We start from the raw sequence: 288,358 nt of genomic DNA, 5'->3' as shown, positions 1-288,358 counted from the left end.
AGCAAAGTACCAGGCCAAGCTTCAAGCCCATCCTAATAGACTTGCACAGTCTTTAACTTGGCACACTAGCCATACACGACTCCGGCGAAGAGACCTTCCCACCCAGCAATAATACTTAGCTAGCGACGTACTCTAAGTAATTAAGTGTAATTAATTAAATAAATATATTAGGCTAAGATTTGTATACTTGTCGTAAGTCTCTAATAGTGAAGATTCGATAAATATAATATCCCGTAATAATAAAAAAAAAAAAACTTTTGCATTTGGCCACTCTTCGCTCATAATCATTGAGCAATTTCTTAACAACAAAATTTAAGTTTTTTGCCCGCTCAAGTAAAGTGTTCAATGACAACACTGGAAATTTTTTTTGTGGGGTCTTTCGTGACTGGTCTGGTCAAATCTTTGCATTATAAATTCAACAAATTTTAAAGAAAAATGAAAATCGCCGATTTTATAGCAAGAGATATTTTTAGTGGGAGGAAAATGCAAGAAGAACGAATAGAGCGCAGGATGTTACGAATGAAGTCAGACCCATTGTCTACTTCTGACTCTGTGGGCGTCAAAACGACCTTTTCTTTTCTTTTTTATTGTCTGGACGTTGATATGCAATGACTGCACAATCAAGTGGCCCATGCGACACCAAGCCGAAGCCTGTTACGCGCGGTACCGAGGCAGAAACGCAGCCCCTTCTTCCGACCAACCGACCGAGGTGCGCTGCCGCATGACGCGCGACGCGTGTTACCGAAGAGGAAATATAGGTTGTTGGAAGCTGCCGAGCTTTTTCGGCAACTCTGACTCCACATTTACAATAATTTACTCAGTTGGTTAAGTTTACAAATGTTTTTATTTGATCGACGGGTTACAAAGGTTTTGAGGCCGTGGCCGTGAACTACGACTCGATGCGTTCGACAAATATTTGGACTGCCACGAGAACAGGGCGAAGCAATGCACTATAAGCAGTACTGACATATGTGCGTGTGTACGGGAGCGTACTGAGAGAGCGATTTTTAGTATAAGAGATGATATATGACTATATGATATTAATTTGTTGAGATCTATTAACGGCTGCTGCTCCGAACATACTCCCTCCCGTTGAAAGACCAGGGGTTTTAACAGGATCCTCAACGGGTAGGACGCACAGCTTGTTGACAGCTCGACGAGTGGTTCCAGATGGTGTTCTCAGGATGGCAACCCGCACAGTGCCATCAGCTCCAGCAATGATGTCGATCACCCGTGCTAATGGCCACTTCAACGGCGGCAAGCTTTCGTCCTTGATACAAACGATGTCGTTGACTTGGTGCGCCATTTGGCACGTTGTTGGAGCAGAGTCAAATACTCCTCACTCCAACGTTTCCAAAAGATCTGCTGAGCACAGACGACTCTTTGCCAGCAATCTAGTCTGTTAAAGTTTAGATTTCGTAACGTCTGGCTCGGGAAACTCCATCAGCGGACGACCAATTAGAAAATGTCCTGGTGTAAGGACGCCAAGATCTTCAGGGTTATTTGAAATTGCGAGAAGAGGACGAGAATTTATTACAGCCTGGATTTGGGCGACCAATGTCCGCAGCTCGTCGAAGCCAAAGAGTGACGATTCCAGGGAACGATATAAATGCTGCTTGGCCATCTTCACTGCTGCCTCCCATAAGCCCCCGAAGTGGGGAGAGCGAGGCGGGATGAACTTCCAATTAAACCCATTGTTGATGCAATGATTATGAACTGCATCACGATGCTTCTCGCTCATAAACAGCCGCCGAAGGTCCTACCAACTCGTTCCTTGTGCCCACAAAATTGGTGGCATTGTCAGACCCGATGCATCGGGGTATGCCGCGCGTGGCAACGAAGTGTTTGAGGGCACTCAAAAATCCAGCAGCTGTGAGGTCCTTAACTTAGTCCAACCAAACGGCCTTTGTTGCAAAACAGATGAAGACGCTGAGGTAGCATTTTGTAGGCTGTTGTTCGAGTGCGCCCATCTGGCTTGTAATTGAAGGGACCGCAGTAGTCGATTCCAGTGACGCTGAATGCAGGCGAATCATGCACTCGATCCTTCGGTAGGTCAGCCATTATGTGCTCCACAAGGACGAGGTCTGGACCTGCAGCAGATGATGCATTTCCGCAACGCTCGAGCAACAGTTTTCATGCCGCCGATGGGCCAGAACTGCAAGCGAATCGATCCCAGTAGAGACTGCGGACCAGCATGGTGATGCTTCCGATGAAAGTGCATGATGATGGCGAACGTCAATGGATGATCCCTGGGCAAAATGATTAGGTGGCGTGCCTCGAAGCCAAGAGTTGAGTGCCGTAAGCGACCACCAACACGAATTAAACCAACGTCATCTATGAAAGGCGAGAGAGATATAGTGCTGCTGGAGAACTCCACAAAGTTCCCCATCCGCAGAGCACGGTACTCAGGATACAGGTGGGCCCGTTGAATGATGCGACACAACAAATGCGATCCATTTCGAAGGTCTTCAGACGAGAGATCAGGTGACATTTTCTTACTGATGAACTTATGAACATACCCAAAAATGCGCATCATGACTCCGAATGAGTTTATGTGCTTAAACGAAAGCAGGATGTCGACACGCTCAGACGACAGCAATACTCGTTATCTAATTTCCTGAAGACTGAGTTCGGGCGAACAACGTTCAGGCCAGGTACTTCTTTCGCCTTGCAAGAAGGAAGGTCCATTCATCCACAAACTAGACTGCATGAGCTCCTGAGGTGCTGATCCCTTTGACAAAATGCCAGCCGGGTTCATTTCAGTTGGGACATAGCGCCAATCTATGCCCCTCGTAAGTTGCTGTATTGCAGAAATCTTGTCAGACACGAACACGTTGAATTTGGATGGTTCCTAGCGCAACCAAAACAGTACCACAGCTGAATCTGACCAGCAATGGATCGGGCAATCGAAGGTATCAATTTTTTTTAATTTCGCGAAGTAAATTGGCTAATAGGAACGCTGCACATAGCTCAAGGCTCTAGCTTTCGAGCAAAGCAAATTTACCTCATCGGCGGTATCCTTAAATGAACGAGCATAGAAACAAGCACCATAGGCCTGGAAGCTGGCATCACAAAAGGCGTGCAATTCAAACCTTGCCTTAGCTTGAAGTATGCAACGCGGAAATGTAGCGTGACCCACAGTAGCGAAGTCCTTGCAAAACTGAGCCCAAGCCGATTCCAGTGGCTGAGGAAGACTTTCATCCCAATGCAGCTTGTCCCTTCAAATGCGCTACATGATGACTTTCTCTCTTGTCAATGTGGGTCCAATCAATCCCATAGGATCATAGTTGACAACACCGAACGCTTAGTGTGCTTGCCCACACCGATTTGAGGTGCAAAAGTAAACAAGAACTTGTCCTTATGGGGTTCCAAGATGAGTCCAAGCGCCTTGGTCACATCGCTGCCATCATCGAGCTTCAGAAAACTTTCCCTTTCTGCCTCAGGCACTTCACGAAGAACATCAGGAGAGTTGGAACACCATTTACTTAATTGAAAATTGCCACAAGCAAGAAGATCCGTGGTTTGACGCATAATATCCAGCACTTCCTCGACTGAAGAATGGTCCTGTAGAATGGTTTCCGAACCAAATAGACACGAAGACGACTCATCCATGGCCAGCTAATGCATAGCTCGAATAGCTAAAAACGAAGCAGGCTTAGTCCCATAGGTGACAGTGTTTAGCTTGAAGATCTGTAAATGGTCGTCAACAGAATCCCTCCACAATGTGAATTGGAGCATGGTGTCGGGCATTAAGACACGCACGCACCTATACATTTTACCGATATCGCCTGTAAGAGCAATGGAAAATGTACGAAATCGAAGGAGAGAGTGTGAAACAGCTTGGCTTGAATGGTGGGACCTGAAATAAGCAGATCATTCAACGAGAGACCAGCTGTGGTAACTGCAGAGCCGTCGAATACGACTCTCAGCTTTGTCGTGGAGCTGTCCTCTTTAATGACGCAATGATGCGGAAAGAAATATCTGCACTTGTATCTATCTTCATTTGGCACCAGAGACATAGGATCAAGGGACAGGTACTCCTTCATAAATGCCGAATATTTCATATATAGAGTTGGACTACGAACGAACTTGCGCTCCAAATTTTCCAACTGTCGCTTTGCTTGCAAGTAGGAATCGCCCAAGGACTCCAGACTTCGCTTTATGGGCAAGCTAACGGAATATTCCCCTGAGGGTAATCGAGTGTGATGGTTGACAAAGTGGTCCTCGCAGTGCAGTTCCTCCTTTGTTGCCCTAGCGATTGGCTCAAAGATGTGCTCGACTTCCCAAAATTGACGAACCAACTCATCGAGCCGAGTGCTGTGATTGGTGTCATCCGAAGATTGGGTTGCGATGAACGACGAGTTATTGAAGGTTGAGTGCCCGCCACCAGAAAGAACCCATCCCAGCTGTGTCTTCTGCAGCAACGGTAGTTCAGGCGCCAGCTGAATTTGCCCCACACACAGCAACTCGAAGAAAAGTCCGGCTCCGATGAGCAGGTCAATCCGCTGCGGCTTATGGAACGAAGGGTCAGCAAACTGGATATTCAAAGGTATAGGCCAATTAGCTGTGCTAACTGTGATGCTAGGTTGATGGTCCGTGATCTTCTGGGCAAGGACGGCACTGATGCTAGTGGTGAACTCTGAAATCCGCGATTTCAGAACAAGATCCACCGAGATACCTTCTGTTGGGAAGCTAGCATCTCCTATGCCAGAGACAGCGGTAAGCGATTTGGTTGTTCGAAGTTTTAGCTGATTAGCTAGACGACTAGTTATGAAATGCAATTGCGATCTCGAAAGTTCCAACGCTGTTTTTTATGAGAACGACGGCGGTGGCTAAAAGCACAGCATCAGATGGACTGTGAGACATAAAAGCTTGCGGCAAGGAGGGCGATAATGCAACCATGGCGTTACGACTTGGTTGTGCTGGTGAGGCTTCAATGGGAGGCGCAGATTGGGCAGCCTCTGTTGGACGAATGAAATCTCAAAGATTGTGGTGCTTCGATCGGCAAGTGCGGCAGGGACCAGATCTACAATCTCTCAATTGATGGCCTTTTCGTAGGCAATTTAGGCATAGCAAGAGCCTCTTGGCTTCCAGGCGACGATCATTCGGCGATAGAATTGCAAACCGTTGACAATTGGCAATCATGTGATGAGTACTCTCGCACAGTTCACAAGAAACTGGAGTGGTCGATGCTACAAATGTCTTTCTTTGATGCGTACTCACGGTTTTTCCTGACTTGCCAACTTGACCATCTTGTCCTTGCATGGATTGATCCACATTTTCAAGCATTCGACACAACTCAAAGAGCTAAACATGCAAAGATAGCTAAGAAAGCAGAGGAAGGGAACTAATGGTGGATATTATAAGGTAGAGCGAATTATAATCCGAGCATAAGACCCTAAACGGTTCATGCAATGAATACTTTGATCTACAAAGTGGAAGGAACAAAGGAATAAAGTTTCGAGTAGAACAAGTCAGGGCTATCTACGTCATCCTTGATCAGGTTGTGCATAAAAATCACACTAAGCATTTTTCTACGACTAACTAAGGTTGGAAGGTTTATTAAAAGCAATCTACGAGGGGAAGATGGCGTTATTCAGTTTTTCTGGACTGATTCTATACGATCCTGGTGTACTTTGTACTGGGGGCACCATACACAAGAGCCGTACTCTAAAATCGGACGAACAAGCGAGATATAGAGAGTCTTCGTTATATAGGGATCGTCAAACTTCTTTGACCACCTTTTGATAAACCCAAGCATGGCCTTATTTACCATGGTAGAAATGTGTTCAGAAAACTTTAACTTGGGGTCTAGCTTAACACAAAGATCATCAACCAAGGTAATTCTCTCAAGAGAACCACCGCAGAGGCTATAAGGAGCCAAAAAGGGGCTGGAGCGATGAAATGTCATTACTTTGCATTTCGAGTCATTTAGGTGTAACATATTTGCACAACATCATGACTGAAAGAACCGCGGAAGAACCAACAGAAATTTAATTTCTTCACTCCGGCTATGATTATGATCCGATCTAATTCAGATTCGGCAATCTGGTAGATATGGGCATTCTCTACGATACTGCGCTTTATCGTTTTATAGTTTTATCGTATCTTTAAAAATGTGCATGCCACAGATTTTTGTTTTTTGTGAGGGCGGAAGGGGGCGGGGCGAAATTTTGAAATACACTTGTAGCAGTGTGATATCACATGAGCCTGGAAACCAAATTTGGTTGCCCTAGCTGGTATAGTCTCTGAGATCTAGGCGCTCAAAAAGACGGACAGACAGACAGACGGACAGACAGAAATATCGACTCGGCTATTGATTCTGATCAAGAATATATATACTTTATCGGGTCGGAAACGTTTCCTTCTCCGCGTTACACACTCTCCTCTTCTCCACACTCTTCTCGCTCGCGCACTCTGCCTTCTTTAGTGCGCGAGCGACCTCTAGCGGAGAAGATGTAGAATCTAAATGGTACATGTACAACCTACATGTTAGATGCAGAATATACATTGTAGATGTAGGTAACAGATGTAGCAAAAAAATATACAATGTAACATTTTTTTAAATCTATATATATAAAAGAAAGTAGTGTCTGTTACAACACTTATAACTCGAGAACGGCTGGACCGATTGCCATGGTTTTTGATTTGTTGGATTTGTTTCCGTCCCGAATAGCAGAATACATCTTAAAAACTCGATATGCGCAATGAATAGATGCATTTCAATAGATTTTGATTTTTTTATTACAAATATCGAGTTTTCATTGATTTTCTTTCTCCATGTCAAACATTTGTTGTCCAATCCTGTCAAATAGTCAAATTCCCGAAAATAATACCTAAGATTTATTCTACAGTATTCTACATAAAATCATCGGAAAGGAACGGAATTTAGGGAATAAAAAATCAGTTTGGTGGTTTTATGCGAGTGCACATTTTAATAACAATGCCGCGTCCTAGAAGATCTAATCTTTCCCAGCGAAGCCGTAATGCAATAGTATGGAGCAAAGAAGGGCCTTAATTCGTGCTTCTCAAAGACAAGAGCAAAGAGAGGCAGCCCTTGAAACGGCTAGGTTAGAAAGGAGAAATCGTCGAGCTTATCGTACAGATGAACAGAGGAACAATCTTCGCAGTGCAAGAAGAAATGGTTCAAGTATTGATTTGAATCGAGCAGCGTTTCTGTATGATTGCACCATCGACTACAGCTTGCATCGTTTAGTTTGCATTGGTCCAATGGACGTTGTTTGCCAGCATTGTGGAGCATTGAAGTTTGCTGGTGAAACGCCTGGTTTGTGCTGCCTTAGTGGTAAAGTTAAATTGCCATTATTGGTCCCGCCACCAGACGATACTCATTGGGACACGACAATCGCTGAAGCAATTATTTCTGCATCTCCAAGTCAGATTCGCACATTATTTGCTATCATCATTTCAACATTCTTCCCATCGAACCCACGTGACCTGTGGAACAAATACAAAGATAACATGTCAGAAGATATTTTATATCGAATTCGAGTCAGCTCAAGAAAATACGATCTTGAGGTGAATGAGGAGATCCATAACCAGACTTTGCTCTTGATCGAAGATATGTGTTACCCCATGTGCGGCAGTTTGTTAGTTAGGTTAGGAATGCCAGCGCCAGATCGCGGAATGAATGACGAATTTAATAGAGAATTGGAACGTGAACGTGAATATGATCCACATGAACTAATCCAATCAGTTCAAACGAATGTACCTCTGTTGAATCCTAAGCAGAGGGAAGTCTATGATACACTGATTAATGCAATTGATGATGGAAATGGCGGCTTATTTTTTTTGGATGCCCCCGGTGGAACTGGGAAGACATTCCTCATGTCATTGATTTTGGCCACTGTACGTGCTAGATCCGAAATTGCGGTAGCAATTGCTTCTTCTGGAATAGCGGCCACATTGTTAGACGGATGCCGTACGGCTCACTCAGCGTTAAAATTGCCATTAAACCTTCAAACTACTGAACAACCGACATGTAACATTTCGAAACACTCCGCAATGGCCAAAGTTTAAGTAGCATCAAAAATCATCATATGGGACGAATGCACAATGGCGCACAAACGCGCATTGGAAGCACTAGACCGAACATTAAAAGATCTGCGAAATGACTCGAGATGTTTTGGAGGTGCAATGATTTTATTATCTGGCGATTTCCGACAAACACTACCAGTCATTCCAAGATCTACTTACGGATGCTTTTACTTAGGCTTGTGGCGCGGGGATAAGCGGGACGGATCAGAGCTGTTGGCGGGGATAAATTCGATGAAACGAAATGAACTGTGCGAGACGAAGTTAATTTTACGACTCGTTTATTTCCACTCATAGCTTGTCGGCTATGCTGCGGGCGTGTAAACATGTTGCTACTATTAATTTATAGTGGTGGTACTTCTTAGGCTACAATTGTGGTACTTCATAACTTGAATTATCTATCTATTAACTATTATTCTCGGCTACCATATTGTGTAGCGACATTCCGGCCGCCTTGAACGACCGTACGTCGGGCGTCAACTGTAGTGTTCAGCTTTGGGCCGTGAGTGGAAGTCAGAGTCTATTTAGGCTCTAACCCAGCCATTGCCATAGATGGTATTTCTGACTCCATGCTAATAGGAAGCTAGGTTCGAAGGCACGCATTCTTGCTGTGCTCGGGTCCAGCTCGTCGGATTGGTCGGGGTTCTTTCTCCCCTAGCTACACAGTTTTACTGACACAAATCAATATAATGCGCTTCGAGAATCATACACAGAATCTATACGTTAATAACAAACCAAAACAAAAATAATAAGCTGATTACAAATCTGCGCCGATACGCATTTAGGAAGCTGGTAGAAGAGATATAGTTCTTCTTTCGTCTGATAAGGGAACAGTGGTGGTAAATGTCCCTAGTCCTTGCCGGGAACCATGACAACTGCCTGTACTTTTGTGCGTTGTCCCAATTCCAAGATCCTACATATTCTACAGCGTCTTGCGAGAGATAAGCATAAGTACTTGACGGACGGAGATAATACTTAGTTTAGGCAGACATATTCATGAATAATAATTCATAATTTTAATTGATTAACAGAATAAGATATGAATAATAATAATAGAATATATAGATACAGAATTACATAGCTAATACAATTCTTTACTTTACATACAAACAATTACCGCGTAACTTCTTCTTCAAAATAATTACTTGAGCATTAGAGGGGAATGTACACTTCAAATCAGTATATATATATATATCGTAACTGATCTACATCTGCATTGGCATATCTACATTGTGGTTTCAGCCACTAGTTGTACTCACAGTAGTTGTTAAATACTCATCGATGTATCGTTGGGCCCAAGATGACTTTGATGGCTTCAGGTATATAAGCTGTGTAATTTAGAAGTTGGTCAGGTTACATTCACATATATATAAAGAGAATTATATTATTCCAAACTCATATTGCTCAGTTTCCCAAATCTTCAGTTACCTTACGGATTTTTCCATTAGAAGAAGTTATATAGTTAATACAATAGTTAAGACAATATTATATAATAAACGAGACAAGAATATGAAACTATAAACAGCGGTGCCTTAGGGCAGCAGCGAATATCTTTTTATATGATGCTGATAAGGGTGAACTTGAACTTGAAATTTCACTATAGAAGCATAGGAAACAAAACAAACAATAATTAGTGATTGATGTATGTAAGAAACAGAGGTTCTGATGCAATGTGGTATTGGCTAGCCTGATTACTTAATCTTTTGTATTTTTGGGGTATGTTGGTGATGATTAAGTCCTCCGGAATTCGGAATTCGCAGGTGGGGACAGCCTTCTCTTAGTCTTGTTCATACCCAGAAAAGGTATATGTGTAGTGTGGTCTTCGACAAAACTGGGAATGCTGGCCGATAATGGGTCTAGACCAGAGTTCCGCAAAGCGTGTGCCGCGGCACACTGGTGTACCGTGGTCATCGGCTGGTGTGCCGCGGAAAAAATATTAAATAAGAATACAGAGAATATAGTTAATTTATTATTCAACCAGTCAATCACAACTCTTGTACGAATAGTAACTAACAGTTAATTTGAATACAAATTATATTAAGAACATGACTTTAAATAGGAACAATTTTTATTAGGGTATTCATGTCAATAAGTAATGATATTTGAAATACATACGTATTCAAGCATGCATAAGTATGCATGTATGTATATGTGCTCAGCAAACGAGCTGCCTGATATTTTGATTACCGAAACTAGAGTTGGGGCACGAAAATACTTTTGGTATTTAAGCTGTTATTTAATATTTAAAGCCTAGTACTCAGATCGAAAAAAACACCTCGCGAACAGAATCAGGGTTGATATTCGTATGAAACCGATAAGAAATGTTTTACGGAAAAAACTGTTTTCTAGGCTCTGTACGGAAGGCAATACTCAGATCAAAAAACAAAAAGGTCGGTATATACTGGAAAAGTATCCGAAGTATATGCTTGTTTTTTTGGTATGTTTCGACCCACCTCGAAAAATATATCAATTTGATATAATTTGCCAGCAAACACGAAGCAAACATTGCAATAAGAGAACAAAAAACTAAATGAAATATTTAAATAATGAAGAAAAATAGAATCTACCTAATGCAGTATTATATGAATGACAATTATATGGATATTATAATTTATTATTTTTATTAATTTTTATAAATATAAAACATATATTGTTTTAAAAACATTTTTTCTTCGCTGTGTCCGGCACGGGAGGCGTCGCCATCTGCTGCTGCTGATAGTCAGACACATTACCGTGCCAATAAAATATTGGGGAGCCTAGGATATGGCTGCGGAAGAGCGGCCCCAGCCGAAGAAGTGCATTTTATTAACTTTAAACAAAACTAAGCAGCTGTCTGAGCAGAGTAACCTTTCGGAATGCAGTGCACACCTCTGGTCACACACTGGCTGCTCGAAAAATATATGACATTCGTTTGCTGGCAAACAGTTTTTCGATCTGAGTACTAGGCTTAAATAAATACATATTACTAAGAAATTAAATATTAAGATTAATACAGAGAACATAATTATTGTATTATCCAACCAAGCAATCGCAAAAGCTTTTTCTAAAAAGAAGAAAAGGCATTAGCATATTATGTTTTCGGCTCGGAAATCTTGTGCTATGCACAAGTACACACATATATGCATGTACTTGCAGGTTCTTTGCGTGCTCAAACATGCAAGCGAATTCTAAATATTTTTCCAGATTTGTACTCAGTTTTGAACTCGTGCGAGCAAAAAGCTTGGATTTGGTATCATATTAATCGTTATAAATTTTTTTATAACAAATAAATTGACAATAATACGTTTTTATGATTTGATGATGGTGCCCAGTAAACTTTTACGACATTTAAATACTTAACACCAAACGTTAGCTAAAAAAGACAAAGCATTTTTTAAACGTATGAAAGACCATTCAAAGAAACAAGCAACTCTCATGACTTCGTCTTTCAAAACATCAGACAAAGCGCAAAAAGCAAGCAACGTGATCGTTAATATGCTAGTTAAAGCCAAGAAGCCTCATTCTCTCGTTGAAACTTTAATTATACCTGTCTGCAAAGAAGTTGTCAAGATTATGATTAGCCAAGAAGCCGCTAAGGAAATCGAAAAAATACTGGCGTCAGCAGATACAATCTCTCATCGCATTGATGATATTTCAAAGGACATTGAATCAACGTTAATTGAAAAACTACAACTTAGTGGAGTTTTTGCGCTACAATTGGATGATGCACATCTCATCTCAAATGTGAGGTACACTGACGGATTTTTATTTTGTCTGCCACTACCCGGTTACACCACAGGAGAAGAATTATTCAAAGTAACAGACCAGTACTTCAGTGACCATAATTTGGAATGGAACAACTGCATAAGCATTTGTACAGACGGAGCAGCAGCTATGACCGGAAAAATTAAAGGTTTTTTAACCAGGTCTTCTGAAAAAAACCCTAATATTAAAAATGTACATTGTTTTTTGCACAGGGAAGCACTGATGACAAAATCTTTGCCTGATGAATTGTTGTCTGTCCTAAAATAAGTTGTTAAAATTGTCAATTACATCAAGTCGCGACCGCTGAACTCTCGTCTGTTTAATGCAGTCTGTCAGGAAATGGGAGCAGATCATCGGTCACTTCTTTTTCATACAGAAGTACGATGGCTTTCTCGGGGAAAAGTTCTATCTCGGATTTACGAGCTTAAAAATGAGACCCAGGCGTTTTTAGAGGCCCAGTGTTACGATTATGTTTCTGTGTTTAAAAAAGAAGAATGGCTGGCCAACCTTGCATATCTGTCTGACATATTCACTCATTTAAATGAGCTGAACAGAAAAATGCAAGGCAGAAACTCCAATATTTTAACGTCTTCGGACAAAATTTAAAGCTTTCGCGCTAAGTTGGTGCTATGGATCAGACACGCTGTCACTGGAAATAATAAAATGTTTGCTGATTCAGAAAAAAAAGTGCAGGCTTTGATAGTAAAGCACTTGGAGCTATTAGCTGAAAAAATGAATTGTTACTTTCCAAAGTGTGACCTGCAACCTATCGACTGGGTACGAAATCCATTCTCGGATATCACTAACCTTGGACACTTACCGATAAAGGAGCAGGAAGAATTCATGGAGTTAAAAAATTATTGGACATTAAAATTAAAATTTTCTGAAATTGAGCTAGCACATTTCTGGCTGTATATAAAAAATGAGTACCCACTGCTTTCAAAACGGGCTGTTGCGACTTTATTACCATTTGCCACAACGTACTTATGCGAACTTGTATTTTCAACTCTCACTACAATCAAATCGAAAAAAAGAGAACGCCTGAGAACGATAAATGAGGAGATGCGAGCAGCCCTATCTATGATTGCTCCAAATTTTGATCGCCTGTGCTCAGTTAAACAGGCTCACATTTCTCACTGAACATGTATAATATATGTACATTAAATATGTATTGGTATATTGATTTTATAAATTTATAAAAATTAAATAAACATTTCTTTTTTCTTTGGTGTACCTTCATAATTTCTGGATTTGATAGGTGTACCGTGAACACAACAAGTTTGCGGAACACTGCAGTAGAACGCACTCCCGAACATTCTGCAAGGATGTTCGCTCGTACATCTCGAGGGAAAAGATTGATTGGGACGAATGGCTAAAGTACTTTATACACTGCTACAATACAACAGCATTTGTACTGCAGCAGCTGATTACGTTTGCTACTCCAAGGGCAGCGATCGCTGCTGGTGATGCAGATTCGGGAGCCGAATGCGTCACTTCGGAGCCCCTTATGCGTCACTTCGTCACCCCTTCACTATCCCCTCAGTTTCGCTCCCACCAGTGGGAGTCCCACCAAAGCGACAAGTTTTTGTCTCACGGCTAGCCCCTGACCTCTCATCCAATGATGTGACCGCTTTTATACAAAGCAAAATAAAAGCCGTCGACTGAAAGGTGGAAAAATTGAAATTTTCTTACGCCAGGGAGATATCTTCCTTCAAGATAAGCGTCTCAACTCTCCAACTCAATTTGAAACCATTTGTTCCGCCAAGTTTTGGCCGGAGCATTTGATGGTTAAAGAGTTTAAGGCTAAGAAAAAGAATAGGCCCCCATAACTCTTCCTAGTAGTCAGACCAGTGCTCCACCTTTACCCTCATCTTCCACCTCAACTTCTACTTTCTACTTCTACTATCCAAAAAACTAACTTCCTCTCTTTTAGTTACCTACCAGAATGCTAGAGGCTTGCGTAGTAAGCTCAGCACTCTTTTCCTTGAGAGTCTCGCATTCTCGTCCCCCGTTATTGTGTTTACCGAGACCTGATTAAAGCCGGACATCCTTAGTTCCGAAGTTTTGGCAGGTCGGTATACAATTTTTAGAAATGACCGTTCGTCTCGACGTGGAGGTGGGGTCCTTATTGCAGTGGACTCAAACTTCACGTCGGAACATTTCATGGTCCAGGTTCAACAAGACCTGGAATTCCTGTGCGTAAAACTGATTCTCCCAAGCTTTTCCCATTTTCATTACTTGCTGGTATATTCCACCTTCCTCGGATATCTTAATATACGAGCATCACCTGTCCGCTTTAAAACTGTTTCTTCCTCGGTATGACCATATGATAGTTCTTGGTGATTTCAATTTGCCAAGTACTGTTTGGTCTTCGGTAAACGAGTCTAATAACCTTGTGCCCATGTCACGACATGACTTTATCGACGGCTTGCTAGACCTATCCCTGTCTCAAGTCAACCATGTGAAAAATTCCTTGGGTCGATTGCTTGATCTGTGCTTTGTCTCGGATCCGACCATAGCTTTGTTAACCCGAGCCCTTCCGCTCAGTATACCTGAAGACTCCTACCATCCTACATTCGAAGTGTCAGTCGATATTGGCCCTACTGTATTGGATCGAATGGGTAGGCTATCTGAACGCTGCTTTCGTAAAGCCGAGTTTACGAAGCTTAATAACCTTATTAGGGATTTTGATTGGTCCGCTCTGTACTTGTGCACTGACGTTATGAAAGGCACAAACATTTTTTACATTGTACTTGACACATTTTTTGATTCTTGTGTCCTTGTCCTTTCTTGTCCGGTTAGATCTGGAAAGCCTCCTTGGTGTACCAAAGAGTTATCCAGCATAAAAAATTTAAAATCAAGACTTTATAAAAAATTTCGAGAAGTTGTTTCTCCTTCTTTTCTCTCTCGCTGTGTAATATCTAGGTAAAATTTCTCCGTTTTTAACGCCAAATGCTATAAAAATTGCCTATCTCGGTGCAGAATACGATTTTCACAGGGCCCTAAACAGTTTTATCCTCGCTATCATTTCTTAATATGTCCGCAAACAATGATCAGGCAATTGCCGATCTTTTTGAAAGTTACTCTGGTCAGCCGTATCCATACAGTTTACCGAGGTCGAACAGCAGTTTCATCCCTTTTTAAATGAAAGCTCACTGCCCGGTGTTTTCCCCAGGTCCTGATGGAGTTCCCGCCTGTGTACTCAGGTACTGTGTCGACGCTCTGTGTGCTCAAACTATTCACCCTATCCATTAATTCTTCATGCTTTCACCCAATCTGGAACGAATCGTTTATTATTCCGCTCCATAAGACAGGTAGCATATTGATGAATATAATTATAGAGGTATATCTAAGTTATCCGCTATTCCTAAAACGATTGAACAAATTTTAATTCCGCACTTGCAAAATCTCTGCAAATCACTTATATCACCATCTCAGCACGGATTTATAAGGCGACGATCAACAACTACAAATTTATTAGAGTCTTTTTATCATTAAAGGCTTTCAAGGTAACTTGCAGACGGATGTCATTTACACTGATTTCAGCAAAGTATTCGATTCTGTAAACCATTCCCTTCTAGCACAAAAACTTTACCTTTTAGGGTTTCCGCCTAATCTTTTGAGATGGATTTCTAGCTAACTTCGTTCTAGGTCTCAAAGAGTCCTCTTCAAAAACTCCTCCTCTTCAACTTTTAAGGTTACTTCTGGAGTGCCACAGGGCAGCCATCTGGCCCCTACTATTCACACTCGTTATTAATGGCAGGTCAATGGCAACCACTCTGCGGTGGTTCTCTTGAGAGAATTACCTTGTTTGATTATCTTGGTGTTAAATTAGACCCCAAGTTAAAGTTTTCTGACCACATTTCTACCATGGTGGTGGTGACGATCCCTATATAACGAAGACTCTCTATATCACGCTTGTTCGTCCGATTTTGGAGTACGGCTCTTGTGTATAGTGCCCCCAGTACAAAGTACACCAGGACGCTATAGAACGTAGATAGGGATGACTTGTTGAGCCGCATAAACTTTACGATTCCTATTAGATCTACGAGAAACTTTGTTCCTTTCTTCCTTCCGCTTTGTAGATCATACTCGGACTATAATTCGCTATATCTTATAATATCCACCACTAATTCACTTCCTCTTCCCTTTCCCGTAATTATAACTATCTCTTAGCTATATTTGCATGTTTAGCTTTTTTAGTTGCGTTTAGCTCTTGTCCTCGAATATTAGCCTATATTTCCTGCATGTTCGCGTTCGGTTCGGTAAGACGCGTCGCGTGTTATGCTGCAGCTCCTTTCAGCCGGTTGGTCGGCAGGAGGGGCTGCGTTTCTGCCGGGGTTCCACGCGTAACAGGCTTCTACGGCTTGGTGTCGCAACTGGCACATGATGGTGCAGTCATTGCATATGAACGTCCAGACAACGTCAGTTAGTCAGCTCCAACGATGAGGTTGTGCTAAAAATGGTTTATAAAAATGGCACAAGCTAAATTGCCCTGATGGTGTCAATTATATTCAATGCATCAATAAGTAATATATTTTTTCTGTTTTCAATTAAGATTTTTTTTTTGTATAAAAATCGGTTTGCTTTACATTTTTCCTTTTTGAAAAATTCTCGAATTCGGAAGTTTTTAAAGTAAATCAGACAATTTTTTCCAAAGTCGAAACTGGAGCCCACCTGATTAATAAAAAAAATGCCTGAACTTCAAACTACAAAGTCTCTAAATTTTAATTGCTTAAAAATGAAACTGTGAAATTTCATTAAAAAAAATTCACGTCCATGTTTGATAACACTACTCGACAAAATCGAACTTTTTTTTTCCTCAAGGATCCAAAACCGACTTTTTCTGATAGATATGGGGCTTTAAAATTTTTTAAAGAATTATGGTTTTTTTCTATGGCAGAACTTTTTTTTGAAGAATTTTTCAAGTCTGGTATTTTTTTTTTTAGCTTTTTTCAGAGGTAGCGCTTGTCTTTTTCACATAACTCTAGTATCTTACGTCTGGTTGTAAAGAACTTTGCTATTTTGAAAAGATAATTGAAACAGCTAGAAGTTGATGCCGAACACTTTGTCATTTCAGCTTACCGTCTGCGAAATATAAAGCATTGAAATGCAAAAATGATGATTTTTGTGGGGTATTTTTTACGAAATTTTGACTTTAAAAACTCAGGAAAAGTCGAAAAAAAATTATATCTTGTGTCCTCAATTTTTTAGTGTATAGGTGCGCTAATTTGGAGCTAAAATTCGTTAACCAAACCTAAAATATGGAAAAAATGAACAAAAAATACCTTTTTGAAGGCGGCGGGCCCAACTGCCAATTGGGAACAAAGCAAACGAACAAGGGTTGTACATTTGGTACCTGATCGCGTTCCTTTGTTCCCAATTGGCAGTTGGGCCCGCCGCCTTCAAAAGGTATTTTTGTTCATTTTTTCCATATTTTAGGTTTGGTTAACGAATTTTAGCTCCAAGTCTCTCCATAGATTTTAATGAGCGATACCTTAAACGACGCCAAATTAACGCACCTATACACTAAAAAATTGAGGACACAAGATATAATTTTTTTTCGACTTTTCCTGAGTTTTAAAGTCAAAATTTCGTAACCCACAAAAATCATCATTTTTGCATTTCAATGCTTTATATTTCCCAGACGGTAAGCTGAAATCACAAAGTGTTCGGCATCAACTTCTAGCTGTTTCAATTATCTTTTCAAAATAGCAGCTTACCGTCTGGGAAATATAAAGCATTGAAATGCAAAAATTATGATTTTTGTGCGGTATTTTTGACGAAATTTTGACTTTAAAAACTCAGGAAAAGTCGAAGAAAAATTATATCCTGTGTCCTCTATTTTTTTGTGTATAGGTGCATCAATTTGGCGTCGTTCCAGGTATCGCTCATCATCATTTGTTAACCAAACCGAAAATATGGAAAAAATACCGTATTACGATCCGTTTTTCTACATACTAAGGTTCCTTTTTACCTCAACCGATTCTTTAATTCTGATTCAATTACTGGCGGTAAGGGGCGCACGGATCTAATTTTGACCGCAGCACAGTGGGGGAAAAGCCAAACTATATTGTATACCCGTACCCGTACAAAGCAAACGAACAAGGGTTGTACATTTGGTACCTTATCGCGTTCTTTTGTTCCCAATTGGCAGTTGGGCCCGCCGCCTTCAAAAAGGTATTTTTTGTTCATTTTTTCCATATTTTAGGTTTGGTTAACGAATTTTAGCTCCGTCCCATAGATTTTAATGAGCGATACCTTAAACGACGCCAAATTAACGCACCTATACACTAAAAAATTGAGGACACAAGATATAATTTTTTTTCGACTTTTCCTGAGTTTTTAAAGTCAAAATTTCGTAAAAAATACCCCACAAAAATCATCATTTTTGCATTTCAATGCTTTATATTTCCCAGACGGTAAGCTGAAATCACAAAGTGTTCGGCATCAACTTCTAGCTGTTTCAATTATCTTTTCAAAATAGCAGCTTACCGTCTGGGAAATATAAAGCATTGAAATGCAAAAATTATGATTTTTGTGCGGTATTTTTGACGAAATTTTGACTTTAAAAACTCAGGAAAAGTCGAAGAAAATTATATCTGTGTCCTCTATTTTTTTGTGTATAGGTGCATTAATTTGGCGTCGTTCCAGGTATCGCTCATTAAAATCTATGGAGAGACATTGGAGCTAAAATTCGTTAACCAAACCGAAAATATGGAAAAAATGAACAAAAAATAACTTTTGGAAGGTTGCGAGCTCAACTGCCCATTGGGAATCGGGATCGCGATCAGGTACCAAATGTACAACCCTTTTTCGTTTGCTTTGTTCCCAATTGGCAGTTGAGCCCGCAACCATCGAAAAGGTATTTTTTGTTCATTTTTTCCATATTTTCGGTTTGGTTAACAAATGATGATGAGCGATACCTGGAACGACGCCAAATTGATGCACCTATACACAAAAAAATAAAGGACACAGGATATAATTTTTTTTCGACTTTTCCTGAGTTTTTAAAGTCAAAATTTCGTCAAAAATACCGCACAAAAATCATCATTTTTTCATTTCAATGCTTTATATTTCCCAGACGGTAAGCTGAAATCACAAAGTATTTGGGCTTAACTTCTAGCTGTTTTAATTACCTTTTCAAAATAGCAAAGTTCTTAACAACCAGATGAAAGATACTAGAGTTATGTGAAAAAAACAAGCGCTACCTCTGAAAAAAGCTTAAAAAAAAATACCAGTTTTCAAAAATTCTTCAAAAAAAAGTTCTGACATAGAAAAAAAAAAAAATATCATCAAACCATTTCTAAGCCCCAAATCTTTAAGAAAAAGTTCGTTTTGTTCCTTGAAGAAAAATCGTGTTGACTAGTGTAATTTGTATGGCTTTGAATTTAAAAAACATAAGTATCACTTTTTGCTGCTTTTTGCTTCCTGTTTTAAGGCACCTCGACTGTTGGTCGTATGTATTTCAGAAAAGTTGGCGATGTGCGCTTTACTTATCTGTTGGTGCGCGGAGTATTGGAATTTTTTTAAATATATTAAATTGTATCACTTCACAATAATATTTTGAAGGTAGATCTCGTTAATCTGTCGAAAACAAAACGGTTTTGTAGAAACAAATTTCTGGAGATTTAGCACATTTAAGGAGCTTGCGATAAGTTTTGTGGCCCTTTTTTTAAAAAGTAAAATAATTATCTTGGTTTTTTTCATGGGGCTACTGATACTACTACTGATACTACTGATAGTCCTGATAGTACCCTACTAAGTTTGACGACGCTGCATCGGACAGATGTTTATAAACGGCATAATTTTACATATCCTTTTTATTTAAAATGAGCAGCGGCTATTTGAAATTGAAATTTTCCGTTCACAAGTGTTTAAAATACATACATATACATACTGTTGCGCTGGCAAGCTTTTTCACTAGCTGTTGAATTTGTTGTAAATAAGAAGTCGATTTTAGTTCATAATGTATTTAGTTTATTAGTTGCGCGGTATAGGGTCCAGCAACGATCGAGATTGTTTGTAGATAGAAACACGATTTTTATTTCCGAATGTGAGACCGAATATGTGCAGTTATGTATGTACACTTCGACGACATGAAGTGTGAAGGTAGATGCTTGCACGTGCAGGACCAGATCAAGACGAGAGAAATTAGAATGAGCGATTAGCGACGATATTAGCTGAAGATCAGTTCCAGACTAAAAAACGGCAGGCGGACCGAATTGCACGTGCCCTAATGCAAGCGAGAGAGAGAGAACGAAAGAAGCGCTAGAAGCTCCGGCTACTACTGAGCCGAGTACGAGCGATAGATAGGGAGAGAGTGCGGGAGTACAGCACAGACGCTGAAGCTGCTGTAGCGAAACGAAGAAGGCGATATAAAAAGGCGAAAGAACGGCCGCTGCCGTGAGTAATTACAAGCGGTAAATTATATGCAGTGGGCAGTGCAAATAGCAAACAAAGGTACTGCACTACTGGCTATTATTTGAGAGATTTGTCGGATTTGTGGGGGAATTTCAGGCTGGGAAACTAGACATTCTTGGCAAAGCAATTAAGTATTATCCATTTATTTCCTTCTCTGTGTAAAAGTAAGTTTTCTTCTTTTCGATTTTATTACAGTTAGGACAGATACAATCGTTCTAAGTTTTTTTCTAAAAAGCAAAATTGTTGCGATGGTACTAACTTTGTAACTTATTGTTAAAGTCCCTTTAGAAATAACTATAAATACAGAAACATTTTACAATTCCTCAAGCTGATTACAATTGTAAAATGCAAAACAAAATTTTATAAATATAGCTCCAATATTAATTTCACATTGCACAATCATTACCGCCAGTATATATTTTTTTAAATACAACGTATATTCAAGCATTCGAGCAAGTCAAGTCTAAGAGAGAGTTTAATTATACAGGATACACAAGATGAGTAAGTATTTTAACAACTGATATTTTATACCGTATTACGATCCGTTTTTCTACATACTAAGTGTTCCTTTTTTTTACTCTTGATACTTAAATACATACAGATTTTCTTTAAAATTCTGATTTCGAATTACTGGTCGTGTAAGGGGCAACGCACAGGATCTAATTTTGACCGCAGCACAGTGGGGGAAAAGCCAAACTATATTGTATACCCGTACTCGAAGAGTTAGGGGCTTTATTAGATTTGTGGTAAAAGCGGATGTGTACAACGCAGAGAAAGACACCATAAAGTATATATATTCTTGACCAGCAATAATAGCCGAGTCGATATAGCCATGTCTGTCTGTCCGGCCGTCTTTTTTGTCGCTTAGATCTCAGAGACTATAAGAGTTAGAGCAACCAAATTTTATTTCCAGATTCATGTGATTCATGTATCTGCTATGAGTGTATTCAAAAATGTCGCCCTGCCCCCTTCCGCCACCAAAAAGGATTAAAATCGGTGTCATCCACAATTTAAACAAAAAAAAAAGCCTGAAGCCGACTTTTTTGTGTTGTTATTGTATTGTTGTTTATGGTAATGTAGTTCAAATAAATAACATTTAGGCCACTGTTTATCACATCATCACGAGCTGCCTATCACTTTTGGAAAAAATTGGAAGAGATCTGCAAGCGGCTATACCAAAGACGCTTTCGAACCGTGGTAGAAAGCCGATGGAAGCTCTGTGCTTACTTCTCCTGAATGCATTTAAAGGATAAAGCAGCTATGAAATATTTTATGCTACAAAATATACAAGAATTTGTTTCGCCCCAGAAAAAGCGTGGAAGGGAGGCAACACTAGCCAAACCAGATTGCTAAATCTGATTCAGATCGGATCAATATTATAGCCAATGTAAAGAAGTTTCTAAGGCTGAGGTACATCTTCTCAGTCTATGCAGGACCCGATCTTAATACAGCCTATTTGTATTTTTAGGACCTAGGACCCCTATATTTAAAAGAGGGTAGGAAACACTCGAGAGGAAGGGAGAACGCAGTTTCGACTGGTCCTCCGATGGGAAAGGCAAGGTTTCTACAGGGAAAGAGGGGGAGAGGAGGAGGGAGAGATTAGTGGGACTTTGCTGCCCGAAGGCCTCCAAACGGCATCCTATATAACTATAAAGGACGCTTTGCATACAATTTAATATTTATTTTCTCTTTTAACGGGTTCCTACCTATCGCAACGTCTCTTTTTCTACCTACAAACCAACGTAAGTAAGCTGGCGCACCACTCTTTTTCCTACGCCTGGCTTTAGTTTTTTTCCTGCTGGTCTTTGGTGGCTGCTTGGATCCTAGCTTGCAAACTCCTTGAAACGTATCTCGCCGTTGTCCGGTGTCGTAGAGTTTGGAGTTGTAGTTCGGGGCCGTGGAGTTTGGAGTACTTGTGACGGGCCGACTGCACAAATCTATTGTATCACGGCAATGTACCTGGCACTGTTTCCGATCGCGACCACTCTTAGTTGACTCCATTTCGTCACTCGCGAGGCTCTGCCGGTAATTCTGCGCAGACCTTCGGCAAATTTTTGCCGAGCGGTGAGCCGATCAAGAGATTCTCCCTTGCATTCGCTCTCGGGCTGCACTGCTCCTCTCTCGGCCGCTGTGGGCTGGCTTGGGGTGGCTGCTCTCTTGCCGTTCAGGGTCAGCGCTACCATGCTCTCGGCTTATTATACCCGTACTCAAAAAAGACTTAAGGGGTATATTAGATTTGTGGTAAAAGTGGATGTGTGCAACGCAGAGAAGGAAACGTTTCCGACCCCATAAAGTATATATATTCTTAATCAGCATCAATAGCCGAGTCTATATAGCCATGTCCGTCTGTCCATCCGTCTGTCCGTCCGTCCGTCTTGATGAGCGCCTGGATCTCAGAGACTATAAGAGCTAGAGAAACCAAATTTGGTTTCCAGACTCATGTGATATCACACTGCTACAAGTGTATTTCAAAAATTCGCCCCGCCAACTTCCGCCCACACAAAGGACGAACATCTGTGGCAGGCACAGTTTTAAAGATACGATAAAACTAAAAACGCAGTATCGTAGAGAATGCCCATATCTACCAGATTGCCGAATCTGAATTAGATCGGATCATAATTATAGCCAGAATGAAGAAATTAATTTTCAGTTGCTTCCCCTCCCCCTCCCGTTCAAGACAACGCAACTCATTTTCCTTCTCGCTCGCACACTCTGTCGCGTTCAGTGCGCGAGCAACCCCTAGCGGAGGAGATGTAGAATATGAATGGAACATGTACAATCTACATGTTAGATGTAGAATAGACATTGTAGATGAGATGTAGATAACAAATGTAGCAAAAAAATGTAAAATGTAAAATTTTTTTTTTAATTCTAAAATTCTAAAAAATCATGCCCAAAACTGTATATACTGACTGAGTACGGGTATAAGTAGAGTCGCGTCCCCAGAAGCGACTCACACGTTCCTTCTCGTTTTTGAATACGTTCTCTACAATTGCGTCGTTGGCTCTGCCACACTCTTCGTTCCGATACTAGCTATGCTATGCTAAGGCTTTCTGCAGTTGACCCGCTCTGTTCTCGTTATCTTTGCTTAAGCTCAGTGTATGTCCCATTTCCCTTTGCTCGTTGTTGGTTCTTTTGCGGGTGCTCAGTACTAGTTCTGGTACCCGGAGTTGGTTCTGGTGATGGTTTCTGGTGCTGGTTCTTGGTGATGGTACCGTGACTTCCCTCCAGTGGTCATTGTTCCCTACTAACAAATGCCCAGTTTATCTTACTTATTACTTATATTTCATGCTTTTTCGCGTATGTCTAGAAATGAAGGTGATGAAGTAAAAGATTATGCTAAGTCTAAGGAAAAAATAATGAGAGCCATAGTTGTACACTTTCAGCCTGATAATAAATATTTAATAATGATAATATAATATAAATAGACGACGCTCTGAGGTCTCCACCCGCCATCCCTCGGGTGCCTCCGGCCAATCCTGATCCGCCAGTGTGGGGAGTTGGTATACGGCCAGTAGTCCATCAGCTACATCCTCCTCCAATTACAGCGATGGTTCCCCCTCGACTGCGGTCTGTGGCCAGTGGCAAAAGTCAATTCATTTTTTGAACGCTTTGGATAAATCCAATACACGAATCCGATAGAGAATTTTCCAAAGCTTTCAAAAATGAAAGGACTTTTAGTTTAGGAGATATGAGCAATCAAAGTTGAAAATTATTTCCGTGTGCAAAATTGTATTCAACACCCATAAACACCCACTTAAAACGATACGAATCTTACTTTCCCATAAAGGTCTCATCCAAATAATTTAACATTATACATTTTAAGTTAATAAAATAAGCATTTTAGTAAATCACTATCCAATCCGCTGACCGAATTTTCACTTAACAATTCCGTGCTCAATCCGCTGGAGTCTGAGGTGGCCACCTAGGGCTATTCGGACTTTCGAAGTTAATACAGTAATGCCACCTTTTTAAAGTCGAATTCGGAGCGTCATTGATTTAGAAGCCAAAAAACTCAAAAGTGCTAAAAGGGCTTTTAAACTTAGTTAGAGGAACATGCAAAGAGCGCGTATACAAAAATTTGGGGAATACAAAAACATTCTTTTTTTAATTCCGGTCAAAGTTGAAAAACGGCCAAAAATGAGGTTAATATTCTAATGATTTCATATATTACATCCATTAGACATGTGATATTTCAAAATAAATCGGAAAATAGTTATTCTATAGAAATGTTTAAGAGATAATTTTTACAAGGTAGATGACTATTAAAGCCTAGTACTCAGATCCGAAAAGTCACCTCGCGAACAGAATCAGGGTTGATATTCGTATGAAACAGATAAAAAATTTGTTCGGGCAAAAACTGTTTTCTAGGCTCTGTACGGAAGGCAGTACTCAGATCAACAAAAAAAAGATCGGTATATACTAGAAAAGTATCCCAATGTATTGCTGGTATGTTTCAACACCCTCGAAACTTATATCAATTTAATATATATTGCCAGCAAACACGAAGTAACATTGCAATATGAGACCAAAAAACCAAATGAATTATTTAAATAATGAAGAAAAATAGAATCTAATTAATGAAGTATTATATGACGTACAATTATATGGATATTATAATATATAATTTTTATTAATTTTCATGAATATAAAGCATATATTGTTTTCAGAAAATTTTGTCTTCACGGTGGTTGGCACGGAAGGCGTCGACATCTGCTGCTGCTGATAGCACTAGTCAACACTAGAATTAGGCTGTGGTCAAAAATATAGATTCTTATAGATTTCGGGGTTGAAATTTTTTTAACGAATTATGGTTTTTTTTTATGGTGTATTTTTTTTTAAAGAATTTTTTAAAATCTGGTTTTTTTTTGTTTTTTTTCCGAGGTAGTGCTCTTATTTTTCACATAACTTAAGTATCTTTTAGAACTTTACAGTTCTGAAAAGCTGACAAAGGCAGCTATAAATCCGACACAGACCCTTTGTATCTGCAGCTTAACGCCTGGAAGATATCAAGCTTTCAAATTTCATCATTCTTTTGCGGTATTTTTTTTCTCGAAATTTTGATATTAATAACAAGGAAAAAGTAAAAAAAAATAATTCTTGGCCAACATATTTGTTTTTAGATAGACGCATTAATTGGGCGTCGTTTAAGTTATTGCTTATCAGAATCTATGGATAAACGGTCAATTTGGAGCCGTTTGACCAAAACAACTCAAAAATAATTTTACCTGAAATGAATGCTTTTTTTTCACAAACCTTAAGTATCTTACATCTGGTAGCATAGAACTTTGCAGTTCTGAAAAGCTGCCCAATGCAACTATAAATCGTACCCGGAAACTTTGTATCTGCAGCTTAACGCCTGGAAGGTGTTCAGCTTTCAAATTCAAATTTCATCATTTTTTGCGGTATTTTTCCCTCAATTTTGACTTTAAAAACTCGGGAAAAGTCGAAAGAAAAATAATTGTTGGCCAACATTTTTAGTTTTCTATAGACGCTTTAACTATGCGTCGTTTAAGGTATTGTTCATTAAAATCCATGCATAAACGGTGGAGCTAAAATTCGTTAACCAAACCTCAAAAGTGAAAAAATAGACAAAAAATAGATTTTAATGAACAGGTTCACAGCCTAAATAAAAAGTTCAATTTTGTCGAGTAGTGTTATTTGTTTTAAATTCGTTTTCTTAAACGTTTTAAGCTAATTTTAATCGGTTTTGTTTATTTTTGTTATTTTCTAATTTAAATTATGTGTCTCATATGTATGTATATGTTTATTACTCTATAAGGTCCTTTATAAGTGTTGTCTAACTTGTGCCTGTTTCATTTTTTGACCAAAACTATATCTCCTAAGTTAATTTCAATACTATTTATACGTCTGTCATAACCGTTTTTTTTATCTTTTGCTTTCCTTATGAGCAATTTTTCTCTTTTCTGGGCTATTTTAAGCCTATATATAACCTATTTATCGTAAGATTCATAGTTATATAGCCGACTTACTATAGTAGTTCTTAAAAATGCGTAGTTGGACTTTTTGCGAATACCAGTTCATAAGGACAGTAACCATGCACTGTTCATGGAGTTGTATTATAACAATATTTGAAATATTTTAACCATGTGTCCCAGTCATCTTTTTCTGTTGATATGTTTGTTCAAACGTACTTATTGAAGCTTTTATGTGACCTCTCTGCTGCACCAACAGTTTGGTGATGATGGGGAGTGGATTTTGTATGGTTAATTTTGAGCAATTTGTATAGCTCTGCGAAAATAATATTTTTGTACTCCGTACCCAAGTCCTTAATGAGCGTCCTCATTGGACGAAATTTTCAAAAAATGTTTGGCTATTGGACCGGTATTGGTATTGCTATTAAATACTTTGTTAAGTTGTAATATGTGGACCCAGTTGAGATATAGTTGTTATATTCGTTGACACCAAACACATGTAGTTTGTTTAAGATATCTTTATTAATTAAAATTCATACAATTTAAGCTAGCTAACGTTGATAGGCAAAAATGGTTGTGCCAAAGACAGTTGGCGTAGGACAGCGTAGGTCTTTCCTACAGCTTTGTTTGTATGGTCTCTCCAGGAGAGAGTGTTATTAATTGTAATGCCTAAGTTATCTGTCTTATATACATAACTGATTTCTGCATTGTCAATTAAAAGTTTACTTAAATTTTCCGTGTTCAGGTACTTTTGTAGATAACTATACATTTAGACTTCTACGGATTTAGACATAACCCATTATTGCTCGCCCACTTAGACACACAGGACAGTTCATAATTGCTTAATCTAATACATTCATTTATTTGACTAAGAGGACGACTCACATACATTTGCACATCATCAGTGGAAAAATTATATAATTTTAGTAACTTGGTTATGAGAATCTCATGGTTAACCGTATCAAAAGTCTTACTAAAGTCCAGTAGTATTAAAAAGGTTACTTCACTTTTGTCCATTTTTGTTCTAATGTTCTCAACTATTTTATTTATTGCTGTCGTGCAGCTTCTACCTTTTCTGAACCCGGACTTCTTATTATTTAAAAGTTTATTGGTTTCTAGAAAGTTTTTTATTTGCTTCTCCATTATATTTTCGAAGGTTTTGGAGAGATATGGAAGTATAGAGATTGATCTATAGTCATTATTCGACTTGGGTATTGGTCCTATTCTGTTCTGGGAAGGTCAAAGATTTTATTGCAGAATTGATAACATGTGTAATGGGATGAATATTTGGATCGATTTTGCCCAGCGAAATTTAATTTAAACATGGCTTCTAAGACTTCACACTCACTCATACAAGAAAACTCAAACATATTAACATTCATAGACGGGATTGAACTAATATTTAAGTTTAAAAATTGCTGATTTAAAGCATTAACATCGAGGTAGTCATTTATCACAGGTTTAGTTTTGCCAATCCCTAGGGTATTTAATGTTTTCCAAGGTTGTCTTGTGTTTATTGCACTTGTGAATTTATTATGGTAATAGTAACACTACTTCGGGCTGCTTTAAAAATAAGATTACAACTTTCCGTTTTATAGCGTTTCTACTTGTCATAAGCCTCATTTCTCTTTTTAATTGCACTTCTAATTTGACTACTAAGCCAAGACGCGATGACTGGCTTTACAGTGCTAGTTTTTAATGGTACAAGTTTATTGTACAGATAGCCAATGTTAAAGCTGTTTAAATTAAGTTGCGTGTCAACCATCGGAAGGGAATATATAATGTTCCAAACGCACAGACGGCAATCTTCAATTAAACTAGTATAGTAAATGTTTTTGAAGTCTCTGTATTGGATGGACTGTTTGTTACTGTCAATTTTCATATCATACGTTCAAAATAAGAGACCATGTTTTGAAAAAGCAGGTACTGAGACTTGGTCATATAACAAAATGTTTTCTTGGTTTTTTGGCTAAACTTACAATTAATAAAGTGTTAGTAGTCTTCGAGAAATGCGTCGGTAAGATTGTGTTCACAGGGTTAAGTCCAATGGACTCCATTTCATTTAGTAGATGTTGCTATTTTAAAATGTTAGGTCACCTGTTAGTAATGTTGTCCGTGTACGTCAGTGTTAGGTAAGTTATTAAATCTATCAGGTTAGAGTAATCAATATTCATATGTGGTCTATATATACAGCCGACTAGCATTTTTATATCACAGTTAGAATTAATAATCTCTAAAAACATACATTCCACTTGGCTGTCAGTTGGTTGCTCAATATTATTTTACATTTGAGTCTTTTAGTTAACCGACCTGAAGGGAAAACATTATAACCATCACATAGAATATACGAATCATTCAAATTTGGGACAAACCACATTTCGGACCGACAAACAAAAATTATATTTGAGTTGACAAACATATAATAAAACTCTTCTACCTTATTCACTAAGCTTTCTGCATTAATATGAAACATTTTAAGACAAATTTTCCGCTTTCTCAGAATCCTAACCATTGCATGCCTGTTCGCTCTGGTTGAACTTAAGTTACCTACCATTTAATAGAAAATGTAAAAGAAAACTAATTAGTCGCGCACTTAATATCCAAAATATTATTACTAAGAGAACCATCACTACACTTAAGAGACATGTATTACACCTAACATATATTAATCCTATACATTTGATAGGAAAGCTATCCAGCCGTCGACTCCGGAGCGCCCTCGACGGCCCGTGCGCTCTGCATTTGTGAAAGCTTTCGAAAGCTATCAACGCAGGTCACCTCCTCTCTCGCTCTGTTTCACAAATACCTCTGCGCGATGGCAGAAAACTGCTGTTTGGTTAGGTTAGGTTGTCCCGGACGGACCTCACGGGGCCACGCATAGGCCAATGTGGCCTTTAGTTGTCCGGATTGGTGCGTATGAACCTTCTGAGTGTTTTACGCGGTTTCAAAATCCGTGAGGATCGAGGAGAATTTTGCAAAGGCAAGGCGTTCCGCTGGCGTCCTCTTGGATGCATCTTTAAGCGATGCCAGTACCGGGCTGCCAAGATATTTGTTTCTTTCCCTTGAGAGGGCCGGGCATTGGCAGATTAGATGTTCCAGGGTTTCGATAGCCCCAGATTCATCACATTTCCTGCACTTGCCACTGTTGGTGATGCTTAGTTTGACTGCATGTGCTGCAGCCAGGCAATGACCTGTAAGTATTCCCATTAGCATCCTACAGTCCTTCCATGGTAGGTGCAGTAGGTAGTGGCTGAGTTTACCATTGCTCTCCTTTCACATGGTTTTCGCGATCTTGCAGTTGGTGGTTCTCCTCCACCTGTTATTGGCCTGTATGTGTGCCGCCTCTCTAGATCGCTTTGAAGCGTTCTGAGGGAGACAGGCACGTTCTCAGTCCTGTCGTTCGCCAGCCCGACGCCTTCCTTAGCCAGCACATCTGCTGTCTCGTTGCCTTCGATGCCCTGGTGGCTGGGAACCCAATATATCCGCACTGATTTTGTCGTGCTTAGGAAATCTAATGCCTCCCTGCTTGCCAGGACATTTTTGGAACTGACTGCTGACGACTTCATGGATCTTATCGCCGCCTGGCTGTCCACGAACAGGTTGACCACATTCTGTGGGCGTTCCGTACATCGAGAAACCTCCGCCGCTTTCCGTATGGCAAAGACTTCTGCCTGGAATATGCTGCATTGGTCCGGTAGCTTATAGGACAGCCTTATGTCAGGGTCTGTACAGTATATGCCCGCACCTACTCCTCCATCCATCTTGGAGCCATCGCCCCAATCGCTCCGATCGCTGTTTTGACGTCCAGGCAAGTTCGGTGGATCATGTAGTCAGATATACTGATCATGTCTCGGCCTATTGAACTGTGCCCGAATCCTTGCAGCGACATATTGCCTGATGCGACTAGGCGTTGTGCTGCCTTACTTGCAGTCAGTTGAGCGTGGATGTCCAGGGGGTTGATTCCGAGTATTGTTTCGAATGCTTTTGTTGGGGTTGACCTCAGCGCCCCAGTGATGCAGAGCAGGGCCTGCCGCTGAGTTCTATCCATTAGCTTGTTGTAGGTTTTCTTTTCTGTAGCCTGCCACCACACTAAGACTACATATAGCAGAGTCGGTTGCACTACCGATATGTAGACCCAGTGCATTAGTGCAGGTGATAGTCCCCATGTGCTGCTAACCATCTTCTTGGATGCATATAGCGTAAGGGTGGCCTTTTTCACACTTTCCAATACATTGGGTCTCCTTGTCAGCTTGCTGTCCAGTACTATGCCGACGAGCACCCGTCTACAACTTAAAAGGTTCTTTATCCAGAGGTTGATTGCGGAATGTGTGTTGATCGCTTCTAGGCGGTCCATTATTGCGCTCGTATTCAAGTTGTTGAATGCTCCGGATATGTCTACGAACACTCCTAGAGCATACTTCTTATTTTGGAGGGCAGTTTCGATGGTGGCTACTAGCGATTTGGCGATTTTGAAGAATTCTTTGAGGTTATTTCTTTGAAGCGATAAGTCCCGATTCCACCAGAGTGGTCTGGTTCTCTTTTTGGTTCTCGAGGGTGGGCATGCTGTGTGGTACGCATCCAGTAACTCCTTGGAGAGGGTCTCTAGGGACGTTTCTATTTCTTCCGGGGATTTCACTGTGCCCGGACGAGTCCCGAGTTTCGAAGTAACTGTCTTTTTAAACTTTTCCCAGTTTGTGTTCCGGTGGTTTCTATAGACAGTTATCTTCGGAGAGTGTTTAAATTCGCACTTAAACTGAATGTACTTGTGGTCTGAGAAGGATGGTCCTTCAAGGACTCTCCAGCCAGATACCAAAGTACCGTCTCCCGTTAGGAGTGTTAGATCTAGTACGTTAGACGAGGTGGGGCCTACGAAGGTGTGCTCCTCCCCTACCTTTGCTACATCTAGATTAGTGGATAGTATAAAGTCTAGAATTGACTCACCTCTTTCGTTGATATCGGGGCTTCACCACACGCTATGGTGGGCATTGGCGTCCGTACCAGCTATGAGTTGCCACCAGACTCCTTAGCTCCTCCGGTGGACCTGGCATGTCGTGTGCCATGTAGCAGGATGCTACCATAAGGCGCTTGTCCTCGCTTTCAAGCATCACCGCAGTCAGGTCATCAGTGCTGTAATGAGACATAAGATAAGCATGGATTCCCTTTCGTACGAGTACGGTGGTTCTGGTCCTGCTTACCGATGGTGTTCATGGCTCCTGGACCAAAGCTATGTCGACGGGCCCTTGCTCCAAGGCAATGAGGAGCTCCGCCGACGCGATCTTGCTTTTATGCAAGTTGAGCTGCAGCACTCTCAGTGTCATAGGAGGCTGGCTCAACTACACACGACGGGTTGACTATTATAGTCAGGTCACCGTCCTCGTCCTCTGCGGCATCAGAGTCGTCCAGTGCAGACGGGCCTTAGCCTTCAGACTTGAGACCGCTGGCGACACGCAGAGCAAGCGACAATGCATTACCCGATCCGGGATAATGCAGAGCCCATTGCCCGGCCGGCACCCTCTGGGAGGGTTTAGCTGGAGGATTTTCGCCTAGCCTTGCTGCTGTTAGAAGCTTTTTCTTCTTTTATTTTATTACCTCTCTAAATATTGCATATCACTCTCTCGTAAGCTGCTCGTTCAAGTAGATTTTAACAATTAGTTCAGGTCGAGCAACCTATTCAGGTCGATCAGCTTGGTGCTTCAATATTACGGTAAAGCTTGCTTAGATGGCCACTATTGTTGACGATCCGGATGCTCTCCCGTTTATCATCAGAGGATTCTTACTAAGGATCCTGCGATTCGAGCCTTGCAGGATGTGGACTGCTCTTCTTGAACAATTAAGTTCTGGATTGATCAACTATGTCAGGTCGAACAATTTAGTGCTTCAGTATTAGGCTGACCCCAACAGTTAGCGGGAGTCGGCACAAAATGGCTCGAAGATTTTTGGACCGACGAAAGATCTCTACGTATAGGCGTTTAGCTATGATGTGTAATCGCGCGCTTAGAAAACTTTTTGTTCTTTCGCGTGTCGTCAGATCCCTGCTCGGGCGCCAGTTAAAACTTTTATTTTGTTTAACAGTACTTTATGTTACTTTTATTTATAAATTCCCATTGGTAAATGAAGCTGCCTGTTTTCTTTGAAAATTTTGAAGACTTATCTTTTTGAGGGATAGCTTAAGCTCGGCTCTTTTATAGAAGTGCGAATGGACAAAGTGTTCAGGTCATACGAAATCCACAGAGTGTTCAGGTCGTACGACAATGCGTGTTTGGCCTCGGCCTACGACGTCAGCAGCTGTGCAGATCGTTATTAGCCCGAGTGAGCCTATGGAGCCGTGAAATAATCACTTCAGAACATGCTGCAATTTATTATTCTTAACTTATATATGTGCATTAGGCTGGGCCAAAATTTGATGGCTACCACGAAAAAAAAATACACCTTTTTGGTTAAATATGCATTAAAAAAAATTCAATTCGTTGGTTTTTTCAAATATCATTGAAACTTAGAAACTTTTTCATATTGATAATAAGGATGTGCAGGAGGATGCAACGCAGAAAGGGGAAACGTTTCCTACCCCATAAAGTATATATATTCTTGATCAACATCAATAGCCGACTCGATATAGCCATGTCCGTCTGTCCGTCTTGATGAGCGCCTAGATCTCAGAGACTATAAGAGCTAGAGCAACCAAAACCCCCAAAAAGGACGAAAATCTGTAGCAGACACAATTTTAAAGATACGATAAAACCAAAAATTCAGTATTGTAGAGAATGACCATATCTACCAGATTGCCGAATTCGAATTAGATAGGATCATAATTATAGCCAGAATGAAGAAATTCATTTTCAGCTGCTTCCCCCACCTCCGCCAGCAAGAGAACATGCTACTCATTCTCTTTCTCGCTCGTACACTCAGCATCAGCCGCAGACATTGTAGAATATAAATGGTACATGTAGAATGTACATGTTAGATGTAGTGTAGTGAACCCATGCATGTACATATGTAACACTCTGTTATATATATAAATACATATATAAGCGCGTACATATGAGCAGTGACATAAACAACTTATGTTTATGTTACGCATTCCTTTTGCACAGCAACGATCTACGACTTGAACGCAGATCGGTCAGCTACCAAAACTGCTGAGCATGCATTTACCCGAGCTCAGGCAGAACCCAAACGCCCTAACACTGAGGCGATGGGTCTCCCTCTCAAAAGCCCCTTAATGCTGATCATGCATTTCCATTAGACTCAGGCAGAGACCACGCGCACTAATACTTATGCGGTGGTACTCTTTTCATATAATGCGTGTGAGAACTCTCGCTCTCCGTTATACATAAGAACGATTGTACCCTAGGATAAGAACCAAAAGATATTCAATAAACATTCTGAATTAAGCCACCAAGCTGAGCGGTCTTGTTTCACTAAGTATTTGTAACTTAACATGGCGACCGTGAAAAATTCGACACTGCTCAAATAAAACAACTAAATAATTTAAACATCTAAATCAAATTATATTAAAGCCAGTGGCCATGGCAAAGGAACAGTTAAATTGTGGGATTTTATTATTGTGTCCCAAAATAGTGGACCCACAAAACAATAAATTCAAAAAAAAAAAAAGAAAGCAGCACTGGAACAACAAGGACAGCAACGAAAGGGGAAGAGTATCCATTGACGTTGACAGACCCATTAAGTGTGATGCTAATGAGAGAAGAGACAAAGACCAAATGTTCCAATGTTCTGCTACGGTTATTTAATGTTTCAATTCATGGAATGTAGTTACAGCCTGCCCAACACGCAAGTTCATGGTATTGAATAATTGATATTTCATGACTTAATTTTGAAACGTGCTTTGCCATTTTCCAACAAAATGGAAAGAGATGACCAGCGCCGGCACCCCATCAGCCTGCGAGATGACCAGCTCCAGCTAGCCAATCCAACTAGCCTATGCGAAGACACTGCACCGGCACCGCCAGCGCGACAAGCTGGGCCACGGACCGATAGCGTTACAGAGAACGCCCGTCAAAATAATATTAAATACTATTAAAACAATATAAATGTGAAAGGTTGTATTTAAATGTATGTTTATTGAACAAATATATGAGTAATGGATACAGCTTTGTTAGATATGTTTTAAAGCGAAAGACAACTGATTTAATTACGACTGATATTATTTACGACTGACGAAAACGACGACTGACAACGGAATGGCGAGAGGCCTCTGAGCGGCGTCGGCTGACGTTCTCGCGATCTCCTCTTTACTCTCTCTGCTCTCAGCTCTCTCAGGGAAGTCTGCACTTGTGTGCGCGACCCAGCCTTCTTACATAAATAAATTGAATTTTTGTAATACCCGACGACAATTGAGTCGACAGATAAGATAGATTGACCTGTAAAGCCATTCGCCTATTAGGTAGGACACAAATGTAATGATAATTGGTATAATAATATATCAAATTTTAAAAATCATTTTTGAGATAAAAGAAAAACCCAATAATTCAATCATGGGTAAAACAGAATCAAAGATCGAAAATCTGACGGCAAATGTCGTCAATAAACTTGAAAAAGTAGATCACACAGAAGACATAGGTTCACTGTGGACACTATTACTAATAATAATTATTTTGCTATCCACAATGCTTTTGCTAAAATTGGATGCAATGCACAATAAGATATTAAAGAAAAAGTACGCAACAACCACTTTATAAACACAAATATATATAAAAAAAAAAAATAAATAAAATTATTTCAAAATATCCGATTATCTATGGACAATGGTTGGATACCGATAACAAAAGCAATTGTAAGAATTAGAGCAGAATTTGAAAGATCTTTCAAATGTTTAAATAAAAATGTGCATATCACAATACAAACTATAATAAAGCATACAGAAATACTTATTGCACAATATAATAAAATAGTACTTATCTATCAAAATTGCCAAGAAAGACTTTCAGATGTACATGAAACCCAAATTATAGAAGTATTAGCAAACCAACAAGAAAAACTTATTAAACTCAGTACAATACATAGCTTGCAACTTTCCTTACCAAACAATTACACCAGTCTAGCCAGCTTTAATAAATCATTTCTGCCCGATACAAGACATATAGCAGAACAAGTAATACTAGAAACTGACCTAGAAACTGACCAAGAAATAGAAACAACAATGGCACAAACAAATATAGAATTTCTCAATTCAGCCTCCAGGCTTATAACAGATTTCGATGGTAAACACGAAAATCTGAGAAGTTTCCTAGACGCACTAGAAATAGTAGATTCCATTAAAGGAACTCATGAAGTTTTAGCTGTATCCGTCCTTAACTCAAAACTTAAAGGACATGCCAGGAACTTAATAGAATCAGAAACAACAATAGCAGACGTCATCCGTAAGCTTAAAATTTACGTAAAAGGCGAGTCAGTTGAAGTACTGAACGCTAAAATGTTGAACGTCCAACAGAAAAATAAAACTGCAAACGTTTATAGTCAGGAAATTCAACAATTGACAAAGGCTCTAGAAAGCGCCTATATTGCAGACGCAATTTCCCTTTCACTTGGGCTCGCAACCTTCCAAAAGGTATTTTTTGTTCATTTTTTCCATATTTTAGATTTGGTTAACGAATTTTAGCTCCAAAGTCTCTCCATAGATTTAAATGAGCGATACCTTAAACGACGCCAAATTAATGCACCTATACACAAAAAAATAGAGGACACAGGATCTAATTTTTTTCGACATTTCCTGAGTTTTTAAAGTCAAAATTTCGTAAAAAATACCTCACAAAAATCATCATTTTTGCATTTCAATGCTTGTTTGAGATGCCAAGCTTTTTTGGCACCTATATTTATCCAAATCAGTTAAAGACTTAATTTAAACGTTATAATGTTTATTTATACCGAGGGCTAGCTGAAGCCAATTGCTCGCTCTTTTGCCCAGCCAGATAAATGTGCACAAGCGGGGGTTCAGTATGCAACCTATGCGTCGAGAGATTACACTACTCGACAAAATCGAACTTTTTTTTTCCTCAAGGATCCAACCCGACTTTTTCTGATAGATATGGGGATTTCAAATTTTTTAAAGAATTATGGTTTTTTTTCTATGGCAGAACTTTTTTTTGAAGAATTTTTGAAACTGGTATTTTTTTTTAGCTTTTTTCAGAGGTAACGCTAGTTTTTTTCACATAACTTTAGTATCTTACGTCTGGTTGTAAAGAACTTTGCTATTTTGAAAAGATAATTAAAACAGCTAGAAGTTAGGCCCAAATACTTTGTGAGTTCAGCTTACCGTCTGGGAAATATAAAGCATTGAAATGCTAAAATGATGATTTTTGTGCGGTATTTTTTACGAAATTTTGACTTTAAAAACTCAATAAAAGTCGAAAAAAAATTATTCTTGTGTCCTCTATTTTTTTGTGTATAGGTGCGTTAATTTAGCGTCGTTTAAGGTATCGCTCATTAAAATCTATGGAGAGACTTTGGAGCTAAAATTCGGTAACCAAACCTAAAATATGGAAAAAATGAACAAAAAATACCTTTTGGAAGGTTGCGGGCCCAACTGCCCATTGGGAACAAAGGAACGCGATCAGGTACCAAATGTACAACCCTTGTTCGTTTGCTTTGTTCCCAATTGGCAGTTGGGCCCGCAACCTTCCAAAAGGTATTTTTTGTTCATTTTTTCCATATTTTAGGTTTGGTTACCGAATTTTAGCTCCAAAGTCTCTCCATAGATTTTAATGAGCGATACCTTAAACGACGCTAAATTAACGCACCTATACACAAAAAAATAGAGGACACAAGATATAATTTTTTTTCGACTTTTATTGAGTTTTTAAAGTCAAAATTTCGTAAAAAATACCGCACAAAAATCATCATTTTAGCATTTCAATGCTTTATATTTCCCAGACGGTAAGCTGAACTCACAAAGTATTTGGGCCTAACTTCTAGCTGTTTTAATTATCTTTTCAAAATAGCAAAGTTCTTTACAACCAGACGTAAGATACTAGAGTTATGTGAAAAAAACAAGCGTTACCTCTTGAAAAAGGCTTTAAAAAAAATACCAGTTTTCAAAAATTCTTTAAAAAAAAGTTCTGCCATAGAAAAAAAAAATATCATCAAACCATTTCTAAGCCCCAAATCTTTAAGAAAAAGTTCGTTTTGTTCCTTGAGGAAAAATCGTGTTGACTAGTGTTATCATAGAACTACTTGGGCCACGACGGCCGATCAATGCAAGAGCCGACGCAGCAGGTGCAGAGCGCCCTTTAACAGGGAGAGCGCAGCAGCACTGCCGAACGCTGGGGACATACATAAGCTTAGGTTTCGATACTCTTATACAACTAGTTACAGCTACATTTAATATTATGATAGACGCTTAAGTAGCCGCTGGCCCGAAAAATGCTTTATATTTTCCAGACGGTAAGCTGCAATCAAAAAGTTTTTGGGCTCAACTTCTAGCTGTTTCAATCATCTTTTCAAATTAGCAAAGTTCTTTACAACCAGACGTAAGATACTAGGGTTATGTGAAAAAAACAATCGCTACCTCTGAAAAAAGGTTAAAAAAAAATACCAGTTTTCAAAAATTCTTTAAAAAAAGTTCTGCCATAGAAAAAAAAATATATCATCAAACCATTTCTAAGCCCCAAATCTTTAAGAAAAAGTTCGTTTTGTTCCTTGAGGAAAAATCATGTTGACTAGTGTAATTTTTATAAACAAAAGATAAGAATGAAAGATGATGAACCGATATATATAAAAAACTACAGAATTTCCCATAGTCAAAAAGAGGAAGTAATAAAGCAAGTAGAAAACTAATAAAAGACAAAATAGTAGAACCCTCAGTCTCTGAATACAACAGTCCATTATTAATTGTCCCAAAAAAATCATTACCGAAAGATAGTAAAAGATGGCGCCTAGTGATTGACTACCGCCAAATAAACAAAAAAGTGTTATCAGACAAATTTCCACTTCCCAGAATAGATGATATTCTTGATAAATTAGGTAGAGCTAAATACTTTTCATGCCTAGATCTGATGTCAGGTTTTCATCAAATAGAACTTGAAGAAAGTTCAAGAAATGTAACGTCGTTTTCAACGAGCAATGGCTCCTATCGCTTCACGCGATTACCATATGGTTTTAAAATAGCGCCCAATTCTTTTCAAAGAATGATGACAATTGCATTTTCAGGTATCGAACCTTCTCAGGCATTCTTGTGTATGGATGACCTAATTGTCATCCGGTTGTTCCGAGAAACACATGATTAAAAACCTCACCAGCGTTTTTGATATGTGTAGGAAACACAACCTTAAATTGCAACCTGAAAAGTGCTCATTCTTCAGACACGAAGTAACCTTTCTAGGTCATAAGTGTACTGATAAAGGTATTTTACCAGACGACAAGAAATATGACGTTATAGAGAAATACCCAGTCCCAACGGACGCAGATAGCGCTAGAAGATTCGTTGCATTTTGCAATTATTATAGACGTTTCATTACAAATTTTTCCGATTATTCACGTGACATAACAAGATTATGTAAAAAGAATGTTAACTTCGAATGGACAGATAAATGTCAGAAAGCATGTCAATTAAAAGTACAATTGATGAAACCAACCTTACTGCAATATCCAGATTTTAGCAAAGAATTGCTAAAGAATTTGAATAACAACGGATGCAAGTAAACAAGCATGTGGTGCTGGTCTAGCACAAAATTATAATGGAACTCAGCTACCAGTAGCGTATGCATCAAGATCATTCACAAAGGGAGAAAGTAATAAAAACACAACAAAACAAGAATTAGCGGCAATACATTGGGCAATAAATCATTTTCGACCATACATTTATGGCAAACATTTTACTGTCAAAACTGACCATAGGCCACTTACCTATTTATTTTCTATGATTACCCCAGCTCAATATTAACACGTATGAGACTAGATTTGGAGGAATATGATTTTACTGTGGAGTATCTTAAGGGAAGGACAACCATATAGCAGATGCGTTATCAAGAATAACCATTACAGACTTAAAGAATATACAAACAACCAATACAGTATTAAAAGTCACTACAAGAAATCAAAGTAGACAAAAAACCTGCGCAGGTTCAAACACAGAATTGCAAAAGCAATCGATCTCTTCAAAGCCCAATATATACAACGTCATACAAAATGATGATGTTAAAAAAGTAGTGACCTTACATTTATCTTCGACTAAATGTTTCTTTAAATATGGGAAAAAGATATTTGTAAGAATTAAAGTTAGCGACCTTTATACTAATGGAACCTTCGACTTAGGTCAATTTTTCCAAAGGCTTGAAAAAGAAGCCGGTATAAATAACATCAGCCAACTTAAAATGGCACCGAGCGAAGAAATCTTTGAGAACATTTCAATAGATTCTTTTAAGAACAAGGGCAATAAAATATTAAAGAATTTAAGAGTAGCGCTACTCAAGCCGGTGACCACAATAAAAGAAAATAAATAAATAGAAGAGATACTGTCTACATTACATGATGATCCAATCCAAGAAGGTCACACAGATATAGCTAAAACATTAGCGAAAATAAGAAGGCATTATTATTGGAAAAACATGACACGTCAAATTACAAATTATGTGAGAAAGTGTCCCAAATGCCAAAAGTCCAAAACGACTAAACATACCAAGACCCCATTGACTATAACTGAAACACCACAAATGGCGTTTGATAGGGTAATTGTGGATACGATCGGTCCACTTCCTAAATCAGAACAAGGAAACGAATATGCAGCCACTTTAATCTGTGACTTGACAAAATACCTTGTAGCCATACCAATCAAGAATAAACGTGCAAAAATAGTAGCTAAAGCTATATTTGAAGATTTTATTCTAAAGTACGGTCCAATGAAAACGTTCATTACGGACATGGGAACGGAATACAAAAATTCAATAATTGAAGATTTTTGTAAAAACTTAAATATTCAAAACATAACATCCACTGCATATCATCACCAGACTGTAGGAACCGTAGAGCGAAGCCACAGAACTTTTAATGAGTTCATACGCTCATACATCTCAATTGACAAAATAGATTGGGATGTATGGCTACAATACTTCGTATATTGCTTCAACACAACCCCCTCTATGGCATATGATTATTGTCCATATGAATTAGTTTTCGGTAAGACTTCGAATTTACCAACACATTTTAATAGCATAGATAGAATAGATCCTTTTTATAATATAGATGATTACGCTAAAGAATCAAAATTTAGACTAAAACAAGCTTTTAAAAGAGCAAGATTAATGGTAGAATCTAATAAACAGAAACAAAAAATTAATTATGATAAAAACTGTTTAGATTTCAAACTAAAAACAGGAGATCAGGTTTTATTGAAAAATGAAACAGGTCATAAGTTAGATTTTAAATATACTGGACCATATAAGGTAGATAGTATAGGGGAAAATGATAATATAACAATTTCAAATATAAAAGACAAAAAACAAAAAGTATAAGCATAGATTAAAACTTTTCATATCATAATAATTTCATTTTATCCAGTCATGTCCATGATTTAGGTAGGCATACGTAAATAACCATGATTTAAGTAAGCATACGTATATAACCATGATACATAGTTCATCGGAAATAAAAAAAAAAATAAATAAATAATATAAATAAATAAAAAAAACAAAACAAAAAATATTTTTTTTTATACATAAACATACATTTTAGTTCACAAAATTCAAATATTTTTTTAAATAACTTCATATATTACGTTATTTTTTAAAAAAGGGAGGTGTAGTTAACCCACACATATGTAACACTCTGTTATATATATAAATACATATATAAGCGCGTACATATGAGCAGTGACATAAACAACTTATATTTATGTTACGCATTACTTTTGCACAGCAACGATCTACGACTTGAACGCAGATCGGTCAGCTACCAAAACTGCTGAGCATGCATTTACCCGAACTCAGGCAGAACCCAAACGCCCTAACACTGAGGCGATGGGTCTCCCTCTCAAAAGCCCCTTAATGCTGATCATGCATTTCCATTAGACTCAGGCAGAGACCACGTACTCTTTTCATATAATGCGTGGGAGAACTCTCGCTCTCCGTTATACATAAGAACGATTGTACCCTAGGATAAGAACCAAAAGATATTCAATAAACATTCTGAATTAAGCCTCCAAGCTGAGCGGTCTTGTTTCACTAAGTATTTGTAACTTAACAGTAGAATATACATTGTAGATGTAGATAACATTTGTAGCAAAATAATGTAAATTTTCGTTTTTTAATTCCAAAATTCTAAAAAATTATAAACTCAAAAATATACTCACTGAGTACGAGTATACAAGTTGAGTTAGGTCCCCACAAGCGACTCACACGTTTGCTCTTGTTTTTTTTTGAGCTACTGTTAAAAAAATAACGGTTGGTGAAAATCAAGAAGTTCAGCTGAGGTTGATATATCTAATTAACTAGTTCGCAGAATCTTGTGCAGGTTTTTTACTGAAAAAAAAACAAAGAGAGAAACAGAGATTTTTTTTCTCGATTTATTTGATAAAATTGTCATGAAAACCACAAAAATTAATAAACTAAGGACCGGCAAGAAAACCAAAACAGATCAAAGTTTATAAAATAAAACAAATCTACCGCAGCGCGGTTAAAGTGAACAAAAGCAACAATCAGTTGAGTGAGACTTGCACAACAGCTGAAAAGATGCGGACCCAACACAGCAATCTACCGTGCGTAGATTACGTACATTACGTTCCGTAATGTCACACAGAAGTGACTTATTTACACCACTCAACAAAACCTTTTTTTCAAGTCTGCCAAGCTGAAGGCGACCAGGGGAGTGGATGCTGCCCTACTCAACCGGATCATCACCCGCAAATTTGTTGAGCTGAGAAAATTGCAGAAACTTTGAGAGAACAAGGAATAATAAAATGCATTTGTAGCCGGCTCAATTTCATGAAAGTCGTCGAGAAATGACCAATCGATCTGAGAAAGTGCAAGATTCAAGCACGTAAAACCTGCTTTCCTAAAGAAAAAAATAGACGGTGGCTTAACGGGAGATTTTATGGGATCAGAGGAGGGCAACTGCACGGAAATTTCAAGTGTGGTTGATAAGGGTCTTCTGGGAAAGATAGAGGAGACCCTCTATGGTATGGTATTCGATATGTCGGAAGAAAACTCGAGATCAAGAAGCCTACCCAAGTTATTGGATATAGCATTGACCTGACCCAACGATGTATACGACAATGAATCAACAAAATCATGCTGAATAGATGGGAACATCATGTTAGAGTCCACAGAAGGAGACCATGAGATATTAGGTAGGTTAAAGTTTCCAAGGACTATAAGACGATTAGAGTCATTAAGTTGGGACGAAAAAGACAAGATGGGAAACGTGAAGCATATAAGTGGAGAATGTAAGAGCAGGATATAAAGAGATTAGAAGAGGGCCAGCAAAGCTTAACAACAATAATTTCGATGTTATTATGCCCTTCGACGTGAAAGATTTGGGAAGCATGTCTCAGGACACCGCCACCACGAGATGGACGATCATTCCTATACATGTTAAATTTGTCAATGAGAATCTCGGAGTCATAAATAGAGGAGTTGAGTCAGGTTTCGGAAAAAGCGATTACATCAGTCTCGAAAGATGCCCTGTCAGTATATATCTTAACGGAAAGAGGAGAAATTAGTTTTTTGAGGCCGAGGGTAATGCCGCCGCAGATGGAGTTGGACGGACAGAAGTTAGAGCAGTCGGAGATGGAGTTGGAAGGACACCCACTCGTCGTTCCGGGCTAAAGGGACGATTGGTAAACACATGACAGATAGTATGTTCAGGCCAGAAAGAGGGGTCGAGCACACTACTGACATGTTTGTCAGGAACGAGAATTTTGAAGGAAGATATGTTGCGTTTAACTTTAAAGTTAAATTTAGTAACAACAAGACCTGAGGAATCATCAATGTCAAGCTTAGAAAAGATAAAGTCCCTGACCAGGACATCCGTAGCCGATGCCATCAGTCAAGAAACGAAAATAGATTTTAGTGGGGCGACAGCAGTTAGGATAGAAGGAGGGATGGTAGAACTATTAGGTAGAACCGGCGGAGCAGATTCAACCCGAAGGGCAGAATCGGCAGATAATGGGCCATATTCTGGGTTGACGATGGATGCCGAGGCAGACGGAGCCTCCAAATCCATGCTGGCGGCAACGTCAGCAGGTTCCAGTGAAGGCACCAAAGCTCCAGCGACAGGATCGCCATTGACTTCCCGCCTGACATCGCAGTCAGATAAAGGCACGGGAGGGGCGGCTGTTGAGGAGGCGGATGCAGAAGCCAAAGTCGGTGCCCCATTACATCCAAGATCGACAGCACCAAAGTCTATTAAAGACGGTGAACGAATTGGGGGTAGAGGAGATCCAGGAACTGCAAGAAAAACACCATTTTTACCAGTGGGCAGACTGTTGTTACTTTTCTTTCTCTTAGGCGACTCAGTCAAAATTTTAAGTATCTTATATCTGGTTGCATAGAACTTGGCAGTTCTGAAAAGCTGACAAATGCAGCTATACATCCGACCCAGACAATTTGTAGCTGCAGCTTAACGCCTGGAATAAATTAAGCTTTCAAATTCAAATTTCATCATTTTTGGGCGAATTTTTTCCCGAAATTTTGACATTAAGAAATCAGGAAAAGTCAGAAAAAAAAAATTTTTTTGGCAAACATTTTTAGTTTTAGATAGACGCAGCTTTTCAGAACTGCAAAGTTCTTTGCAACCAGATATAAGATACTTAAGTTATGTGAAAAATAGAAGCACTACCTCTGAAAAAAAACATGAAAAAAACAGATTTTAAAAATTCTTAAAAAAATACTCAAAAAAAACCATAATTCTTTAAAAAATTGAAAATCCCGAAATCTATCAGAAAAAGTAATTTTGGGCCACAGCGGGAAGAAAAAGTTAAGTTTTGTCGAGTAGTGTTAGCTTTTTTCTGTTGTTGATTATTCGATTAACTTGAAATTTTATTGTTATTATTATGGATGCTATCACTGAAATTAGATCTAACAAAAGGTTTGTTATTTAATATTCGAATGGGCCCGTAAAGTGTATGTTTGTAGGAGGGTGGATGTGGTCCGGTCGGCTTCGGTTTCCAAAGAATGGATTCCCAATAAACGTAGTCGGATGTTGCTTCAATTATATGGCTGGTTTATTTTCTAACACGGCTAGCTCCCGTGATGGAGGGCCAGGTGGATCACATTCACGCAGCGCGAGAGTGAAGGGCACGGGAGAGCGCGCGAGCTAACGGCCCCGGACACAATCCATCCAAAAACGGTGCTCTGGGACACTGGAAGGCCGTCTTCTCGCGCAACCCGGGCTGGATCACCTTCTGATAGACATCGGCTCCCAATACGAGAGAGATGGTGGCTAGGTGATGGAAGTCTTCATTGTCATTGTTGTAAGCGGGGTTAAATTTTGAGGACCACGACCAATTGGATCTCGCCGGTCTTGGCGCGGACGATAGCGGTGGCTACCTTCTCAGATCCGATGCGCGCGCTGGGCAATTTGAAGTCGGCGGCCAAGGAAGCGTCAATGCAACTCACCGGCGTGAATGGGTCGATGAGCGCCGTTGTCTCGTGGGTCACCTGGGCCGTCGGGAGGAAATTTATGCTTCGGTGCTGGACCGATCGAGCAGGATTTTCCACGATGGGATGGCTTGCGGGGAGCCGGGGGCGGCGATCAGTTTGGGACACCGGAGCTGGAGACGGAACGGGAGACGGAGCAGCCGACTCCGATCTGGCTGGTTGCTGGGAAGGTCGCATGTGGAGCAACGTGTGGAGGTTTTTGTGACACACCTTGCACCGGCCCCCACTTCGGTAGTCCTTGCCGGAATGCTGGTGAGCCAGGCAGTTCCGACAATATTTGTTGACCAGCACGGCTTGGAGCCTCTTCGCCCCGGTCAGCTTGAGGAAACTGCGGCAGTCCCGTAACGGATGGCTTCCGGAGCAGACGCGGCAGCGGTAAGCAGTTTTTCCTCGGGAACGTTGGCTCCCTGAGGTGTGGTTGTAACGGGATCGTGGAGCCATCTGGATCTGAATGCGAAATAACTGATATGGAAACGAAGAATCGGCGACGCATTAGTAACGTGCTTGGAACAGATGACAGGCACACTCTAAGTACTGTTGGACGAACAAAACGAGCGCTATTTGGATGCGAAACAAAAAAACATAACGTGGACGGAATAGTAGACAAGGAAAGGCATTATTATTGGGAACGCCTTCCGTTACTGTTGTACGGAATGAGGGAGTTCTACCAGAAGGCGAACGACACCGCGGGCCGTAAGAGCCGGCCCCTTGCCGGGATACACCGACTGTACTCTTCCATGTCGCCAGTCGTTAGAGGGCAGGTTATCGTCTTTGACGATAACCATATCGCCGATGTGAAGATTGGGCATCGCTGTCTGCCACTTGTTGCGCTTGTGGAGTTCCTTGAGATACTCATCTTTCCACCTTTGGCACAACTGCTGGTTGAGGGCCTTCAAATGCTGCCACCGATTAATTATCGACTGGAGGTTCTCCTTTATTTCGGGCTCTGCTGTCGCATTTAACGGTCCTCTAATAAGGAAGTGCACGACAGTAAGGGCAAGCAACTCCATCGGATTTTCGGACATGGGTAAGAGCGGCCTGGAATTAAGGCATGCTTCAATCTTCGCGAGAAGCGTCGAAAGCTCTTCAAATGTATATTTCTGGGTCGACGTGGCTTTGTAGAAGAGCGTTTTAAAACTCTTTACGCCGGCTTCCCACAAGCCCCCATATGTGGAGCTCCTGGCGGGATGAAACTCCATGCAACCCGCTGATGGCTATATGCATCAGTCTCCGAGCCCTGAACGCCTCTAGGAAGTCCCGAGAAAGGAAAGTTGCTGCTCCCACAAACGTTTTCCCATTATCTGAATGGATATGCTGCGGATAACCTCGTCGAGCGACGAAACGAGCGAAGGCGGCTAGAAACTTCTCGGTGGTTAGGTCGGAAGTGGCCTCTAAGCCTTTTTGGTAAAACATACAAATACGCACACATAACCTTTGGTGATCAGGCAAGCTCTCCCGGTATAGTTCTTAATGTCAAAAGAAACGGCGTAATCAATTCTGTTATGGGTAAACGGTCTGGAGAAAGAAGTTCGATCTGTCGGGAGAGCACCCATCAGTTGGGTCTATAACTTCTTCTTGTGGACAATGCACACTTTGCAGGAGTTCACCACACCCTTTATCAGGTTCCGGTTTCTCGGATTGGGGGATTGATCTTGGGGAGGGAAGCGTGACTTTGCAGAAAGTCTAGCCAGCGTTGATACAAGGCACTTGGAAGATGTTCGTCCCATCCCAACTCCTTCAGACAGATCTCCTGCATGAAAATCTTGGACCAGACGGTGAAAAAGGCCAGCCACCCCGCGTCAAACACCTTTGCAATCTGGGAAAGAACTTCTCGTTTGGTGTAGGATGACTCGAGCGTGCACACGGGAGGAACAAATAAGAACTCATCAGACTTTGCCTTCCAACGAATTCCGAGGGTCTTTGCCGTGCTCTCGGCCTCAATATCCAGCAAATCATTGTGAAGGAGGTTATCACTCATCCCGGCCAAAATCTCCTTTTGGTTGGACGTCCATTTACGCAGTGGAAAACCTGCAGAGCTGAGGGCGGCCTGCAATTCGTGGATACCCAGCTGAGCCTCCTTGATGGAGTCTGTCCCTGCTATGACGTCGTCGACGTACATGAACTGCCGCACAATGCCACTTGACTTTGGATATCGAAACTTGATGTCGTCGGCAAGCTGTTGTAGTACCCGGATGGCTAAAAACGGAGCGCAATTGACCCCAAAGGTCACGGTTTTCAGTTCGTAATCCCGGATCTCCCCCTCCTGGTTTCGAAATAGTATTCGCTGGAAGGGCGTGTGCTTCGGATGTACCCAAATCTGGCGATACATCTTTGTAATGTCGGCGTTGAAGACGTATCGGAATTAACGCCACTTCAGGATTTGGATTGTTAAATCGGGTTGAAGGACCGGACCAGTATGAAGAAGATCATTCAAGCTCGTGCCGTTCGCCGAAGGGCTGGACGCGTCACAGAGTCATACTGCTCAAGAAAGGGAATATCTCTTTTTAGTCGATTCTCATTTCGGAGTAACTGAGCTAGGGAAATGGACCTTGAATGCCCTAGGCCTGCCTCACAATGATCGGGGTCACGAAACGGTAGTGTGACCACGTACTTGCCGCTTGGTGTTCTTGACGTGGTTCGAAGAAAATTGCTTTCGCTATAGAAGTCCGACTCTCCTACTACCTTGATAGGTAGATCCTCCACCTCCCAAAACATTGCGAGAAGAGCTTCGCAGATCTTCTTGGACTGAGCTGCTACAGTCTGACTAAGGCCTGAAACTTGGGCCTGAATAAGGCGGAATGGTAACTTGATAATATTGAAGAGACGTTCCGTAATGAACGTTGCCTCGGAGCCTGAGTCGATCAGAGCACGGGCACGGAAATTTGTTCCCAGGTGGCAAATGTTGACTATAGCAGTGCCGAGAAGCACAGCCCTTGTTTCTGAGGCAAAATAATTCTGAACGTTGGGTGGAGCGACGGAGGAAGCGGAATCCTCCGCTGTGTGGAAGTCGATTCGCTGGGAGCTAGAGTACCACGATGCAGATGCGTGAGGTGGCGGGATCCACAAGTGATGCAACTGTGGGCGCTTTGGCATTCGCGGAGCTGATGACCTCTGGCAAAACAGTTCAAGCACAGCTGCCTGTTTTTATTGCAGCTGGCACGTGCATCCACGGTCATTTGTAAGAAGGGCGTACATAGTCGAATCGGGTGATTCTCTTTGGAACAGAGATTACACGTTCTTTTCTTCGGGGTCACTTGTGTCTGGAAGGAGTGGAACTTCCTTGGCACGGGACTGCCATGAGACCGGAACGAATTGGATTTTCTTCCGGAGGGCTGCGGATTCTGGGTACCTTTAGACGGTAATAGATTCGGATTGCCTTTGGACGTGGACCTGAGGCGGAAGAGGTGCGTAGCCGACGTGGAGAGGTCACAGCCAAAATCCGCGGATTAGTGAACGAAGAAAAAAACTTAGGCTTGGCTGGGCACTACACACGAAGGCAATAAATCCCTTAAAACACACAAAAGAACCCACGTCTGGTGAATGGAAGATTTGAGGTCGCGCTTGATCGAGGTCCCCCAAAACAATGAGTGAATTAAATTGATGCACACTGAGGAGAGGAACGGTCACACTGGCTGTAGCAATTTTTAAAAAATATTTTTATTACGGCGTTCCTCCTTTTACCTTCTGAAGGACTTGTGCAGTTGGCAGATTATCATGTTTGTTTTGTGCGGATGGATTGCAGACGGAATTTTTCTCGATTTCTTGCTCCCTTATTATGCCTTGGCGATAGTAGAGTCGATCTGAGACAAGAACACGAGATTTGGAGTCAAGAAATTAACAGCGTGATTGCTTCGTCGGGGATACCGATATTTTTTTAATTTTGTCACCACTAGTTTCTCTCCGTCCCACGAACACACAATCGGAAAATATTCACAGAAAAAATGCGAAACAGCTGCGGAAACGCGCTGTGCCTGGGTTGAGGATAATTTATCACGGATTTTGAGATAATATTCTTTATTGTGGCGACCGAAAGGTATGGCTGGAACGCTCGGAATCGCAGAATTTAATATTTAATACATGCCAGTTATGAGCAATGTATGTGTGAAAGGCGGTATGTAGATATCGAGAGTGGTATGTAGATATGGAGTGTTATGTATATGTTTGTATATATGGATTTTGTGTTAATACATACAATAATTATATTATTTTACTGTGCAATATAATGCTTAGATGTTAAATGTTACGACCACTTGGGATTATATGTTAGTTATTTACTAACTTACTTACCTCAGCCGTCAATCGTCAACGACTTCAGACGTATTTTTGTATCGCTCCGCCGTGAAAATCAATAAATCGCAATTAATCATAAATTAGGCATGGGTACTAGTGATCGTGCTGCCCATAAATACCATCCAATCGTGTAATAAAGATTAATAGAAATAATAGAAAAGAACAAATGTCAACGTATAAGAGCACCAGCTCGGTAAAGAGCACAAGCACTGTAACCAAAGCCAAAATGAGCCAAGCCCGGCAACAACAAAAAGACGAGCGTCGGCTCTCGCAAGCAAAAAAACAACGCGTACTTCTCTATACGCTCGCCAAAGGCAGCAGTACCAACAAAAACTGCATCACTGCAAGTGAACGAGGAGAGAGCACGCTCTCTCTCCCCTGCATTGCAAAGTGAGTCATGGAGTGCTCAGTGCCCATCCCCCGACTCGTACTGCCTAACCAGCGATTTGCTAATATCGACAACAACTATTACAATGCCCTCGCTCAAAACTGTGTCTTCGACCACACCAACGACAACAACCACTGCAATTGCTCAGCGCCCGATACTGTCGACCCACTGCGACAAGCCGCACCTCTCCCAACCAATAAGTTCAAAAAATGCTAACGGAGCGTTAATTCAGACTGGGCTCGATCACAATGTGCAAATCAAAAGAAAATTGAGCCCACAAAATGTGAAGAACAACAATGCAGCTAAAATAACTAAAATAGCCGAGAACACTGTGCCACATAAGGCACTAGCAAACAATAGATTTGCAATACTAAGTGTCCCAAATGAAGTGAGAACGCCCAAACACCCAAGGCCAACAAATTAAGACGTCCACCTATTTATGTTCGACAGGCAAATTGTGCTGAACTGGTCAAATAAAATAACTGATACAATTGGCGCAAACACATTCTATGTCACGTACATAAAAAGGGGTAATATAAATGAAACAAAAATACAAGTCAATGACTAACAAAACTATCGATCAGTTGCGAAATACCTCGAAAATGAAAAAATGAATTACTACACCTACCAACTTAAAAGTAGCAAAGGATTACAAGTGGTTATCAAAGGAATCGAAACAACATTCCCAATCAATGAAATAATATATGGACTTAACGATAAGGGCTTCGAAGTCAAAATGACTATGAACATAATAAATAGAAATAAAATTCCCCAGCCAATGTTCAAAGTAGAACTGACACCTGAAAGTATGCATATAAGTAAAAATGAAGTTCACCCAATATACAAGCCTCAATACCTACTGCACCGTAGGATCACTGTTGAGGAACCACACAAGCAAAATGGACCGGTCCAATGCAAAATTGCCAGGAATATGGACACACGAAAACTTATTGCACTCTACGGGCAGTCTGCGTTGCCTGTGGTGATGTCCATCTCACTGAGGCCTGCCACGAATGTAAGGAGGACCCATCTGCCAAAAATTGTAGCAACTGTGGGGGAAACCATCGCCTAAACTAACAAATAACTGCAGCTCGAAACCCGGTCGTCCGACAAAACTTACCATATATACCATCAACTACGACTCCAGGAGTTTCTTTTGCTCAGGCGTTAAGTTACAACAACGGGTCGTACGCCTCAGTCTCTAAGCCAACACTTCAACCAACCACCGCAGGAATAATGCAGCATCAGGCTTCAAATCAGATCCCAGAAATTACTGCCTAGCATACGCCTGCAAATCCATTCCAATTGCCTAGTCGAATTGAGTCAATGCTGGTAACTATAACGAATACAATGGTAGCAGGAGCTTACGCGCAACCAAATCTCCTCCAGGAGATCCAAATCAAACAAAAAATATGTTTGAATGACCTGTTTAAATACATGTTTCTGGAATACAAATGGCATTTCGCAGCACAAATACGTGCTCTTACAGTTCTTCGCTCAACACGACATTGACGCCATGCTCATGTCAGAGACTCACCTGACAAATAAAAACTATTTTCACCTCGATGGCTATAACTTCTATGCGACAAATTATCCCGATGGTAAGGCACATGGAGGTACTGGCGTTCTGATCAAGAATCGCATCACGCATTATTCAATGCCTTCATTTGCTACACCTTATCTACAGGCAACATCAATTAATAGTGAAATTCAGAGCGGCTACCTAAACCTAGCTGGAGTATACTGTCTACCGAAATTCTGCATTTCCGAAACAGAATTTGTAACATTCTTCGACCTACTAGGTGACCGATTTATAGCAGATGGTGACTACAATGCCAAGCACACCCATTGGGGATCTAGACTTACCAACCCGAAAGGAAGACAATTATATAACGCTATAATAACCCCACGAAACAAGCTAGACTTTATCTCTCCGGGCAAGCCCACATATTGGCCCACAGATCCAAGCAAGCAACCCGACTTGATTGATTTTGCAGTAACACGAAGGGTGCTGCAAGCTCAGATTAATGTAGATCACTTAACAGATCTATCATCGGATCACTCGCCCATTCTACTTCACCTTTACGACCATCCACAGCTTTCGGAACGCCCACACTTTCTAACTTCTAGCAAAACGGATTGGCTCAAATACAAGAAGTACATAAGCTCTCATATTGATAGCTGCCCAAACATTAATTGTAAAGATGACATTGATAGGTCAGTCGAAGCATTGGTATCCTCAATGTCACTGGCGGCAAAACACTCAACACCAATATTAGCATCTAATAAACTTTCCAACAGCAGTCCAACTAGCAAACGATTCCCACTGTGGAAAGCAAAATCAGGCGGATGCCCACCAATCGAGAGTGAATCACCTTTGCGTACACAAACAGGAGAGTGGGCTCGCAGCAACAAAGAGAAGGCAAAAACATTTGCCATCCATCTAGAAAACGTCTTCAAACCACACCCAGCAACAAATAGCTTTGTGCTCCCACCAACCAACAATCCCGAAGCTACTCCGCCTATCATATTCCAACCAGGAGAAGTCACAAGGGTCGTAAAAGACCAAATCTCAAAGCAAAAGAAAGCTCCGGGCCACGATTTCATCTCCCCTAAAATGATCATAGAATTGCCGAGCTGTGCAGTGTATTTCCTTACTGTGATATTCAACAGCATGATGAAATGGGGCTATTATCCTCAAGAATGGAGGAAATCAGTCATCACAATGATCCATAAAGCCGGAAAAGACAAGTCCAAGCCATCATCATATAGACCTTTCAGCCTACTGCCTTGCCTATCGAAGATATTTGAAAAGCTGCTCCTGAATCGTATCAAACAACACCGTTCATGTGTAAACGGTGCCATCCTGACTCACCAATTTGGATTTCGCGAAAAACACGAAACCATTGCTAGCAGACTGGCGCATACACTTAAACGAGCAAAAGTGCAAGTATATCACCTTTACCCTAAACAGACAAACTTGTCCTCCATTATATCTGAACAACATCAACATTCCCAAAACCAGCGAAGTAACATACCTTGGTGTTCATCTGGATACTTACTTACTTGGCGTAAACACATCGAAGCGAAGAGAAATCTACTTAAATTTAAAGCTAGTAATCTACATTGGCTAATAAACACCCGTTCACCACTAAAACTGGAGTACAAAGTACTTTTGTACAATGCAGTTCTCGAACCCATCTGAACATACGCCTCCGAGCTATGGGGAAATGCTTGCGTTAGTAATTTAGAAATAATCCAGAGAGCTCAATCGAAGATACTAAGAACTATCAGTGGGGCACCATGGTACATACGGAATGAAAATATCCATAAAGACTTAAATGTAGGATCAGTTAAAGATGAATTTGCCAAAGTGAAAGCAAAGTACCAGGCCAAGCTTCAAGCCCATCCTAATAGACTTGCGCAGTCTTTAACTTGGCACACTAGCCATACACGACTCCGGCGAAGAGACCTTCCCACCCAGCAATAATACTTAGCTAGCGACGTACTCTAAGTAATTAAGTGTAATTAATTAAATAAATATATTTGGCTAAGATTTGTATGCTTGTCGTAAGTCTCTAATAGGGAAGATTCGATAAATAAAATCCCGTAATAATAGAAAAAAAAAAAAATTTCTAACCAGATGCGGAAATAAAAGGAAAAGACATCAACCCAATTTGCTGTGTGAAATGTATTTAAGTATATAACTATGTTGACTATAACTATGTTGAGAAATGTTGAGAGCGCGTATTTATTATGGGGGTGGATTGCACTTGGAGAATGTTTGTGTGTCTTTTGAACTGGAATTTGTGTTTTCTTTTTTGGGCGGCTGGATTTGGGGGAATATTTTTTTATATATTTAAATTGACAAGCGTAAGCCCAGACAAAGCGGAATAGTTGCACTACCGTAACACTGGTAGTTGGAGGTGAAGGAACGGAGACCGGCCTGAGTGGAGTGGTACTACGATTGCGATGATGAATGTAAAAGCTCGAGTCTTTCTAAGTAGAAGCTTTCTTTCGAAATTAAAATTAGATTGTCCAGCGGCAGCAGTCTCCGGCGTGTAAGAACAGAATTGGAGATAATTAGAAACGACGATTGTGATCATGCCCGTCAGAGCTTGACCCAAAAGTGACAGCGGTTAGGCAAGTCCGACCGGGGGATGATCGTTGATGTTAATAAGACTTGTAACGGTATGTGTAGTCGAGTCGATGATCGTTGATGCTGAGAAGACATGTGTTGCCGACGAAATTTAAATTTAAACCATAACAGCCACGTAGGCGCATACGGCAACGCTACCATTCATAAGCACCACCATTCGGCAACTCTAAAACAGAGACAATTGAGGATAAACCAGCGAAGCAAGAACACAAAATTTTTTAAAGCTCTCTCTCTTATTATTATTATAAAACTCACATAATAAATTGGAATGCTATATAAATTTGTTTACCCTTTATTGCTTCGAAATATTCGACGCCAGTGCCTCAACATCTCTTTAAAAAACTTTTAATTACGCACAAACAACAAACATAATCGTGAACCACGCTTGGATTTCAACAAATTGCGAAATACACAAGACGCTCGCATACACAATAGCCTACATACACACACACAAGTGTAAAAGCCTTGTATGTGTAAGAACCTTGCTGTAGTAGATCGCGCCGAACACACAGTAAAACCAAGTTAAAGTGCACAAGTCAATAACATATGCGTATATAAACATGCCTATAGAACGAGATGATACGGTCTTTGGCGTTTGCAGAAAGAACCGTATTTCAGAAGGCATCCAAAACTGGGTGCAATGCGACAAATGCAAGATTTGGCACTACTTTGACTGTTTTGGTGTGAACAGCACCATTGCGCAGTTGGAATGGACATGCCCAGCATGCAAGGCCCCAGCAAGTGATCAAGCTTCAACCAGCAAAGGTGGCAGACGGGGCAGACCCCAAGCTCCGGAAAACATCAATCCCTGGAACACCTTGCAAGTTGACCAAGTCAATTGCAATATATCAAAGCCAACTCCAAAAATAAATCTGCACAAGCTGACCGAGCAAACACACACACATACTAGCTCGAATTCCTTGATGTTGGCAATGCTGGAAGAGACACGCGAAGCTGAAAAAAGGTACATAGAGAAGAAATACATGGTGCTTGCACAGGAGCAGGGAACACAGGCTATTTCATTCCCACCAATTGGACCAAGTGCCTCGCAGTTAGCCGCAAGACAAGTGCTACCACCAGATCTACCCACCTTTAACGGCAATGCGGAGGACTGGCCGATTTTCATCAGCATGTACGAGAACAGCTGCGCAGTGGCCGGCTTTTCAAATGCAGAAATCATGCTTCGGCTCCAGAAGTGTCTTAAGGGCAAAGCTTATGAGTTGGTGCGTGATAAACTGCTGCTGCCAGCATTAGTCCCAGAAGTGATCGATACCCTAAAAACCTTCTTTGGGCGACCGGAACAAATCCTTGACCGTTTGATTGATAAAATTAGAAAAATCAACGTACACAAAGACAAATTGGAATCTCTTATAGATTTTGCAATGGCAGTACGCAACGCGTGTGCAACTATGGAGGCCTGCAAATTAAACTCACACCTGGACAACCCCTTACTGCTTCGCGAACTCGTCGATAAGTTGCCCACTCAACAAAAATTAAACTGGGCCATGCACCCACGCAGTGACGGCATCCCAGTCATCAAATCATTCAGCGATTGGATATACAAGTTAGCCGAAGCAGCATCCACTGTAATACCTGTACCAAGCTCAAGGGCTCAACACTCACGCACAGGTTCGCCATGGATTGGACAACAACGAAAACTCTCAGCCAGAAGAAGACACTACTCGACAAAATCGAACTTTTTTTTTCCTCAAGGATCCAAACCGACTTTTTCTGATAGATATGGAGATTTAAAATTTTTTTAAGAATTATGGTTTTTTTTCTATGGCAGAACTTTTTTTTTAAGAATTTTTGAAAACTGGTATTTTTTTTTAAAGCTTTTTTCAGAGGTAGCGCTTGTTTTTTTCACATAACTCTAGTATCTTACGTCTGGTTGTAAAGAACTTTGCTGTTTTGAAAAGATAATTAAAACCGCTAGAAGTTAAGCCTAAACACTTTGTGATTACAGCTTAACGTCTGGGAAATATAAAGCATTAAAATGCAAAAATGATGATTTTTGTGCGGTATTTTTTACGAAATTTTGACATTAAAAACTCAGGAAAAGTCGAAAAAAAATTATATCTTGTGTCCTCTATTTTTTTGTGTATAGGTGCATTAATTTGGCGTCGTTCAAGGTATCGCTCATTAAAATCTATGGAGAGACTTTGAGCTAAAATTCGTTAACCAAACCTAAAATATGGAAAAAATGAACAAAAAATACCTTTTCGAGAGATGCGGGCTCAACTGCCCATTGGGAATTGGGATCGCGATCAGGTACCAAATGTACAACCCTTTTTTGTTTGCTTTGTTCCCAATTGGCAGTTGGGCCCGCAACCTTCGAAAAGGTATTTTTTGTTCATTTTTTCCAGCACATTATCAACGACACCAAGGCGTGCTATAGATGTCTTAAGAACCACCGCCGCAAATGTTTCTCTAAACGAGATTGTGGCGTCGATAACGGCCAATCTAAGCATCACCCACTTCTTCATAGAGAAACACCCAAGGCCGAACTCGTCAGTGCCCACCTTAAGGAAAGCAGCAGAGAAAAACAATACTTCCGAATTTTGCCCGTCACACTACACGGAAACGGAGTTAAGTTTGACACCTACGCCTTTTTGGACGAAGGCTCATCCGTCACACTTATTGATGACAGCATTATGGGAATTCTTCAGGTTTCCTCGACTCCCGATCCTCTTTGCTTGCAATGGACCAGCGAAACCACTCGAATTGAGAATACATCCGCTAGAGCTCATATTAAAGTATCAGAACCGGGAAGCCACAAAATGCTATGGCTCAATAATGTACGTTCAGTCAAAAATCTCGCGCTACCAAAACAAAGCGTCGATGTCATCAAACTGTGCAACGAATATTCCCACCTGCAAGGGTTGCCAATAAAATCGTACTCCAACGCACAACCAATGCTGCTAATTGGTGCCAATAACTGGACTTTGGCAGTACCCCGTAAAATTCGTGAAGGACGACGAAATGCACCCATCGCATCGAAGTGTACACTAGGATGGAGCATCCAAGGAACAATTAATACAAACAGACATATTTCCTTGCATCATTGTAGCTGTAATTGGAGTGAAATCTACAAAGCGGTTAAGGAGAGTTTTAACGTAGATCCAAGCACACCACGGCAGCTCCACTCTGAAGATGACAAACAGGCTATGCGTATTCTCGAGGATACTTGTAAAAAGGTTAACGGCCATTATCAAGTCGGCCTGCTTTGGCGAGATAAGGAAGCCATTCTGCCGGAAAGCTACTCCGCCGCTATGAAGCGCCCTGAATGTCTACGAGCTAAAATCAGAAAAGACCCACCTTCTGTTCGAAAAAATACAGGTCCAAATTGATAATCTGATATCAAAAGGGTACGCTTTTGAACTTGAGCCCAAAGACGCAGCTAAGCAGATGGATCGCGTATGGTATTTACAGATCTTTATTGCTTTAAATCCGAATAAACCAAGTAAAATAAGGCTAGTCTGGGATGAAGCAGCCAAGAGCCATGGAAAATCACTTAATGATTTTATTTTAAACGGACCTGACTATCTTATTCCATTAACCGATGTTCTAATGGCATTCAGAGTCGGCAGAATAGCCGTGTGTGCAGACATTGCCGAAATGTTTCATCAGATTAACATTCAAGATAGCGACATGCATGCGCAAAGATTTTTATGGTTCAACAAGGATAATCAGACTCCAAAAATATTCGTCATGCGCTCAATGACATTTGGAATTAGCTGCGCCCCTTGCATTGCTCACCATGTTCGCGACAAAAACGCACAGGAATTCAAAAATCTAAATCCACGAGCATACGAGTCCATTACAAAAGCGCACTACGTAGACGATCTCATTGACAGCTTCGAAGACGACGATGAAGCAATTGCAGTTGCATCCGCAATCCGAGACATCCATGCCAAGGGAGGATTCACCATAAGAATCTGGAGCTCCAACTCGACCCCTGTACTTCAATACTTTGTAGAACGACAATTGGATAACCAAAACCCAAAAGAATTAGGGGGGCCTGAAAAGGTGCTTGGTATGTACTGGGAACCCTCCAGAGACGTTTTTATGTATATTTTTAGATTTGCAAGATTGAAAAGAGACGTTTTGAATGGTGAAACAGCTCCAACAAAACGCGAAGCCTTATAAGTATGGATGTCCGTATTCGACCCACTGGGCTTGCTATCATGCTACACTATTGGTCTGAAGATGCTACTCCAAAAACTCTGGCGAGCTGGTATAACATGGGACGCGGAGATTCCAAATACACTCCTTTTTTTTTTGGACAAAATGGAAAAGCGTACTTCTCCAAGCTGGAGATCTGGAATTCCCTCGCTACTACTCATACCTGCTGCCAAATGCAGACCAGATCGACTTGCATACATTCGTAGACGCAAGTGAAGACGCCTATGCCGCAGTCACCTACATTCGCATAAAGAGAGGAGAGGACATCGACACGGTATTAGTTGCAGCCAAATCTAAAGTCGCACCATTGAAACCCATCTCAATACCACGCATGGAGCTTTTGGCAGCCGTAATGGGAGTGGGACTAGCAAAAAGAACCATGAAAACCGTTCTTCAATGGTTAACTATGGACCCTCGAAAATTTCAATCCTTTGTTATGCATAGAGTTGGTGAGATCATAGATAACACCAGCCGTAAACAGTGGCGCTGGATTCCTACGAAGGAAAATGTTGCAGACTCAGCTACAAAATTCTTCAAAACGCCCGATGCATCCAGGTGGATCCAAGGCCCACAATTCCTTAGACAATCGGAAGATAAATGGCCACAACAAGATATCGTTTTTGATCAAAATAACGACCAATCCGAATTACGTAAGCATGTTTTCATAATAACGAAACTAAAGCATTTTGATTTTGCAGTGGATTACTTTTCGGACTGGAGACGTCTATATAGAGCCGTAGCTACCTTCATCCTATACATCCAAAGGCTGAAAGCAAAATGCGCCAGAAAATCACTGCCAAAATTCCTAAGTCCTGAAATCATACATGCAGCAAAGTCGTGGCTATTTAAACAGTCGCCGTCAAAGGCGTATTCTATGGAAATCAGCGCCCTTAAACACCATTCAGCTGTAAACAAGTCAAGCCCATTTATTGCCCTGAACGTTTACCTAGATGCAGAAGACATCCTACGTTCACAAGGAAGAGCAGATCGCCTGAATCCAAAAGAAAACGCCATCGTATTGCAAAAAAAGTGCAGAGTCGCCTTTTTAGTTGCAAAGTACTACCATGAAAAATCTCACCACATGCTCCACGAGTCAACTATCAACCTAATTCGAAGCACATTTTATATACCACGTCTACGAGTATTGTACAAAACTGTGCGTAAGGAATGTCAAAAATGCAAAATCGCCAATTCGACACCAAAGGTACCCCAAATGGCACCTGTACCAGCTGCCAGACTGGCTTATTTCGAAAGACCATTTACATATACGGGTGTCGATTATTTCGGCCCCATATTAGTGAACGTTGGAAGGCACAAGGAAAAGCGTTGGGGAGTCCTATTTACATGCCTCACATTAAGAGCAGTACATTTAGAAGTGGCATTCAAGCTTGACGTAAGCTCTTGTATAATGTGCCTGAAGAACTTCATGGCCCTCCGTGGAACTCCAAAAGAAATCTTCTCCGACAATGGGACCAACTTCAAAGCCACTGAAAAGATCGTAAAGGAGGAACTTAAGCAAATCGAATTTGATGAAATCACCATCCGTTACGAAGCTATTAAATGGCTCTTCAACCCACCAGCTGCACCCCACATGGGCGGAGCGTGGGAACGACTAGTTAGATCTGTGAAGACTGTCCTAAAATCGATCTGGCCATCAAATAATTTTAATGACGAGACCCTCCGAGCCGCTCTAATGGAAGCTGAAACCATTATTGCCGACGAAATTTAAATTTAAACCATAACAGCCATGTAGGCGCATACGGCAACGCTACCATTCATAAGCACCACCATTCGGCAACTCTAAAACAGAGACAATTGAGGATAAACCAGCGAAGCAAGAACACAAAGTTTTTTAAAGCTCTCTCTTATTATTATTATAAAACTCACATAATAAATTGGAATGCTATATAAATTTGTTTACCCTTTATTGCTTCGAAATATTCAATGCCAGTGCCTCAACAACATGTATCCAGTAAGTGGAATCGCTTTTCAAGAAATTATGTACTTAGTACAGTAATATTCTAAGCCATGTGCGATTATATAGGTATAACTCCTTATTTGACAATGTTTTGAGAATTTTAATGCTGTATGCTTGGTTAAACGGGTCTATGTTGGTTATGGTATTTATTGATGTAATAGTTGGGGATTAAGAGTAGTGGTAGAACTAATATTTTTTATATACGTAACTATATAACACTATATAGAAAAACAAATTTTTTTTTCATGAGGACACTTAATTTGTTTTTTATACCCGTACTCAAAAAAAAGTTAAGGGGTATATTAGATTAGTGGTAAAAGTGGATGTGTGTAACGCAGAGAAGGAAACGTTTCCGACCCCATAAAGTATATATATTTTTGATCAGCATCAATAGTCGATATAGCCATGTCTGTCTGTCCGTCCGTCCATCTTGTTGGATCTCAGAGACTATAAGAGTTAGGGTAACCAAATTTGGTTTCCAGACTCACGTGACATCACACTGCTACAAGTGTATTTCAAAATTTCGTCCCGCCCCCTTCTGCCTAACAAAGGACGAAAATCTGTGGCAGGCACAATTTTAAAGATACGATAAAACTAAAAACGCAGTATCGTAGAGAATGACTATATCTACCAGTCTTCCGAATCTGAATCAGATCAGATCATAATTATAGCCAAAATGAAGAAATTAATTTTCAGTTGCTTCCCCTGCCCACTCCAGCCAACGACAACGCAACTCATTTTCCATCTCGCTCGCAAACTCTGCCGCGTTCAGTGCGCGAGCAACCCCTAGCGGAGGAGATGTAGAATCTAAATGGTACATGTACAATCTACATGTTAGATGTAGAATATACATAATATATGTAGATGTAGATAACAAATGTAGCAAAAAAAAGTAAAATGTAAAATTTTTTTTAAATTCTAAAATTCTAAAAAATTATATGTTCAAAAATGTAAATACTGACTGAGTACGGGTATAAGTAGCGACTCACACGTTCCTTCTCGTTGTTATTAAATATAATTATACAATTTTTTTCAAATTTGTACTTTTATATTTTATTGGTTAAATATACATTACAAAACGAGAAAAAACGTGTGAGCTTATGATTTACGAGGTATGTAGGAAACACAACCTGAAATTACAAGCCCAAAAATGTTCATTTTTTATGAATGAAGTGACATTTCTCGGTCATAAATGCACAGATAAAGGAATCTTGTCAGATGACAAAAAATATCAAAAACTAGACGATTCGTTGCATTTTGCAATTATTACAGACGCTTTATTAGAAACTTTGCCGACTATTCCCGGCACATAACTAGAATAGGTAAAAAGATTGTTCCATTTGAGTGATCATATGAATGTCAGAATGCATTCCAATATTTAAAAGATAAACTAATCGAACCCACTCTGTTGGGTTGGGTTAGGTTAGGTTAGGTTGAGGCGGCTGTCGGGATCGCCAGGAACCCGACACACTTAGGCCGGTTTAGGCCCGTTGTGATACGGCATAGATCATGTAATCTTCCCTTGTGAGACACTTTGTCAGCAATTGTCCCATGGGGATGCCTTATGAAGTTTGCGATCTTTCTGGGATTTATTGTAGACATATCCGAAATGTCATTTATGAAAGGTGAGCAAAAGTATTGAAGTCTCTTTCTACTGAGAGCCGGACAGGAGCAAAACAGATATTCGTCCTCATCCTGCAATTACGACAGAAGTCGTTTTAGGGGGCACCCAGCCTCCGACCTTGTTGTCCAGTTTCGAGCCATCTGTGAAGATTTGTATGGCTCCGTCTGGACCTAGTGCTGCCTCGAGCCAGTCGTCTCTGTGAGGGATAATTATTTCAAAAGGAGTATCTATGTACTCCCTCGGAACGAAGTAGTCCGTTTTTGTGGAGACGATATTGTTTCCGCTTAGGATAGATGCGTGACCGGTATGCTGTGACACCCATTGGTCGGAGTCTCTCAGACTCTGCCTGCTCCGTGCCTGCAAGGTCAAGGCTCTGGAGGAATAAGAAGTGTCGAAGGCTATCGTGGCCTTTTTCACTATATCTTTGATGTTCAGGTTCCAGCTAAACTTCTTGTCAATTACCAACCCTAAGTAACTGGCGCTGTCGCTGAAGGAGAGCCTGCATCCGTTTAGTATTGGGGGGTTGAGAGACGGGATTTTGTATTTGGTTGTAAACAACACAAGTTCCGTTTTAGAGGGATTAACTCCCAGTCCACGCGACTTTGTCCATTCTGACAGTCGCGCGAGCTTTTCGGTCATTAGATCGCAAAGTGTTTGAGGGAATTTTCCCGAGAAGATAATGGCAACGTCATCCGCGTATGCTACCACCTTGCAGTGGTGGGAATAAAGACTATTTTAGCCTTTAGCCAAGCGTGGGGAACTTTTCCCACTATCAGTATCCTCCTGAAGATACATTGCAGCCAGTTGATGGCCATGTCCTCGGCTTTTTGTAATAGAGCCGGAATGACCTGGTCGGGACGAGGCTATTTGAAGGAAATAAAGCTGTTCACTACTCAGCTAATGTTTTGTTTTGTGAGGATGTGCACCATTGAGGTTACCGGTCCTTCATTTGAGAGGTCTACCGGCTAGATGGTTGTACAGTGTACAAATTTTGTTTGAATTATCTCGATTACAATTTTTTGTAAAATTCGGTAGCAACCTCTAAAAAATTTAAATAAAAACATGTAAATTACTATTAAGTCCAAGGTAACAAAACTAGGGGGTGTCCCTTTTTAAATTTTTGGCCCAGCCTATTGTACACCCAGGAAAATGGGTATCAAGTAGGATATGTGGAGAGTCCTCGCTAGAGTTAGTCCACGTACCATCCATTCTCTTGAGATACCCCACATAGGGGTTAGTTTTTGAGAGATTACGTAGCCTTGCGGCTGCCCACGTCTGCTCAATGTCGGAGCAAAATTTTTGCCAAAAGACCTGTTCGGCTAAGTGCCGGCCAATGGCAGCAGTTGAGCATATGTAACATCTCTTAAAATAACGTCTCTCTTTATCACTTGTTTGCCTTTGCTTTTTCTCTCGCTGGTGCTTTGCTATTTCTCGGCGTTCGTCAGCCGCTGTGGGGGAGGCTCGTCAGAGAAAGCAGAAGACACTTCAAGATCGATCATCACCGTAGTTAAATGTTTTGCTGTCTGGCACAGTGACCTGCCACATAGTTTTAATGTTGGTTACGGCTGCATCTTCACGGAGCCCCAATCTGCTGATATAATGAGGCGGCACACAAATGGGTATTACACCTGTGGTGGCAGTGGACGTTCCTTAGGGTGGCGGATTCGGTGGTCCCAGAGAAAGTTTTTACACGCGGATTTAAATAATTGCGTATTGATTTATTATAGGTAAGAATTAAATTACAAGATTTGGCACGTTCGGCATTCCTGGACTGTTGCTCACAGACTGTCTCATCGGCTTGCTTTACATTGCCGTCGATGTGGTTCTTGACCTTATGTAGTACTTATATACTAGCCCTAACTGCACTTTGCGACGCGACAATAGCGTACAAGAGCGCCGTATAAGAGCGTTACGAGCATATCGTTGACGTTTGCCGATCGCTGTAGCGCCCAAAGCAACTACGAAAGAGATGCATATGGCATACTCCCAAAACATGGGCGCACCGACATCTGCGCTGCTATAACATTAAATAGTTCCCCGGTAGAAACTTTGCACTGCCTAAACATTCTACCCCCTTGTCGATAGCTTCCATATCGTCTAATCCAGATTGGTTTTCTCTCCAACTTCATGACTTTCTTCAGGCCAACAGAACTGAAAATAAAGCTTTAAACAATGCTGTAACGAGAGAGGGTCAATGTCAGAATTTGTATAGGTAGAGGGCAGAGCCTCGCAACCGGTCGTTTAATCAGGCCCCCGTTAGATTTAAGCGTGGCAACTCGAACTAAACCATCCTTCCTCGGTGAGTTTGCATAAATCGACCAAGAGCCCAGAAGTTAGACGGAAGCCGCTCGTCTTTAAAAATCACTATATCGCCGACCTTTAAATTCTCCTTCCTTTCTAACCATTTCGGTCTCCGTTGCAATCGCGTTAAATAGTCAGAACTCCAACGTTTCCAGAATTGCTGAACCATATATTTACAGTTTCTCCATCGTTCCGTGTGGCTAATGTTATCAACCTGTCCCTCAGGTAGAGCAAGTAAAGATTTCCCTATTAAAAAGTGCTCAGGGGTTAACACCACTAGGTCTTCTAGATCATTGCTCAGAGGGCATAGTGGGCGAGAGTTTAAACAAGCCTCGATTTGAGCTAGCACAGTAGCCAACTCTTCATACGTGAGTGTACGAACTTCGATCGTCCTCTTCAGGTGGTATTTCATGGATTTAACACCTGCCTCCCACAGTCCTCCAAAATGTGGTGCAGAGGGAGGGTTAAAATGCCAAGTGATCCCATCATCTGTTATGCCAACTTATCAGCTTGCAGCTTTCGATTTGCGCCAACAAAATTCGTCCCACAATCGCTATATATGTGAGTGCATTTCCCACGTCGGCCAATGAATCGCTGCAGTGCTTCAATAAATGCGGTTGATGTCAAGTCCCCCACGGGTTCCAAGTGGATGGCCTTGGTCACCAGATATATAAATACAGCGATGTAGGCCTTGATTGCTGTCCGACCTCTTCCTTTAGTAGGATGTATGTTGAACCTGTAGCATACGATACATTGGTGAATTTCCCACAGCATTTCGCCCGTTCGGTATGCAGAATCCTTTCCGTATATGACTGAGTGTAATCGCAGCTCCCCCATGCAGAGTACTGGCATTGCTAAAACGTATGACCAACGTTGTCAGCGGATGCTTGTAGGGAATAATATACAAATGTTTCTTCTTCGACAGTAATGCTTCTCTCAAGCGACCTCCAAGCCGAATAACATTTTCCTCCTTATCAAAATAAGGATTAAGTGGCAGCAGCGAACTTTCTTTGGTTGCACCTTTCCCGTTCATTAACATGTTCTATTCCTTGCGAAAAGCTTCCAATTGACACATTCGGACTGCGCACAAGAGTCCTCCGCTTAGCTCGTCTATACTGAGAAAGCCAGCCTTCCGATCAGTCTTGGTAACACGGCAATTCCTTAAGAACCGATTCACATATGATATGACGCGGATTAGGCGTGTAAACGACGAACAGCTCTCCAGTAAGGAGGGACAGGACTCGTCCGTGACAGATACAAAATTACATTCAACCTTCTTCATTTCGCTGCTCACTACTGTGTCCATTTCATGGTATACTGCTGTGGTTGGCCATTCCGTTTCAGGCGATTGAAGCCATCGCGGCCCATGCCACCACAATTGGCAGGAAGACAACTTCGTCACATTGACTCCACGGCTTAAAAGGTCTGCGGGGTTATCCTCCGAGGCAACGTGTTTCCATTGTTTCCCATCGGTTAGCTCCAAAATCTTGCTGATTCGGTTGGCAGCGAACATCTTCCATCTCGTAGCTCCTCCTCGAATCCAGCTCAGAACGATCATTGAGTCCGACCAGAAAACCGTTTCTGAAAAATCAACTGGGAGACTTATTTGATCCTTTAGATATTTGAATATTTTGACAGCCATAACTGCTGCACACAACTCGGCTCGTGGGATTGTGAGCTGTGGCTTTATAGGCGACACCTTACATTTTGCTACCACCAAATCAACATGAAAAGATTCCACTCATACACACCATATGCACTCATGGCGGCGTCACAAAATATGTGCAACTGCGGAATACCTCCTGACAGTCCCCCAGCTATATACCGTGGTATATGCACCTTCGACAAATTTGGCAACTCCAGTGTGAATTTCTCCCATTCCCTTTGAATAGGTGGCGGAACATGGTCATCCCAATTAGGCTTCGTTTTCCATAAGGTCTGCATAAGACGCCGTCCCACTATTGTTACTGGGCTCAGCCAACCCATTGGATCGAATAGCCTTGCAATCGTGGATAATATATTCCTCTTCGTCGGTTTACCTGTCGAAATATTGAGGTTTAAATTAAATCGGAATTCGTCTTCACTGTGGTTCCAATAAAAGCCCAATGCACGTATCATTTCATCGTCCTGCAAATTTACCGGTCCCATTGTCTCCCGGTGCTCCAGAGGGATTCCGTCTAGCAACTGTGTGCAATTACTAGCCCATTTACGTAAATTAAACGTTCCACAAACGTTCATCCCGATGACTTGAGTTTGAAGTCGCTGTCATCCGGTTTCCGCAGAATCCTTTGATATTGAGCATCCCTCTCATGGACATTGATGCACCTGTACATCTTTTCGACACCTGCCATGAATGCGTATTTAAACGATCTCCAGTTAATCAACACTCTCGGTAGATCCCGATGCAGTTTTGGCCCTATTGCCAATACTTCATTTAACGCCTTTCCAATACAACGCGCACCTTCGTTGTTGTCGAGGTTTCATTAATCACTGGATGGTGGGGTAAATAGCAATGTGTGGCTCTCTCCTTGGCCATTACTACACCTTGATCTTCAACGTCGATCCACTGGGAGAAAGCCCTCTTCATTTGGCCTAGTTCCAAATATTCACGGATCGTTTGCGAATATATTTCCTCCAACTTGTTATCCTTCCTTAAACGGTTGTTCAGATGGGACAACCTCCTTAGAGCAGGCCGATATGACGCTCCAATCACTGAGCTAGGGTCCAATTTCGATAATAATGGGAGCCGCACTACATATTTCCCACACGACAACCTTTTGTATGTTTTTAAAAAATGTTCCTCACACCATTGTTCTTCATTCGATAACCCTCCAGATTCCTGCTCACACTGCTCAAGCTCCCAAAACCGCCGGAGCAACTCATCCAATGCCGCAGATGAATCATCCTTGACCACATGAACCGTATGTACCAATGCGTTAGTCGCATAATCCTGAACCTTCCCTGTGATAATAAACCCTGAACGGGTGTTCTGCGCGATAGGCGTGCCTGCAGGTCCACGATGTATCTCGCTCAACATCAATTCATCATATATGTCGCTACCTAGCAAAATGTTTGAAATGAGTCCATTTTTCCATCGATATCCGACGATCCGGCATCCTCTTAATAACCTTCGGCAAAACATACGCTGTGACATTGTACTTCACTTGCGGTTCAAACCGTGATCCAATTTTCAACAGAACTGAAGAGGATGCTTCCGTAATTCGCGCATTGGATAACCCGTTTACCTTTAGGTGCGTCTTTCGTCGACACAATCCTAGTCTTTGCTCTACGTTTTCTGATACAAACGAAGCTTGCGATCCTTGGTTTAAAAATGTCCGAAATTGCAACGGGAAGCCTTTTGATGACTCAATGGTGACCAACGCCGTAGGCAGCAGTACCTCATATTTTTTCATTCCTGGAGCGGGAGCACCATTTATGATATTCGACGTGATCTGCAGCACCTGATCCCCAGAATCCCTTACTTGCCGCATCACATGGACAAGATTGTGGTGTCGGTCTGAGCAAATAAAACAATTGTTTTTTAGCCTGCACCTGCGAGACTGATGACAGCTTCCCAAACAATTGAAACACAAGCGATGCTTCATCACCGATACCCGCCGGTCTGTTACATTCATGCCTACAAATACCTTGCAGTCGACTATGGAATGACCTTCAGTTCCACAGACTGCGCATTGATACACCGATCGGGCAACAAATGAAGATTTAACATCCCTGCGTTTTACGCCGGACCCAGCAGAGCCTTTACTTTCCTTGTTCGATGACAACACTCTGTCAGCTGAGGCTGTCGTTACCATCGTCCTATATTGACCGTCTGGCTGCGATTCTTGCGATTAAGCTATCGATTTTACCCAATCCAATCGTATCTGCGCTGGCAGCTTCTTCGTCATCAAGTATACTAAAATGTGGCTTTGATGGGTGAGATCCACCTCCACCTTCTCCAGTGATTTAATGCACGAACGACAAGTTTGCAAAAACCCTTTTAGCGACACAGGATCGCAACAAAATTTGCCAAGCTACACTGTAATTAGATTGTTGTATGTCCCTTTTTGCTTCATCTGAAAGAGAGTCTTTGAGGTAGTGAAATCGATGCAAATCCGTGAGTCTAGGAAAATTATGGATAAGAGCTTCAAACATTTCCTTAAATGCCGGCCAATTTACCGGCATTTACCGTGGTCATAGCTTCCAATCTAGCCTCCATATGCGCTTCAGATTTATTGGTCTCATCATTTTTCAACTTTTCCAACATACGCTTCACCGAGTCTACCAACGCAGCTTGCTCGCAAATTAATTCCACTACAATTTCGGCCATGACTCAACTCTCTATCACACAACAACTTACAGCTGCACTAACCTTGCGTAAATGAAATATGTTGAAATATGTCCAACGAAGACAAACGGTTTGTTTCCTGCCAGTCCCGAACAAAGCAGTCCCGGGTTTCTGCACCAAAAAATGTTGGTTACGGCTGCGTCTTGACGTAGCCCCAATCTGCTGATACGGCACACAAATAGGTATTACACCTGTGGCGGCAGTGGACGTTCCATAGGGTGGCGGATTCGGTGGTCCCAGAGAAAGTTTTTACACGCGGATTTAAATAATTGCGTAGTGATTTATTATATGTTAAAATTAAATTACAAGATTTGGCACAGAGGGTGCGTTCTGCATTCCTGGACTGTCGCTCACAGACTGTTTCATCGGCTTGCTGTTCATTGCCGTCGATGTGGTTTTTGACCCTTTGTAGTACTTATATACTAGTCCTAACTGCGCTTTGCGACGCGACAATAGCGTATAAGAGCGTTACGAGCATATCGTTGACGTTTGCCGATCGCTGTAGCCCCCAAAGCAACTACGAAATAGATGCATTTGGCATACTCCCAAAACATGGGCGCAACGACATCTGTGCTGCCATAACTTAAAATAGTTCCCCGGTAGAAACATTGCACTGCCTTAAATCATCTAAGCTAAACCTGACATAAATATATCGCTTTCAACAGTCTTGAACCGGCCCCGCGTCTACAATCGACCCATCGTTAACTCTTGCTATTAAGTCCGCACACCTTTCTCTATTTTTGGATACTACATATATATTAACTTAAGTGAAATAAACTGTGAATATATTCACTGAACAATCATCGTCTCTTAAATAATCTCGCAAAACAACGCTACTGAAGAAGCTCAGTAGCTCAACATTTGTTGACCCCGACCCCGACATATATATATATATATATATATATATTAGGCTGGGCCAAAATTTTACCAAAAAATTTTGTTTTTTGAAGGGGACACCCCCCAGTTCTGATCTTTGTTATTTAATAAAATTATATAACTTTTTTGAAATTTTTAGTTTAATGTTTAGGGGTTGCTACCACGAAAAGAAAATACACTTTTTTAGTTAAAAATACATTAAAAAAAAATTGAATTCGTCGGGTTTTTCAAATAATATGGAAACTTAGAAACTAGTTCATATTGATAATAAGGTATTTTTATTTTTTTTTTTTGTTACTGTTAAAAAATTAACGATTAGTGAAAATCAAGAACTTTAGCTGAGTTTGATATATTTATATAACTTGTTCGCAAAAACTTGTGCAAGTCTTTTAATACCAATAACTGATTAATGACGATATGAATTGTATTAATATATATAGGCAATACATTTCACCATTTATCCAACTCATTCAGCAACAATTTTTTTTTAAATTTTCTTGATTACAATTTTTTGTAAAATTCGGTAGCAACCTATAAAAAATTAAAAAAAAATAATAAATAAAAACATGTAAATTACTTTTAAGTCCAAGGTAACAAAAATAGGGCAGTCCCGTTTCAATTTCGAAAAAAAATTTTTTGGCCCAGCCTAATATATAAAGATTGTATCACGAACAAAACAAAACCATAACATTTGTCGGTTGGTTTAATTCGCTTTGAACTACTGTTTTTCGGTTCGTCGTTTTTGCACAAGCATCAGAAACGGTTTTGCTTGCTGTTGTTTCGTTTCGGTTTTCGGTGCTCTAAATGTGCATGACATTGTTGTTGTCTGCTGCACCTCCTCAGTTCGTTTCAAACTGTGAATTTTCGCTGCTGGTCTGTAAAACTGTAAGACCGTTGTAGAAATCTCGAAACGAAATTGACCCGAGGCTTGAGACGCGGGGATTAGCGGGACGGACCAGAGCTGACGCGGCGATAAAGTCGATCAAAAAGAGTAAACCGTGCGAAACGACGTCAATTTTACGAGTGGTTTTTCCCACGCATAGCTTTGTCCGCTATGCTGCGGGCGTGTAGTTACATGTTGCTAATATTAATTTACTTCTTAGGCTACAATTTTGATACTTCATACTTTATACTTTATAGGCTACAACTATTCTTCGCGGCTACCCTATGGTGTAGCGACATTCCGGCCACCTTGAACGACCGCACGTCGGGAACCCATCGGCAAAAGAACCAGCTTGTGGATTGGGCGTTTAATAACGCCCCCTCCTGTCCGCACCTCGGCCAACCTGACCTTGGCGTCCGCTCCCACGACGACGCTGGTGATCCTGCCGGTGATCCCCCGCTGCGGCGGCGTATGGTCTTCATGGACCACCACCATGGCGCCGACCTCGATGTTGGGCTCTGGGGTTTGCCATTTGCTGCGTCCCTGCAGGCTGTGGACGTAGTCCTTCGACCAAGCCTGCCAGAACCGCCGTTTGAGCTTGGAGAGCAGTTGCCACCTCTTGGTAAAGGTGGTACCGCTGATCCGTCCGTCTGGCTCGCACCCTTGCGGCAGGCTGGAGTGTGCGGCCTGGAGTTCATGATGGCCTCTGCCTCGGCCAACACGGTCCTCACCTCGCTTTCCGTGAGCGCGGCGTCCGCGATCTGCCGCACGATCAAGAGCTTCGCTGACTTGACGGCCGCCTCCCATAAACCCTATGCTCGCGTTGGGATGAACCTCCACTCCATCCCTTGCTCCGCCGCGAACGTCCTCAGGCTGGACTGCTGCTCCTCGAATGCTTCCTGAAGCCTCCGCAGCTCGTTCTGGGCTCCGACGAAATTTATCCCGTTGTCGGAATACATCCTCAGCGGAACGCCACGTCTTGCGATGAAGCTTTTGAACGATAAGAGAAATCAATTAGTCGACAGGTCTGGAACAAGTTCTAAATGGATGGCCTTCAAAGCGAAACACACAAATACCGCGATATACATTTTGAGCGGCTGACGACCTCGAATGCGCAGCGAGACGTTGATAGGACCACAATTCAGGAACGGACGACCCTCCCTAAACCTGTCTGCTGGAAGATTCCCCATAATCTGAAACATCAATTTAGGTTTGCACCGAAATCAGTGGGTGCATCTTCTCACTATGCGAGTGCATTCTCGACGTGCATTCACTAGCCAAATCTCTTGTCTCAGCAAACTTACTAGAGTCTTTGCATTGCCGTGACAATTCTTCAAATGCAGATTGCTTAAGTAGAGTTCGACTAAGTGACTCTTAGCGGGAAGTAGAACCGGGAACTTAGCCTCAACTGGCACTGGAGCATGCAACCGCCTTCCTCCAACCCTGATAAGTTAAAGCGATCGCCCATCCTCTGATCTTTTTTGGATTAAAGGGGCCATCATCTGCAGGCTTGACTGTAGCGTATGACTTTTCTTCAGCTTCTTAAACTCTTCAGAGAAGACGCTTCGCTGAACCAGCTCCATCAACTTAAGGGACGATTGCTGCAACTCCTTTGCAGTTAGCTCCCTGGAACGTTCCTTGTTCTTACCGATTTTAACAAACCGGTATACATAAGCAAAAACTCGAATTAATTTGGGGTACGACGAAAACCGAGAAAAGATTCTATATGAAAACGAGTCCTCAACGCCAATTAGAACTTCCGCGGATTTTTTCACCTCGGACTCTTCACATCATCTGGGATGTTAAAATGCGGGTTTTCTGGCCAACAATGCTCAAGCTCACATGCAAATTTCGGACCTTCTAGCCAAATGGACTCAAGGAGCTCAGGCACTTCGCATCCGCGAGACGCCAAGTTCGCTGGATTCGATAGCGAAGGGACAACACGCCACGTAATGCCCTGACACAGCTCTATTCGAAAGGAATACTGCAAGTGACGACGATGGGGTTTTAATCCAATGTAGCGTTATTTCTGAGTCCGTCCAGAAAAATACGCTCTCGATTCGACAATTTTCCAAAACCTGTTTTACGTAGGACCAAAATTGTGCCAATAAAGCTGCGGCGCACAATTCGAGCCTCGGGAGGGTCTTTGTCTTCAGCGGACGTACTCTTGCTTTTCCAGCGATCAATCAAACGCACAATTTACCTTCGAAAAACGCTCGCACATAAATTCAGCACCCATACGCTTTTTTTTTTTTTTTTAATTCATTTATTATCTTAATAGTATGTATGTACAGAGTTAATACTGGATCTGGCTTGGCGAGTCGTTCATGTGCGGTACGGCCGTGAAGCATTGCTTCGCACATGCGGGGTCCTCGCCTAGGCTATCCGCTCCCTTCTCTCGCGCTCAACAGCGCGCAGTTTTGTCATGACAGACGCCGCGAAGTTGCTGGCCGCTTCCCAGTGCTCCGGAGACTGGAGCATCAGCGGCACCAGGTTCTGAGCGGTAATGGCACCACGCAGGGCGACTCCAAGAATGCTTCTAGTTTCGGCAAATCTGCCGCACGAGAAAATTACATGCTCGGCATCCTCCTCAACTCCTCGCCCGCACCATGAGCACTCCGCAGACTATTCGTGCCCAAAACGATGCAAGTATCTGCGAAAGCAACCATGGCCGCTGAGGAGCTGCGCCAGGTGGAAATTGACCTGCCCGTGCCTTCGTTCCACCCACTGCTCAATGGCCGGGATGAGCTGGTGAGTCCACCGGCCCTTGGTGGACGTATCCCAGCGATGTTGCCACTTGGACAAGCTCTGCTGCTTGCATGCCGTGCGCACATATCTCTTCTCCGCGTCGGTGATGCTTCTGCCGTGAGTCTCCCTGTAGTACGTAGCCCGCTCGTCCGCCAGCAGCTCGATGGGAGCCACTCCAGCGATCACGTGGGCTGCCTCGTCGGAGACCGTTCTAAAAGCGCAGATGATCCGTAGCGAGGAGAGGCGGTGCGTGGATACTAATCCTCGGGCGTAGTTCGCCGTTTTGAGGGCGTTGGACCAGACCGGCGCCGCATAGAGCATCACCGATCTCGTCACGCTAGTTAAAAGGAGTCTCCGCCAGTGTTTTGGTCCACGGGTGTTCAGCATTAGTCTTGTCAGTGCGGCATTACTGGACGCTGCCTTCGCACTCGTGTAGGCTAGGTGCTCTCGGAAACAGAGCCGTGTGTCGATCATGACCCCCAGATATTTCACCGCTCTCTTGGACGTCACTGTGGTGTCTGCGACCCTGATGCAGGCCGTCTCCACCTTCTTGCGGCTGGACACCAGCACTGCCTCGGTCTTTTGAGGCGCGAGCTCAAGTCCGACTTGTTCCAGCCACTGCTGGATGAGCAAAATCGTCTGGTTGCAGGTCGACTCCGCCAGGGTCAGCTCTTTCGCAACCACCACGACGTGGCCATGTCGTCTGCGAAGCCCACCACGTGCACTCCTCGGGGGAGCCTGAGTCGCAAGATGCCGTCGTACATCACATTCCAGAGTAGAGGGCCCAGCACCGAACCCGGGGGGACGCCACCAGTCACCTCGTATTGCTCTGTACCGGTCTGCGTATCGTACAGTAGCAGCCTCCCTTCGAAGTAGCTACGCACCATCCGTAGCAGATAAGCTGGGGTATTGAAGCTCTCGAGGGCCCTCAGAATGCAGCTCCACCTTGCTGTGTTGAACGCATTTCTGATGTCAAGCGTGACCATCAGGCAGTACTCCTTCCCTCCCCCTTTCCACCGCGTGCCGGCGATTGCGGTGGAAGCTATGTCCACCACTCGGTTTATGGCGTCGATGGTCGATTTGGCCTTGCGGAATCCATACTGGTGCGGTAAGGTGCGTGTTAAGCGGGAGCACAACACCCTCTCGAGCAGCTTTCCTGCTGTGTCAATCAGGCAGATTGGCCTGTAGGACGACGCTGGTCCTGGCGGTTTGCCCGGCTTGGGAATAAGCACAAGTTTCTGATTCTTCCACCTCTCAGGAAAGACTCCTTCTCGAAGGCACTGGTTCAGCAGCGCAGCGAAAATTTCTGGGCGCAAGGAGAGGGCGAGAATCAGGGCTCTATTTGGAATAGAGTCAGGCCCTGGTGCCTTGTTCGGGTTTATGCTCCTGGCTGCGATTCTCACCTCCTCCAGCGTCACTTCTTCAAAGGCGGGCTGGTTTGAGGTTTCCTGTGGGCTGGGGGCTCCTCGACAATGGATCTAACTAGGTCAGGGTCCGATGGGGGTGTCTGCTTTTTGCCGCCCAGTTTGTCGGCCACTAACCGGTATGCCCTTCCCCAGGGGTCGTGCTCAGCAGTGTCGCAGAGCGCCAGGAAGCACTTGCGCTTGCTCTCCTTTATGGCCGTCTGGAGCGCGCGTCTGCAGTCCCTAAAAGCCACCTGCAGTTGCCCGCCTAAAGGGTTTCCGCGTGATCGCTGGCAACGTCGACGTGCATGGTTGCATTCCCGGCGTAGCTGGGCAATACTCTCGTTCCACCAGAACACGGGTCGGTGGTGGCGACCATATTGCCTCCTCTTGGACATAGAGGCGTCGCATGCTGACTCCAGGCCCTCCATGACGTGGTTTGCCATACATTCCGCATTTCCACCCGCCGTAAGGTTCGCCGCCCGCTCTGCGAACAGCGCCGTGTTCATGCTGTCGGCGCGGTAGCATTTCCTTCTGGGCTCTGCCGGTACTGTGCTACCTCTCCGCTGTCCGATATGGCATATGATTGCCACATGATCGCTCGCCGTGTATGCGCTGCTGATGCTCCAGCTAGTTAGATTGTAGAGCGAGCTGCTGACCAGGGTGAGATCAACTACCGAACCGACTCCTGCTCTAGAGAAGGTGTGCTCCCTTCCCTGGTTAAGAAGAGCGATGTCCAATGGAGCGAAAGTCTCCAGCAGTCTCCAGTCTCTTGCATTTGTTGCAACGCTTCCCCACTCCTCAGCCCATGCGTTGAAGTCGCCTCCAATAGCCACTGGGTGTCGACCTCTGACATCCGCCGCAAGGTTATCGAGGATACCTGCAAACTCGTAGAGGGATAGGCTTGGGGCGAGGTAGACTCTATAGACCCACGTAGCTCCAACCTTTGCACGAACATACCCACTCGCACGGCTAATGTCGCCGCCTTTTTGGTAAAATCTAGAATAAAGTCAGCCGACTCCCTGACCTTGTATGGCTCGCTAAGGACTGCGAGGTCTATCTTTAACTCCGCTACAGTTTGGCTCAAGAGGTCTTGAGCCGCAGCACAGTGGTTAAGGTTAAGCTGCAATAGCTTCATCTTTGGGGCGGCATGCTGGATCCTCCCTTGGCTGCTGGACATCTTGAGCTGCCCGCGTAATGTTGCGTCTCCTTGGCTTTGTTGGCGATGCAGATGAAGCAGCTTGGGTCGCTCTGGCAGGTAGCTGCTTTGTGCCCATCTGCGCCACACCTGAGGCAGCATCCGGTGCGATCCACCGTGCTTTTGCACACGGCTGCAAGATGTCCAAACTCTTGACATCGGTAGCATCGCCTCTGAGATATCCGCTGCCGGAGCCGACAGATCGACCACCCGACTTTGATCTTGCCCCGGTGCCAGCAGGGCTTTTGCCTGGGTGGGGAGCAAGCACACAAACGCTATTTGCGTTCCAGCATAAGACGGCCTCAGGCTTTTGACCGCTGCAATGTCCACGCAGGGTACGCCGACATTTGCCGCCACCGCTGCTGCGACATCCTCCTTTGTGACCAGGCTGTCAAGGTCTCTGATCTCCACACAGAGTTCCTCGGTCACCGCCCTAATGCCGGATTGCATGCCCAGTGCCTCGCCGATGACCTCCTTGAGCTTCGCCGTGTTGCTCTTGCTCGCGCCATCTAGCTCAAGCAGCAGCTCGCCCTTTGCCGTCCTCCGGATCCTGTTTACGTTTTCGCCCACTTCCTGGAGCTTACCGTCCTGGCGCCTGGTGACCATTCGAAGAATGTCGCTATAGCTTAGCTCTCCCTGGGGCTGGATTATGATCGCGTCCGGCCTCGGCTCGCGGGGACGAGGTTCCTTTTTCTTTCTCACCTTGGGGCCCACCTGTTGCCATTTGAGCTGCTTTCTCGCGGCTGGGGTGGCAGCATGGTCCACTGCGCCGGAGGCGGTCATCTCGACCTCATCCAGCGCTGGCAGCTCAAGCTGAGTCGTCGGTTGCTTCTACTTGGTGACTCGTTGCCTCTTTGTAGGCCCAAGGGCCAGCTGGGAAGACTCTCGTAGCCTCTTCGTTCTTCGTGCTCTTGGTGGCGGTCGCAATCTCCCTTAGGTGCAGCTTGTCGAAGTTTTTGAGAACTAGCGCCTGCAATGCAACGATTCTCAGCGCTAGATCTTTCATAGGGACATCAACGTGGCGCTGGTCGTTCATCCTCTTGACCAAATCGTTCGCGCGCGTGCCTAGGGTTTTTAGGAGCTGCAGTGGGTCGGAATGCGAACGCTCAGCCTCCTTGCCATCGGTACCAAGGTAGAACATGCTCGATCCAGTTGCTTTCGCAGATTCTGAAGGTGGTGGGGATCTGGCAAGTGCGCTGCGCTTACCAAAGACTGCCTCTTCAGTCATGTTGTCAATCGGGGTGTGTGGTGTGGAAGTCATAATTTGAGGGTCTCAACTCGGGTTCGTTGTTCCTGGTCGCAGTGCGTAGTCACCATAGCGATCCCATGGGTGCCTTTCCGTGGAGTGAGGTCCATGCGAGGGTTGACCCTGGGCCTAATGAGCACCCATACGCTTGACTAGACACGTCCGCAAAGCCATGCACTTGAATTGACGAGCACCCACTAGCCATAACGTACCGAGACACGGCTATTTTGTCCAGACCACACAAATTTAGCTTTAGCCTCTCCCAGCTTGTATGCAGTGACATTGGGATGGCTTCATGACAATCCAGCTGAAGCTGCCACAGCTTCTGGAGGAAAATTTTCGATGCTATGCTGATTGGACTCAGTAGCCCAAGCGCATCAAACAGTCGAGCACTAATTGACAAAATGGTGCGCTTAGTCGGATTCAAGTTTCCGGAACGTATCTGTTCTTGGACTCCACCTTATCCCCAATGATTTGGTCGAATCGGCATCATTGAATGATAGGGATTTCTCCTCATTTTTTCCATCCATTAGTTCTGGATGGCTGAAACCCTCCGGAGCCTAGAATCTCAGACACCTGATTGCAAATCGACTTCAGCGTGTCTATGTCATCGACTCCTGTTGTCTACATAAAAATCACTGCAGATCACCTCAGAACCCATATTGTGGGTGTCTCTGTGGCGAACACCGAGCTCGTTCAAACAACGAATGGCAAGGAAAGGTGGAAATTCCGTCTGCCGTCAAAGCATAACGATTCAGAAGCTTGCTACACCGACCTGAAGCTACCCATCCTAAAAGGGTCTTTTGCAATAATGGTGCCCCTTCAGCCAGTTTTTTTTGGCCTGTACACAACAGATCGAAGAACGAGTCTGCTCCAATCAGCATATCTACCCTTTGAGGTCGATGGAATGCTGGATCTGCTAACTCAACACTCGCAGGAATTTTCCACTGCTTAATGGGCAGACTTCTGTCAGGCTGCTGATTGGTAATGCTGCTAAGAACCCAGAAATCTGCTACAAAACTATGGTTATTTAACCTGGAGTATATTGTCGTCGATACTTCACTCCTCGACACCGAGCTTGACTTACCTACAGATGTCACTGTCAAGCAACGGTTGACCCTTGGCAACCTCAGCGATTCCGCAAGACTTTCTGTTATGAAATTGACCTGTAAACCCCAATCCCAACGACACTCTGCTAAGTGAACTTGGCTAAAGCTGTCCCGAACTCTTACCACTGCTGTGGCAAGGATGACATGCTCGGGCTCACTGGATGCCTTGTACCCCAATTGCCTGACTTTGTGAATCTGCGCTCTGAGCTGCATATCTATGCAAGAGGGTCTGTGAACAAACTCTGCACTTAGAGGATGTGAACTGAGATACCCTATGTCCGGATTGGAGGCAATTAATGCATGTTCGTTCGTTCTCTTTCGTAGTGCCCAGACGTGTTTTTGTTTTGCGCTCCGCATTTTCCTTTTGTTTACCTTAAACAGCCAGTGTTTTTTATCTATAATTTAACTCTCTAACTAACTTACATTAAAATCATAATTTTACAGCGGGTGCATGCCTGATAATTGTGTAAAAACATAACTTATTTAATAAATTTTGTGCGTTGGATAGTCGTGTGTTTGTGTTGTTGCTTTTCGTAAGTACGCTCTCTCATTACATTTAGCCGCTCTTTGTCGTAGTTATTGCCGTCTTTCACTCTCTCTATCACCAAACTCTCAATAACTGTTCTTTCTCTCTCGCTCTTGTAACTTTTTGTGCAGTAACGCTCTCACTGTTGCTGCAACCACTCTCCTGTCTCATCGTTTACCGATTTCGCTTTAAGCATTGCTCTAAGCATTTGCTCTGCACAGTGGTCTGATTGCTATTTGTTTTGAACTTTTTTTACCCGAAATTAAAAAAATAAAAGACTTGATTATGGAATTTTCTGTCGTCTGTGCCAAAAAAGAGCTGATCGTAGGCCTTAAACAGCAATATGATCGGCTCTTGGCCATGGACACTCAGTTCAGCAGTTTACAGCTGCTGGCTGAGTCTCCGAGGCGCAAGAAGTCTACTCCGCGGGACTTGCAAGTGCCGACTGCCTCATGTCCGCCGGCAGCCGAAAATCTTATTCCGACCACTCCCTTAGTGCAGCAGTTGATTACGTTTGCTACTCCAAGGGCAACGATCGCTGCTGGTGATGCAGATTCGGGACCCGAATGCGTCACTTCGGAGAGTATGCAGGTAGACATGTCTGTAGCGTCCGTGTCCATCGAGTCCGAACCCAACCCCTTAACTATCCCCTCAGTTTCGCTCCCACCAGCTAATAGATGTCCAGGACCACCGGATACTGCCATCACAGGTACTAGGCCTGTGGTGCCAAAGCCACTGGTGGGAGTCCCACCAAAGCGACAAGTATTTGTCTAGCGGCTAGCCCCTGACCTCACATCCAATGACATGACCGCTTTTACACAAAGCAAAAGGTGGCTTAAAGGTGGAAAAATTTAACTTTTCTTACGCCAGGGAGATATCTTCCTTTAAGATAAGTGTCTCCCCAACTCAATTTGAAACCATTTGTTTCGCCAAGTTTTGGCCGGAGCATTTGGTGGTTAAAGAGTTTAAGGCTAAGAAAAACAATAGGCCCCATTACTCTTCCCAGCATTCAAGCCAGTGCTCCATCTCCATCCTCATCTTCCACCTCAACTTCTATTTTTTACTTCTACTATCCAAAAAACTAACTTCCTCTCTTTTAGTTACCTACCAGAATGCTAGAGGCTTGCGTAGTAAGCTCAGCACTCTTTTCCTTGAGAGTCTCGCATTCTCATCCCACGTTATTGTGTTCACCGAGACCTGGTTAAAGCCGGACATCCTTAGTTCCGAAGTTTTGGCAGGTCGGTACACAATTTTTAGAAATGACCGTTTGTCTCGACGTGGAGGTGGGGTTCTCATTGCAGTGGACTCAAACTTCACGTCGGAACATTTCATGGTCCAGGTTCAACAAGACCTGGAATTCCTGTGCGTAAAACTGATTCTCCCAGGCTTTTCCATTTTCATTACTCGCTGGTATATTCCACCTTCCTCGCATATAATAATATACGAGCATCACCTGTCCGCTTTAAAAACTGTTTCTTCCTCGCTATAAGATAAAGACCATATGATAGTTATTGGTGAAATCAATTTGCCAGGTACTGTTTGGTCTTCGGTAAACGAGTCTAATAACCTTGTGCCCATGTCACGACATGACTTTATTGACGGCTTGCTAGACCTATCCCTGTCTCAAGTCAACCATGTGAAAAATTCCTTGGGTCGATTGCTTGATCTGTGCTTTGTCTTGGATCCGACCATAGCGTTGTTAACCCGAGCTCTTCCGCTCACTATATTTTTTGATTATTGTGTCCCACTTTCTTGTCCGGTTAGATCTGGAAAGCCTCCTTGGTTTACCAAAGAGTTATCCAGTCTAAAAAACTTAAAATCAAGACTTTATAAAAAATTTCGAGAAGTTGTTTCTCCTTCTTTTCTCTCTCGCTGTGTAATAGCTAGGTAAAATTTCTCCATTTTTAACGCCAAATGCTATAAAAATTGCCTATCTCGGTGCAGGTTATGGTTTTCACAGGACCCTAAACAGTTTTACAGCTTCGTAAATAGTAAGCGTAGAACGTCCGCACATCCGCTCGACTTCCGCAAGGAACGTTTTCTAGCGCCTGCGCCGAAATGGGTGCGAGGAACAACGGTGCAGTGACCGCTGCTGGAAACAGTCTGGCTTTCCTAAAGCGGAAAGAACCAGCGTTATTTGAACGGATGAAGCAGCTAAAAGTTGTTTTGGAGAGCGCTTCCCTTTTCGACCACTTCATGCTCGTTGGCAGGCTGAAGCAAATCGAGGAGCTGCACGGAACTTTTAAAACCGTGCACAGTGAACTCGAGGAGCTGGACTTCGACGAGATTGGAAGTGAACTCGCCGATGACTTTGAGGATCTGTTGGTGACGCTCAATGGGATCATTCTCTCAGAGATCACTAAGCGGTCCACTTCCGAAACACTGGAGTTGTTGAGGGAATCACACCTGCCACATCTCAAGTGGATTCTTGTTCGAGTTTGGAAGCAATTGGAGTTTTCGAGAGACCTCAATGCCAATTGGATCATTCAATTATGTCGTCTACGCCTGATGGAGCAGAGGATAAGGAATCCTATTTGAAGTTCGACGGTGGTCTCGATGGAATCAAAACAGTTGGACTTGCACCGGATTCAGTCTTTGCTCAACCTGTTTTCTCGATATCGGCCCGTCAAACACCGTGGAGTCCCTGCAAGCGCTCCTTTTCGGCCGATATTCATTCGCGAGGGGCTCTTTCGAAAGAGCTGAACATGTCCCCTCTATCTGTTGACGGACCTACTGCTGGACATCGCGCTGGACCTCGAGCTCTGCTGGTCCCAAGACCATCCCAATGTTGGTCCATTAGAGGGAGGGCAGAGAATTCTACAAATCCAGTTTTCATTTCAGGCATTCATGCTGATCTGGACACATCACCTCCAGTGCCTGCTTTGAATGCGCTATTCTTCTTCGCCTCTTCTTCTGTCGCCGAGCCTCACGTTACATGGCTCAACTTCAACCGACTAGGTGCCGGACAACTACGTTGCTTCCATGCATCGAATCTACAGGTCTCGATGGAAGGAAGAACGGCCCCATCAACAACAAGCTTTGCCTGCTGAACCCTGTTAAAGACCCGTGCTCTTCAACGAGGGAGTATGTTTGGTTACGCAGCCAAGTAATCAGTAGATCATAGTCAGTGGTGCAGCAGTAGAGTAAATATCTATTATTGTTCAGCTTTTTGACATGCTCCCGCACGGCAGCAGCCTATGCCACCGTTCTCTCGCGTCTTCAACTCACACCTTTCTTTCTATCGCCTTTCGTTATCACTCTCGATCTGTCGCTCTCTCGCTCGCATTAGGGCACGGGCAATTCGGCCCGCCTGCCCTTTGATTTAGTCTTGATCTTGCAATCACTGCGCATCGTCTTGGAATCGAGCTATTCAATCCGACACCGTCTTGAACCGACCCCCGCGTCTTCAATCTGACCCCGTCTTGAATCCAGCTAACTATAATTCGACTCTGTATTGCTTATTTACTTCACCACAATAAACTGTAAATGTATATATTGAACAATCATCGACTTTTTAATAATATCGCAATACAACGCTGCTGAAGAAGCTCAGTAGCTCAACAGGTATATTGTAGATACTGCCACGAGTGTATTTCAAAATTTCACCCCGCCCCCTTCCGCAACCACAAAAGACGAAAATCTGTGGCAGGCACAATTTTAAAGATACGAACGCAGTATCGTAGAGAATAATTATATCTACCAGGTTGCCGAATCTGAATAAGATCGGATCATAATTATAGCTAGAATGAAGAAAAAAATTTTCTGTTGGTTCTTCCGCCCCCTCCTGCCAGAGACCCGCTACCTATCTCTTTCTCGCTCGCACACTCTGCCGCGTTCAGTGCGCGAGCAACCCCTAGCGGAGGAAATGTAGAATCTAAATGGAACATGTACAATATACGTGTTAGATGTATAATATACATTGTATATGTAGATGTAGCAAAAAAATTTAAATGTAATTTTTTTTTATTTCTAAAATTCTATTAAATCATAAGCTCAAAAATGTATATACTGACTTACTACGGGTGTAAGTAGAGTCGTGTCCCCAGAAGCGACTCACACGTTCCTTCTCGTTTCTATTAGAGTTGTCCACATCAACATATTTCCAGGAGCGTGTACGAAATACGTCCCCACACTACGAGAAAGTTTGACATATTTATATATTATATATATATTTTCTTTCTTTAATTTCCAGGCCTTGACTTTTTGGAAGACTTTGCAAGTGACTATGAAAACGCATTACTTCAAACTGGATTCGGAAATTTTCAATTGCTTTTGCTGACAATATGTGGTTTAATTTACATGAACACAGCCATAGGTGTGACAATTATATCGTTCGTTTTGCCATCTGCTACATGCGATTTTGCCATGACATCCACAGACAAAGGATGGCTATCTGCTTCGCCTATGCTAGGAATGTTAATTGGATCATATTTTTGGGGATGTCTCGCGGATACGAAAGGTCGACGTGTGGTTCTAATTACTACTTTATTGGCAGATGGTATATTTGGAATATTATCTTCTTTTGCTCCAATTTATTTCATTTTTATAATATTGCGATTAATAAATGGATTCAAGTAAGAACTTTTTAATGTCTTATTTTATTATAGTTTGATTTGTTTGCTTTTTTTTCGTTTATTTATTTTTAATATTCCTAGTGCTACAAAATTTTACCTTATAGTTAATGAACTAGTCATAACATTTCAGTAAGATTGATTACACCATTTCGCCGCTTTGAACAAAACCAACTTTTTATACCCGTACTCAAAAAAGAGTTAAGGGGAATAGTGGATGTGTGCAACGCATAGAAGGAAACGTTTCCGACCCCATTAAGTATATATATTCTATATTCAGCATTAATAGCCGAGTCGATATAGGCATGTCCGTCCGTCCGGCTGTCCGTCTTGATGGGCGCCTAGATCTCAGAGACTAGAGAAACCAAATTTGATGTTCAGACTCATGTGATATCACACTGCTACAAGTGTATTTCAAAATTTCGCCCCACCCGCTTCCGCCCCCACAAAGGACGAAAATCTGTGGCAGGCACAATTTGAAAGATATGTCGGATCATAATAATATTCACAGTGTATTTTGGTCTTTTGGGTGACTACGAATCCCCTTTTTGATTGTTCTCAGTGTATTATCACTGTTTCCTTTGTACTTCGGTCTTTGTCGTATGTTTCATCTCCTTGGCCGAATTGCAGTTTTTTCTATGTCGGCCAGGTGTTCATTAGCGAGTGTATTTTGAAAAACTCGTTCGGAGAGAATAATAGGAGCTAGAGAAAGGGAAGCACGTCGAGCGTGTTCCTCTGCGGTGGTGAGTGCGAGGGAGGCAGATATAGAGACAAAGGGAAATTGCGTAACGAGTAATAATTCTCTCGGAGCTCTGGTTTACAATACCGAGAAAGTAGTTGCGTTAGAGACAAGCGTCCCACACCACAAGCCAAGCGGAGTCATTCTCTATTCACGTAGAACCCTAGTTAAAATGGCAGATCCAGGAAAGTATTAACCCAACATGAGAAGTGGAATCTGTGCCAACTCCTGCTATATCTGTGGAGCAGTTGCGTGTAGTTCTCGAGCTGGCCAAAGCTATGCAGCATCAACTACACAGAAGAGTTTCGTCACTCTTCCAAAATTTAACCCTGACGCAGTGGGCGCTGACGCCTCCCAATGGTGTGTGACCGCTGATATTATTTTATCGGAGAATCCGCTAACGGGCAGTGGGCTCATTTTGGCACTGAGCAATTGCATGGAGGGCAGTGCTTCGCAATGGTTGACCCAAGTGTGTTGTGCCGGAATTGAGTGGAACCAGTTCAAGGAACTTTTCAAGCAGCGGTATGAGACCGAAGAGACGTCGGGTGCCATATTGCTAAAATTTGTTTAGCAGCCGTCCCTCTGCTGGCGAATGCTATGCAGTGTACGCAAGCCGCCTGGTAACTTCTCTTATGTCGAAGTGGAAAAACATGAACATCGAAGAAATCGCTGTTTTTGCTGTTCTGGCGCATATGGCAAATTTTGGCAGTCGCTTGCAGAGAGTTGTTTTCACTTCAAATGTGACCACCCGAGGCAAGCTGCAGTCGGAGTTGACGGCCCTTGCATTTACAAACAAACGCAGTGCTTGAACAGTGGAACACATGGAACCCGACTGCAAGCGATTAAGGCAGTCTACCCTGTTGTGCCTTTTTTGTAAGAAGCCAGGACATAAAATGAAAAACTGTCGCACTAAGCAACTGCAGGATGGAACTGGACACAACTTCAAGAGGGAAACGAAGCCGCTGAGAGAGGACGTGACCTGTTCTCGGTGTGGCCAGCGTGGACATTTCGCTAACAAATGTTCCAGGGAGGCGACCGTTACCAAATCTGGAGCATTAAAGCAGAAGAGCATCAATCTTTGTGTCAGAGCCTAAAGGAAGTATGACACAGCGAGGTACGATCTTTACAATTTGTTTTGACACTGGGGCTGAATGCTCGTTGATCAGAGAGAGTATTGGTAAACATTTATCGAGGAAACGCATCAATAACATTGTAATGTTAAAGGGTATTGGCGATGCTGGTAAATACAGCACATTGCAAATCTTAAGCACTGTTGTAATTAATGAAAATGATCTTGAAATATTGTTTTATTCCGTACAAGATAAACAATTGCAGAATGATATTGTAGTTGGACGAGAAATTCTTAAGCAAGGTTTTAATGTTTTACTTTCGTTCGATAGATTTATAATCTTGAAAACCAAATCTGTTAATGTTTGTGCAGCTTATGAAATGCCAGCTAGTGTATTTAATGTTAATACTGACCTGATTGATATTGACAAAGATAAGTTGATTAAAAACCTTGAACAATATTCTGTAGCTTTCATTGACGGAACGCCTTGCTCTTTTGTTAGCACTGGTGAAATGAAATTACGATAAATAGACTCAAACAAAACCGTGCAGCGGCGATCGTATAGACTCAGCCCTGAAGAAAAGCTAACAGTTCGGTCTCAGATAAGTGAGTTACTAAAATGTAACACCATTAGACCCAGCTGTTCTCCGTACGCTAGCCCTATTTTGCTTGTAAAAAATAAAAACGGTTCGGACCGACTTTGTGTCGATTATAGAGAGCTAAACTCAACCACGTTTTCTGACAAATACCCCTTGCCACTCATCGATGACCAGATTTCCAGACTATGTGGAGCTAATTATTTTACTTGTTTAGACATGGCTAGCGAATATCATCAAATACCAATGCGCTCTGATTCGGTAGAATACACTGCGTTTGTAACCCCAGAAGTTCAATACGAGTTTTTGAAAATGCCGTTTGGTTTGAAAAATGCACCATCCGTTTTTCAGCGTAGCGTCATGAATGCACTGGTGACTTAGCTCAGTCATACGTTATTGTTTACATGGATGATATTATGGTGGTGTCACCCACAATTGAGTTGGGTCTGGAGAGATTAAAAATTGTTCTGGATATTTTGAATAGGGCTGGATTCTGCAGTTCAACATTTCAAAGTGTAGTTTTCTTAAAAATGCTGTTCAGTATTTGGGATATGAGGTGAGAGCTGGAGAGATAAGGCCGAATTAGGGTAAAATAATTGCCTTGAACTCCCTAACTCCCCTAGAATCAGTTAGTAGCTTGAGACAATTCATCGGTTTGGCTTCATATTTTCGTAAATTTGTGCCTGGATTTTCACAAATGATGAAGCCACTCTATTCTCTTACATCAGTGAAGGAAAGCTTTTCTTGGAATGCAGAGCTGGAAAGGATTCGAAAGAAGGTCATTACCATTCTTACAAATGAACCAGTTCTTGTAATCTTCAACCCAGAATACCCAATTGAATTGCATACAGATGCGAGTTCCTGTGCTATGTTAATGCATCGAATCAATGGCAGTCCTCATGTAGTAGAATATTTTAGCAAAACCACTTCCTCCGCTGAGTCAAGATATCATTCCTATGAATTGGAGACGTTGGCAGTTGTTGAAGCTGTTAAGCGTTTTCGTCAATATTTGCTGGGACGTGTGTTTGTAGTATATACTGATTGTCTGATTTCCCAGCCGGAAAATCCCCAACAAATACCTCAAATAATAGCCAGTGGCGCAACTAACGTAATTTCACCTTTGTTTGCTATTTGAATTGCCCACTGCATATAAACATTGTAACTGCTTATAATTACTCAATCTATTCGCCTATGCAACCGTTCTTTCATCTCTTCGACTCTTGCCTTTCTCCTTTACTTTACTATCTCGCTATATCGCTCTTTCGTTCTATCGATCTCTGTTCTTAGCATAGCGTAGGGCACGGGTAATTTGGTCCGTCTGCCCTAACATGCCTTCGCAAAGGCCATGATCTGGTCCAGCACTTGCATGCCTTTGCAATCTCTCGATCTTTTCTGTCGTCGCATATATACAAATTATTCTATTATTGTTCCCCAATGTACACCGAAGCGTCAGCCGTCGGTAATGAGAGAACGGGATTGAGTTTAATTATTTATTACCGGCAACCATCGGCTCGGTTCAGCATTGAGTTAAAAACTAAAATACAAAAATGTTATAATTATCCATAGGGGCCCCCAGCCTGGGCAGCGCTGCTTGAGCAGCGGTCTCAAGTTTCGCTACGTCAGCGCCTCGTGCGGACCCAGTTGGTCGGGCGGATGTTTATGCAACATAGTAATATGTTGCCGCCCCTTTCCATGCCAGCGCTGGGTCAGCATTCTTATAACTAAGACCCCTGCCGATACCCTATGGCTGGTGGGGAGTGTTAACTACTCCCCCTCTTCAAGAGTGGTCGCCCTCGAGCCTCTCAAATTTTCTATCAGCGCGTTGACCTGGACCAAATCCCTCCTCTTCCTGAGTAGGGATCTGATGTAGACGATACTTCCGATGACTCCGCACAGGGTTATTCCTAGACCAAAGGCGAGGATAGGATTCCCCTTGCCCGTTGCGTTTCGCTCGACCTCCTTAATGTAGTTCAGATTGTCTTCGCTGAGCTGCTGGAGGAATGGTAGGCTCAGGACCGCGTGGTGCCCTGCGATATTCAGGGCGGGCACCGAAGCGATGCCCGGCACCCGGCGTTTGGTGTTGTCACGATTCAGGAACCGTGAGCCGTTGATGGTGGCAAAGTCATTGAAGGCGACCAGTTGCGTTCCTGAGGTTTTAACCAACGTGTCGGAATCACAACTGATGGTGGCGGGTCTGTTGTTGATGATAATAACCCCGTCATCTACCAAGGTGACGGGTTCCAGGTGGCTGGGTTGAGAGCTGCAATGTGCCGTGCCTCCGGAGTGTAGCCCCTGCGCACAGGAACCACCCAGATTTTTTCTGCAGAAGGTAGTAGTGGTAGTGGAGGTGCAGCCCGTAACGGCCCACACCTGGCTCTCGCACTCGGCTACGATGTTCTCCTCTAGCTGCAGTACTGTACCGTTGTGCTCAACCGGGTACATCATAATCTTCTTACAGGCTAAACTTACTCTAGGATAACCTATAATAAAATGGATAATATGATTTGATTGCAAGATCTTAATGCTGGATACTTCTAACAAGTTTGACACTGTAACCCCTGTGAATTGGTTAGTGAGAATGGATTCTGTGTCAGCATGGTCAAGAATAGAAGGGTTTACCAAGTTGGCTTTTGCCAAGGTGATTGTGAGCATTAGGTTCCCCAATTCAGTGATAAGAATTCTATTTCTAGCTAACAGTGTTTCATACAAATGGGCTGAGTTGATATGTTCCTTCCTGTCTGTGCTAAGAATCTGGTTGACTGTGTTTGTGAGGTTATTTATCTGGCTCTGAACTTTTGAGTTTATTACTATCTGTCTATTACAGCTAGTCCTGTGCTTCAGTAACCTTGATATCTTCTAAGTCAGTGGCGTCTGGCGTGCCGGCCACTATCTTGAGGGCCGTCCCTAGGAAGTCTAAACTTCTCGCCAGCCTACGGTGAATGCCAATATCTTCTAACATATCCTTGACGTGGCTGGAGTCAACCTCCAGCAGTTGTCTCATGTGAGATCTTGGGAAAAGGTCTGTCATCTGTACGGTTTCGTCGGCAATGCGGCCATATTCTGATAGGTTTGCTGTGTGCCTGATGTAGTTTAATTCCTCCCATACCAATACCGACCCGTCTGTAATAGGAATGTAACGGGAGTGTGAATAGTCGGTGATGCGGGCCGCGACCATTGTTAGAGAGTGAAGTACCCAGAAAAGCCTGCGGATACAAGATGAATATAAACTATACGGATAATAAGGAATGATAAAATACCACCACCATTTATTTTCTTAGGCCTAACTAGTGAACTTATCTTAGGTTGTCCTTATGGACCACTCTCCCTCTAATCAGGACTGTTGTCCCCAAGTCCGCCTCCACCGCTTCTTCCACATATAGTGGGGTCAATTTGTTTCCGAGGCGTCTGTTAGACTTTACCAACACCTTTTCTCCCACCCTAAAGGTTCTGTTCTGTCTGGATTGGTTCATTCGATTGTTTTGCACAATTTGAGCTTTCTGGACCCTATTTTTTATATCTCTGTGAGCGTCCGCCGCAGCAGCGTGAAAAACGTCTATGGGCCTTTTGTTCGTGACCGAATGTATTGACTTGTTGTATTCCACCGTTGCTTGCAAGAATAGGTCGACTATGTCGCCAATGCCCTTAGCCATTTTAAGGCATCTGGCAATTTCCACCAACGTGCTGTGAAACCTCTCTACTTGTCCGTTAGAGGTGCTATGTAGTGGGGGCGCGTTCGCGATGTAGACCCCAAAGTTGTTTTGCAAAAGCGATCTGATCGTCTCAGAATTAAGCGACGGTTCGTTGTCGCAATAAATCTGTTTTACATGCGGGAACACATTCATTATTTGCAACAGTGGAGTTTTTAGATCCGCAATGGTGCGGGACGCTATCGGTTGCGTGATGGCGAATTTTGAAAATTTGTCCACACACGTGAGGAAGTATTTCCTATCTGTTGAGAAAATATCTACATGTAGCATTTCCTCAGTGTGTGTAGGGACCGGCGTCGGGCCTAGTTCCTGTTTTTTTGGGTGCCTGTCGTACTTTGCTTGGGCGCACACTTTACAGTTTACCACTACTTCGCTGGCCAGTTTGGACATCTTGAGAAAATAGTAATCGGTTAACACCTGTTTAACGTTTTCCTGGGCCGCCCTGTGGGCCCGATTGTGTTCTGCTGTGATGATCTCTTTTTTTTCGTTTTCATCGAACACGTCGGCGACAAGATTCTTGCAATGCCAGAATCTTGTCGACGGAAAGCCCTTACCAACTCATGCTGTACGCATGCTAAGGTTGGTAAGTCGCAATGGATTGCGTTTACCACTTGCGGGTTCACCACTGACTTGACCATCTCAGCGAGCGCGCCCTTGTCATGGAACTGTATTACGTGGCGTGTTTTTTCTCCAAAAAGTACGAAAATTTGTTTGAGAGGGAAGCGTGCTTCCTCTAAAATGATCTGGTTCCTAAAGCAATTGACGGGCTTGTCTGATGATTCTATCGTGTAAGTCATTGAAACCTCACTGTGAATTGTCGCTGCGTCTGACCGCGGCGCGCCGCTGTCTAGCGCGCAAATGTTCTGTCGAGACAATGCGTCTGCGACGAAGTTTTCTTTCCCCGGCTTATAAAATAGCTTGGCGCCCATCTCATCGATGCGTGCCTTCCATCGCTTAATCTTTGCGTTAGGATTTCCCTCCGACACCGCGAACGTGAGTGGCTGACGCCATAAATATAATGGCGCAATTTCCCCAAGGCCCAAACAATTGCTAACAGCTCCCGCTCGTTAGTAGCGTAGTTGAGCTCACTGTCTTTAAGTGTTCTGGAGACCATCGTTATAGGTCGGCCTCCCTGTGACAATACTGCCCCTATGCCATAGGCAGAAGCGTCCGTCGTCAGGTCGAAAGGTTTCCTGTAGTCTGGGTACATTAGCATTACGTTTTCTGATGCTAGAATGTCCCTTAGCTTTTGGAACGCGTGTCTTTGAGCTTCGCTGAACAATATTGGGGTTTTTTTAGATTTATATTTACTAATCGATCCATTTTGCCCTTTCAAGATGTCGGATAGCCGCGAAGTCTTTCACGAAACATCTGTAATAGCTTGCCAGGCCTAAGAATGATCTTAGCCCGAAAAGCGTTGATGGCTCAACGTATTCCTGGATAGCTCTCACTTTCTCAGGGTCCGTTCTTGTGCCTTCGCTGGTTACGATAAATCCAAGGTATTCTACGCTCGTTTTAAAGAACTGCGACTTCTCTTGAGCCACTCTCATGTTGGCTTCATAGAGGCTTTTCAGTACCCAGTCGACGTGTTTAACATGGTCGTCCTGAGACTTTGAAAAAATGATTACGTCATCGACATAGACGTAGCATGTTTTGCCGATTTGTTCGCGCAAAACATCGTCAATTGCCCTCTGGAAGATGCTGCCCGCATTCCTCAGACCGAAGGGCAGTCGGCAAAACTCATACTTCCCTCCATTTACGGAAAAGGAAGTTTTTTCCCCATCGCGCTCCGCCAAAGTTATTTGGTGGTATCCCGATTTCAGGTCAAGAGTTGTAAAGTATTTTGCAGTACCCAGATTTGCCAAGATCATTGAGATGCTCGGTATTGGGTATTTGTCGGCCACTGTTTTCTGATTGAGCTTCCGAAAGTCCATTACGAGACGTTTCTTCCTATTGCCATTTTCATCAGTGCCTTTTTTATCTACCACCCATATAGGATTGTTATAGGGTGATCTTGATTTTTGTATGATGTTGTCTTTCAGGAGGCTCTTAACCTCGGAATCGACAAAATCAGCTACACCCATCGGGTAGGGGTATAGCTTGGAATAAATTGGTTCGTCATCCACCGTGCGAATGGTGGCCACGACCGAAGTATTATAGGGCAGTGACCCGTTAGGGTCAGCAAAAGCCTTACTTCTTTTCTTCAGCATCTGCATGAAGTTTGCCTTTACGGCCTGCGGTGCGTCGATATCAACAACGTTGGTGTGGTTGACATGTGCGCATTTTTGGAATTGGATCATCTCAGTTGTGTTACCAAACCTGAGTGTCCCCTTTTTAAGAGATAGCGTGGCCCCTACCTGCGTCAGCAGGTCAAGGCCAATGATGCCATCAAAGCCCGTTAGTGTTTTTAAGAGGAAGAATGGGGTGACCTTGCCGAACATTGACAAGGGACATTTTTCCGTTATGTCGTTCGATCCGTTGATCGAGTGGACAGGGAACGGTGATTCGACGAGTGTGACGCCGGGAAGCCACCCAAATGGCTTGATGAAATTTTTCGACGCACCCGTGTCGATGAGAAGTTTTATCTTAACCCCCGCTACTCTTCGCCATATGAATGGCAGCAGGGACCTTCCCCTAAAAAATTGATTGAATCGGACTCGTACTCAATTTCGGCGTCGGCTTCTATTTCCGCGACTGCCTCAGTGGCAGCGTCGTCGTAGGACGCCCCGGACCGGCTGTTCGTAGTAGCAATGTGCTCCACTCTCTGCCGCCAGTTTCCCGACGTGCGCTCCGACGCGTTCTGTTTTTTTCCAAAACTATTGTCGCGCTTGCCCGCCCCAAATGGCTTTTGGTGAGCCGTGGGCTGTCTAAATTTAGAGGATGAAGGGTCCACCTCCATAGGCTCAGGTGCTGCTTGGCCCTGAGCTCTGGCTTGTTGGTTGGGGCCACTTTGCTGGGCGTTGGATGTGCCCGGACTCTTGAAATAATGAGGGCTCTTGTAAGAAGAGGGGTCCTGGGCCCTATATTGCTTGGCATTGCCTAGCTGTGGCGCCTGGGGTTTGCGTTCACAAAATCTATTGGCTTTCTCCTCCATGGCCCTGGCGTAATTTGCTGCTAGAACGCAGCGGTCCTCGCTGCATTCAGCTGCTTGGGCTAGGGCCAGCGCGGTCGGCAGGTCTTTAGGCCTTGCTGAGAAAACTGGAGTTTTTAAGGCTCTTCTCAAGCCTGAAATGAATACTTCTAAGGCATCCTCCCTGGCTCTGTCATTTAAGATGCCCGCTACGTCCGCCGTATGGTTCATGATGTTTTTATTAGTCATGAGAGAGAGGTGCCTCTCGATGTCATCATAGTAATCGGTGAGGGACATATTTCCCTGCCGCATGGTTGCTAGCTTCTGATGTATCACGCTCACTGGCGTTTTGTCAGAATACGAACTATCTAACCTATTGATAATGGCTCTAAAGTTCAACACCGTGCCAAAAGATGCCAAAATATTGTTCGCGGCTCCTTTCACCTTATTTCTGATTATGCCAGTAGCCATATAGTGTCTTGTGCTACCCTCATAGGGCTCGAACACCTCGTAGGCCGCCAGCGCTGCCTGGCGCCAGGCAACATAATGTTCCTGTTTCCCATCAAATTCTGGGACCGACTTCACCATGTCCAGTGGCTGATCACACTGGACCCCAGGCATGATTTATATTTTCCTGTATACTTCTACCTCTGGTACGGCGACAGGCGCGGCCGCTTGTAACTGTTTAATTGTGGTCTGCATTTGTAGTAATTTAGCCTCAAATTTCGTGGCCTGGCTTGTCAGTGCGGCCTCGACGGCTGCGAGAATGGCAGGATCCATGACGTTGGGCGGTCTTTGAGTCGTACGTTTGTCAATGTCTGCCGCTTGGAGGCCTTCGATCAAGGATTTCAGACTATCGTCACTATCGTCGGCACTTTCCCTATCACTCATATGGTGCAAACTGCTGCGTGTAGCACTGCCCTAAGTACTTAGAACACTGCGCTCCCTAGCATTAATCTCAAGGGGAAGAATTTGACTGGTTTTTACAACCGTATTAAATAATCAAATGTTTCACTTCTTATTTTATCTTTATTATACCCGTACTCAAAAAAGAGTTAAGGGGTATATTAGATTTGTGGTAAAAGTGGATGTGTGTAACGCAGAGAAGGAAACGTTTCCGACCCCATAAAGTATATATATTCTTGATCAGCATCAATAGCCGAGTCGATATAGCCATGTCTGTCTGTCCGTCTGTCTGTCTTGTTGAGCGCCTAGATCTCAGAGACTATAAGAGCTAGGGCAACCAAACTTGGTTTCCAGACTCATGTGATATCACACTGCTACAAGTGTATTTCAAAATTTCGCCCTGCCCCCTTCCGCCCCCACAAAGGACGAAAATCTGTGGCAGGCACAATTTCAAAGATACGATAAAACTAAAAACGCAATATCGTAGAGACTGCCCATATCTATCAGATTGCCGAATCTGAATCAGATTGGATCATAATTATAGCCAGAATGAAGAAATTAATTTTCAGTTGCTTGCCCTCCCCCTCCCGCCGACGACAACGCATCTCATTTTCCTTCTCGCTCGCACACTCTGCCGCGTTCAGTGCTCGAGCAACCCCTAGCGGAGGAGATGTAGAATCTAATTGGAACATGTAAAATCTACATGTTAGATGTAGAATATACATTGTATATGTAGATGTAGATATCATATGTAGCAAAAAAATGTAAAATGTAAAATTTTTTTTTTTTTCTGAAATTCTTAAAAATCATAAGCTCAAAAATGTATATACTGACTGAGTACGGGTATAAGTAGAGTCGCGTCCCCAGAAGCGACTCACACGTTCCTTCTCGTTTTTTTTTTTTTTGAGCTTGTCTAGTAAAATTTACGCAATTATCGGTGAACTCTTATTTTAAACAGAGATTTAGGTTGGCTGACATAGGAAACATTTAAAATTCAAGCAATTCACTTACCTCATTGTTACAGCCTATATTTACTCTGACGATTAGATTGGTTAAGCTTAACTATGCACCGGTTGAGCGTTTTGGATCCGTAACGTTGGGCGAGGGAATTCCCTACAGCCGTGTAGATTTTGTTATTATATTTTCTCTTTCCAGAAGTGGGAGGGCCCTTCAGCCTATTTTTTCCTTGTAGATCTTTCGATGGGAGCGAGGGATTGCCCTTCAGCTCTTTTGACTTCGTTTTCGGCTGCAATCTATCTTCAATTGGAGCGAGGGGATGCCCTTCAGCTCTTTCCTTGTTTTAGTTTTTTATTTTCATTCGGGTGTTGCACTATGGAACGTTCTCACTCGTTTGTGTTGTAATTATTTAGTTAATTTTCCCTTTAGTGTATGGAGGAATTTTTTCGGGAAATTTGTTTTTACACTTTTCTGTTTTATTTTCTTTTTAGTATTTCGGAGGAATTTTTCACGGGGATTTTTTCTCCTATTTTTATGACTTTTTCTTGCTTTTAAACTTTTGGTTTATTTATCGCGGTGTTTTGACACTCGCGTTAACTCGGGGTTCGACTTAGTTTGACCCGTTGGGCGCCAATTATTCTATTATTGTTCCCCAATGTACACCGAAGCGTCAGCCGTCGGTAATGAGAGAACGGGATTGAGTTTAATTATTTATTACCGGCAACCATCGGCTCGGTTCAGCATTGAGTTAAAAACTAAAATACAAAAATGTTATAATTATCCATAGGGGCCCCCAGCCTGGGCAGCGCTGCTTGAGCAGCGGTCTCAAGTTTCGCTACGTCAGCGCCTCGTGCGGACCCAGTTGGTCGGGCGGATGTTTATGCAACATAGTAATATGTTGCCGCCCCTTTCCATGCCAGCGCTGGGTCAGCATTCTTATAACTAAGACCCCTGCCGATACCCTATGGCTGGTGGGGAGTGTTAACTTACATACGCATATATTCGGTCAATTGGTGACACACGAATTGTGGTCTATATATGCATCTCGCTTCCAAGTTTCTTTCGCCATCGTTCTCATCATCTATGCTGCTCTCTCGCATTCTTTCTCTCTATCTATCGCTCGTACTCGGCTCAGCAGCAGCCCGAGCTTCTATCGTTTATTTGCTCTCTCTCGCTTGCATTAGGGCACGGGCAATTCGGCCCGCCTGCCCTTTCTCAGTCTGGTATTAATCTTCATAACGTATCCATCGCTTTATTATATCGGTCACTTTATCGTCTACCTTACATTACCAATATATAATAAATTGTACATTACCCATTGAAACGCTAGACTTTTCTTAACAATTAAACGAGTTTCAACGGCTATTAAAAACGCTTAATAGCCAAACATTTGGTGACCCCGACGTGATTGTGCATTAGTTAATATATTCGTGCAATCACAAACTACAGTTGAGCATTCAAGCATTGCCATATATTGCCGGTTGTTCGTTGTTGTCGTTTGCCCGCGGCTTCAAGTGTCATCGACCACATATATATACACCAGCCGCTCTTGCATATACGTTTTGTTTGCGGTGCTCTTTCCCGTCACTTGCGCGTGGTACTCTTTGTTTTTCATCTTCCCGCTAGAAACGTTTTTCTAACGCCGTCGCTGCTATGGAGTTGGATGGGTCAAACGGCAGTGTAGTTACGCTGCGGAAAACAGGGTGATTTTTCTGAAGCGGAATGCATCGGAATTGTGCGAAGGCCTCAAAAGATTGAGTGCCACTTGGGAGAATGAATTGTTGGCTTGCGACTACTATATGCTCGTGATAAGGTTGGAGGAGATCGAGGAGCTGCAGGACACTTTTAAAACCCTGCACAACGAGCTTCAGAAGTTGGACTACAACAAGACTCGCATTGGATCCTTGAACAACTTTAATTATCTGTTCAATGAGCTGGATACTTCGATTCGGCGCGAAATCGCTAATCGATTCCCCCACCTGTCTTCCCCCTCAACGGTTTCTGGAGGAACAATAATTGGTAATATTGTTGGCAGGCAGCTTCCACCACGGAGCAATCCGCCCCCGTATCTACGCGCTATGCAATTGTCATCTTCGGATAGGAAGAAGTCTGCCTTATGCGTCTCTGAGGGGCCAATGCAGCATTTGAAGATAGATGAGCAGGCAGCGCTGTCTGCTGATACTGAAATCAACCTTCAAGACGTCCACATAGCTGAGTTGGTATCTCATTCGCAGCTGGATTCCAATATGATTTCGGAGAACCCAAGTGCACTTCCATCAATAGATTTAGCGTTGGAATCAGCTACTGATCGGTCCTCTCTCTCAATTTCGGGCTATTCATCATTATCGTGCCCCTGCAGAAGTTCAGTTGTGCCAACAGAAGCCCAGCTCTTTGACGGTTTCGGACTAGCTGCACCTGCAGCTACGCGGTCCAGACTCTTTTTCCAACGGCTGGGCAAAGATACGTTGTCTTGGCATAAAGCTCTGATTGAGATCTCTTCGCGTGGGATTCTTTTGAATGATTTGAGAGAGCCCCCTCTTTTGGCATGTGGGTTTCAATATCGTTCATCCGTGTATTTTGCTGGCCATCATCAAATCACCTTTGGCAGGAAGCATCCAGTTCAGCGCACCACTAATTCAACAATGATCATCGCTCCTCAGCAGAATCTTCGCACTGGACTTCGAGCTGTTCTTGGACTTATTCCATCCCAATATTTGTATATTGGGGGGAGTGGAGCTGCACTGAAGACGTACAACTACAACAATCATCGTGCCACTGACCACTCAGATTGTAGATTGGATCATCTGAGGAAGTTTTTTGGCATCTTGGCCATTTTTAATCCTACAACTTTAGCTTCAATTACAGAGAGCCCTGCCGATCTGGATGTGCCAGTTCGTGACACTCCCTTTTCGTTTCTTGAGCCTAGCGTAACATGCCTGATCTTGCGACAATTGGATGTCAGGCAATGCGTTGCCTACATACTCCATATCTTCTGTACGCGATGGAAGGAAGACTACATCTCGTCGCTGCAGCTGCGTTCAAAGCGTATGCAGAACCCTGGGCTATCAGACCCACAACAACTGACCAATAACGACATTGGTCAAATTCATTCCTGGATTCATTGGCGTGTCTCGAGATGTTGTGCCAAAGATGGAATTAGGATTGCTACATCAAATCAGCCACAAGCGACGGCTGTGAAACCCTTCAGCATCTGTTGAAAGTCAGGCTTTCAACGGGGGGAGTATGTCTGGTTTCCCAGCCGGAAAATCCCCAACAAATACCTCAAATAATAGCCAGTGGCGCAACTAACGTAATTTCACCTTTGTTTGCTATTTGAATTGCCCACTGCATATAAACATTGTAACTGCTTATAATTACTCAATCTATTCGCCTATGCAACCGTTCTTTCGTCTCTTCGACTCTTGCCTTTCTCCTTTACTTTACTATCTCGCTATATCGCTCTTTCGTTCTATCGATCTCTGTTCTTAGCATCGCGTAGGGCACGGGTAATTTGGTCCGTCTGCCCTAACATGCCTTCGCAAAGGCCATGATCTGGTCCAGCACTTGCATGCCTTTGCAATCTCTCGATCTTTTCTGTCGTCGCATATATACATACGCATATATTCGGTCAATTGGTGACACACGAATTGTGGTCTATATATGCATCTCGCTTCCAAGTTTCTTTCGCCATCGTTCTCATCATCTATGCTGCTCTCTCGCATTCTTTCTCTCTATCTATCGCTCGTACTCGGCTCAGCAGCAGCCCGAGCTTCTATCGTTTATTTGCTCTCTCTCGCTTGCATTAGGGCACGGGCAATTCGGCCCGCCTGCCCTTTCTCAGTCTGGTATTGATCTTCATAACGTATCCATCGCTTTATTATATCGGTCACTTTATCGTCTACCTTACATTACCAATATATAATAAATTATACATTACCCATTGAAACGCTAGACTTTTCTTAACAATTAAACGAGTTTCAACGGCTATTAAAAACGCTTAATAGCCAAACACTGATTGTAACTCTTTAAAGGCTTCACGCACTAAATCGGAATTGACCCCTAGAGTGTATCGGTGGTGAGCTTATTTACAGTCCTTTAACTTCGATATACAGTATAGGGAAGGCAAACGTAACTTCGATATACAGTATAGGGAAGGCAAACGTATGGCCCATGTTGATTTTTTGTCAAAAAATCCAATTCATGTAAAACCCGATTCTATAAAATGTAAAATTCCTGAAAAACGAGTGAGACTGACAGAGATTTCCAAAGATTGGCTCTTAGCTGAGCAGCGACTTGATTCAGATCTGATTGATATTGTTAACAAACTCAATGACAGTGAGCTCGCTGAAGATTTGACAGAGACATACGAATTAAGAAAGGGTTTGTTGCTTCGCAAAATTCAAAGAAATAATAAAACGCGTTGTTTGCCAGTAGTACCGCGTGCATTTAGATGGTCAGTAATAAATCAAGTTCATGAATCAATTATGCACTTAGGTTGGAAGAAAACGCTTGATAAAGTTTATCAATATTACCTTAAAGGACCTTAAAGAGTATATGTTCGTACAGATTGACGCTTTCAAAAAGTAAGTTTTTCTTATTTCATACTCTCAAACTGGATACCGAGAGCTGTGTGACGGCTATGAAATCATCCATTTCTTTGTTTGGGGTTCCGACCCGAATCATTGCCGATCAGAGTAGATGTTTCACTAGTGCAAAGTTTGCTGAGTTCTGTTTATCACAAAATATTAAGCTTCATCTAATTGCTACGGGAGCTAGCTGTGCTAAAGGTCACGTTGAGCGTGTGATGAACATTCTGAAAAATCTATTAACTGCTGTTGAATCAAGTCTTGGCAGGATGCCCTGGAAGAAACACAGCTTGCCCTCAACTGCACAATCAACAGTGCAACTGGAGCTAGTCACTTAGAGCTTCTGATCGACAAAGAGGCTCGTCCAATGGGTTTAATTTCTCCATGTGATACAGAGGAACAGATTGACTTGCAGGTTTTGAGAGATGAGGCATCAAAAAATATGCAAGATTTAGCTTTTTATAACAAGTCTAGGTTTGACAAGAGTAAAGCTGCTGTAGTCAAACACAAGGTGGGTTACTATGTTTTACTCAAAAGCGAAGAAAGGCATCAGACAAAGTTAGATGCAAAGTTTAGAGGTCCATTTATATTATTAGAGACTCTTCATGGCGCACGGTATGTGTTGAAATTTTTGCTGATTTAAAATCTAAATGTAAACATATTCTCATAGAAAAATACCCTCCGTTTAATAAAAGCCTAAACTGTATTACTTTATGTCAATGTTATTTATTGGACACTGTGAGACGACTACACGAGGACGTGTTATTGTCAGAATGGCCGTGTCGGATCATATTCCCAGTGTATTTTGGTCTGCCAGGTGCCTACGAATCCCCTTTTTGATTGTTCTCAGTGTATTATCACTGTTTCCTTTGTATCTCGCTCTTTGTCGGATGTTTCATCTCCTTGGCCGAGTTGCAGTTGATTTTATGTGGGCCAGGTGTTCATTAGCGAGTGTATTCTGAGAAACTCGCTCGGAGAGGATAAAAGGAGCGAGAGAAAGGGACGCACGTCGAGCGTGTTCCTCTGCGGTGGTGAGTGTGAGGGAAGGCAGATAAAGAGACAAAGGGAAATTGCGTAACGATTAATAATTGTCTCGGAGCTGTGGTTTCCAATACCGAGAAAGTAGTTGCGTTAGAGAGTTTGCCCACACCACAAGCCAAGCGGAGTAATTCTCTATTGACGTAGAACCCTAGTTAAAATGGAAAATATTAGCCCAACAGATACGATAAAACTAAAAAACCAGTATTGTAGAGAATGACCATATCTACCAGATTGCCGAATCTGAATAAGATCGGATTATAATTATAGCCAAAATGAATTTTTTTATTCTAAAAAATCATAGCTCAAAAATGTATATATTGACTGAGTACGGGTATAAGTAGAGTCGCGTCCCCAGAACATTTAAACAAAATTTTTTCTTAGGCTTTTTTTCGAGGAAGCGTTTTTTTTTTTCAAATAACTTAAGTATCTTACATCTAATTTGAATGATCTAAGCCATTCTGAATAATTATCCTAAAAACTGAAAACTTAAAAATTTTGTTAGATTTGCATAGTTTATTCTTAGAGCAGTCTATTGGTCTATTTAATTTTTCTGTGCGGCTACTTTAAGTGGATGATTTTTTCGAGAACAAAATAAACGAGAAGGAACGTGTGAGTCGCTTCTGGGGACGCGACTCTACTTATACCCGTACTCAGTCAGTATATACATTTTTGAGCTTATGATTTTTAAGAATTTCAGAAAAAAAAAAAAATTTTACATTTTACATTTTTTTGCTACATATGATATCTACATCTACATATACAATGTATATTCTACATCTAACATGTAGATTTTACATGTTCCAATTAGATTCTACATCTCCTCCGCTAGGGGTTGCTCGCGCACTGAACGCGGCAGAGTGTGCGAGCGAGAAGGAAAATGAGATGCGTTGTCGTCGGCGGGAGGGGGAGGGCAAGCAACTGAAAATTAATTTCTTCATTCTGGCTATAATTATGATCCGATCTGATTTAGATTCGGCAATCTGGTAGATATGGTCATTCTCTACGATAATGTGTTTTTAGTTTTATCGTATCTTTAAAATTGTGCCTGCCACAGATTTTCGTCCTTTGTGGGGGCGGAAGGGGGCGGGGCGAAATTTTGAAAGCAGTGTGATATCACATGAGTCTGGAAACCAAATTTGGTTGCCCTAGCTCTTGTAGTCTCTGAGATCCAGGTGCTCATCAAGACGGACAGACGGACAGACGGACGGACAGACGGACATGGCTATATAGACTCGGCTATTGATGCTGATCAAGAATATATATACTTTATGGGGTCGGAAACGTTTCCTTCTCTGCGTTGCACACATCCACTTTTACCACAAATCTAATATACCCCTTAACTCTTTTTTGAGTACGGGTATAAAAATAATCATTATTTACGGTCCCTGGTTTAAACCAGCCTAAAAACATGTTTAATGCGTTCCTTTTGACTTTATTAGTAAGGATATATCTCAGTTTTTTCTCAGCTCTCCATGATTAAACAAATAAATCAATTTAAAACTATAATAATATATGTACATATATAAATATTATTAAAAAAAAAATTTGCCTGAAAACATGTTTGGTTTAAACGATCCAATTAATCCAATTTTGAAGGTTTCACGTGACATTTGTGACAAAAGTAGCGAACCAAAAGTCGTTGTGGCCGACCTTAGCAGTTCTAGCGGCCCGATATTCGTTTTCGTTTTCTCTTTCATCGTCTGCTTCAGCCTGCGCAACGCACTGTCGAGACTGGCTGCATAGAGTTCTAAGCGTGGTCCCTTAGTTTTCTTCGCCTCCTCTTTGGTCCTTTGCTTCAGCCAGCTCTTTTGAGAGGCTGCCGTAATATCTCTCTGGAATTCGAACTCGAAAGCAGAGTACATCTCGAACGTTCTCTCTTTTGCATAATTGTTGGTTTTTCGGTCGTCGCTTCGTTGCTTTTACCGGTGCATACATATTGCACATAACAAGTGCCAAAAAAGTGAACGCAAAGGCGTTTGAACTCGTCTGAACTCGCGCGTTGCATAATCATATTTAATTGTGATCGACTAGCACCCTCCGCGTCAACCGATTTCTATAACCGAAAACATGGGCAGAAGAAAGAATAGTAGAAAGAGTGGATCGTTTGCTATGGGCAATGAAAGTGATTCTGTGACATTTGGCGCTGCTCCATCTGGCGAAAGTTTTAGTGCGAACGCAGCCAGCAACCAAGTCCCTGTTCCGGTATTTCTTATTTCCTTCATGAGACTGAAGGCTAGAGCTATTTTCGCTCGGCTAGAGTCCATACGCACAGAGATGGATAGTGAAAAGTTGCGCCAAATGGATGAATACGACTTGCGAGGGCTGTTGGAATCATTGACGGAGCTTAAATCAAATTTTGTTGTGGCACACACCAGTTTGGAGGAAGTGGATTTTGAGTCAATGTCCAGTGAAATTCCTGCCAAATTCGACTCATTCATATTGTCGTTGAGGACCATTCTTCAGCGCGAGCTTGGAAGTCGCTCGAGTAATAAGCATTGTTCCACATTCAACGCCAACTCTAGTGAATCGCAGTCAATCGTGGTAATGTCCAATCGATCTCGGTTACCTCATCTGGAGCTGCCCAAATTCAGTGGAATTTATACGGAGTGGGCCAATTTCTTCTCAATGTTCACCGCGATTGTTGACAAGGAGTCTGAGCTGAGCCCTATCGAGCCCTATCCTGCTTGAGTGGTGCAGCCCTGAATACCACCAGCTCGTTGGAAATAAATGTAGCTAATTATATCGTAGCACTAGACATTCTGAAGCGACGCTTTGACAATAAACGTTTTATTTTGCAGGCACACATCAGAGGGATATTTGGGTTGGAGAAGGCTGACGCATCGGTGGGCAGGTTGAGGGAACTGACCGACAGAGCTACCTCGCATATTCGTGCTATGGAGTCGCTTGTAAGTAAGGAAGAAGTGGCGGATTGCATTATCATGCAGACTGTTCTTCAGAAGCTGGACAAAGCCTCTCAAAATAGATGGGAGGAGTCTTCGTCGAATCAAGAGCTGCCGTCTTGGGACAAATTATCCGGATTCTTGGAAAAAAGATGTCGAACGCTTGAAAATGTGGATCAATCCATGCAAGGATAAGATGGTCAGCTTGGCAAGTCAGGAAAAACCGTGAGTACGCATTAAGAAAGTCATTTGTAGCATCGAGCGCTCCAGTTTCCTGTGAATTGTGCGAGAGTACTCATCACATGATTGCCAATTGTCAACGGTTTACAATTCTATCGCCGAATGATCGTCGCCTGGAAGGCAAGAGGCTCTTGCTATGCCTTAATGGCCTTAATTACGAAAGAGCCATCAATTGAAAGATTGTAGATCAGGTCCCTGCCGCACTTGCCGATCGAAGCACCACACTCTTTTAGATTTCATTCGTCCAACAGAGGCTGCCCAATCTGCGCCTCCAATTGAAGCCTCACCAGCACAACCAAGTCGTAACGCCATGGTTGCATTATCGCCCTCCTTGCCGCAAGCTTCTATGTCTCACAGTCCATCTGATGCTGTGCTTTTAGCCACCGCCGTCGTTCTCATAAAAAACAGCGTTGGAACTTTCGTGCCATGTCGCGCATTTTTGGATTCGAGATCGCAATTGCATCTCATAACTAGTCGTCTAGCTAATCAGCTAAAACTTCGAACAACCAAATCGCTTACCGCTGTCTCTGGCATAGGAGATGCTAGCTTCCCAACAGAAGGTATCTCGGTGGATCTCGTTCTGAAATCGCGGATTTCAGAGTTCACCACTAGCATCAGTGCCGTCCTTGCCCAGAAGATCACGGACCATCAACCTAGCATCACAGTTAGCACTGCTAATTGGCCTATACCTTTGAATATCCAGTTTGCTGACCCTTCGTTCCATAAGCCGCAGCGGATTGACCTGCTCATCGGAGCCGGACTTTTCTTCGAGTTGCTGTGTGTGGGGCAAATTCAGCTGGCGCCTGAACTACCGTTGCTGCAGAAGACACAGCTAGGATGGGTTCTTTCTGGTGGCGGGCACTCAACCTTCAATAACTCGTCGTTCATCGCAACCCAATCTTCGGATGACACCAATCACAGCACTCGGCTCGATGAGTTGGTTCGTCAATTTTGGGAAGTCGAGCACATCTTTGAGCCAATCGCTAGGGCAACAAAGGAGGAACTGTACTGCGAGGACCACTTTGTCAACCATCACACTCGATTACCCTCAGGGGAATATTCCGTTAGCTTGCCCATAAAGCGAAGTCTGGAGTCCTTGGGCGATTCCTACTTGCAAGCAAAGCGACAGTTGGAAAATTTGGAGCGCAAGTTCGTTCGTAGTCCAACTCTATATATGAAATATTCGGCATTTATGAAGGAGTACCTGTCCCTTGATCCTATGTCTCTGGTGCCAAATGAAGATAGATACAAGTGCAGATATTTCTTTCCGCATCATTGCGTCATTAAAGAGGACAGCTCCACGACAAAGCTGAGAGTCGTATTCGACGGCTCTGCAGTTACCACAGCTGGTCTCTCGTTGAATGATCTGCTTATTTCAGGTCCCACCATTCAAGCCAAGCTGTTTCACACTCTCTCCTTCGATTTCGTACATTTTCCATTGCTCTTACAGGCGATATCGGTAAAATGTATAGGTGCGTGCGTGTCTTAATGCCCGACACCATGCTCCAATTCACATTGTGGAGGGATTCTGTTGACGACGATTTACAGATCTTCAAGCTAAACACTGTCACCTATGGGACTAAGCCTGCTTCGTTTTTAGCTATTCGAGCTATGCATTAGCTGGCCATGGATGAGTCGTCTTCGTGTCTATTTGGTTCGGAAACCATTCTACAGGACCATTCTTCAGTCGAGGAAGTGCTGGATATTATGCGTCAAACCACGGATCTTCTTGCTTGTGGCAATTTTCAATTAAGTAAATGGTGTTCCAACTCTCCTGATGTTCTTCGTGAAGTGCCTGAGGCAGAAAGGGAAAGTTTTCTGAAGCTCGATGATGGCAGCGATGTGACCAAGGCGCTTGGACTCATCTTGGAACCCCATAAGGACAAGTTCTTTTTTACTTTTGCACCTCAAATCGGTGTGGGCAAGCACACTAAGCGTTCGGTGTTGTCAACCATTGCACGGTGCTATGATCCTATGGGATTGATTGGACCCACATTGACAAGAGAGAAAGTCATCATGTAGCGCATTTGAAGGGACAAGCTGCATTGGGATGAAAGTCTTCCTCAGCCACTGGAATCGGCTTGGGCTCAGTTTTGCTAGGACTTCGCTACTGTGGGTCACGCTACATTTCCGCGTTGCATACTTCAAGCTAAGGCAAGGTTTGAATTGCACGCCTTTTGTGATGCCAGCTTCCAGGCCTATGGTGCTTGTTTCTATGCTCGTTCATTTAAGGATACCGCCGATGAGGTAAATTTGCTTTGCTCGAAAGCTAGAGCCTTGAGCTATGTGCAGCGTTCCTATTAGCCAATTTACTTCGCGAAATTAAAAAAAAAATTGATACCTTCGATTGCCCGATCCATTGCTGGTCAGATTCAGCTGTGGTACTGTTTTGGTTGCGCTAGGAACCATCCAAATTCAACGTGTTCGTGTCTGACAAGATTTCTGCAATACAGCAACTTACGAGGGGCATAGATTGGCGCTATGTCCCAACTGAAATGAACCCGGCTGGCATTTTGTCAAAGGGATCAGCACCTCAGGAGCTCATGCAGTCTAGTTTGTGGATGAATGGACCTTCCTTCTTGTTGTTGTTCGCCCGAACTCAGTCTTCAGGAAATTAGATAACGAGTATTGCTGTCGTCTGAGCGTGTCGACATCCTGCTTTCGTTTAAGCACATAAACTCATTCGGAGTCATGATGCGCATTTTTGGGTATGTTCATAAGTTCATCAGTAAGAAAATGTCACCTGATCTCTCGTCTGAAGACCTTCGAAATGGATCGCATTTGTTGTGTCGCATCATTCAACGGGCCCACCTGTATCCTGAGTACCTTGCTCAGCGGATGGGGAACTTTGTGGAGCTCTCCAGCAGCACTATATCTCTCTCGCCTTTCATAGATGACGTTGGTTTAATTCGTGTTGGTGGTCGCTTACGGCACTCAACTCTTGGCTTCGAGGCACGCCACCTAATCATTTTGCCCAGGGATCATCCATTGACGTTCGCCATCATCATGCACTTTCATCGGAAGCATCACCATGCTGGTCCGCAGTCTCTACTGGGATCGATTCGCTTGCAGTTCTGGCCCATCGGCGGCATGAAAACTGTTGCTCGAGCGTTGCGGAAATGCATCATCTGCTGCAGGTCCAGACCTCGTCCTTGTGGAGCACATAATGGCTGACCTACCGAAGGATCGAGTGCATGATTCGCCTGCATTCAGCGTCACTGGAATCGACTACTGCGGTCCCTTCTATTACAAGCCAGATGGGCGCACTCGAACGCCTACAAAATGCTACCTCAGCGTCTTCATCTGTTTTGCAACAAAGGCCGTTTGGTTGGACTAAGTTAAGGACCTCACAGCTGCTGGATTTTTGAGTGCCCTCAAACGATTCGTTGCCACGCGCGGCATACCCGATGCATCGGGTCTGACAATGCCACCAATTTTGTGGGCACAAGGAACGAGTTGGAGGATCTTCGGCGGCTGTTTATGAGCGAGAAGCATCGTGATGCAGTTCATAATCATTGCATCAACAATGGGTTTAATTGGAAGTTCATCCCGCATCGCTCTCCCCACTTCGGGGGCTTATGGGAGGCAGCAGTGAAGATGGCCAAGCAGCATTTATATCGTTCCCTGGGATCGTCACTCTTTGGCTTTGACGAGCTGCGGACATTGGTCGCCCAAATCCAGGCTGTAATAAATTCTCGTCCTCTTCTCGCAATTTCAGAAAATCCTGAAGATCTTGGCGTCCCTACACCCGAACATTTTCTAATTGGTCATCCGCTGATGGAGTTTCCCGAGCCAGACGTTACGAATCTAAACTTTAACAGACTAGATTGCTGGCAACGAGTCGCCCGTGCTCAGCAGATATTTTGGAAGCGTCGGAGTGAGGAGTATTTGATTCTCTCCAACAACGTGCCAAATGGCGCACACCGCAGCCATCCATCCTTGTCAAAACGATGTCGTTGACATCGAAAACATCGAAAACTTGCCGCCATTGAAGTGGCCATTAGCACGGCTGATAGACGTCATCGCTGGAGCTGATAGGACTGTGCGAGTTGACATCCTGAGAACTCCATCTGGAACCACTCGTCGAGCTGTCAACAAGCTGTGCGTCCTACCCGTTGAGGATTCTGTTAAAAGCCCTGGTCTTTCAACGGGGGGGAGTATGTTCGGAGCAGCAGCCGTTAATAGTTCCTAAGAAATTGATATCACATAGTCACACATCATCTCTTATACTGAAAATCGCTCTCTCAGTACGTTCCCGTACCCACACACATATATCATTACTACTTATAGTGCATTGTGCCCTGTTCTCGTAGCAGTCCAAAATATTTGTCGAACGCATCGAATCGTAGTTCACGGCCACGGCCTCAACCCTTGTAACCCATTGAGAAATAAAAACCTTTGTAAAATTGACTAACGTATTACATTATTTGTAAGTGTGGAGTTAGAGTTGCCGAAAAAGCCCGGTAGCTTCCAACACTCAGGAAAAGTCGAAAAAATTATACCCTCTCTCTTTTATTACACCCGTACTCAATATGAGTTAAGGGGTATATTAGATTTGTGGTAAAAGTGGATGTGTGCAACGCAGAGAAGGAAACGTTTTCGACCCCGTAAAGGATATATATTCTTGATCAGCATCAATAGCCGAGTCGATATAGCCATGTCCGTCTGTCCGTCCGTCTGTCCGTGTCGATGAGCGCCTGGCTCTCAGAGACTAGAGAGAGCTAGAGAAACCAAATTTGGTTTCCAGACTCATGTGATATCACACTGCTACAAGTGTATTTCAAAATTTCGCCCCGCCACCTACCACCTTAGATGTAGAATAGACATTTAGATGTAGATGGCATGCATTTTTAGTTTTAGATAGACGTATTAATTAGGCGTCGTTTGAGGTATTGTTTATTTAAATCTATGGAGAGAGGGTGGAGCTAAAATTCGTTAACCACACCTAAAACATGAAAAAATAGACACAAAAATACTTTTTGGAAGCAACTTGGCCGTTTGTCCATCGATTCTTACAAACGATACCTTAAACGACGCCTAATTAATTCGTCTATCTAAAACTAAAAATGTTGTCCAAGAATTATTTTTTTCCTGAGTTTTTAAATTCAAAATTTCGGGAAAAAATACCGCAAAAAAATGATGAAGTTTGAAAGCAGCTACAAAGTGTCTGAAGTAGATTTATAGCTGCATTAGTTAGCTTTTCAGAACTGTAAAGTTCTTTGCAACCAGATAAAAGGTACTTAAGTTATGTGGAAAATAAAAAACCTACCTCTGAAAAAAACTATGAAAAAATACCAGATTTTAAAAATTCTTTTTTTTTGATTAAATCATCGCATGGATGACAGGGGTTTGATCGCAGCTGTGTTGCCACATTGATCAGGTACTGGTGTGTGACTTATTGTCCGATTATTTAGTTTCGGACGCTTGATGGGCCCAAGGTGTGTCTCCAGAATATGTGTTTAGTGAGATCTTGAGATCGAAGAGTGTAAAACCTCCGAATGTATTGTTTAAAAACTTGTTTGTGAAAATTGTATCTTTTTTGTAATTTTTTTTTTATATATATATATTTTTTTTTGTTTTTTTATAACAGGCCTCCCCTTTTGGCCTGCACAGACTTCCTGTCAGCGAGCTTGGCAGGCGTTAAAAGTCATTTCCCTATACTTTATTAATCTAAAATGATTTATCACAAAATGCTTAAAAGTCCATATTAGCGCTTTTTATAAACTGTGCCAATTCTCTGAGGTGGAGTGGCTCTTTTTTGATCAAGAGTTCATTTAGATCCTTATAATATTTAAAAATTCGATACTTACCCCTAAGACGGACGAATCTTTGGCATTTAAAAAGCAGATGTTCAGCGGATTCTGTGACATTACATGACTCACAGATATCCGAATCAATCGCTTTAATTTTGTATAGAAAGGCTTTATCGTACGTGTGTCCTGTCATCAGTCTGTTTATTGTCTTTATGCTTTTTGCATTCCATTTTAAATTATAGTGCCATGGTTTTTTGGGTATGTTTGGAAAGATTTCGATTAAACTAGTGCACTTGTTACTACATTTTTGTTTATACTCCTCGTTCCACTTGTGTTCTAAGGAGTTTTTAATTTCTCTTAAGGCTTCTTTCACACTAAACTGAATGTAAATGGTTTCCCCTTCTCGTATGGCGTCTTTTGCTGCCGTATCAGCCTTTTCGTTTATCGTTACCCCTTTGTGCCCTGGAATCCATAGAATATCCAGTTTTTGCATGCCTGATGTGTCGATAATATTGTGAATGTCTCTTACTATGTATGAGTCTGTTTGTTCAATGTTTACTAGTTTTATCGCTCCTAGACCATCACAACAAATAACAGCTTTCTTGTATCCATTATTAGCACATATCTCACTCGCTTTTTTGATACCTATCAGTTCAGCCCCTACAGATGAAAGCCTATTAACTGTTCTATATTTATATATATTTCCACTGGGTAACTCTACAATTCCTATACCACACCTGTCCTGCGTGACCGATGCATCTGTGGACAGAATATTCCAGCCTTCTTTTGAATATTTTTCCAAGATTTCAGAGAATCTGGCTCTGATTTCCTCCCTCGAGTATTCTCCTTTGTTCTTTGTCATTTCTTTTTCTCTTACATTAATCTTTTTACAGTGTTTATAATTATCACAGCTTTGTGAATTGTCGAAGAAAGTTTTAAATTCTTCTAAGGTACAAGTGTAACTCGTCTTTGCTTTTGATCGTCTTATGCTATCGAACATCCTGGGATTCAGCTTCTTGACCTTGAAAAGTTCTTTGGCTGTAAGCCACTTAGCCCTGAAACTTGGAGGCATTATACCCGCCAACACAAAGATTTCGTGCTTGCTTGTATCAGGAGGCACACCTACACATCTTCTCAGCACTCCTGCCTGTGCAATTTCCATGTCTTTATTGGACCCAACTCCCATGTCAGAGAAGCTGGTAATTGCATATTCTTGCTTGCTTCTTATAAATGATTTGAAGATATTAACGCTAGTCTTAGGTTTCAGTCCCGACTTGATAGTTGTCGCTAATTGTATAAGCCTACTGCTTTTCCTAGTTACTTCTTTTACCATTTTTATATGACTGGTATTGGACATGTTAGAACTTATAAGCCTACCTAGAAACAAAAAGCTTTTTTTCACAGGTATTAGAACATTTTTAACTTCTATGTTCAGAGACCTTCCACCTTCCCTTCCCATGTTCATAATCACAGATTTGCTAGGATTGAAACTGAAACCCAGATCGCCACATAATAGGCTAAAATCGTTTAATTTGTTTTTCAGATTTGCAACTACGGCCGCATAGTTATACCCGTGTGACACCAATATAAAATCGTCGGCAAATTGCATGATTTGTGTGTTGCAGTCCCCTACCTGATGGAGTCTTTTGGTGTAGATATTAAAAAGTAGTGGTGAAAGACATGATCCCTGGGGTAATCCTCCTTGCACCACTTCTACTGCATCTCCCAGTCTTAGCAACCTAATGGACATGAAACTTATAATCCAGTCCACATACATTTTTGGAAAACTTTCATTTTCCATTAACATCTTTAAAAAATTCAAGTTTACACAGTTGTAAGCGTTGTTTAGGTCAACAGCCGCTACTATCACATGCTCCTTGCTTTTTTTCCTTGCAGCTACCTCATTGATCACATCATTAATGCACATTGCAGCTGACTTATCCTTCTGATACGCATAAGACCTATAGGGTAGAATTTCGTTGTCCTGTATATATTTTTCAAGCTTGCTTTTGATAATACTGTTAACTGTTTTGGCCAGGACCGAAATTAAGGATATTGGTCGAAAATTTGTTATGTCTAATAGATCTTTGTTTTTTTTTGGGATTGGCGTGATTTTAATCGTGCGCCACTCAGCTGGTACTTCACAGTTTGCAATTTTGTTGTTGTAGAATTTGACTAATTCTGCCTTAGTGTCCCTGTTTAATGCGTTGAGCATCTCATAAGTGATCTTGTCAAAGCCTCCAGAAGTTTTTTTGTTTCGACCTAGGACCATTTCTAGATCTTCAAGAGTAAATTTCGGATTCTCGTTTTCTTTTGATGCATGCAAAGTGGCATCAATGCTTCTGGCTTCAGCAGGTACTTGTTCTTTTAGCCATTCTTAAAAAAAAATTAAACCGTAAAAAAACAAAGTACTGCAAAAACTTTTTAATCTTGAAATCTATCAGAAAAAGTAATTTTGGTCCACTGCGGAAAGAAAAAGTTCAATTTTGTCGAGTAGTGTTATCAAGGGTCAAACAGCTTTGATTTCACCGATTACACTTTTCAAAATAGTAAAGTTCTTTAAAACCAGACGTTAGATATTAGAGTTATGTGAAAAAAAGGCGCTACCTTTAAAAAAATACCAGACTTAAAAAATGCTTCAAAAAAAAGGTCTGCCATAGAAAAAAAACGCGGCAGATTGTGCGAGCGAGAAGGAGATAGGTAGCGGGTCTCTGCCAGGAGGGGGCGGAAGAACCAACAGAAAATTAATTTCTTCATTCTGGCTATAATTATGATCCGATCTAATTCAGATTCGGCATTCTGGTAGATATGGGCATTCTCGGCTATTGATGCTGATCAAGAATATATATACTTTATGGGGTCGGAAACGTTTCCTTCTCTGCGTTACACACATCCACTTTAACCACAAATCTAATATACCCCTTAACTCTTTTTTGAGTACGGGTATAAAAATATATCATCAAACCATATCTAAGCCCCAACTCTTTAGAAAAAGTTGGTTTTGTTCCTTGAGGAAAACTCGTGTTGACTAGTTTTATCCGTTCATGATGCTAGATACTTCGATTCGGCGCGAAATCGCTAATCGATTTCCTTACGTGCCTCCTCCTTCTACAGTAGCAAGTGTAAGCATACAGTATCAGCAGGAATTACTGTTGTTAATATTGTGAGTAGGCAACTTCCACCTCAGCGAAAGGGTGCCCCGTGTCTACTCCGCAACGAATTTCAAAGCGTATCGTCGGAAGACAGCCACTTTTAATTTAAGATGGAAACATCTTCGGATTCGAGCAAGCCTGCCTCGGGCTTATCTATGAGTCCAATGCAGCAGGTGGCAAAAGAAGAGTCAGCAGCGGTGATTTCTGATGCGGAAACCCAATCCTGTGACGTGGAAATAGATGTTTCGGAACCTGGCTGCCACTTTCAGGAGGATTCTAGTACAACTTCGCAGAAAAAAAGTGAACCTTTACCAAGAGATCAACTCCAATTGAGTCATTCTGGCGTGCCTGCTGTGTTTGATGAAGCTCCGGCCGATTACGTAAATTCCCGTTAGAAGTTGGAAATTGACACCGATATTCCCACACCACTAGAACTAGCTTTTGAAACGGCTACTGATCAGCCTTTTTTCTCGTTTTCGGACTATTCGTAATTGTCGCGTTCCTGCTGAAATTCAGTTGTGCCAACAGAATCGCAGCTGTTTGACGCTTTCGGACTGGCTGGATCTGCAGCTACATAGTCCAGAATCTTTATCCAACGGCTGGGCACTGAGATTTCACCGCGTGGGATTCTTTTTTGAATTTGAGGGAGCCCCCTCGTTTGGCATATGGACCTCAATATCGATCATCCTTGTATTTTGCTGGCAATCATCAAATCCCCTTTGGCAGGAAGCACCACCAAATCAACAATGATCATCGCTCCTCAGCAGAATCTTCGCACTATTCTTCGAGCTGTTCTTGGACTTAGTCCATCCCACTATTTGTATATTGGGGGGAGTGGAGCTGCACTGATGACGTATAGCTACAACAATTATCGTGCCTCTGACCACTCAGTTTGTCGATTGGATGATCTGAGGAAGATTTTAGGGCACATCTTGGCCATTATTAATCCTACAACTTTAGCTCTAATTACAGAGAGCCCTGCCGATCTGGATGTGCTAAGCCGCGGCCCTCCCTCTGCGTTTCCTGAGCATAGCATTACATACCTGATCTAGCGTCAATTGGATGTCAGACAAGTAGGCACTTGCTCCATATCTTCTGGCCGCGATGGAAGGAAGACTACATCTCGTCGCTGCAGTGTTTAAAGCTCATACAGCACATTAGGCTGTCAGACGCACACCAACTGGCCAATAACGACATTGGTCAAATGCATTCCCGGATTCGTTGGCGTATCCCGAGATTCTGTGCTAAGGACGGCATCAGGATTGCTACATCGAATCAGCCACAAGCGACGCCTGTGAAACCATTCAGCATCTGTTCATAGTCAGGCTTTGAACGAGGGGAGTATGGATGGTTTTCAGCCTGATATTCCCCAAAAAATTCCTTAAATAATAGCCAGTGGCGCAAAATAACGTAATTCCACCTTTGTTTGCTATTTGCATGGCAGCAGCCGTTCTTTCGCCTCTTTATATATACTTCTTCATTTTGCTACTGCAGCTGTTCTCTCGCATTCTCTCTATCGCTCGTACTTGGCTCAGCAGCAGACCGAACTTCTATCGCTTCTTTCGTTCTTTCTTTCGCTTGCATTAGGGCACGGGCAATTCGGTCCGCCTTCCCTCTTTTAGTATTTAATTAATAGTCATCATTATCGCACTCACGTTGTATCGTCAGCACACCTCGCTATCTCTTTCGCTACACTTATACAACCTCTATTTCGCCAACTTCTTATTTTACTCTAAGTCAACAGCTAGTGAAAAAGCTCGCTAGTTCAACAGGTGCATTAATCCGGCATCGTTTAAGGTATTGCTCATTCAAATCTATGAAGAGACGGCGGCTCTAAAATCACATTCCACCAAGTAAAAAAGTAGTTCCTTGTGATATATAATATATGAAAATTTAGAATAGTTTTTCTTAATGCGAAAGACCGAAAATACTTGGTTTGCGTAAAGTTTTATTAAAAATGCGGGACGAAGGAAGTTCTCGGTGCGCTCGCTCGAATTCAATTTTAACGATTATATTCTTAAAATCATTACAATTCGTTCTATGCCTAGCTAATCTACGGTGGCAAAGCGGGGCGAATTCGCCTTTTCGTGATATCCTCGGCGCCCAACGAACCTTTGGAAAGCCAATAAAAAAGAGTCAGTGGTCAAGCCAGATACAAGTTCTAAGTGAACCGATTTGGACGCAAAAAAAACAAAGAGCGCGATATAGGACTTGTTTGGGGACCTTCCTCGAATTTTCAATGTCGTCGAGATGGGTCCACAAAAATCAACGCCGCAAATTGAAAATGGGCGGAGAGCTCGGAGCCGGTCTGCGGGTAAATTTCCCATAAGTTGCGTCAGCAGTCGAGGCTTGCATTTGAAGCAGCGGATACACGATCGAACTGTCTGACTGCAGACCTCCTGAGCGTTTACGATCCAAACACTCTGCCGAAGGATGCTCACAAGTGCACGTGGGCCGACATGAAAATTGGTTTGGTGCAGATGACGAAGATAGCTCCGCACGAATTGCGAGCGCTTTGTTAAAAGCAACGGAAACTTGGCATCGTATGATATAGGAGCTTTAGCTAGTCGCCCCCCTACTCTCAACAACGAAAAAGTACACCAAGTACCAGTGTCTTCATGGATGAATGGGTTCAACCGCTGAAGACTAGGACCAACTCTAGATCCTTTCCGAACTTTCTCGATTTCTTCACGATACCCGTGATGTTGGGTGATTTCAACAATTTTGCGAAAGGCTTCAACATACTCGGTCGGTGAGACCGTTTTTTCAAACGTCATGCTCGGGTTCTTACATTTTCTTATAAAGCGGAACATATAACAAAACACTCTAAGCAGCTTGAGGTGTGACGAAAATCCCTCGATGACATCTACTAAATCCGAAACTTCCACGGCAGCGGTCAGCCCGACCACGTTCTTCCTCTTCTCCAGCTCAACATCTTCTGATGGCTCAAAATGAGGGTTTTTAGGCCAGTTTTCTGCTTCATCCTTTAGAAATGCGGGTCCTTCAAACCAGATTGACTGGACGATTTCCTTGACGTCACAACCTCTTGACACAATATCTGCTGGGTTTTATTTTGTAGGGACATGCCGCCACGTAGCTTCATCTGACCACTCTTGAATCTCAGCCACCCTATTCGAAACAACGAATATTCAGAGTCTGACCAATAAACAGCTCGTTCGATAGGGACCTTTAATAAGAGCTTGATTCTGTGACAGAGATCCGCGAGAAGGTGAGCGGCACATAACTCAAGACGTGGGAGCGTTTTGGTCTTGAGCGGCGCTACTTTGGACTTTGAAGTCAACAATGATATTTTTAAACCTTCTGTAGTTCTGCTACGGACATAGACGTCAGCGAAGGCATGTATCTGGACCGGTGACTTCGGATCGGAATACACAAACCGAGGTATGGAGATCTCATCCAATTGAGACAGTGTATTTTTCAACATATTCCATGCTGTTTCCAAATGCATCGGAATCGACTTATCCCAATCTAGTTTGCTAAGCCAGAGTTCCTGTAATAGGATCTTGCCCTTTATGACGATAGGACTTAACAATCCAAGGAAGTCGAACAACTTCGATGTCACCGACAGTATGTTCCGTTTTGTCGCTCGGGGACCCAAGACTTCATTGTCAATTTTAAACTGAAAGGCATCTTCCTTAGGCAACCATGAGATTCCTAACGCCTTAGTCGAATCCGAATCCGAGATCGTTATGGGCTTTGCTGTGCTCTCAGATGCGGTGATCTCAGGTGAGTTCGAAAACCATTTCGCTAACTCAAACCCTGCGGTCTGAAGAACCTGAGATACTTCGGACTTAATTGCCCTTAGCTCCTCTACGCATGCAGCACCAGTCAACATGTCATCAACGTAAAAGTGATAGTTTCACAGACTCACTCAACCTTTTTAAACACCGGATAGCCAAAAAGGGGTTGGTCCAGTCCATACGTCACGGTGTTAAGCTTGTATAATCTCAAGGCTCAGATGGGTCTCTTCTGTACACTATCATCTGAAACTGCCTATCCGCTTCATTCACCATCACTTGGCGATACATCTTTTTCACATCGGCAGTCAGGGCGAACCTGTGCAGACGGAAGCGGAGAAGCGTTGAGTATAATTCCTCTTGAATGGTCGGTCCGACCATCAAAATCTCATTCAAGGCCATCTGAGAGGACGTCTTCGATGACGCATCGAACACGACGCGAAGCTAGGTGGACGTACTTTGGGGCCGAAGGACACACTGATGTGGAATTACGTAGTGTGGAGTAGAAGGAACCGTATTGTCAGTCGGCGACATATGACCTAAGGAGAGGTACTCTTCCATGAATTCCAAGTACATTTTCTTCAAGCGACAAAAACCGTCGTTTAGCAACCTTAAAGGAGTTGCCCAGACAATTTGGATCCGATTTAAACGGCAGCCTTACTTCAAACCGACCTAATGGCAATACCTGAGTATTCTTCCGAAAGTGCTTTTCACATAAAGTGTGCTCAGGCGAAATAATTTGCTTTGGAGATGTCATTTCTTCCAGTGACCAAAATTTTTGCAAGGTCCTATCAATGGAAACTAACAACTCTTCACTGCAACTCAAACTGTTTGCCGTTTGGGGGGCAGAACTTTTGGAAACATATTTTCCCGAAACAACCCAGCCAAGAAGGGTCTTCTGAAGAGTTGGATAGTCAGGACCTTGCTTGATTTGACCAACAGCTAATAACTCAAAGAATGATTCAGCTCCAATCAGCATGTCTATTCTTTGTGGCTTGTAGAAATAGGGGTCTGCCAGAGGTAGGTTCTCTGGGATTTTCCAATCAGTTACATTAACTGACTGGTCAGGATGATAACCTGAAATTGATTTCAGGATCCAAAAATCAAAGGAGAACTCACTACCATTTATGCGCGACTTCACCACAGTGTGTATTTTATTCTTTACTTGAGAATTGGATTCACCAATACCAAGCAAGGTAATACACGACTCCTCTCTACGGATCTGTAAGCGGTGGGCGAGGTCTTCCGTGATGAAGTTTGTTTGGGATCCAGAGTCAAGGAGAGCTCTGGCCAAAATGTGTTCACCATTTTTTGCTCTGACACTTACGATCGACGTAGCCAAAATCACCCTGTCCAACGAAGTCGCATGCAGAGCATGAGAGGTGGAAGGGTGGTCCTGATTTAAAGGAGGAGACGAACTCTCTGGGGGTGGCGGCAACGCGAGACTATTATCAGTCACTGTGTATCGATGCAACAATGTGTGATGTGAGCGGCCACAAACTCGACATTTGGCGACCTTGCATCTTACAACAGTGTGACCCTTTTGCAGACAATTTATACATAAGGACGCAGACTTTGTGAACTCGAACCTTTGCATAACCGAGAGACGTGAAAATGGCGTGCAGTTGGCCACTACATGGTCTCCCGAATTGCAATAGCTGCATGTTCACTGAGCTCTACTGTTGGGGGGAGTGGAAGAACAAGCAAATGAACTGCGATTGTGCGACTTGCTTGGCATGACTTTTTCAAAGTCAAGCTGTTCTTCCCACTTCTGTCTAGTCACTGGGTCGACGCTGTTCAAAACGAGATGAATGAGCATTGCATTCGAAATCTTCGTATCGTCTCCTATCGATAGTAATTAACCATAGATCGATGACACTGTATCGATCAGGCTCCTTAGGGACGATGCGGACTGTTGTGAGATTTTTTGCAGATTAAACAGTCTGGAGACTTGATTCGAAAATATTAGACACTCGTTGTCGTTTACTCGCTTTAGGCTGCCATGGCCTTTGCATAATTGGTCTCGGTGACTTGGAACGCTTTTATTGTTCCTAATGCTTCATGCCTAATGCCGTAGAAGCTGATACCGAGGGCTGCGTATCGGTTGTTAGCTTCAAGGCATCGATAAGCGACATTATCTTTGCCTTGGTTAAAATGGCCATTTCTTCCAGCTCGGCTCCAAATTCATCTTTGCTATCAATTTCTTCTATTTGCTCCTGCAATAGGTTAGCCTTGTTAATAGTAGTATTCAGAACATCGAGTCTGCATTGTAGCTCTGTCAATTGCAATGGAATCGACCCACCCTCTAATCGATCCTCTAAGTGGCGAATGCTTTTGACTCGGTTTTTGAGCTTACTTTTTAAGTCATCGAGAACAGACTTATTTTCTTGTGCCATTTTACTATTTATAATCTACGCGACGACAACCAATATTTTTTAGTATATAAATAAATAATAAATGTTCAACAAGAACGAAAATAATTGAATGTCGAGGCACGAGGTGTTTAGTTGGTTACAAGTGACAGCCAAAAACGATATACCCTACCACTGTAGGGTAGCGCGTCACTTTCCAAGTGACAGCCAAAAAAGATATACCCTACCACTGTAGGGTAGCGCGTCACTTGCAAAATTGCCGAAAACAATATACCTTCAAAAAACAGGGTAACGCGTCACTTGGCGCTCCGTTTTGATGAAGCGCGGCAACGAGAATTCTCCCACCAAATACACAGCAAGCAACGGCGGATAAGCGAAAGCGAGAGACGAAAAGAATACACCGGTGTAGCTGCTTGAATGTGTGTATATGTGTATGGAAGTAAGTGTTATACACCGCGGCTTGGTTTAACGAACCAACTTTCTGGTGAATTTCAAACAACGAAAGGGGAAAGAGGGGGGACGACTGAGATATATAATTGTGCGTCCAAATAGCGGTTCAAATAGAGTATGGTATGGTTGTTGTATGTGTTATGTGGTGTTATATATGTGTGTATGTGCACTAATAAATTAAATGCATGCAAATCGAACTCTACTATATCATACTTCTGTGACAAGAATTGAAAGCGAGGTGCAATTTTTCCAGCACAAAACAATTTATATATGGATTTATGTATGTCTTCGTCTCTAGCTTTCAAATTTTTGCACAAATACCTCAGGCTCTGCGTTTGGATCTTTAAGTCCAGCTGCCACTTTCCTCTTGCAGTCCGTGCAATCACAAGGGGCCATTCGTCTTCTAGGTTGCAGCAACGGGGTCTGTTCGGGGAGCAGCAGGTATGGCGCAGCAACGGTGAAGCAGGATGTACATATATCGGCAGGGTAGCAGCAACGGTGAAGCAGCAGGTATGGCGGCAGGGTAGCAGGCACGATTAGCAACAGGCGGTGAGGGTATTGCGCGGCCGACACGATGGTTTTGGCAAGGATATGGATACACAAACACGACACTTTTATTCTATAATAGAATAAACTAGTTATATTTATTATAACTTTCTGTATGTGTATGTATTTTTGTTACACTCTTTTTACAAACTGTGTCACTGTCACTCTTTTTTGTTGCCTTTTTAATTTATTCTTTACGTCCACCCGGGGGCGCCATGAAAATTTAGAATAGTTTTTCTAAATGCGAAAGATCGAAAATACTTGGGTGGCGTAAAGTTTTATTAAAAATGCGGGACGAAAGAAGTTCTCGGTGCGTTCGCTAGAATTCAATTTTAACGATTATATTCTAAAAATCATTACAATTCGTTCCACCTACCGTGGCAAAGCGGAGCGAATTCGCCTTGAGCGAAAGAGCGAGCTTTTATTGCGCTCCCGCCTTGCCCTAACCTACTTACACTAGAATTCAAGAATTCAAAATAATCTTAACATAAAACATTGACTAAGACGATGACATGACGAAACAATATGACTGTACTGTTGGCATTGTTTGAACAATTTTATTTATTAGGAGATTATTTTGTTCAAAATAGATGCCGCTAAAAAGTTCATGTGTGAAAATAAAACCAAACTCTACTAAATTTTTGTTTTAATGTGTCTATTAACCGTTAACGACTCCAGACGTAGTTTTATATCGCTCCGCTGTAAAAAGCAAGTAATCGCAAATTAATTCGCTAATAAGCACTCGGGGTATGCATGGGTACCATGAATATCATCCAGTCGTGTAATAATGAGAAGGAACGTACTTACACCCGTACTCAGTCAGAAATAATAGAAAAAAAAACCAATGTCAACGTATAAGAGTATCAGCTCGGTAAAGAGCACAATCACTGTAACCAAAATCAAAATGAGTCAAGCCCGGCAACAGCAACAAGACGAGCGTCGGCTCTCGCAAGCAAAGCGTACTTCTCTATACGCTCGCAAAAGGTAGCAGTACCAACAAAAACTGCATCACTGCAGCACTCTCCCCTGCATTGCAAAGTGGGTCATGGAGTGCTCAGTGCACATCCGCTGACTCGTACTGCCTAAACAACGATTTGCTAATATCGACAACACCGAGTACAATGCCCTACCTCAAAACTGTGTCTTCGACCACAACAACGACAACAACCACAACAACAACCACAACAACAACCACTGCAATTGCTCAGCGCTACTACCGATACTGTCGACCCACTGCGACAAGCCCCACATCTCCCAAGTTCGAAAAACGCTAACGGAGCGTTAATTCATACTGGGCTCGATCGATATGTGCAAATCAAAAGAAAATTGAGCCCCCAAACTGCGAAGAACAACAATGCAGCTAAAATAACTAAAATAACCGAGAACACTGAGCCACACAAGGCACTAGTAAACAATAGATTTGCATTACTAAGTGACCCAAATGAAGATGAGATGAGATACCGCATATATCGTTCCCTTCTCCCTCGTGAGACCCTATGTTATCCATTATCCCATCCGGATGCCCTTATGAAGCCTGCGATCCGTCTGGGACTGATTTTAGACATGTCCGAAATGTCAATTAGAAAAGGAGCGCCCAAGTATTGAAGTCTCCTTCTACTGAGAGCCGGACAGGAGCAGAACAGGTGTTCCACAGTCTCCTCCTCGTCCTCATCTCTACAGCTTCTACAGAAGTCGTTATAAGGGGCGCCCAGCCTGTTTGAATGTGTGCCTATTAGCCAGTGTCCCGTAAGGGAGCGTATGACTGAGCTGCACCTACTCCTACTGAGTTTGCAAAGCTCATCGGTGTGCTTCCTAATAATGTTAGGCCATGTTTGCCGAGTTATGCGACATAGTGGCACAGTTTGCCATCTGTCATTTATTAATCGCTTAAAATGTTCTTTTATTTTGAGCTTGCAGGTGGCCATTGGCATACGAATATCCTCCTTATCATGGAGAAGGGGGATTGTTGTACCAGCTCTGGCCAGCTCGTCCGCTATGCAGTTGCCTTCAATGTCCTGGTGGCCCGGGACACATATTAAGCTGATGACGAACTGATAAGCCATCTCATGAAGAGATTTGCGACAGTTTGCCACGGTAGCCGAGCTTGTTGTTATCGCATTCAGCGATTTGATCGCAGCTTGGCTGTCACTATAGATATTTATATGAGTAGGGGCTTCCGTAGGGGCTAGTTCCTGAAGACAGCTCAAAGCTTCCTTGGTCGCTATGACTTCCGCTTGGAAGACACTGCAGTGATCCGGGAGCCTGAAGGATTGTCTTATGTTCAGCTGTTCGGAGTAGATTCCTCCTCCGACCTTGTTGTCCAGCTTTGAGCCATCAGTAAAGATTCGAATGGCTCCATTTGGGCCAGGTGGTCCCTCGAGCCAGTTGGTTCTGTGAGGGATGATTGTTACGAAAGGGGTATCTGTATACTCCCTCGGAACGCAGTAGTCCGTTTTTGTGGGGACGATTTTGTTTCCATTTAGGATGGACGCATGACCGGTGTGATGTGACACCCATTGGTCAGAGTCTCTAAGACGGGATGCTGCCAATTCTGCCTGCTCCTTACCTGCAAGGTCAAGGCTCTGCAGGCATAGGATAGCATTTAGCGCATCCGTTGGTGTGGTGCTCAGAGCTCCACTGATGTATAGGGCTGCAGTGCGCTGCACCTTGCCCAGTTGTTTAGTGTTGGTCCCCTTCGATAGGGCAGGCCACCAAACTGCGACTCCGTAGAGTAGTATTGGTCTTACTATTGCTAGGTATATCCATTGGACTATTCTTGGGTTCATGCCCAAGGGCTATCGTAGCCTTCTTCACTCTGTCTTTGATGCTCAGGTTCCTGCTAAGCTTTTTGTCAATTACCAACCCTAAGTAACTGGCACTGTCGCTGAAGGAGAGCCTGCATCCGTTTAGTATTGGGGGGTTGAGGGACGGGATTTTGTATTTGGTTTTAAGCAACACAAGTTCCGTTTTAGAGGGATTAACTCCCAGTCCACGCGACTCTGTCCATTCTGAGAGTCGCGCGAGCTTTGCGGTCATTAGATCGCAGAGTGTTTGAGGGAATTTTCACGAGAAGATAATGGCAACGTCGTCCGCGTATGCTACCACCTTGCAGCCCTCCCCTTCCAGGTCACACAGAATCTTGTTGACTGCAATGTTCCATAGAAGGGGAGACAGGACACCACCTTGCGGGGTGCCTCTGTTGACATACCTTGACTGAGTGGACGATCCCATTGATGATGTCACTGTCCTGCATGTGAGCAATTGATCTATGAGCATCACCAAGTGACGATCCACTCCCAGGTCAGTCAGGGCCTCTGTGATGGCTCCTGGTATGACGTTGTTAAAAGCTCCCTCAATGTCTAGGAAAGCGATTAAGGAGTATTCTTTGATGTGTAGAGATTTCTCTACCGCCGAGATTACTTCATGGAGTGCCGTTTCCGTGGATTTTCCTTTTCGGTAGGCATGTTGTGCGCCAGACAGCCACTGAGGATTTATGGTTGTCCTCAGCTGCAGCCCGACTAGTCTCTCCAAGGTTTTGAGAAGAAAGGACGATAGACTTATTGGTCTGAAGTCTTTTGGGGTTGTGTGTGAGGGTTTCCCTGCTTTGGGGATAAAGACTATTTTAGCCTTTAGCCAAGCTCGGGGGATTTTTCCCACTGTCAATATCTTCCTGAAGATACTTTGCAGCCAGTTGATGGCCATGTTCCCGGCTTTTTGTAACTGAGCCGGAATGACTTGGTCCGGGCCAGGCGATTTGAAGGATTTAAAGCTGTTTACTGCCCAGCTAATATTCCGTTTTGTGAGGATGTGCACCATCGAGGTTTCCGGGCCTTCACTTGGGGTGTCTGCCGGCTCGATGGTCGTACACCCAGGAAAATGAGTATCGAGTAGAATGTGTAGGGAGTCCTCACTAGAGTTTGTCCACGTACCATCCGTTCCCTTGAGATATCCCACCGAGGGGGATGTTTTTGACAGGATCTTGCGTAGCCTTGCGGCTTCTGACGTGTCTTCAATTTCGGAGCAAAATTTTTGCCAAGAGGTTTTGCTCTCCTTGTTTCTTTTTTGTATAGGGTTAGCTTACTTTTGTAATTTTCCCAGTGAGCTTCCTCGCTGCTGCTTTTGGCTCTGTTAAAGAGAGTCCTGCAGTCTTTCCGGAGGGTATCTATATGTTTAGACCACCAGGGGGGCTTCTTTTTCCCTCTTGGTTTGGTTGGGGGGCAAGCTGCCATGAAGGCCGTATTGCAAGCTTCCGTGAAATTTACCACAAGACGATTAAGATCGTCTTGTGTGTCCGGGCATTTTGTGGCTAGGGGGGGAGTAATTCCTCCATTTTTGCACTATATGTATCCCAGTTGGCTTTCCTGGGATTAGTATAGTTTGTGGGTGTGGTGCTTTCGAGCGATAGGATTGTCTCGATGTACCTGTGGAAGGAGAAGGAGTGGTCCTCTAGGACTCTCCAACTTTTCATTATGCTGACAGTTTGTGAGACAATAGAGTGAGGTCAATAACCTCTTGACGGTTTTTTATGATGAAAGTGGGGTCATTATCCCGATTACCAATAATTAGGTTGGAGTTTAGGATGAAGCTGAAAAGTGACTCACCCCTTACATTTGTATCCGAGCTCCCCCATTGGGTGTGGTGAGCGTTGGCATCGCAGCCTATTAATAGGCTTGTATCCGACCTCTCGCTGTCGCTGGCTATCTTGCGAACAAGGTCACTGGGAGGATCGCTTTCCTCGTGAGCCATGTAGGACGACACCAGGTTCCCTTGTAGCTCTAGGCTAGCCGCCGTGTTGGGCCCTTAGGCCTTAGGGCCCTAACCCGCTTAGGAATCCCGGACTACTTGGTAGCCATCATCGAGGACTACTTCAGAGGTCGGACGCTGCTATACAACACCAATAGCAGTACGATGCAGTACCAGGTGACATGCGGCGTTCCTCAAGGCTCGTTCCTCGGACCAACCCTGTGGAACGTTATGTACGACACCATCCTTAAGCTCCAACTGCCAAGAGACGCCCGCACAGTAGGATTCGCAGACGACGTCGCATTGGTGGTAGTAGCCAAGCATCTCGGCGAAGTGGAGGCCCGCTGTAACCAAGCGGTGGCCACAATCCAGGAGTGGTTGAACTCAGTGGGCCTTAAACTGGCTGAGCAAAAGATGGATGCGGTTCTTATATCCAGCCGCAAAAAAGTTGAGGTAGCGACCGTCCGTGTCGGCTCAGTGTAATGCTGGACACTCGCCTCTCATTTCGCGAGCACATCCAGGCAGTCAGCAAAAAGGCAGCCGACGTAGGAAGAGCACTCTCGCGCATGATGTTGAACACGAGGGGACCCAAGCAAGGCCGCCGACTTGTTCTTCAGTCTGTCCTGAAATCGGTAATGATGTTCGCTGCACCAATCTGGGCAGAGGCGGCGAAGACAAAGTCCTACAGGAGAGGACTCCTAGACGCAACTCACCGACTAGCAGCTCTGCGAGTCTTCTGCAGTTTCCGAAGTATTTCGGATAACGCGGCCTTTGTCATAGCAGGAATGCTCCTAGTGGCAGACCTCGCCGAGGAAGCAAAGGAAATCTTCCTAGAACTCGACGCAGCACCACAGAATCGATTTCCGGCACTACGGAAACGAATAAAGTCGGCAGCGAGGGAAACGAGCTTAAGCAGATGGCAGGAACGATGGGCCATCTCAGCGAAGGGCAGATGGCCTTATACCGGACATCGGAAATGGGTAAACCGGAAGCATGGAGTTTATTTTTGGCTAACCCAGCTACTAAGAGGACACGGCTGTTTTAGGAGCTACCTCCATCGTTTCGGACACGACAGCGACGCTAACTGCCCGACGTGTGGCGTCGAAGAAACCGCAGAGCACATCCTTTTCAACTTCGCAAGGTTTGCAGAACATCGAAGCGGCATTGGCGGTGACACGCTGAACGCCGAGAACCTGATCAACAGGATGGTTTCGAGTGAACAGTGGTCAATGGTATGCGGATTCGCGGCAGAGGTTATGCGGAATCTGAGAGAGCTGGAGCGGATTCGCAACGGCATAGGAGGGGTTTAAGGTGACCCGTCCGCCCGTCCTGCTATAGTTTTGTTTTTCATTGACTTGTATTGTTGTTTCATTTATGTTACCCCTTTTTATGGACGTGACAAAGAATAGAATGCGCCAATTTGCGTAATTTTTGTGACCAGTTCAGCACAATTTGCCTGACAAACATAAATACGTTTTTTTTATTTTTTATCAATTTATGTGGCCCCGGGTTTTCCGTACTTGTTAGAATGATCCAGGACGACAGTGTTTATTATATTTAATGTTTTATTTGTATTATTATTAGATATTTGCTCTGGTAACAATGGGTGTATGTTTAAAACGAGGTTATGATATTGGATACAATAGAATTCTGCGCTTTTGCTTTTTGCGTGTTTTCTAGAGAAACTTTGGCACCGAACTAACTGGCGTCGATCGTTGAACTCTTGTTCTCTTTATTCTTTCGACTGCCGCTTCTGGTCTCTCTATCTGCTACGGGCGCTGTTAGCTTAACAGACTCTGCTGCTACCTGTGGCTTCTCACCAAATCCCACATTCGGCCCTCCTGAAGTTAAGTTCGACCCGAACTCCTTCATAAATTCCGCAACTGTAGAGGTCTTAAAAGGACCTTCTCCTACTTTCTCTACATCATACCGGCCATGCTTGCGAATCTTGACCACTTTATAGGGCCCCAGAAACTTCCCCTTCAACTTCAAACCTACACCATATTGGGTTCGCCTGATCGCAACTAAGTCGTTGATCCTATATTCCTGTTCATCCTTTCTCTTTTTGTCAAAGGCTCGTTTATTCTCTTCCTGCAATGACTGAATATTGTCCCTAGCATCTTTCCTTAAACGCTCGCTCTCATCTAGCTCATCTATGAGGGACTGCTGCACCAATTCTCTCAACTCAGCTATACTAGTTATACGCATGTCTACTCCGGTTAGCAGTTCAAACGCAGTTACTTTGGTGCTCCTAGGCTCAATGTTATTAATCATTTGCTGCATTCTACATACGTGCCTATACCAATTCCCTGAACTTTCCAAACTCATCTTAGATAGCATCGGTACTACTATCTTGTGTATTCTCTCGACATGTCCATTTCCTCGAGGTACGCCTGTAGTTATTAACAAATGCTGTATCTTCTGCTTCTCACAGTACTCTTTGACTAAATGTGATGTGAAAGCCGCACCACGGTCCGTTACAACTCTGAATGGGTTACCAAACGATACTGCCTGCCTCTCTAAGTAATTCACCACCTCATCTACTCCAGTACTAGGTGTCGGATATAACCAAACGTATTTTGAAAATGCGTCAACAACAGCCAAAATGTGATTATATCTCTTCTTTATAATCTCCATCGGTCCGACGTGGCCTATGTGATAGGTAACCAATGGTTTATCACCTTTATCAATACACTCCACAGAACCGCCTACTACTTTGTCTACTTTATCTTTTAACTTAGGAATGAAATAAGACTTCTCTATTAGATCTTGAGTTTTCTTCACTGAAAAATGTCCTTGTCTGTGTGCAATCTGTATTATCTCCGTTTCCATTTGCGATGGAACTACTATCAACTCTCGGTTTGGGTCTTTAAACAGTACTTGATTTGCTATATAATAATCCTCGTATCCCTTATTTTCCACCAGATTCCTAATTACCTTGGTCCATTCATCTACACACTGTGCTTCCTTAAGCCTGTGCATCATACTCTCTGTCAACATGTAACAAGCAATCCGACTGAGTGGGTCTACGTGTCGCATCTTCGATCCAGAACGATGATCTATTACATAGTTGTAATCTTGCAGATACATCGCCAGCCTAGCTACTCTTAATGGAACGTCTTTCTTTTTCATTGTCATCGCGAATGCGTTACAGTCCGTAATGATTTTGAATTCCAGTCCTAGCACATACACACGCCATTTAGTTAATGCCCCTATCATATACATTACAGGAAATGACCATGGAAATGACCATCTTCTGGGTCCTTTTGTAATAGTACAGCTCCAAAACCTAATTTTGATGCGTTCGTGTGTATCTCTGTCGACCATTTAGGATTTTGCAATCTTAACACTGGTTTGCTCGTCAGAGCTGGTTTCAACTTCTCGAATGCTACTCGATGCAAGTCCTTAACCTCGAACTTAGCATCTTTCTTTAGTAAATCTGACAATGGCCTGGCTATCAACGCGTATCCTTCAACGAACTTTCTGAAATACGAAGTTAACCCAATTAATCTTTGTATAGCTTTTCCATCCTTATTTTTAGGAAAGCTTGCTACACACTTCGTTTTCTCGTCGCTGGGTGTTATAGTTCCATTTTCCATAATATACCCTAAGAAATCTACCTTACTTTTTAAAATTTGTCCTTTACTCCAGTTTATCTTTAAACCATTATTTCCTGCTACCAACAGCACTCTTTTCAACTTCTCTAAGCCTTTCTCAACATCTATTCTCGGTATAATAATATCATCAATATATACTACCGCGTCACCGTTCTGAATTAGTTCTCTCATTACCGCTACTATGAAACGGGTAAAACTTGCTGACGAATTCAAAATACCAGACGGTACAAAAAGAAACTCATATTGTCCTTTCTGTGTTATAAACGCTGTATAATTTTGAGACTGTTCTTCAACTGGTACGTGGAAATAACCGTTTTTTTAATCTAATATTGTAAAAATCAAAGCTCCTTGCAATTTATCGATAACATCCTGCATCTGTACCATCGAAAAGTTATCCCGCACTATTCTCTCGTTCAACTTGCGATAATCGCAGCATAAGCGTTTCTGCCCATTCTTCTTTGGCACTAATACAATCGGAGAGGCAAATTCCGATTTACTGGGCTTGATTATTCCCTGCGTCAACCACTCTACTATGTTCTGCTCGCTATAAACTATACGCCTGGGATGCTGATACACAGGTAAATCATCGGTTAGCACAATTTTCATCTCTATAGGGCACTGTACATCTCGCATCTCAGCTTGTATTCATCAATTATGTTTCTTATTTGACCTCTCTGTGAATAGGGAAATTGCGACAAATCAATATCAATGGTCTCATTCTGCTCAAAACTCACCATACACAAAAACTTCTAAACTCATTAATCAACTCCATGCATGAATTAACATCTTCTTTTTTATCTGCATGTTCCTGAACATTTCCTGCAGCACCCAATTGACTTTCTGATCTGAGAACAAAGGACGTGCCATCCCTTGTCACCTTCATGTCTACACTCTCTAGAAGAGTTCTACCTAAGATAGCATCAAAGGCCATGTCCTCGTCCGCCATCACATAAAATTCTACTATTAAGTCAATATCATCAATCTGTACAGGTGTGGTGATGATTCCAAGAGTTATAACACATTTTTCACGTCCTGCCAATCTTTCTTTACCGATCTTCAAAAACACACTTCTGCGTAATAGACACTACTACATTACTCTTCCATACCTTACCGATTTCAATTCTAATCCGGAAGACGTGAACGTGCTTGATGGCTTAGTCATACCTTTCCGCAGAACTAGATTGGTTGCCTTTTCCTGTCTAACTGTCATCTCGACCTTGCACTGAGTAGCCCTATGTCCCAACTGGTTGAATCTTAAACACCTTGTTAATGTTACTGAGACGAGTTGTAAATTCGAACTGTTTTATTCTCAAAACTTATATATAGTGCTTATAGGAAACTCTAACATAATTAAACTAAGACCAACGCTAAGAAAAGAACAAATGTGCGCCACTAGTTCCCACGATCATCCTTGATAGTGACAAGTGTAAGTGAATATGCGACAAGTGTGTCGACAGATTTGGGTTCGACGCGACCCATGTAGATGACTTTATGGTCGAAGCGATCCTAGATTTAGGTGTCCCTTTTTATCAAGTGGCCTCCTTCAAGTGGACTGTATTATTTATGGGGTGGCCTGTTTCGTTCCTGTTCATGTTTATGAACATCTTGCCCGCGATCCGCTAGAGTTGAGATAGCTGCGGGTTTGTAGGCCTCGTTCAAGTATACTGTATTTTGTGTTCGTTGTCTGCTGTTGGGTCCTGTTCATGTTTATGAACATCTTGCCCGCGATCTGCCAGATTTGTAATTATTGCACCGTGGTCTGGTGCTGCCCATGGTCCGCCAAGGTTGGGATTGTCGCTGTGTGGTGTGGTGTAGAGTTCTGTTCATGGTTTGAACATCTTTCCGGGGGTCCGAGGGGTTTATGGCGACTGTCTTTGAATTTGACCTTCTGGAACTCTTGAGCTTCTGGCTCATAGAATAGTGGTTGCACAGTCTGTGCTCCTTATCCGTTTTGACGAGGGCTATCCTATCTAGAATATTAGCAGTTGATGCCACACGTGGAAAACGTGTGGGCTTCGGGGGGATCATGGTGATACGAAGTGTGTTGCCGGTGTTAAATTTCATATTGCACCGGCTTTTTAGAAATGCTGCTTTTGGCCCACATTCCTTGAAAGTTTCGCGTTTCTTCTCGATGAGGTCTTTTGTGTGATGCGATAAATGAAGCCCATGAAACAGCTCTGATATGTTGTAAAATCCACGATCTATCCTCCGGATATCGTGTCCAGTTATATCCTCAAAGGCTTTATCGTTTATATATTTATTAAGTTCGTCGCACTTGTATAACATATGAGTTGCTTTTTCCAGATATTTAGCTTTTTCCATTAAATAATGAAATATATTCCTTTCGATATATGCCTCGTCTCCGTAACCATCGTTTAACAATTCCGAATGGTTTTTCTCGATGGCCTTTCTGATTCTTGCTAAATAGATCAGATTATCTTCCGCTCTGCTCAGAGAAAATGGTTTGCTAAATGAACTCTTTTGTAGCAGCATCAAGTTCGCTTCTAATTTATCCTGCTCCTCTAGCAATGTTTTCCGGATCGTGCTCATTTTCAAGGCTTGTTTTAAACCTTTAGTCCTAAGTGAACCGATGGGGGTGTTTTTATTGTGGTCGCCTAGTTCACCACGTTGTGCCCAGAACACGTTGTGCTCAGGTGTTTGTGCGATTTTATATACTCGTCCCTTTTGGGAGGGATCAGAGTTTTAGTATCGACTTTTTTGGTTATTGATAACGACCTTCGCACTCAGTCCAAGGTTTTACGCTATTCTATCTGTTTTGTAGGAGGGTGGATGTTGGTCGTTCCCACAGTTCGGATTCCCAATAAATAAAAAGGCGGGGGCGTCAACTATAATTGGCGTGCACAAAGCTGAGGGCTGAAGACGGTTGTAGATAGGCGCGTAGGTGTCGAGAGACTATTCTCTCCCGCTCGGCCTACGGCTAGCGCCCGTGATGGAGCGCCGAGTGGATCGCGTCCCCGCCGCGCGAGAGCGAAGGGCATGGGAGAGCGCGCGAGCTAACAGAGCGCTGTTAACCGCGCTGCTGCCCTAAACATCCTCCCCCCCTTGCAGGACTGCAACATCACCTCCTATGGCTGCGTACAGGCCCCGGACACAATCCATCCGAACACAGTGCTTTGGGCCACTGGAAGGCCGTCTCCTCGAGCAAGGAACCCGGGTTGGATCACCTTCTGGTAGACATCCGCTCCCAATACTAGAGAGACGGTGGCCGGGCGATGGAAATGCTCATTGGCAAGGCTGATGTCGTTGAACCTGACCCGAGTCGCCTCGCTCAAGGGTCGCAGCGGCGTGCGGACGCGTAAGCGGGGCGCCAGTTTGAGGACCACGTCCAATTGGACATCGCCGGTCCTGGCGCGGACAATAGCTGTGGCCACCTTCTCCGCTCCGATGCGCGTGCTGGGCAACTTTAAGTCGGCGGCCAAGGAAGCGTCAATGCAGCTCACAGGCGTGCATGGGTCGATGAGCGCCGTTGTCTCGTGGGTTTTCGTTCCCGTGTCCAAGACCACTCGGGCTGTCGGGAGGCAGTTGGTGCTTCGGTGCTGGAACAGCGTATCGACCGATGGAGCCGGATGACCCACGATGGGTCGGCGATCGGCTCGGGACACTTGAGCTGGAGACGGACCTGGAGTCACGGCTGACGACTCTAAGCGGGCTGGGCGCTGAGAGGACCACGTCTTTGGGCGTCTTTCCGGGAACCCGTTGGCGGCGATCGGCTCGGGACACCGGAGCTGGAGACGGACCTGGAGTGAAACGGGGCTGGAGACCGGGAGCTGGAGACTCGGAGCTGGCTGTCCGAGCGGGCTGGGCCTGGGACGGTCGCATGTGGAGCAGCGTGTGATGGTACTTGTGGCACACCTTGCACCGGCCACCACTTCGGCAATCCTTGCCAGAGTGCTGATGAGCCAGGCAGTTCCGGCAGTATTTGTTTACCAGCACGGCTCGGAGCCTCTTCGCCACGCTCAGCTTGAGAAAGCTACGGCAGTCTCGTAGTGGATGGCTTCCGGAGCAGACTCGGCAGCGGTAGGAAGCTTGTACTCGGGAGCGTCTGCTCCCTGAGGTGTGGTTGACACGGGGTTGTGGAGCCATCAGGATCTGGATGCAAAATGAACTGGTTCGGAAAAGAAGAATCGGAGAAGCATTAGTAACGTGCTAGGAACAGGTGACAGGCACTTCTCTAAGTACTGTTGGAAGAACAAACGAGGGCTTTTTGGAGGCGAAAAGAAATTTGGATGGAATAGTAGACTCGGAGAGGCATTATTAAACGGGCTAGGCACAGGACGCCTTCCGTTATTGTTGTACGGGACGAGGGAGTTCCCCCGGAAGGAGAACGACTTTTGCGACCGGGCGTTTGAGCACACCGCGGGCAGTAAGAATGTCTACCACCCGAACCCTGTTATCGGCGCCGGGATACACGGACTGTACTCTTCCGAGTCGCCAGTCGTTAGAAGGCAGGTTATCTTCTTTCACGATAACCATATCGCCGATCTGAAGATTGGGCATATCCGTCTGCCACTTGTTGCGCTTGTGGAGTTCCTTGAGGTTCTCATCCTTCCACCTATGGCAGAACTGCTGGTTGAGGGCCTTCAAATGCTGCCACCGATTAATTATCGACTGGAGGTTCTCCTTTATTTCGGGCTCTGCTGTCGCATTTAACGGTCCTCTAATAAGGAAGTGCACGACAGTAAGGGCAAGCAACTCCATCGGATTTTCGGACATGGGTAAGAGCGGCCTGGAATTAAGGCATGCTTCAATCTTCGCGAGAAGCGTCGAAAGCTCTTCAAATGTATATTTCTGGGTCGACGTGGCTTTGTAGAAGAGCGTTTTAAAACTCTTTACGCCGGCTTCCCACAAGCCCCCATATGTGGAGCTCCTGGCGGGATGAAACTCCATGCAACCCGCTGATGGCTATATCCATCAGTCACCGAATCCTGGAACGCCTCTAGAAAGTCCCGAGAAAGTACAGTTGCTGCTCCCACGAAAGTTTTTCCATTATCGGAATGGATACGCTGCGGACAACCTCGTCTAGCGACGAAGCGAGCGAAAGCTGCTAGAAACTTCTCGGTGGTCAGGTCGGAAGTAGCCTCTAAGTGAATGGCCTTCGTGGAAAAACATACAAATACGCACACATAGCCCTTGGTGATCAGGCACGCTCTCCCAGTATAGTTCCTTATGTCGAAAGGACCTGCATAGTTAATACCGGTATGGGTAAACGGTAGTTCCGGCGCTGAGCCTCTAGGATAAGAGTTCGCTCCGCTTCCTTAATTTCCCCACTAGTGAGGTGGTCCCTACATGCGGGTGTTACTTTCAGACAACACTGAATAAAACGTAGAACATATGCCTGGAGTTTCGGCGGCATGGGCTGGCCATTGATTACGTGGAGATTGCAAGCACGCTGGTCCATGCCACCAGAGTTGGCTACCCACCAGTTCTGGTAAAGCTACGCGTCTACTGGCTAAGTCAGTGGGGCTATGTTCGGAACGAACATGAGCCCAATGACTGGTTTCGGTAGTCTGAGCTATTTTCGTCACTCGATTGGCCACAAAGGTAGTCCAGTGGCAAGCGGGCTTGCTCAACCCGGCCAGTACAATAGTAAAATCGGTCCAGTAGTAGCATTGATGACTTTCCGTCGGCATGCTTGGCAGGATAGCCATCGCCATTTCGGAAAGGAGCACTGCACCGCACAGCTCTAGTCGAGGAAGCGAAACGGTTTTCACGGGAGCGACTCGTGTTTTCGCCGACAGTAGATGCACCGTGATATGCTGGTCACACTCGACGCGCACGTAGAGCGCTGCACCGTACGCCTTTTCGGAGGCATCGCAGAAACCGTGATGTTCGATCTTTACCGATGGCTGGTAACATCCCATCTTGGAATCTTGATCTCGGGTAGTGATGCGTAACTTTGCAGAAAGTCCAGCCAGCGTTGGTACAACGAACTTGGAAGAGGTTCGTCCCATCCCAAATCTTGCAACCAGATCTCCTGCATAAAAATCTTGGACCGGACGATGAATGGGGCTAGCCACCCCGCGGGGTCAAACAGCTTCGCAATTTGGGAAAGAACTTCTCGCTTGGTGTAGGATAACTCAAGCGTGAACACGGGAGAAACAAATAAGAACTCGTCTGACGCCGCCTTCCAGCGAACTCCGAGGGTCTTTGCCGTGCTCTCGGCATCGATTTCCAGAAAATCGGTGTGCAGGAGGTGGTCACTCGGAAGCTCGTCCAAAATCTCCTTTTGGTTGGACGTCCATTTGCGCAGTGGAAAACCTGCAGAGCTGAGGGCGGCCTGCAATTCGTGGATAGCCAGCTGAGCCTCCTTGATGGAGTCCGCCCCGGCTAGGACGTCGTCGACGTACATGAAATGCCGTACAATGTGACTTGCCTTTGGAAATCGCGACTGGATGTCGTCAGCAAGCTGTTGCAGTACCCGGATGGCTAGAAACGGAGCGCAATTGACACCAAAGGTCACGGTTTTCAGCTCATAATCCCGAATCTCACCCTCCTGGTTTCGAAATAATATTCGCTGGAAGGGTGTGCACGTTGGATGTACCCAAATTTGGCGATACATCTTTGTAATGTCGGCGTTGAAGATGTATCGGAAATAGCGCCACTTCAGGATTTGGAGGGTTAAATCGGATTGGAGGACCGGACCAGCATGAAGAAGATCATTTAAGCTCGTGCCGTTCGCAGAAGGGCTGGACGCGTTGAATACCACGCGAACTTTCGTGGTAGTGCTCTCCGGCTTGATTACCGCATGGTGCGGAAGATAATAATTGGCGGACTCGTTAGTGGACGGAACCTCTGTCATATGATCGAGATCTAAGTATTCCTGGATCACAGAGTTATACTGTTCTTGAAATGGAACGTTTCTCTTTAGCCGATTCTCATTTCGGAGAAACTGAGCTAGGGCAATGGACCTTGAATGCCCCAGGCCTGATCCACAATGATCGGGGTCACGAAACGGCAGTGTTACCACGTACTTTCCACTTGACGTTCTTGACGTGGTTCGCAGAAAATTTCTTTCGCAATAGGAGTCCGACTCTCCTGCTACCTTGATAGGTAGATCCTCCACCTCCCAAAACTTTGTGAGAAGTTTGTCCAATGGAGCATCGCGGACGTGGGAAATTTGGGTGGAGAAAGATGCAATCTGGTCTGGAACAGCACTTGGCACTGGACCGGTAAGCACCCATCCAAAGATGGTTTGCTGTCCGAGGAGGGAACCACAGATGTCGGTCTGTGAGCCGCTTAACAGTATGGACGGAAGGATGTCGGCTCCGATCAGAACGTCTATGTGTGAGCTCTCATAAAATTTAGGGTCTGCTAAAGGCAGGTTCGGCAAGTCTCGCAACGCGCTCTGCGGGATCGGATATGAAGGGAGATTGCCGGCTATGTCGCGCAGGACGTAGGCCGTGGCGTTTAACTGTACGCTCGGCGTAATCAGGGAGCGAATGGACAAATCACAGAGCTTCTTGGATTGAGCTGCTACAGTCTGATTTATGCCTGAAACCTGGGCCTGAATAAGGCGGAATGGCAAATGGATGATATTAAAGAGACGTTCCGTAATGAACGTCGCCTCGGAGCCCGAGTCGATCAGAGCGCGGGCACGGAAATTTGTCCCCCGGTGGCAGATGTTGATTATTGCCGTACCGAGAAGCACCGCTCTTGTTCCCGAAGCAAAATAGTTCTGAACGTTGGGCGGAGCGACGGAAGAAGCGGGATCCTCCGCTGTAGTGGAAGTCAGCTCGCTGGGAGCTGGAGTCCCCCGATGCAGGAGCGTGTGGTGGCGGGCTCCACAAGTGAAGCAACTGTGTTCGCTTTGGCATTCACGGAGCTGATGACCTCTAGCGAAACAGTTCAAGCACAGCTGCCTTTTTTTAATGCAGCTGGCTCGTGCATCCACGGTCATTTGTAGGAAGTGCGGACACAGTCGGATCGGATGGTTCTCTTTGGAACAGAGATCACACGTTCTTCTCTTCGGACTCACTTGTGTCTGGAAGGAGTGAAACTTCCTTGACACGGGACTACCATGAGACCGGAACGGATTGGAGTTGCTTCCGGAGGGCTGCGGATTCAAGGAACCTTTGGACGATGGTGGGGTCGGATTGCCTTTGGAAGTGGACGGGTCGCTCTCCATGGCCTCTAGCGTCAAATAGCGCTGAGTGAGGAAGGCGTCGATTTCCGTCCATGGAGGCACCTCCTTCTTGTCTGTGACGGACGCTTCCCACAAAGACCGGGTCAACTTCGGCAACTTGGAGGCACAAATAGTAACGAGAAGGCTATCCCAGTTGTCGGTGCAGACCTTGGAGTGAGCAAGGGCGGTGAGGACTCCTTGCATCGTGCTTTGAAGCTCTTTTAAAGCCCGACTGGTCTCGGACTCGACGCGAGGCAAAAAGAGCAAAATATTTATCTGGTTGGTCACCAGGAGCCGATTATTTTCATAACGGTTTCGGAGGGCCGACCATGCCGACTCGAAACCATCGTTTGTGAGCGGGGACTTCTCGACTATGGCCTTCGGATCGCCACTTGTCTTCGCGGTGAGATGGTACAACTTCTCTACCGGAGAATTATTTATGTACATTGCAGTAAATAAATCTCGAAAAGTAGGCCAACGGACGTAATCTCCTGCGAAGACCTCGATGTCGCAGGGAGGCAGTCGGCAGCCGCCCTGGTAGGTTTGCGGTGAAGACGGATGGACTGCTGTTTGGGCCAGCTGAGCCGTACTTCTCTCGAATGTCTTCTTGGACCCTTGGGTCCTCGTCAACCATCACTGCGGAGCAAGCTTTATATTCCGCCTCGACATCCGCCCACATACTCAGAATTTGTCCTCGGCGAACCTCGGAAAGAGATGCGGATGGAGCGGAAGTGATGCGCGCTTCCAAATGAGACAGCCGGCCAATGGCGGCGGCTAATTTTGCTCGTGCAGTAGTGGTGGCGGGTTGAGCCATTGTGATGGAAGGTCTCGAGCTGACGGGACTATTACCGAAGGAGCTGTTTGGATCGCCTTGGATCCGAGCTGGCACCTTGAGAGTGACGGGAGACGGGAAAAGAACCGACTTGGTCCTCGCAGCTGGGCTGCTACTGGCTGCTCTGGGAGTGACTGGCGACTTGATCTTTTGAGTGGGGGTAGTTCCTGAGGCGGAAGAGGTGCGTAGCCGACGTGGAGATTTCGCAGCCAAAAGCCCTTTGCTGTCCTTGTCCCCGTTGGCATACTACTCACACACGCAGAGGTTGGATGCGAAGTCGGATGCGGAATCCGCGGATTGGCGAAAGAACAGAAAAAAAACTAATCCTGGGCTGGGCACCACACGAGAAGGCACTAAATCCCTTCAACACACAAAAAGGAACCCACTGCTGGAGGAATGGAAAGGAAAGGGCCTCGCGCGATGTTGGACAACAATTTTTAATACCAACTCGAATTATTTGTGGCCGCTCTGGATCGAGGTTCCCAAACAATGAGTGGATCAAATTGATACACGCCGAGGAGAGGAACGGTCACACTGGCTGTGGCAATATTTGAAAAAAAAAAAATATTGTTAGTGCGGCTTTCCTCCGTTTACCCTTTTGACGGACCCTTGCAGTGGGCAACTAATCTTCCTTATCTAGTGCGGATGGATTGTGGACGGAATAGGTCGATTTCTTGCTCCCCTTGTTATACCGTGGAGGTGGTAGGGCCGATAGGATACACGAGCACGAGGATCGGAGCCAAGAAATTAACTGCTACTGGTGTGGCAGAGACTATCGCAAGGAATATGCAAAAAAAATAATAATTCCTTATACAGTCGTCTGTTAGTGGAAGCGGAACAAACGTGGGACTATGTATTTTGGATAATTCGGCAGCTTGAATTCGGTGTTTGTGATACCGATAGTTTTTCTTAAATTTTGTCACCTCTAATTTCCCACGGACATACAATTCGACAATGGGCACCAAAAAAATGCGAAATCGCTGCGGAAATGCGCTGTGCCTGGGTGGAGGATAATTTGTGACGGAGTTGGAGATAATATCACGTATTGTGGCGACCAAAGTTATTGCTGAAACGCGTAAACTGCTCGGAGTCGCAGATTTTTATTGTTATATGTATGTGGATATGAGCGGAATGTATGTGTGGGACGCGGTATTTAAATACGGAGTGTGGTATTTTTGTATGTGCGTTATGTTATTTTTATATACATATGTAGTTGGTAATATGGCTCCATCGATATAGATATAGATCGATCTATTGCAGCCAACTATGGAAATAATATGTGTATATAGATGTCGGAATAAAAACACTTAATAATTGTTGGGTGGGTTTTTATTCTGTTAGCACTTGGATGTATGTATGTATGTGTATGTATTTATGGATGTATATATATATTTGTATGTTATTTTGGAGATGCGGAGCCGCTCTTGCGAATTGGAATGCACATATGTTTTAGTGAATTGGGGTGCAGTTGGATTTTGTCGAATATATTTAATTTTTCACAAATCATGCCCAGACAAAACGAAATGGAAGAACTACCGTAGCACTGGTAGTTGGAGGCGACGGAACGGAGAACGGATGGAATCGCCGATAATATGGCGTTGGCGAAAGAGAAGGATAGCACTGTATGCACAGATATGTATATAAGAATATATATACATATATCGCGGAACTCGGACTTGGTGGGGAATAAATCAAAAAACGCACTAGGAAGCGATTTGGGAAGACGAAATCGTACTTATCTTCGGAACGTAGCGATGTAGTCCACCGATGCTTGCAGGTTGGACTACTCCTTATAGGGAAGGCGAAGATCCGGCTCGAAGGACCAATGTTTTGTAGGAGGGTGGATGTTGGTCGTTCCCACAGTTCGGATTCCCAATAAATAAAAAGGCGGGGGCGTCAACTATAATTGGCGTGCACAAAGCTGGGCTGAAGACGGTTGTAGATAGGCGCGTAGGTGTCGAGAGACTATTCTCTCCCGCCGCGCGAGAGCGAAGGGCATGGGAGAGCGCGCGAGCTAACAGAGCGCTGTTAGCCGCGCTGCTGCCCTAAACACTATCGATTTGCCGCTAGCGTCCTTGCTATATTAGACAAGGTTTTATGATGACAGGGGATCTGGTGCTGATATGTCTGAATTTCTTACCGCGGGTGGGGGAAACTCAGAGGCTCGATGGACCAAATGTTGATGCGACTTCTGTTCTCCAGACTATTCTGAATAATGAATCCGGCTCGAAGGACCAAATGTTGATGTTACTGAGACGAGTTGTAAATTCGAACTGTTTTATTGTCAAAACTTATGCACATATATAGGAAACTCTAACATAATTAAACTAAGACCAACGCTAAGAAAAGAAAAAATGTGCGGCACTAGTTCCCACGATCATCCTTGATAGTGACAAGTGTGTGTGAATGTGCGACAAGTGAGACGACAGATTTGGGTTCGACGCGACCCATGTAGATGACTTTATGGTCGAAGCGATCCTAGATTTAGGTGTCCCTTTTCTCAAGAGGCCTCCTTCAAGTGGACTGTATTTTTTATGGGGTTGCCTGTTTCGTTCCTGTTCATGTTTATGAACACACCTGTTATCTTTCTTTGGACAATCCCGTTTAATCTGCGAGTCATCTCCGCAATTATAACACTTTTTAAACTTTTCAGCACCTTTCACTAACTCTTTTTCTACTTTGTTGAAGTGTGAGTCAAAACTCCCTTGCACAATCAGTCTCACTGACCCTGACATCTTCTGGTATGCCTCGATTTTCACCAACTGCCTCACACTCCTAGTCTGATACAGTAAAGCCTTATTTGCATTAGAATCTGGAATCCCATTAACAAAATATTCGATTAAGCTTTCGTCCTCCATATCGATCGGCTTTGCCAACTCCATCAGAGCGTACAGATACTCGTGCAACGTTTCGTTCTTTTTCTTCTGCCGTTTACCTAGTCTACGATGTACCTCCGCTGATGACACCCTCATACCAAATTCGTCGATCAATGCACTCTTCAAACCATCACGAATATCGCGCTGACTCCTTACAAACAACTTCGCTGCCCCACTGAGCAATTGGTTTGCATAAATAAACACCTGCAATTTGTTCCATTCCACCGTCAGCGCCTTCTCTTCAAGTTCTTCTATCCATTGATTTACGTCTGGCGAGCATTCACCGGAAAACTGCGACACACTGCCTTCTACATCTTTCAATGTAAACCAGGATCTACCTGTACTAACCATGTCTGCTTGACGCTTTGGACCCGATCCACTTGGATTTTTCTCTCGCCTTTCCCTTCTACCTTGCTGTGCAGTATTCGAATCTGCCGTTGTAAAAGATAACCTTTTATTAACTTCATCTTCGATCTCTTCTTCATCACTCACTTCATCATTATCCTGATTTGTCTGAATACCATAGTGATCCAGCAGTCTGTCTTGCAACTCAGCTTTCCTTCCGTTTCTGTTTAAACCTATTTCGGCCAATTTCTCACGCAACCCTACCACAGCCAATGCCAAAATTTCGTCTCTATTCATTTTTACAAAATTTTTTTTAACAATATGAAAGAATAAGGAATGGATCTATGCCGTTCACTTGGCTAAGTACAGTTTGAGAATCTCAGCGCTTCTTAGACCTTAATACTTAACAGGTTCCGTTCTTCAAACTTTATGTTAATTATTATGTTATGTTATTGAACATGCAAACTTAACACTATGTTAAATGACTCTGTTAAACAACAGCACAATTGCCAAATGCAATCTGTTATTCTTCCAATACAACAACATAATTTTTGACTGTCTGCTTTTCCAGGTTGTTTGTCGGTTCCTCTTTGTCAGTCGAAATTCGGGAACAGACTTATCTCGCTTTGGAATATTCCGCTGCCACTCACCCTCACCAACCAATTCCAGAATTTTCGTCGTCTTCTCACGAATACAGCTCCAGAATTGTCGTCGCCGCACCAATACAGCACCGGAATTGTCGTTGGTCTCTTTCTCTCACCAACACCGCTCGAGACTTGTCGTCGCCACACCAATACAGCTTTAGAATTGTCGTTGGTCTCTTTCTCTCACCAGCACCGCTCCAGACTGGTCATCGCCACACCAATACAGCTTTAGAATTTTCTCGTCTTCTTCTCGCCGAAATGATGCTCCTGAGTTTTCCAACGCTAAGCACTTGCGGTTTGCCAGCTACTTTCCCTGATCCACGCTTTCAGCTTTGTCCAGATGTCCACCGCCAACGATCCAGCCTACTGCACGTTGCTGGTCATCCACTCCTCCAGGTTGAGTACTGCGTTCCTTTATCGCGCTCTATGCTGCTCACGTTGTTCCTCTTTATTCCGCCTGCTTCTGCTTTTACAGCTTTTGACTGCTGCGTCTCATTTCTTGCACGCACAGTCTTGCCGATTTACACGCCGTCTTTTTCTTGCAGACCTTTGGATTTGACCAGCCGCCTTTGTCCAGCGCTTGCAATCCACCTTCACTGCTCCACGCCTTCCACTTTGTCCAGATGTCTACCGCCAACGATCCTGCATAATGCACGCTGCTGAACATCCACAAAGTTTTACGTTGCCTTTTTTTGCTGTTTCTCTCGTTCCTCCTGATTCGGTTTGCTTCGGTTTTTCTTCTCTTTGCCGTTGCTGCCTGCCGCCGTCTCGCCCACTCGCACGCTTTTCTGATATTTCTTTGCGCCGTAAGGTGTTTTTTTTGGAAATTTGTTTCCAGAATGTTCCTAGCAGCTCCGAAGCGATTCAATTAATGTTCCACTATATATTTTTAAACACACATTCTAGTTTGATGACTTCCCGATTATAAATGTTCTAATCTCTGGCTGAGCACCCAAAAATTGTGGCCCCATTGTGTTAGAATGATCCAGGACGACAGTGTTTATTATATTTAATGTTTTATTTGTATTATTATTAGAAATCTTCTCTGGTTACAATGGGTGTAGGTTTAAAACGAGGTTATGATATTGGATACAATGGAATTCTGCGCTTTTGCTTTTTGCGTGTTTCGAGAGAAACTTTGGCACCGAACTAACTGGCGTCGATCGTTGAACTCTTGTTCTCTTTATTCTTTAGACTGCCGCTTCTGGTCTCTCTATCTGTTACGGGCGCTGTTAGCTTAACAGACTCTGCTGCTCTCTGTGTCTTCTCACCAAATCCCACATTTATTAGGTAAAGAAGTGTATAGAATTACAAGGAGAGAATAATAGGTGGAATATAAAGAATATTCTTTATATTTATATTTATTTATATATATTATATTTATATTCTTTATATTCCACCTATTATTATATGTTATGTTATGTTATGTTATTTATGTTATGTTAAATAAGGTTCTTTTATACCCGTACTCAAAAAAGAGTTAAGGGGTATATTAGATTTGTGGTAAAAGTGGATGTGTGCAACGCAGAGAAGGAAACGTCTCCGACCCCATAAAGTATATATATTCTTGATCAGCATCAATAGCCGAGTCGATAGAGCCATGTCCGTCTGTCCGTCCGTCCGTCCGTCTGTCCTTCTCGATGAGCGCCTGGATCTCAGAGACTATAAGAGCTAGAGAAACCAAATTTGGTTTCCAGACTCATGTGATATCACACTGCTACAAGTGTATTTCAAAATCGAAATTTGGTCTGGAAACCAAATTTGGTTTCTCTAGCTTTTATAGTCTCTGAGATCCAGGCGTCAAACAAGACGGACAGACGGACAGACAGACATGGCTCTATCGACTCGGCTATTGATGCTGATCAAGAATATATATACTTTATGGGGTTGGAAAATGTTCCTTCTCTGCGTTACACACATCCACTTTTACCACAAATCTAATATACCCCTTAACTCTTTTTTGAGTACGGGTATAAAAAAAACTTATTTATGTTCGTCAGGCAAATTGTGCTGAACTGGTCAAAAAATTACGCAGATTGGCGCATTTTATTCTACGTCACGTCCATAAAAAGAGGTAACATAAATGAAACAAAAATACAAGTCAATGACGAACAAAACTATCGATCATACGAAATACCTCGAAAATTAAAAAAATTAATTACTACACCTACCAACTTAAAAGTAGCAAAGGATTGCAAGTGGCTATCAATGGAATCGAAACAACAGTACCCGTCAATGAGATAATAGATGGGCGTAACGATAAGGGCTTCGCAGTCAGAATGGCTATGAACATAGGATCCACACAAACGAAATGCACAAATTGCCAGGAATATTGACGCACGAAAACTTATTGCACTCCAAGGGCAACTTAATTGATTCTTCAGTTACACGAAGAGTGCTGCTAGCTCAGATTCATGTAGATCACTTTACAGATCTATCATCGGATCACTCGCCCATCCTACTTCACCTTTACGACCATCCACAGCCCACACTTTCTAAAATCTAGCAAAACAGATTGGCTCAAATAGAGGAAGTACATAAGTTCCCATATTGATAGCTTCCAAACATTTATTGTAAAGATGACATTGATAGGTCAGTCGAAGCGTTAGTATCCTCAATGTCTTTAGTGGAAAAACACTCAAAATCAATATTAGCAGCTAATAAACTTTCCAACAGAAGTCTTCTTTCTAGGCACATTGAAGCAAGCAAACAGATCACCTACCTCGAATGATCGGCAAAAAAAAGCCAACCATTTTTTACGCAGAGCCCTAGAAGATGAAAAAAACAGAGCTGAAATATCCTATATTGAGCAACTCTCCCCAACTAGCAAACAATTCACACTGTGGAAAGCTAAATCAGGCGTATGCTCACCAATCGAGACTGCATCACATTTGCGTTCACAAACAGGAGAGAGTGCTCGCAGCAACAAAGAGAAGGCAAATACATTTGGCGTCCACCTAGAAAACGTATTCAAACCACACGCAGCAAAAAATAGCTTTGTGCTCTCACCAACCAAAAATCCCGAAGCCACTCCGCCTATCATATTCCAATCAGGAGAACTTACAAGGGTCATTAAAGACCAGCGTCATTACATACAGCGTGCTTGTACCGACACCGACATCTTCACAGCAGATCTACCGACAAACAGCATAACAACAACTTCGACAGTTTCTGATGATACTGCCATACTGCCAATTGCCCAACAAGAGCAACGGAACACTTATCATCACATCTCGTGGCCTTCGTTATCCAAACCTAAAAAACGAAAAAAATTAACAAAAATACCTTTTGGATGGTTGCGGGCCCAACTGGCAATTGGGAACAAAGCAAACGAAAAAGGGTTGTACATTTGGTACCTGATCGCGATCCCAATTCCCTATTGGCAGTTGGGCCCGCAACCTTCCAAAAGGTATTTTTTGTTCATATATTTCATTTTTTAGGTTTGGTTAACGAATTTTAGCTCCAAAGTCTCTCCATAGATTTAAATGAGCGATACCGTAAATGACGCCAAATTAATGCACCTATACACAAAAAATAGAGGACACAGGATATAATTTTTTTTCGAATTTTCCCGAGTTTTTAATGTGAAAATTTCGTAAAAAATACCGCACAAAAATCATAATTTTTGCATTTCAATGCTTTATATTTCCCAGACGGTAATCAAAAAGTGTTTGGGCTTAACTTCTAGCTGTTTTAATTATCTTTTCAAAATAGCAAAGTTCTTTACAACCAGATGTAAGATACTAGAGTTATGTGAAAAAAAACAAGCGCTATCTCTGAAAAAAGCTTAAAAAAAATACCAGACTTCAAAAATTCTTAAAAAAAAAGTTCTGCCATAGAAAAAAAACCATAATTCTTTAAAAAATTTAAAGCCCCATATCTATCAGAAAAAGTCGGTTTGGATCCTTGAGGAAAAAAAAGTTCGATTTTGTCGAGTAGTGTTATCTATATCTTTATGTATATCTATTCTATCTCCACGAAACAAAAATCCTGTAAAAGGTGGTACAAATTCTTTGTCATAGTCATGTTTTTTGTTGAAATATGATCTTCAGATTTTGGGTAAAAATTATAAAAGGGCCCAAAACGTTGGGGCAGCAACGTTTCAAGCGGTAAAATTTGATTTTCAGAGGGTTGGTCAACCAATTTTAGATCTGCCGCCCCTCCATAGATTTTAATGAACAATACCTTTAACGATGCCGAATAAATGCACAGATACAAAAAAAAAAGGACCCAGAATTATTTTTTCGACTTTTCCTGCGTTTTTAAAGACATTTTGAAAAAAATTGGCTTTTTAGAATGGCAAAGTTCATCACAACCAAATGTTAGATACTTTATCTGTGACTAGAGTATTAAAAATAAGTTTTACTTGTAGCATTAGGAAAAAATCAAAATAAATACAAACACAAATAAGTTATATGAAAAAAAACGCTACCTCTGAAAAAGCTGAAAAAAGACAATATTCAAAAATTCTTCAAAAAATGTTCTGCAAATAGAATATAATTTAAAGCTCCCAATCTATCAGAAAAAGTCGGTTTGGTTCGAAGCGGAAAAAAAAATTCAGTAGTGTTAATGGCTTTTATTGTGTATGTAATGATTTTTAGTTCGGGTAAGTTAGTAATTACGACATTCTGCTTTGAGATCACTAGCCATTAAGATCTAGTTGTGTTTGTTCCTAGTCCGTTATTAATTGCCCAACTGCTTATGATCCCTATTGGTTATTATTGCACACTCATTTATGTTATTTACGTGACGGCATACATGCACTTCGACGTCATCAGCATGCAAATTGACTTCACAATCAGGGGGGATATTTGGAAGATCATTTACATAAATAGTAAACAATAATGGTCCAAGGATAGATCCTTACGGAACTCCTCTCGTAGGAGACAGAAATGACGAAGACCCAAATTTCGTAACTACAGATTGTATGCGATTTGTCAAGTACGAATGAATTAGTCCGGTTGCAGTGCTGTCCGGTCTATATAGTCTTTGAAGTTTTGTACACAGAGGCTCGTAATTGTTGGTATCGAATACATTTCTATAGTCTAATAATGTCAAGAATGCAACCTGGTCTTCATCCATTTTCCATCATCATTACGGATGTCTTCAGTTACTTCAAGAATTGCAGAAGTACAACTCCTATTTTTCACTAACCCCGATTGTTTTTCATTGATCAGTTTATTACTTGTCATATAGTTACTAAGATGGATGGAGATCAATCGTTCAAGAACATTTGAAAGGAAAGGCAAAATGGCAATCGGTCTAAAGTCATTATTTGACTTCAATATTAGGAGTAGGCACACCTAATAAAGATTTAAATCTTCTGGTCCTGTTGCATTAGACCAAGGACTATACAATACAAATACGTTGCACGAGGAGCAAATGCTATTTCCATTTTCGTTTGACGCTTCATGGTAGCCTTTGCTTCTGCTTTCGTCTTCGTAAATGCCTCGGCCCGCGTCGAGTCGACCGAAAGAATACACCAACAAAATATAAAGTCTGACGACGGGAATAGGCCCAGAGCCGGACTAGCAGTTGCCTAGGGCCCCCCTAGGGCTAACAGAAAAATTTGTTGAAAAAAAAAACTCTAAATAATGAATAAAAAATATAATATTTATTTATTTATTTATTGAAGACTAGCAACTATAACTATAACTATAAGGCAAAAATTAAAAATTGTTTTTGGACCGACTCGAGAATGGACTGTTGCTCCTTGTACAAGAACACAAGAACAATATTCCAGAATCGGACGAACCAAGGAGACGTAAAGTGTTTTGGTGACATACGGGTCATCAAACTCCTTGGACCAACGCTTTATAAACGCTAGAACACCCTTAGCTTTATTTACAGTTGCAGCTATATGGCTATTAAAACACAGTCTATGATCGAAAAGAACTCCAAGGTCATTAGAACTCGAAATTCGTTCGAAGGCATGAATTCCTAGAGCTTACGATACAAAGTGTGGAGTGCGACGGTAAAAAGTCATAAGTTTGCATTTAGAAAGGTTCAGAAAGAGGAGATTTGTTGAACACCAAATTTGCAACTCGTTTAGGTCGAGTTGAAGGCGTTTGTGCAGATACCAATCAGAGTAGGAGAGATAGATTTTAACATCGTCAGCGTACATTGGTGTAGAGGAGTATGTTATAACTTGAGGAAGGTCATTCAAAAATAAAATAAACAGAAGTGGACCTAAATGACTACCTTGTGGCACTCCTGATGTAACATTAACGACATTCGACAACACATTAGTAAACAAAACACGTTGTGTGCGGTTAGAAAGATATGACGAAATCCAGTTTAGAAGATTAGTGGGGAAACCAATTAAAGAAAAGAAGAAGAAGAGAAGAGAATGGTTCACGGAGTCGAAAGCCTTGCTAAGATCCGTGAAAATTACGTCTGTTTGCAGGGAGCTTTGAAATCCTCTGTTAATTGCAGAAGAGAACTCGAGAAGGTTTGTCAATGTTGATCGATGTTTAAAAAATCCGTGTTGCGATGGAGATATCAGACTCCTGCATAGGTGTTGCAATTGCCTGGTAATAAGGAACTCAAGCAGCTTTGGAATGGCGGAAAGCTTAGCAATACCTCGGTAGTTCTCAATGTGAGATCTTGAACCCTTTTTGTGAAGCGGAATGTATTTTAAAACACTGTGCCCAGTCCTTATGCAAACCGTTTACATATATTTTCAACCTATCATTGGAAAGGTGCTGTCTTCCAGTAGATATGTGACGAGTACGTTGATTGGAAGAAGGTGGCAAATAAATTTGCAATACCAGCAGCAGAAGATTCAGATTTGTTTTGATAATGGAGGGATGGAGGAAATGCATTGGACTTACGTTTAGAATTAACGAACGAATAGAATTTTTTTGGATCACTACGAAAATGTTTACTACATCGGGAAAGGTATTGATTATAACAAAGACTATTAACAGTGAGGAATTGAAAACGAGCGGAGAAATATTGGGCGAAGACAATCATAGATCCAGTATTCTGATACTTTTTATAGAGCCTAGTTTTTATACCCGTACTCAAAATAGAGTTAAGGGGTATATTAGATTTGTGGTAAAAGTGGATGTGTGCAACGCAGAGAAGGAAACGTTTCCGACCCCATAAAGTATATATATTCTTGATCAGCATCAATAGCCGAGTCTATATAGCCATGTCCGTCTGTCCGTCCGTCTGTCCGTCTGTCCGTCCGTCCGTCTTGATGAGCGCCTGGATCTCAGAGACTATAAGAGCTAGAGAAACCAAATTTGGTTTCCAGACTCATGTGATATCACACTGCTACAAGTGTATTTCAAAATTTCGCCCCGCCCCCTTCCCCCCACACAAAGGACGAAAATCTGTGGCAGGCACAGTTTTAAAGATACGATAAAACTAAAAACGCAGTATCGTAGAAAATGCCCATATCTACCAGATTGCCGAATCTGAATCAGATCGTAGAAAATGCCCATATCTACCAGATTGCCGAATCTGAATCAGATCGGATCATAATTATAGCCAGAATGAAGAAATTAATTTTCAGTTGCTTCCCCTCCCCCTCCCGCCGACGACAACGCAACTCATTTTCCTTCTCGCTCGCACATTCTGCCGCGTTCAGTGCGCGAGCAACCCCTAGCATTGCAAAATAATTGGAACATGTAAAATCTACATGTTAGATGTAGAATATACATTGTATATGTAGATGTAGATATCATATGTAGCAAAAAAATGTAAAATGTAAAATTTTTTTTCTTCTAAAATTCTTAAAAATCATAAGCTCAAAAATGTATATACTGACTGAGTACGGGTATAAGTAGAGTCGCGTCCCCAGAAGCGACTCACACGTTCCTTCTCGTTCTATTCTTTAAATAAGACAAATTCTTGGAGAACCACCAAAGATTTGATGACAGGAACATATATATTAAGGGCGTCGTTAATAGTTTCATAGAACGAGTTGACTGTTTCGTCAATGTTCGGGAACACGTGGAGAAAAGACCAGCCAATGTGCGAGAGGTGAAGATTTAGCTCAGCAAAATTAGTTTCCGAAAACACTGTATGCGGCCGGGTGCCATGGGATTGGCAGCGCAACTGGATCGGACACACTCAAGGGATATGGCTAAAGTTGGATGGTAGGGGTCTTCAGGAATTGATACTGGACTTACTCTGGAGACCGTAGCAAGAGCAGCATCACAAACAAACATAAGGTCCAGTAGTCTATCCCTACTATTTCGTATGGAATTAATTTGAACTAGGGAGACATCGGTAAGCCCGTCAGTAAAATCGTTGTGGTAATTTGGTAGCAACAGGTTAGACTCATCACTAGGCAGCCAAGAAAGAAGTGGTAAGTCAAAATCACCCATGACAATAATAATAGTCTGAATTGCAGAAAGGTGATAAGAGTAAACCTCAGCATCTGATTTGGGAGGAATGTAAGAGCAAGTCAAATAGATCGATACCGATCCAACACAAACTTTGAAAGCAATGAATTCAATCCCATAGATATTGTTGAATGGGAACAACTCGGATGAGAAATCCGTTTTCACAGCAATTTGAACCCCACCAGCAAAAGATGGACGGTCCAATCTATATGTGATAAACTTTGGAACAAAAATTGCATGATCATAGACGGAGGAGTTAAGCCAGGTTTCAGTTAAAGCGACAGCGTCAAAGTCAAATTTGACAAGACAATTAAAGATAAAACACCCAGCTTCTTTGGAGATAGTTTAACGGCAAGGAAGTGGAAGTACTGAGGCCAGTAATTCTGCAGCAACAACATCGCAGCAAAAAATAACTGCATTTGCCCAAAAGCCACCCAACTGCTCATAAAAGTGAGCAATTAGACAAACAGCTAGTGCGAATGATCTCCAAAGGCCACCATGCTCTCCGGATCGTGGATCGCGATGCTCAGGCCCATTGCCCTGCGAGCCCTTTTGTTTTTGTAATTGCCCTCAGCATAGGGAACCAATTCTTGTATGCATACATAGTTTGTGCTGTGTACCAGCATACCGAAAGCCCAACACGGTTTACATCTGTTATCAACATCTACATATACTATGTATATTCTACATCTAACATGTAGATTATACGGGTGCATGTCATAACGCCCAGTGTCATAAGTGTCTCCGTGGCTTTGTCAAATAGTTGATAGTCATATACCAATTTACCAATAAATTATAGATTCAATATTATTCAATCTCAACATTTATTTCCAAAAGATGCAGGCAAAAATTTGTTTTCAAAAAAAATCGCGCGATTTGACAAAGCCACGGAGACACTACAGTCTTCTACATAACAAACATAGCGCGTACTAGTTTTTAATGCACTCTTAATTTTAAATAATTGTTGTTGGGTTGTGAGAAGCAACAACTTCGAATTTTTTCGAAAGCCAGCAACAATATTATATTCATACGGAACGACAGCTTCCATTTCGTGGGCACATGTTTACAGATCAGTGATAAACTAACTCTTCCAAGTTCGTCATTGTGCCGAAAACTTGAAAAATTCTAAGAGAGATAAAAAAATGAACGGTATTTTTCTTATCTGTAATTTCATTGATTCTTGATGCACTTTACAAGTTTTTAAAAGTTGAGGGCGTTATGACACTATTGAAAGTGTCATAACGCCCGCGGGCGCTTTGACACTTTGAGAGTGGGCGCTATGACACTGGGCGTTATGACACGCCCCCAGATTATAAATGTACCATTTAGATTCTACATCTCCTCCGCTAGGGGTTGCTCGCGCACTGAACGCGGCAGAGTGTGCGAGCGAGAAAGAGAATGAGTGGTTGGTTTCTTGCAGGAGGGGGCGGCGGAAGCAACAGAAAATTAATTTCTTCATTCTGGCTATAATTATGATCCGATCTGATTCAGATATGGTCATTCTCTACGAAACTGCGTTTTTAGTTTTATCGTATCTTTAAAATTGTGCCTGCCACAGATTTTCGTCTTTTGTGGGGGCGGAAGGGGGCGGGGCGAAATTTTGAAATACACTTGTAGCAGTGTGATATCACATGAGTCTGGAAACCAAATTTGGGTACCCTAACTCTTATAGACTCTGAGATCCAGGCGCTCAACAAGACGGACGGACGGACGGACAGACAGACATGGCTTTATCGACTCGGCTATTGAAGAATATATATACTTTATGGGGTCGGAAACGTTTCCTTTTCTGCGTTACACACATACACTTTTACCACAAATCTAATATACCCCTTAACTCTTTTTTGAGTACGGGTATAATAATTTTAGTTTAGGAGATATGAGGTATGAGGAGGTATGAGATCTGGACGTTGATATGCAATGACTGCACCATCAAGTGGCCCATGACACCAAGGCGAAGCCTGTTACGCGCCGAACCCAGGCAGAAACGCAGCCCCTCCTCCCGCCTAACCGACCGAGGGGCACTGCCGCATGACGCGCGACACGTGTTACGAACCGATCGCAAGCGTACTTTAGAAGTAACCTTAAAAGGTGAAGAAAAGGAGATTTTGAAGAGGACTCTTTGAGACCTAGAACGAAGGTAGCTGGAAATCCATCTCAAAAGATTAGGCGGAAACCCTAAAAGGTCAAGTTTTTGTGCTAGAAGGGAATGGTTTACAGAATCGAATGCTTTACTGAAATCAGTATAAATGACATCCGTCTGCAAGTTACCTTGGAAGCCTTTAATGATAAAAGAGGTAAGCTCTAATAAATTGGTGGTTGTTGATCGCCGCCTTATAAATCCGTGCTGAGACGGAGATATAAGTGATTTGCAGAGATGTTGAAAATGCGGAGCTAAAATTTTTTCAAACATTTTAGTAATAGCGGATAACTTAAATATACCTCTATAATTATTTGCATCAGACTTGCTTCCTTTCTTATGGAGCGGAATAAAAGATAAAAGATTCCTTCCAGATGGGGGGAAGCATGACGCGTTAATGGATAGGGTGAATAGTTTAAGCTGGGGTCCACATAGAACGTCGGCACAGTACAGCAACTGTTCGCGATCGTACTGCTTCTTGCCACTGGGATTGCTGGGCGACCATTGGCCCTCATTGTAATTAATCAACGATGCTAAAACACTCCGTCAGGACCTGGTGAAAACACCGGCTTAACTAGTCGAAGATCATGAAGCAGTGAGCTTTCACTTAACAAGGGGCTGAAAATGCCATTCGACCTTGGTAAACTGTATGGATACGGCTGACCAGAGTAGCTTTCATGAAAATAGGTTGTTTGGAAAAATTTTGAAAAAAGATCGGCAATTGCCAGATCATTATTTGCTGATTTATTGAGGAATGATAGCGAGGATGGATGCGCGGACGTTCTACGCTTACTATTTACGAAGCTGTAAAACTATTTAGTGTCCTGTGAAAGTCGTATCCTGCATCGAGATAGGTAGTTTTAATTTGACCCAATTTGACCCAGTTATAACATAGCGAGAAAGAGAAGAGGGAGAACCAACTTCTCGAAATTTTTTATAAAGTCTTGATTTTAAGTTTTTTAGACTGGATAACTCTTTGGTAAACCAAGGAGGCTTTCCAGATCTAACCGGACAAGAATGTGGGACACAAGAATCAAAAAATGTGTCAAGTGCATTGTAAAAAATGTTTGTGCCTTTCATAACGTAAGTGCACAAGTACAGAGCGGACCAATCAAAATCCCTAATAAGGTTATTAAGCTTCGTAAGCTCGGCTTTACGAAAGCAGCGGACACGTTCAGATAGCCTACCCATTCGATCGATGTAGGATGGAAGGAGTCTTCAGGTATAGTTAGCGGAAGGTCTCGGGTTAAGAACGCTATGGTCGGATCCGAGACAAAGCACAGTTCAAGCAATCGACCCAAGGAATTTTTCACATGGTTGACTTGAGACAGGGATAGGTCTAGCAAGCCGTCGATAAAGTCATGTCGTGATATGGGCACAAGATTATTAGACTCGTTTACCGAAGACCAAACAGTACCTGGCAAATTGAAATCACCAATAACTATCATATGGTCTTTATCTGATAGCGAGGAAGAAACAGTTCTTAAAGCGGACAGGTGATGCTCGTATATTAAGATATCAGAGTAAGGTGGAATATACGAGCAAGTAATGAAAATGGAAAAGCCTGGGAGAATCAGTTTTACGCACAGGAATTCCAGGTCTTGTTGAACCTGGACCATGAAATGTTCCGACGTGAAGTTTGAGTCCACTGCAATAAGGACCCCACCTCCACGTCGAGACAAACGGTCATTTCTAAAAATTGTGTACCGACCTGCCAAAACTTCGGAACTAAGGATGTCCGGCTTTAACCAGGTCTCGGTGAACACAATAACGTGGGATGAGAATGCGAGACTCTCAAGGAAAAGAGTGCTGAGCTTACTACGCAAGCCTCTAGCATTCTGGTAGGTAACTAAAAGAGAGGAAGTTAGTTTTTTAGATAGTAGAAGTAGAAAGTAGAAGTTGAGGTGGAAGATGAGGATGGAGATGGAGCACTGGTCTGAATGCTGGGAAGAGTAATGGGGCCTATTCTTTTTCTTAGCCTTAAACTCTTTAACCACCAAATGTTCCGGCCAAAACTTGGCGAAACAAATGGTTTCAAATTGAGTTTGGGAGACGCTTATCTTGAAGGAAAATATCTCCCTGGCGTAAGGAAAGTTAAATTTTTGCACCTTTAAGCCGACGGCTTTTATTTTGCTTTGTATAAAAGCGGTCACATCATTGGATGAGAGGTCAGGGGCTAGCCGTGAGACAAAAACTTGTCGCTTTGGTGGGACTCCCACTGGTGGGAGCGAAACTGAGGGGATAGTTAAGGGGTTGGGTGCGGACTCGATGGACACGGACTCCACAGACATTTCTAACTGCATACTCTCCGATGTGAAGCATTCGGCTCCCGAATCTGCATCACCAGCAGCGATCGCTGCCCTTGGAGTAGCAAACGTAATCATCTGCTGCACTAAGGGAGTGGTCGGAGTAAGTTTTTCAGATGCCGGCGGACATGACTTCTTGCGCCTCGGAGACTCAGCCAGCAGCTGTAAACTGCTGAACTGAGTGTCCATGGCCAAGAGCCGATCATATTGCTGTTTAAAGCCTACGAGCTATTTGAAGCCACTCCACGTCTGCCTCATGAACGAACGCATGTCGTTTTCCACAGCACGGCATTCCTCACAACTATAATGTAGGCCGTTGTTTTGGGAAATGGCGTCTCCTACACGGCCCGAGATCCCTACACATTTTGCGTGCACTACGCTTTCGCAAAGCCAGCAGGGGATATTGGGCTGGTCATGGGTGATCTGCTTCTTGCAGGTTTTTTTGGCACAGACGACAGAAAATTCCATATTGATGTCTTTTATTTTTTTTTTATTTTGTGTAAAAAAAGTTCAAAACAAATAGCAATCAGACCACTGTGCATATCAAATGCTTAGAGCAATGCTTAAAGCGAAATCGGTAAAAGATGAGAGAGGAGAGTGGTTGCAGCAACAGTGAGAGCGTTACTGCACAAAAAGTTACAAGAGCGAGAGAGAAAGAACAGTTATTGAGAGTTAGGTGATAGAGAGAGTGATAGATGGCAATAACTACGACAAAGAGCGGCTAAATGTAATGAGAGGGCGTACTTACGAAAAGCAACAGCACAAACACACGACTAACCGACGCACAAAATTTATTAAATAAGTTACGTTTTTACACATTTATTTGGTGATAGAGAGAGTGATAGACGGCAATAACTACGGTACGAAATCGGTAAAAGATGAGAGAGGAGAGTGGTTGCAGCAACAGTGAGAGCGTTACTGCACAAAAAGTTACAAGAGCGAGAGCGAAAGAACAGTTATTGAGAGTTAGGTGATAGAGAGAGTGATAGATGGCAATAACTACGACAAAGAGCGGCTAAATGTAATGAGAGGGCGTACTTACGAAAAGCAACAGCACAAACACACGACTAACCGACGCACAAAATTTATTAAATAAGTTATGTTTTTACACATTTATCAGGCATGCACCCGCGGTAAAAATTGATTTTAATGTAAGTTAGTTAGAGAGTTAAATTATAGATAAAAAACACCGGCTGTTTAAGTTAAACAAAAGACAAATGCGGAGCGCAAAACAAAAACACGTCTGGTCACTACGAAAGAGAACGAGTATATGAAAATGAAATGTACAGAAATGTATTGAACTCTTTTTTACTTTATAATTTATCAAGCGGGGCCCACTGGGACCGCTCTGCGGAGCGGTCTTGAGCTCGCTCGGCTCGTTTCGTACGAACAGACGAAGCTGTCGGGCAGCAGGCTCGCGGTCAGAGACGAAGCATAGCCGAAAAGAGAATTGAAACCCCGCGCGCTCCCTCTGTCCAAGAGGCGCACCGGTAAGCCTCGCCATAGAACAGCTTTTTTGTCGCTCATGCAGCATCTTGGTTTTGTATAGTCTTTGATTAGACTTAATTATAAGAATCGACTCTACATCACATTGGAACACACATGCAAAGCTAAATCTATTTTCACAGTAAAAATCACAGTCATAGTCTACGTTGTTTATCACAGTAGGTACGGTAGATTGCTAAAATTTTCTGTTCAGATCATCAAGATCAATATCCATCTGTGGTGATTTTGGCATCTGTTTGCCGATACCGAGTGATTTTAATTCCTGCTATTTTTGGCTAATTGTCATGATTCCATGAAATTTTGTCGTGTAATAGCTAGTTTTACGTTTTACGATACGTGTATGCGCCAGTCTGCTAACCAATTTTCTAAGGCCACGAGATGAGATGAAAAGTGTTCCGCTGCTCTTGTTGGGCACGTGTAGCGTCATAGTATGGCAGTATCATAAGGAAATATCGAAGTTGTTGTTAGGCTGTTTGTCGGTAGATCTGCTGTGAAGATGATATACAGTGTAGGTCCAAGCACGCTGCCTTGGGGTAATGGTCTTTAATGACCCTTGTGAATTCTCCTGATTGGAATATGATAGGCTGAGTAGCTACGGGATTGTTGGTTGGTGGGAGCACAAAGCTATTTGTTGCTGGGTGTGTTTTGAAGATGTTTTCTAGATGGACGGCAAATGTATTTGCCTTCTCTTTGTTGCTGCCAGCACTCTCTTCTGTTTGTGTACGCAAAGGTGATGCACTCTCGATTGGTGGGTGTTATGTATCGATATTCCTAAAATTACCTAACGCATTATTTGTATTATTATAATTTGGCAACTCTATATAATAAATTGTCAGTCTATATCTAGCACTCAATTGGAATGTTCTTATTTGGCTCCTCAAATACTACAATATTGGCGACGAGGCAAAAAAAAGTTAAATTTAGCCATAAAAAATCAATTTTTATCTGAAGACGTGTCGCTTAGTCGTTGATATTCGTCATTGCTCACTTAACAGCAGAAATTTACACAAGAAATTTTGGAACAGCAACGAAAATGGATGTAAAAACTTCTAGAAAAATCTACATCTGGTGCTAGCAATTCAAGCCAAACAGGTGAATTGGCTATGTGTCCTGCATTTCACAAGTTCGACAAAGACAACCAGAATTGGGAGTCATATTTGGAACAATTACACTAGTGAACACTAGAATTAGGCTGTGGCCCAAAATATAGATTGTAATAGATTTCGGGGTTTAAAAATTTTTAACGAATTATGGTTTCTTTTTATGGTGTAGTTTTTTTTTAAAGAATTTTTTAAAATCTGGTATTGTTTTTTTGTTTTTTTTTCAGAGGTAGTGCTTTTATTTTTCACATAACTTAAGTATCTTATATCTGGTTGCATAGAACTTTGCAGTTCTGAAAAGCTGACAAACGCAGCTATAAAACCGTCTATTTTTTGTCTATTTTTTCACTTTTGAGGTTTGGTTAACGAATTTTAGCTCCACCGTTTATGCATAGATTTGAATGAGCAATACCTTAAAAGAAGCCTAATTAATGCGTCTATCTTAAACTAAAAATTTTGGCCGAGAATTATTTTTTTTTTACTTTTCCCGAGTTTATAAAGTCAAAATTTCGGAAAAAAAAATACCGCAAAAAATGATGAAATTTGAATTTGAAAGCTTAATATCTTCCAGGCGTTAAGCTGAAGATACAAAGTGTCTGGGTACGATTTATAGTTGCATTTGTCAGCTTTTCAGAACTGCAAAGTGCTATGCAACCAGATATAAGATACTTAAGATTTTGATGAGCAATAACTTAGACGACGCTTAAATTATGCGTATATCTAATACCAAAAATGTTGGCCAAGAATTATTTTTTTTTTCGACTTTTCCCGAGTTTTTAAAATCAATATCCCAATAAAAAAAAAAATCTGTGCAACCAGATATAAGATATTTAAGTTATGTGAAAAATAGAAGCACAACCTCTGAAAAAAAACCATGAAAAAAATACCAGATTTTCAAAATTCCTTAAAAAAAATTACACTATAAAAAACGAGAATGAACGTGTGAGTCGCTTCTGGGGACGCGACTCTACTTATACCCGTACTCAGTCAGTATATACATTTTTGAGCTTATGATTTTTTAGAATTTTCGAATAAAATAAAAAAATTTTACATTTTACATTTTTTTGTTACATATGTTATCTACATATACATAAACAATCTATATTCTACATCTAACATGTAGATTGTACATGTACCATTTAGATTCTACATCTCCTCCGCTAGGGGTTGCTCGCGCACTGAACGCGGCGAGTGTGCGAGCGAGAAGGAAAATGAGTAGCTAGGTCGTCGGCAGGAGGGGGCAGGGGAAGCAACTGAAAATGAATTTTTTCATTCTGGCTATAATTATGACCCGATCTTATTCAGATTCGGCAATCTGGTAGATATGGTCATTCTCTACGATACTGCGTTTTAGCGTATCTTTAAAATTGTGGCTGCCACAGATATTCGTCCTTTGTGGGGGCGGGGCGAAATTTTGAAATACACTTGTAGCAGTGTGATATCATATGAGTCTGGAAACAAAATTTGGTTCCTCTAGCTTTTATAGTCTCTGAGATCCAGGCGTCAAACAAGACGGACAGACGGACATACAGACATGGCTTTATCGACTCGGCTATTGATGATGATCAAGAATATATATACTTTATGGGGTCGGAAACGTTTCCTTCTCTGCGTTACACACGTATGAGACGACCACAAAAACCGTAGCGACGCTCAAAGACAACATGGAGAAACAAATTCCAGTAAACGCAATCCACACCTATACCAATAAAAAGAGTGATGCCAAGCAAAATGGTACCAAGCCCTGCTAAAAATGAACTAAAATCGTGTTCGGGTTGTGGCGTCTCTCACGCAAGAGAGAGCTGCAAGATTCGCGATGCCGTATGTCACAGGTGCGGTAGAAAGGGACATATATCTGTCGTATGTATGTTAAAGCAAGACAAACGTAAATGGTAAGGCCAAAAAGAAAACGAGAAGGAACGTGTGAGTCGCTTCTGGGGACGCGACTCTACTTATACCTGTATTCAGTCAGTATATACATTTTTGAGCTTATGATTTTTTAGAATTTTTGAATAAAAAAAAATATTTTACATTTTACATTTTTTTGCTATATCTGATATCTACACCTACATCTACAATGTATATTCTACATCTAACATGTAGATTATACATGTACCATTTAGATTTTACATCTCCTCCGCTAGGGGTTGCTCGCGCACTGAACGCGGCAGAGTGTGCGAGCGAGAAGGAAAATGAGTTGCGTTGTCGTTTGCTGGAGGTAGCAGGGGAAGCAACTGAAAATTAATTTCTTCATTCTGGCTAAGAAAATATATACTTTATGGGGTCGGAAAGGTTTCCTTCTCTGCGTTACACACATCCACTTTTACCACAAATCTAATATACCCCTTCTTTCAGAAGCGACAGCCTCCGTGATCAACAAGAATACATACTCGTTGTTAAATAAGCCGCAATTGCTAGGGGAGCTACACACTGTGGCAAAGTGTGGTCAAAAAGAGAAAGAAGTGATAATCATTGTAGCAAACATGCAAACGTCAACGAATCTTTTCGGCATGGATTCATTTAATACATTTGATATCATGCAAGTAGCAAACATTTATGAGGCGAAAAGTGACAAAATACGTGACATTTCTATAAATATAACGAAGTGTTCGAGCCTGCCATGGGTATCATTAAAGATTTTAAAGCGAGTATATTTTTAAAATCTTCGGCAATACCAAAGTTTTATAAAAGCCATCAAATTCCGTTCGCGCAAATGGACCAATTAAAAGCAGAAGCAAACAGATTAACACAGGCCGGAATTTGGAAGCCGATCAAGTTCAGCAATTGGGCATTTCCCATTGCACCAAAGCCAGGTGGAGCGATTCGGATTTGTGGTGACTTTATGCAAGCAGTCAACGCACAAATCGATATAGAGTAGTATCCATTGCCTACAAAAGAAGCTCTTTTTCACATCATTCGTCACGGTAAGCAATTCAGCAAAATAGACTTAAAGGATGCATATCTTCTAATGGAATTGGATGAGGCTTCGAAGCATGGTCGTAAACACACCTCTGGGACTTTTCCAGTATCAACGCCTTCCTTACGGGATTGCCAGCGCACCTGCGATCTTCCAAAGATACCTCGAGCAAGTTCTAAAAGGGATAGAAGATTGTGGAAACTATTTAGATGACATCATCATCTCAGCTCCGACAAGTGAAGAAGTGAACCTAATCGACCAAGTTCTCAACATTCTTCAGGAGAACGGCATCAAATGCAAGAAGGAAAAATTTTTCTTTTTCAAAGATGAAATTGAATATTTGGGTCGCAGAATTAGCCAAAAGGGGATTTTTCCAGACAGCTCTGGCTTAGAGGCTGTAAAACTTTTGAAACTACCTTCTAGTTTACAACAATTAGAAGTTTTTATGGGTAAAGTAAATTACTATTGCAACTTTATTTCAAACTACTCTCAGATGGCTTCGCCTCTGAACATGCTTCGCAGAAAAAACGTTCAATACCGTTTTGGTTCGCAACAGCAGCAAGCCTTCACATCTTTGAAATCTCACATCATTAATGCGACGCAGTTAGCTCACTTCGATAAAAATCTACCTCTTTTACTAGCGACCGATGCCTCTTCATTTGGTATTGGGGTAGTCCTTTCTCATCTTCAGAACGATGGAACAAAGAGACCCATTGTTTTTGCATCAAAAACACTTGACAAGCATCAAGTAAGGTACAGCCAAATCGAAAAGGACGGCCTGTCCATAATATTCGGAGTAAAACGTTTTCACCAATATCTTTATGGAAGGAAGTTCACATTAATAACCGATCATAAGCCGCTTGTAACCATTTTCAACCCAGGCAAGCATCTTCCATTGATGACTTCAAACAGGCTACAACGCTGGGCTATCATACTCATGGCCTACAGTATCGATCCATATCTGCACATGGCAATGCAGATGCCCTTTCACGACTGCCAGTGGGTACAGATCCAGAATTCGACGAAGAAGAGGAAGGTTGCCACACTGTAGAGGAACTTAAACCACCGATTAATTTAGAAACCATACTCAAACACATGGACAACCACAAAACTCTCAAGAAAGTCATGAACTGTAGGATGGCCAGAAAAACTTGAAGCTTGTAATGAAACCTTATTGCCTTATTTCAATCGTAAGTTTGCTCTAACCATCAATCAGCAATTGCTATGCCTTCATAAAGAAACAAATCGAATAGTAATTCCAACCAGTCTACTCGCCCATATCCTGAAACTTATACATGAGGAACATTGGGGCATTGTTCGAATGAAGCAGTTAGCCAGGCAACATGTTTGGTTGCCTAACATCGACGAAGACATCAAAAACCTTGCTCAATCATGCAGCATCTGCAAATGTAATAACCCTGCACCACCAAAAGAGTACCATAGTTGGCCTGCAGCAACAACACCTTGGGAGCGAATCCATATTGACTTCGCTGGTCCCATATTTGATGCCATGTGGTTAATTTGTGTAGATTCCTTTTCACAGTTTCCATTCGTTATTCAAATGTCGTCTACAACAACTCCAAACACGATCTCTGCGTTATCCTCCATTTTCGCAATCGAAGGATATCTCAAAACTATGGTCAGCGACAACGGGCCGCAGCTTACGGCTGACTCCTTCAAAGATTTTTGCAAGCTACATGGCATCAAGCACATCACTACAGCACCGTTTCACCCAGCATCCAATTTATTGGCAGAACGATTTGTTCAATCGTTCAAATTCTCTGTCAAAAAGAATCTGCAAGATGGGCTTCCAGTTCGAGCAGCAGTAACGAAGTATCTCGCTTCCTATAGGTTCACACCCATTCACGGTCGTCCAGGTCGCACAGTTATTAGCCAACTTTTCGAAAAACCCGTTGAGGCAAAGCATGTAACAATTCAGGCGCAATGGAATAAAATGGGAGAAGGGCGCACGCTTCTAGTCCCGGCTGGGAGGCCCGTCGGCAAGTGGGGTTGTGATCTTGCCCTCCCCCATTGTGTGCCTATTCTCCTTATTGCGAAAGCTAAAATGTGTGCGTGCTGCGACGAAAAACTACGGGGACCTAACATTACCAAAAACACACAATGTATGACTCTCTCTCTCGGTTGCTCCCGGAATGCCTTTCTTCCCCCCTCAGGTCTCATGAGGAGTATCTACCCTACCTTCCTTGGTCATTCCCGAATCACCTAACCTGGCCAGAATGACCCCATGGCTTTTAAATGTCTAAAAAAAATGGTTAATAAAATGAACTGAGATGGATCTTCTTAGCGTGCACTGCGAATCATCGGACAAGGCAGAATGTGAGAGAGCCGAAAAGTTCGACGGAGAGTGCTGGGTGCTGCTCTGAGCTTTTCTTTTTCACAATTTAAATTTGCATATTCTGCCGATTTCACTCACCCTTATTTTCCGTGTCCGACGATGAAGCGCTTCCTCGCGGAAATCCGGAGCTGTAGGGGGTTTTTTTTAGATAAAATATATGATCGCAAATACCCAAAAGATCTCCATAGAAAAAAATGTCAACTTATTCACTCCTATCTTCGCACTACTTTAAAACATATTTTTCTTTAAACCTAAATTTCTTCCTCCCTTAATTCATATTTTTTCACCCCCAATAACCAAGAATTTCCCAATCCCACAAATCGACGATTACGAGTGAGTCTCCTCTGGCTGCTTTCGTTACGGCACCTGCTGCTACCTTTTCTGCTGCATTTTCTACTACTTAAACTAAAACGAAAACGTAGGAAAGCACCAAAATGACGCTGCGATCGTCGCACTCTTCGCCGGTTTTTTTTTCGCTAAGGCATCAATCCAATAATTCTATATCTTTGCTGTTATTTTTTCCCAATCTTCCCTGACCCCTTTTTGGGTCTCTACGTTGAGGCTGTTTTCCCTCCAGATACTCCTTTTGGGCCTCGTTGCCCCCAGCTGGGCTTTGAATGTACTCGGATGGCCGATCTCCGTTTTTCTTTCCGCTCCTCCTTCCGCAGCTCGAGCTGCTCCAAAGCCGCACCCTCTGCGGGACGAAAAGTGGCATTTAACGCGCTGCATCACAATCATGTCTCCCCGAGCTTACCTCTGCTGGGAATTGGCACTTTACACTTCCAATTTTTCTTTCCTCTCGCTGCTAGTGGTTTCTCCGGTTTGCTCACTTTTAGCCCTCTTGATTTTTCCCACTGACAAAGCACTTGCAAAAAAATGTGAACTGCGGCTATCACCTATCCAGGTCGAACGATGAAAACGGGATGACCGAAGCCACGCTGCGAAATCCGCGGGAACCCTCAAGCCTTCTAAAAAGGTGAAATTCGCCTTGACGTTTCCATCTGTTAACCTATCCTTCCTTTCTATGCCCTTTTCTTTGACCCCCCAAACCTGAGGCCCATATGGCGTGTTCATCTGCCGGAGCTCTACCATAATGCCCCATAGAGGGCGCCACAAACAAAAATGATCCACCTGATCCAAGCGCTACAAGCAGCAAGTCTCAAAGTACGTTCCGAACCAGAGGGTCTTCACTAGTAACTATTCGAGGGGAGAAAAGTGGATTGAAGGCATTATCGATTGTCCAATTGGAAAAATTATGTACATTGTTCGTACAACAAATGGCTATGTCAAGCGCCATTTTAATCAGCTGAAACCAAAGCTGTCGGCAAATACCTCCAACGTCAGTTCCGCAAAGTTATGATATATACCCGAAACCCCACAACCAGATTCTTGTCAACAACCACAGCGCCAAGATGAACTGCTAGTTCCACCACCATTGCTGCATCCGGATCCTGATCCTGGTTCCTCCGAACGCTTAGTGGAGCCTATCCAGCAGCCGATACAGATACCTTCACGTCGCCAGTCTTGCATACCAGTTCGTCGAAGCACTCAAACTCACCAGCAAGCTAATCGTTTCGCACCTAATGATTTCAGGTCATAAACAAAATACTACTAACAGTATCTAATTTAAAGGAGGAGATGTGTTATGTATCGATATTCCTAAAATTACCTAACGCATTATTTGTATTATTATAATCTGGCAACTCTATATAATAAATGGTCAGTCTATATCTAGCACTCAATTGGAATGTTCTTATTTGGCTCCTCAAAAACAACAGTTTGCATACGCCTGATTTTGCTTTCGGCAGTGGGAATCGTTTGCTAATTGGGGAGAGTTGCTCAATATAGGATATTTGAGCTTGGTTTTTTTCATCTTCTAGGGCTCCGCGTAGTAGGTGGTTGGCTATTTTTAGCCGCTCTTTCGAGGCAGGTTAACAATGTGCTTGCCACTCTCGGCGAAGCCTTCTTTTATCGCGTAGCAGCACTTCAATGTGCCTAGAAATACGACTTCTGTTGGAAAGTTTATTAGCTGCTAATATTGATGTTGAGGGTTTTTCCGCTAAAGACATTGAGGATACTAACGCTTCGACTGACCTATCAATGTCATCTTTACAATAAATGTTTGGCAGCTATCAATATGGGATCTTATGTACTTCCTGTATTTGAGCCAATCTGTTTTGCTAGATGTTAGAAAGTGTCGTAAAGGTGAAGTAGGATGGGCGAGTGATCCGATGATAGATCCGTAAAGTGATCTACATGAATCTAAGCTAGCAGCACTCTCCGTGGAGTGCAATAAGTTTTCGTGTGTCAATATTCCTGGCAATTTGTGCATTTCGTTTGTGTGGATCCTATGTTCATAGCCATTCTGACTTCGAAGCCCTTATCGTTACGCCCATCTATTATCTGGTACTGTTGTTTTCATTCCATTGATAACCACTTGCAATCCTTTGCTTCTTTTAAGTTGGTAGGTGTAGTAATTAATTTTTTTCATTTTCGAGGTATTTCGCAACTGATCGATAGTTTTGTTCGTCATTGACTTGTACTTTTGTTTCATTTATGTTACCCCTTTTTATGGACGTGACATAGAATAGAATGCGCCAATCTGCGTAATTTTTTTATCAGTTCAGCACAATTTGCCTGACGAACATAAATAAGTTTTTTTATACCCGTACTCAAAAAAGAGTTAAGGTATATATTAGATTTGTGGTAAAAGTGGATGTGTGTAACATAGAGAAGGAAACGTTTCCGACCCCATAAAGTTTATATATTCTTGATCAGCATCAATAGCCGAGTCGATATAGCAATGTCTGTCTGTCCGTCTGTCCGTCTTGTTTGATGCCTGGATCTCAGAGACTATAAGAGCTAGGGCAACCAAATTTTGACGCGACTCTACTTATACCCGTACTCAGTCACTATATAAATTCTTGAGCATATGATTTTTTAGAACTTTAGAATTAAAAAAAAAAATTTTACATTTTACATTTTTTTGCTACATCTGTTATCTACATCTACATATATTATGTATATTCTACATCTAACATGTAGATTCTACATGTACCATTTAGATTCTAAATCTCCTCCGCTAGGGGTTGCTCGCGCACTGAACGCGGCAGAGTGTGCAAGCGAGATGGAAAATGAGTTGCGTTGTCGTCGTCAGGAGGGGGCAGGGGAGCCAACTGAAAATTAATTTCTTCATTCTGGCTATAATTATGATCCGATCTGATTCAGATTCGGCAGTCTGGTAGATACGGTCATTCTCTACGATAATGCGTCTTTAATTTTATCGTATCTTTAAAAATGTGCCTGCCACAGATTTTCGTCTTTTGTGTGGGCGGAACTCTTTTTTAACTCTTTTAACTCTTTTTTGAGTACGGGTATAAAAAATCGTTATTAAACATAACATAAATAACATAACTTAAATTAACATAACATAACATAACATAACATAACATAACATAACATAACATAACATAACATAAAGAATAATACTGGAAACAAATTTCCAAAAAAAAACACCCTACGGCGCGCAAAGAAATATCAGAAAAGCGTGCGAGTGGGCGAGACGGCGGCAGGCAGGAACGGCAAAAAGAAGAAAAACCGAAGCAAACCGAAGCAAACCGAATCAGGAGGAACAGCAGAGAAGGCGAAAAAATTAACGAGTACCCAAGCTGGAGGCAACGTAAAACTTTGTGGATGTTCAGCAGCGTGCATTATGCAGGATCGTTGGCGGTAGACATCTGGACAAAGTGGTTTGTGGAATGTTAATGTTGTTCAGATATAATGGAGGGCAAGTTTGTCTGTTTAGGGTAAAGGTGATATGCTTGCACTTTTGCTCGTTTACGTGTATGCGCCAGTCTGCTAGCCATCTTTCTAAGGCCACGAGATGTGATGATAAGTGTTCCGTTGCTCTTGTTGGGCAATTGGCAGTATGGCAGTATCCTCAGCAACTGTCGAAGTTGTTGTTAGGCTGTTTGTCGGTAGATCTGCTGTGAAGATGTCGGTGTCGGTACAAGTACGCTGTATGTAATGACGCTGGTCTTTAATGACCCTTGTAAGTTCTCCTGATTGGAATATGATAGGCGGAGTAGCTTCGGGATTTTTGGTTGGTGAGAGCACAAAGCTATTTTTTGCTGCGTGTGGTTTGAATACGTTTTCTAGATGAACGCCAAATGTATTTGCCTTCTCTTTGTTGCTGCGAGCACTCTCTCCTGTTTGTATACGCAAAGGTGATGCACTCTCGATTGGTGAGCATACGCCTGATTTAGCTTTCCACAGTGTGAATCGCTTGCTAGTTTGGGAGAGTTGCTCCATATAGGATATTTGAGCTCTGTTTTTTTCATCTTCTAGGGCTCTGCGTAGAAAGTGGTTAACTATATTTTGCCTCTCTTTCGAGGTAGGTGATCTGTTTGCTTACCACACTCGCCGAAGCCTTCTTTTATCGGGTAGCCTAGAAATACGACTGCTGTTGAAGAGTTTATTAGATGCGTATATTGGTGTTGAGTGTTTTGCCGCCAGTGACATTGAGTATACTAATGCTTCGACTGACCTATCAATGTCATCTTCACAATTAATGTTTGGGCAGCTATCAATATAAGAGCTTATGTACTTCCTGTATTTGAGCCAATCTGTTTTGCTAGATGTTAGAAAGTGTGGGCTGTGGATGGTCGTAAAGGTGAAGTAGGATGGGCGAGTGATCCGATGATAGATCTGTTAAGTGAGCTACATTAATCTGAGCTTGCAGCACCCTTCGTGTTACTGCAAAATCAATCAAGTCGGGTTGCTTGCTTGGATCTGTGGGCCAATATGTGGGCTTGCCCGGAGAGATAAAGTCTAGCTTGTTTCGTGGGGTTATTATAGCGTTATATAGTTGTCTTCCTTTCTGGTTGGTAAGTCTAGATCCCCAATGGGTGTGCTTGGCATTGTAGTCTGCTGTTGCCTGTAGATAAGCTGTAGATAGTTTTTATTTGTTAGGTGAGTCTCTGATATGAGCATGGCGTCAATGTCGTGTTGAGCGAGGAACTGTAAGAGCTCGCATTTGTGCTGAGAAATGCCATTTGCATTCCAGAAACATATATTTAGACAGGACATTTAAACAGATTTCTGTTTGACTAGGAGCTCCAGGAGGAGATTTTGGTTGCGCATAAGCTCCTGCATCGTTTGTTGCATTGCTACCATTGTGTTTGTTATAGTTACCAGCATTGACTCAATTCCACTAGGCAATTGGGATGGATTATCAGGGGTATGTTGGGCAGAGATTTCTGGGATCTGATTTGATGCCTGATGCTGCATTATTCCAGCTGTGGTTGGTTGAAGTGTTGGCTTAGAGACTGAGGCGTACGACCCGTTGTTTTAACTTAACGCCTGAGCAAAAGAAACTCCTGGAATCGCAGTTGATGGTATATATGTAAAGTTTTTCGGACGACCGGGTATCGAGCTGCAGTTATTTGTTAGTTTAGGCGATTTTTCAATTCTTTATAGACAGGACAACCTCTATAGTTGGCAGTATGGTTTCCCCCACAGTTCCTACATTTTTTTGGCAGATGTGTCCTCCTTATTTACGGGGCAAGCCTCAGTGAGATGAACATCACCACAGGCTACGCAGACTGCCCGTAGAGTGCAATAGGTTTTCGTGTGTCCATATTCCTGGCAATTTGTGCATTGGACCGGTCCATTTCGTTTGTGTGGTTCCTCAACGGTGATCCTACGGTGCAGTAGATATTGAAGTTTGTATATTGGGTGAACTTCATTTTTACTTAAATTCATACTTTCAGGTGTCAGTTCTCCTTTGAACAATGGCTGGGGAATTTTATTTCTATTTATAATGTTCATAGCCATTTTGACTTCGAAGCCCTTATCGTTAAGTCCATCTATTATCTCATTGATTGGGACTGTTGGTTCGATTCCTTTGATAACCACTTGTAATCCTTTGCTACTTTTAAGTTGGTAGGTGTAGTAATCCTTTTTTTCATTTTCGAGGTATTTCGCAACTGATCGATAGTTTTTTATGGACGTGACATAGAATGTGTTTGCGCCAATTGAATCAGTTATTTTTTTGACCAATTCAGCACAATTTGCCTGTCGAACATAAATAGGTGGCGGTCTTAATTTTTTGGCCTTGGGTGTTTGGGTGAACTAATCTTCATTTGGGACACTTAGTATCGCAAATCTATTGTTTGCTAGTGCCTTATGTGGCACAGTGTTCTCGGTTATTTTAGTTATTTTAGCTGCATTGTTGTTCTTCACATTTTGTGGGCTCAATTTTCTTTTGATTTGCACATAGCGATCGAGCCCAGTCTGAATTAACGCTCTGTTAGCATTTTTTGAACTTATTGGTTGGGAGAGTTGGGGTTTGTCGCAGTGGGTCGACAGTATCGGGCGCTGAGCAATTGCAGTGGTTGTTGTGGTTGTTGTCGTTGTTGCGGTCGAAGACACAGTTTTGAGCGAGGGCATTGTACTAGTTGTTGTCGATATTAGCAAATCGCTGGTTAGGCAGTACTAGTCGGGGGATGGGCACTGAGCACTCCATGACTCACTTTGCAATGCAGGGGAGAGAGAGCGTGCTCTCTCCTCGTTCACTTGCAGTGATGCAGTTTTTGTTGGTACTGCTGCCTTTGGCGAGCGTATAGAGAAGTACGCTTGGTTTTTTGTTTGCGAGAGCCGACGCTCGTCTTGTTGTTGTTGCCGGGCTTGGCTCATTTTGGCTTTGGTTACAGTGCTTGTGCTCTTTACCGAGCTGGTGCTCTTATAAGTTGACATTTGTTCTTTTCTATTATTTCTATTAATCTTTATTACACGATTGGATGGTATTCATGGGCAGCACGATCACTAGTACCCATGCATACCCCGAGAGCTTTTTCGCGAATTAATTTATGATTAATCGCGATTAATTGATTTTAACGGCGGAGCGATAAAAAAATACGCGCTAGGTATTTGTCAATTTGATTGCACAACTTTGTAAACTGTGTTCAGCAAGATGATCGGTAGGTGGGATCCACAGCTGTAATATTGGTTTAACGTTTCGCTGAATTTTATTGAATTTTGGTCGCTGTTTATGTAATTCGCTAGTACCCGCCCGTAATATTTGATATATATATTTTAGATATGTATATCTGACTATTTGAATTTTCTACAGCCAACATTAAGTTCCCTAACTCTGTAATAAGAATTATATTTCTAGCTAATAGTATTTCGTAAAAATGGGTTGAATTGATATGTTTCTTCCTTTCTGTGCTAAAAATCTGGTTGACGGTATTTGTAAGAGTGTTTATTTGGCTCTGAACTTTTGTTTTTATTACTATCTGTCTGTTACATTACCCGACACGAATTCGCCGCTTCGCACCAGACCAACTTTTATTGATAGATTTAGAGCTTTAAACATGCAATATGAAAATTTTGTATTGTTCTATGGCAGAAATTTTTTTTTAAAGAATTTTTATAAATCTTGTTTTCTTTTTTTAACCTTTTTTCAGAGATAGCACTTCTTTTTGTAGTGAACTTTGCCATTCTAAAAAGCTAAAAATTGCAGATATAAATAAGACCTGTACAATTTGTGATTTCAGCTTACCGTTTGCGAAATATTAAGCTTTCAAAGGCAAAAATTATGATTTTTGTGGTATTTAAAAAAAAATGTTACTTTAAAAACTTCGGAAAAGTCGAAAAAAAAAATCCTGTTCCCTTTATTATACCCGCACTCAAAAAAGAGTTAAGGGGTATATTAGCTTTGTGGTAAAAGTGGATGTGTGCAACGCAGAGAAGGAAACGTTTCCGACCCCGTAAAGGATATATATTCTTGATCAGCATCAATAGCCGAGTCGTTATAAAAATGTAAAATTTTTTTTTTTATTCTCAAATTCGAAAAAATCATAAGCTCAAAAATTTATGTTATATGTTAGCAACATAAGTATTATTTCACCACCCTGCAGTACCAAAATTCATTTGTCACGAGTGATTCATTCGGTGAATCACTCGTGACAGTGACTCCCTAGTCCCTTGGAAACTCCATATGAATTTTGTATGGGATGTCCGCCAATTCACCAGTGACACCTTTATATGACATTTTCACCGAATTCACCCTTGATTTCATGAAGAAGTAAGAGGGAGAGGGAAATCTATGGATATCTGCATCTCTTTCTTACACATCCGTTTCGGTTAGCAGCAGTGAAGGTTGGAAAAATTCTCTGCTGACGTCGACGTCGTCAACGGCAGCGAAGTCGACGTCGACAAATTTTTCATATGAATTTTTTCATGAGGTGACTGCCTGAACTGCAGGGCATCCATTTAAATGTATTCACATACACACTAATAGGCCGTTTACACTGGGGCTGCGTCATGCTTCTTTGCGTCTTGGCGAAGACGCAGTTTTTTTTACATAGGTTAAGCATAGGGCCCTAGTGGTGGCAAAAGTTGCGTCAGTGTCTGATTCATGTGCGTCTATTCGCTATATTCGATTGATTTTGCTCATTTTTGGTATTTTCTGCCTATCAGCGCAACTATCACCACTAATAACAACAAAAATTGTAGATCAAAAATCAAATTTTGGCGCTAAAAATGTATGATTGTGCAAAAAGGTGAAAATATACATAAAGTCATTAAATAAAATACTTGAAACTGATTGTATTATTATCATATGAAATTTTTCTGACCCCCTGATGCCATTAAGACACTGCTGGAGACGAACTTCGGTGGTTTTCATAATTTGAAGAAGAACTCCCACAAACTCTACAATGAAATGTCTGAAAATAATATTTAAATATGAGAATCAATTCTTTTTCGTCCATTTTCCTGACGTCTTGCTTAATTCGGTTGATTTTTAAAAATTTGTGTATCTTTCCTTGTCATCAAACACCCAAATCCAAATTCAAGACGCACGTCTTCCAATGTAAACGCCTTTTCTGCTTCATTGCGTCTATGCCGATATCGATAGCAGACGCGCCCAGTGTAAAAAGGCTATTACACTACCTCACCCGAATGTATGTATGCTCAGAGAGCGATTGAGAGAGTAATAAAGTCAGTTCGATTTTAGTTCTCACCCTGAACACAACGTTTTCTCCATACCGAAACACAACATTTTGGCGACGAGGATAAAACAACAACAATGGATAGAAATTCCACAGACATAAGTGCATTGTTGGCTCAACAGCAACAATTCACAGAAAAATTAATGCAACAGCAACAACAATAGATGGAAGCCATGCTCGCACAAAACAATGGTGTTAATAGATCAGCAGAATTAACAGCTTGTCCGCCGTTCCCAAGTTTTAATAAGGATCAACAAAATTGGGAGACGTATTTACAACAAATTTCGCAGCATTTCGCCGCGTATTCCGTTACCTCCGTCGAGAAACAAAAAGCATATCTTCTATCGTGGGTAGGCTCAAAAGTTTTTGAACTTGTAAAAAATTTGTTTGGTAGCGAACATTTGGACCAGCAGTCATATACACAAATCACAGACAAATTATCGGAGCACTTCAAACAGAAGCGTCACATTGTTGCTGCTCGATATGAATTTTTTAAACGTCAGATGCGGGACTCACAATCACATAAGGAATGGGTAGCTGATCTACGTGGTATAGCTTGTGAGTGTCAGTTTGCTTGCAACGCCAATGGGTGTACATACAATTATGTTGACGAAATGATACGCGATCAAATAATTGTACACACGCCATTCGAAGCCGTACGCACAGCCGCTTTGCAAAAGCTTCAGCCTTCCCTCGCTGACGTACTCGCAATTGCCGAAACGTACGAGGCAACAACGAAAACAGTCGCGGTCATAAAGGAGAGAGAGAACAAAGCACTGGACATGAACGCTGTACACACACATAAGCAACATCAACAGAAACGAAGTGGTATGGAAACAAAAGAAGGCAAGAACACTCTCAAATCTTGCTCCGGTTGTGGAAACACGCACACTCGTGAAAATTGTAAATTTCGCGAGGCTACTTGCCATAAATGTGGAAGAAAGGGACACATAGCTATCGTTTGCATGTCAAAGCAGTGCAAAGATATGAAAGAAAAAACCTGGAAAGAGAATGATCACCAAAAATACCAAAACAAAGCAAAACATGCAGAATCAGTTCAAACAATTCACATCGTGTCAAACCTGGTGCAGTTGGATGGAAATAAAAATGTAATCGACCTGCAAATCTTCAACGAAATCATTTCTTTCCAAATGGATTCTGGCGCAGCTGTGTCTGTTATGAATTTAAAAACTTACAAACAACTCAAAAGTCCAAAGCTGCGGAAGTGTGATCGCATTTTGCATGCGTTTGGCCAACAACAAATCCCCGTTCTGGGTGAATTGCACACTGTGGCAAAGTGTGGCAATAAATTGGCAAATGTTGTCATAATCGTGACAAATGTAGAAAACTCAAACAATCTGTTCGGAATGGATGTGTTTCAGACATTCAATTTCGAAATTCAACAAATTCAAATGTGAGTCAAGTGCAGGGTTCTCAAATGACTGATCTTTGTAACAAGTAAAAAGAAGTATTTGAACCGGCTATCGGTACAATAAAAAACTTTAAGGCAAGCATCTACTTAAAGCAAAATTTCGTGCCGAAATTCTACAAAAGCAGACCAATTCCATTTGCTCAAATGGAAAAGTTCAAGGAGGAAGTTAAGCGTCTCACAGATGCCGGTATTTGGAAAGCAGTCAAATTCAGCAACTGGGCTTCACCAATAGTACGAGCACCCGAGCCAGGTGGAGCACTACGGATCTGTGGCGACTTCAAACAAGGTGTCAATTCACAATTGGACATCGAGCAATATCCACTGCCAACACGTGAGTCTTTATTACATACGATCCGTCACGGCACCCATTTCTCCAAAATCGACTTGAAAGACGCATATCTTCAAATGGAGTTAGATGATGCGGCAAAAGAACTTATGGTCGTCAGCACGCCATTGGGTCTCTTCCAATACCAACGTTTACCATATGGAATAGCGAGCGCTCCAGCTATATTCCAGCGTCATCTTGAACAACTTCTGAGTGGCATAGAAGGTTGTGGAAATTACCTAGACGACATAATAATCTCAGCTCCAACAGTTGAGCAGCACCTTGCCCGCCTCGAACAAGTTTTACGCATTCTACGAGAGAATGGCATTAAATGTAAGAGGGAGAAGTGTTTCTTCTTGAGAGACGAAATTGAGTATCTCGGAAGAAGAGTAAGCATCAAGGGCATCCTTCCGGATACCTCGGGACTAGAAGCCCCCCATTAATCTACAGCAGCTGGATGCTTTCATGGGAAAAGTTAACTACTACTGCAATTTCATCCCCAATTTTTCTCAGCTAGCGTCTCCGCTCAATCAGCTTCGAAGGAAGAACGTAGTCTTCAAATTCGGTCGGAGTCAGCAGCAGGCTTTTACAGCTTTAAAAGCACACATTCTCAACGCTACAGAACTAGCACATTTCAACGAGCATCTGCCGCTTGTTCTAGCCACCGATGCATCTTCATATGGCATTGGTGCGGTCTTGTTACACACTCAAGCAGATGGTAAGGAAAGACCAATAGCATTTGCATCTAAAACCTTAGATGTCCACCAGGTTCGATACAGCCAAATAGAAAAGGAAGCACTTTCGATTGTATTTGGGGTAAAGAAATTCCATCAGTACCTTTACGGCAGAAAGTTCATTCTCATTACGGATCACAAGCCATTGGTCACGATATTCAACCCAAGCAAGCATCTGCCTACGATGACTTCGAACAGGCTTCAACGTTGGGCTATAATCTTGATGGCATACAACTTTGAAATAAGGTATCGCAGCACCACAGCTCATGGAAATGCAGACGCACTCTCACGTCTTCCTATCAGCTCGGATGAAAAGTTCGACACAGAAGAGGCATGCTACAATGTCGTCGAGATGTCATGTCCAATAAATGCCGACATAATCTTGCAACATCTTCAAAACGACCGTACTCTAAAAAAGGTCTATCAATTCGTATCTACTGGTTGGCCAGAACAACAGCAGGATCTCGAAATGTTGTCATATTATAATCGTAGATTCGCCCTGACGATTAACAACAAGCTACTATGTCTCCATTCTGACGTAAATAGAATCATCATTCCTCAAACACTACGGAATAAGATTGTAAATATCCTCCACGAGGGTCATTGGGGAAAAGTACGCATGAAACAACTGCCACGACAACACGTGTGGTGGCCAGGTATCGACGATAATATCGCAACAATGGCAAAGGATTGTAGCGTTTGCAAGATAGGCAATCCAGCCCCAGTAAAGGAATTCCAGAGCTGGCCAAAAACGACATCCGCCTGGGAAAGAATACACATCGACTTTGCCGGTCCTATATTTGACTCCATGTGGTTAATTTGCGTCGATGCACATTCTCAGTTTCCGTTCGTAGTACAAATGACAGCGACAACAACAGAGAACACTATAGCCGCACTTACAGCCATTTTTGCCATTGAGGGTTATCCTAAAACTTTAGTCAGTGATAACGGGCCTCAACTTACATCCGACTCGTTTAATCAGTTCTGTCAGCTACATGGAATAAGCCACATCACAACCGCCCCATTTCATCCAGCATCAAATGGACTTGCTGAGCGCTTCGTCCAAACATTCAAAACGTCCGTCAGCAAAAATATAAAGGATGGATATCGAGTCAACACAGCCGTAACAAAGTACCTCAGCACGTATCGTTTCACACCTAACTCTGAAGGAAAAACACCTGCAGAACTTCTTCATGGTCGTCCGGTTCGAACGATCTTAAGTCAACTCTTCGAGAAGAGATCTGAAAGCAAGCAGACGCAGCAAACAAAGTATTCTCCTAATCAGAAAGTTTTTCCCAGAAACTATGCAAGGGGAGAAAAGTGGATAAAAGCTATCATCGATCGGCCTATAGGTCGTATGTTATTTATCCTTCGTTCATCCACAGGTTTCATCAAGCGCCACATAAACCAGATAAAGCCAAGATCTGACCCTGATAACTGCAGCTCCAGCTACAACGAGGACAACAATAAGTTTTGGTGGGCTCCTGAAGTCTCAAGTTCGCCCGCAACTCCGACGACACTAACCCAAGAAGAAGAACCGTCATCCGATCCAGTACAGAATTTTCAATCTATTGCTGGCTCCAACGAAGTGCCTGCAGCATCTACACAAAACGTTCTACAACAACCCCAACAACGACGTTCGGGTATCCCCATCCGTAGCAGCACTCGCCAACGCAGAGTCCCCAGCCGCTACTCACCTTAGCCTTAGAGGAAACGTAAAAATCATTAACAAACCGTAATTTAAGGGGAGAGATATGTTATATGTTAGCAACATAAGTATTATTTCACGATCCATTGAAATGTATTCACATACACACTAACACTACCTCACCCGAATGTATGTATGCTCAGAGAGCGCTTGAGAGAGTAATAAAGTCAGTTCGATTTTAGTTCTCACCCTGAACACAACGTTTTCTCCATACCGAAACACAACAATTTATGTACTGACTAAGTACGGGTATAAGTAGAATCACATCCCCAGAAGCGACTTACACGTTCCTTCTCGTTTAATATATGAATACAACTCACGTCCACTGTTGCCTTTAGGCAAAATTATGTTTGCAAAAATCCATAGACGAAATTAAACCCGTTTCGGTCTCAAATTTGTTTCATACCTATTCACTTACCTTATTTAGTCCACCAAAAACAAAACAGACCTCGGTTCTACGAGTTGCGGGGGGACTATCCTCCACTTCTTATACAAGTAAAACACTTAAACATAAATAAAAACAATTTTCCTTCGTTTTTTACAAAACGATTTTCGATTTTGCATCACCTTTTACTGTACAAATTTTTCAATCGCTCTAATATTTCAAAAGTTTTTTGAATAAGGATCCTTTAAAATTGCGTATCAAAATTAAAAATAGATTTTAATATATTAATAATTTTCTTCTCAGTGTTGCAGGAACCATGAGTATCATATTCCCATATTTGGGTGAATTTCAAACTACACAGCATAGAGAAAAAATTCTATGTTGGATGGAACTTTACTGGACTTTTGGAATAATTTTGCTCCCGGGTGAGTTTCATTTCTTAAAAAAAATCTGCAAATACGCCGTTTGCTCTAGCCCTACTCGTATATATATATTTTTAATAGCGGACCCGGCGAACGATGTCTCGAACCATTTTAACGCTGACATGTGGCTATGATCGGAATGTACGAATTTGATTCGCTGACGCAGAAACAGTTTCATAGGCGTCTCGCACTGGAGGAGGTGAAATACACTTGTAGCAGTGTGATATTATATGAGTCTGGAAACAAAATTTGGTTGCTCTAGCTCTTATAGTCTCTGAGAACTAGGCGCTCATCGGGATGGACGGACGGACGGAAAGACAGACATGGCCATATCGACCCGGCTATTGATGCTGATCAAGAACATATGTCCTTTATGGGGTCGGAAACGTTTCCTTCTCTGCGTTGCACACATCCACTATTACCACAAATCTAATATACCCTTTTACCCAGCGGACGTTGTCTCGCCCCATTTTGACGCTGACATGTGGTTATGATGATCTCAAACAATGTACGAATTTTATTCGCTGGCGCAGAAACAGTTGCATCGGCGAGCGTTGAGTCCCAATGTGTATCGTTTTCGAGCAAATTCAAACGTTGGCAAGCATCCCGAAAAGTGTCGCCGAGCACATCATCCACAGTACGCAAGGAAGCGAAGGATGTAGGGCCTCTAATGTTCACCAAAAGCAAGCGAAGATAGAATCATTCGTCTTGGCGTGGATGAAATGTGTATATTCGTCCGAGTGCACCAGTCGAAAAAAAACATGCCTAGCCGTTCTCACGTGATGATGCACTATAAATTTGTATCTCTCCATTTATCTATACTATAAATTTGTAGAAAAAATCTGTGTGTAAGCGGCTATCTCCGCAACGCGTGCACCAAAATGCATGCTGTTTTTTTTAAATGATAGCCAGAGAATGTGACCTGGTTTGCACAAACAAATTTGTACTTTTCTATAAATAGGTTCCTCAAGATTTAAAAATGAATCAAAAAAATCTTAAATTTGGTCCACAAGTGTGTGTTTGAACGCCTATTTCATTTCATTTCTCCGCAACGCGTGCACCAAATTGCATGCGGTTTTTTTTAAATGATAGCCAGAGTATGCGGCATTCTTTCATTACAAAAGTTTTCAAAAAAATTAAAAATTAATCAAAAAAAAATCACAAAATTTGGTCTAAAAATGTGTGTTTGAACGCCTACTTCATTTCATTTTTTGTCATTTTGTAGAACAGAACATTTGATGATAGATTTTGTTTTTTATAACTTTTTGTGTGAAAATTTGTTTTCTGAAAAAATTGCAATTTGTGATAGTATATTTGTTGCTTTTGAAAATGTGTACGTTTAAATTTGTGTCGGCGAACGCGAAATTCGTTTCAAGTTGTGGCTTCAAGGAGCCGTAAAAGTAGCCAAGACATTACACATCGCAATGAAAATAGTCGTCTATGCACAGCAAGGTCCCGTTCAAATCAACGGAACAATGATGCAACAACAACTGCAAATGAACGTCGTGATATTCAAAATCTACAAGGTGTTGCGTTCGCGTACAGTAGTGTCACCGATTACGCTTCTCATAGGCAAATTATAATTGGTCCAATGAACGACCGTTGTCGCCATTGTCAGGCATTAAAATTTAAAGGTGAAGCAGATGGGATGTGCTGTGCGAGTGGTAAAGTGAAATTGCCTGAATTAGGCAGCCCACCACAACCATTGAGCACATTACTTAATGGATTGACACCTGAGTCTAATCATTTTTTGAACAATATACGAAATTATAATTCGAGTTTTCAAATGACATCTTTTGGCGCCACAAATATTATAAGAGACAACTTCATGCCAACCTTCAAGGTAATTAAATAGTTTTGTTTATGGAAATTGTACGTTTGTTCTCATTCTAGCATATATTTGATTCAGATTCAAGGTCAAATATACCATCGGGACCACCAATTTTTCCAATTATATTTTATCGGGAACGCGGAAGACGAAGCTGATCGTCGGTGTGCCATTATTACCAACACGCGGAGACAAATTATTTTCGATTTGCAAAATATGTTCCATGAGCACAACGAATTGGTTCAGGTTTTCAAAACATCGCTTGATCGAATGCCATCTGACGATCATAAAATTGTTATTCGAGCTGATAAAACACCGGTTGGCGAACATGCAAGGCGTTTAAATGCACAAACAGTTGACGAAGTGGCAATATTCATAGTTGGTGAGCAATTTAATAATCGTGATATTGTGCTTCATCGTAGAAATGAACAACTTGAACGTGTATCCGAGACTCATCGCTGTTATGATGCACTACAATATCCCATATTGCTTTGGAGCGGACAAGATGGCTATAGTTTCAACATTAAAATGATAAATCCAGTAAACGGTCGAGAAGGAACAAAGAAAGTTAGTGCTATGAATTATTACGCATACATGTTGCAGATACGGCAAAATCAAGACAACCACATATTGAGGTGTAGAGCACTTTTCCACCATTATATTGTTGACATGTATGCAAAAATTGAATCGGAACGGTTAAATTTTTTTCGATTCAACCAATCCAAATTACGTTCCGAAGAGTATGTTCATTTGCGTGATGCCATTAACAACGATGGTAATGCACAAAACGTTGGAACTATGATAATATTACCGTCATCGTATGTTGGAAGTCCACGTCGTATGTTTGAGTACCCGCAAGATGCGACGTCATACGTTCGCCGTTACGGTCGACCAAACCTCTTCATCACCTTCACGTGTAATCCGCAATGGGAAGAAATCTCGGAATTATTGTTTGTTGGCCAAACATCGAAAGATCGCCATGATATTTTAGCACGTTTTTTTAGACAAAAATTGAAATCACTCATGGATTTAATTGTCAAACACGGTGCATTTGGGTCTGTTCAATGTTGGATGTATTCAATTGAGTGGCAGAAACGAGGTTTGCCTCATGCGCATATTTTAATTTGGCTGATTGAAAAAATAAGGCCGAATCAAATTGACGATGTGATTTCGGCAGAAATTCCAGATCCGACAGTGGATCCTGAATTGTTTGAAGTGATCACCAAAAATATGATTCACGGTCTATGTGGTGCGTTGAATTTGAATTCACCCTGTATGGTTGAAGAGAAATGCTCCAAACGTTTTCCAAAAAAATTTGGTCTCCGATACAGTGACGGGCAACGATGGATATCCCGAATATCGGCGTCGATCAACTGAAGATAATGGCCATTCGGTAACTTTGAGAGTTAAAAATCAAGATTTGGAGATTGATAACACTACTCGACAAAACCGAACTTTTTTTTCCTCAAGGATCCAAACCGACTTTTTCTGATAGATATGGGGCTTTAAAATTTTTTTAAGAATTATGGTTTTTTTTCTATGGCAGAACTTTTTTTTGAAGAATTTTTGAAGTCTGGTATTTTTTTTTAAGCTTTTTTCAGAGGTAGCGATAGTTTTTTTCACATAACTTTAATATCTTACGTCTGGTTGTACAGAACTTTGCTATTTTGAAAAAAAAGGTAATTAAAACAGCTAGAAGCTGAGCCCAAACACTTTGTGATTTCAGCTTACCGTCTGGGAAATATAAAGCATTGAAATGCAAAAATTATGATTTTTGTGGGGTATTTTTTACGAAATTTTGACTTTAAAAACTCAGGAAAAGTCGAAAAAAAATTATATCTTGTGTCCTCTATTTTTTTGTGTATAGGTGCGTTAATTTGGCGTCGTTTAAGGTATCGCTCATTAAAATCTATGGAGAGACTTTGGAGCTAAAATTCGTTAACCAAACCTAAAAAATGGAAAAAATGAACAAAAAATACCTTTTTGAAGGCGGCGGGCCCAACTGCCAATTGGGAACAAAGCAAACGAGCAAGGGTTGTACATTTGGTACGACGCCAAATTAACGCACCTATACACAAAAAAATAGATAACACAAGATATAATTTTTTTTCGGCTTTTCCTGAGTTTTTAAAGTCAAAATTTCGTAAAAAATACCCCACAAAAATCATCATTTTTGCATTTCAATGCTTTATATTTCCCAGACGGTAAGCTGAAATCACAAAGTGTTTGGCATCAACTTCTAGCTGCGTCAATTATCTTTTCAAAATAGCAAAGTTCTTTACAACCAGACGTAAGATACTAGAGTTATGTGAAAAAAACAAGCGTTACCTCTGAAAAAAGCTTTAAAAAAAATACCAGTTTTCAAAAATTCTTTAAAAAAAAGTTCTGCCATAGAAAAAAAAAAAATATCATCAAACCATTTCTAAGCCCCAAATCTTTAAGAAAAATTTCGTTTTGTTCCTTGAGGAAAAATCGTGTTGACTAGTGTAATCGTTGGGATGTGCCATATTCACCGTTATTATCTAAGATTTATAAAGCGCACATAAACGTAGAGGTCTGCAATTCAGTTCAATCTAGTAAATACATTTGCAAATACATCAACAAGGGCAGTGATATGGCTGTTTTTGGAGCAGTTGTTAATGTTACCGATGAAATCACTCAATTTCAAATGGTCAGATACATCAGTTCAAATGAAGCATTATGGCGCATATTACACTACTCGACAAAATCGAACTTTTTTTTTCCTCAAGGATCGAAACCGACTTTTTCTGATAGATATGGGGATTTAAAATTTTTTAAAGAATTATGGTTTTTTTTCTATGGCAGAACTTTTTTTTGAAGAATTTTTGAAGTCTGGTATTTTTTTTTTATGCTTTTTTCAGAGGTAGCGCTTGTTTTTTTCACATAGCTCTAGTATCTTACGTCTGGTTGTAAAGAACTTTGCTATTTTGAAAAGATAATTAAAACAGCTAGAAGTTAAGCCCAAACACTTTGTGATTACAGCTTACCGTCTGGGAAATATAAAGCATTGAAATGCAAAAATGATGATTTTTGTGGGGTATTTTTTACGAAATTTTGACTTTAAAAACTCAGGAAAAGCCGAAAAAAAATTATATTCTGTGTCTTCAATTTTTTTTTGTATAGGTGCACTAATTTGGGCAGTTTAGCTCGCAACCTTCCAAAAGGTATTTTTTGTTCATTTTTTCCATATTTTAGGTTTAGTTAACGAATTTTAGCTCCAAAGTCTCTCCATAGATTTTAATGAGCGATACCTTAAACGACGCCAAATTAGCGCACCTATACACAAAAAAATAGAGGACACAAGATATAATTTTTTTTCGACTTTTCCTGAGTTTTTAAAGTCAAAATTTCGTTAAAAATACCCCACAAAAATCATCATTTTTGCATTTCAATGCTTTATATTTCCCAGACGGTAAGCTGTAATCACAAAGTGTTTGGGCTTAACTTCTAGCTGTTTTAATTATCTTTTCAAAATAGCAAAGTTCTTTACAACCAGACGTAAGATACTAGAGCTATGTGAAAAAAACAAGCGCTACCTCTGAAAAAAGCATAAAAAAAAATACCAGACTTCAAAAATTCTTCAAAAAAAAGTTCTGCCATAGAAAAAAAACCATAATTCTTTAAAAAATTTTAAATCCCCATATCTATCAGAAAAATTCGGTTTGAATCCTTGAGGAAAAAAAAAGTTCGATTTTGTCGAGTAGTGTTATTGGCAATTCAGGCATTGGCATAAATGCAGCCTACATTGCGCTACTTTGCATCGCAAAGATTTTTGTTTAGATCCTCCAGTTGGTTTTTTAATTTCTCCTGGTCCTCGCTGTTTGTTGCTGCCTGTAGTACGTTTTGGACCAACCTACGTTGCCGGAGCAGTTTTATCCGTTTTCCTCCCCGCTTCTTATTTTGCTTGGGCTGTTGCGGCTTCTGGCGTGCCCGGTACTCAGCTGCAGTTGTCCGGGGCCTATGGGCTCAGGCGGGGACGGTGCCGGTCATCGCACAGGTTATCGAAGTACGCTCTATGTAGCGTTGTCGGTGCCTTTTCAGGTCTTTATCTTCTTTTTGTTGGTTTTTTATTTCTTTATTTTGTTTTATTTGTATTGTATTATTTTACATTTTGGCACTGTGTGTTTATTTGTTAATTCGGTATGTGAAGGTTTTTTATTTTCATTCCCATGAATGAATTCTCCTTTTTTTTTTAAATAAATTATCACATCACATTCGGATTCTTTTTGTTTAATTTGAGAGTTTTTGTTTTAACTTTTCACAATGCACGGTTCGAATTTGAACCGCTGTCACGGTCGCCATGTAATTATGATGTTCTTTTATGTTTTAATGAATGTATCCGCAGAGACATCCGTCTCTTTAGCTATTCGTTTATTGAATGTTATATCGATATAGATCTTGTGGTAGCCTAAGCTAAGGCCGCGCAGCTGCGCTGCCAGGAATGCCGGCAGCGTAGCGGCCGCATTTATATATTCGTTATATATATGCCCAGCGCTGCTGATAGCGGGGGGCGCGAGGGGAATCGGATGCGCGTGTACTTTATGCATCGTCAAGCTATGAGAATATGCTGACGATACATTTATGTCGCTCGAGGCACAGCTGGGTGATCGTATTTTGTTTCACCCGAGCTATGTCTGGGACTTGTTTACGTAACTGCAACAAAGTGTTACAGCATACTACAATGGCTACAAGCATCATACATAGCTGTATTAGATGCACCAGAGCCAGACCAAAGCTGATGCACCGGCTCATGGCTAATCTTCCAGCGTTGACTACTGTGGACCAATTATGATCCACTGTAAAATCCGAAGAAAACGGCCAGATAAATCATACATTGTCGTATTCTGCTGCCACCAGCCACGTCTGCTGTGTCAGACTATTCATTGCGACAACGCAATAAATTTCGTCGGCGCAAATAACAAGCTAAAGGAATTGGAAGAAGCAATATTTAGCGAAAAGCACATTCTCTGATCACAAATAATTGCAACAAAAAACAAATTTTAAATTCATTTCTCCTCGGTCCCCGTCATTTGGCGGCCTCTGGGAAGATGCGGCAAAATCAGCGAAAAGGCTGCTAATTACAATCACAGAAACACCATCCTTGACGTTTCCTCAACTCCTGACCCATAACTCCTATGTCAAACGATCCAACGGATACAAGGGCACTTACTCCAGGGCATTTCCTGATCGGGCAACCTTTGACCGCAGCCCCTGACGTCAACACTGATCGTCAAGAAAAAACTTTGGTTAAGCGTTAGGAATTGGTGTCACGCTTAAAACATGCATTTTGTAAACAATGGTCTACGGAATACCTCCACGAACTACAAACTCGGCATAAATGAAAAACCACCGCTCCAAACGTGACCGAAGGATTATAAGTTTTGGTGAAGGAAGACAACCTTCCAGTAATAAATTGGTCAATGGGTCGCATCATCAACACTTATCCTGGGCAAGACAACCACGTACGAGTGGTTGATGTCAAAACATCGTCCGGTGTCTGCACAAAGGTTATTATTATTACCTCCACTAACATCCACATTGTTAGTGTTACTTCTCATGCTGCACTTAGCATTTTCACAATCAATAAATGTAACGCAATTTGCAAACAAGCCTGGAATATTCTATGAGAAACGTGGAACATCAAGAATGACCACTTCCGAATGGACCATGATTATATGCTACGACTTGGATCCATATTGGAAGGATATGTCAGCCGGAATGTCCGAACTAAGACACATGTGCCCTGAACTAAAAAATGTCCCAGCGTGCAACTCCATATTTCAACACTTTCAACATTTGTACAAGGAACTACAAACAGGAAATATGCTAATGAAGGCCTCTCGACAACGCAGATCACCGCTGGATATAGTAGGAAACGTGGCACACCAGCTTTTTGGTGTACTTGACTCTACATATGCTGAGAAAATGGCCGAAGTAATCGAAAAGATACAAACCAACGAAGACTTTCTGCTACATCTACTACAAAATCAAACGCCAATTGTCGACTCCACAATGAACGTAATCAAGAAGGAAAAGTCAGCCATGGACAACCGCCTAAAGGTATTGGAACAACAAGTGGCAACCATCAGCCGAGAAAGAGGAACATATCACGGCGATCATCTAATTCAGTCATACCTAGGGCTCACAGCACAACCAACTCTGCTGACAACGAGTCTTCAACGTATGCAGTCTGACATATATGATGTATTAATCGGCATTCACCATCGGACAATAAGCCCAACGCTAGTATCTCCTGAGCAATTAAGAGAGCAACTAGACCAAATCCGGGATCACTTGCCAGCTGATCAAATGCTACCTGTCACAACACAAAATGTGATACAATTACACAGGCTCATGCGAGCCGAATCAACACTGACTGCCACACACGTCATTTTCAAGGTGACACTACCGTTAGTTTCAACAGTTCAGCTCGATGTTTTCAGTATCATGCCGATTCCGGTCTGGAACTCAACAAGTTGGAGCTTGTTCAATCTCAAAACGACCATAATCACTGTGAACACTCACCGAGATCAATCCATGGGATTTACTCCAGAAGAATTTTGACGCTGCTTTAAGCTACTTAACGCAGAATACATCTGCTTTGATCATCAAACAGTCTTCAATGTCGACAATCGCTGTGAGTTTCAGTTGTTTAACAATAAAACAGCACCGTTATGTGAAGTGACCCACACGAAGGCGGACATGGTGTGGCCAAACCACCAAATAAATGGATTTTCACACACCTACAATGGACGGCAGAAACGGGTTCCAACCATACACTGGAAGGAACTGGCTTACTCTCACTATCATTTGGATGCACTGTTCGCAATACAGAAATAAGCATCAGTACCCTCAGCACAACAATCAGTGAAATCAAATCAACCTACACTCGATTTGGGGTCATACGCTTACCAACGACACCCCCTTCGCCAGCAACTGTACAATTGGAGAACCAGACATCAGACTATCTTCAAGAATTAGAAGATCTTCGCCTGCAATTAGTGGCAATCAATCAACAAAGGCTTCCACACCATATCAACACAGTGCAGCATCATCAAATCGCTACTTATGCTGCCCTAGCAATATCAATGCTATTGATTATTGCGTTCATTCTCCGGAAGAAGTATCAAACATGGAACCCAAGGCCGTCAACAATCAACCAAGGAGAGCCACGCAGATCATCACCGGCGATCCCCATTCCACGCCGCTTTTCATTCGACTTGGGCGATGGTTGAACACCAGGTCAACGGCCGGGAGAATGTTTAGTCGCATATTTATGCATTTATTAATATTACATAATCAGGGTTGCCACAGAAATCTCTACAGATTTTGACTCGAGAAATTTGTCAAATCAACCGAAAAATCCGTAGGTGCCACAGGATATCTAGAGATTTCAATTTTCGGACACTTTTTTCGGAGTTCACGCGCAGCAATGAGAATTGTAGCTCAGAGTTGTAGTCTTTCAAAAATAATTTTGTGAAATGCTGGTCTTAGTTTAGTTTATTGTTTTTCATTAGGGATCTGAGAAGGATTGTTTTGTATAAAGTTACGCAGCAAGAGATCTTCTTAGAAGGAAGAAAATACAAGAAGAACGAATAGAGCGACCTATTTTCTTTTTTGACATTGACGTTAACACACGATAACACAATTGGGGCTGCCACCTAATATAAATAATTGGACCGGCAGAATCTGGAAATTTAAATGATGTAAACTTAAGTTATTTTTTGTATCTCTAATTTAAAACCATTAAATGCATAATATCTTTCGAATTTATCACTCTACTGCTAGGCTAATTCGACAGTCGTTAAGCGACTTATTATGCCCGTGACATAGAGTTGACCTTTGCAGTCTTTCGGTTGGGGTGATTAGGTTAGGAGCCACTGATGACTTACTCTCTATTTTCTAGAATTTAATATAGATCCCAACCACCTCAAAAAGGACTTGGCTCTTTTTCTCGTCACCATTGAGCAGTAATAATACAGCAATAAAAGATTTTTCACTAAAAAAAAAAACAGGAATAGTTTTATGGTTTCAATAATTATAAGGACGCTTAATTTTGGATTGACGTCAGTCAATTTTTACATTTCCTTTGTGATGTAATATTCATATATTTTGAAACTAAATTTTTTTATGTATTTTAGGAATCGCGTGGTGTTTAATTCCATTGAAAATCAATATTGGATCTGGAATATTTTTTTATCATAGTTGGAATCTTTTTGTTGCGCTATGTGCCGTTCCCAGGTAATCAAAAGTTACGTTGTTTTGATAAATATACCTCCATCTTCTCTCTATTTATAAAATATGATCGAAGTCTCACAAAACATTTGGTTGCCCAGCTCTTATGGTCTTTGAGAACACTACTCGACAAAATCGAACTTTTTTTTTCCTCAAGGATCCATACCGACTTTTTCTGATAAATATGGGGATTTAAAATTTTTTAAAGAATTATGGTTTTTTTTCTATGGCAGAACTTTTTTTTGAAGAATTTTTGAAAACTGGTATTTTTTTTTTAAGCTTTTTTCAGAGGTAGCGCTTGTTTTTTTCACATAACTCTAATATCTTTCATCTGGTTGTTAAGAACTTTGCTATTTTGAAAAGGTAATTAAAACAGCTAGAAGTTAAGCCCAAATACTTTGTGATTTCAGCTTACCGTCTGGGAAATATAAAGCATTGAAATGCAAAAATTATGATTTTTGTGCGGTATTTTTGACGAAATTTTTTCTTTAAAAACTCAGGAAAAGTCGAACTTAACTTCTAGCTGTTTTAATTACCTTTTCAAAATAGCAAAGTTCTTAACAACCAGATGAAAGATACTAGAGTTATGTGAAAAAAACAAGCGCTACCTCTGAAAAAAGCTTAAAAAAAATACCAGTTTTCAAAAATTCTTAAAAAAAAAGTTCTGCCATAGAAAAAAAAAATATCATCAAACCATTTCTAAGCCCCAAATCTTTAAGAAAAAGTTCGTTTTGTTCCTTGAGGAAAAATCGTGTTGACTAGTGGAATTAGCCGTCAAACATGACGGACGGACGGAAAGCAATATATACGATCCTTATTGTAATGCTAAACCACGACTTCTTCTTGAACCCTAGATTATCTCTTTCACCTTTCACAGCCAGAAACCTAACAAATTTCTGTGAGCCCGGCTCGGCGAGCACGACACAAACGTCACGAAGCGACGTCACAAATTTTTAAAGTAGAAAATTATGTGTGTTATGAAATTTGAATGTCGATGCGCAGAAAACCAAACGCTCGTAAATGATATCGCTACGAGTCAATTGCGAAACTTTACCCGACAAAACGCACGTATTTGTATGATGGAAAGACAAAAAAATTTTAATATATTCTGTTGAAGCACTGAGCTTCTTCAGTAGCGTGAATTAAAGTCGCGAACGATTTTTAAATAATTGAATAAGTTTTTGCCTTTTCACACTGGCGACCATCTACCATCCATTTCTGGGATGGTCCGTAAGGTTTTGCCGCTCCGAAAATTTCCCAGTTATTCCACCATTCCAGCCCATCCATCTGGGATGTTCCTAATTCGCACGTTTCTGTCGGTATTTTTTCGATAGTTGTCAAATGCAACAATAAATATCTGACATTCACAAAAAAAAATCGGAATTCACTACGAAAATGTAAACAATGACAGACATGAAAATGGTAAAAAAACAACAACAAAACATCTGATATGTCAGATTTTTCTCAGGCACAAAAACTCGGTTTGTGGACTACCTCTGGGAATTCTTTTATGAATGCTCTGCAAAACTCATGCAGGATATTGCACCCGCTTTTGGCTGACAGCCTTCCGACTATTTTGTACTCAGAAAAAGAGCCCAAAGTATACAATGCTATGGCTATATAAAACTTTCCTTAAAAAACGCCTCTTGTTTTCGGGTACATCTTTCTCCCAAAATGTCCCTCATAAGCGTGAGAGCGAGGGCAACAGCTTGCATAGCTGGAATGCCAACAGTGTGGTGTGGCTGGAATATCCACACAGCTGTTGCCCTGCCAGCTCCGTCCCCACTCTGAACGGAACGGATTGGACTGGCTTCGGGAGGATGGCGGATTCTGACTGCCTTTGGCGGGTGGCGGATTCGGAGCGCCTTGTGAAGTGGAAGGGTTGCTCTCGATAGCCTCTAGCGTTAGGTATCACTGAGTGAGGAAGGAGTCGATTTCCTTCCAGGGCGGCACCTCCTTTTTGTCCGTTACGGATGCTTCCCACAACGCCCGGCTCAACTTCGGCAATTTGGAAGCTCAGATGGTCACTAGGAGACTATCCCAATTGTCGGTGCAGACGTTGGAGACACTTAGTGCATTTATGACCCACTGCATCGTACTTTGCAGATCCTTCAAAGCACGACTGCACTCGAAAGTTACGCGGGGCAAGTTGGTATCTGGTTGGTAACCACAAGCCGATAATTCTCATATCGGCTACGGAGAGCTAACCATGCGGACTCGAAACCGTCATTGGTAAGGGCGGATTTCTCTACGATGGCCTTTGGATCGCCCCTGGTCTTCTCGGTAAGGTAGTACAATTTCTCTACCGGATATAATTTTGGATTATTAATCACGACCGCAGGGAACAGATCCCGGAATGTGGGCCAGCGGACGTAGTGCCCTGAGAAAACCTTAATGTTGACGGGAGGCAGTCGACAGCCGCCCTGTTGGACCGTCTGTGCAGGAGGATGGACTGTGGTTGTGGACAACTGAACATTGAGGGCACTGAGGCATTGTTCGAATGCTCCATAGCATTCTCCGTACTCTTCCCGGATGTCAGCTTGGATTGCTGGATCCTTGCTGGATCCGACCACATATTGAGGATTTATCCTCGGAGGACCTCGGAAAGAGAGGCGGATGGTGCGGCAGTGATGCGCTCTGCCAAGTGAGACAGTCGGCCAATGGCGGCGACCAATTTGGTCCGAGCGACAGAGGTGGCGGATTGAGCCATGGTGGTGCAGTAGCGAGAGCTGACGGGGCTACTGACGAAAGAGCCTTTCGAATCTTCTTGCGTAAGAGTTGGAAGCTTAAGGGTAACTGGTAACTTTTTCGTATGTTCGTTATGTGTATATATACACATATGTATGTATGTATATAGTTGGCAATATAGATATATTGCCGCCAACTATTTTTTTTTTTTTTGATTAAATCATCGCATGGATGACAGGGGTTTGATCGCAGCTGTGTTGCCACATTGATCAGGTACTGGTGTATGACTTATTGTCCGATTATTCAGTTTCGGACGCTTGATGGGCCCAAGGTGTGTCTCCAGAATATGTGTTTAGTGAGATCTTGAGTTCGAAGAGTGTAAAACCTCCGAAAGTATTGTTTAAAAACTTGTTTGTGAAAATTGTATCTTTTTTGTAATTTTTTTTTTATATATATATTTTTTTTTGTGTTTTTTATAACAGGCCTCCCCTTTTGGCCTGTACAGACTTCCTGTCAGCGAGCTTGACAGGCGTTAAAAGTCATTTCCCTATACTTTATTAATCTAAAATGATTTATCACAAAATGCTTAAAAGTCCATATTAGCGCTTTTTATAAACTGTGCCAGTTCTCTGAGGTGGAGTGGCTCTTTTTTGATCAAGAGTTCATTTAGATCCTTATAATATTTAAAAATTCGATACTTACCCCTAAGACGGACGAATCTTTGGCATTTAAAAAGCAGATGTTCAGCGGATTCTGTGACATTACATGACTCACAGATATCCGAATCAATCGCTTTAAGTTTGTATAGAAAGGCTTTATCGTACGTGTGTCCTGTCATCAGTCTGTTTATTGTCTTTATGCTTTTTGCATTCCATTTTAAATTATAGTGCCATGGTTTTTTGGATATGTTTGGAAAGATTTCGATTAAACTAGTGCACTTGATACTACATTTTTGTTTATACTCCTCGTTCCACTTGTGTTCTAAGGAGTTTTTAATTTCTCTTAAGGCTTCTTTCACACTAAATTGAATGTAAATGGTTTCCCCTTCTTGTATGGCGTCTTTTGCTGCCGTATCAGCCTTTTCGTTTATCGTTACCCCTTTGTGCCCTGGAATCCATAGAATATCCAGTTTTTGCATGCCTGATGTGTCGATAATATTGTGAATGTCTCTTACTATGTATGAGTCTGTTTGTTCATTGTTTACTAGTTTTATCGCTCCTAGACCATCACAACAAATAACAGCTTTCTTGTATCCATTATTGGCACATATCTCACTCGCTTTTTTAATACCTATCAGTTCGGCCCCTACAGATGAAAGCCTATTAACTGTTCTATATTTATATATATTTCCACTGGGTGACCGATGCATCTGTGGACAGAATATTCCAGCCTTCTTTTGAATATTTTTCCAAGATTTCAGAGAATCTGGCTCTGATTTCCTCCCTCGAGTATTCTTCTTTGTTCTTTGTCATTTCTTTTTCTCTTACATTAATCTTTTTACAGTGTTTATAATTATCACAGCTTTGTGAATTGTCGAAGAAAGTTTTAAATTCTTCTAAGGTTCAAGTGTAACTCGTCTTTGCTTTTGATCGTCTTATGCTATCGAACATCCTGGGATTCAGCTTCTTGACCTTGAAAAGTTCTTTGGCTGTAAGCCACTTAGCCCTGAAACTTGGAGGCATTATACCCGCCAACACAAAGATTTCGTGCTTGCTTGTATCAGGAGGCACACCTACACATCTTCTCAGCACTCCTGCCTGTGCAATTTCCATGTCTTTATTGGACCCAACTCCCATGTCAGAGAAGCTGGTAATTGCATATTCTTGCTTGCTTCTTATAAATGATTTGAAGATATTAACGCTAGTCTTAGGTTTCAGTCCCGACTTGATAGTTGTCGCTAATTGTATAAGCCTACTGCTTTTCCTAGTTACTTCTTTTACCATTTTTATATGACTGGTATTGGACATGTTAGAACTTATAAGCCTACCTAGAAACAAAAAGCTTTTTTACACAGGTATTAGAACATTTTTAACTTCTATGTTCAGAGACCTTCCACCTTCCCTTCCCATGTTCATAATCACAGATTTGCTAGGATTGAAACTGAAACCCAGATCGCCACATAATAGGCTAAAATCGTTTAATTTGTTTTTCAGATTTGCAACTACGGCCGCATAGTTATACCCGTGTGACACCAATATAAAATCGTCGGCAAATTGCATGATTTGTGTGTTGCAGTCCCCTACCTGATGGAGTCTTTTGGTGTAGATATTAAAAAGTAGTGGTGAAAGACATGATCCCTGGGGTAATCCTCCTTGCACCACTTCTACTGCATCTCCCAGTCTTAGCAACCTAATGGACATGAAACTTATAATCCAGTCCACATACATTTTTGGAAAACTTTCATTTTCCATTAACATCTTTAAAAAATTCAAGTTTACACAGTTGTAAGCGTTGTTTAGGTCAACAGCCGCTACTATCACATGCTCCTTGCTTTTTCCTTTTTCCTTGCAGCTACCTCATTGATCACATCATTAATGCACATTGCAGCTGACTTATCCTTCTGATACGCATAAGACCTATAGGGTAGAATTTCGTTGTCCTGTATATATTTTTCAAGCTTGCTTTTGATAATACTGTTAACTGTTTTGGCCAGGACCGAAATTAAGGATATTGGTCGAAAATTTGTTATGTCTGATAGATCTTTGTTTTTTTTTGGGATTGGCGTGATTTTAATCGTGCGCCACTCAGCTTGTACTTCACAGTTTGCAATTTTGTTGTTGTAGAATTTGACTAATTCTGCCTTAGTGTCCCTGTTTAATGCGTTGAGCATCTCATAAGTGATCTTGTCAAAGCCTCCAGAAGTTTTTTTGTTTCGACCTAGGACCATTTCTAGATCTTCAAGAGTAAATTTCGGATTCTCGTTTTCTTTTGATGCATGCAAAGTGGCATCAATGCTTCTGGCTTCAGCAGGTACTTGTTCTTTTAGCCATTCTAAGTACGACCCAGCTTTTTCTAAATCAAATTGTTCTTGAGTTTCTATGTTGCAATTTTTAAGGTTAGCTAGAAACTTCCAGGCTTCCCTAGTATTTGCCTTCACATTGAGCTCTGTTAGTTTTCTGGCGTAGCTAGTTTTCTTTGCAATTTTGACAGCCTTCTTCCATTTGATTTTTAGATCTACTGCCTTGCAATAATTCTGAAAAGCTGGCTCCGAGCATGCCTTTTTTTGGGCCTCAGAGAATTCGTTAAATAGTTTGGCTAACCTCTCATCCCACCATAACTTTGGCCATTTGTTGTCAACTTCAAAGGTAGCAGCATTGATTTCATGTTGCATGCATTTGGCTAAGTCTCCTATGTTTTTTTTATACCCGTACTCAAAAAAGAGTTAAGGGGTATATTAGATTTGTGGTAAAAGTGTATGTGTGTAACGCAGAGAAGAAAAATTTTCCGACCCCATAAAGTATATATATTCTTGATCAGCATCAATAGCCGAGTCGATATAGCCATGTCTGTCTGTCCGTCCGTCCGTCCGTCCGTCCGTCCGTCCGTCTTGTTGAGCGCCTGGATCTCAGAGACTACAAGAGTTAGGGTAACCAAATTTGGTTTCCAGACTCATGTGATATCACACTGCTACAAGTGTTTTTTTTTAAATTTCGCCCCGCCACCTTCCGCCCCCACAAAGGACGAAAATCTGTGGCAGGCACAATTTTAAAGATACGATAAAACTAAAAATGCAGTATCGTAGAGAATGCCCATATCTACCAGATTGCCGAATCTGAATCAGATCGGATCATAATTATAGCCAGAATAAAGAAATTAATTTTCTTCCCCTGCCCCCCCTCCAGCAAACGACAACACAACTCATTTTCCTTCTCGCTCGCACACTCTGCCGCGTTCAGTGCGCGAGCAACCCCTAGCGGAGGAGATGTAGAATCTAATTGGAACATGTACAATCTACATGTTAGATGTAGAATATACATTGTAGATGTAGATATCAGATGTAGCAAAAAAATGTAAAATGTATACTTTTTTTTTTATTCTCAAATTTTAAAAAATCATATGCTCAAAAATGTATATGCTGACTGAGTACGGGTATAAGTAGAGTCGCGTCCCCAGAAGCGACTCGCACGTTCCTTCTCGTTTATATCTATTTTTCCCAGTTTTTTAATTAGTTTGTTTTTAGCTAGAAACTTACTTAGCTTTTTTCCTCTTCCAATCAATTCAAAACTTATAGGGTGGTGGTGACTACCTCCCAGAAACAGTTTCTCACAATTCCAATTCTGAACTTTAATACCCTTTACAAAGGTGAGGTCCAAGACGGACCCTGCAATTGAATCTATATTTCTCCTAAATGTAGGACATCGATCATTTACCAGAGCATATCCTGCATTGTTCATCGCTTGTTTTAAAAAAGCCCCTTTTCTACTGTTTATTGTGTCACCAAAACCTATGTGTCTAGCGTTAAAATCCCCTGCCACAATTGCATTTTCAAAGGGGTCTAATTTTTCCAGAAGGTTATTTATAGCTTGCTTAAACGTTTCAAACGATGTTGTTGGTTCAAAATATATGGAAGCGATAAAAAGATTTAGTTTATTATGGGTAGTGCTTGCAATGACAATGTCCTGATCAGATTCATAGGTTATCTTTTTCATTTTAAGATCGTTTCTATAAGCGATCGCTACGCCTCCATAGCCATCATCTCTGTATTTTTCAATTAATTTGAAATTTGCTAATTTCCTAAAGCTGAGATCGTGAGAAAAAACTTCAGCCAGAATAGCAATACTAAAGTCTCCATTATTAAAAAAAAATTCAAGATCATTTTTGTTTGCTTTTATCGATTGAATATTATGCTGTAAGCACTTCATATTCACGTCGAGACTTTAAACTTTTCTCATTTTCTTCTGTTGGTGTCCTATATATCCTTTGTGGTATTTTCGTTGTATTTTCATTGGTATTGATGTAATTTTTGGACATATTTCGTATGCCACTTACTGAACTGAACTGCGACAACATGCTTATAACCTGCTGGATAGTAAATTTGTTTTCTTCTGAATTCTGATAACCAGCGACCGGTATATGGTCACTAGTATCGTTTGTATAAGCTTCTAGCTGAAAATGTGGTTTTTGTATGGGAATGGTTGGTCTTTGAATTACTCTGCTAGCATAACTATGCTTTTTGAGTATTTCATTGGTTTGGATGTTTTTATTTTGTATATTTTCCTCGGTTCTGACTAATTTGGGAAAATTAACCTCATAATTTTCCATCTGTGAATAATTCTGATGGACTGAATAGGTATTTGGCACTTCCTTTCTTGCTATTTTCTTTATTGTCATAATCTTATTAATGTCATTTTCTTTTTCCCATACTGGGCAAACAAATCTGTCCCTGGCTGAATGATTCTTCCCGTTACATAAGATGCACTTTAGAACCGTGCATGTTCCGATGCAATCTCCCACTCCACATTTGGTGCACCTTCTCGCCGATTTGCATCTGGCTGAAGTGTGCCCAATTCTGCCACAGTTAAAGCACTGACGTACTTTTGGAATATATTGATATACCTTCATGCTGCATATCCCGAAAAGTGAGATCTTTTCTGGAATGTCAGCACCCTCAAACCCGATTTTTACCGTCTCTGTTGGTATGAACTTAAATTCTGAGTTGGTATCATCTATCAACATTTTTTCCCTCCTTGCAAATCTTTCTAGCGATTTTATCGCGATACTTGACATTATGTTCTCCCTGATTTCCTCATTCGAAAAACCTAGTGGAACACCTTTGATTATACCAAAGGATTCCACATAATTCCGTGGTATAAATGCTACTATATTCATCTTTTTCAAATCGCTATTCTTAACGAGAGTGTTTGCGTCAGTAAAATTTGAGAAATATATTTTGTATAAGGTCGGAGCCAGCGAAACAATTTCTTTAATACCTTTAATTTTTAGATGTCTGATTTTCTCAAAGAGAAATAATCCATTTTTGGTATTTTTATTTTCGAATTTATCACAATTTTTTGTTGATATCAGCACTGCTGCATCACCCTTATGACTATCTCCGTACAAAACTATTTCTTTTTCAAAGCCATTTGTCGATACAAAAAGTCCCGATTCATTTTTGGTTTTTTGTCCCGCAGCCATAATACTCATTTCAGTGTTTTCGGTATTATTAATGTTTGAGTTAAAGGTCACACTCTCAAAACTGTCTGTGTCCGACCTCATGTCTTCTGCATCTGTATGTGTGTCACTTATGTCTTTTTCAGCCTCTTCATATGTATTAGTGTACTCGTTAGTTCGCTTTTTTTTAACCGAGGATGCGTCTTTCTTTAGACTGTCCAAAAAGTCTTCTTTCAAGGATGGGCTTTTTCTGTCATAATCAGTTTTGGAATGTCTTTTATTGCTGTTAAGTGTCTGGTCCGGAGGTTTCATTTTTACTGACGCCGTGTTACCGGCGTCCGCCATTTTCGCTGGTTTAACCAGCTTGCCAAAAACTCACCCACCTCAGGGAAAGAATCAAAGTTTTCTTTTGATGAATAGATATATCTTTGATTTTGCCACAGGCAAAACACGCGTTTGACCCTGAAAAAATTTGTTTGAATCACTTTTTTTATGCCTTTCGCAAAACACTATGAAAATGGGAGCACAGAACAAAAACACGACCGGTCTCACTCGCTGCTGAAAAGGAAGTGTGCCGCCAACTATGGAAATAAATGTATGTCGGATCATAATAATATTCCCAGTGTATTTTGGTCTGTCCGGTGCCTACGAATCCCCTTTTTGATTGTTCTTAGTTTATTATCACTGTTTCCTTTGTACTTCGCTCTTTATCGTATGTTTCATCTCCTTGGCCGAGTTGCAGTTGTTTCTATAGCGGCTTGTTGTTTCTATATTGGCCCAGGCCCAGGCCCATGAGGGAGGCAGATATAGAGACAAAGGGAAGCTCTGGTTTGCAATATCGAGAAAGTAGTTGCGTTAGAGAGTTTGCCCACACCACGAGCCAAGTAATTCTCTATTGACGTAGAACCCTTGTTCAAATGGCTGATCCAACCCAGGAAAATATTAATCCAACATCAGAAGTGGGATCTGTGCCAACTTATGCTATATCTGTGTAGTTCTGGAGCTGGCCAAGCTATGTGACCGCTGACATTATTTTATCGGAGAATCCGCTAACGGGCAGTGGGCTCATTATGGCACTGAGCAATTGCATGGAGGGCAGTGCTTCGCAGTGATTGACCCAAGTGTGTTATGCCGGAATTGAGTGGAACCAGTTCAAGGAACTTTTCAAGCAGCGGTATGAGACCGAAGAGACGTCGGCCGCCATATTGCTAAATCTTTTTAAAAGAAAACTGTCGCACTAAACCACTGACGGATGGAACTGGAAACAACTTCAAGAGGGAAACGAAGCCGCCGAGAGAGGATGTGACCTGTTATCGGTGTGGCCAGCGTGGACATTTCGCTAACAAATGTTTCAAGGAGGCGTACGTTACCAAATCAGGAGCATTTCAGCAAAAGAGCATCAATCAGTGCTGTGTGTCAGAGCCTAAAGGAAGTATGACACAGCGAGGTACGAGGCTCGTTGATCAGAGAGAGTATTGGTAAAAATGTATCGGGGAAACTCATCAACATAACATTGTAATGATAAAGGGTATTGGCAATGCTGATATGTACAGCACATTGCAAATCTTAAGCACTGTTGTAATTAATGAAAATGCCGCTGAAATATTGTTTCATTCCGTACAAGATAAACAATTGCAGAATGATATTGTAATTGGATGAGAAATTCTTAAGAAGGTTTTAATGTTTTACTTTCGGTCGATAAATTTGAAATCTTGTAAACAAAATCTGTTAATGTTTGTGCAGCTTATGAAATGCCAATTAGTCTATTTAATGTTAATACTGACCTGTTTGATATTGACAAAGATAAGTTGATTAAATAACTTGAACAATATTCTGTAGCTTTCATTGACGGAACGCCTTGCTCTTTTGTTAGTACTGGTGAAATGAAATTACGATAAATAGACTCAAACAAAACCGTGCAGCGGCGATCGTATAGACTCAGCCCTGAAGAAAAGCTAACAGTTCGGTCTCAGATAAGTGAGTTACTAAAATGTAACATCATTAGACCCAGCTGTTCTCCGTACGCTAGCCCTATTTTGCTTGTAAAAAATAAAAACGGTTCGGACCGACTTTGTGTCGATTATAGAGTGATAAACTCAAACACGCTTTCTGACAAATATCCCTTGCCGCTCATCGATGATCAGATTGCCAGACTATGTGGAGCTAATTATTTTACTTGTTTAGACATGGCTAGCGAATATCATCAAATACCAATGCACCCTGATTCCGTAGAATACACTCCGTTTTTCAGCGTACCGTCATGAATGCACTTGGTGACTTAGCTCAGTCATACGTTATTGTTTATATGGATGATATTATGGTGGTGTCACCTACCATTGAGTTGGGTCTGGAGAGATTAAAAATTGTTCTGGATATTTAGAATAGGGCTGGATTCTTGTTCAACATTTCAAAGTGTAGTTTTCTTAAAACTGCTGTTCAGTATTTGGGATATGAGGTTAGAGCTGGAGAGATAAGGCTGAATCCGGGTAAAATCATTGCCTTGAACTCCCTAACTCCCCCAGAATCAGTGAGTAGCTTAAGACAATTCATCGGTTTGACTTCATATTTTCGTAAATTTGTGCCTGGATTTTCAAAAAAGATGAAGCCACTCTATTCTCTTACATCAGTGAAGTAATTTTTTCTTTTCTTGGAATGCAGAGCTGGAAAGGATTCTGTCGCGTCACGACGCTAATTTGTATATTTTGGTAAAATTTGAAGTGTAGTGAACCCATGCATGTACATATGTAACACTCTGTTATATATATAAATACATATATAAGCGCGTACATATGAGCAGTGACATAAACAACTTATATTTATGTTACGCATTCCTTTTGCACAGCAACGATCTACGACTTGAACGCAGATCGGTCAGCTACCAAAACTGCTGAGCAGGCATTTACCCGAACTCAGGCAGAACCCAAACGCCCTAACACTGAGGCGATGAGTCTCCCCTCAAAAGCCCTGATCCCAAAACGCTGACCATGCATTTCCATTAGACTCAGGCAGAGACCACGCGCACTAATACTTATGCGGTGGTACTCTTTTCATATAATGCGTGAGAGAACTCTCGCTCTCCGTTATACATAAGAACGATTGTACCCTAGGATAAGAACCAAAAGATATTCAATAAATATTCTGAATTAATCGACCAAGCTGAGCGGTCTTGTGACGCTAAGTATTTGTAACTTAACAGAAGTCTAGTGTAAGATAGTTTAGGGCGAAGCGGGAGCGCAATAAAGCTCTCTCTCGCTCTTGGCGAATTCGCCCCGCTTCGCCGCCCTAGATAAGTTAGGCTTAAGAATATTTTATAACGAAAATGGAAAGGAGTCGAAAATCAGTATTGAAATCGAGCGCACGTCCCTTTTTTTGAGTCTTCCGTCTTTTCGTCGAAATATAGAGAATTTGCAGCCACCAAACTCGGTTTTTTGTTGTTGAATTTTAATTTAGAAAAATTATTCTAAAATTTCAGATTCGAAAGATCATTACCATTCTTACAAATGAACCAGTTCTTGTAATCTTCAACCCAGAATATCCAATTGAATTGCATACAGATGCGAAGTCCTGTGGCTATGTAGTGGAATATTTTAGCAATACCACTTCCTCTGCTGAGTCAAGATATCATTCCTATGAATTGGAATGGCAGCTGTTGAAGCTGTTAAGCGTTTTCGTCACTATTTGCTGGGACGTGAGTTTGACTGATTGTAACTCATTAAAGTGTAGTGTATTCATGCAGTGTGTTAAAGAACCACCCTAAAGACGGATTGCAATATGCTGCGGTCCCAGCGGCGGTCGCTGTCGTGGCCCAAAATTGATGCATCCAGCTAGAGAACCTTAATAACAACCTCGAAATCCGAGACCGGAGTCTTACATAACGAGGCGGTGAGTCACCTGCATGGAGGTAACGCCTCTTCACAATTTGATATAAATATAAGTTTGTTTTCAATAAAGAATTATTCATAAACCAGAACGAAAGCCTTTCATATCAAAAAGCTTCACGCACTAAATTTGAATTGAACCCTAGAGTTTATCGGCTTATGTACAGTCCTTTAACTTTTATATACAGTACTGGCGGACAGAAAGAAAGTGTTTATTATTGTAATGCTTTATTATAAACAACATTCTTTGTTTTTATACCCGTACTCAAAAAAGAGTTAAGGGGTATATTAGATTTGTGGTAAAAGTGGATGTTTATAACGCAGAGAAGGAAACGTTTCCGACCCCATAAAGTATATATATTCTTGATCAGCATCAATAGCCGAGTCGATATAGCCATGTCTGTCTGTACGTCTGTCTGTCTGTCTGTCTCGATGAGCGCCTAGATCTCACAGACTATAAGAGTTAGGGTAACCAAATTTGGTTTCCAGACTCATGGGATATCTTACTGCTACAAGTGTATTTCAAAATTTCGCCCCGCCCCCTTCCGCCCACACAAAGGACGAAAATCTGTGGCAGGCACATTTTTAAAGATACGATAAAACTAAAAACGCAGTGTCGTAGAGAATGCCCATATCTACCAGACTGCCGAATCTGATTTAGATCGGATCATAATTATAGCCAGAATGAAGAAATTAATTTTCAGTTGCTTCCCCTGCCCCCTCCTGCCACCAACCAAGCAACTCATTTTCCTTCTCGCTCGCACACTCTGCTGCGTTCAGTGCGCGAGCAATCCCTAGCGGAGGAGATGTAGAATCTAATTGGAACATGTAGAATCTACATGTTAGATGTAGAATATACATTGTAGATGTAGATATCAGATGTAGCAAAAAAATGTTAAATGTAAAATTTTTTTTTAATTCTAAAATTCTAAAAAATCATATGCTTAAAAATGTATATGCTGACTGAGTACGGGTATAAGTAGAGTCGCGTCCCCAGAAGCGACTCACACGTTCCTTCTCGTTGATGTTTGTTTTCTTTATTTTCTTCACTTTTCCGACAAATTCTTGTATCAAAACACTTTAAAGCAATTTGCACGCAGGCAGAATGAGTTAATGGAACTGATTTGATTATGAATTGATTCAAAATTTAATTTAAAAAAAATGGTAATCTATGTGAGAGTAAAACAGGGGTATGCACTTTTGTATCTCTTTATTACGCCGCACACGTCTTATTTCTCTTAATGCCCCTTTTCGAATGAGCGAGCGTCTTTTTTGGAGCGCGGTATATTCCGTCTTTTTCCAGTGTGACCTTATATTTAGGGGTTATTCATATGCGATAGTGCTGCCGTATTGGCAGTGGGTTAATTTTATAGAGAGGGGCTGATAGGGGTTATCCTACCACAACTCGGCCATCCTGACTGTTGGATCACCTGATTCACTTAGATATACGGGAGTTTTACAATAGTTTACAGTTTTTTCTTGTACTTAGTATATTACAGTTTTACTTATATATTAACATTTATTTTTGTTGCCTATCCAGTGTTTTATGTTTTGAATACTCCAAACACCTTGATACGGGTTACGGGATACTTGAAAACCTTCTACGTCCTTTAACAAAAACCTGTCATTTCTTAATACTTTTTCGATTACGTAAGGCCCTTTGTTTTTGGGAATTAATTTTTTAGATGCTCCTACTGTGCAATCAAAATTTTTTACCATCACATAGTCTCCTTCTTTATATTCTTTCGGTTTCTTTAGGCCCTTGTCATGTTGCTTTTTGTTGTATGCTTGGGCTATTTCTATATTTTTCGCCGCATCCTCTCTTAGTTCTGTTAAATCTTTGCTTTCTTGTACATCATTCAACTGTTCTAGTTTTTCTTTTAATTCGTCTACTATTTTTCCTCTCTGTTCTATGCCGAATAATAGTTTACACGGAACTTGTTTTGTGCTTCGATGCTGCGTGTTATTTAATGCATGTTCTACTTTGTCTATCACTACATCCCAATGTATACCCTTTTCTGGCTCCACTAATTTCGCTATCATTGGTCCAATGCTTCTGTTGACTCTTTCCACCTGACCATTCGCTTGTGGCGATCCTGTTGCGATTTAGTGTGTTTAATATCAGTCTCTGTCAAAAACTCATCGAACTCGTTTGATGTGAAACAACTTCCTCGATCTGAAATTATGCATTTGGGTTTGCTGTATGCTCTAAAATAGTCTTTTAACGAAGCGATGACCTCCCGTGTATTCGTTGTTTTTGTTGCATATAAGCGCACAAACTTTGTGAAAGCATTAATTACTACTAAGATGTGCTTTTTTGATCTTCCTGAATCAACCGGACCGTAGTGATCGATGTGGATTAGTTCAAATGGCTTATTTCCTTTTGGAATGGAGTGTAAACATCCTTCTTTTCCTGTTTTAGGCGAAAACGCTACGCATTTCAAACAATTTTCAATATGACCGGAGCATTTTTCTTTTACGTTTGGAAACCAATAGCTTTTGCCTATTATATTCATCATTTTGTCTCTGCCTATATGTCATATTTCGTTATGATATTTGTATAACACGTGATCTTCCATTTCGGTTGGAACATAGAATAAAAATCTTCCGTCATTGCTTTTCCTGTAAACTACACCATTTCTCATTTCAAAAAACTTGTGTTCATTTTCTTCTAACTGTTGCTTGATATTTTTAACTATTTGGTCCTTGGCTTGGCAAATAACTAAGTTGTCTTCAAACGTGTTTGTTTCTACAATGAGAATGTTTGTGCATCTACTTAGCGCATCTACGTGCTGCATCCTGCTGCCTTCTCTATGGCTCAGCTCATAATCATAACTTTGCAGCTCTAAAGCCCATCTAGCAATACGCGGGTTGAGCTCAATTTTGTTGAGCGTTAGCGTTAGTGAATTACAGTCAGTAACGATCTTGAAACGTTTTCCATATAAATATATGCGAAAACTGCGTAGTGCGTAAATAATTGCCATTGTCTCCAGCTCAAAGCTGTGATATTTTGATTCCGCTGCAGTTGTACGCTTAGAAAAATAAAAGATTGGATGCAGTTTTCCGTCGTCTTTCTTCTGAAGTAGCACTGCCCCGAAACCAAGAGCGCTTGCATCACAATGCAATTCTATCTCGTCTTTATGATTATAAAGTGCTAAAATGGGTGCTTGCATTAGCATTTCCTTAAGCGATGAAAAGCAATTTAATTCGTCTTCACCAAATTTAAACTCTGTATCTTTTCTCAGAAGATCGTAAAGAGGTTTGGCAACAGTTGAGAAATCTTTTATAAATCTCCTGAAATAGGAGCATAAGCCAAGAAAACTTTTTACCACCTGTATCTTATTCGGGATTGGAAAGTTTTTGATTGCTTCTAATCCTTTTTCATCTGCCCTTATACCTTGTCCGTTGATTGTGAACCCCAGATATTTGATATCAGATTGTAAAAACTCACATTTGTCTATAAGCAATTCTAATTTGTTTTGAGCCAACCTAATAAAGACTTCTTTTAGCGTTTCTAAGTGTTCCTGCGTATCTTTGCTGGCTACCATGATGTCGTCCATATATGCAATAACTTTGTCATCCCTAATTAAATCATCGAATATTTTATTAACAAACCTCTGAAACACTGCTGATGCCGTTTTCAGTCCCTGTGGCATTCTAAGGAACTCGAATTGTCCTAAAGGTGTCACGAACGATGTATATCTAAACGATTCCTCATTAACGAATACATGGAAATAACCATTTTTGAGATCAAGTTTCGTAAAGACTCTTTTTTTGGCTAATTTGTCCAGCAGATCATCGATGAGGGGTATGGGATAGTTGTCCGGGGGTATGCACTTTTGTATCTCTTTATTACGCCGCACACGTCTTATTTCTCTTAATGCCCCTTTTCGAATGAGCGAGCGTCCTTTTTGAAGCGCGGTCACTAACCATACAGTATATAGATGTGCCAGTTCATACAACGAAAGGGGCGCAGCTGAGCTTGCAGCGAACGTTCCCAGATCTTCGGCTTTGGGAATGGCCGCGTTCGGATCTGGGAATGGCCGCGTTCGGCTCATGACGTCACACGAGCCGACTGGCAGCAAGCATGCATGTGTTGTGTACGTGTACACTCCAAAATATATGATTGTATGCATAAAATAATTTTTAGCTGCCGAAACCGACTTTGTTCGAGATTTCAGTTTACGTAAACGTGTGTGTGCCATGTATTCACACATACTGTGCTTGTGTGTGGGCTCTACAATTGTTGGCCGCTTGAATTGGTTTTTCGTTTTGTTTTGAGGGCTGATGTGATGTAGCGACCTATTTAGGGCCGGATCAACCCCCAACCGGGCCCTGGGCAACCATCAATCTGGGGCCCTCCTTTATTTTGTATTTTTCTCAGTGGCTATTATATTTTTTATTCATTATTTGGAGTTTTGTTTTTTCAACAAAATTTTTCTGTTATCCCTAGGGGGCCCTAGGCAACTGCTAATCCGGCCCTGGACCTATTCCCGTCGTAAGACTTCATATTTTCTTGGTGTATTCTGTAGCTCGACTCGACGCGGGTTGAGTCATTGACGAAGCGGTTCATAAAATATTTTTTCGTTTTGTTTTGAAAAGCTGATGTTGCGACGGGCGCGCGGTTCTCTTTTAGGCTAGCCTTTGCCTCTGCTTTCGGCTTCGTCAATGACTCAACCCGCGTCGAGTCGAGCTACAGAATACACCAAGAAAATATGAAGTCTTACGACGGGAATAGGTCCAGGGCCGGATTAGCAGTTGCCTAGGGCCCCCTAGGGATAACAGAAAAATTTTGTTGAAAAAACAAAACTCCAAATAATGAATAAAAAATATAATAGCCACTGAGAAAAATACAAAATAAAGGAGGGCCCCAGATTGATGGTTGCCCAGGGCCCGGTTGGGGGTTGATCCGGCCCTAAATAGGTCGCTACATCACATCAGCCCTCAAAACAAAACGAAAAACCAATTCAAGCGGCCAACAATTGTAGAGCCCACACACAAGCACAGTATGTGTGAATACATGGCACACACACGTTTACGTAAACTGAAATCTCGAACAAAGTCGGTTTCGGCAGCTAAAAATTATTTTATGCATACAATCATATATTTTGGAGTGTACACGTACACAACACATGCATGCTTGCTGCCAGTCGGCTCGTGTGACGTCATGAGTCGAACGCGGCAATTCCCAGATCCGAACGCGGCCATTCCCAAAGCCGAAGATCTGGGAACGTTCGCTGCAAGCTCAGCTGCGCCCCTTTCGTTGTATGAACTGGCACATCTATATACTGTATGGTTAGTGGCGCGGTATATTCCGTCTTTTTCCAGTGTGACCTTATATTTAGGGGTTATTCATATGCGATAGTGCTGCCGTATTGGCAGTGGGTTAATTTTATAGAGAGGGGCTGATAGGGGTTATCCTACCACAACTCGGCCATCCTGACTGTTGGATCACCTGATTCACTTAGATATACGGGAGTTTTACAATAGTTTACAGTTTTTTCTTGTACTTAGTATATTACAGTTTTACTTATATATTAACATTTATTTTTGTTGCCTATCCAGTGTTTTATGTTTTGAATACTCCAAACACCTTGATACGGGTTACGGGATACTTGAAAACCTTCTACGTCCTATACAAAAACCTGTCATTTCTTAATACTTTTTCGATTACGTAAGGCCCTTTGTTTTTGGGAATTAATTTTTTAGATGCTCCTACTGTGCAATCAAAATTTTTTACCATCACATAGTCTCCTTCTTTATATTCTTTCGGTTTCTTTAGGCCCTTGTCATGTTGCTTTTTGTTGTATGCTTGGGCTATTTCTATATTTTTCGCCGCATCCTCTCTTAGTTCTGTTAAATCTTTGCTTTCTTGTACATCATTCAACTGTTCTAGTTTTTCTTTTAATTCGTCTACTATTTTTCCTCTCTGTTCTATGCCGAATAATAGTTTACACGGAACTTGTTTTGTGCTTCGATGCTGCGTGTTATTTAATGCATGTTCTACTTTGTCTATCACTACATCCCAATGTATACCCTTTTCTGGCTCCACTAATTTCGCTATCATTGGTCCAATGCTTCTGTTGACTCTTTCCACCTGACCATTCGCTTGTGGCGATCCTGTTGCGATTTTAGTGTGTTTAATATCAGTCTCTGTCAAAAACTCATCGAACTCGTTTGATGTGAAACAACTTCCTCGATCTGAAATTATGCATTTGGGTTTGCTGTATGCTCTAAAATAGTCTTTTAACGAAGCGATGACCTCCCGTGTATTCGTTGTTTTTGTTGTGAAACTTTGTGAAAGCATTAATTACTACTAAGATGTGCTTTTTTGATCTTCCTGAATCAACCGGACCGTAGTGATCGATGTGGATTAGTTCAAATGGCTTATTTCCTTTTGGAAATAGGCGAAAACGCTACGCATTTCAAACAATTTTCAATATGACCGGAGCATTTTTCTTTTACGTTTGGAAACCAATAGCTTTTGCCTATTATATTCATCATTTTGTCTCTGCCTATATGTCATATTTCGTTATGATATTTGTATAACACGTGATCTTCCATTTCGGTTGGAACATAGAATAAAAATCTTCCGTCATTGCTTTTCCTGTAAACTACACCATTTCTCATTTCAAAAAACTTGTGTTCATTTTCTTCTAACTGTTGCTTGATATTTCTAACTATTTGGTCCTTGGCTTGGCAAATAACTAAGTTGTCTTCAAACGTGTTTGTTTCTACAATGAGAATGTTTGTGCATCTACTTAGCGCATCTACGTGCTGCATCCTGCTGCCTTCTCTATGGCTCAGCTCATAATCATAACTTTGCAGCTCTAAAGCCCATCTAGCAATACGCGGGTTGAGCTCAATTTTGTTGAGCGTTAGCGTTAGTGAATTACAGTCAGTAACGATCTTGAAACGTTTTCCATATAAATATATGCGAAAACTGCGTAGTGCGTAAATAATTGCCATTGTCTCCAGCTCAAAGCTGTGATATTTTGATTCCGCTGCAGTTGTACGCTTAGAAAAATAAAAGATTGGATGCAGTTTTCCGTCGTCTTTCTTCTGAAGTAGCACTGCCCCGAAACCAAGAGCGCTTGCATCACAATGCAATTCTATCTCGTCTTTATGATTATAAAGTGCTAAAATGGGTGCTTGCATTAGCATTTCCTTAAGCGATGAAAAGCAATTTAATTCGTCTTCACCAAATTTAAACTCTGTATCTTTTCTCAGAAGATCGTAAAGAGGTTTGGCAACAGTTGAGAAATCTTTTATAAATCTCCTGAAATAGGAGCATAAGCCAAGAAAACTTTTTACCACCTGTATCTTATTCGGGATTGGAAAGTTTTTGATTGCTTCTAATCCTTTTTCATCTGCCCTTATACCTTGTCCGTTGATTGTGAACCCCAGATATTTGATATCAGATTGTAAAAACTCACATTTGTCTATAAGCAATTCTAATTTGTTTTGAGCCAACCTAATAAAGACTTCTTTTAGCGTTTCTAAGTGTTCCTGCGTATCTTTGCTGGCTACCATGATGTCGTCCATATATGCAATAACTTTGTCATCCCTAATTAAATCATCGAATATTTTATTAACAAACCTCTGAAACACTGCTGATGCCGTTTTCAGTCCCTGTGGCATTCTAAGGAACTCGAATTGTCCTAAAGGTGTCACGAACGATGTATATCTAAACGATTCCTCATTAACGAATACATGGAAATAACCATTTTTGAGATCAAGTTTCGTAAAGACTCTTTTTTTGGCTAATTTGTCCAGCAGATCATCGATGAGGGGTATGGGATAGTTGTCCTTAATCAAGGTCTTGTTGAGTTTTCTAAAGTCTATACACAACCTTAAATCCCCCGTTTTCTTTTTGACTAGTACGATAGGTGAAGCGTATTCAGACTCGCTGGGTCGTATTATTCCTTTTCTTAAATATTCATCTAACAATGTTTGCAGTTTATCTTTCTCGGTATATGATAGGCGCCTTGGAGCACAACTAAAAGGTTTTGATTTCTCTAAATTAAGTTTTATCTCGCATTTGACTAAAGGTTCTTTTGGTTTTACCGTCTTTACGTAATAGTCTTCGATTATTTGCCTTAGTTGACACTTAAGCCTATGACTTATGTTCTCCCCGCAGATGTAATCAACTTTTTCATCTTAATATTAAAGATGTCTGGAACAATAATATCATTGTATGTGTCATCAGCTTTGCTGTTAAGGATTTCATTCATAACCATCGCATCGTTATTTATCGAATTGACTGTTTTCTTTTTAGAATTTTTTGGTCTGGTAGAATCGCTAAACTCTTCAGCAAACATTTCATTAGTTACTCCTGTTTCTCTAACAACGTTACTAACGGTTTTACTAACAATTTCGTTTACCTCTTTACTAATAGTATCACTTACAATTTCACTAACTTCTTCACTAACGGCTTAACTAACAATTGCACTAACTTCCTCACTAACGGTATCACTAACAATTTCACTAACTTCCTCACTAACGGTATCACTAACAATTTCATTACCATTATCTATTTTGATTACCTCATCTATAACTATTTTATCTAAATTTTCTCTACTCTTTGTACTACTTATTATACTAGTATGTTTTCCAACCGTTTTGATTTGCATTTTATCATTTTCAATCGGAATTGCTGGATTTTCACTTAAATTCACATTGGCTTCCGAATTCAAAGCGTCTAACGTAACCATTTTTAAAGTACTTAAGTCCAAGTTTAAGTCGCATGCATTCATAAAATTTCTGCCAAGAACCACACCATGACTCATAGACTCGTTCGACACTACGTTCAAATAAAAATAGCATTTTATTCTTCCTTTCAAAACATAACATAAAATTTTTCCAAGTGTTTTCAATTGGCTTTTATTAAGCCCAAAATATAATTCCAAAACTGATTCCAAACGAATTTCTCTAGAGATTAAACTTTTTTTGATGAACGATATGTGTTAATGTGTGTTTGTGTGTGTGTTTTGGTATGCATACGGTACATAAACCGTCTACAAATTTGTCGTCGCAACTAGAACTTGAACCAGTTGGACTGCGGAGAGGGATTCCTACGTCGAGCAAATAAGGGTCTGAAGACACGGCGACAGCCTCTGTTGATTGCAGTTGTAGAGAATGAGTGAACAGGCAGTGATGGTACTGTTTCTGATACTGATTTTATTCAACAAACTTAATTTCTATTTATAGGTAACAAAATGTACATAAAGTGCTGAGTCTAGTAAGAATATGGTAAAAGGGAATTGGAATTAATATTGAATTAATTTGGATTTAATATGATATTGTGTTATTGGGCAATTGTGATAGTCAGCAATTGCACCAGTGTTTTTGCGCTCTGACGAGCGATCGCATCGTTGGCAGAAATTGCTGCAGAAGCGGTTATTGTTGACTCAGCTACAATGCCTTGTCGTTTGTTATTATGTCTCCCGTTACATGGGTCGACCTGACTTATTCGATAAGTGTATATTATGTAATATTAATTAATGCATAAATATGCGACTGAACATTCTCCCGGCCGTTGAACTGGTGTTCAACCATCGCCCAAGTCGACTGAAAAGTGGCGTGGAATGGGGATCGGGGGTGATGATCCGCATGGCTCTGCTTGGTTGATTGTTGACGGCCTTGGGTTCCATGATTGATACTTCTTCCGGAGAATGAACGCAATAATCAATAGCATTGATATTGCTAGGGCAGCATAAGTAGCGATTTGATGATGCTGCACTGTGTTGAGATGGTGTGGCAGCCTTTGTTGATTGATTGCCACTAATTGCAGGCGTAAATCTTCCAATTCTTGAAGATAGTCTGATGTCTGGTTCTCCAATTGTGCAGTTGCTGGCGAGGGGGGTGTCGTTGGTAAGCGTATGTCCCCAAATCGAGTGTAGGTTGATTTGACTTCACTGATTGTTGTGCTGAAGGTACTGATGCTTATTTCTGTATTGCGAGCAGTGCATCCAGGTGACAGTGAGAGCAAGCCAGTTCCTTCTAGTTGTATGATTAATGGAGACCCGTTGCAAACTGCCTGAAGTCTCATTGTAGTGTGTTGCAAAAATCCATTTATTTGCTTGCTGAGTTTTGGACCACACCATGTCCGCCTTCGTGTGGGTCACTTCACATAAAGGTGCTGTTTTATTGTTAAACAACTGCAACTCACAGCGATTGTCGACATTGAAGACTGTTTGTTGATCAAAGCAGATGTATTCTGCGTTGAGTAGTTTAAAGCAGCGTCAAAATTCTTCTGGAGTAAATCCCATGAATTGATCTCGGTGAGTGTTCACAGTGATTATGGTCGTTTTGAGATTGAACAAGCTCCAACTTGTTGAGTCCCAGACTGGAATCGGCATGATACTGAAAACTTCGAGCTGAAATGTTGAAACTAACGGTAGTGTCACCTTGAAAATGACGTGTGTGGTAGTCAGTGTTCCTTCGGCTCGCATTAGCCTGTATAATTGAATCACATTTTGTGTTGTGACAGGCAACATTTTATCAGCTGGTAAGTGATCCCGGATTTGGTCTAGTTGCTCTCTTAATTGCTCAGGAGATACTAGCGTTGGGCTTATTGTCCGATGGTGAATGCCGATTAATACATCAGATATGTCAGACTGCATACGTTGAAGACTCGTTGTCAGCAGAGTTAGTTGTGCTGTGAGCCCTAGGTATGACTGAATTAGGTGATCGCCATGATATGTTCCTCTTTCTCGGCTGATGGTTGCCACTTGTTCATTGTGGAGTCGACAATTGACGTTTGATTTCGTAGTAGATGTAGCAGAAAGTCTTCGTTGGTTTGTACCTTTTCGATTACTTTGGCCATTTTCTCAGCATATGTAGAGTCAAGTACACCGAATAGCTGGTGTGCCACGTTTCCTACTATATCCAGCGGTGATCTGCGTTGTCGAGAGGCCTTCATTAGCATATTTCCTGTTTGTAGTTCTTTGTACAAATGTTGAAAGTGTTGAAATATGGAGTTGCACGCTGGAACATTTTTTAGTTCAGGGCACATGTGTCTTAGTTCGGACATTCCGGCTGACATGACTTGCATATCCTTCCAATATGGATCCAAGTCGTAGTATACAATCATGGTCCATTCGGAAGTGGTCATTCTTGAGGTTCCAAGTTTCTCATAGAATATTCCAGGCTTGTTTGCAAATTGCGTCACATTTATTGATTGTGAAAATGCTAATGGCAGCATGAGAAGTAACACTAACAATGTGGATGTTAGTGTAGGTAATGATAACCTTTTTCGCTGTGTTGGTGGCTCCTCTATTTCCGCAATGTCTTGAATAGCATTTTTGGAGCGTTTTGTTGCTACCTCCTCTGAGAATAATGGGGCGAGACGACTGATGGGGCGTTTGTATACGCCGGACGATGTTTTGACATCAACCACTCGTACATGGTTGTCTTGCCCAGGATAAGTTTTGATGATGCGACCCATTGGCCACTTCATTACTGGAAGGTTGTCTTCCTTCACCAACACTAATAATCCTTCGGTCACGTTTGGAGCGGTGGTTTTCCATTTATGGCGAGTTTGTAGTTCGTGGAGGTATTCCGTAGACCATTGTTTCCAAAATGCATGTTTTAAGCTTGAAACCAATTCCCAGCGCTTAACCAGAGGTTTCTCTTGACGATCGGTGTTGACGTCAGGTGCTGCGGTCAAAGGTTCACCGATCAGGAAATGCCCTGGAGTAAGCGCACTTGTATCCGTTGGATCATTTGACATTGGAGTTATGGGTCGGGAGTTCAGAATTGCTTCAATTTCGATTATGACTGTGTTCAGCTCTTCAAACGTCAAGGATGCTGTTTCTGTGGTTGTAACTAACAGCCTTTTCGCTGATTTTACCGCAGCTTCCCAGAGGCCGCCAAACGATGGGGCCCGAGGAGGAATGAATTTAAAATCAACTTGTTTTTTGTTGCAATGATTTGTGATCAGAGCATGTGCCTTTTCGCTAAATATTGCTTCTTTTAATTCCTTTAGCTTGTTATTTGCGCCGACGAAATTTGTTGCGTTGTCGCAATGAATAGTCTGACACTTCCCGCGTCTGCTAAGGAATCGCCGGAGTGCTGCCAAGAATGCATCTGTGGTTAAGTCACTTACTAACTCCAGATGTACAGCCTTTGTGGAGAAGCAGCAGAATACGGCAATATATGCCTTATCTGGCCGTTTTCCTCGGATTTTATGGTGGATCATAATTGGTCCACAGTAGTCAACGCCTGCATTAAGGAATGGGCGTGCTTGCGTGACTCTTTGTGCTGGAAGATTGCCCATGATCTGGTGCATCAGCTTTGGTCTGGCTCTGGTGCATGTAATACAGCTATGTATGATGCTTCTAGCCATCGTCTTGTCGTTGATAATCCAATATTGTTGTCTTGCGATTGCCCTTAATGCTTGGGCACCGCAATGCAGATTTTCCTCATGAAGCTCACGCATAATCATTTTGACTATTGGGTCGTTATACGGTAGCAGGATTGGATGTTTTGCGTTGAACGGAATTTGAGCTTCTTCGAGTCTTCCGCCAACTCGGATGAGCTCATCATCTCCTAGTAAGGGAGATAACGAAATGATCGAACTCTTTTTATCCACTGTTTTATAGCGTTTTAATTGTTTTAAATCCGCTGTGAACTCATGGTGCTCATGGTGCGAGCACGCCTTAGTTCTCCTGCGCAAAGTGTCGTTGTAGGTGCTCTATTAGTTTTGTAGCAGAAGCGAAACATGTACGCTACAATACGTTGTAGTTTGTTGAACGAGTTGCTATGTCTGCATGTGTATAACTCTTCTCCGAGAGAGCTAGATGCGATTGGCAAGCTGACATGCTTAGCCTTTCTCTCGAGATTGCTGGGCTCAATGATGGGTGGTTTTGTCCATTTATCTCCTGATCCGTGCAAGAATAATGGTCCGTATAGCCATAGACTGTGATCCCTTAGCTTGCTTGCTAGGATTCCTCTTGAAAGGACATCTGCTGCGTTGTTGGCTGATGAAACATGACGCCATTGTAATTGGTTCGTCAATGCCTGGATTTTGGCGATTCGATTTGCCAAGGATGTGTGGTATGTGGACGCCGATGCGTTAATCCAGGACAGTACAACGGTGGAATCAGTCCAGAAGCTTCCTGATACTGTGTCAAGATTCATGTGGAGATCCTTTCTAACTCGATTGGTGAGTTCGGCACCTAAAACTGCAGCGCACAGTTCTAGACGTGGTAGGGATTGTTTGGCGGTGGGTGCTACTCGAGATTTTGAGCATAATAGTCGCACAGAGACCTGATTGTTTTTGTAGGTGGCTCGTACGTACACTGCCGCGCCATAGGCTCGTTCCGATGCGTCTACAAAGGTATGTAGATCCTGGGTGACTGGCACTTTTCCATCATATACGTGCCGGGGAATCTCCATTGAGTTTAATGATTGTAGGTCCTCCCGGTACTCCTTCCATTCGTTTTGGAGTTGTAATGGCAGTTCATCGTCCCAATCGAGTTTAATCTCCCACAGCTGTTGCATAAATATTTTTGCCTTGACTATCACCGGGGCAGAGAGACCCAGTGGGTCAAAGATTTGGGCCAATTCTGAGCACACGACCCTTTTGGTGATGCGTGTTGCTTGGCTTTTTGTGGTTCGTCCTCGCAGTTGGTCTTGTTTTGGCATCCAAATGAGACCCAGCGTTTTCACGTTGTATTGCTCTAATGTTTCACCTAGTTTGACGTCGTTGACAATGTCCTCTTTAGGGATTCCTTGCAAGAGCTGGTCGTTGTTGGAGCACCATTTGCGAAGTTTAAGGCCGAACGGTAGCAATATTTTATTAAGTTCTTGTTGAACTTGTATCGCCTCCTGAATGGTATCCGCGCCAGTAAGACAGTCGTCCACATAGAAATCGTTCTTCAATGCAGCAGATCCAATAGGTAATCTGTGTTGGCTCCGAGTTGCCAAATGATCCAGACATTTCGTTGCCAGGAATGGAGCAGATGTGGTCCCATATGTGACTGTTTTTAAGCGATAGTACCTGATATCTTCAGATGGATTGTTTCTCCAGACTATCATCTGATGAAACTGATCCTCTGGATTTATCCACACTTGTCGGTACATTTTCTCGATGTCCGCTGTGAATACGTACTTATGTATACGAAAACGTAGTAGAATGGACATAAGTTCACTCTGAACTGTGGGTCCGGCATGCAGAATGTCGTTTAGAGACTTTCCACTTGTTGATTTACATGATGCATCAAACACGACCCGTAACTTTGTGCTGGTGCTCTCAGGTTTGAGTACACAGTGGTGTGGTATGAAGTAGTGTCTCTCCGGCACTTGAGTTGCTGGGACCATCTTCATGTGTCCAAGTCCTTCATATTCATTCATAAATTCCACATAGCCGTTCCAGGTGTCTGGTGAAATCCGTCGCTCTAATGCCAGGAATCGTTTCGTTGCAGTTTCCAAAGATCCCCCCAGGGCTGAAGAGTGTTCGGAAAATGGGAGTTTTACTATCAACCTGCCATCCGATGCTGTTTGTAAGTTCTCTATAAAGTGAGCTTCGCAATGTGCTTCGATTGGCGTGCGTGGTTTTTCTTCCGTCTCTAAATTGTCCAGAGTCCAGAATTTTTCCATTAGCTCGTTGAGTCCAATTGCACAAATGGATGCGGAGTTGTGTGCAGACCTGATTTTTCCTGCCACAATCCATCCCAATTTTGTATTTTGCAGCAACGGACCTCCTGACTTTGGCTGTTTTTGATCTGGGAGTAGTAGCGAATAATAGTGTTCTGCTCCGATGAGCATGTCGACCTTTCCCGGTTTATAGAAATCCGGATCTGCCAATGGGCAATTGTTTGGTATGTTTAAGTTCATTTCATCGAGTGCTTGCGCTGGTTGATCAGCAATTATCTGAGGTAGTACGAATGCTTCAATTCTTTGCGTAAGTCCGCCGTGAAGTGATTTTATTAGAACATTTACTCGTGCTCTGCTGGTCTTTGACTGACCTCCAATTCCTTCGATGCGTAATGTTGTATCATTAAGTTTTACTGACAACATTGATGCCATTCGTTCAGAGATCAGGTTGATCTGTGATCCTGAATCCAGCAAGGCTCTGAAATTGGCTCTCTGTCCATTGTTTGCTTCTACTGCTACTTTTGCTGTAGCTAACAGGTTGTAATTATTGTTACTTGCTGCGCCAACCGTCGGTGCTCTTGGTTCTGTACTTACGCCCGATGGTATGTCCAAGTGCAGCAGTGTATTGTGTTTTTTGTCGCATTTGAAACATGTCCGACCTGGGCATGCATTTGTTTTGTGGCTTGTTTTAAAACAGTTGACACACAATTTCTGCTTTTGTACCCAATTTAGTCGTTCTGATGGTGATTTGGAGCGAAACTCATCGCATCCGTAGAGCCAATGGCTTGCCTTCTTGCAGAATGAGCAGAGAGGCGTCTTCGATTTTCCAGTATTTACTGTTGCACATGTTGTGCCTTTTGGCTCTTTCTTTGATATTTGTGTCTTTTTCCCTGTTCTTAGAACTCGAACTCTTTGTTCTAGGAACTGAAGCATTGTGTCCAAGGCCTGTATTTCCTTTGAGCTTCCCAATGATTGCTCGTAAAAGGCTCTGTTAGTGACATCCAGCTTATTTTTGATGACGGCAATCAATATTGGATCCCATGTGGATATATTGATGCCCAATCCCTTTAGTGATGCCAGGGATTCGATAGTTGTAACGTACAACTCTTTTAATGACTTGGAGTCGTCATTAACTGTGTTATAATTTAGGAAGCGGTTTAATACCGTGCTAGCGACGTCTCTGGGATTGTTGTATGTATCAATCAGAATTTCCCAGGCGCTCAAATAGTTTTCTTCCTTTAGATCGATATGTCGGATCAATCTTTCTGCCTCTCCAGTTACGGTTGTTTTCAGATACCACATCTTCCGAACTGTGGGCATGTTTGTTTCATGTATCATACATGAAAACAGGTCATAGAACTGGGACCATTTCAGTATGTCCCCATCAAACTTGGGAATGTTAATGCGTGGAAGCTGCACGTCATTATTGTTTGATGTGGCTGGTTTTGCCAATGAACTTTGAACCTCTTTTTCCAGGGTCAGGTAGGCTTCCATGTTGTATCCTCCTTCCTCTGGGTTATCGTATTCTTCGTGAATAGTAAAATGGACTTCTTGTGCTTGAGTCCATAGTGATTTTATCAAATCACTTGATGTACGTCCTCCCGCCTCTGAGAATTGTCTCAAAATGCGTTTTATGGACGCTACTATGGCCTTTTGTCGGCGACATAGTAAAGGCAATTTGCTGTAAACCTCCGTTGGATGCTGGCTCTGATCATTCGATTGTGGTTCGTCATTTTTACCCACCTGAGCACTTGATGCCTGATTTAGCTTGTCCATGCTTTCAGTAAACATCGCAACGTACGTTTTTAGTGTTTTACGCAAGTCCTCACGAAATTTAACGTAGTGGTCGGTCTTATATGCCTTTGATATCTTGGTGTCGATTTCGTTAAATCTGTTCCATGCATCCTCGAGAGCCGCCTTTTTTGTTTGGAAGTACGTTATATTCTGTTTCCTTTCTGGAGAGTCTTTTTTGAAGTTCCTTATTATCTTCGAAATTTCATCTCCAATTTCTTGCTGCTCATTTAATGCCTCTGTGGCGGCAGCGTGTTCCTCCTTGTGGGAATCCATTTCGCCTCTTACTTATACTTTGACCCGTTGGGTATTTTATTCGCTGTGCAGCTGGATACGCTCCTATTCGCAACCGATGTGGTACAAAGTATAAGTACAGACGACGTACTGGATGGAGGTTTTGTGCTGGTGAAACGCACTTGTGATCTTGATATTATTAATCGTTGATCTTGTTGGCTTATGATCTGAAAGTGACAGATCTACCAATTTGTTCTACTTATTGGTAAGAGATTCTACCGTAAGTATATGGCTTGTTGCCAGTTTGTATTGAAAAGTCCTGGTGACTTCTTCAGTTTGATCTGCAGGTTTTCCTGCGTCGGGGTCACCAAATGTTAATGTGTGTTTGTGTGTGTGTTTTGGTATGCATACGGTACATAAACCGTCTACAAATTTGTCGTCGCAACTAGAACTTGAACCAGTTGGACTGCGGAGAGGGATTCCTACGTCGAGCAAATGAGGGTCTGAAGACACGGCGACAGCCTCTGTTGATTGCAGTTGTAGAGAATGAGTGAACAGGCAGTGATGGTACTGTTTCTGATACTGATTTTATTCAACAAACTTAATTTCTATTTATAGGTAACAAAATGTACATAAAGTGCTGAGTCTAGTAAGAATATGGTAAAAGGGAATTGGAATTAATATTGAATTAATTTGGATTTAATATGATATTGTGTTATTGGGCAATTGTGATAGTCAGCAATTGCACCAGTGTTTTTGCCCTCTGACGAGCGATCGCATCGTTGGCAGAAATTGCTGCAGAAGCGGTTATTGTTGACTCAGCTACAATGCCTTGTCGTTTGTTATTATGTCTCCCGTTACATGGGTCGACCTGACTTATTCGATAAGTGTATATTATGTAATATTAATTACTGCATAAATATGCGACTGAACAATATGGGACTGCCAGAGATATTGTTGCAAAAGAAAATCTTACAGTATCTTACATAATTATTGTATGTTACGCTCTTCCTCTCCGGGCATTGTCCGACCAGATGTCCAAATACCCCACAGGCGTAGCAGGATCCAGGCTCCCTTTTTGGTTTGAGACAGTCCTTGGCGAAATGACCTCGCGATTTGCACTTGGCGCAACGTAGGTCCTTGGTCGCCGAAGAATTTGCCAGTGCTGCATACGCTCCGGAAGGCGAATCTCCGAAAAAGCACGCAAAATCTGCTTCGGATCGGAGAAGCACTGAATGCGAGCCTGATCTCGCAAGCCCGATGACGGAATTCCCTCGATTATCTTCTCTTTCAATTCTTCTGTGTCTATGTTGATGTTCCTGGCCAACATCATTTTTTCTTCGTAGTATGTGGCAAAATTTTCTCCATAAAGCCATTGGCGCTTATGGAACCTGTCTCTGAGTTCTCCTTTGGTGATGGTTGCCCCGAATGCCACGATCAATTGCTCGCACAGGTGATCAGCTGATTCCAAGATGCGCGAGGAATCTGCATGGAGCCAGCGCTGAGCGTTTCCTTTGAGCTTGGCAATCAGCAGCATTCGTTTAGTAACGTTGTCCAGTTTGTAGATTTGGGCAATGTTCTTTACCTGTATGACCCAGTTTTTGGCGCATTGTGTCCCGTCGTATTCCATAGTCACTTCCTTTGCTAACGTAAGCGATGCTGTCGGAGATTCGCATATGTTGTTTACATTTGTGTCTTGACGTTTTGCAACACCGTCTGAATTGTCGTCTTTTCCATTACTGCTGTCAGGGCCGCTATTAACATTGGTGCTGTTAGCGCAAACGGTGTTGTTAACTTCGGGGCTGTTAACTGTAGCACTGTTATCGTTGTCGCTGTTAACTGAGTCGTTGTCTTCGTCGATGACGTCATTGGATTGGCCGACGTGAACGATCTTGTTTATTTCGTCATGGATTTGCCGCAGCATGTTTTTTCCTGCTTCAATGTCTGCGCGCAATTTCATCAGAGCGACGTACTCGGCTTCCACCGTGCTCAACTGTCCCATGCTTGGAATATTTTTCTCCTGCATGCCTCGAGTTGATGGTGCTGCCTCTTCCTCGACCGACGACGCTAAAACTAGTGCTTCGCCTGCCGCCTGTTGATGTTCCACTTGGTCGATCGAACCTTCTGGTGGGTCGCCGCGTGCGTTTGGTGAAATTGCGCTTACGCGTGCGATCAGTTCGGCTTTGGAGCCTTGAGTTGGTAGCCCAAGTCCAGCCAGCCACCTTTGTAGTTGCGCTGACGAGAATTGATTTGGTTCGAAGTCGCACATTGTGAGTAAGGCCCACTTCTGAGATTGTGAGAGTAAAACAGGGGTATGCACTTTTGTATCTCTTTATTACGCCGCACACGTCTTATTTCTCTTAATGCCCCTTTTCGAATGAGCGAGCGTCTTTTTTGGAGCGCGGTATATTCCGTCTTTTTCCAGTGTGACCTTATATTTAGGGGTTATTCATATGCGATAGTGCTGCCGTATTGGCAGTGGGTTAATCTTATAGAGAGGGGCTGATAGGGGTTATCCTACCACATCTAAGAAAACAAAAAAAATGACGAGAAGTTCCGTTTTGTTTGTGGAGCGCCACTTTGCGATCGAGTGCAGCAAGTGGCCGTTGTGTTTGTGCAGCAAAGAACAGCATTGGGTGATTGCAAATAAGTTTATACAAAAAAATCACCCGATTAAACTGATTCGGCGTTGACGGATACACACTTGCATGCGCACATATTTCCAGATGATTTTAGATAATTCAAGCTTTGCCATCTTTTATTCTGGCGGAGTTTATTCATGCTCGTTTGTTTTTCGGGTGTTTCGGGTGTCTGTTACTTCGGCTCAGCAATGAGCCAATACGATTATGAGCAAAGACGCAAATGAGTAAACTCAGCTCGTATGATTTTATTCAAGTGAAGAACGGTTTGGCTCTTCGGGCCAAATCCGGCTGCGTCGACTTTGCATGCATGCGTGTAAACCTTTTCACATACATGTTGGATATAATTGTATTTTACACGAAACTGAGATTTGTGTGAGTGAGTAAGAATTGATGCGAATGAGGCGATTGCCAGCACAAGCTGAGTTTATTCAACACTGAGTATTTTTGAGTGATTATATATGAGTACACCAACAAACACCCTAAGCAAGAAAGTGATCCGAACGAAGCGTCTGACAGCGCAAGTTGAGTTTATTTAACGCTGAGTATTTTTGAGCGATTGCATGTGAGCAAAAACTTTAGCTCATGAGTAAATCAAGAAATATGTGAGTTTTGCAGTTCTCTGTTGTGGAGCACCACTGTGCGTCTGCCTCGCAGGTGTCCGGCGAGCTATGACGTGGAGTGTTGAGGCTCTACACTGGACATTTGTAGAAGGCTGCACAAGCGGCTGGCGGTGGCCACACCGGCAAAGCGGTTGATTTGCGCAGCTGTGTGGTGGTGTTGGTGGAGTTGATGCGTTCAGCTGGTGTGTTGGTGTAAATCCGGGGGACAGCAAGCTGGTTATGAGTGTGGATGCTGTGCTGTCCACTTGAAAAAACCCAGGGATGAAAAATCGGCCCACGTCAGAGAATCCGCAATTGCACTAGCAAGGTGCGTGTTGACGAAATGACGAAAATAACCTTGTGCCCATGTCACGACATGACTTTATCGACGGCTTGCTAGACCTATCCCTGTCTCAAGTCAACCATGTGAAAAATTCCTTGGGTCGATTGCTTGATCTGTGCTTTGTCTCGGATCCGACCATAGCGTTGTTAACCCGAGCCCTTCCGCTCAGTATACCTGAAGACTCCTACCATCCTACATTCGAAGTGTCAGTCGATATTGGCCCTACTGTATTGGATCGAATGAGTAGGCTATCTGAACGTGTCCGCTGCTTTCGTAAAGCCGAGTTTACGAAGCTTAATAACCTTATTAGGGATTTTGATTGGTCCGCTCTGTACTTGTGCACTGACGTTATGAAAGGCACACACATTTTTTACAATGTACTTGACACATTTTTTGATTCTTGTGTCCCACTTTCTTGTCCGGTTAGATCTGGAAAGCCTCCTTGGTTTACCAAGGAGTTATCCAGTCTAAAAAATTTAAAATCAAGACTTTATAAAAAATTTCGAGAAGTTGGTTCTCCCTCTTCTCTTTCTCACTATGTAATAGCTCGGTCAAATTTCTCCGTTCTTAACGCTCAATGCTATAAGAACTACCTATCTCGATGCAGGATACGATTTTCACAGGACCCTAAACAGTTTTACAGCTTCGTAAATAGTAAGCGTAGAACGTCCGTACATCCATCCTCGTTATCTTTTCTCAATATGTCAGCAAACAATGATCAGGCAATTGCCGATCTTTTTGCCAAATTTTTCCAAACAACCTATTCTCATGAAAGCTACTCTGGTCAGCCGTATCCATACAGTTTACCAAGGTCGAATGGCATCTTCAGCCCCTTGTTAAATGAAAGCTCACTGCTTCATGATCTTCGACTAGTTAAGCCGGTGTTTTCACCAGGTCCCGACGGAGTTCCCGGCTGTGTACTCAGGTACTGTTCCGACGCTCTGTGTGGACCCTTGCTTAAACTATTCACCCTATCCATTAACTCTTCATGCTTCCCCCCCATCTGGAAGGAATCTTTTATTATTCCGCTCCATAAGAAAGGTAGCAAATCTGATGCAAATAATTATAGGGGTATATTTAAGTTATCCGCTATTCCTAAAATTTTTGAAAAAATTTTAACTCCGCACTTGCAACATCTCTGCAAATCACTTATATCTCCGTCCCAGCACGGATTTATAAGGCGACGATCAACAACCACAAATTTATTAGAGTTTACCTCTTTTATCATTAAAGGCTTTCAAGGTAACTTGCAGACGGATGTCATTTACACTGATTTTAGTAAAGCATTTGATTCTGTAAACCATTCCCTTTTAGCACAAAAACTTGACCTTTTAGGGTTTCCGCCTAATCTTTTGAGATGGATTTCTAGCTACCTTTGTTCTAGGTCTCAAGGAGTCCTCTTCAAAAACTCCTTCTCTTCACCTGTTAAGGTTACTTATGGAGTACCACAGGGCAGCCATCTAGGCCCCCTACTATTCACACTCTTTATTAATGATCTGCCTTCAGTATTAACAAACTCTCGAGTACTCATGTATGCGGATGATGTTAAACTTTGTGTCCAGTATAAGGACATTTCATTTCACTCTCGCTTGCAATCCGATCTCAATAACTTTCCATCATGGTGTTGTGCAAATATGTTAAACCTAAATGCCTCGAAATGCAAAGTAATGACATTTCATCGCTCCAGCCCCCTATTGGCTCCTTATAGCCTCTGCGGTGGTTCTCTTGAGAGAATTACCTTGGTTGATGATCTTGGTGTTAAATTAGACCCAAAGTTGAAGTTTTCTGAACACATTTCTACCATGGTAAATAAGGCCATGGGTGTGCTTGGGTTTATAAAGAGGTGGTCAAAGGAATTTGACGACCCCTATATAACGAAGACTCTCTATATCTCGCTTGATCGTCCGATTTTAGAATACGGCTCTTGTGTATGGTGCCCCCAGTACAAAGTACACCAGGACCGTATAGAATCAGTCCAGAAAAACTTTTTACTTTTTGCTCTGCGTGGCCTTAACTGGGATGCAGGTGTGAGACTGCCATCTTATCCTCGTAGATTGCTTTTAATAAACCTTCCAACCTTAGTTAGTCGTAGAAAAATGCTTGGTGTTATTTTTATGCACAACCTGATCAAGGGTGATGTAGATAGCCCTGACTTGTTGAGCCGCATAAACTTTACGATTCCTATTAGATCTACTAGAAACTTCATTCCTCTTTTCCTTCCGCTTTGTAGATCGAATTATTCCTTGCACGAACCATTTAGGGTACTTTGCTCGGACTTCAATTCCCTCTACCACATAATATCAACTACTAATTCCCTTCCTCTTCTTAAATCACTAATACTAACATACCTTTCCCGTAATTAGTTATATTTTTTAGCTATCTTTGCATGCTTAGCTCTTTGAGTTGTGTTTAGCTCTAATTTTCCTCGAATTTTAGTCTAACACCTATCTTTCCTGCATGCTCGCGATCGGTTCGGTAACACGCGTCGCGCGTCATGCGGCAGCGCCCCTCGGTCGGTTGGGCGGGAGGAGGGCTGCGTTTCTGCCTGGGTTCCGCGCGTAACAGGCTTCGGCTTGGTGTCGCATGGGCCACTTGATGGTGCAGTCATTGCATATCAACGTCCAGACAAAATGCTGAGATCGCTGGACGTGGGCGATGTCCAAAGAAGTTTTTATGCACACTGCCGAGGAAAGAATCCCGTTTAATATAGCGATGTAACGAACCATGGTTCTAGCCATGGCTCGTCACAAACGGCGGAGGGTCAGCGTATCCACGCTGGCCGGAGACAATAATCAAACTGATATCCACAGAGCTAACGAACCATGGCTCCAGCCACGGTTCTCCACAAAAAGCGGTGTGTCAGCACTCCGGAAAATAAAATAGTCTTAAGCAACGCACGCAATTACTAAAATTAAGAACTCTCGATCAGCGAAAAACACAGCACGAAATTGTCGGTCACCCACTTCTTGGCGATATTTCGTAACCACTCGGCCTCGAAACATCGACCCAAATTCAGATATCACCTTCGCGATGCGGAGGTAGCAAAAACCCAATTCCCAACTGCAGCCCGCACCTACTGCGATGCAGCCTCAGCTAAAAACACTCTCATCAAAACACACTGACCCACTAAGCAATTGTCAACGAAGCACCCAGCTTCGACCCACTTACCACACCCCACAATTATTGTCACCCAATAATGAAAAGTTAGCAATAAGCAATTATTTCCGGGTCTCAGGTGCGATCGCCAGCTGCATAACAGCGCCAAGATCGGCCGAAAGAGTATGCAGTCTATCAGCCCGAACACAAGACACTGCACTAGGCAGTCCATCAGCCCGAACACAAGACACTGCACTACGCAGTCCCTCAGTCACACATACCAAGGCACTGCACTACGCAGTCCACCAGCGCACCATACAACTACAAGCCGGAGTAGTATCGTAAAAGAATTAAGTGAATGAATAAACACTGAATAAACCAAGAAACCAACAGACCAAAACCTCTCGCATCATCATTTCTCGCTTGCCTACTGCATTTTCAAGCCAGCCCGACACCTGAAGTCACCTACAATCTACAAAATTTCTTGTAGAGGACCCTGGACAGACAGATGCATACCTAAGCCTGAAATAGGACCTCACAGCGAAAACCACCAAAATACGGTGTGGCACACGTACCTTTGTTTATGTCGAATCCAATTAAACAATATTGTAACGAAATATCGAATTCAAAGGTTAGCGCCCTTAGAGCCCTTGACCCGGGCTATCGATAGTTAGCGGTCAGCTCGAACGGGCAGACGTAGGGCAGAAAAGAAGAAGAAGAAAGCACATGTATGAAGAAAAGATCAGGCACGAAGGTTATGTGCTAAGAATAAACTGGAGAAATAAAGAGAAGGTGTGTTATAATTTCACGGAATAGGACGGCTACCAAGTTTAGGCTGCTGCCTTCATTAAAGCTCAGCCCCCCAACCTGAAAGGAAAAACCGCTCGGCCCGCCGCGTAGCACAATTTTGTAACATTGGTGTCAGATGTGGGGTCAGCGATCAGGTCTGCAACGATCTCAAGCCATAATGCCAAAACGAGGAGGAAAACAACGTGACCGTTCCGTGAATCCGGAGTCCGAGGTAGTGACGCCAGCTTCATTGACGGCGATTTTAACCGCTTCCCAGCACCAGATGGATCTCAAAATAGAGAAGATGTTCGATTCGTTTCAACGAACGATGCAACGTGTAATGGAGGCCCCACCACGAAATTCGTCGGTCCCTTCCCCAGAAACACTGGCCAGACCTCCCGCCGCATGGACGTTCGCAGCAGATGCAAGGGAAAACGACGCGGTGACTGTGTGCCCAGAGAGTCCACAGGCCGCCTCTACCCTGCGACATTCAAGCGGCCGAGTAACTGCCTTTCAACCTGGGACACTGCCTTCGTACGACGGCTCGACATCATGGTCTGACTACGAGCGAATTCTGGAAAATCAACAGTGGAGCGACGCTGAGCGCTGCCTGGGAATAGCACTGAATGTTAAAGGGCAAGCCCAAAGGTACTTCAGCACACTACCAGTCAGCACAACTCGCAACTATCAGCAGCTAGTGGTATCGATGCGAACACAGTTTGCTCTGGACTGCCAGGCCAGCTACCAACAGTTGCGCAACCGCGCACAGTGATCCAAGGAGTCTCTTATGGATTTCGCCATAGAACTTGAACGCTTGGGTCGCGTGGTGTTTGCCGGTACTTCGGAAGAAATCTATAATTCCATAATGGTGCAGCAGTTTGTTGATGGCATGCGTGACGCCCCTAGTGGACAAGGATCGAATGCCACACCCCGCAATCGGGGTCGAGAGTCCACCGCATCGCGAGCAGGGCCCAAGCCACTCGAAGAGGTCGCCGCGGGAAACTAACGGAAGTCAGCTCCGCGGGGCGAGAGTTGACTGCCACCTACATAGCCCCCAATAAAAAAATAGACGTCCAGCCGCCGCCACAACAGGTGTCGCGGCCAGCAGAAGCCGCCAATGACGAGCAAAGGGTGCCAGAAGAGGAAGAAGTACTTCGGATATGGGAGCTCAACAACCTCACTGGGCATTCCGCGCCGGAGCCGGCAACGTCGACACAAACAGACAAACCCAAAAACGAAGCGGGCAGCGTTCTAGCGTTGCCCTTCAAAGAATCGATGACCACAACAGATGGAGAGGCGGAAGATGACAGCCAAGGTAGGCGTGCCCACCGCGGGATCCCCAGCGATGCACCGACAGCTACGTACTCCCGTAACACATTAAGTGACAAAAGCTTACATTGTGAAATTCTATTTCAGAAACGCCCGGTACGGATGGTAGTAGATACAGGGGCCTCAGTATCCCTGCTCAACAAGCGGGACGTGAGGGACGCACTGCATACCACCGCTTGCCATTTAGTCCTGCGGGGGCCATCCTCCGAGACGTTTGCTGCGACTCAGCGCGTCTCCGCAACTATACGGATCGGCCACCGCTCGGTGCTGCAACACTTTCTGCTGGTGGACGGCTCCCCGCCCAGCCTGCTGGGAGTCGACTTTCTCCTCCAGAACGAAGCGACGGTGGACCTAAGCGCGATGCTCCTTAAGTTTGCCTGGGGAACGGTGCCATTGCACGTTACGAGTTCTATACAAGGGAACGTGCTCTACTTAACGGAAAGAGCGTGCATACCACCCCGGAGCGACACGCAATTTAACCTGAGCTGCGCCCCGGTGACGCCGCAGAAACAAGTGGTCCTAGAACGTGGAGAAGTATCGGATCTATCCCCGAGCACGGCTCTGGGTAGTGCCATCGTAGATGCTACCAGTGACACCCTAGTGGTACGGATCCTGAATTTCAACGACCAAGAAGTGAACATGCCACCGCTAACGGTGTTGGCCGAATTGAAAGCGGTAGACGAAGTGCATAAGAGGGCGGAGTAGGGGAAGATCCCATAGATTGGAATCCTCTACTGCTTTACGTCGAGCTTGGCGTCCGGAAGCCGCTTGTGAAGTTTCTCTGTCGTTATCGCAAATCATTTGCCAGAAACGACGACGAGACGGGCAAGACTGACATCAGGCACCAACACGGGGCAAGCACGGCCACATAAGCAACCACCCCGGCGGTTGGCGCTAGCGAAGAGAGAAGAAGTGGAGCGCCTACTAGCGGAGATGCGCGCCAACGGAGTGATACGTCCTTCCAACAGCCCCTGGTCCTCACCTGTAGTATTAGTCCGTAAGAAGGATGGTGCGACCAGGTTCTGTGTGGACTACCGATGGCTCAATGACGTCACGATTAAAGACTCGTATCCCCTGCCGAGAACGGAGGACATTCTGACGACCCTGCATGGTTCCAATTGGTTCTCTACAATGGATCTTCAGAGCGGCTACTGGCAGGTGGAAATGGACGAACTTTCCAGGCCAAAGACTGCCTTTGCCTGTGGCGCCGGATTGTTCGAGTTCAACGTAATGCCGTTCGGATTGACCAATGCCGCGGCAACGTTCGAGAGGCTGATGGACGGATTGTTTGCTGGCCCCACCTGGAGATCAACGCTGGTATACTTAGACGAAATCATCGTGCATTCGAGCACGGCAGAGGAGCATTTAGGGCATTTGGAAAAGGTTTTCGGACGACTGGCAGCAGCGGTATTAAGACTGAGCCCAAAGAAATTTCAATTTTTGAAGAACAAGGTCAGCTTTCTAGGACACGTAGTGGGCAGGCAGGGCCTGCGGGATTGCCCGGAAAAGATAACTAAGGTCACTGACTGGCCAAGACCACAAAACCAAAAGGAGGTGCGCTCATTTGTAGAGCTCTGCTGTTATTACCGGAAATTTATAAACGACTTCGCAACGATCGCCAAACCCCTCCACGAATTGACGGAGGCTCGTCGCACCTTTACCTGGACCACAGCTACGGAGCAATCTTTCGACACGCTGAAGACTTAGCTAACTACAGCTCCGATCCTAGCCTTTCCAGAACCAAAAGAGCTTTTCGTGTTGGACACGGATGCCTCTGACCATGGGGTAGGCGCCGTACTGAGCCAGATGCAGAACGGTCAAGAGGTGGTCATCGAATATTACAGCAAAACTTTCAGTCCAGCAGAGCGCAATTATTGCGTAACTCGAAGAGAACTGTTGCCCGTAGTTAAGGCCACCAAACATTTTCACCATTATCTCTACGGACAAAAATTTGTCGTACGGACGGACCACGCGTCACTTAAATGGCTCCTCACATTTCGGGAGCCGGAAGGCCAAGATGGATCGAGAGACTGCAACAGTACGATATGGAAATACAGCACCGCCCTGGGAAACGCCACGGTAATGCAGATAGACTATCTCGCCGTCCCTGCAACGATTGTCGAGTTTGCGAGCAGAAGAAAAGGCGGGTCGAGTACTTTTCCTAGAAGCAGTACCAGAACTTCTAAGCGAACACCAAAAGAAAGACACGGAGCTATCAGTCGTCTATGAATGGGTTGTGCGAGGAGAGAGGCCGCCGAAGATTACAATTTGGGGTGAGAGTCCCGATGTGAAAGCTTATTGGCACCTATTTTCTCGTTTACAGCTAAAGGAGCTAGTGCTTATGATCACCAACCGAGATGGCGAGCAGGTCCCTGTCATCCCGATAGCAGTACAGCCGCAAATCCTGCAAGCCGTCCACCAATCTTCCACCGGAGCCCACTTCGGTATAAGGAAAACTCTGGCCAAGGCTAAGAAACGCGGACGTAGCAATATACTGCGCTCGTTGTTTGGCGTGTCAAGCCAGAAGCGGTCCGGCCAGACGAACGGTCGGCAGGCTCCAGCCCAGTGCCAAAGGTGCCCCATTCGAAAGAATCGCCATCGACATACTGGGCCCCTTACCCACCACCACCCGGGGCAACCGATACATAGCTGTCGTCATGTGCTACTTTACCAAGTGGCCGGAATGCTTAGCTCTACCGGACCAGACAGCAGAGAAGGTGGCGTGCGCCGTAACGGAAGAGGTGTTCTGCCGGTAGGGAGTCCCCTTTGTACTTCATTCGGATCAAGGAAGGAACTTTGAATCGGAAGTTTTTCGAGCCTGCCTACGATTGATGGAAATCGAGAAAACCCGCAGCACCCCCCTCCACCCCCAATCAGACGGAATGGTTGAGCGTTTCAACCGCACGCTGCTCAGCTATCTGGCTAAATTCGTAGATGACCATCAACGGAACTGGGATGAACGGTTGCCGTGGGCGCTGTGGGCCTACCGAGCAGCAGTTCACGAGGCTACTGGATTCTCGCCCGCGAAGTTAACCTTCGGCCGGGAGATGCGATTGCCGTGTGAGCTGCTGTATGGCCGACCAACACCCGACGCAGAGAGCTACCCGGCCTTTGTAGGTAAACTACAATCTCATTTGCGAGAAACGCATCATGCCGCAAAGGAACACCTGAAGGCCGCGGCAGACCAGCAAAAGGACCGTTACGACCTACGCTCCCACACCGTCCAGTTCGAGCCGCGTGGTCTCGTATGGCTGTATGCACCCGTTCGGAAAGTGGGACGATGTCCGAAACTCCAATCAGACTGGATTGGCCCCGCCACCGTGATCCGCAGTTCTTCCGACCTAGTCTACGAGATACGCCTTCCCGGAAAACGCGCCACCAGGACGGTACACGTAAACCGACTAGCGAGCTACAAGGAACCTGTTCCTGAATAAGTCGGCCAGGAGGCTCAACTCTAAGAGGGGGGCAATGTAACGAAATATCGAATTCAAAGGTTAGCGCCCTTAGAGCCCTTGACCCGGAATATCGATAGTTAGCGGTCATCTCGAACGGGCAGACGTAGGGCAGAAAACGGCTAAACAGACGGCTACCAAGTTTAGGCTGCTGCCTTCATTAAAGCTATGCCCCCAACCTGAAAGGAAAATCCGCTCGGCCCGCCGCGTAGCACAATTTTGTGACAATATAATGATCGTTTGGATCAGGTTAAATGCTGGATTCCACAAGATAAAGATTTTCTTTCTTTGTACACACGTGATTGACTCTTCGATTTTGCACACACAAGAAAATAGCAGACGCCGCAACAAACGAATTTTTGAGAAAGAGAGTGGGGGTACAGCTGCAATTTTCTTTTATAGACCATCATTCCAGAGCTTTCTCTCTGCAGCCTCTCGGGAAGAGAGAGTGACAGATGAGTGACAGGTGCATCCAGACGCACTGAGAGAGCTTTTCCAAGCTGCACTGCTAATCACAGCTGGTATGGCTCGATCATTCAGCGCCCTCTATGTTTCAAAAAAAAACATTTTGCATTTCCAACGCAGCGACAAAAATGTCGCCACCGAAATGCGTTGGAAATTAAACGTATTTTTTAAAACTAAAAACGTACTGCCGGGCGCCCGTTACATGTACAATCTACATGTTAAATTTATAATATACGTTGTCTATATATATGTTGATAACAGATGTAGCAAAAAATTTTAAAATGTAAAATTTTTTGTTTTTTAATTCTAAAATTCTAAAAAATCATATGCTCAAAAATGTATATACTGACTGACTACGGGTATAAGTAGAGTCGCGTCCCCGACTCACACGTTTCTTCTCGTTTTTTTTAATTTTTAAAATCTGGTATTTTTTTTCATGGTATTTTTCAGAGGTACATAGTGCTTCTATTTTTCACATAACTTAAGTATCTTATATCTGATTGCACAGAACTTTGCAGTTCTAAAAAGCTGACAAATGCAGCTATAAATCCAACCCAGGCATGCATTTTTAGTTTTAGATAGACGCATTAATTAGTCGTCGTTTAAGGTATTGTTCATTAAAATCTATGGTGAAACGGTGGAGCTAAAATTCGTTAACCAAACCTCAAAAGTGAAAAAATGGACAAAAAATACTTTTTGGAATGTTGCGGGCCCAACTGCCAATTGGAAGCAAAGCAAACGAAATAGGGGTTGAATTTTTGATAAAAAGTTTTATTTTTTCGACTTTTCCCGAGTTTTTAAAGTTAAAATTTCGACAAAACAATACCGCAAAAAAAGATGAAATTTGAATTTGAAAGCTTAATATCTTTCAGGCGTTAAGCTGCAGATAACACCGCCCCCCCCAGGCCCGGGGAGAGGCGGACCGGCGGGGCGCGCGATAGTGGCCCCCCGTTTGGGCCCACCCGGGCGACCCGCCAGGCCGGGGGGGCTCCGACCCACGGGCCGACCAGGGACCGACACCGGGTAGGGGCGCGGGGGCCGTTCGCCACTTTGGATTGCATGTGAACGTAAACAAATAGGGGCGCGCCCGCGCGGGGACCCGCGAGCGGAGGGGACCCACGGCCGGGCCCCGCCGCGGCAACCGGACCGCGGCCCACGGGGGGGGGCCCCGAAACTATTGTAAGTCACCGGGGACACCACCCCCGGCCGGGGCCAGGGGCCGGAGGAGGCCGACCCAGCGAGCGGGCCGCGCGCCCCCGCGCACGCTTGACGTGGTTATCAGACGGCATGCGGTCCAATGCGGTCGTGAATAATGCAACCAATTCGTTATGTTGATGGAAAAACGTTTGGAGCTGTTCCACAATTGGTCTTTTCACTGAATTGTTGTGTGCACAACGCTGATCGACTTGTCTTGCTGAATCGCCCATAAAATAAATTTGCAAAAATTTTGAGTCACTATCCGAAGTTGGCAATAATGATGATCCTGAATCTTGAAAGTTGTCATAAAATTGTTTTGAATAACTTTTGTTGCGCCAAATGATGTCATCTGAAAGCAATTATTATATTGCTGGATATTATTGAAAAAATGATTAGAACATGGCCCATTTCCTGAAACCAATGAATGTAGTGGCTCTGGTGGCGGTACCAATGGTATCAATTTGACTTGACCGCTCGCGCAACACAATCCAGTAGCATCATTTTTAGACTTAAATGCCTTGCAGTATTGGCACACAACGTTCATTTGTCCAATAGCCTGTAAGTCTAATTGCTAGCATTTTTAAAAGCGAAAATTCATTTGTAAATTAAAGAAAACTATTGCAACACGTCATATGATCGAAGTGTTTCGTATACAAAGCTAGTTTTTCTACTGATAGGTCTCTTCCAAAGCTATAACCATTTGTTCACGTTTTTTGCAGCCAATATATCGGGGATTCTATACCCTAAAACCTTCTCCTGACAATAACCAACACAACAACGGGACCAAGGGAAATAGGGATTCTGTTTATATATATAGATAGATGTATGTCTACAAAAATGTAAAAATATAAAATCTAAAACTACGTAAGATACTCCCCAAAGCGGAGCGAGCAGCAGCGACGTCAGTCCTCAGGAAAGCAAGCGCCGTCTGTCCTCAGCCGCGAAGAAGCAGCGACGTCAGCAGCCGCACGACACCAAAAAGAGTGCGATTGCACCGACCGAGTTCGCACCTGCTAATAGCTTCCAAGTCACGATCGGCGCAGAAAAACTAAGTCCCTATATCACTCCCTAGCAAGGACTACTTTTATTAATTAATCTAAGAGCTAAACTAGTTTAAATAAGGTAATTAACGCACTTTTTCGCAATCGGCAATCGGAAAGCCTCTATCGCTCACGGTGGCTCGATATTGACTGGTCAAACCAATACAATTGCTTACTGAGATTCCGCGGTTTTTTTACTCAAGAGCATGTGAATAAAGCGCAAGTAGGGAGAAAGGGAGAAAAAAAACCGAGTCAAAACATGCATGCGTAACGGACAATTCAATGCATATGTATGTATGTATGTACCCTGCAGTTCCAAAAGTCACTTTTCACTCGTGATTCATTCGGTGAATCACTCAAGGGATGTCCTTAGCCACTGGTGACTCACTGGTGAAAGTCCAGATGAAATTTGTATGGACATGTCCGCTTTTGTCACTCGTGAAGCTTCATTTTAAATTGTCACTGAATTTTCTAGTGATTTCACTGGTAGCTTATACGTACATATAAGCCATGAGTGAAATCACCCAAGACATGCCACAGTGAATTCACTCGTGACATGCCACTAGTAAAATCACTCGGGACACTTTCGAAGATGTCCTATATGAAATCACCTGTGAAACTTCTCATGAATTTAAAAGGAATTTCACGTATAATTTCATATGAAAAAGCCACCCAACAATTTTTTTCAAATAAAAGTATAAATATTTATTTTACACCGATTTTTTAGATTTTTTGTTGATTTAAATATTTTTAATTATCTGTAGGGCCTGATCGGGCAAAGAAGCAGCAATTCTCCTGAAATGAAATAGTCGGGCGGGGCATTTTAAACATTTTTTTGCCGCAAATCCCGTTTAGGTTGTACTCCTGGACTACTGTTTCGTCCAGCACACTTTTGAGGCACCTAGACAAGGTCCTTATCCAGCAACTTCCGAACTTTTTTGATCTGTAAATAAATAAGTCAAATTGCATATATTTTTTTTTTATTAAATTAAAAATCCAGTATTTACAGTTACATGGGTTTCCTCGAGCGAAAAAAAAAAACACGCGCAGCGACACACCCGGTTAACCACTAGCCGCGTGTCTAGAATCTAGACATATTTTTTCTAGCGAAACCCATGTAACAATATAATTTAACTAACAACGCACACTGTAATCTCTGAATCCAGTTACCTGACTTTAAAAACACTGAAAAACTTCTTTTAGAAGGAATAAAAATCGAAATAGACGCACAACAACAAACAATCACAGACGCTCGCAACAAAAGATTGCACCAATGGAACGGTTTTTCTCCCATCATCCCTTTGAGGAGACGAAATGAGCGAGAGTAGAAGAGTTAGGGTCGAATGCAGGTAGAGAAAACTAGAAGTATGAGAGAGAGGGAAATCTATGGATATCTGCTTCTCTTTCTTATGTGTCCGCTTCGATCTGAAGCAGTTGAGCTGGACAGAATTTCATGCTGACGTCGCTGCCTTTGTCGACGTCGAGCCCGATCAATTTTTCCTATTACACATTCATGCCGTGGCAGCCAGAACTGAAGGGGAATAACTCAAAGACATTTCGGCGGTTTTTTTCTCATTCCTTCCATAGGAATTTTTAGAGTCAAAACAATTGCGTGTCGCCCTCCATTACCCTAAATATAACGGCTGATTTTAACAGCTGCATGTAAAGGCTAAATAAAAGATCTTCAATATCTTAAATATGTATTTATTATTAATATATTTTATTACTAACATGCATATAAATTTATGAAATTGTAAACAAATTGTTTACAAATTACTTTGTGGGAAGGAGACGATGCTCTATCTCTCTCTTCCTCTCGAAGGTTGCGCTGTTGGCAAAAGGGACATTTTTAATTGTCAGTTAATTCAGGAGGAGGGGAAGATCATGCAAAGCCATGGAAAAGCAAACAGACAGCGCATCGCGCATCTCACTTGTGGAATTGTGGACAGGGCCGGAATTACGTCTTATGACGTTCTATTGGCCAAGTTGCCAAATATAAACGAAATATTTCGCATTCCATCGAGCTATACTAAATAAATAAATACTAACTAAATAAATTTCCCTTCGGAATCTGGCGGCCCCTTAAATTTTGCGCCCAGGCCCTAAAACCGCCCCTGATTGTGGAAGGGATAATATAGAGAGAGTGTAATAGGCTGTTTACATTGGGGCTGCGTCATGCTTCTTTGCGTCTTGCCGGCGACTCATTTTTTTTTCCATAGGCTAAGCATAGGGCCCTAGTGGTGGCAAAAAGTTGCGTCGGTCTCTGATTCATGTACGTCTATTCGAATTCGATTGCTTTTGCGCTTAACAGCACATTTTTGCAGTTTTCTGCCTATCAGCGCAACTATAACAGCGCACTAATAACAAAAAAAAATTGTAGATCAAAAATCCAATTTTGGCGCTTAAAATGTATGGATGTGCAAAAAGGGGAAAATATACATAAAATCATTAAATAAAATACTTGAAAATTATTGTATTATTATCATACGACATTTTTGTGACCCTCTGATGCCATTAAGTCACTGCTGGAGACGAACTTCGATGGTTTTCATAATTTGAAGAAGAACTCCCACAAACTCTATAATTGTCTTTCGTCCATTTTCTTGTTGTGTTGCATAATTCGGTTGATTTCTCAAAATTTGTTATTTGTTTGTTATTCTTTGTTATCAAGCACCCAAATCAAAATTCAAGACGCACGTCTGCCAATTTAAGCGACTTTTCTGCTTCATTGCGTCTATTCCAATATCGATAGCAGACTCGCCTGGTGTAAAAAGGCTAGATTTTTAGATTTTGCGTTTGTTTTAGCGGAAAATTCTCATTTCCAGGGCAATGTTTAATTGAAAACCTGCATTCGCTGGTCCCCCTGCCCCATCATTAATATATAACGGCTGATATAAACAGATGCATGTATGTAGAATGTTTAATTGGGGGTTGCTACCACGAAAAGAAAATAAAAATTTTTGGGTAAATATATACATATATTAAAAACAAAATTTAATTCGTCGGTTTTTTATACCCGTACTCAAAAAAGAGTTAAGGGGTATATTAGATTTGTGCTAAAAGTGAATGTGTGTAACGCAGAGAAGGAAACGTTTCCAGCCCCATAAAGTATATATATTCTTGATCAGCATCAATAGCCGAGTCGATAGAGCCATGTCTGTTTGTCTTGTTTGTCGGCTGGATCTCAGAAACTATTAGAGTTAGAGCAACCAAATTTGGTTTCCAGACTCATGTGATATCACACTGCTACAAGTGTATTTCAAAATTTCGCCCCGCCCCCTTCTGCGCCACAAAGGAGGAAAGTTTTTGGCAGGCACAATTTTAAAGATACAAGAAAACAACTACGCAGTATGGTAGAAAATGACCATATCTACCAGATTCCGAATCTGAATCAGATACCTTAAACGAAGCCAAACTAATGCACCTACACACAAAAAAATAGAGGACACAGGATATAATTTTTTTGCGACTTTTCCTGAGTTTTTAAAGTCAAAATTTCGTAAAAAATACCGCACAAAAATCATAATTTCTGCATTTCAATGCTTTATATTTCCCAGACGGTAAGCTGAAATCACAAAGTGTTTGGGCTTAACTTCTAGCTGTTTTAATTATCTTTTCAAAATAGCAAAGTTCTTTACAACCAGACGTAAGATACTAGAGTTATGTGAAAAAAACAAGCGCTACCTCTGAAAAAACTACCAGACTTCGAAAACTCTTCGAAAAAAAGTTCTGTCATAGTAAAAAACCATAATTCTTTAAAAAATGTTAAAGCCCCATATCTATCAGAAAAAGTCGGTTTGGATCCTTGAGGAAAAAAAAAGTTGGATTTTGTCGAGTAGTGTTATCCAACTCATTCAGCAAAAAATTTTATTTTAATTTTCTTGATCCAAATTTTTCTAAAATTCGGTAGCAACCTCTAAAAAATTAAAAAAAAAACATGTAAATTACTATGAAATCCAAGGTAACGAAACTAGGGGGTGTCCCGTTTGAATTTCGAAAAAAAAGTTTTTTGGCCCAGCCTAATGTACGTCCATTGGTTTTAATAATATTTATATGTACATAATTTGTTTAACTTATTGTCTGGTTATTGTCTTGTTTCGAACATGTGATATTGCTAAGAACGGTGTCTCTCTTTCTCTCTCTTTGGTCTGGCTGTTGGCAAAAGTTGGCAGGTTGAGTTTTTAATGTGGGAGGGGGATTGTTTTAAGGCATCAACAAGCTGATAAGGAGAGAGGGGGTACGCCTGATGCATAAATATGTACATACATATGTATGTGCATTGGCTTTAATAAAAACTTATGCATTAGTAACTCATTCAACTTATTGCCGTGGGTGGTGGGCGGGCGGTGGATGGTTGTTGCCTTTTTTAGAACGCGTGATATCTCAATGCATGCCCTTTCTTTCTCTCTTTCTGCCTGGTTGTTGCAAAAGGGACAAACTGATTTGCTTATGTGGGTGGGGGGTGATTGTTTTAAGTCTTAGAATCTTAGACATCAACAAGCAGACTGCAGATCCGGCATTCTAATATTCTCTACGATTCTGCGTTTTCAGTTTTATCGCCTGCCACAGTTTTTTTTGTGCCTGCCATAGATTTTTCTTCTTTGTGGGGGCGGAAGGGGGCGTGGCGAAATTTTGAAATACACTTGTGGCAGTGTGATATCACATGAGTCTGGAAACCAAATTTGGTTGCTCTAGCTCTTATAGTCCCTGAGATCCAGGCGACAAACAAGACGGACGGACGGACAGACAGACATGGCTCTATCAAGAATATATATACTTTATGGGGTCGGAAACGTTTCCTTCTCTACGTTACACACATCCACTTTTACCACAAATCTAATATACCCCTTAGCTCTTTTTTGAGTACGGGTATAAAAGTGCCAAAGTTAAACGAGGTATAAAACTTTATCTTTGAGTAGCTACAGCTTCAGTTACATCCATTATATTACCACGAATCAAAAATCTTGTGAAAGGTACTACAATTTTCTTATTTCAGTTAATTAACAATTATTTGCTAACTATAAACTATAATAGGAATATAATACTTAAAGAAAAAATATAATAGAGGAAGGGTGGTTATAAAAATTTTCTAGGTTAAGGTGATGGTAAACGAGACGTACAATCGTATCAAGGGATATGTCGGGGGGAAATGGTATTGTAATAAAAATTGTAATTATTGCAATAAACACGGAAAGGTTCAGGATGGGCGAAGTTAGATCTGCAGAAGGGTAAACGGATAGGCCAGAAAACCCGGGTTGGTCTGGAAGGAACTGTAAAATCTATCTATAAGGAGGTGAAAGGTGTAACGAGGATAGGTCGAGTAGTTTTAGCCTAGAACGGTATGGAGGTAACCGTTTGGAGTCCTAGTTCAGATTCCTAAGGGCAAAAGTTAAAAATTGTTTTTGAACGGATTGAATTTGAATTTGTTGCTCTTTTTATTGAGGGCTCCATACACAAGAACAGTACTTCAATATCGTGCGTACCAATGAGACGTACAGTGATTTTGTTATATACGGGTCGTCAAACTCTTTTGACCAACGCTTAATGAACGCTAAAACTACCTTAGCTTTGTTCACCGTTATTAAGCAATATGGCTGTTAAAGCATAGCTTATGATCAAACAGGACTCCTAGGTCATTTTATGTGTAAATTCGAATTACTATAATCTGTGGAAATTCGATCTACTATAATCTGATCAGCACAACCTAAAGCAGAAACCACAGAATGAATGGCAGAAAGGTGTTTCAAATAAACAACAGCATCAGATCTAGGAGGAATGTATGAACAGGCTAAGAAGATAAACGACACTCCAATACGGAATTTGACTGCTACAAATTCAATTTCATGGGTGTTGTTAAATGGAAACAGCTCGGACGCAAAATCATTTTTTACTGCAATAAGAACCCCCCCAGCAAATGATGGTCGATCTATTCTGTAGGTGGGGAACTTGTGGATGAAAATTTCATTATCGGAGACGGAAGACTTAAGCCAGGTTTCAGTTATAGCCATAGCGTCGAATTAAAAAGAGCGCCGTATATATTTTTGTCAATTTACCCAAAAGACTGCGTACATTCTGATATTGGATGGTGAAATGGTTCCTCAGTTCTTTTAAACAGTGACAGTGACTCTAGGACTCTGGAAAGAACTTCTTAGGGGAAATTCATGCAAAATAGTGTGCTCACGCCATGCTGACGGTTCCAGGGCTTTGGATAGAAGAGAATCGGGAAGACAAATTTTGAAGGATGAAATATTACGCTTATGTTTAAAATTAAATATAGTTATGATAAAGTCATCAGGCGGTGAGTTGAGATAATGACTAAGATGTAGTTTAACATCTTCCGGTGTGGTTTCTGGAAGGAGGCGAGAGACAAAGATTGCCTTTTGAGGTACCGAAAAGAAATCAGCGTCAGTAGATACTGGTGGAACAGGAACGGTGGCAGGAACATTGAGGACATCATCAGCCACATGCATACGCACACTGGAAGCACTAAAAGCGGTGTCAGCAGTGATGGATACAGTGAGTGGCGCTACATTGTTAGTCGGTGTGAGAAACGGATTGATTTCTGGCCAGGCATGACAACTCGGCGAAGCCAAGAATTCCAAAGTATGTAGCTGAGTATGTTGTTATCGTTGTTAGGGAATTTCCGTCTAGGAGACTCGCTCAGAAGTTTGAGGCCTAGAGAAATTCAGATTCCAAGGTCAGAAACTTCTCGTTGAGAGTGACAAATTGCTTCCGGTCATCCAAAAAACCAGTACGAGTCTGTCTCATAAAAGTACGCATTTCAACCTCAATCTCCCAGCACGCTAAACATGACCAAGTCAGGCCAACCCTTTTTAAAATTCAAACCTGTAGCCGACCAAAATTACTACCAACAGCACATTTTAAATGGGAAAAAATTGTCACATAGCCAGCAGCTAAGGTATAGAATTTCATCGGCTGCAGACGATATTCATTTTCATGCAGACAGCAGCTGAATCACTCTGATTCACGACGAAAAATGCAAAGTGGGAGCGCAAGCTATATAAGAGAGAAGGCAGCAGAGAGAGCGACGATCAGCAGCAGCGGCAGACGATCCAGCGAGGGGACGAAAACAAACAGTGAAGCTCACGAAAGCAGAGACACCGAAAGAGCAATTCAAGAAGAATGTAGGCGAAATCCAGAGAAAGTGAGAGAAAGAGAGCTTGCACTTGTGCGCTCCAGAGCGTGTGTTGGTAGGAAATGCAGCAGGCGCACGAGCGATGAGCAGAGAGGGCGTTGATCCAAAGCGGAATGGATAACAGCACCTTCAAATCGTTTGAGCAAATTTGTTAAACGTTGGGAATGTTTAATTTATATTCAGTCAAATGTTAGCAAGTGAAACACATATAACCGGCACAATTAGTGAGCAGCTTGATGGGTTCAATGATTATTGTCAATTAATATTGAGTGAAAGATATCTTTTTTCATGTTGGGATATGCATCAGCCTGTCCAGGGGTCTTCTACAAGAAATTTGTAGATTTGCTGGAACTTAAGGTTCGGGGCTAGCCTTGAATGACCGAAAGAGTGGTAGGCAAGGTGGGAAATTGGATGACTCAAGAACTTCTGTCGCTTTGTTTATTATTTTTAATGGTTTTATTGTCTTGCTTGTTTACAATTTGAACCTGCTTGTCTTGCTACTTGTGCTGCGGGCTGTTGGACTGCATAGTGCAGTGTGTTGCGTTCGGGCTGATGGACTGCCTAGTGTAGTGTCTTGTGTTCGGGCTGATGGACTGCCTGCTTCTTTGGCCGAGCTTAGGCTTTTTAAGCAGCTGCCGATCGCACCTGAGACCGTGCTTTTTCACGATCTGTCTTTGACCCGGAAATAATTAATTATTGCTAACTTATGACTATTGGTAAACAATAATTGTGGGGCGTGGTAAGTCGAAGCTTGGTGCTTCGTTGACAATTGGCTATAGGTCAGTGGAGTTGGGGAAGTGACTGCATCGCAGCAGGTGCGGGCTGCAGTTGGGAATTGGGTGTAGAATTGGTTCTTGCTAACTCTGCATCGAAGAAGGTGATAGCTGATTTGGGTCGGTAGGTCGATAATTTTATGCTGACGTGAATGGATGCGAAATAACGCAAAGAAGTGGGTGACCGAGAATTTAGTACTGTCTTCGCTGATTACGAAATAATGCAAGAGGTGGATTATTTTTAAATTGGTGTGTGGAAAAGAATACGTAGAGTTGTGGATCGAAAGTTCTTCATTTTAGTAATGGTGTGCGTTGCTTAAGACTATTTTATTTTCCGGAGGTGCTGACACACCGCTACTTGTAGAGAACCGTGGCTAGAGCCATCGTTCCTTGGCTCTGTGTATATCATTTTGATTATTGTCTCCGACCAGCGTGAATGCGCTGACACTCCGCTGTTTGTGACGGGCCGTGGCTAGAGCCATGAGTAATTATCGCAAAAAAGCAGAAAAGCCAGGAGCGAGGCGAATAGGAAACCGGCTTAAGCAAATTGACATTTGACTGTCAACCTTCTTATCAACCTATTACTTTTTTTGGATTAAAAATTATGAAAGCAGAACGAGATTGAACTGCGTTTTGGTCTGAGAAGAGAGACAGAGATAGATTTAGCGAAATTGAAACAGTAGCAGAAAATGGAAACAAATAAAATATTCTGTAATTTTACTGGCTGAATAACGGGAATATCCTTTATTCCACTCGTTTTTTTTTTTAATTTTTCTTATTAATTACTCTTTTTCTTTTTCTTTTATTTCATCTTATTCTTATTTCAGTATTTTATTAGGTCTCTGGCTATTTGCATTCCCCGAAAGTCCCAAATTTCTTCTGGAACATGGAGAGTCTGAAAAAGCTCTAGAAGTTCTAGCACATATTTTTGTCAAGAACACTGGACAAAGCCGCAGTAACTATCCCGTAAGAATTTATATAACTATCTATATGTATAAATCATTTTGCTGACTAAATGTCTTACATATATATCCAATTTGTCTTGAAATCTTGCAAACCCCAGAAATCTTAATTTAAGGCCACAGATCGTTTCAGAGTGTAGCCGCGTAAATTAAATTATTTGTGGATACAGTTTTAAAAAAAAGTTATTTTTTGCCAAATAAGAAAAATTCAGCATCGATTGAGCTCACATTTTAACAAAACATACAATTCATTTAAAAGACTATCAATTTATTTTTCTGGTCAGTATCATTCATTTCCGTGATTCAGCGGTATCCAGCCGCTGAATCGTTTACAACCAGCTTTAGATTTCAGTGGGCACAGCTGGTTGGATTCATTCTTCCTTCCAGTAAATTCGCAACAGATACGCAACACTATGCCCGTCATCGAAAGTAGTTTAGCCATATTTTGTGTAGCGAAAGAAGAAGGAGGGAAGTTATTCATTAGCGCTGAAGTTGACAATTCCAGCTTTATAGGCATGTCTAAATTTGATACTAGAATCTTAGAGATTTTAACGGAAAAAATGTGACCATGTCCAATCCAAGACCTTATCAGCTTCTATGGTGTGATAGAAGCGGATAGAGGGGACTAATTCTGCTCAGCTGGAAAAGACCCTCGCAACTAATTTCTGATATGACTGATCTACCGGCACAATAAGCCCCGATGCTGGCGCTGCTAACTTCGTGAGCTTCTCAATTGGAGTTGGGAATATGTATTTAATGATACTAATATCTCTAATGTATATAATTAATTTTGAGCAACTAAAAAGTAAACTCTAGATTTTTCAGCCGAGCCAAAATTGTACTATTGTTGCAGAATATCCACGGATGTTTATTTAATTATTAGATTTATTCAGCAGCTAAAAAGGTTCGTACTTCTCTCGTTTATATGTTCCGCTAATGTGCTCTGTGGAACTAGCTACGCTCTCTCCGATCTTCCCTTTTGATCTAGCTCCGCATAGTTCAAGTTCGCAGAACCAGAACTATCGGAACTTACTACGATATTTTATACAAGGTGCAAGAGTAGATTTTATGTGGGCTAACAATACTAGTGATATTTCCTCTCTGACTAGAACTGTCGAACTTATTACGATGTTTTATACAAGGTGCGAGAGTAAACGATAATTGTTTGGTCTCCCAGCCGAGCATTATTTAGTAAGTTTAGTCAGTGATGCAGCCTTAAAGTAATTCCTGTTATTTGTTCGTTATTTGCACTGCACACTGTACCTAATTGTAATCGACATGTATCTACACCCGCCCCCCTCACTATAATAGCCCTTTCAACCGTTCTTTCGTCTCTTCGTCTCGCGACTTTCTCCTTTCTATCATTCTCGCTCTGTCGCTCTGTCGTTCTATCGATCATTTTAGCTCTCTCGTTCTATAGAACACTCTCCCGCTCTCTATTTCGTAACATCGCGTAGGGCACGGGCAATTCGGTCCGTCTGCCCCAACATGCCTTCGCATTGGTCATGATCTGGTCTAGCACTTGCATGCCTTTGCATCTCTCGCACTTTTCTTTCGTCGCATATATAAACACGAATCTCGGTTTATATATGCATCTAGCTTTCTTCTTTCTTTCGCCTTTGCTACCGCTCTCTTCATCTATCTTTCTCTTGCTTGTATTAGGGCACGGGCAATTCGGTCCGCCTGCCCTTAGTTGAGTCTTGACGTAGCACTCGTACCTGACACATCGTCGCCTAATCGACCTAATCGACAATAAATAAACATATTTTTATAATAATCTGTTCGTGACGTTTTCTTGTAAAACCAGGTGATACATTTGGTATCCTCTTCTATACAATAATTATAGTAATACAATCTAGCAGTACCAACAATTTTTGTATACTTTTATTATACCCGTACTCAAAAAAGAGTTAAGGGGTATATTAGATTTGTGGTAAAAGTGGATGTGTGTAACGCAGAGAAGTAAACGTTTCCGACCCCATAAAGTATATATATTCTTGATCAGCATCAATAGCCGAGTCGATAAAGCCATGTCTGTCTGTCCGTCTGTCTGTCTGTCTGTCTGTCAGATCAGATCAGATCGGATTATAATTATAGCCAGAATGAAGAAATTAATTTTCAGTTGCTTCCCCCGCCCCCTCCAGCGTGAGACCCACTACTCATTCTCTTTCTCGCTCGTACACTCTGCCTCGTTATGTACGCGAGTCTCTAGCGGAGTAGATGTAGAATATAAATGGTACATGTATAATCTACATGATAGATGTAGAATTTACGTTGTAGATGTTGTGAGGACCTATCTCAGGCTGAGGTATGCATCAGTCCGTCCAGGGTCCTGAATCCTGAATTTGTAATTCACGAGGACTTTTTCGGGAAAAAAAACCAGGAACTTTGCCAGGAACTGAAAAAGAACGGTTAACTATTCACAACATTTTTTGTTTCTTTTAGAGTTTTTAATAGTTTTGTTTATTGTGTCGGGCTATTATTATTGCTACTTGGTTAGTTTTGCTTAGTTTGCTATCGACTCGAAAGCGAGCTCAGAGCAAATTGTCTATTTGCGAACTCGCCTAGATCTCAAAGACTATAAGAGCTAGGGCAACCAAATTTGGTTTCCAGGCTCATGTTTTATCATACGATAAAACTAAAAACGCAGTATCGTAGAAAATGACCATATCTACCAGATTGCTAAATGTGAATCAGATCGGATCATAATTATAGCCAGAATGAAGAAATTAATTTTCAGTTGCTTTCCCCGTCTACTTCAGCCAGAGAGTTAATCATTCTCTTTCTCGCTCGCACACTCTTAATGGAACATGTAAATTAATTATTCTTATATTCCTGTTACTTAAGTCGCGGCATTAGCCATCGGCAGAGAAAGATCGGATATGTTTTATATAATTTTATTCCGGCCTACTGGCGCGGTTCAAAGTGAGTAAAAGACTAAAATAGAAATTGATATAATTATGCATAGGGCCCCCCAGCCTGGGCAGCGCTGCGCCAGCAGCGGTCTCCAGCTTTGCTCCGTCAGCGCCTCGTGCGGACCCAGTTGGTCGAGCGGATGTTTATGCAACATAGTAATATGTTGCCGCCCCTTTCCATGCCAGCGCTGGGTCAGCATTCTTATAACTAAGAACTTTGCCGATACCCTATGGCTGGTGGGGAGTGTTAACTACTCCCCCTCTTCAAGAGTGGTCGCCCTCGACCCTCTCAGGTTCTACAGCATTGTGCTGACCTGGGCCAAATCCCTTCTCTTCTTGAGTAGGGATTTGCAGTAGACGACACTGCCAATAGCTCCGCACAAGATTATTCCCATTCCAAGGGCGAGGATTTTCTATGCTAAGAATCTGATTAACGGTATCGGTGAGAGTGTTTATCTGGCTCTGCACCTTTGTATTAATTACTATCTGTCTATTGTTTGATTTTACCAGCTGCGGTTCCGTAACCTTATGGTCTCCAGGTCGGAGCCGGTGTACCGGCCACTACCTTGAGGCTATTCCCTAGGAAGTCTAGACTTCTCGCCAGCCTATGGTGAATACCAATATCGACCAGCATGTCTTTGACGTGGTTGGAGTCAACTTCCAGCAGTTGTCTCATGTGATATCTTGGAAAGAGGTCTGTCATTCTTAAGGTTTCGTCGGCAATGCGGCTTTACTCTGTTTAGTTGGCTATGTGTCTAATATAATCTAAATCTTCCCAAACTAGTACAGTCCCATCTGTAATGGGGATGTAGTGGAAATGGGAATAGTCAGTGACGCGGGCCACAACTATTGTCAAGAGATGAAGTACCCCGAAAAACCTGAGGATAAAAATTAATATAAAATACACGAATAAAAATAAAATCAACTGGTAAGGATCACCACCATTTATGTTCTTAAACCTAACGGGAGTAATTACTTAAGGTTGTCCTTATGGACCACCCTCCCTTCAATCAGGACTGTTGTCCCCAAGTCCGCCTCTACAGCTTCTTCCACATATAGCGGGAACAACTTGTTTCCAAGGCGCCTGTTACACTTTACTAACACTTTTTCTCCTACCCTAAAGGTTCTGTTTTGTCTGGATTGGTTTATTCGATTGTTTTGCACGATCTGAGCTTTTTGGACCCTATTTTTTATCTCTCTGTGAGAGTCTGCCGCAGCGGCGTGAAAAACGTCTACGGGTCTTTTGTTCGTGACCGAATGTATTGATTTGTTGTATTCCACCGTTGCCTGTAAGAATAGGTCGACTGTGTCGCCGATGCCCTTAGCCATTTTAAGGCATCTGGCAATTTCCACCAACGTACTGCGGAACCTCTCTACCTGTCCGTTAGAGGTGCTGTGTAGTGGGGGCGCGCTTGCGATGTAGGCCCCAAAGTTATTTTGCAAAAGCGATCTGATCGTTTCAGAATTAAGCGACGGTTCGCTGTCGCAATAAATCTGTTTTGCAGGCGGAAACACGCTCATTATTTGCAACAGTGGAGTTTTTAGATCCGCAATGGTGCGGGAAGCTATCGGTTGCGTGATGGCGAATTTCGAAAATTTGTCCACACACGTGAGGAAGTATTTCGTATCTGTTGAGAAAATATCAACACACTTCCTTTTTGGCAGCCGTGTGTGACTGACGTGTTTTTTTTCCGGTGTTTTTTCTTAACTCCCTTTGTTCAATCTTGTTTTAATGTGCAATCGTCGACTGTTTTCTGCTGATTTTAAGATCTAAAACCCTCTTGAATCAAAGAGCTTCAACTAATTATTATACTTTGTCGGTCCTAATAGTGCTTTTCATTTATAGAAGCTGGTAAGTCCCTGGCAGGCTGGTGAAACCACCAGCGAAGATGGCTGACGCCACCATAGTGGCGTCAGGAGTAAAGCGTGCATCTGAGAGCGCTGCAAACAAGACTATGGATATCAAAAAATTTATAGCAGGGTCGAGGCAGGATTTCAATCGGGAAAATAAAATCGTACATACAAGCGAAATGGAAAATAGCACCAATACAAACAAAGATAGTAATACATTTGCTGCCGGTAGCGTGTCTCCAAATGACATTAAAATCAAACAACATGACATAAATCTGTATGAGCTCTCTTTTAAAGGAGAAGCCTGTGTTCTTCTTGCAACTAAACGTAGCAGTATTTTTGAAAATAAAAATATAAAAAGTGACCTTTATCTCTTTGAAAAAATTAAACATACAAATCTTGATGGACTTAAGCGCATAAACCCCCTTGCAGCGACTCTATACAAACTGTACTTTAATACCCCTTATGATGCGAATGCTTTTGTGCTTAACGATGAATTAATAAAATTAAATATCGATATTTTTATTCCAAAGAACTTCACTGAAACCGTAGGTGTCATTAGGGGCATTCCTACAAACATCTCTGACATAAAACTTCTTGACAATCTTTCCTCGATAATTAAAATAAACAGTGTTGAACGCATTTTAAGAAAATCTAAAAATGAAGCGAATGAAGTAGTTCTTGAACCAACTGAGACTGTAAAAATTTCTTTTGCAGGCACAGAAACCCCATCGTCTGTTCAAATTTATGACATATGCTCGCTAAAAGTCAGTTATTATATTCCTGCGGTTAGACAGTGTTACAATTGTGGTCGCTTAGGACATACAGCCTCACGTTGTAAGTCACAAAAGCGTTGCAAAAAATGTGGTAGCAATACTTGCAATGAAAGTTGCAACATTAACAAGTGCATCTTGTGTCAGTGTGATGGGCACAATGCTTTTGAGAGAAACAAATGTCAGCTATGGGCCAAAGAAGTCGACATAAATAAAATTATGACCTTTAAAAAATTAGCCAGGAAAGAAGCCTTAAAGCAATTTTCTTTCCAACAAAACTATGATCGCAATCTTGACTACGACAAAGAATTTCCTCAGATTATCCACAAAAATCAGTTCAATCAAAATAATACCAAATCAAATGATCAAATCTCCCAAGTCATCAACAAGAATGAAGAAGCTAACCATGTTTTAAAAAAGCACTCCTATAGCAGCAGACTTGTTCAACGAACTGTAGGCTTTACGAAACAAAAACCGCACTTCTTACTAGATTCATACACTAATGACTCCAGTGATCATGCCTATAAATTTCCCAACAAGGAAAATGGGGACACTCTAAGTAGTGTCAATAGCACTATAGTTCAAGAATTTCTTGAACTTATCACTCCTGTACTGCTCTTGTCAGCTAACGGCACTAATATTCTTCAAAACATCAGAGGAAAAGTCCTACAGGGTAGCTCGCATCACAGCAAACAGCATGTAGGGAAGAATATAGACCTTTTACATAATAATGACTGTTAAAATCTTACAGCTCAATGTCCAATCTCTTAAAAACAATAAAAATGACATAGAATATACCCTTAACTCTGGTGAATATAGCATTGCTATTTTCTCCGAAGTTTTTTCCCATGATACTACCTATAGAAAACTGATCAATTATGATCTTATTGAAAAACATAGAGATGATGGTTACGGTGGAGTAGCCATTGCTTTTAAAAACGTTATAAAACTTAAAAAAGAAGTCTACAACTCAGATCACGATGTTCTCATCGCCAAAACATGCAACTTAAACAAAAACTTTACCATTGTCTCAGTCTGCTTTGAACCTTCAATGAAGACAGATACTTTTAAAAATGTAATTCAAGACATTGTTGAGAAGCTTGATGGCAGGAGCAACGTGATTTTCGCTGGAGATTTCAATGCAAAAAACACCTGCTTTGGTGACTACGTCACGAATGCCAAGGGTAGATTTCTGGAAGACTATATGAGTAATTCTGGCTATAAGTGTTTAAATGATGGAAACTGCACCTTTAGACGTCATATCGACAGTCAAAGCGGTTTTGTTTTGGATCTAAATCTAACTGTGCTGTGAAATTTTCACTTGGAGCTGTAATTCCACTTTTTTGGAGGCAGCCACCATCACCCTATCTCAATAATAATACCAGAAACCAAAGAGAAGCCGAGGCTCTTTCTTGCCAAAAACAGACTCCTTAGAAGACTTGCAGGTGCTACGCTAGCAGGAAATATATCAAACATCACGAATAGCCTCACAAACAGTATTAGGGTCTCAACTTATGCCTTAAGCAACATTAGATGCCCCAAAGCTTGGTGGAATTTAGAATTACAGCTGCTGCACTCCAAATATACAGAATCACAAATCCTGGCACAGAGAGCTCCAAGTCTGAACAACTATATAAGAGTGGTTAACCTGAAAACAGAATGGAAAAAGGCAGTAAAGCTTGCAAAAAAGAACTCGTATGCCAACAAAATTGATCTACTCAATCAACAGCCAAACTCAAGGAAAGCCTGGCTTTTCTCGAGGAACATCAAGTCCTTCAATGATCCTTTAAAATCAAGCTTTAGTTCAGAATGGTCTTCTCCGTACCTTGAGTTTCTTAGAAGACAAGTCTCTGTATCAGCGAAAGTTCAAACATATTTTCCTAGAAAAACTTCTCTGAACATTGATTCTTTTGACTTGAGTGACCTGTCTGCTGTTCTCAACAGAGGCAGAAACACTGCGGGAGGTATAGACGGAATTACATATGATATGGTAAAAGCACTCAGTAGTCCAGCACAGAACAATCTTATACAAGAATACAACAAGCTATTTACAAAGTGTAGAGTCCCTGATCAATGGCGTTCCATCAAAGTCATTCCCATCCCAAAGCGCGGTAAGGATCTCAGCATTTATCAAAACTATCGCCCTATCTCGCTCATCTCTGTGTTGGCTAAAACTCTTAACCTAATGATTAAGAATCGCCTCGATATGTTCTTAGAAGAACACAATATAATGCCCAGACGGACTTATGCCTACCAAAAAGGCAAATCAGCAGCCATAAATGATCTTATCAATACCATGGCCCATGAGAAAAAACGGGGAAAATCGGTTGTAACTGTCGTTGTAGACATAGATAATGCATATAACTGTGTTAATCTACAAACCCTACAAATGTTAATGGATCATGAACACATTCCTACGCAATATACAGATTGGATTGTTAATTTCTTCTCATCAAGATTCTTAAAACTTGGTGACTCCATTAAAGAAGTCAATGGTGGTTTGCCTCAAGGCTCCTGCCTCTCGCCTATACTTTTCAATCTGTACACCAAAAGGCTGCATCAAATCAATGATTGCCATACGACTGTAATTCAGTTTGCTGATGATTTTGCCATCATCTCAACTGGGTACAACATAACTGAAGCTAGGAACAACTTACAGGTAAAGGTCGATAACTTTCATTTGCTCTGTCAGGATCTAGGTCTTAATTTCAATCCCAGCAAATCTGCAGTTATGGTTGCTGGGAGGGGAAGACGTAACAACATCTCGGTAACATGCAATAATAGCAGTTTTCCGATAAAGGAATCCATCACCTTTTTAGGCAGAGTCCTTAGTGCCAATATGTCAGACAAATTGCACATTGCAAAAATCAGGGACAAGTCAGACAAAAGTCAGCTTCTGCTACATGCTGTAACCATCATTAAATCAGGTCTCAAACCCAAAATCTCTTGCAACATCTTCAAATCTTTCATCAGATCTCAGCAGGAGCACGCCATTACCAGTTTTTCAAATCTAAACATTGGCATTAGCAAATCTCTTAATACTGCACAGACGGACTGCCTTCGCCGATGTGTGGGTGTCCCTCCAAAAACATCTACGCACCTGATTTTTGCTCTGGCTGGTATTTTACCGCCTAAACACAGAGCTAAGATTCTTACAGTCAGAGAACTGCTTAAGGTTAAAGTGCTAAATCCGACTCTTTATGATAATGTCACTCTGTCTAACGCAAGGACTGCCTACACAGCCGTGTACCAAGAATTTCGACACCTTTCGACCTTTTCGACAATTATACTGAAAATGAAAAATACAAACACAGTCCTAAAGCTGCAATTTGTTTCTCAGTCTTTGACAGGAAAAAAAAAGACATCTCAAACGAAGAATGTAATGCCATATTTCAAGCCAAGCTTGAAGAGTGGGTGTTAGATGGGTGGAACATTCTTTCCACTGATGCCTCCATCAATGGTGTTAGGTATCTTGGATTACCCTAGTAACAACAGCTATAAATTTAAGATTGAAAATAATTCCTCTTCTGTTTTTGCAGAACTTGTAGGAATACTAACAGCAGTAAAGATATCAAGTAAAAAAAGATATAATAAAACTGTTATTCTCTGTGATAGTCAAGGGGCCTTAAAGGCTCTGAAAAGCAATGAATCAAATTCATACTTAACAGACGAAATCCACCTCAATATAGACAATTCCTTCACTAGCAACTTTATTTTGCACTGGATACCCGGTCATAAGAACATTGCTGTTAACGAAAAGACTGACTTACTAGCCAAATCAGCCACTAGCGTGGGTAGAATAGTTAACACACCTCTCAGCTTCGATGAAGTAATTAGAACAGTTAAGATTAGAGTCCAGATCGACTGGAATAATGAGTATAAAGAAATATCAAAAATTAAAGGGGCGTATTTTGCTTCAATTTATAGCGAGATTCCAGTCAAACCGTGGCACTGGGCTCTTGACTGGCGTGCCAAAAATATAAAGGTCATAAACAGTAGTCTGTTTATTGGACGTACCTATGATCACGTCTTTTTACATAGGATCAAAGCCAGAAATTCCAACATCTGTGAAGTTTGCAGTGTTCTCAATGATGCGGAACACGAAATTTTCTACTGCCAGAGACATGCCAGTATTAGAAAAAAGTACAAGATTTTCAAGCGATTTAATAACATCAAGGATTTATTACTCACAAAAGACCCTCTTTTCTTTAGAGAATTGGCGAAATATATTGATGAGGCCAATTTGGAGTTTTGAATCAAAGCACATGGGATCAATTCAGGTCAGGCAACTCGGTGCTATCGGAAGTCACTTTGAGGAGCAGCCTTCTGTTGTTCCTACTCTCTGGAGCAACCTTCTGTTGCTTTTTTTTCTGTGATAATTTTCATACAAACTAATCTCAAGCAAACATATCACTTTAATCTTAGAATACCTGTAAAACGTAAACATTAAAACATACACATTACACTTTCTAACCCTTACATTGTATAATTGACATTTTATTATTAATTTCCTTGTAAAACTCACGCACACGAATACACTTTTAAACTAAATATTATACTGTATAATTACCTACACCGTTAACACCAACCCAATGTACTTTGTTAAAATCATTACACCTAACATTACTTTGTAAAATTAATATCACCGAGAACATCATCTTAATGCAACACCGTGCATGCCCTCATCAACAAAACCTTGGAATCATCGAAAAGCAACACCGTGCATGCCCTCCACAACAAATCATCGATAGCACCATACCAACTGAAGTATCTGGTCATTGCAGATTCATCGTCGTGCGACCACTCAATTCGCTTTAGCGATTAAGACCGGCGTCGGGCCTAGCTCCTGTTTTTTTGGGTGCCTGTCATACTTTACTCGGGAGCACACTTTACAGTTTACTACTTACTACTTTACTGCTTGCAAGTTTGGACATCTTGGGAAAATAGTAATCAGTTAACACCTGTTTAACGTTTTCCTGGGCCGCCCTATGGGCCCGATTGTGTTCTGCTGTGATGATCTCTTTTTTTTCGTTCTCATCGAACACGTCGGCGACAAGATTCTTGCAATGTCAGAATCTTGTCGACGGAAAGGCTCTTACCAACTCATGCTGTACGCATGCTAAGGTTGGTAAGTCGCAATGGATTGCGTTTACTACTTGTGGGTTCACCACGGACTTGACCATTTCAGTGAGAGCGTCCTTGTCATGGAACTGTATTACGTGGCGTGTTTTTTCCCCAAAAAGTACGAAAATCTGTTTCAGAGGGAAGCGCGCCTCCTCTAGGATGATCTGGTTCCTAAAGCAATTGACGGGCTTGTCTGATGATTCTATCGTGTAAGTCATCGAAACCTCACTGTGAATCGTCGCTGCGTCTGACCGCGGTATGCCGCTTTCTAGCGCGCAAATGTTCTGTCGAGACAGTGCGTCTGCGACGAAGTTTTCTTTCGCCGGCTTATAGAATAGCCTGGCGCCCATCTCATCGATGCGTGCCTTCCATCGCTTAATTTTCCCGTTCGGATTTTCCTCCGACACCGCGAACGTGAGCGGCTGGTGGTCAGTGAACACAAATATGTCCCTGACGCCATAAATATAATGGCGCAATTTCCCCAAGGCCCACACAATTGCTAAAAGCTCCCGCTCGTTAGTAGCGTAGTTGAGCTCATTGTCTTTAAGGGTTCTTGAGATCATTGTTATTGGTCGGCCTCCCTGTGACAGTACCGCTCCTATGCCATAGGCAGAAGCGTCTGTAGTGAGGTCGAAAGGTTTTTTGTAGTCTGGGTACATCAGCATTACGTTTTCTGATGCCAGAATGTTTTTAAGTTTTTGCTGATTGACCCATTCTCCCCTTTCAGGAAGTCGGAGAGCGGGCGTGCGATTGCCGCGAAATCTTTCACGAAACATCTGTAATAGCTTGCCAGGCCTAAGAATGATCTTAGCCTGAAAAGCGTTGATGGCTCGACGTATTCCTGGATAGCTTTCACTTTCTCAGGGTCCGCTCTTGTGCCTTCGCTGGTTACGATAATCCGAGGTATTCTACGCTCGTTTTAAAGAACTGCGACTTCTCTTGAGCCACCCTCATGTTGGCTTCATAGAGGCTTTTTAATACCCAGTCGACGTGTTTAACATGGTCGTCCTGGGACTTTGAAAAAAAGATTACGTCATCGACTTAGACATAGCATGCTTTGCCGATTTGTTCACGCAAAACTCATACTTTCCTCCATTTACGGAAAAGGAGGTTTTTTCCCTATCGCGCTCCGCCAAAGTTATTTGGTGGTATCCGGATTTCAGGTCCAGAGTTGTAAAATACTTTGCAGTACCCAGATTTGCCAAGATCATTGAGATGCTCGGCATTGGGTATTTGTCGGGCACTGTTTTCTGATTGAGCTTCCGAAAGTCCATTACGAGACGTTTCTTCCTATTACCCTTTTCATCAATGCCCTTCTTATCCACCACCGATATAGGATTGTTATACGGCGATCTTGATTTTTGTATGATGTTGTCTTTCAGGAGGCTGTTAACCTCGGAATCGACAAAATCAGCTACCCCCATCGGGTAGGGGTATAGCTTGGGATAAATTGGTTCGTCGTCCACCGTGCGAATGGTGGCCACGACCGAAGTATTATAGGGCAGCGACCCGTTAGGGTCGGCAAATGCCTTACTTCTTTTCTTTAGCATCTGCATGAAGTTTGCCTTTACGGCTGGCGGTGCGTCGATATCAACAACGTTGGTGTGGTTGACATGTGCGCATTTATGGAATTGGATCATCTCAGTTGTGTTACCAACCTTGAGTGTCCCATTCTTCAGAGATAGCGTGGCCCCCACCTGCGTTAGCAGGTCAGGGCCAATGATGCCATCAAAGCCCGTTAGCGTTTTTAAGAGAAAAAACGGGGTAATCTTGCCGAACATTGACAAGGAACATTTTTCCGTTATGTTGTTAGACCCGTTAATTGAGTGAACGGGAAACGGTGATTCGACAGGGGTGACGCCGGGAAGCCACCTGAATGGCTTGATGAAATTCTTTGACGCACCCGTGTCGATAAGGAGTTTTATCTTAACCCCCCTACTAGCCCGCCCCAAATGGCTTTTGGTGAGCCGTGGGCTGTCTAAATTTCGAGGATGAAGGGTCCACCTCCATACGTTGGATGTGCCCGGACTCTTGAAATAATGAGGGCTCTTGTAAGAAGAAGGGACCTGGGCCCTATATTTCTTGGCATTGCTTAGATGTGGCGCCTGGGGTTTGCGCTCACTAAATCTATGGGCTTTCTCCTCCATTGCCCTGGCGTAATTTGCTTCCAGAACGCAGCGGTCTTCGCTGGATTCAGCTGATTGGGCCAGAGCCAGCGCGGTCGGAAGGTCTTTAGGCCTTGCTGAGAAAACCGGAGTTTTTAAGGTTCTTCTCAAGCCTGGAATGAAACTTGTACAATCTACATGTTAGATGTAGAATATACATAGTATATGTAGACGTAGCTAACAGATGTAGCAAAAAAATGTAATATGTAAAATTTTTTTTTTTTATTCTAAAATTCTATAAAATCATATGTTTAAAAATGTATATACTGACTGAGTACGGGTATAAGTAGAGTCGCATCCCCAGAAGCGACTCCCACATTCCTTCTCGTTTTCTTTATTTTGTCTCTTTTATAACCATTTTCGTGGATATTGGTGGCGCGTTTGCTGAGTTTTCATTTTGTTGGATGTTGACCTCCTCAGTTGAGAGCGTTGGTTACTTGGTTTTGCTGTGGTGGGTGTTGGTTATATACAGGGGTGCCACAGAAATAACTAGTGAACTAGTGCAGTCTCCGAGCTAAATTTTACGGCAAACTTAATTAAAATGCTTTTACCGAGACTGTTGGCCATCGAAGAACTACGGAGGCAAAATATTAAAAAACAGACCTTGCAGCGCAGGCTTCTCAGATGCGCATCGGACTCGTTTTCACGTTCAGACGATTCGTATGTGGTTTTTGTGATTGTCTTCTCAAACTACTGCTAATTTAGTTCATTACAATTACCAGTTTTTGGTAAAATGATCGCTATGCTTCTATTTGTGCTGCCATGGGTCTGCGCTTAGCCGAACAGGGGTTTTTGACATAAATGCAGGGGTTTGTTAGTTGTTTTTTTTTTTGGCATTTTGAAGCGATGCCATCTGGTAGAACTACAAATGACTACAAATGTTTTCACAATTTTGCACAAAAAGTATGCACACGTTTGACCAAAAGAAAGTTTTACTACAATGAGCTATTTTTTGTAAAGCTTAATTAAAGAAAAACAGAATGCTTTCTGCTGTGAGCTTTTCCGACCGCTTGAATTATGAATAATTTCCAAAAAAGAAAGTCACAACGCGAAATCGTTTAAACTTAACAAATGTTGGATTTATTCTCAACAAGCGACAAATTCAATCCGTGTGTTTTATGGCGAATGGTTACTGAACATATAACTACTTCCCAAGGGTCGTCGTACTACCCCGCTCTCAAGAGCAATGCAACTCACTCAGCCCGCTCAACGCTATGCACTCGGGCTTGATCTACGATCAGTGAGCGAACGTTTGATGGTAAGAGCGAGCGTGCATTCGATGTAAGAGCGCCAGCTGGCACAAAGTGCTTGTTGCCAGCGGCTGCTCCGAAAACTTCCAATATAATTAATATTAAATATATTGCTCCGAATTCGACTTAAAAAAGGTCGCATTACTGTATTAACTTCGAAAGTCCGAATCGCGCTAGGTGGCCATCTCGGTCTGCAGCGGATTGAGAGCGGAATCGTTAAGTCAGTCAGCGGATTGAATAGTGATTTACTAAAATGCTTATTTTATTAACTTAACATGTATAATGTTAAATTATTTGGATGAAGGTTAACCACCAATTGAACAACCTTTATGGAAAGTAAGATTCGAATCGTTTAAAGTGTGTTTTATGGGTGTATTAAATCAAATCGCTGCATAAATCGTGCCCCAGCACAAAATTGAGTGCATAAGCTATTTTTCATGGATGGTGGACGGTAGATGGTGGATGGTGCCAGTGTGAGTCGGGATTCCACATCTTTCAAAAATTCCCACCATTCCCCCGGGATGGGCCCACTGTGCAAAGGGCATTAGAGGAAATACCGCCACTAAAACGAAAAAATGGGGTGATGTCGTCTTCGTCGCATGGAACAACGGATTCACTTAAAGACACCAATCAGGAGAATATAAATATTGCAAGCCTCTTGCACAGGAACAATTGAACGATTTGGTGACGATCCGTTATCTTGCTAAAAGTAAAGCCGAGTTTCACATTTCCGAAAAATTCGGTTAATTGAAAAGCAGATTTTGGTTGTCGTAATAACTATCTCCGCGATTAATTATTTATTCATATTTTTTATTATTTGCTTTATTTATTCATAATTATTCATATTTATTTATAACTAGCAGACCCGCGCGTTTCGCTGCTTCCTAATTTAATGTTTAGGAATTCATCGAAATTAAACAATGACAATTTTGATGTAATAACATATTTCATTTATTCCAATGCTTTGTGATAGACAATATTCTTTGTTTTGCCGTCGTTACAATGAATAATTAATGCCGAAGGTTTGCCTACTCGTGATACTCGTACATATAGTTGACCATGTGAAAATACCGGATGCTCCAAATGTAAACAACAAATTTGCAACAACTGTCGTTGTGATTTATTATAGGCTGTTTACATTGGGGCTGCGTCATTCTTCTTTGCGTCTTGCCGGAGACGCAGTTTTTTTTACATAGGTTAAGCATAGGGCCCCAGTGGTGGCAAAAAGTTGCGTCAGTTTCTGATTCATGTGCGTCTATTCGATATATTCGATTGCTTTTGCTCATTTTTGGGATTTTCTGCCTATCAGCGCAACTATCACCACTAATAACAACAAAAAATTGTAGATCAAAAATCAAATTTTGGCGCTAAAAATGTATGATTGTGCAAAAAGGTGAAAATATACATAAAGTCATTAAATAAAATACTTGAAACTGATTGTATTATTATCATATGCAATTTTTCTGACCCCCTGATGCCATTACGACACTGCTGGAGACGAACTTCGGTGGTTTTCATAATTTGAATAAGAACTCCCACAAACTCTACAATGAAATGTCTGAAAATAATATTTAAATATGAGAATCAATTCTTTTTCGTCCATTTTCCTAACGTCTTGCTTAATTCTGTTGATTTTCAAAAATTTGTGTATCTTTCCTTGTCATCAAACACCCAAATCCAAATTCAAGACGCACGTCTTCCAATGTAAACGCCTTTTCTGCTTCATTGCGTCTATGCCGATATCGATAGCAGACGCGCCCAGTGTAGAAAGGCTATTAATAGTCATAGCAAAAGCAAGACGAATCGGAAATTGTAGTCGTTTGAATTCAAATGGCGTGTCAGTCGGAATCATAGGAATTCTCGGAATTAAAACGTGTTCACCACAAAATTTCTCAGTCAAAATAGTTGCTTCAAGTAAATTAGTCATAACTTTTTTCACAGCAAGTCTTGTACCATTTCTAAGACATGGTGGGTTATGATTCCGCAGCATAATTATGGTGACTCCAACTTCTAGTTGTAAATAGTATGGCGGCAATCCAGGAAAGTCCAATGAATTTAGAAATTCGACTGGATAATTTACAACATCATCTTGATTGATAGTTCTATCAATCGAACTATACGCAACCATTTCTCCTAGGATGGAATTCAAAATAGATGCGTTGTTCCAGTCATGGTTTCTATAATTTTGTACAATATTTGGAAACACACTCTGAATCAAGTATTCCTTCGATGACACAAAAGTGCAAAAATTATTTGGAAGCGTTATGAAGCCAGAATTGTCAACGGGAAGTATGCCATTACCAATGTCTAACAGTTGTCTGGAAAACAAATCTGCTGAAGCATCGTTTTGCAATTGAGCACGTACATTTGTAGTCAATCTATATGTTTTAACAGAGCGCCACAAATTATATGATTTCAAACACGCATTAATTTCATCAGCAGCAGTTCCTAGTTTGACTACAGGCAATGTTTGCCTGAAATCACCTCCTAACAATATCAATGCACCACCAAACAAACAAATTATCTCCACGAATATCTTTCAACGTACCATTAAGTGCTTCGATGCAAAAAAAAAATTCGAGCCCAATCTAAAGTCAGATACTTTATCATTCAGAGGGTTTTGTGTGAGCTTTATGGATTAATAACTTTGGTATTAGGTCATGAGGTAAATCGAATTATTTATTTGAAAATGTATGTGTTCAAAAAGCTTTATTGTACATTTAACAAAATTACAATCTTTATCTTGCCTTACTTTTCGCAAAATTACAATACTCGACAAAATTTATTTACCCTTCGAACAGAACCGACTTTTTCCGATAGACTAAATTTTTACCTCCGTACTCAAGAGAGTTAAGGGGTATATTAGATTTGTGGTAAAAGTGGATGTGCGTAACGCAGAGAAGAAAACGTTTCCGACCCCTTAAAGTATATATATTCTTGATCAGCATCAATAGCCGATTCTATGTCTATCTGTCTGTCTTGATGAACGCCTAGATCTCAGAGACTATAATAGCTAGAGAAACCAAATTTTGTTTCCAGACTAATGCACTGCTACAAGTGTATTTTGTAACGTCTCACCTGCCTACCCACGAACACAAATATATGAATTATCCCAGGCTAGTTGTTGGTCAGCGAGGGGGAGCGCACGCTTGAGGTTTCCGGCTTCTGCTCGTCGGCTATTTGGGGTGATGATCTTGCCCCCCCCCCCCCTTCATGCTGGTGGCCTATTCTCATCATACCGAAAATAATCTAGCGTGCTACGACGAAACTAAACCGGGAGGTACTATTTATCCCTGAAGTACAAAAGAAAGCTTGAGCTTGGAATGGCCCCTTATGCCTAGGGATGTCTACATGGGGAGAATGCTAGCTAAGACAAAATAAAAGCAAATTAAAACATTATAAAATATATTCTAAATTCTAAAGAAAAATTGAACATACTGACATACTTAAACTGCAATGGTAATGAGCGGACTAAAATTGAACTAATATGAACTAATGCGAACCAATAATGCTAAATATCAATAATTACGAACTAATATGAATAAATATTTAAGCGCGCAATTAACAGGCAATTAATCGAATTTTTTCCTCTTGGAATTGGCTCTATAGCTAGCAAGAAGCGCATACTCAACTAAATCCGCGTATAAATGTTCATCTGTCCAATACACAAAAATGCCGACTTAAGTGGCCAACAAAACACTCACCCTTGTCAGGAGTCCATCGAAGAAAGCGCTTTCACCGACGTACTGCTGAAACTTTAACAGGGAGAAAAGGGGAGAGAGGAAAAATACTGAGACAGATATAAAAATATTTTAACGCGCATTCCCTGACCTCTCGCTCTCATGGCTCACTGCACAAACACTTGCCTAACTGGCTGCGACACAAACGTAACGGTTAAACTAGAATATTAATTTTCTTTTAACTTAAACATAACAAAAAAATACACGAACAAATCACAAAAAAAAAAAATAAAATTATTTTTTTGGGCATCTGATGAGCCTCGGGTGATTCGCCGCCCGGATCCACAAGCGGGTCTCTCGCGATTCTTTCGTTCCCGATAGCGAAGGGTCGTCCGACGCAGCTGTCTCACTGCACGTCCACGGCACTAACTAGCCATCCGCTAAGCGCTAACTCTGCCTGCTAGAATTTTTTGCTGATCCCCTTTTCCCTTATTCCCTAAGCTGCTGATCGCGAGCGCGACTGATATTAAACGAACAGGCAGGCGCAAGGGAGATGCAAAAAAATGGGCTCGTCCGAGCTTTTGCGTGTGTTGACCGCCGCCTCCTAGGTGACGGAGCGGGGACTCCTCTGCTGATCTTCTCCTGGACAGCGGGAGCGATCCGCCAACTCCGTACCCAATTTAAAGGCACCTCTTCGCTGCGTCGCCTCTGCCAACGGTGGCTAACGGGCACCAAGATCTGCGATGGAGTCGGGATGCGATGGAATTAGACGTTGTCGCCTTCAAACCTTAGTTGTTTACTCTCACCAATTCAACGAAATTCTCCCCAATAATAGCCCTCCTCCTTTCTGGACCTTTTCCAAACCCACTTTGCACTTTACTTGTGTGTATGCGCGTATACAAACGGGAGTTCTTCCACTCCGCACAACCGCACTGACTGGGGGACCAAAAAGAAAAGATCGAGCCAGACGCTTCCGTTCAAGCGCCAACCTCATGGACTCGGTAAGGTTAAGGGCCACTGAGTGAAAGGCCTGACATTTGTCCCTGTTACTCTTTTTCCATCCGAAAAATTCCTTGCCCTGATCATTCGCTCCGAGCCCTAGAAGGCGCCACCTGTTTTCCCCCGGCCGACAGAGAGCGCCACCCGCGCACACTCTGGCTGCTGCTACAAGCGTTACAAAAGCCTCCCACCAAAGGTCAGACTTGGGGGTCAAACTCCCAAGGATGAGAACAACGCAGCTTGAAGCAGCTGGCTTACTGCCGCATATCTTTCGCGTGGAATCGACCTACAAAACGACCCTGCAAATCTTCCAAATCATAGTAGGCCTGCCCTATCTTCTTCTTGACCCTAGCCTTCAGAAAGGCCGGACCCAATTTCGCACTGTAGCCTGAGGGAAAACTGCTCTGCCTGAAATTCTTCCTAAAAACTTCCTGCCCAACCTCGTATGAAATGTCTCTCGATCGTAAATTGTATTGCCGTTCATTTTTATGGTTCTGTTTCCTCATGACTTCCAGAGCCCTGCTCCGAACCAATTCCAACGAATCCTCCCGAGAGAAAACTGCTGACTTATCATCCGCAGTCAACTTCTTAACTGCCTTTAGAAACACATATTTGGAATAGTGATCCAATACTATAAAAATGCCCATGTGACCACTTCTCGACCAGGGATATGGCCCAAGGAAATCCACGTACAATTTCTGGAAGAACCGCTGCGACTCGGGAGCAACCCCTATTGGCGGTCTCTGGATTGTGTTTGGGGCTTTGGTTGACTTGCAGCTATCACAAGCCTGAATGTGCTTTTTGACATCCGCAACTAACCCTGGCCAGTAGTAATACCGCCGTATCCTTTCCAGAGTCTTGTGTATGCCTCCATGGGAAGCCAAAAGACTGTCATGCGCATTCCGCAAAACTTCCTCCACTAACCCTTGCGGAACCCATAACTTCCAAATGAATACATCATGCAGTACCTCTCCCTTTGCATGATCTGACTTGCGATACAGAAAATTGTCAACAATTTTTAGGTCTGGCAACTTGTCGTTATTGGCCCTAACCTTTTCTACCATCTCCACATACTCCTCTGACCTAAATTCCGGTGATTCCAAGTCCACCAACCAACCATGGCTCGCCTCCAAAGTCGCCACTTCCTCTTCATTCACCCGAGACAGAGCATCCGGTACTACATTGAGCTTGCCACTACGGTGCTCGATCTTAAACGTGAAACTTTGCAGCTTTAAAGCCCATCGAGCTAGCCGCGAATCTAAATCGGTCTGTGACATGAGCCACTTCAGAGAGGCGTGATCCGTGATCACGGTGAATTCATGCCTCTCGATGTAAGCTCTGAACTTATTTATACAAACTATGGCGGCCAAACACTCCTGCTCCGTGACCAAATAGTTCCTTTGGGCCTTGTTGAGCTTTTTAGACACAAATGCGATCGGATATTCATCGCCCTCCAGCGTTTTCTGCACCAACACGCCGCCAACGCCTGTCTTACTCGCGTCGCAGTGCACATAGAATGGTTTGTTGAAGTCGGGACTTCGCAGAACTGGCGCTGAACAAAGCATCTCCTTAAGCTTTTCAAAGGCCTGCTGACCCTCTGGAGTCATTGAAAACTTTTGCCTAGGCTTCAACAAATCCGTGAGAGGCGCGGCCACGGAAGCGAAATTGCTTACAAACTTCCGATACCACCCAACCATACCCAGGAAACGCTGCAACGATCTTAGAGATTTTGGCAAAGGAAACTCTGACATCGCCGAAATTTTATCCGGATCTGTGCGAATCACCCCTTCGCCGACAATGTGACCCAAATACCGCACCGATCTCATACAAAATTTGCTTTTCTCTACATTAAGAGTTAATCCCGCCGCTTTTATATGTCCTGCCACCACACTCAACACCCTCATATGCGACTCGAAACAGTCCGACACAATCAAGAGGTCATCCAAGTAGACGAACACCTCATTTCGTAGGCTTGCAGGAATGACCTTATCCATTAGCCTGGTCATGGTCTGCGACGCATTTGTGAGGCCAAACGGCATTACCCTGTATTGTAAAAGCTGTTTTATCGCGCGAACTTGGCTCTAAGGGGACTTGCCAATAGGCATCCTTAAGATCAAGGCTCGAAATAAACATCGCCTTTGGCAGACGACCTAAAATGCCGTCAATCTGTGGTAACGGGTACGCGTCCTTTTTGGTTACAGCATTGACTTTTCTACTATCCAAACACAGACGTACCTTTCCTGGCTTCTGCACTAAAACGACCGGTGAAGACCAAGCGCTATCCGACTCCTCTATTACCCCTAAACTAAGCATCCTGTCTATCTCCGCGTATAATAAACGTTCTACCGCCGGAGATACAGGGAAATGCCTCTGCTTCACAGCTTTTGCATCCCCAACATCAATTGAGTGGGACAGCAAAGTAGTCTTTCCTAAACCGGAAACGGCGAATGATGGAAACAGCTTAACGATGGCTTGCAGTTGCTCCCTCTCCCTTTCACTGAGGTTTTGCGACTCCTGAGCTATCTCTGATATTGCCATACTGGGTGGCAATAACCAAAAACTTGACCAAAAATCAATCTCTAAGTACAAGTCCTGACTCAGTGATGGGATTAAGTGAAATTCAACGTCTTTGACCAAATCCTTATACTTCACTGGAGTCCGCAGTCGACCCACTACCTCCTGCTTTCTCCCGTTAGCCGTGGATGTAGCCACCATACCCCTTTTGAAAGGAATGCGGCTTTGTATTACCCGCTCAGCTAAGTTTCCGCCTATCACGCTTATAGCGGCGCCAGTATCTAACAACCCCAGCATCGTTTGATCGAGCAGACGGACTTCCGCATATGGACGCTTATCTCGTTGCTTGTAGCGAATGCAATTGATCGCTTTTGCCGCCTGCCAAAACGCTCTCATCCTTTTTGCACTCCTTGCTGATGGTTTATTCCTGGGTTTGTCCTCTTTAGGGTACGTATGGAGCCTGGAAGAAACTATTTGTGGCCACACTAATGCTTGGCCTGTGCCTAAATCTGATTTCTCAGACACAACCTGGGGGATGGTTTTCATTTTTTTCTACTGGGAATTCGCCTCTGCACTTAATTGCTTGTGACGCTGAACACCGACCGGCTGGCGAGGCTGGGTGTTCGCTTTGCCGTTTTTTTGGCACTTGATACAGGAAGGCTTATACTTGTTAGGTGCTCCACACCCGAAACAAAACACCTTTCTCTTACTATCACAGTCATGATAGCGATGCCCCTCTTTTCGGCAATTCCAGCAAATTAATGCCATGGCTGCAATCTCCTCTTCTCCCTCAGCGTCCGAAAATTCAGAGGCATCCTCCAACTGGACTTCCTCTATCAATTCCGCGACCTGTTTCCGGAAAGGAATCGACTTCTGGTAACCATGACTGCGCTTCACGTCATCGAGAAAACCCTCTCTTCGACGACAGACCTCTCTCAAACGGCCCACCGAATCTATTTGTATATTGAGAAGCTCATGCCTGATCTCGGGTCGCAAATTTCGGCGTAACGTCTCTACTATGGCTTTTGCGGACATGGGAGTTTCCAAATCATCCATTAGCTGTATTAGGGCGTCATGGAAGGAGTCGAAATTTTCTTTCTCTTTTTGTTTCCTATCCCTAATTGTTTCCCTAATATCTAGATCCGTTCGCGTATCCCTGAATTGCTTCCTTAATGCTTGGCATAAGAGATCCCACCTCATTGTAGTGGCAGACTTATGGAACCGCCAATAAAAGTCTCTAGCTTTTCCATCAAAAAGCAGACTGGCGTTACAACACAGCACCGAAAAATTCCCTTCCAGAGTCTTATGTGTCAAAGCTTCCACTCTGTACAGAAAATTATCCACGCTTAAACCTTCTTGCGTCCCATTAAACCGCAGCTTCCAACTGTTGAGGATATGTCCAACTTTGTCGGGTCGTTGACTTAAATCCGAAACTGTACTACTTGGACGCTCATAGTGAGGATACTGCGAGGAAAACTGACTGTTAATTCCCCGTCAAACTGAATTCTGACCATCTTCCCTTCTCTCTTGTGGGGCTGGATCCGTCGTCACTCCACCTCTATCACCCTGAGAAGAGCTGCTGCCTCCCGCCTGGAATTGAGCTGCCATACTGGACTGAATGATTTCTGCCATTCTCTCTGTCAGCTGGGCTACCACTTCTTCTTGCATGGTACTAATGGCCTGTGTCCCCATGCCACTTACTATCTCTGAAGTCATCGCTGCTGTCTCCATTTGCTTGGCTTGAGCCCTCGTATTATGAGGAGTACCCTTTTCGACACATATCGCCTTACATGTGGGACAGGTGGTGTTTTTTTTTTTTTTTTTATGTATAGGAGGGAAAAGCATTGAAAGCCGATAAGTGTGGGACTTGGAGTTACCTCACCCACTAAAAACCCCCCTACTCTCCGTATGTCTCTCGCGGTACGACCGTTAAGTATTACTTCGCGAGGGGGAGATGGCATGAAAGCCGTCACTAGATCCTATCTAGGATTTGAATTTCGATTGCGTTGTCTTTCAGCGCGACGCAAGGATTGGATGATCTCTGCAGCGTAGGTGCTCACGGCATCCCAATTGTTTTGCGAGCTAAGTAGGATATCCATCAAGTCATTGACTGTGAATGGCCTCCCAATGTCTAGGCTTAGCTCTTCCCGGTCAGCAGAGAATCTTGGACAGACAAAAAATACATGTTCAGCGCCTTCTATGGTCCGTGCACAGTGCGTGCAAAACGGATCCGACTCGCATTTAAATCTGTGTAGGCAGAATTTAAAGCACCCATGTCCTGTTAAAAGCTGCGTTAGATAAAAGTTCGTCTCCCCAAAAGTTCTACTCACCCAGGGCCCTATGTCCGGGACTATGCGTCTAGTCCATATGCCGTTCGGTGTGTTACGCCATCGCTCTTGCCATCTACGTTGGGTCTCCGCCTCGCGGATGGCCTGGTCTTCGATGGTGGTTCCAGCGGCGAGAAGGTCAATTGGCGCCATGCCGGCCAATACTAGGGCCGCATCTTCGGAGACGGTGCGGTAAGCACTAAGAACTCTCAGTGCACATCTTCGATAGGCCGCTTTGTTGGTGCGGCTGTACGTTGGGAGCTCCATAGCTGGTGCCCATATTTGAGCAGCGTACATGATGATGGCTCTGACGACAGAGCAGATGAGCAGTCTGCTCCTCTGTCTTGGACCGCCGATATTGGCCATTATGCCGGATAGCACGCTTGCTGCCCTGCCGGCTTTGACTCCGGTTGCTTCCAGGTGCTGCTTGAAGCTAAGCCTGTCGTCCAGCAGGACTCCCAGGTACTTGATAGCCGGGGACGACTCGATTTCGTCTGTTCCAACGACCACTCTGGCTGTCTCTACCTTTTTCCTGGTGCTAATCAGGACCGATTCGGTTTTGTGCGCTGCTAGGCTGAGGCCGTTTTCCTGGAGCCAGCACATCACTCGTCTGGCTGTCTCGTTCGTGTTCTCCTCTACTTCTGACAGGGTTTTATGTACCGCTACTACCGCGATGTCGTCTGCGAAGCCAACGATGCTGCAGCCGGTTGGTGAGTCGGATGTGAGTAGGATGTCATCGTACATGACGTTCCACTGAAGCGGGCCGAGAACAGACCCCTGTGGAACGCCTCCTGTAACTTGCCGTCGTTTTTGTCCCGTCGACGTGTCGAACAGCAACACTCTGTTTTTAAAATACTATGATACTGACTACTATGCTCACCAGGTACTCCGATACACCAATTCTGGAGAGGGCGGCGATGATGCTTGGCCACCTTGCAGAGTTAAAGGCATTTTTTACATCTAGTGTAGTTACCAGGCAGTACTTCTTGGTGCCACCGTGCCATCTCTTCCCAGCTATGGCTTCGCGGGCTTTACCCACCACTGCTCTGATCGCGTCGGTGGTGCTTCTCCTCTTCCTAAAGCCGAATTGGAGATCGGATAGCTGTCAATTTTCCGCTTCTATCCGATTCGCGATGATTCGCTCGAACAGCTTCCCCGTTACGCTGATCATGCACAGAGGCCTGTATCCAGCCGGGTCTTCGGGGTCCTTCCCAGTCTTCGGTAGGAGCACGAGCCTCTGGAGCTTCCAGCCCGTGGGGAAGACTTGCTCCTGCAGGCATTGGTTAAACGTCTTCGCTATCGCTTCCGGGTATGTTGTGGCTATCGTCCGGACTGCTATGGCGGGTATACCGTCGGGCCCTGGCGCTTTGCCGGTCTTCATGCTCTTAGCCGCATTTAGGAGCTCTTCCGTACCGATCTGTGGGGGTGTGGGGATCTCCCGGTGTCTGGGCACGTAGGCTAGTTCCTGTTGTGTGGGGAACAGTGCATCCACGATCCTGGACAATAATTCCGGACAGGAGGGCATTACCTTGCGCGCCAGCTTGCCCATCACCTGGGCTGATTCACCAGCCGCTTCCGCTCTGGGCTCTTTGTGCTTCTTTTTTTCCGTGTTCTCTGCTGGGGTGTTTCAGCCAGCCTTGGTCTGGCTTCCGCCACGCGTTTTTCTGCGGGGCCACGCTCGGGGCGCTTGTCGGGCTTCGGCTTCTTCTCCTTCCGTGTGTCGGTGGCGTCGAGTTCCTTCCATTCCACGCGATTCCTTTCCAGGCATTTCGTGCAGATGGCGTCTACCTGCTCCTCTTCGTGCAGCTTCTCGCTTACTGCAACCTGGATGTGCTTCATTTGGGCCAATGCGTCCTTCATTCCTCGATTGATCGTCCTCACGATGGGCCTCTTTTCATTTACCAAGTAAATAAGTTCGTCCAGGATGCTTCCCAACTTGTTGAGCTGCGTCCTGCAAGAAGGTGCATTGCCCTTCGCCCTTTTTGATGGTGTCCTCCTCGGTGGGGATTCCGGGCTTGCCGATGCTCTACATCTTTTTGGAGTATCGGACTCCAGTTCGCTCGTACTTTGGTACTTTCCCACCAAAGAAACGGGAATGCTTCTTCTGTTATCACTCGTGGCCTGGGAATTTTTTTGGTCAAGATCAACCCGAGTATATCCAACTCGATGACAACTCATAAGAAGCAATGGCTAAGATTCTTGCATCAACTTTCAGTCGTGGCCAGGGTTTCGTTTATCAACGAGATTACCTCTGTTGTCCTATGCGCCCGAAAGACCATGCTTATGAAGCTTGCCTAAGAAAAAGTAGGGTATAATTGAGATTACTACACTTTTCGGAAGGCCCTTCAGACGTGGCCGGATGAGAAATCGAAACTTCTTCTTCCGTTTTCCGAATCGTCCGAAAGGCTTTTTTACTTGCTGCTGATTAAAGAAGATAATATTCAACAATGACCGCCACAGCTCTCCAAATGTTTGGGTAGCTGCTCCACAAGATCCAACGATCAATATTGGGCTCTGCCGCCTTTGCTGAATTGGACAGATTTGAAAATGGAAAAGGGATGTAATAGTATATATGGTGTCACACCTGGACAGGTGTAGCCCCACGTTGGGCGCCAATTTTTAGTTATATATATGTAAATAATTCATAAATGTAACGTCTCACCTGCCTACCCACGAACTCAAATATATGAATTATCCCAGGCTAGTTGTTGGTCAGTGAGGGGGAGCGCACGCTTGAGGTTTCCGGCTTCTGCTCGTCCGGCTTCTGCTCGTTCCGGGTGATGATCTTGCCCCCCCTTCATGCTGGTGCTACGACGAAACTAAACCGGGAGGTACTATTTATCCCTGAAGTACAAAAGAAAGCTTGAGTCTGTGCTGCGAGGAGCTTTGCCTACATCTCTGTTGTCATTGAGATGGTGTCGCCCGCCCTACCTTGGCCATTCCAAGCCGCCTTCCTTAAAGATGGAATGGCCCCTTATGCCTAGGGATGTCTACATGGGGAGAATGCTAGCTAAGACAAAATAAAAGCAAATTAAAACATTATAAAATATATTCTAAATTCTAAAGAAAAATTGAACATACTGACATACTTAAACTACAATGGTAATGAGCGGACTAAAATTGAACAAATATGAACTAATGCGAACCAATAATGATAAATATCAATAATTACGAACTAATATGAATAAATATTTAAGCGCGCAATTAACAGGCAATTAATCGAATTTTTTCCTCTTGGAAATGTGCTCTATAGCTAGCAAGAAGTGCTGCGCGTAAATCTTGATGGCAGAGGATGGGCCGGCGCATACTCAATTAAATCCGCGTGTAAATGTTCATCTGTCCAATACACAAAAATGCCGACTTAAGTGGCCAACAAAACACTGACCCTTGTCAGGAGTCCATCGAAGAAAGCGCTTTCACCGACGTACTGCTGAAACTTTAACAGGGAGAAAAGGGGAGAGAGGAAAAATACTGGGACAGATATAAAAATATTTTAACGCGCATTCCCTGACCTCTCGCTCTCATGGCTCTCTGCACAAACACTTGCCTAACTGGCTGCGACACAAACGTAACGGTTAAACTAGAATATTAATTTTCTTTTAACTTAAACATAACAAAAAAATACACGAACTAATCACAAAAAAAAAAAATAAAATTATTTTTTTGGGCATCTGATGAGCCTCGGGTGATTCGCCGCCCGGATCCACAAGGGGGTCTCTCGCGATTCACTCGTTCCCGATAGCGAAGGGTCGTCCGACGCAGCTGTCTCACTGCACGTCGACGGCACTAACTAGCCATCCGCTAAGCGCTAACTCTGCCTGCTAAAATTTTTTGCTGATCCCCTTTTCCCTTATTCCCTGCTGCTGATCGCGAGTGCGACTGATATTAAACGAACAGGCAGGCGCAAGGGAGATGCAAAAAAATGGGCTCGTCCGAGCTTTTGCGTGTGTTGACCGCCGCCTCCTAGGTGACGGAGCGGGGACTCCTCTGCTGATCTTCTCCTGGACAGCGGAAGCGATCCGCCAACTCCGTACCCAATTTAAAGGCACCTCTTCGCTGCGTCGCCTCTGCCAACGATGGCTAACGGGCGCCAAGATCTGCGATGGAGTCGGAATGCGATGGAATTAGACGTTGTCGCCTTCAAACCTTAGTTGTTTACTCTCACCAATTCAACGAAATTCTCCCCAATAATAACCCTCCTCCTTTCTGGACCTTTTCCAAACCCACTTTGCACTTTACTTGTGTGTATGCGCGTATACAAACGGGAGTTCTTCCACTCCGCACAACCGCAATGACTGGGGGACCAAAAAGAAAAGATCGAGCCAGACGCTTCCGTTCAAGCGCCAACCTCATGGACTCGGTAAGGTTAAGGGCCACTGAGTGAAAGGCCTGACATTTGTCCCTGTTACTCTCTTTCCATCCGAAAAATTCCTTGCCCTGATCATTCGCTCTGATCATCTACATGTTAGATGTAGAATATACATTATATATGTAGATGCAGATAACAGATGTAGCAAAAAAATGGTAAATGTAAATTTTTTTTTTTAATTTTAAAATTCTAAAAAATCATATGCTCAAAAATGTATATGCTGACTGAGTACGGGTATAAGTAGAGTCGCGTCCCCAGAAGCGACTCGCACGTTCCTTCTCGTTTTTTCATGGTTTTTTCAGAGGTGGTGCTTCTATTTTTCACATAACTTAAGTATCTTATATCTGGTTGCATAGGGTTTTGCAGTTCTGACACTTTGTATCTGCAGCTTAACGTCTGGAAGATATTAAGATTTTAAATTCAAATCATAATTTTTTTAAGGTATTTTTAACCGAAATTTTGACTTTAAAAACTCGGAAAAAGTATCCACTGGATAACTGAGACAGGAACACGGACATTTGCACAAACGATCTAGCAAAGGTGGAAGTCAGGTGTTACATATGAGAAAAGTGTTTATTTATAGCACTACTCAACAAAATTTAACTTTTTCTTTAGGCTGTGTACCAAAATGACTTTATCTGATAGATTTTGGGACTTAAAAATTTTTGTAGTACTTTATTTTTTTTATGGTTTAATTTTTTTTAAAGAATTTTTAAAATCTGGTATTTTTTTCATGGTTTTTTTCAGAGGTAGTGCTTCCATTTTTCACATAATTTAAGTATCTTTTATTAAACACTCATATGTAACACCTGACTTCCACCTTTGCTAGATCGTTTGTGCAAATGTCCGTGTTCCTGTCTCAGTTATCCAGTGGATACTTTGGATCCGTGTAAGGTATACATAGCTTACATGGCCTAGAATCGTATTTGGGTATACTGGTGTGTGGAAGGTCCGGCACACTGGAAGTGTTATAACTTTCATTGGTTATACTCCGTGGTCAACGCTTAGACTTGCATGTTAAACCTCAGTTGGTGATAATGCCTAGGAACTAAGTTAGTGGCTAGCTACACCAGGAAACGACAGCATCCTCCAAACGTTGTAACGAACCATGGATCCCATGGTTCGTCACAAGCAGATGACGCAGCCAACGCTACTCCCAGGTGAAGCGATAAACACCCAGCAAAAATGCAAACTCAGCACACGCCAAAAGACAGGAGACCAGCAGAATGGGCTTACGCAATAAGTACCTAAAATAATATTAAATAAATAAATATTCCTAAAAATTTATATTCCCGAAGTGCCAACGAAATTCCTTTCCCACGGTACCGGTGCACACCGATCACCTTATCTGGGACATTGGACACTTGTTGGGAGGCGATTGCTTAGGTAACCCTCGATTACCGGGCAAACCCCCCACATGCGCGAGCCAGTCAGCAGTCTCCGACTTTCCTTACCGGGAATATTGGACACTGACTGCAGGGTTAATGATTAGGTAACCTTCTGTTACCGATCAGCCCGTCTGCACGCGCAGACTATAATTCGGCATTATATATTTATGTAAGAACCCTTCCCACATGCTGGAGTAGAAATAAGATATCTGTAAGACATTCATGGGAAAATCGAAGGCCGGCCGATCTATAAAAGGCACTGCCTTGCATGAAAAAAAGGGCAGTCCACCAGCCATCGTCGGAAGCAGTCCACCAGCCATCGTAGGAGTCAGTAAAACCACCATACGCGTCGTAGAACAATAAAACATAACATAACCGGGTAGACTAATAATACGGAAGAATAAAGAAACACATTAAAATTAAAAGAACCAAAAAGTGTTGTGATTTCTATTTCAGTTGCTGGCAAAGTTCCTGGTTTTCCCGATAAAGTCCTCGTGAATTATAAATAACTTGTAATTCAGGACCCTGGACAGACTGATGCATACCTCAGCCTGAGATAGGACATTACAAGTGGCGCCCGAGCAGGGACTTTAAAGGATTTTTTCGTGGAAACTTCAAGAAAACCGAAATCAGGGAATCAAGTCCCACTGCCATCAAAAAGAAAATTGAATCAATAACAAGTCCGCGCACTTACATAATCCGGGCGCGAAAACAATCGCGAAAGTATACGCAGTGCCGATCCTAAAAGTGCCGTTAAACAGTGACTCAGTGCCAAAAATCAACAGAAATCAACATGGAACATCACGACGATGAACAACCAGAGGAAGCATACTCTGCAGGACACTTTACCAATCCAGGGGTCAGCACCGGCTGGATCCACAAACTCCGTCGGGACGAACTAGAAGTCCTCGCCGAAGAATTCGGATTCGGCAGCGAAGGGACGGTCAATGAACGCCGAAAGAAATTTGCCGCACTAGTCGCCGGGCCAAGGCCCCTAGCTGCCGAGACCCACCCAGCACCCGTACCGAGGGTCTTGTCGGCGATCGACCGACCCATGGAAGGGCACCACTACAACCACGCTGCACCAATGGCGGAACGCATCCGAAAGTGGGGAATCCAGTTTGACGGCCAAGATGACCCTCTATCATTAATCGAACTGCTCGAAGAACGCGCGCTTTCGTATGGGGTGGACACAAACCAGCTGCCGCAGGCCATGGCCGAACTTCTCACAGACCGTGCCAGCCGTTGGTTCCGCACCAGCCTCCTACAAAGTTCCTCATGGGAAAATTTCCGCCAGGAATTTTTAACGTTCTTCTTGCCACCACGGTATTTTGAACAATTGGAAGACCAGATCCGAGCCCGCAAGCAAGTGGCGGGGGAACTGTTCAAAGATTTCCTTATCGAGATACGTCTACTCATATACCACGCCGCGTACGACGCAGCCAAGGAGCTAAACAGGATCTACGACAACGCCCTCCCAGCATACCAGATGTACGTGCGCCGACACGAACTACAAAGCTTAGCACAGCTCACACTGTTGGCCACAGAGTTCGAGAGCATCCAAGAGCGGACGATTCCGACCACTTTCACACCCCCGCGGAACACTCAAAGATACGCAAGGCCGGCTTCAGAGCAGAGGAATTGCGACTCGCACCAGACGCCATTTCTGAGTCCCCATTGGGAATCGACAGACACACCAGGGAGACCGCCAGCTCAACCAAACAGTACGACGAATCCCGATATAGCACCTCGCATGATCACGACCCCCATCGCCAACCCACGCACCGCCTGTCGCCGGTGTGGTGAAGATGCGGCATACGACTGCCATAGTCCCTCGATCCTATTCTGCTGGGAATGTGGCAAACGCGGCACACGGACCGTCGATTGCTGCCGCCAGAATACGTCGGGAAACGACATGCGTCCCCAACTGACACGGGATCAGCCGGGAACGACGCCTCCTCCAACCCGCGACTAAATAACTCTCTACACGTAAGCAACGGCAGGATAGTGGCAATGGTAATCATAGGAGGATACGGAAGCCACAATCGACACCGGGGCATCCAGAAGCTTTATCAGCGCAAACCTCGGCCGACAACTAGACAACAACACCAACCTGCAAGATGCATGCGTCCGCATACGCCTGGCCGATGGCTCGGTCAGAGAGATCTCACAAGTTCTACTGGCGCACATCAAGCTGGATCAACGAGAGGTTCAAATCCCGCTCCTGGTCCTGCCAAACATGTTGGGACAAGTCATTGTCGGCATGGACTACGGCTCCACGCTGCTACAGCTACGAAACCGTCACCCCATGCCCACTGAACCTCGATACCAGAAACTTCAACAAATCGCAACGAACCCACGTCCACGACCTACCACAACGCTCACGGCACCCAATAACGCAACGCAGCACTTGACACCCAAACCAATCGCAACGAATACGAAGCAACGGCACATTACGGAGAACACGAATCCAAGGTCAACACCAGCAAACAGCAACCAAGCAATCGGGAAAACGAGTCCCACGGTCTCTACGGAGCAACTGCGTCCAAGGCCCAAAACAGGGAACACGCATCCCAAACAAACCACGAGGATCTCACACACGAGAGAAACACACTTGAACCCGGCGCTCGACACAGAAAGCCCAGGTCCAAGACAAGCAACAGAGCAAGCACGCACAGAATCCGCAACGGAAGAATTGAACACACGGACACCCTCAATGCCGACCACCAGCATCGAAAAAGGACAACGGCAGCCACCATTCGACAGCCCAGCAACACGGGAAACAGCCACGCTAACCCCACGCTGGTCGGGGCCCATAATTGAACTGATATCCACAGAACCCCTCAACGCGGGCCCGGAAACCAGGACGATAACCCCACGATACACCGACAGCCGCCCTGTTGTACCCACGGCCGACGCCACACCGATCCTCGCCAACACTACGGAGTACCTTCCGCGTACTGACATGATTCTTAGCGCCATGCAACGAGCCATGCCTAGAGCCATGTCCGAGATCTTCGTCGCCCACACAAGTCGTTGCTGCGATATCAGAGGCGTCATCGCGACTCACCTGTTCACGTACCAGTCTGGCTGTAGTATAACACGAGTACTATACCCGGCATACCAAAATATCGTACCCATGGTCGACACCACACCCATCGTCGCCCACATAAGCGACTACCAACGGAGGATCGAAACGCACAGCTCCTTCGACACAACCCTCTTACCCGAAGACCCCAGCCAGCCATTTGACTCCGAAGCCGCCGATCCAACCGAACATGAGCCCGGACCAGTCCCGGAGCCGTGGCCGCCGGACTTGGCCCCGCATACCCATGCATCCGTCGCCCAAACAAGCGATTGGTCCAACAAAAGAGACATCGTCGAGACCAGCCAGTTCATGCACCAGTCTGGAGACAATACCACCCAAGTGCTCCGCCAGAGCTACAAAACTACTCTACCCACGTCCAACGCCTCCCCGATCATCGCCCACATAAGCGATTACCACCGGAGCATCGATCCGTCAAGCACATTTGACAAAACCATCCTTCCGAAAAACCCGAATCAAACCTTTGACCCCGGAGCCACCGAACCCACCGAAGACGACCCAGAACTACCGACGGATCCTTGGCCACCCGACATAGCACAGCAGATTCGAGAATGCCTGGACAAATAACTACCAAAGAAAACTGCCGAGAAAACCATTGTCATATGGGATAATCGACCCACCAAGCACCAACTACAAAGCACCCAGAACAGCAGAAAGGCCCCAATCACAGCAGCAGTAGAAAATATAACGTTACCGACGCCACGCTAAAGTGACGAGATTAACAGCGACGAATCCGGAGACTCGGCACAAGCCAAAGGACACGATAACCCGGAAAAAGGCGAACCTCAGAACCCGCCAAGAGACGCTACAAATCTCTCCATCACCCACCAGGAAGAAAGGGGGGGGGGTGTAAGCAGATGACGCAGCCAACGCTACTCCCAGGTGAAGCGATAAACACCCAGCAAAAATGCAAACTCAGCACACGCCAAAAGACAGGAGACCAGCAGAATGGGCTTACGCAATAAGTACCTAAAATAATATTAAATAAATAAATATTCCTAACAATTTATATTCCCGAAGTGCCAACGAAATTCCTTTCCAACGGTACCGGTGCACACCGATCACCTTACCTGGGACATTGGACACTTGTTGGGAGGCGATTGCTTAGGTAACCCTCGATTACAGAGCAAACCCCCCACATGCGCGAGCCAGTCAGCAGTTTCTGACTTTCCTTACCGGGAATATGGGACACTGACTGCAGGGCTAATGATTAGGTAACCTTCTGTTACCGATCAGCCCGTCTGCACGCGCAGACTATAATTCGGCATTATATATTTATGTAAGAACCCTTCCCACATTCTGGAGTAGAAATAAGATATCTGTAAGACATTCATGGGAAAATCGAAGGCCGGCCGATCTATAAAAGGCACTGCCTTGCATGAAGAAAAAGGCAGTCAATCAGCCATCGCACGCAGGCAGTCCACCAGCCATCGTAGAAGTCAGTCAAACCACCATACGCGTCGTAGAACACTTAAACATAACATAACCGGGTAGAATAATAATACGGAAGAATGAAGAAACCCATTAAAAATTAAAAGAACCAAAAAGTGTTGTGATATCTATTTCAGTTTCTGGCAAAGTTCCTGGTTTTCCCGATAAAGTCCTCGTGAATTATAAATAACTTGTAATTCAGGACCCTGGACAGACTGATGTATACCTCAGCCTGAGATAGGACATTACAAGCTTGTTAATGCCTAGTACTCAGATCGAAAAAAACACCTCGCGAACAGAATCAGGGTTGATATTCGTATGAAACCGATAAGAAATGTTTTACGGCAAAAAATGTTTTCTAGGCTCTGTACGGAAGGCAGTACTCAGACCAACAAAATAAAAAAAATAATAATAAAAAATTAAACAAAATAATACGAATAAAAATAAAAAAACCTTAAACAAATTAAAGAATTCAAAACAGAACTAATGTACTAATTAATATTACGCTTAAATATACAAAAAATAAAATATTTACACTAATGCCTGCTAACTAAAAAAAAATCTAGTCTGTTGCCTCCCAAACATTAACTAAAATTCCACTATGATAACTATACACAGTCTAAAGGGTGCGTGCGGAGGCCCTGTTATCGGAAATGTTAGAAAACGCCCAGTCAATATGCGTATTGCAATTGGTTGTGGACGAGTCCAAACCTAACAAACACCTAAAATTCCTTTCTAAAAGGAATTCATAAATTTTCCTACAGCAACTAGAACGAGAATGCAGGCATACATTAAAATCACCTAACACTAGAGAATTGCTACCTAAAACGGAAAACGCTGAACCAAGTCCTTAAATTCTTGTTTAAACTTTGGCAACGGACAACTGGGGGTTCTGTAAATAATAATAAAGCCGACAGATTTGTACTTAAACAAAGCATACTCAAACACTGGAGATGCTAAGTTTCCGGAAACAGCATAAAATCGATTACTTTCAACAAAACTAAAGTGATCTTAAAGATCATTCCTAACAAATATTAGAATGCCTCTTTTCGGTCTAGCTCCGCTGGCTACGGACTGGCAATCTAACCGCAATGCTGTGGAATAGCCAGGAATATTATAAGCTTCATTTGAGTAAGTGGAAGCCTCAACGAAGCACAAAATAGAAGATTAAGCATTAGCTCATCAGAAGAGACATCGTTAAAATGGCAGTGAAAGTTTTCCGTATTATGGAAGAATATATTAAATTCGGACGGATTGAGTAAGCAATCGAAGTGGGTGTGAAGTAACTTAGCGGAACGTAAGCTCTCCATCTCTCTCGCGACAGGACAGTTCTGCTTGGGTTTCGGGGGAATGAAAGGCCCAACGATATAAAGTCCATTCGCACTGGTGGCCCTACTGCAAGCTACACACAATGCTTCTCTTTGCATATTGGAGGAAGTGTGGACGACAACTTTGCTGTATGTAGCTCCCTGACTCTTATGAATAGTTATAGCTTCTGCAGCTACAACGGGAAATTATTTACGGTCTATAGTAACCTGTTCGTTTTGGTGGTATTGAAAACTCTTTGTGGTTTTCTGAATTGGTGTCCATGAAGATTCGTTACTATGGCTGCGTTTCGACCGTGCGTTAACTCCTACGCTTTCTTCGAGAAAATGTATCCAAAGAAGTTCGGGTGTATTGGATGAGCTAAGATCTATCTGCATTAAAACACCAGTGGCTCCATTAGCAAGGCCGTCTGATCTACATTGACTGTCATCATATATTTAGCCGTGGCTTTGAGAACCAATGAAGTACACAAACCATGTGAATTAGAAGTTTTGAAACTCTTTACAGCCTCCAGATATCTAGTTTTAATATCTGGGGTAAGATGTTCGGCTTTGATGTAGTCTAAAGCTATTGAAGTATATTCTGCTGTCATAATCGATGATAGCTTCTCCCTATTGTACCTTTCTGTCTCTTTATTGCTATATTTAATAAATCTGGACCCAGTTTTTTAAAAGCATGGTTGGATTGATTGAGGGGTAATGAAAACATTGAGTGAAGTGTGGCACCTCCAATACCAAATGCAGCTTTTCCTGTGGGAGCACACAGAAGTACTTTTACAGTATTTGGGTCAGATCCTGGTATACGATTAAGATCCTGAGAAATGGTCTGAAAAATGGAAGATATTGTTCTACTCTTGCCGACGCCTGCGTCGCCACCTACAAACTCATAAAAAAAAAACCACTACTATCGCGGAGAGGGAAATATACTTCTACTAGGACCTCATTTTCTTTGTTCTCTTCATCATCATTTTTTTTTTTTTTTTTCACAAACCTGGATTGTCTGGACGTTGATATGCAATGACTGCACCATCAAGTGGCCCTTGCGACACCAAGCCGAAGCCTGTTACGCGCGGAACCCAGGCAGAAACGCAGCCCCTCCTCCCGCCCGACCGACCGAGGGGCGCTGCCGCATGACGCGCGAAGCGTGTTACCGAACCGATCGCAAGCATGCAGGAAAGATAGGTGTTAGACTAAAATTCGAGGAAAATTAGAGCTAAACTCAACTCAAAGGCTAAACATGCAAAGATAGCTAAGAAATAGTACTAATTACGGGAACGGTATGTTAGTATTAGTGATTTAAGAAGAGGAAGGGAATTAGTAGTGGATATTATGTGGTAGAGGGAATTGAAGTCCGAGCAAAGGACCCTAAATGGTTCGTGCAAGGAATAATTCGATCTACAAAGCGGAAGGAACAAAGGAATGAAGTTTCTAGTAGATCTAACAGGAATCGTAAAGTTTATGCGGCTCAACAAGTCAGGGCTATCTACGTCACCCTTGATCAGGTTGTGCATAAAAATCACCACAAGCATTTTTCTACGACTAACTAAGGTTGGAAGGTTTATTAAAAGCAATCTATGAGGTTAAGATGGCAGTCTCACACCTGCATCCCAGCTAAGGCCACGCAGAGCAAAAAGTAAAAAGTTTTTCTGGACTGATTCTATACGGTCCTGGTGTACTTTGTACTGGGGGCACCATACACAAGAGCCTCTAAAATCGGACGAACAAGCGAGATATAGAGAGTCTTCGTTATATAGGGGTCGTCAAATTCCTTTGACCACCTCTTTATAAATCCAAGCACGCCCATGGCCTTATTTACCATGCTTGAAATGTGTTCAGAAAACTTTAACTTTGGGTCTAGTTTAACACCAAGATCATCAACCAAGGTAATTCTCTCAAGAGAACCACCGCAGAGGCTATAAGGAGCCAATAGGGGGCTGGAGCGATGAAATGTCATTACTTTGCATTTCGAGGCATTTAGGCGTAACATATTTGCACAACACCATGATTGAAAGTTATTGAGATCGGATTGCAAGCGAGAGTGAAATGAAATGTCCTTATACTGGACACAAAGTTTAACATCATCCGCATACATGAGTACTCGAGAGTTTGTTAATACTGAAGGCAGATCATTAATAAAGAGTGTGAATAGTAGGGGGCCTAGATGGCTGCCCTGTGGTACTCCATAAGTAACCTTAACAGGTGAAGAGAAGGAGTTTTTGAAGAGGACTCCTTGAGACCTAGAACAAAGGTAGCTAGAAATCCATCTCAAAAGATTAGGCGGAAACCCTAAAAGGTCAAGTTTTTGTGCTAAAAGGGAATGGTTTACAGAATCAAATGCTTTACTAAAATCAGTGTAAATGACATCCGTCTGCAAGTTACCTTGAAAGCCTTTAATGATAAAAGAGGTAAACTTTAATAAATTTGTAGTTGTTGATCGTCGCCTTATAAATCCGTGCTGAGACGGAGATATAAGTTATTTGCAGATATGAGGCAAATGCGGAGTTAAATTTTTTTCAAACATTTAAGGAAAAGCGGATAACTTATATATACCTCTATAATTATTTGCATAAGACTTGCTACCTTTCTTATGGAGCGGAATAATAAAAGATTCCTTCCAGATGGGGGGGGGGAAGCATGAAGAGTCAATGGATAGGATGAATAGTTTAAGCAAGGGTCTACACAGAGCGTCAGCACAGTACCTGAGTACACGGCCGGGAACTCCGTCAGGACCTGAAAACACCGGCTTAACTAGTCGAAGATCGTGAAGCAGTGAGCTTTCATTTAACAAGGGGCTGAAAATGCCATTCGACCTTGGTAAACTGTATGGATACGGCTGACCAGAGTAGCTTTCATGAGAATAGGTTGTTTGGAAAAATTAGGCAAAAAGATCGGCAATTGCCTGATCATTGTTTGCTGCCATATTGAGGAATGATAGCGAGGATGGATGTGCGGACGTTCTACGCTTACTATTTACGAAGCTTTAACACTGTTTAGGGTCCTGTGAAAATCATATCCTGCATCGAGATAGTTAGTTTCTATAGCATTGAGCGTTAAGAACGGAGAAATTTGACCGAGCTATTACATAGTGAGAAAGAGAAGAGGGAGAACCAACTTTTCGAAATTTTTTATAAAGTCTTGATTTTAAGTTTTTTAGACTCTTTTGGTAAACCAAGAAAGCTTTCCAGATCTAACCGGACAAGAAAGTGGGACACAAGAATAAAAAAATGTGTCAAGTACATTGTAAAAAATTGTTGTGCCTTTCATAACGTCAGTGCACAAATACAGAGCGGACTTTCGTTAATTTCGTACCTCTTGGGATTGAGATTCACGTAATGGAGATTTGTTGGATTTGTTCGCTTGTTCGCTTGTTCTTTCTGTTCCACTATTCTGCGTGCTTTTTGCATTAATTATTCGATAGTGCAGCGTGGACCCTAGCGTCTTGCTGGTATTGTTCACTGTAACACACAAATACAAATTAACCAATTTCACAAAACACGTAACAAACACACAGAAAAATATTAGACTATATCAGGTCTAATTTATAGTTCCATTTACACTACCCGACACCATTTCCCGCTTCGAACCAAACCATCTTTTTTTATAGATTTAAATATTTTTAGTGATAATTTTTTTATTTTCAATGGCAGAACTTTTTTTTAATAATTTTTGAGAACTGCTATTTTTTTTAAAGCTTTTTCATAGGTAGCGCTTCATTTTTTCACATAACTTATCTTACATTTGGTTGTAATGAACTTTGCATTCTGAAAAGCTATAAAATGCAGCTATAAATAAAAACTAAACACTTAGTGATTTCAACTCACGGTTTGGGAAACATTAAGCTTTCAAATTCAAAAATGAGGATTTTTGTGCGTTATTTTTTACTAAAGTGGATTCTGCATTCTTTATTATACCCGTACTCAAAAAAGAGTTAAGGGGTATATTGTATTTGTGGTAAAAGTGGATGTCTGCAACGCAGATAAGGAAACGTTTCCGACCCCATATTCTTGATCAGCATCAATACCCGAGTCGATAGAGCCATGTCTGTCTGTCCGTCTGTCTGTCTGTCTCTCCGTCTGTCCGTCTCGATGAGCGCCTGGATCTAAGAGACTATAAGAAGACTATAAGCTTGAGAAACCAAATTTGGTTTCCAGGCTCATGTGATATCACACTGCTACAAGTATATTTCAAAATTTCGCCCCGCCTGCTTCCGCCCCTACAAAGGACGAAAATCTGTTGCAGGCACAATTTTAAAGATACGATAAAACTAAAAACGCAGTATCGTAGAGAATGCCATATCTACCAGATTGCCGAATCTGAATTAGATCGGATCATAATTATAGCCAGAATGAAGAAATTAATTTTCTATTGGTTCTTCCGCCGCCTCCTGACAGAGACCCGCTACCTATCTCTTTCTCGCTCGCACACTCTGCCTCGTTCAGTGCGCGAGCAACCCGTAGCGGAGGAGATGTAGAATCTAAATGGAACATCTATAAACCACATGTTAGATGTAAAATATCCTTGGTAGATGTAGATGTAGTTAACAGATGAAGCAAAAAAATGTGGTGTACAATTTTTTTTTTAATTCTAAAATTCTAAAAAATCATATGCTCAAAAATGTATATGCTGACTGAGTACGGGTATAAGTAGAGTCGCGTCCCCAGAAGCGACTCACACTTTCCCTCTCGTTTTTTGTGTATATGTGCATTAATTCGGCGTCGTTTAAGGCATTGCTGGTTAATATCTATGGAGAGACGCCGAATCTAAAATTGGTTGACCAACCCTCCGAAAATCCCATTTGTATAGCTGCATAAATTAGCTTTTCAGGATTGCAAAGTTCTTTGCAACCAGATTTAAGATACTTGAATTACATGAATAAAAAGAGCGTTACCTGTGAAAAGAGCATAAGAAACATAGTTATTTAAAATGAATTTAAAACTCCCAATCTATTAGAAAAAGTCGATTTGCTTCGAAGCGGAAAACAAAATCAGTTTTGGTGAGTAGTTTTATCAATTTTCAGACTTCAAAAATTCATTACACCCAGATAATTAATTCACGTGAAAGAAGAAGAACATCCTCTAAAAAAATATATACCAAAAAAAACAACCTTTTTTTATTAAACGAGAAGGAACGTGCGAGTCGCTTCTGGGGACGCGACTCTACTTATACCCGTACTCAGTCAGTATATACATTTTTGAGCATATGATTTTTTAGAATTTTAGAATACAAAAAAAAAAAAAATGTTACATTTTACATTTTTTTGCTACATTAAATTTTTGGCATTTTGGTAGATATGGGTATTCTCTACGATACTGCGTTTTTAGTTTCATTGTATCTTTAAAATTGTGCCTGCCAAAGATTTTAGTCCCTTGTGGCGGCGGAAGGGGGCGGTGCGAAATTTTGAAATACATTTATAGCAGTGTGATATCACATGAGCCTGGAAACCAAATTTGGTTGTCCTAGGCGCTCAACAAGACGGACAGACAGACGGACGGACAGACAGACGGACGGACAGACAGACGGACGGACAGACAGACGGACGGACAGACGGACATGGCTATATCGACTCGGCTATTGATGCTGATCAAGAATATATATAATTAATGGGGTCGGAAACGTTTCCTTCTCTGCGTTACACACATCCACTTTTACCACAAATTTAATATACCCCTTAATTCTTTTTTGTGTACGGGTATAAAAATCTCGACATGAACAAAATTTAAAAAAATTTAGAATTCCGTCTATATTTTTTTCAGAATCTCAATACATAGATGGAGTGCTATTGCTTCACAGATTATATGAGAGATACTCGGTTAGATTTTGCTAAGCGAAAAAACAAAGCCAACGCCATAGCTAACAAAAAAAAAACAACCAAGAAAAGGAAATGGACAAGGACATTTTAACCACGGTTATGGACCCAGACGACAAAGGCAAATACATAATTTTTTTTTGTTCTCTTTAATATTATTATTTTTGTATTATCTTTTATGTATAACGTGTATTAATCTTTTATGTATACTTTAATAAAACGAATTTGGAATATATATTTGCGTATGTGTGTACGTATATATGGTTCCTTTAGAATTTTTTTTTGTTTGCACCATACATTCTCAAAGAAAAGTTCTTGATGGATATCGAAGATCCTCTATGGAACAAAACTTATTTTTTTGTATGCGCTTTTCAGAGGTATTGCTCTTTTTTTTACGTAACTCAAGAGTCTTACATCTGGTTGCAAAGAACTTTGACATTCTGAAAAGCTAATTGATGCAGCTATACAAATGGGATTTTCGGAGGGATTAAAACCGTAAGCTGAAATCAGTTAGTGTTTAGTTTTTATTTATAGCTGCATTTCATAGCTTTTCAGAATGCAAAGTTCACTAGAGCCAAATGTAAGATAAGTTATGTGAAAAAATTAAGCGCTACCTCTGAAAAATCTTAAAAAAAAATAACAGTATTCAAACTTTATTCAAAAAAAAGTTCTGCGATAGAAAATAAAAAAATTATGACTAAGCATGTTTAAATCCCCAGATCTATCAAAAAATGATGGTTTGGTTTGAAGCGGGGAATTGTGTCGGGTAGTGTAAATGGAACTATAAATTAGACCTGAAATAGTCTAATATTTTTCTGTGTGTTTTTTACGTGTTTTGTGAAATTGGTTAAATTGTGTTTGTGTGTTACAGTGAACAATACCAGCAAGACGCTAGAGTTCCAGCTGCACTATCGAATAAGTAATACAACAAACATGCAGAATAGTAGAACAGAAAGAACAAGCGAAATAAACCCAGAAGATAACGAAAATATTCGTGTCTCCATTGCGAGAATCTCAATCCCAAGAGGTACGAAATGAACGAAATCAAGATATTCAATTGAAACGGAGAGAAGCGCGATGGCTCACTGTACTCTTAAAGAAAATTACCGAGAACGCCAACAATTACATCGAGCATTTACATCCGCCTCGTTTCTTCGTCTTGCATTGGAGTACGAGCCATCCGCTCACATAAGCTTTTATACTTATACTTCATAGGCGGTGAGGACAGAAAACGCTCTCCAATATTCGATAATATACTGAAACATTTTCAAAACAATTATTAGATATAGGCGATGGAGAAGTTGCTATTAATGAAAATACAGGCTGTACAAAATTGCCAATATAATTCTTGATTGACAAAATGCTCTCACTGGACGTGTATGGCCAGATGTGCAAGCACTATACTGAAATCATGCATGACTGGCAGAAATAAAAAATTTGGCAGCAAAAAATGTGGACGTCAACAATTTAAACTTGAATATAGCGCATTTCTTGCCAGGTGAATTGGTATCATACAAATCGATCGATACAGTTTGCGATGAGAACAAAGTTTTAAATTAAACTACTTAACAAAATTGAACTTTTTATTTACGCTACGCAACCAAACGGACTTTTTCTGATAAATTTAGGGTTTTCAAATAGGTAGCGCTTTAATTTTTCACATAACTTTAATCTGGTTGTAATGAACTTTGCCAATCTGAAATGCTGATAAATTTTAAAAGTAGACTTCAGCACTTTGTAGCTACAGCTTACCGTATGGGAAATATCAAGCTTTTAAATGAAAAATTAATCATTTTTGTAGGTATTTTTTTAATTTGTACTTTAATTCAAGAAAAATCGTGACATACAGGGGTGCCACAGAAATCATTTCCGCTTGAATTTCGCTTCAATTTCATTCCACGATGCCACACACCGATTTTTACTCTGATTCGAAATCGCTCACTATTGATCCAGCGATTAGATTAAATAAAACACACTCAAAACAATTAGAATCTTACATTCCATTACATGAACCCTCATCCAAATAATTTAACATTATACATATGTACATGTTAAGTTAATAATATAAGTATTTTAGTAAATCACTATCCAATCCGCTGCCTTTCTCATTTGTCCCTCAATCCACGGGCGTCCGAGGGCGCCACCTAGTTTGATTCGGACTTTCGAAGTTAGGACTGTAAAGCCGAATTCGGAGTAAGGTAATTAACGATATATGCGGTATCACAATGGGCCGAAACCTAGGTGTGTCGGGTCTCTGACAATCCCGACAGCCGCCTCAACCTAACCTAACCTGGGCAAATTGCGAAAACATTTGCCGTCAGTTGTAGTTCTACCAGATGATAGAAAAAAATTTCAAACAGAACTCTGCACGATTACATTCATTTCCTACTGGACAGTACTGTACAGTAGTGTACTGCACTCATTTCTTGCTGTACAGTACTGTATTCTATAACCAGGAAAAAAAGTGTACAACATATTGATGGTCACCAAACAAAATAATAAGTTCATACTGTGTGCTCTGTCACACAACTGTGCAACTGAGTGTCTGGAGAGAATATGTGTGTAGTAGTTTGCAAAACGTTGACATGGCTTGTAAAGAAAACAACGCGAACAACAAGAAAATGTAAGTTTTTGTTAAAGTGAATTTATATATGGATCATTAGAGGTCTGCATGATTACATTTATTTCCTACTGGACAGTAGATCTAAAAAAGTGCTAAAAAACGCAATCCGAAATAGCAAGCGGGAATGGACCCGACGCAATTCCAAACAGAGAAGAGATCGACGCTTGATGCAATCGACAAGGTCACAACCATTGCGGAGAATGCCATCGGTGGAACCCGTTGGAGAGAGGGCAACAGAATCAGTACATATTTTCTACTGGTCACCCTCGATATTAAAAACGCCTTCAACACGGCAGACTGGGCAAGAACTCTGGAGGCTCTACGCACACTTCGGATCACAGAATATCTTCGGAGAATGGTGGACAGCTACCTCAGCGACAGGATGCTGACGTACGAGACGAGCAAGGGATCGAGAACATACGGGATAACTGCTTGAGTTCCTCAGGGGTCGGTACTTGGGTCGCTCCTGTGGAACACCATATACGACTGCACCTGCCAGAGAAGACGACGATCATAGGATTCGCCGACGATGTGGCGACGATGTGGAGAACCCCTGTGGAGTTCCTCAGGGGTCGGTACTTGGGCCGCTCTTGTGGAACACCATATACGACGGTCTCCTCCGACTACACCTGCCAGAGAACACGACGATCATAGGATTCGCCGACGATGTGGCGAAGCACCTGGAAGCGGCTGAAGCAACAGCAAACGAGGCAATCCAAGCCGCGGAGTCGTGGTTGGCCGTAGCGGGACTCCAGCTAGCTGCTCACAAAATCGATGCAGTGCTGATCAGCAGTAAGAAGAAGGTGGAGACAGCCAAAGTGCGCTCAAATATTTAGGGATCATGCTGGACACCAGACTGTCGTTCAGGAAATGCTTGGAGTATATCAACACAAAGGCCTCACAGAACTGTCGAGCACTCTAGAGACCACTTGTCATTCACTCCGGCTTCCCACAGTCCGCCCATGTGCGGTTCTCGAGGTGGCAGGAATGCAAACCCGCACCCGCTTTTTGCCGCAGACCCGCAGAGAGCGTCCGACTCTGCCTCGATGCTCGTCCGTAGTTTGTCGAAGTGGCAACTGGCTCCGACGAAATTTGTCGCGTTGTCGCAGTTCACTCTAGTCGGACTTCACGACGACCAACGAACCTTTTAAAAGCCAAGAAGAAAGAGTTAGTTGTCCGATCGGATACAATTTCTAGATGAACCACCTTGGACGCAAAACAGACAAATAACGCCAAATAATCTACCCGGCGGGTAGATTTCCCAATATTTGGGTCTGGAGTCGAGGCTTGCATTTAAAGGAGCGAGTGCACGACCTGACTGTGGCCCGGCAGACCTCTTGAGTGTTTACTATCCAATCATGATGCCTAAGGTTGATCACAAGTGCTCGTTGGCCGGCATGAAAATTCGTTTGATGCAGATAGCGAGAAATGGTCTGCACAAACTGCGCGCGTTCCGTCAACAACTGAGGAAACTTGGCATTGTATGACATAGGAACGATAAAGAGCACCATTTCTTCATTGATTAAGGGATTTAATCGCTGACTGGGACCTAACCTGGTGCCTTTATGAACCTTTTCGATATCTTCCTCATCGTACTCTACTGGTGACGGATTGACTTCAAATTTAATATTTCTGTCTTTGCATTTTCGGATGAAGCGGAAAAGGAAAACAAACAATCTTAGCAGTTTGATGTGTGACGAGTATTCCTCGATTACATACACTAAACCATTTGATATAGCTGCCACGGTCAGTCCGACCGCTATTTTCCTGGTTGCCAGCTCTTCCTCAGAAAGCTCGAAGTGGGGGTTTCTGGGTTAGCTCTCTTCTTCTTCCTTCAAAAACGCTGGTCCACTAAACCAGATCGACTGCGAAATCTCCTCAATGTCACTACCTCTCGAAACTATGACTGCTGGGTTCTGTTTACTTGGAACATGCCGCCACGTAGCATCATCTGACCACTCCTGAATCTCAACTACTCGGTTCGCAACGAATGTTGATAACGACGAAGTGTGGGATCGGATCCAATGAAGGGTCACTTCCGAATCCGATCAACATACCATTCGTTCAATCGGCACCTCGAGTAGCGATTTGAGTCGGTGACAGAGATCTGCGAGAAGGTGAGCGGCACATAGCTCAAGCCTTGGAAGCATTCAACAACGTGACCTTGAAACCTTCTGCAGTCTAACTACGGATATAGACGCATGCTCCATACGCTCTCATGGAGGCGTCGGCAAAGGCATGTACTTGAATCGGTGACATGGGATCAGTATGCACAAAGCGAGGTATGGCAATCTTCTCCAACTGACCCAATGATTCCTTTAAGAAAGTTCCAAGCTGTTTCCAGATTCATTGGAATTGACTCATCCCAATCTAGTTTGTTAAGCCACAGCTCCTGCAGTAGGATCTTTCCCTTGATTACCAAGGGGCTTAACAAACCAAGGGGGTCAAACAGCTTTGATGTCACCGATAATATGTTCCGTTTTGTCGCTCGGAGACCCATGACTGAACTGTCAATTTTGAACCGAAAGACGAACCCACGCTAAAACGCTGCAGTTTGAAGAGCCTGAGCCACGTCAGACTTAATTGTCTTTAGCTCCTCTTCGCAACCAGCACCAGTCAACATATCATCGACATTAAAGTCGGACCCGATAACTTCTGCAGCTTTAGGGAATGAGAGCTTTGCAGACTCAACCTATTCAAACACCGGATAGTCAACATATCATCGACAAAAAAGATGGACCCGATAACTTCTGCAGCCTTTGGGAATGAGATCTTTGCAGACTCTACCTATTCAAACACCGGATAGCCAAAAATGGGGCAGGTCCAGTCCCATATGTTACAGTGTTGAGCTGATATATTCTCAAGGACTCAGAGAGGTCTCTTCTCCACACTATGAGCTGAAATTTCCTACCCCCTTCATCCACCAGACTTGGCGATACATCTTCTTGGAAGCGGAGTAACGTCACATGCAGCTCATTCTTTATTGTAGGACCGACCATCAACGTATCGTTGAAGGCCAACTGAGACAATGTTTTGCACGATGCATCGAAAATGATGCGGAGCTCAGTCGCGGTACTCTTGGGCCTCAACACATACTGATGTGGTATGAAATACTATACACATGTGACCTAAGGAGACCTTTTCCATGAATTCAAAGTACATCTGGTGCATTTCAGGGTCACGTAAACATCTTTTTCCAAGCGACAAAAACCGCCGTTTGGAAACCGCAGTATTGCAGTATTTCGCATTGCAGCAACTACATTGTTGTTTTTTAGCATTCGCAGTAAAACACGAGAATGAGATCCGATTGTGAGGATTGCTTGGCAAAGCTTTCTGCTCCTGCTTTGGTTTTCACAATTCTTCGGCCGAAAAAAGGTGATACCTGCGAAAAATCAATTTTTCGTAGTCAGCCCAAAGCGGCAGCTTCTCATAATCGAGCTGTTCTTCCCAATTTTGTTTGGTCACAGGATCAACTCTGTTCAAGACGAGATGAAAAAGCATTGCATTTTAGATCTTTTGGTCATCGCTCATTGACAACAAGGAACCATATATCGATGAGGTGGTATCGATTAGGTTCCTTAGGGACGATGCAGATTGCTGCGTCATTTAAGGAAGACTAAATAGGGCAGCAAAACTCATCGTCACTATCTATTTCTTCGATCAATTCTTGAACTTGACTTACCTTGGCAATAGTTGCTTTCAGAAAGTCTAGTCTGCACTCGACCTCAGCCGGTCCGTTAATCGGCTTTTGATCTGATTTTGGATTCGTCTTGACTCTCGATGCTCAAGTAAATCACTTATCAGGGCGTTTCTCACAATAATATTATTTGCTGCGGCACAAAATGTCGAAACGGGAAGATGTAATCAAATGAGGTCGAAAACGATATACCCGACGACTAGAGGGTACCGCGCCACTTGGCGATAGCTTTAATATGCAATAGAGATCTGCATGAATTGTAAAAACAGCCATTCGAATTAACAATGCTCAAAATGAATTGAGTGAATTGGAATGCTATCCAACAGAGTTTGAGTGTGTGAGTGCGCTGACGGAAAACTCATACACACAACATTGAAACGACAAGGCACGAATTGAATGAGTGAGAGTGAGGGCAGTTTCCGAATTCATTCGAATGCATTCTATTTTTATACCCGTACTCAAAAAAGAGTTAAGGGGTATATTAGATTTGTGGTAAAAGTGGATGTGTGTAACGCAGAGAAGGAAACGTTTCCGACCCTATAAAGTATATATATTCTTGATCAGCATCAATAGCCGAGTCGATAGAGCCATGTCTGTCTGTCCGTCTGACCGTCTGTCCGTCTTGTTTGACGCCTGGATCTCAGAGACTACAAGAGCTAGGACAACCAAATTTGGTTTCCAGACTCATGTGATATCACACTGCTACAAGCGTATTTCAAAATTTCGCCCCGCCCCCTTCCGCCTCTGCAAAGAACGAAAATCTGTGGCAGACACAATTTTAAAGATACGATAAAACTTAAAACGCAGTATCGTAGAGAATGACCATATCTACCAGACTGCCGAATCTGAATCAGATCGGATCATAATTATAGCCAAAATGAATAAATTAATTTTCTGGTGCTTCCTCTGCCTCCCCCTGCCAGAGACACGATACTCATTCTCTTTCTCGCTCGCACACTCTGCCGCGTTCAGTGCGCGAACAACCCCTAGCGGAGGAGATGTAGAATATGAATGGTACATCTATAATCTACATGATAGATGTACAATATACATTGTAGATGTAGATGTAAATAGCAGATGTAGCAAAAAATGTAAAATGTAAATTTTTTTTTTTAATTCTAAAAAATCTTATGCTCAAAAATGTGTATACTGACTGAGTACGGGTATAAGTAGAGTCGCGTCCCCAGAAGCGACTCACACGTTCCTTCTCGTTTTTTTTATACCCGTACTCAAAAAAGAGTTAACGGGTATATTCGATTTTTGGTAAAAATGGATGTGTGTAACGCAGAGAAGGAAACGTTTCCGACCCCATAAAGTATATATTCTTGATCAGCATCAATAGCCGAGTCGATAGAGCCATGTCTGTCTGTCCGTCTATCCGTCCGTCCGTCTTTTTTGTCGGCTAGATCTAAGAGACTATAAGAACTAGGGCAACCAAATTTGGTTTCCAGACTCATGTGATATCACACTGCTAAAAGTGTATTTCAAAATTTCGCAGTATCGTAGAGAACGACCATATCTACCAGACTGCTGAATCAGATCGGATCATAATTATAGCCAGAATGAAGAAATTCATTTTCAGCTGCTTCCCCCGCCTACTTCAGCCAGAGACCCTCTATTCATTCTCTTTCTCGCTCGCACACTCTGCCTCGTTGTGTACCCGAGCGCCCTCTAGCGGAGGAGATGTAGAGTCTAAATGGTACATTTAGAATCTTCATGTTAGAGGTAGAATATACATTTTAGATGTAGATATAGATAACAGACTTAGCAATTTTATATTACGGGATTTTATTTATTGAATCTTCCCTATTAGAGACTTACGACAAGTACACAAATCCTATCCTAATATATTTATTTAATTAATTACACTTAATTACTTAGAGTACGTCCCTAGCTAAGTATTATTGATGGGTGGGGAGCTCTCTTCGCCGGAGTCGTGTATGGCTAGTGTGCCAAGTTAAAGACTGCGCAAGTCTATTAGGATGGGCTTGAAGCTTGGCCTGGTACTTTGCTTTCACTTTGGCAATTTCGTCTTTAACTGATCCTACATTTAAGTCTTTAGGGATATTTTCATTCCGTATGTACCATGGTGCCCCAGTGATAGTTCTTAGTATGTTCGATTGAGCTCTCTGGATTATTTCTAAATTACTGACGCAAGCATTTCCCTATAGCTCGGAGCCGTATGTCCAGATGGGTTTGAGAACTGCATTGTACAAAAGTACTTTGTACTCCAGTTTTAGTTGTGAACGGGTGTTTATTAGCCAATGTAGATTACTATCTTTAAAATTAAGTAGATTTCATTTCGCTTCGATGTGCTTACGCCAAGTAAGCCGTCTGTCCAGATGAACACCAAGGTATGTTACTTCGGGGGTTTGTGAAATGTTGATGTTGTTCAGATATACTGGAGGGCAAGTTTGTCTGTTTAACGTAAAGGTGACAAGCTTGTATCCGCCAGTCTGCTAGCCATTTTTCTAAGACCACGAGATGAGATGATAAGTGTTCCGTTGCCCTTGTTGGGCACTTGGAGCGACTTAGTATGGCAGTATCATTAGCAAATACCGAAGTTGTTGTTAGGCTGTTTGTCGGTAGATCCGCTGTGAATATGATATACAGTGTCGGTCCAAGCATGCTGCCTTGGTGAGTCGGGATGGCACCGTTGATGTGTAGGTGTTGTTTGATACGATTCAGGAGCAGCTTTTCAAATATCTTTGATAGGCAAGGCTGATAGGTCTATGTGATGATGGCCTGGACTTGTCTTTTCCGGCTTTCTGGATCATTGTGATGACTGATTACCTCCATTCTAGAGGAAAATAGCCCCATTTCATTATGCTGTTGAATATCACACTAAGAAAATACACTGCACAGCTCGGCAATTCTATGATAATTTTAGGGGAGATGAAATCGTGGCCCGGAGCTTTCTTTTGCTTTGAGATTTGGTCTTTAGTGACCCTTGTGAGTTCTCCCGATTGGAATATGATAGGCGGAGTAGCTTCGGGATTGTTGGTTGGTGGGAGCACAAAGTTATTTGTTGCTGGGTGTGGTTTGAAGACGTTTTCTAGATGGACGGCAAATATATATTTGCCTTCTCTTTGTTGCTGCGAGTCCACTCTCCTGTTTGTGTACGCAAAGGTGATGCACTCTCGACTGGTGGGCAAACGCCTGATTTAGCTTTCCACAGTGGGAATCGTTTGCTAGTTGGGGAGAGTTGCTCCATATAGGATATTTGAGCTCGGTTTTTTTCATCTTCTAGGGCTCTGCGTAGTAGGTGGTTGGCAATTTTTTTTTTTAATTGTCTGGACGTTGATATGCAATGACTGCACCATCAAGTGGCCCATGCGACACCAAGCCGAAGCCTATTACACGCGGAACCCAGGCAGGAACGCAGCCCTCCTCCCGCCGAACCGACCGAGGGGCGCTGCCGCATGACGAGTGCGCGACGCG

General features: G+C 42.5%; 3 protein-coding genes and 2 long non-coding RNA genes across 8 annotated transcripts; 2 read left to right on the top strand and 3 right to left on the bottom strand.

Annotated features, from left to right (window-relative positions):
* Nucleotides 1-3,267: 3,267 nt before the first annotated feature.
* Nucleotides 3,268-5,279, bottom strand: LOC121404070. Its single transcript, XM_041592656.1, has 3 exons — nt 5,224-5,279; nt 3,767-4,764; nt 3,268-3,446 (listed from the first exon to the last, which is right to left on the bottom strand). Exons 1-3 carry the CDS (start codon nt 5,277-5,279, stop codon nt 3,268-3,270), a joined length of 1,233 nt encoding a protein of 410 aa, XP_041448590.1.
* Nucleotides 5,280-82,224: 76,945 nt separating this feature from the next.
* LOC121404062 (synaptic vesicle glycoprotein 2C-like) lies at nt 82,225-278,617 on the top strand. The gene is made up of 5 exons (XM_041592650.1): nt 82,225-82,600; nt 174,226-174,347; nt 184,335-184,434; nt 237,440-237,578; nt 278,545-278,617. The coding sequence occupies exons 1-5, from the start codon at nt 82,326-82,328 to the stop codon at nt 278,557-278,559; spliced, it is 651 nt and encodes a 216-aa protein (XP_041448584.1). The 5' UTR covers nt 82,225-82,325; the 3' UTR covers nt 278,560-278,617.
* Nucleotides 175,601-196,812, top strand: LOC111068967. 4 transcript variants are annotated; one of them, XM_041592648.1, is made up of 3 exons: nt 175,601-176,187; nt 176,254-177,565; nt 196,700-196,812. In XM_041592648.1, exons 1-2 carry the CDS (start codon nt 175,936-175,938, stop codon nt 177,547-177,549), a joined length of 1,548 nt encoding a protein of 515 aa, XP_041448582.1. In that variant the 5' UTR covers nt 175,601-175,935; the 3' UTR covers nt 177,550-177,565; nt 196,700-196,812. The 4 variants fall into 4 exon arrangements, with proteins under 4 accessions (XP_041448582.1, XP_041448583.1, XP_022214489.2 ...); XM_041592649.1 differs by lacking the exon at nt 196,700-196,812 and having other exon boundaries at nt 176,254-176,766; nt 176,800-177,649; XM_022358797.2 differs by lacking the exon at nt 196,700-196,812 and having other exon boundaries at nt 176,254-177,649.
* Nucleotides 242,143-242,586, bottom strand: LOC121404063. The gene is made up of 3 exons (XR_005967683.1): nt 242,513-242,586; nt 242,303-242,430; nt 242,143-242,243 (listed from the first exon to the last, which is right to left on the bottom strand). It is a non-coding gene; the product is annotated as an uncharacterized LOC121404063 (long non-coding RNA).
* Nucleotides 246,661-247,183, bottom strand: LOC121404064. The gene is made up of 3 exons (XR_005967684.1): nt 247,131-247,183; nt 246,926-246,977; nt 246,661-246,859 (listed from the first exon to the last, which is right to left on the bottom strand). It is a non-coding gene; the product is annotated as an uncharacterized LOC121404064 (long non-coding RNA).
* Nucleotides 278,618-288,358: the final 9,741 nt, after the last annotated feature.

The sequence above is a fragment of the Drosophila obscura genome, unplaced genomic scaffold (assembly GCF_018151105.1).
Source record: "Drosophila obscura isolate BZ-5 IFL unplaced genomic scaffold, ASM1815110v1 contig_183, whole genome shotgun sequence".
Classification (NCBI taxonomy): Eukaryota; Metazoa; Arthropoda; class Insecta; order Diptera; family Drosophilidae; genus Drosophila; species Drosophila obscura.
This window is presented reverse-complemented; position numbering and strand designations above follow the sequence as displayed.

Bases quoted from the DNA above. Each gene is read 5' to 3' on its own strand.
- LOC121404070 (XM_041592656.1), bottom strand. From the start codon at position 5,279: ATGTGGATCAATCCATGCAAGGACAAGATGGTCAAGTTGGCAAGTCAG. The intron at 4,765-5,223 runs GTGAGTACGCAT...TTTCATAACTAG, and splicing joins TTGGCAAGTCAGGAAAAACC to TCGTCTAGCTAATCAGCTAA. The intron at 3,447-3,766 runs GTGCGTGCGTGT...TTCTTCGTGAAG, and splicing joins GATATCGGTAAAATGTATAG to TGCCTGAGGCAGAAAGGGAA.
- LOC111068967 (XM_041592648.1), top strand. From the start codon at position 175,936: ATGAACGACCGTTGTCGCCATTGTCAGGCATTAAAATTTAAAGGTGAA. The intron at 176,188-176,253 runs GTAATTAAATAG...TATTTGATTCAG, and splicing joins ACTTCATGCCAACCTTCAAG to ATTCAAGGTCAAATATACCA.
- LOC121404062 (XM_041592650.1), top strand. From the start codon at position 82,326: ATGAACACAGCCATAGGTGTGACAATTATATCGTTCGTTTTGCCATCT. The intron at 82,601-174,225 runs GTAAGAACTTTT...TTTTCTTCTCAG, and splicing joins CGATTAATAAATGGATTCAA to TGTTGCAGGAACCATGAGTA. The intron at 174,348-184,334 runs GTGAGTTTCATT...TATGTATTTTAG, and splicing joins TGGAATAATTTTGCTCCCGG to GAATCGCGTGGTGTTTAATT.